This window comes from Balaenoptera borealis (assembly GCF_965194805.1).
Source record: "Balaenoptera borealis genome assembly, chromosome: 1".
In the NCBI taxonomy this organism is placed as follows: Eukaryota; Metazoa; Chordata; class Mammalia; order Artiodactyla; family Balaenopteridae; genus Balaenoptera; species Balaenoptera borealis.
In genome coordinates, this window is record NC_138860.1 from 186,736,145 (window position 1) to 186,981,509 (window position 245,365).

General features: G+C 49.0%; 3 protein-coding genes, 2 long non-coding RNA genes and 1 pseudogene across 19 annotated transcripts; 3 read left to right on the forward strand and 3 right to left on the reverse strand.

Moving 5' to 3' along the window:
• The first annotated feature begins 3,748 nt into the window (after positions 1 to 3,748).
• On the forward strand, positions 3,749 to 55,449 carry CTNNBIP1 (catenin beta interacting protein 1). 4 transcript variants are annotated; one of them, XM_082353288.1, is made up of 6 exons: positions 3,749 to 3,932; positions 26,357 to 26,587; positions 27,155 to 27,239; positions 36,425 to 36,543; positions 37,123 to 37,213; positions 53,017 to 55,449. In XM_082353288.1, exons 4-6 carry the CDS (start codon positions 36,448 to 36,450, stop codon positions 53,073 to 53,075), a joined length of 246 nt encoding a protein of 81 aa, XP_082209414.1. In that variant the 5' UTR covers positions 3,749 to 3,932; positions 26,357 to 26,587; positions 27,155 to 27,239; positions 36,425 to 36,447; the 3' UTR covers positions 53,076 to 55,449. The 4 variants fall into 4 exon arrangements, with proteins under 4 accessions (XP_082209414.1, XP_082209415.1, XP_082209413.1 ...); XM_082353289.1 differs by having other exon boundaries at positions 26,357 to 26,582; positions 27,153 to 27,239; XM_082353287.1 differs by lacking the exon at positions 26,357 to 26,587.
• A 17,507-nt stretch (positions 55,450 to 72,956) lies between these two features.
• LOC309610429 lies at positions 72,957 to 75,173 on the reverse strand. 4 transcript variants are annotated; one of them, XR_014233932.1, is made up of 3 exons: positions 74,793 to 75,173; positions 74,203 to 74,359; positions 72,957 to 73,941 (listed from the first exon to the last, which is right to left on the reverse strand). It is a non-coding gene; the product is annotated as an uncharacterized lncRNA (long non-coding RNA). The 4 variants fall into 4 exon arrangements; XR_014233934.1 differs by having other exon boundaries at positions 74,776 to 75,173; XR_014233931.1 differs by lacking the exon at positions 74,203 to 74,359.
• A 125-nt stretch (positions 75,174 to 75,298) lies between these two features.
• CLSTN1 (calsyntenin 1) lies at positions 75,299 to 156,290 on the forward strand. Of its 3 annotated transcripts, XM_082352961.1 has the most exons (19): positions 75,299 to 75,622; positions 117,980 to 118,102; positions 129,488 to 129,517; positions 130,691 to 130,886; positions 132,237 to 132,445; positions 135,618 to 135,767; positions 135,880 to 136,065; positions 139,069 to 139,317; positions 139,658 to 139,779; positions 144,554 to 144,716; positions 148,353 to 148,409; positions 149,723 to 149,880; positions 150,963 to 151,111; positions 151,403 to 151,629; positions 152,127 to 152,297; positions 152,637 to 152,782; positions 153,826 to 153,961; positions 154,227 to 154,411; positions 154,756 to 156,290. In XM_082352961.1, exons 1-19 carry the CDS (start codon positions 75,532 to 75,534, stop codon positions 154,948 to 154,950), a joined length of 2,943 nt encoding a protein of 980 aa, XP_082209087.1. In that variant the 5' UTR covers positions 75,299 to 75,531; the 3' UTR covers positions 154,951 to 156,290. The 3 variants fall into 3 exon arrangements, with proteins under 3 accessions (XP_082209087.1, XP_082209089.1, XP_082209088.1); XM_082352963.1 differs by lacking the exon at positions 148,353 to 148,409; XM_082352962.1 differs by lacking the exon at positions 129,488 to 129,517.
• LOC309610347 (large ribosomal subunit protein eL18 pseudogene) lies at positions 90,653 to 93,337 on the reverse strand (annotated as a pseudogene). The gene has a single exon. The product of its transcript is annotated as a large ribosomal subunit protein eL18 pseudogene (transcript).
• LOC309610459 lies at positions 105,853 to 113,340 on the forward strand. The gene is made up of 2 exons (XR_014233955.1): positions 105,853 to 112,038; positions 112,404 to 113,340. It is a non-coding gene; the product is annotated as an uncharacterized lncRNA (long non-coding RNA).
• PIK3CD (phosphatidylinositol-4,5-bisphosphate 3-kinase catalytic subunit delta) lies at positions 155,269 to 206,262 on the reverse strand. 6 transcript variants are annotated; one of them, XM_082352909.1, is made up of 24 exons: positions 186,484 to 186,623; positions 184,594 to 184,712; positions 170,429 to 170,601; positions 167,535 to 167,763; positions 167,199 to 167,428; positions 166,600 to 166,779; positions 166,155 to 166,304; positions 165,591 to 165,680; positions 164,363 to 164,584; positions 163,580 to 163,676; positions 163,346 to 163,476; positions 162,804 to 162,854; positions 162,555 to 162,719; positions 162,342 to 162,463; positions 162,001 to 162,144; positions 161,726 to 161,825; positions 161,403 to 161,581; positions 161,196 to 161,308; positions 160,892 to 160,970; positions 160,179 to 160,346; positions 159,470 to 159,593; positions 159,127 to 159,272; positions 158,800 to 158,932; positions 155,269 to 158,151 (listed from the first exon to the last, which is right to left on the reverse strand). In XM_082352909.1, the coding sequence occupies exons 3-24, from the start codon at positions 170,567 to 170,569 to the stop codon at positions 158,014 to 158,016; spliced, it is 3,132 nt and encodes a 1,043-aa protein (XP_082209035.1). In that variant the 5' UTR covers positions 170,570 to 170,601; positions 184,594 to 184,712; positions 186,484 to 186,623; the 3' UTR covers positions 155,269 to 158,013. The 6 variants fall into 6 exon arrangements, with proteins under 6 accessions (XP_082209035.1, XP_082209034.1, XP_082209032.1 ...); XM_082352908.1 differs by having other exon boundaries at positions 162,555 to 162,722; XM_082352906.1 differs by lacking the exon at positions 186,484 to 186,623 and adding an exon at positions 206,105 to 206,261 and having other exon boundaries at positions 162,555 to 162,854.
• Positions 206,263 to 245,365: the final 39,103 nt, after the last annotated feature.

Here is a 245,365-nt window from a genome sequence, read left to right on the forward strand (position 1 = left end):
ATCCCTTTGGTACAGAGGATAGAGATTTCTTTTCCTCCAGAAAGCAACTATTTAAAGATACATATATGTCTGGGAGCACAGAGAGGCCTTCCCCAAAGCTGAAAGGGTAAAATATAGAATCATAAATTTATGGAGTGAAGAGTGAGAAGAGGGTTGGTAGCATTGGAGTTGCGGGTGGAGATGGGGAAATAGGAGTGGCTATCAGTGGGAGGGAAAGTCCTGGGTTCAGTCTTTACACATTTATTTATTCATGCAGTATTTATTGAGCATCTACACATGTCAGCTACTATGCTAGGTGGGAGTGGTTCACAGTGACCTCCTTGCCCTCCTGGAATTTATGGCCATGTTGGGACTGGGGCTGGCCTAGCATAGGTCAAGAAAAGTCTCCTTGAGTTTGGGATTAGCAGATACAAACTACTATATATAAAATAGATAAACAACAAGGTCCTACTGTATAGCACAGGGAACTATATTCAATATGCTGTAATAAACCATAAAAGAAAAGAATATGGAAAAGAATATGTATATATATGTTAAACTGAATCATTGTGCTGTACACCAGAAACTAACACAACATTGTAAATCAACTACACTTCAGTAAAAGGAAGAGAAATGGTACTCATATGTACCAAAGCACAAAGAAGTATCCTGTGATCAAGGAATAGGGAGAGGGCCTGTGTGTGGTGGAAGCTCAGTTGGCAAAGGTAGTTCAAGGTCAGGCTGGAGCCAGATCATGCAAGGCCTTGTAGCCATGCTAAAGATTTTGAACTTCATCAGGAAAACAAAGAGGAGTCATTGAATAGCAGAGGTGTGACAAGATCAGTACATTTTAAGAAGATCCCTCTAGCTGCTGTGTGGGCAATGGATTGACGGTGGTAGGGAAAGCCTGAATGAGAGCACACTTGGAAGTTAGTGCTGGAGTCATGGTGAGGGCTGATGATGGGTTAAACTGGAGCAGAATAGTGGAGAGGGTGGGAAGTGGGGATATTCAAGGTATGGTCTGAGGGTGGAAACAACATGGACTGAACGTGAGGGATAAAGGAGAGCGTGGTGTCAAGGATACTCTTTTAAGTTTCTGGTATAAGCAACTTGGTGGAGAGGTGCCAGCTATTGACAGAGGAAAGGCAGATTTGGGGACCTATTAAGTGTGAGATGGTTTGTGCAGAGTTGGTGCAAGGTCTACTGAAACCATGGAATACACCATGATAGTTTCTCTCCCTTTCACTTTCCCTCCCTCCAAATCTTGGTCTCTGTGTCTGTCCAGTAACATTGCCTCATTCCTTCAGAATTTTCCATGGGATGGGTGGAGGATAATGCTAACATTTTTGAGGTCACATCCTTACAGCTCTTGATCCAACAGGAAAGAAAGAGCTTCCCTTCATTTCCAATTCAGAAAGTTTCAGAGAAGAACTCCAGTTGGCTCAGCTCAGGTCACATCCTCTTCTTAGCCAATGGTCAAGAGAACGCAGCACTTAAATTGATCAAGCTTGGGTTCATGTCTCCCCTGTTTGTTTTTTTTTTGTGGAGGGGAAAGGGTAGAATACTATAATTGGTAACCTCATCAGCACCTCTGGTGGTTAGAGGGTGGGGAGGAGCAGTTCCCCAAAGGGCAGAGACAGTGCTGGGCTGTCAGAATTAACAGATGTTTCCTGCCTCCTAAGCCTTCAGTGTTTCATTCTGCGTTAATCCTGCAGTAATACTGCTATCTAGAAATGCAGAATTTTCCAACTCTGAACTGATGGGGTAGTTAAGGGCCTGGCTATGTTGATGAACTCATTGTAATTTTGAACTATAAAAACAATATATTTATGAAAATTTTAAAGAAAGGAAAAGCATCCACTATTTCACACTGACACCTTTTCATTTTATGCATTCCTTTCCCATATTTATCCTTAAGCATATACCTTTCTTTTTTCTCTCCTTGCATGTGGGAATCTCAGTTCCCTGGTCTCAGTTCCCCAACCAGGGATCAAACCCGTGCCCCCTGCAGTGGAAGCGCAGAGTCTTAACCGCTGGACCACCAGGGAAGTCTCTTAATTCATTTGTTTATTATTTTTTAAAATATTTATTTATTTATTTATTTAGGTTGCACTGGGTCTTAGTTGTGGCAGGCGGCGCCTTAGTTGCAGCTTTCCGGGCTCCTTAGTTGCGGCTTGCCGGCTCCCTAGCTGTGGCATGCGAACTCTTAGTTGTGGCATGCACGTGGGATCTAGCTCCCCGACCAGGGATCCAACCTCTGGCCCCCTGCACTGGGAGCTCGGAGTCCCAACCACTGTGCCACCAGGGAAGTCCCAATTCATTTGTTTAAACATCAATATTTACATGAAAATAACTTGAATATGTAAGTTTGTTGTATTGGTATGCGCTGGGAAACTTGAGGGACAAGCTAGTAACTGTATTGAGAAATATTGCTCGAGCTCTTGTTATGGGCATGGTAGTCTGGAAGCTGATGGAAATACAGACATCATTAAAATCTATTTCTGGCCTTTAAAAGTTCATAATCTCATGACTTTTGATAAAATTAAAGTATTCCTCAATTGTAACTAAAAAGTTATTAAATCAAAAGAGCAATATGGACATTAGAGGATATAAATACAGTAAAAAAAAAAAAAAGTATCTTGTATCCTTGCATAGGGAAGGGAAAGAAAAGTGAGGGGAGTGGAAGAGGATGGGACAGAAAAGGAGTGAAAAGGCTGGGGAAAGCAGGGCAGTAAGGCCTCTAAACTGTGGTTAGTGTCACCCCATGCAATTGTTAAGTTAAATGTTGAAAGTGAGACCACACTTGAAGACACGCGTCCCTTTAAAAGGGAAGGTGGGTGTTCAGAGCAATTCTCATTTAGCCTAAAAGGGGCTTTTTCTCTCTATACTCTCTCCAGACAGAGGCATATTAGCAGACATAGTCAGACTTTCTATAGAAACATTTTAATCAAGGGCACCCTTCTCCCCAGAAAAATGCACTCACTGCCAATACAAACGGTATTCTAAGTTTAACCCACAGAGGACCATCCCTGGGCTCTCTGGGCTCGGTGGATCCAGGTTAGGCCCCAGTTCGAGAGTGGGCCTAACTGCTTCAAAGGTAGCAATACTCCCAGCTCCAAGACTCAGGAAGACCACACCTCTAAATGTTTTGCAACCTCGTCCATTTCAGATTTTTCAGGGGTCCTGGGTAAATCGGTCTCACCAAGGATTCCGCCCCATCTGGCTGCTCCCATTTTTAAACACAGACCCGTGCGTGGGAGAGGCCATTATTTTTACGGGATCACGGTGATTCTGGAGCAGCTAGGGACAGGCAGAGTTGCTTTACCACAACGCCGGGTCCATCCTTAGCGCGGGCTCCGCCCTCAGGCCGCCTCCTCATCCGAGCCCCCGCCCCTCCTCCCCTGCCAACCCTCGACCCGCTCCACCCCTTTGCTCTGAGAGCCGCTCGGCCACTACCGGCGACCGGGTTCCACCCGCCCATCTCGTGGCTCCGCCCCGGGGTCACTGGTCCCGCCCCCTTCCGAGGGGGCCGATGAGCGTGCCCGAGCACTTCGCAGCCCCCCGCTCAACTGGAATCCCCGCCTTCTGGCTGAGTTAACCAATGACAGCCACAGGGTGTTCCTGGCCACGCCCACAACATCATCAGGTCACGCCCCCGGCGCGCGGCCACCCCGGGGCGTTGCCGTGGCCGCGCCTCCGCCGCCCGAGCGGAGCCAGATGCCGCCCCCTCCGCCGGTCCCTCCCCCGGCGGCCTGGCGCCTCCCTCCCTCCCCGCCGCGGTGACTCACTGAGCGGGAGGCGGAGGCTGAGGCGGCCGCTCCCGCTGCTGCTGCCGTTGCTGCTGCTGCTGCTGCCGCCGCGGCTGCTCGGGCTGTGCGCGCCCCGGAACAGGCCGCCGCGCGCCGCTCTCGGACCCGCAGCCCCCGCCCGCCCGGCCGGGTCGGGCGGCCCAGGTAAGCGCCGAGGCCGGCCCTCGCCCGCAGCGCCTGGGCCCGCGCCGCGTCGGGGCTCGGGGGAGCCGCCGGCCCTTTGTCTCTCGGGGAGGGGCCGTGGAGGGCGCCCCCGACCCCGCTCGGACCCACCGGCCGGACCCCCGGCACGGCGCCCTGGTCTGGGCCGGGCCTCCTGCCCCACCTGGCCCCCGCTGCTCCTGCCGCTCGCCGCCCCCGCCCCCGCGGCAGACCACCATCCAGCGGTCCTCAACCCCCCTTACCCCGGGGGTCGCCTCCGCAGGTGTCCGAGCCATCCACTCTGTTGCTCACCCCACCGCGTCGGCGGGGTTGTCACCGTCTATCGGCACTCCAGGTCCCGTGCCCTCTTGTCTTCCCTCACCTGCGCCCTGCTCTCAGCATCCTGACCCTCTGTATAGAGCTCTCCCATATTTTCCCAAACTAAATGCTGCCAAGGTCTGGTCACTGGGCCACGGTTCCTCTCCTTAGTCTGGTTGAACTGTCGTGTCCCCATCCCACCTCTCCTAGTGAGTGTTCCTAGACGGTGCACGTTGTAGGCATAGGTCTCACCTGTATGGCAGGCGTATGTATGTGAACCTGCAAGGTTAACCACTCAGAGCCCCAGACTGCACTTCTCGTCTCCTTTCCATCATCCCCACCCCGACCACTTTCCTTTCTCTTGAACCTGGTAACCGAGACACTTAGGTCTGATACCCAACCTCTGTTAGGCCCCGCATGCCTGCCTCTCTCGTGTGTGCTGAACTTGTCTGAGCAGTACCTGCTGTCAGGTTAGCCCCTGGGAAGGCCCAGGAGGCCTGTGTTGGCCGCAGATGAAGAGTTTTATGAATAATGAGATGTGAGGCTGGCAGCACCTCCTATCTGAGGATCTAAGTACACTATAGCTGTTAATTACTTTGTCTCCTGTCACTCACACTACTTAGGGAAGTGTGCCTGGCCAACGGCTGGGTAAATTGAGGCACCGGGTGTGTGGGCAAGGGACCTGGAGGCAAGTCAGAGTTTGTCCTGTGGTTCTGCTCCCAAGTGTCTTGGCTCTTAGCTCCCTGCTACAACTACTGGGCTCTGGTTCCTGGCTTTAGACTCTAAGTGATACTGATCTCTTGGGCCATTAAAGTGTCCAGAGAGACCAAGTTTCCTTTGATTTAAAGCAGGACTTTGAATTATAAATAAAGGTGCTGGCTGTTAAATGCCAGTGTGTCATTCATGGTTTCCTGGTGGAGTGAGTGGTCCTTGTATATGTGTCAGGCAGCATTCCAAGCACCGGGGGCTACAGTGGTGAAGAGAGACACAGCCCCTGCCCTCCTGTAGCTGACCTTCTGAAGAGGAGGGATTAAATAAGTTAAGTGGACAAAATAATTTTAGTCATGGTAAGTGCTGTGAAGGTGGGAAGAGCCATTTTGGATTTTATTCCAAGTGCAGTTAGAAACCACTGGAGGATTTTAAGTAAAGAGGTGATAAGATCATTCTGGCTGCTATATTGAGGCTGGATTGTAAGGAGCAGGGGTAAGAGCAGGGATACTAATTGGGAGACAGAATATTGCCGCTGCCGGGCAAGGGATGATGGTGGCTTGGACCAGAGTAGGGGTAGCAGAACTGAAGAGGTAAAACCAGTCTGCTCCCCCTGAGAGAGGCTGAGAGCTTTAAAGCAAAACTTCAGGGAACACCAACTTCGATTTATACGTCTGGCAGAGAATTTCTAGACCTGACCATGCTCAGGTTTAGCTCAGCAAACCTTGCTCAGCACCTGCTGTGGGCCAGGTACTGTGCTAAACTCTAGAGATACTGATGTGAACAGGGTGAATAGGGAACCGTCTCCACGTTCTAACAAGGTGCTCACAGAAACGTCACCCACCCCCTCCTTGAGGGAAGAGGGTTTGTAGGCTTAAAAATCAGTTCGAGGTGGAGGAGGGCAGAACACACTGGGCTTCATTCCCACATCCGGCTGCATTATTTAAATGAGAGCGTTATTGCCCTGCCTCTGCTGTAAGATGTTGCCCAAAGATATTGGGACTGATCTCATGGTGGGTGGGAGAACAGCTCAGTGGCCATGAACTTGAACCATTAACCAGAATAAAACTTGATCTCCATGCTGCTCCAAGTCTGTGCTGTCAGAACATGTCTGAGCTAAAGGACCGTGGGTCCGGGCCCCTCTTACGGTTGGGCACCTGTGGTCCCTAGAGAGTAACTCTCTTGAAATCCCGTAGCAGTTTGTACATTTGCTGACGGCACCCGTCACTTTCTACGTCTCTTTCAGCTTCATGTGCACTTGCGTGACCCTAAGCTTTCTGAGGCCAGGGTCTCTATTGGATTCAGCTTTTCCATCCCTCACAGCATCTAGATCCTGCCCCGAAAGTACACTCATCAAGTACCGGTTGACTTGCCTGGGTGTCTCACAGCACCTAGAACTAGAGCCCAGGAATCCTGACCCTGTCCATGTCTTTTCATTAGATTCCTCCTCAACCAGAGTGCACCATGGGGGTGAACCCAGCAGACTCCGTGTCACTGAGCTCACAGCCCTTCCTTGATGGGTCTCCTCTCTCTCCAGCTCTGCCTACAAGGAACAGCTGCTGAGGGTGCTGACCAAGTAGTTTCTCGACACTCGGCAGATAGGAAGCATAGCTCTTAATCAGAGCATGGACTTCCTACCAAGACTATCTGGGTGTGGATCTTGGTTCTGCCATCATGAGCTTTGTGACCTTCAGCAAGTAACTTAACCTCCCTGTGCCTCAGTTTCCCCATCTATAAATATTAATACTTCCTTCATGGAGTTGTTGGGAGGCTTAAATTAAGTAATACCTATTAGATGCTTAGAACAGCACTGAGCACCGTGATGTGGCTTGGTTGAAGTCGTAGCTGTTATTTCACCATTATTTATTTATCTGCTTTTTATCTCCCATCAGAATTCAAGCTCTTTTAGGGCAGAGATTTTGTCTTTTTTTTTTTTTTTTTTTTGGTCTACAGTTAGACTTTGTAGGCACTCAATAAATATTTCTTAAATTGAATGGCTTATTGAACACCTATTGTGTGCCAGGCACTGTTGTAGATGCTGGGGCTATAGCCAAGAACAAGATCACCAAGTTGCGTGATCTAATGAAGTTTACATTCTAGTGGGAGAGACAGACGGTAAACAAGTATACAAGTGAACAAAATAATGTAGGATGGTGAAAAGAGATGCAGGGAGAATAAAACAAGGCAATGAGATGGAGAGTGCCTGGGTCATAACTTTAGCGAGCTCTGAGGATGTAACTTTGACTGGAGACCCAGCTGATGGGCAGAGAGGACAGTAGAAGCAAGAAGCCTATGGCGGCTGGACTTGCTGAGTGAGGAGCTGGTAGGAGTTGGATCTGTGGCCACGGTGAGGAGTTTAGATTTTACTCTTCAATTCTGAGCAGTGGGAAGTCACTGCACAGGAACCTTTCCTGGGGGTGGTCCATCCTTGGAGAAAGACCCGGACACTTGGAAGAGCAGTGAGCAGGCTCTCCTTGTCCTGGGAAGGCTTTTGGAGGGCAGCAGTGTTGCATTTATTCCCCTCAGGTTTCTCATGTCTCTGGCCTAGGTACCCAGGAGATATGGGAGCCATCAGCTAGCTTGAGGAAGGTCCAGGTGTGTGTGTCTGTGTGTCCTGCAGATTCCATCAAGCCATCTTTCTCCCCTGAGTATGTAGGTAATCGGTCAGTGTTTCTTGAGTTGAATGAATGAGCCTCGCCAGCTCTTAGAATCTTGTCCTGTACAGCGGCTTGTCCTATGTTCTCTGCATAAGGAAATCTTCTTGTCATGGTAGTGACTCTGGCATAACCTTGGAGTTTTGCTGCTGTTCTTATGTGCATCAAGGACCTCCACACATCTGTATGTTACAGTGTCTTCACAGTGTTTTGTTTTGTTTTGTTTCTTTGGCTGCACCACTCGGCTTTCAGGGTCTTAGTTCCCTGACCAGGGATTGAACCAGGCCCTCGGCAGTGAGAGCACAAGAGTCCTAACCGCTGGACCGCCAGGGAATTTCCTGTCACAGTGTCTTTTTTTTTTTTTAACATCTTTATTGGAGTGTAATTGCTTTACAATGGTGTGTTAGTTTCTGCTTTATAACAAAGTGAATCAGTTATACATATACATATATCCCCATATCTCTTCCCTCTTGCATCTCCCTCCCTCCCACCCTCCCTATCCCACCCCTCTAGGTGGTCACAAAGCACCTGAGCTGATCTCCCTGTGCTATGGGGTTGCTTCCCACTAGCTATCTATTTTACGTTTGGTAGTGTATATATGTCCATGCCACTCTCTCACTTTGTCACATCTTACCCTTCCCCCTCCCCATATCCTCAAGTCCATTCTCTAGTAGGTCTGTGTCTTTATTCTCGTCTTGCCACTAGGTTCTTCATGACCTTTTTTTTTTTTTTTCCTTAGATTCCATATATATGTGTTAGCATACTGTATTTGTTTTTCTCTTTCTGACTTACTTCACTCTGTATGACAGACTCTAACTCCATCCACCTCACTACAAATAACTCCATTTCGTTTCTTTTTATGGCTGAGTAATATTCCATTGTATATATGTGCCACATCTTCTTTATCCATTCATCTGTCGATGGACACTTAGGTTGCTTCCATGTCCTGGCTACTGTAAACAGAGCTGCAATGAACATTTTGGTACATGACTCTTTTTGAATGATGGTTTTCTCAGGGTGTATGTCACAGTGTCTTTGTTGGAAGTGTACCAAGATTGACTGGGCAGCTTTCCTCCCCCCTGACCCCATCCCCATTTCTCCTCCAGCCCCCTGCTGAGTACCACCAGGCCACACTGTCACCTCTGAACACTTCCTGTATCATTATTTGATCTACACTCCTGCACATCACTTGATCCAAGTATGGTGGTACCTAGAAAGCATTGGCTGTCTTTAGTCTGGGCTGAGTGGAGTTGGGAAGCTCAGCAGAAATGGCGTTTCAAACCCAGGAGTTCAACTCACCAGGAATCCAAAGTTGGCCTCTTCAGACTGAGGGCAGTTGGCCAGCCTTTCACATCCTCACTCAGGCATCCCCTTGTCTGTCAGTGTCCGTGATGCCAACCTGCTCTGCTAACCTTGAGAGGCGAGTGAGAGTTGGTAGGAATCAAATAGGACTTTTGTGCTGCAAGTCACTCTCAGGGTTCTGGCGCATTTCGGTGGCCGAATCGGAAATGCTTGTTAGTCACGTGTCGCCTGTCTCCTTGTAAAAACTAAACGCGAAGTGGGTGCAACCTTTTTCTCTTGTTATTGTTTTTTTTTTTTTTTTTTAATTAAGAGAGTGATATGTACTCATTTAGAAAATGAGAAAATGAATGATGACGTTTTCTATACTTTTTCTCATTTAGTCTTCACTGTAGTTTCTGAGATAAGTAGCATTATTACCATTTTGCATATTCAGAAGCTGAGGCCTGGAAAGGTTAAGTACAATAAGCTGTTTGAAGTGAAGATAGTTGGGAACAAAGTCAAGATTCAGACCCAGTCGGTGGGACTCCTGTGTGTGAGTTCTGGGCACCATATTAGATGCTGCCTTTCAGCAGAAACAACAGAGAAGAAAAGACATCTCCCCTAAGCCCAGCGTGGGTGACATTGTGAGGGTGGCCAGAGTTAGCGCACAGGCTGCTGCAAAGGTTTGAATCCTATGCCTTTTCCCTGTCTCATCTGACCTTGGGCAAACTAAGTAACCTCCCTTTGCCTTACTTTCCTCGATTGTAAATGGGGATAATGATCCTTGTGCCTTAATAGCTCCCAGGGGCATTATGATGTTTGGGCCAAAGTGCTTTTGAACTTCTGTTATGAAAGGGCACTGAGCCCCAACTGCTGTTATAGTCTGTTATTAAAGACCTATTATGTTCCTGATCCTCCACAGAGCCTTGTTACAGGGGGAAGACAACAGTCCCCAGAGGGAAGGGTGTCCTTCTGTGGTGGGCATAGCTGGAACAAACATCGTTTTCCTCCTTCCAAAGTTTCTTAAGGATCGAAGGTCATGAAAGTTTCTCCATTTTTCATGTTCGTGTTGTTCTGTAGAAGCTTCTGGAAGCAGGCGTGTAAACTGCATCGTAACAGGTTCGAGGACCATTGATGGCAGGGCAGAGAGGGGGGTTATAGGGGTTGGTTTTAATCCCAGCTGTGATGTCTTTGTAATGTAAACCAAGAACACAGAAATAACAAGAAGTGATGATTATCTTCCATTCATCCTTCCTTTCCTCCTTCCTTCTAATGACTCACTGATTCAAGTAATAAATATTTACTGAACTTTTATTAGGATCTGGGCCCCTGGTAGGCCCTGGGAATACTGTGGTGAGCAGGGTAGAATTAGCTCTTATCATACAAAACTTATAGTCTAGGGCCAAGAGGCTTATTATCTAGTTGGAGTCGTGTGAATAAAGCAAGAACATGTTGGTGAGTGTTCTGAACTCTCAGGAGGAGAGTCAGGATATAATTTCCAGATGTCCACATCAGCCGCATGGGTACCTGCCCTGGACGGACATTACCGTGGAGGGTTGTGTGTGGCTTCCCAGAAGAGCAGGGGAAGAGTTAGTAGATTAGAGCCCTTGTGTGTCACACTTAACAAAAGCTGTGCTAGTGTGGGCATCTGTAGAAACAATTAGCACCTTGGCAGTCCCAGTTAGTAAGAACTACATTTCCACTTAAAGGCTTATTAACTCTTTGTTACCCGAGTTCAAGTCAGGGAAGAATGATCATGGCATTGAGCTCTTTCCACAGTTTTTTAAAAAATAAATTTTATTTATTTTTGGCTGCGTTGGGTCTTTGTTGCTGCGCGCGGGCTTTCTCTAGTTGCGGTGAGCGGGGGCTACTCTTCGTTGCGGTGCGTGGGCTTCTTGTTGCAGTGGCTTCTCTTGTTGCGGAGCATGGGCTCTAGGCGCGCGGGTTTCAGTAGTTGTGGCACGTGGGCTCCGTAGTTGTGGCACACGGGCTTAGTTGCTCTGCGGCATGTGGGATCTTCCCGGAGCAGGGCTCGAACCCGTGTCCCCTGCATTGGCAGGTGGATTCTTAACCACTGTGCCACCAGGGAAGTCCCCACAGCTTTCTGAAGTTATGCCATCAATCCAGTGCCTTTCTTATGAGAAGACCATCAGCGCTTGTCTCTCCGGAGTTCCCTCCCTGCCTGACAGGTCTCCCTTGGCCAACTTTGGAAAGCAGGCGTACGGCAGCAGGCAGGCTGTGGGGCTGGCTGCATCGGTGCTCTCGGCATGATGCCAGGGACACCTGTGTCTGTGAGCCCCCGTTGGGGTCAGTTTATGCAGAGTGTGGTGGGGGAGGGTTCTTTCTTCCCCAGGTTTGCCCAGCCACAGGCCTCGGGATCCCTCCAAAGAGCGCGGTCAGGGAGGCCCAGCAGTTTCTGCAAAAGCACCCAGTGTTCTTCCACTCGCCCTCAGGCCAGGGCTGGGGTGGAGAGGGCACAGGGCTGGCAGAGGTGCCTGCCCACATCCAGAGTGAGAGGAAGGTGCCAGGACAGGGCTCCGCTCCCGGGCAATGTTACTTTCACCAGCCCCTGCAGTGTCACTGCCTTCCTGGTGCTGACCAGCTGCCCCTTCAGTCTGGAGGGCCTCAGAACCATCCAGCATCCGATCAGGAGGAAAAGGCCGGCCTGGCGAGGAGACCAGGTCACTCAGTGCCCCTGGACTTGTTCATGTGTGGTCGGAGCCCACGGTGATGCCGGTTCAGCTGGGAGAATGTGACCCACTTCCATATCCTCTCCCACGTGGAGAGCTGGGTGGGAGGCTTTTGCAGACCAGCTCCAATTAAGGCTTTTTCAGCCTGAGTATCTCCTGAGTATCCAACCCACATGTTTCCTGCTGCTGGAATCCTGTGGTCCGTGTCCCTGAACTGAATAACAACTCCAAAACAGATGAAATTACCGCCTTGTTGTTCTGCAGTTCTGGCTTCCGCAAGCGGGGCTTCCTTCGGGGGTCAGGGTCCCTTTTGGATTCAGACACCTTTCACAGTGTGGGCCTTGTTCTTGTTCACAGTGTGCCACCCTTGTTCTTCCGGCTAAATCACCTGGCAAACCAGGGGCCCAGTTTCCAAAGAGATGGGTTAGCCTTGACCTCCCTGCCCAGACCAAGGTCTCCCTGCCCCCTGCCTCAGGCAGCCCTGGCTTCCGACCGATCCATCCTGACCCTTGTCCTCACAGTATGTCCTTCTGCTGCAGGAATATGAACTAAAATGTGTTTCGGACCCTCTAGGTTTCTTCCATTCTCTCCAGGTAGAGGACATTTGAATGATTTTCCATTTATAATTTTATGTTTCTCATGCGGCGGGGCTGGGGGGAGCGGGGGGTGGAGGAAGACAGTTTAAACACACGAGGCTGTGGGTGCTGCCAAGATAATCTGGAGTTTTTGGGTTTTTTTTAATTTTTATTTATTTATTTTTGGCTGTGTTGGGTCTTCGTTTCTGTGCGAGGGCTTCCTCTAGTTGCGGCGAGCGGGGGCCACTCTTCATCGCGGTGCGCGGGCCTCTCACTGTCGCGGCCTCTCTTGTTGCGGAGCACAGGCTCCAGACGCGCAGGCTCAGCAGTTGTGACTCACGGGCCTAGTTGCTCCGCGGCATGTAGGATCTTCCCAGACCAGGGCTCGAACCCGTGTCCCCTGCATTGGCAGGCAGATTCTCAACCTCTCTGCCACCAGGGAAGCCCCGGCCGGCAGATTCTTAACCACTGCGCCACCAAGGAAGTCCAATTTTTTTTTTTTGTTTGTTTGGTTGCAGGAGCTCAGTTCCCTGACCAGGGATTGAACCTGGGCCACAGCAGTGAAAGTACCGAATCTTCTTTTTTTTAATTTATTTATTTGGCTGCTCCAGGTCTTAGTTGTGGCACGTGGGATCTTTAGTTGCGGCACGTGGGATCTTTAGTTGCGGCATGCATGCGGGATCTTAGTTCCCTGACCAGGAATCGAACTCAGGCTCCCTGCATTGGGAGCATGGAGTCTTAGCCACTGAACCAGCAGGGAAGTCCCGAAAGTGCCGAATCTTAACCACTAGAGCACCAGGGAACTCCCTCTCTTTCATTGCTATTAAGAAGCAGTATTTTCCTACATGTATCTTTATGCTTTTGTCTGTTTATAGGATAAATCCCTACAGTCTTAGTTGCTACAGCAAAGGGTGCATGTGTTTAAATGTTTAGTATTTTGCCAGGTTGCCCTCCATGGACTTGGTGACCTTTTATGTGCCCACCAAAATTGTGCAAGAACACCTGTTTTCCCCCATACCTTGGCAGAAGTTGATTTGTTGCTAATCTGATAGGTGAGAAGTGGTATATCATAGTTTTAATTTGTATTTCCTGATAAGGAAATAGAGCATCATTTCACATCATTAAGAGCAATCTGTTATGTCATTTGCCCATTTCTTTCTTGGGTTGGCAGTCTTCTTCTTGTTGATCTACAGGTGTTCTTTATATATTAAGGCAGTTTGTCCCATGGCTGTGATATTTGTTGCACGTATTTCCCCAATTTGTCATTGTTCTTTCGATTATATTGTTTTATCCATGTAGAGTTTTGATTTTTATGTAATCAGATTTTAACATCTTTTATTTTGTAACTTACAGATTTCATTTCGTATTATTTCCTTCTCCCACTGTTTTCTTTTAATATACTTACTATTTTGTACTTTTAAAACTTTGCTCCATAACTGAGTGATCCACAAACCCAGCCTCACCAGAAGCGGGGCAGGTTGGCATTGTGTGCCTCCAGTGGGATGTGGACAACGTCAGCTACAATTGTTTCTCACCAAAATGTTTACCCTTACTCCAATTCTAAGGACAACCAGACTAATAGTCAGTGGTCCTGGACTCTAAAAAAATGTTAATGTCGTGATAGACAAAGAAAAGCTAGTGAACACTCTAGGCTAAGGGAGAGGAAAGAGCTTGGGAACCTAGTGAAGTTGAGATCTTCAGTTGGATCCTAGATTAAAAACCGGTGCAGGCCAAAGTGAGGGGCGTGGTTGGGAAATTTGGATGTGGGCTGTACATCAGAGAACACTGCTGGGTCACTAGTAAATTCCTTGGGGCTGAAAATAGTATTGGGATAATGTCAGAGCATGGCCTTAGGAGATGCAAAGTATCTGATACCTGCAACTCGCTTTTTTTTTTTTTTTTTTTAATAAGGGCAGCGCTTCAGCTTTCTTTTTTTTTTTTTAATAAATTTATTTTTGGGGCTTCCCTGGTGGCGCAGTGGTTGAGAATCTGCCTGCCAATGCAGAGGACACGGGTTCGAGCCCTGGTCTGGGAAGATCCCACATGCCGCGGAGCAACTAGGCCCGTGAGCCACAATTGCTGAGCCTGTGCATCTGGAGCCTGTGCTCCACAACAAGAGAGGCCGCGATAGTGAGAGGCCCGCGCACCGCGATGAAGAGTGGCCCCCACTCGCCGCAACTAGAGAAAGCCCTCGCACAGAAACGAAGACCCAACGCAGCCATAAATAAATAAATAAATAAATAAATAAAATTTTTTAAAAAATTTATTTTTGGCTGTATTGGGTCTTCGTTGCTGTGCGCGGGCTTTCTCTAGTTGTGGCGAGCGGGGGCCACTCTTCATTGTGGTGCGCAGGCTTCTCATTGCGGCGGCCTCCTTATTGCGGCGGCCTCTCTTGTTGCGGAGCAGAGGCTCTAGGAGCACGGGCTTCAGTAGTTGTGGCTTGCGGCTCTAGAGCGCAGGCTCAGTAGTTGTGGCGCATGGGCTTAGTTGCTCCGTGGCATGTGGGATCTTCCCAGACCAGGGCTCAAACCCGTGTCCCCTGCATTGGCAGGTGGATTCTTAACCACTGCGCCACCAGGGAAGCCCACAACTTGCTTTCACATCGCTCAGGAAAAGAAGCAGCAGGCAAACCTACATCTACCCACAGTGCGGGGAGGCATGAGACAAATGTGACAAAATGTTAACAACTGGTGACTCTAGGGGCAGGGTATTGGGATGTTCCTTGCACTGTTCTTTCAGCTTTTATGTGACTTTGAAAATTTTCGAAATAAGAAGGTGAGGAGAAAAGAGCAACAACAGCTTTGTTCCATCTGCAGTTTGTTTGGGTTGCAGTTCCCTTGGCTTTGCCTGGCTCTCCTGGGTTACTGTCCTGATTCCCGGTTTCTTTCTCCTTCTGTACAGCATGCACAGTTCTCTGTTTCCCTTTCTCGTAGGAACTTCTTCTGTTTTTTGGCTGCATTGGGTCTTCGTTGCTGCGCGCGGGATTTCTATAGTTGTGGCAAGCGGGAGCTACTCTTCGTTGCAGTGCGCAAGCTTCTCGTTGTGGTGGCTTCTCTTGCTGCAGAGCACGGGCTCTAGGCGCACAGGCTTCAGTAGTTGTGGCACACGGGCTCAGTAGTTGTGGCTCATGGGCTCTAGAGTGCAGGCTCGGTAGTTGTGGCACACGGGCTTAGTTGCTCCACGGTATGTGGGATCTTCCGGACCGGATCGAACCCGTGTCCCCTGCATTGGCATGCGGATTCTTAACCACTGTGCCACCAGGGAAGTCCTGGAACTTCTTTTTTGGGTGAGTTATTCTATTTTGGACTTGGAAGTCTTATGACTATCTTTTTGGCAGACTTACATGACTTTTCTAGAAGCAGGTAAGAACCAGTGTGCATTGGTGCCTATATTTTCTGTTTTTGTTTTGTTTTAACATTGTGTCATGTGCTCCAAGTAAATTTGCAAGGAAGTTTAGTTCTCTGAGACTTAAAGTCTTAATCCTCAGGAATACCATCAAACTAATGTGTAGTGTAACTAACCTCTCTCTCCCTAACCTCCATATAAGCTTTTTCCTCTCAGCTGAGAGTTTTTGCAAGAGGTCAGATTTTGCTTGCATTCTGTGGATATGGGCTTGTGAAAGGTCCTGGGTTTCATTTTATGAAATTTGACAGTCTGGGGATTTGAATAGCTGGCCTGTAAAACCAGGAGTCTTTTTGCCAGGGGAGCGCTCGCAGGCCAGTTTTGCTGGGAGCTTCTTCTCCCTCTCTGTGACTTGGTGACTAATGGTTTCGTGGCTTTGGGGGTGGAGGATGTCATTACAAATGGATGATGGGGCTTTGGCTTCTGCACTGGATTATCTGGGCGTGCTGAGTGGGTGGGGAGCAGAATATGCCACCCCAAAATATACCACTTTGGCATATTGATTATTTTGAATTATAGTTTCTTGAGAAACAACCAGTGCAAGAAGGGCGCTCTGACCCTCCTTTATCTCCCTGAAAGCAGCAAATAAATCTCCCATGTGAAAGGTACCTTCCCTGTACCAGGGGGTAGAAGGCATCCTTATCACCAGAGACAGGAGATGCAAGGCTGAGAAGGCTGTATAAACAAACCCCGTTACTTCCTCACTAATTTACTACCCCAAGCCCAAACTTCTTTGTCTTGTCAATTCTTCACAAATTTATCATTTCTTTGTCTAAAAGATATAAAAGATGCCTGCTCTGGTCACTTCTTCAAGCCACATATCTTTGGGGCTCTCATACGTGCGAAATTAAATTTGCTTTTCTCTTGTTAATGTCTCCTGTCAATTTAATTATTAGACCAACCAAAGACCTTAAAGGGAAGAAGGGAAAAGTTTTCCTCCCCTACACTGGTCTGGGTGTTTGTGTCCAGCCCATTGGGATTGGGGGTAGTTTCTTTCTTAGAGCTTTCACACAGGCCCCTAAGGCCTCCCATCCATTTCTGTCCACTCTCCTGAGCTTTTCCACTGTGGCCCTGGCCCTGAGCAGGTGAGTGTGGGTGGATTCCTGCTGTTTGGGACGCTGTGTTTTCCCATCTCCTCAGAGCCTGTGCATTTTCCCTGATCATCCCTCCCTTCCCTTCCAGCCTCCCGCGTCCTTGTCTCCAGACTGGATGAGTTTTGTGACCCATCAGAAGTTCTCATCTTCATGCTACTTCCCCAGCAAGTTAATGGAATGAACACATGTAGATTCTGAAGTTGCCTCTGTTGAAAATCTGTTTTATTTTGATTATTAGCTTGTTAAACATTTAGGGAGGAAGGAAACTGAGTGTTCAGCAGCCTCTTAGGGGGAGGTTTCCTTCTTCCTTGGATTATTTTTTGTTCTGAGGTGGCTGGAGGGAAAGGAGAGGGAAGGTCACGGCCTGTGTCACGGAGCAGAAGCAGTTATCCAAACAAACAAACGGTGTGGCTTATGTGACATGAGGGTGTAATGAATGCTTGCAGTGTATTACAATAGTATGGATATGTTTTCGAGGTAAACAAACATAGCTTTATTTTTATGCAAATTAGCACATACCTGTATGCTGAAAGCCTATACGAAAGAGGAGGCAGTAATCCTAAAACTTATGTTCTTAAGAGTTTATAAGAAGTTTCACCCAGGAGGCCAGACCTGGGGCCTCTCAGCTGGGTCCTGAGGACAGCCATCCCCAGAGCTGGGCAGTGAGGAGGGGGCTGGCTTTGGAGGCCACCCCAGGGAGACTGAGCCCTCGCCCTGCAAGCAACCCAATTGGTTTAATGACCTAATTCTCGCAACAGGAAGCTGGAGGTCTTTCTGGCCCCATTCTGAGGGGATGCAGTGAGCCTGGTCCAGGAAACTTTTTTATTTGAACCGATTATAGGAGACTTCAACGGAGGGAAGGGTTGGAGGGAGAGTGGGGGCAAAGGCAGAAGGGCTGGAGAGGGCGGTGGTTCTTGCCAGCCCAGCCTGCTGGCAGGCATCAAAAGACCTGGGCCGCCTTGTCTGGGCCTGCCCCTGAGAACAAGGCTTGTCCCCTTCGGCAGGAGGCTGGTGTGAACGAGCCCATGTGGCTCTGAGTGAAGGGACCTTATGTAGCTCCTGATAAATAAATAGCACTGTGTCAGTTTTTCCCCTTCCTCTTTAAAAATAAAAAACAGCCCCACCACCAAAAAACAACAACTTTTAAATTTCCCAATTTAATTAACGTTTTAAATGGTGACCCTGCAAGAGTTGGCATAGCTGTGGGCAGTGGGGTTGATGGAGCTTCCGTGGGTTGAAATTTCCATTCTGGCCTCTTTCTCTGGAGGTGACCCAAGGTCTGTGAAACCTGGCCAGGCTCCTTCCCTGGGATTATTAGGCTTGGAACTGGTCCTTCCAGCCCAAATTTGACTTCAGCCGATCCCTAAGAAGACTGACCAGCAATGCAAATTGAGTTTTCCCTTTGAGGGGGGGGGGTGGTGGTAGGTTGTCAGCACGCTGGGGGCATCTCAGATGTTGATCTAGGTCACAGGAGAGAAAAAGTGTCCTTCTGCCACCAGCCTGCACAGGTGAGCTGTTGACACTGCCAGGTGCTCAGCCCGCGGTGAAGGTCGTCCAGCTTGAGAGAGCCTGCCCAGGAGTGGGAGGCGGTGCTTGCACCCGCTCGAGAGCCGAGAGCCGAGAGCCGAGAGCGCCTGCCCTTACATCCACTCATAAATAGACAGGGGCTCTGGAGTCTGCATTACCCACCCCCTTGGAACCTGCAAGAGGCCAAAGGTCAGACTGAATCAGAGGAAAATCCGGAGCCGGATTTTGTAGGCGCACTGGTTCCTGATTTCAGGTCTCAGGCTCCGGCTTGGCCAGGTTCCAGGGCTCCAGCTGTTCTCTGTGAAGGAAAAAAGAATCTCTCTTTAAATTAGGTCAGAAGATGCCTTTCTTTCCTTCTGTCCTTGTCCCCCTACTGTGCAGGGATAAAACCACCACCTGCACGTCCCTTGGTCAGAACTACAGAGCTTTAGGACTTCGCCCGGGATCGGGATCGGAGTGTCCCAGTGCAGCCGAGGAAACTTCCCCCGGCTCTGCGTTCCCTTCCTGTTTGCCTTGTGCTGGCTGAACTGCAGAGGCTGTCAGAGCAGGCCTGCCAGGTACTCTTGCTTAGCTGTAAAAAGGACTTGAAGAGACAGTGAGGTCTGGGTAACCTTTTCTACCAATCAGGCCAAAATCACAGGATAAAATTTTTCTTTAACCAGAAGTTTTTGTATTTATTATTATTATTATTATTGGCTCTGCCACATGCGGGATCTTAGTTCCCTGACCCAGGATCGAACCCGGGCCCCCTGCAGTGGAAGCGCAGAGTCTTAACCACTGGACCACCAGGGAAGTCCCCAGAAGTTTTAAACAGACGCCTTTTACCAATCCAGTTACATCAACATTTATAGTCTGTACATGCAGGCTCCTTCAGTTCCTTGATGTCTTAGGTTCTCTGAGGTGAGGACATTCTGAGGCTGGGGGCTTCCTTCGTGGTTCCCAGGTGAATCTGAAATCTGTTCATTCACTTAACTGTGCATGGGACTCCAGATGTGACTGACAGCAGCAGGAACCCACCAGATTCCTCAGCACAGAGCCTACGGTCTTCAAGCTTTTCGAGGGTCCACAAAAATACTGGAGACCTGAAAAGAAAAAGTATCCGCTCCCTCTACTCATAGGAGTTATATGAGAATTCTATTTAATGAGAGATATGGGTCCATTGTATTATTTATTTATTTATTTATTTATTTATTTGGCTGCACCGTGTCTTAGCTGTGACATGCAGGATCTTTAGTTGCGGCATGCGGGATCTAGTTCCCTGACCAGGGACCGCACCTGGGCCCCCTGCATGGGGAGCGCGCGGAGTCTTAACCACTGGACCGCCAGGGAGGTCCCTGGGTCCATTGTAATATGTCTGTGAGAATAAGGCTGCCTGGGCCCACGAAGGACTTAAACCACCCTGTGGCCTGCCCTCAGAGAGCTTCCAGTTTGGAGGTGGAGATAGAGGCACAGACACCCAGGTGCAGTGCTTGGGCAGTGCTTTGAGTAGAGGAAATTTGGGTGAGTGTGCAAACACAGGCTTCAAAAAGGTAACGATCGAACAGTGAACAGTAAATAGGGAGGAACATTCTAGACTGAGGGTACAGCAGATGTGAAGGCCGGAGGTGCTGAAGGAGCCTGGTGCAAGTGGTGACGAAGGTGGCCACCCGGCAGGGCTCCCCATCCTCGGCGCTGTGGGCGTGGGGCTGGGGGGACGGGGCGCGTCCTGTGCACTGTAGGTGGTTCTTCCCAGGAGCATCCTCCCAGTTGTGACAATCGAAAATCCTCCTTTCTCCAGACATTGCCAAATGCCCCCATCTGAGACCCAGCGCCAAGCAGGGACCGTGGTGGATGGCCAGGGGCTGCCTGCGTGCCCCTGCCCAAGGGTGCAGTGGAGGGAGCCCCTTCCTGTCCAGCGTGCAGGTCTGTGCCTGCCCCCGTGTCCTCTGGTTCGTGTGACGCTCCATGTGCAAGGGTGGCTGGCAGGCTCTCTCCGAGGGGAGTCAGGCCGCGGAAAGGAGGGTGCGCCCCGAAGCCCCCTCCCCAGGCTGACTGTGGTTTTCTGTGCTGACACCTTTCCCCCTGTTGTCTGGACAGCCAGGCAGGGTGGCTGCGCTCTGGATGTTGGGCTGTTTTGAATGATGTCACGTGGATTTGATTTTAATGCTTCGAGAAGTTCACCGAAGGGCCTTCATCAGAGCGGCTCACGCCTGGAAGAGAAAATGCCCTGTTGCTGTGAAGGGGCAGGTGGCAGCTCTGAGGTAGGAGGTGTTGGGAAGGTGGGTGTTGAGAGTTCCAGAATCTCCTGTGCAGCAGACCTGTGGCTGGGGAGGAGGGCCTGTTGGTGTCTGGGCTTCCCAGCTCCTCCGCCCCGGATGAGGGCCGCCCTGGGGCCTCCAGAGCAACTGCAGCCTCTCCTGCTGCGACCCCACTTCCCAGGGGCTTTTTAACGTTTTCCTGACCTTTAATTTTGATTTCAAATCTACAGAAAACTTGGAATAGTGCAGTGAACACACCTGTGCCCTTTACCTGGATTCACCAGTGTTAACCTTTGCTGTATTTGCTCACGCACTGTCTCTGTTCATAGTCACACTCACACATACTCACACACATTTCCGCATACACACACACACACACACAGACACACTCACATACACACACACACTCTAACACAAACACATGCATATACACATACACGCTCACACACATACACACACGCTCACACACATATACACATACACACATACACATATATACACATACACGCACATAAACACACACACTCTAACACAAACACATGCATATACACATACACGCTCACACACATTTACACATACACATATATACACATACACACACATAAACACACACACTCTAACACAAACACATGCATATATACATACACGCTCACACACATATACACATACACACATAAACACACATGCATATACACATACTAACACAAACATACATATACACACTCACACGTACACACACATATACACATACACATATATGCACATACACACACAAACACATACTAACACATACAAATACACACATACACACATACACACATGCATTTACACACATACATAAACACACACACATATGCATATACACATACTAACACAAACACATACATATACACACTCACATGCACACACACATATACACATACACATATATGCACATACACACACAAACACATACTAACACATATACACATGCATTTACACACATACATAAACACACACATATACATACACATACACAATAACACAAACACATACATATACACATACACGCTCACACACATATACACACACACACATATACACATGCACACTAATATAAACACACACATGTATACACATACACACATATACACATACAGCACTGACATATACACACACACATATACATGCTCACACATATACACATACATACACTCACACACATGCATACATATACACACACACTCATACACACACTTTTTTTCCAGAAACATTTCAGAGTAAGTTGCAAGCATTGAGACATTTCACCCTTAAATACTCAGCCTGTATCTCTCAAGAACCAGGATATTTTCCAACGTAACCACAATATATTCATCACATTCAACACATATAACATTGATACAATACTAATATCTAATAAATACTCCCTATTAAATTTTCTCTAGTTGCCCAATAGCGGCCTATGACTCCCTCACCTCTCCCCTCCCTGGATTCCATCAAGAACCATTCCCTGTATTTAGTTCTTATACTGCCTTATTTCATTTTCTGATTAGCAGTTATTTTGGGCTCTGGCTTGCCTTTTCCCTGTAAAGTGGAAAGTTTTCATTTCAGTTTCAGTTAAAATGGCTAATGGGACTTCCCCGGCGGTCCAGTGGTTAGGATTCCGTGCTTTCAGTGCAGGGGGCACAGGTTCGATCCCTGGTTGGGGAACTAAGATCCCACATGCCATGGGGCGTGGCCAAAAAAATAAAGTAAAATGGCTAATGTTTCTATCAGCTTCTGAACTGGACGGGGCTGATAGGATGGAGAGAAAGCGTGGATTTTCAAATCCAGGCTTGTCACCTGTTAGCTCCGTGGCCTTGAGCAGGTTACTTACCTTCTCTGGGCCTTGGTTGTCTCATCTATAAAATGGGACTAATTCCTGCCTCGCAGGCTTGTCGTGAGGACCCCATGTGCTGAACAGGCCTGACATTGTGCCTGGCCCTTAGGAATGCTCTAGCAACCACAGTAATTATCACTGTTGTTCTGCAACTTCGCCTGGCTTCACAGAGCAAGAAGGAGCTTTGGGGCAGGTTGGAATTTGGGTTGGTGACCTCAGGACAAATTCCTTATCCCAAGCTCATCACCTAAGAATGGTGCTGCGTCCTGCAAACTGCCTGAGCGGCGGCAGAGCCATCATTACACCTGTTTTGCTCCTGCTGGTGGAGTGCGGTTCACTAACGCCGAGCCTGGCTCTGGGTGGAGGAGGCCGAAATGTGGAATTTATTAATTAAGGTGGTTGCTCACGAGGCCCTAGAGTCTGGGAGGTTGCGGTTTAATTACTGGGAGTGGAGCTCGTGGAAGTTCTCTCTGGTGCCCCAGCTTTGATGTCGCTGGGGGACCTGAGGTGCTGCCCCAAGTGGGACTCGCAGCCCGGGCTGCAGATGAGGCTCAGGGCTGCCTCCCTCTGCTGAGCGCGTTTCTGTCCACTTACTTGTTTACTGGAGAGCAGTGCAGCGTGGGCGGGAGCCTGGACATTCTGGGTTCGAATCCGGCCCCAGAACGGACTAGGACGGACTAGCTGGGTGAGCATAGACTAGCGCCCTCATTTGTAAAACCTTATAGGGATGCTTGTTGCAAAGACTGAATGATTCATGTACGTGGAGGGTTCAGAACAGCGCCCGGCCAACAGCAAGCCGGAATATATGTCAGCTGTTTCTTTAAAGCAGTGTTCTCACCTGGGGGGGATTTTACCCCCCAGGGAGCACATGGCAAAGTCTGGAGACATTCTTGGTTGTCACGACCAAGGGGGAGGTGCTTTTGGCTGGTAGAGCCCAGGGATGCTGCTATATAACCTCCCATGGGTGGCACAGTCACCGCGACAGAGAACGATCCTGCCCAGAACGCCACTAGCGCTGAGGCTGAGAAACCAAGGACTCCGGGCAGCACGTGCAACACGGAAGGAGGTCCTGTTCCTCACCACCCCCACCCTTATCCTTCCTTTGATCCGCTCCCCTCCCCCTCCTCCCCTCGCTGGTGTCCCTCCCGCTGCACCCAGGGCCCCAGGCCGGCTCCCCCAGGCTTCCCCTGGCTTACCCGCTCACCTGACCACTGACACCTCCTTTTCCCCTCACCCAGCTCGGGGTTTTTTATCACAGTACCTATCTCCTTCCTCCTTACTAGGTTATTTACCCACTGATTACTTCTTGTTTATTTCATTTTGTCTGTTCTCCCTTCTCCCTAGAATGTATGTAGGGACTTTTGCCTGTTTTTGCACTGCTGTATCCCAGTCCCAGTAAGTGCTCAGAACGTCTGTTGATTGAATGAATGAATGCGTTCCCCAAAGCCACACGGCTGGTACGTGACATGCCAGGATGTCAGTTCTTCGCCGTCACCCATGTCGCTCCTTCTTCCCAAAGTGCCCCCCCAGCCCCCCGCCCCATCCAGCGCAGCGTCTCCTAGAATTGCTCCAGATGTTTCCCAGATCTGGTCAGTCACCACGATCTGACTCTGTCTCCAGAACACTTTGTGGATGTGCACGGTGGTACCGACTTCATCTGAAGGACGAGCCTGCCCTGTTTCCAGCCAGGGGCTTCTCTGTGGCCCTGGGAGCCCAGCCCCAGCTGTTGGCCTGTCCTCAGGGCCGTCACCAGCAGACCGGTAGCTGGCACATCACACCCACACCCCCTCCCACAGCCGCAGTGGCAGTCCAGGCTCCGACACTGCTCCTGTCCCGCAGTTCCACCTGCCGAAGTGTCCCAAGCCCTCCCATCCTCACCGTCCCTTCTCCGTCACCCCGCAGCCCAAGCCCCGGCCCTCACCTGGCCCAGCAGGGACCTTCCCTCCAGCTCCTCCCCATCTCTCCTCCACGCCACAGCCACAGGGGTCTCAGGCGTTTCCCGACTCTCCCGCTTGAACCTCTCCTCACCCCCCTGAGACCCATGTGGTCCAGCACCTTGAGCCCCCTCACCTGCCTCCCTGGCCTCAGCTACACCTTCTTCCTCCAGTTTTCCCAAAGGCCCAGTCTCTTCCTGTTTGAGGACCTTTACACGTGTGTGTGTGTGTGTGTGTGTGTGTGTGTGTCCCAACCCAGCTCCTCCTGACCTGGGTAACAGCTCAGAAGTCACCTCCAAGGGTTCCTGCCCCCAGGGCAAGGTCAGATTCCCAGCTTCGCGTCCTAGGACACCTTGCACTTACCACCCCTGACCCCCATCATTTATCACCATCTGAGGCTCCATTTACCTGGGTGTGACTTGATTCATGCCTGTCTCCCCTGCTCACTGGGAGCCATCATCACAAGCAGACCATCCCATGCTCGCCTGTGTATCCTCAATGCCCAGCACAGGGCCTGGCATATAATGAGCTGGCATATAATAAAAGATGCTCAGTAATTGTTTGTTCAAAGAATGTCTTTTCCCTCTGCCTGCAGTGCCCTTCCCCATCTTCTCTACCAGCAAACTCCTATTCATCCTTCAAGACCCAGTTTCAGGGTCTTCTGCTGGGATCTGGTCCCTCCCCTTCCTCTGTGTTGTCACAGAGCTCTGCACATCCCCTTACGCTGCCACTTACTACACTGCGTTGAGGCCCTGGGTTTTTTCCTCTCACCTCTGAGCTGCGCCTGGGGAGGTGCTGGGCACGGCACATTACATGCAGTTGGCACTCTTGGAAGTGTTTGTGTTTTTAACCTGACCTATCTTTTTGGTTCGTTGTTACGTATAATTTGTGTTGTTTTCCATTTGCCTTGTGCAGTGTGGTTTCCTCAGCCATTCTGGTACCTCCTGGAAGGCAGGTTTAGTGTCACAGCCCCAGCTTTGTATCTCCTGCTCCCTGAGCCTGACACAGGGCTGTGTTCACCTAGAGAGGTTTTATTTTAGTAAATCTTTCTTGAGTCCATGTCATGTCTACTTAAGGGTAAGGGCCCCTTGGCAGTTGAGAGCGCTTGACATCCTTTCCCTCATTCTGGACCGGCTAGATAGTTTGTGGCACCTGATGCAGGACCCCTTGTTAAAAAAGTATTCAGAATTGTAAGACAGCGACAGGAGAGCATTCAACCAAGAGTAGGGCCCTTATGAGTGCTCGGACCTGTGCTGGTGCCCAGGCCTCACGCTCATGAAGCCAGCCCTCGTCTCCTTGCGTCCTCTGAGGGAGGACACGGTAGAGGTCCTGATTTCCTTTTGACCAGCGGCAAACTGGAGGGCTCAGAGGGCAGTGACTGACCTCAGGTTGAACAGCTGACCATCGACAGAGTAGAACTGGAAACAGAGTCCAGCTCTGGGAGCGTGCTCACTGTCTCCACCGACTCTGGGGCCCCAGGAGCTTTGGTCCTCGGTTTCCTCCTCTGTAAATTGGGAACATTGACCTGATCATCGGGTGGCAAATGGAACAGCTGGTGCAAGTCCCCAGATGGTCCCATCAGGAACCACCACGTCCCATAGGCGCCCTCTCCTTCAAGTCATGAAGCCGAGGTTCCTCTCTGCTTCTTGGACAGTCTGAGCCCTGTAGACAGTAGGAGGCTAATTGGCTGTTGTGATAGTTGGAGAAATTAAACCCCCTCAGAAGTGGGAGAGGGTTGTCTCTTTTCATCTCTTTTTGAAGGAATGTGGGGACTTGGGTAGAAGGTTCCCCAGGGATCCTTGGTATTTCAGTGCTTTGATGTCTGGAGGAATAAAAGAGCAATTAATCGCTATAAATGTCTTTCCCGTAGGGTAGGCTGAGGGTGGGGGAGTGGCAGTGGCGGGTGACTGCTCTTCCATCCCAGGGCCATCACTGGTCAACGGGCTCTGCAGACCAGCGACCCGGGGCCAGAGCAGAATCTCCCTGTAGGGGAGGCTTCTAAATCTCACTTCCTCTGGAAAGCACGTTTGCCTCAGCCTCTTGGGTGAGTGAGTAGCAGAGATTGCTGAAGACAGATGGATTGCACAGCTCCCCTTGGTCCCCTAGAATAGGTTTCTCAATTATCCAAAGACATCTGTCCTCACCGCAGGGCTGAGAGCCAGGAGTCCACCTGTAAACCAAGTGCTCCGAGGCCCACGCACCGCAGTGGAGGGGTGGCCGGGCTGCCACGGGCAGGCGAGACTCCGACCCCCTTGCCGGCACCTCTACCCGCCATCAGCAGCCTCCCTCCTGCCCGGTCAACCTGCAGAGGACCCAAACGACGAGGGTGTGTGTGGAAAGCCAAAGAAGAGAAGAGAATGTTCTCTGATTCCTAGAAGAGGTGTGTTTGGGGCAAGCAGACCTGTGGCCAGACTAGTAGGTTGTAAATTATCTGCATCTGTGTTGTGTGTGTATGTGTGTGTGTGTGTGTGTGTGTGTGTAAACTTATGTTTCCATATACAACTACAGATGTTCCCCAAGCACACAAACACCATGCAAGTCTGAGCACAAAGTGGGCGGAGCGCCGAGGTAGCTGTGCCTGGCTCGTCGTGTTGTTTGGTGGGTGGGACGCCTTCTCGGGCAGGTGCAGGACTTGCCCATCAGCTGCCCGGGAATGATTCACTCTGGTCCTCGACGTCTAGCACGGCTCTCAATCTGCCTTGGTGACTAACCCAAGGGGAGGAGGGTGTGTGGTGACCTGCTTTGGCTGGAAATGATAGTGCATATCTGCAGTCGGCACCTTATCCCAGGGTGCTGGTGCAAGTTCCTGGGCTGGCCAGACATACAGATACTTCTGGACCATGCAGGACCCTTGGCCACGAGCTTCCCGCCATCCGCCTGTATCCCACAGCACCAGCCATGGGCTCCTCCTGGCTCCTCCCGTGACCTGGGTTCTGTGTTTCCACAGGGCTGCACCTTCCTCCTTCTCCCCGGCCACAACCTGCCCGTCACAGTTGAGCACGTGTTTTCCTGAAGGTGATTTCCAGAAGCAGGTAAGGACCCCAGGGGAAGGATGTCTGGTAGAGTGGCCATAGAACGGCGTTGAGGAGAGGGCCTTGGGTACCGGCTCTAGGGCTGACCGTGAAGCTAGCACATCTCATATCCTTTCTTCATCGTCCCTGATAATGCTCATTGCTTCAGCTGTGTGGGTTCTTAGAGTGAGCGTTGCGGTTCTGCTGGTGTCTTCTAGGCTGTTAAGATGTGTAAGGTCTGAATTAATATTTTATATAAGCTCTGTGAATCACACAATTATATGGCATTGTATTTTCATGCAATGTGAACATTGTACAGATGAAAATGTACATTTTAAAACATGAACATTTAAAATATATCACATTTTTTTTTTTTAATGGACAAAAGTCAAGTGCTGGGACCCATGGGGGAGAGGTGGCTTGTGTACCTATAGGCCCCCCCTGTTGTCTGGCCAAGCCTGAGGTCAGGCAGCATTTACAAGCAGGTGGTAGACCACCCTGGGTATAAATGTATATTCCAATTTACATAAGTGTGGGTGTTAAACAGCATTAGCTTTAAGTTTATAAATAAAAAGGAGTGCAGGTGGCTGTGTTTGTATTTGGGTTCCCCCCACCCCGGCCCCCCCGCCTGTCAAAGGGAGGCCAGCTTTCAAAGTCGTTTATCAGAATGGGTCTGACTTCTGCATGTCCTGCTCTCTGGGTCTTTCCTGCACTACCTCCCAGTTCTTCCAAAGTGAGATCAGCTGTTTCCAAGCTGGAGCTCATGTGCATAGAGATTAGGTCCCTCTAATCTCTGGGCAGGAACGTGGTACCTTACCGACGACCTCGATGCCTCCCAGAAAATGCGGTGCGGCCTCCCAGGCCACAAGCCACGTTTGGAACTTGGTATGCGTCCTTCCCAGTGGTTGGGAACCCCTTCCTCACTGTCTTTTACCTACCAACCTTCCTTCAACAGAGATGCAAGCTCAGAACCAACAGAAGTGTGTGGAAGGGGTGTGGGGGGGGTGAATGCATCTGTGTGTCTGCAGTGAATGTATGGACCTCAGTTTCTCTGAAGTGCGTTTGTCCCAATCAGGTGTAATTTTCTGGAATCACGCCCACTTTCGCGTAAGCCGTGGATATCTGTGGCACAACATCCACTTAGCCACAAGCCTCTCCCCTCGCCTTTCGTTTGCATAGTTGATAGTTGCCTGTTTCTTTCCATTTTCCGTTTTTTGGCTCATGTATGCCTTTCCCTGTTTAGCTTCCAGAATGTTATATCTTAAGAGAGGGAGCAGGTCTGTCTCTGACTTGGGCAGTTAACACTGAGAGATTTTCTTAGGATTTAGGATGGAAGCTCCACCATCTTAGGCGGTGGTGTGTTTATGGGGTCGCCAGGAGACCATAACCGAGAAGCAGCGTTACCTTACCTTCGGCTCTCACAGCTGAGGACTGAATGAATAATTATTGTGTCCAAATTCTTTGCAGTTTGGACTTAGGTAATTTAAACACATTTTAGTGGAGATCAGTTCTTGATCCCTACAGGGAAGAATAAGAATTCTCAAGTGAAGTTAATCTGATGTGTGTCAAAACTGTGATGAAAAGTTAACCGCATGTTCACTTGGATAGGCACCAAACTCAAACACACTGTAATACACTTGCAGCATACCAGCGACTGAAAGGTCGTTGTTTTTTGTGTTGATTGTGATGTATTCTCTTCAATTATTTCCTTCACATTGGCACTCTTGATGCAGCTTCTGTTTAGGACGGAATTATGTAAACAGGTCCCGATGTTCTCGTCCATCAGGATTGGAGCGTGGAGGGCAGGAACACGTGTTTATGCCGCAGTCGGCCCTGACCCATCCCTGGGTGTTCTTTCTGTCAAGCAGCAGGGTGGAGTCAGCTCAAACTAGAGCTCGAAGAATCCTAGAAGACTAGAATTTTTAGGAACGGCAGGAGTCCTCCCAAGGCAAGGAGAAACAGTTTAAGAACTGGTCTCTGCCAGGGAAGTGTGAACAGGGAGTGACCTGGCCCCAAAGACCCATTCAGGCACCAACGACACCCCAGGCCCATGGCTGGGTGTGTGAGGCCCCCTGGTAATCACAGTGTGAGTGTGGTGTGTCCCCGGGGATAGTGGAGCTGCAGTGGAACAGCACCGGTCTCTACGGGGCGCCAAGGGTAGGATTGTTGGGAGGAGCAAAGTTCTGTGAAATAGACCCCGTGCAAAATGATTGACACGGGCACCCACACACACTCACTCCTGTGGGTTCTGAGCCCTCATACCCCTGTTGGAGGAAGCTTGGCTGGTCAGGAAAGGACAGTGAGGAAGGGGCTCTCAACCTCTGTGAAGCCAGCATCCCGAGGTCCTGGGACGCACAGCAAAACCAGAGACATATCCTTGCCTGGGTAGAGCTGGCCCCTAAATGGGGGGATAGAGCTTGCTCTGGGACCCAGGACTGGGGGTGGTTTGTGACAGTAGGACCACTACGAAGCCTTGAACCAGAAGGGCCTTTGGGGGGCTTGTGTTGGGGGCCGAGGGGGTTGGGGGTGAGGGGGAAGTAGCGGGGAGGGGGTAGGGGAGCGGGTGGGTGTGGCCCTGGAGCTCTGGTTCTTTTGTGTGTGGCGACACCTAGTGGCCAGTCCCTTGTCTTCCACAAGGAGAGGGCCAACTGACCATTAGCCCTTGGACACAGGACGGAATCGGAAGACTTTTACCCCTGGAAGCCCTAATTCCCAGTTTGAAGGCTTCATGGAGCATTTCAGATGACCTTGGAGAACACGACAGCCCAAGGCATACAAAATAGTCAGGAATGAGAGTCTTTGGAAAAGCTAAATTTGGTTATGGAGACTGGATTAGGGACTTGCATTTGACCATAAGTGATGTGGAGATGGTAGGGGGTGGAAGCCCAGACCCCACAGGCTGTCTGGGTTCTCTCTTCAGCCAACTGGGCCAGGGCTGTGGGTAGACGGGGCAAGAGAAGGAGCCACGGCCCCGGCCCTCCAACAGGTGCAGGAAGACAGTGAGCGAGCACCCCGGCAGGTGCTCTAGGAAGCGGACGAGGGACTTCCCTGGTGGTCCAGTGGTTAAGATTCCATGCTCCCAATGCAGGGGGCACGGTTTCAGTCCCTGGTTGGGGAACTAAGATTTGCATGCCTCATGGTGCGGCCTAAAAATAAAACAAAAGAAAAAGAAACTGGGACGTGACCGGACCACGTGCCCAAGAGGGCCTGGGTGGGGCGCACGACCTGCTTCGGTCATGCAGTCAGGAAAGGCTCCCCAGGAAGGCATCTAAGCGAGCGGAGAAGAAGCCAGTTCCAGGCCTGGGGACCCCAGTGCAAAGGCTGCTGGGGAGGAGCTTCTTGGCAGGTCCTAGAAACAGACCGGGGGCCAGTGAGACAGAGGCGAGGAGTGGGAGCAAGAGGCAAGGCCAGCCGTGTGGGGTCCTGGCAAGGGCGTGAAGCGTATCCTGGGGTAGGTTGGAGTGGGGAGAAATGTCATCCGTTCTGGCTTTTAAAAAGATCATTCCGGTTAGATAGCCTCATCCACCAGAGGGCAGACAGCAGAAGCAAGAAGAACTACAATCCTGCAGCCTGTGGAACAAAAACCACATTCACAGAAAGATAGACAAGATGAAAAGGCAGAGGGCTATGTACCAGATGAAGGAACAAGATAAAACCCCAGAAAAACAACTAAATGAAGTGGTAGGCAACCTTCCAGAAAAAGAATTCAGAATAATGATAGTGAAGATGATCCAGGACCTCGGAAATAAATGGAGGCAAATATCGAGAAGATGGCAAGAAATGTTTAACAAAGACCTAGAAGAATTAAAGAACAAACAAACAGAGATGAGCAATACATTAACTGAAATGAAAACTACACTAAAAGGAATCAATAGCAGAATAACTGAGGCAGAAGAACGGATAAGTGACCTGGAAGACAGAATGGTGGAATTCACTGCTGCGGAACAGACTAAAGAAAAAAGAATGAAAAGAAATGAAGACAGCCTAAGAGACCTCTGGGACAACATTAAACGCAACAACATTCGCATTATAGGGGTCCCAGAAGAAGAGAGAGAGAAACGACCAGAGAAAATATTTGAAGAGATTATAGTCAAAAACTTCCCTAACATGGGAAAGGAAATAGTCACCCAAGTCCAGGAAGCACAGCGAGTCCCATACAGGATAAACCCAAGGAGAAACATGCCGAGACACATAGTAATCAAATTGGCAAAAATTAAAGACAAAGAAAAATTATTGAAAGTAGTAAGGGAAAAATGACAAATAACATACAAGGGAACTCCCATAAGGTTAACAGCTGATTTCTCAGCAGAGACTCTACAGGCCAGAAGGGAGTGGTATGATATACTTAAAGTGATGAGAGGGAAGAACCTACAACCAAGATTACCCGGCAAGGATCTCATCCAGATTCGATGGAGAAATCAAAAGCTTTACAGACAAGCAAAAGCTAAGAGAATTCAGCACCACCAAACCAGCTCTAAAACAAATGCTGAAGGAACTTCTCTAAGTGGGAAACACAAGAGAAGAAAAGGACCTACAAAAACAAACCCAAAACAATTAAGACAATGGTCATAGGAACATACATACCGATAATTACCTTAAACGTGAATGGATTAAATGCTCCAACCAAAAGACACAGGCTCGCTGAATGGATACAAAAACAAGACCCATCTATATGCTGCCTACAAGAGACCCACTTCAGACCTAGGGACACATACAGACTGAAAGTGAGGGGATGGGAAAAGATATTCCATGCAAATGGAAATCAAAAGAAAACTGGAGTAACAATACTCATTTCAGATAAAATAGACTTTAAAATAAAGAATGCTACAAGAGACAAGGAAGGACACTACATAATGATCAAGGGATCAATCCAAGAAGAAGATATAACAATTATAAATATATATGCACCCAACATAGGAGCATCTCAATACATAAGGCAACTGCTAACAGCTATAAAAGAGGAAATTGACAGTAACACAATAATAGTGGGGGACTTTAACACCTCACTTACACCAATGGACAGATCATCCAAAATGAAAATAAATAAGGAAACAGAAGCTTTAAATGACACAATAGACCAGATAGATATAATTGATATTTATAGGACATTCCATCCAAAAACAGCAGATTACACTTTCTTCTCAAGTGCGCACAGAACATTCTCTGGAATAGATCACATCTTGGGTCACAGATCAAGCCTCAGTAAATTTAAGAAAATTGAAATCATATCAAGCATCTTTTCTGACCACAACGCTATGAGATTAGAAATGAATTACAGGGAAAAAAAACGTAAAAAACACAAACACATGGAGGCTAAACACGACGTTACTAAATAACCAAGAGATCACTGAAGAAATCAAAGAGGAAATCAAAAAATTCCTAGAGACAAATGACAATGAAAACACGATGATCCAAACAAAACCTATGGGATGCAGCAAAAGCAGTTCTAAGAGGGAAGTTTATAGCTATACAAGCCTACCTCAAGAAACAAGAAAAATCTCAAGTAAACACTCTAACCTTACACCTAAAAGAACTAGAGAAAGAAGAACAAACAAAACCCAAAGTTAGCAGAAGGAAAGAAATCAAAGATCAGAGCAGAAATAAATGAAATAGAAACAAAGAAAACAATAGCAAAGATCAATACAACTAAAAGCTGGTTCTTTGAGAAGATAAACAAAATTGATAAACCATTAGCCAGACTCATCAAGAAAAAGAGGGAGAGGACTCAAATCAATAAAATTAGAAATGAAAAAGGAGAAGTTACAACAGACACTGCAGAAATACAAAGCATCCTAAGAGACTACTACAAGCAACTCTATGACAATAAATTGGACAACCTGGAAGAAATGGACAAATTCTTAGAAAGGTATAACCTTCCAAGACTGAACCAGGAAGAAATAGAAAATATGAACAGACCAATCACAAGTAGTGAAATTGAAACTGTGATTAAAAATCTTCCAACAAACAAAAGTCCAGGACTAGATGGCTTCACAGGTGAATTCTATCAAACATTTAGAGAAGAGCTAACACCCATCCTTCAAAAACTCTTCCAAAAAATTGCAGAGGAAGGAACACTCCCAAACTCATTCTATGAGGCCACCATCACCCTGATACCAAAACCAAAGATACTACAAAAAAAGAGAATTACAGACCAATATCACTGATAAATATAGATGCAAAAATCCTCAACAAAATACTAGCAAACAGAATCCAAAGGATCATACACCATGATCAAGTGGGATTTATCCCAGGGATGCAAGGATTCTTCAATATGCGCAAATCAATCAGTGTGATACACCATATTAACAAATTGAAGAATAAAAACCATTTGATCATCTCAATAGATGCAGAAAAAGCTTTTGACAAAATTCAACACCCATTTATGATAAAAACTCTCCAGAAAGTGGGCATAGAGGGAACCTACCGCCACATAATAAAGGCCATATATGACAAACCCACAGCCAACATCGTTCTCAATGGTGAAAAACTGAAACCATTTCCACTAAGATCAGGAACAAGACAAGGATGTCCACTCTCACCACTATTATTCAACATAGTTTTGGAAGTCCTAGCCACTGCAATCAGAGAAGAAAAAGAAATAAAAGGAATACAAATTGGAAAAGAAGAAGTAAAACTGTCACTGTTTGCAGATGACATGATACTATACGTAGAGAATCCTAAAAATGCCACCAGAAAACTACTAGAGCTAATCAATGAATTTGGTAAAGTTGCAGGATACAAAATTAATGCACAGAAATCTCTTGCATTCCTATACACTAATGATGAAAAGTCTGAAAGAGAAATTAAGGAAACACTCCCATTTACCATTGCAACAAAAAGAATAAAATACCTAGGAATAAACCTACCTTGGGAGACAAAAGACCTGTATGCAGAAAACTATAAGACACTGATGAAAGAAATTAAAGATGATACCAACAGGTGGAGAGAGATACCGTGTTCTTGGAATGGAAGAATCAATATTGGGAAAATGACTATACTACCCAAAGCAATCTACAGATTCAGTGCAATCCCTATCAAATTACCAATGGCATTTTTTATGGAACCAGAACAAAAAATCTTAAAATTTGTATGGAGACACAAAAGACCCCGAATAGCCAAAGCGGTCTTGAGGGAAAAAAACGGAGCTGGAGGAATCAGACTCCCTAACTTCAGACTATACTACAAAGCTACAGTAATCAAGACAATATGGTACTGGCACAAAAACAGAAACATAGATCAATGGAACAAGATAGAAAGCCCAGAGGTAAACCCACGCACCTATGGTCAACTAATCTATGACAAAGGAGGCAAGGATATGTATACAATGGAGAAAAGACAGTCTCTTCAATAAATGGTGCTGGGAAAACTGTACAGCTACATGTAAAATAATGAAATTAGAACACTCCCTAACACCATACACAAAAATAAACTCAAAATGGATTCAAGACCTAAATGTAAGACCGGACACTATAAAACTCTTAGAGGAAAAGATAAGAAGAACACTCTTTGACATAAATCACAGCAAGATCTTTTTTGATCCACCTCCTAGAGTAATGGAAATAAAAATAAAAATAAACAAATGGGACCTAACGAAACTTAAAAGCTTTTGCATAGCAAAGGAAACCATAAGACGAAAAGACAACCCTCAGAATGGGAGAAAATATTTGCAAACGAATCAACAAAGGATTTATCTCCAAAATATATAAACAGCTCATGCAGCTCAATATTAAAGAAACAACCCAGTCCAAAAGTGGGCAGAAGACGTAAGTAGACATTTCTCCAAAGAAGACATACAGATGGCCAAGAAGCACATGAAAAGCTGCTCAACATCATAATTATTAGAGAAATGCAAATCAAAACTACAATGAGGTACCACCTCACACCAGTTAGAATGGGCATCATCAGAAAATCTACAAACAACAAATACTGGAGAGGGTGTGGAGTTACTAGTTGTTAATTAGACCCTTTTCTGAGCCAGGGGGAGGTGGCAGGGGAGCAGACAGTAGAAGAGGGAGCCTGGGCTTTGGTGGTGGAAAGGAAGGCCCTGTAAGGAGACGGCACTGCGTTGAGTGCACAGCTGCTACGTTTTTTGCACCTACGTACTGCTACGCAATACGCGTTTTGCCCTATTGTGCAGGCTTTTAGGGCCGGAGCCCCTGTTAGCTTCTGGGGACTGAGCGGTTGACAGGAGCCTCTAGGGAGGCTGCTGCCCAGGGCTCTGGCACCTTTCTGAGTCTGCCCTTCACCTGGGAGAGCCTGCTGGTCCAAGGCTTGCTGGACCCTGAGGGATGGATGGTGTGAGGAGTGCCCTTGGCCCGCAAGCCCGGCTCCCTTGGTCCTCCGAGCGCAGCTCCTTGGCACCAGGGCTGCCAGGGCTCCACCCCCACCAGCTGCTGCGTTATTTCTGACTCATCCAGGAGTTACAAGTGTGTAACCCAAACCCCTCCACGCCCGGCTTTCTCCCCCCCCCCCCCCCACCAGCTCCTCCTGGAGGGAGGAAACCCTGGGACTTCTCTCCTGGGACCTTTCTGCAGGTCGGGTCCCTGTTGCACCTGGACGCAGCTGCCGCGTGCAGGAGCCACCCTGTGACAGGTGGGTGGGCTTGTGAGGGTGGCAGCAGCGAGCCCGGGCGGGTGTCTGTGCCTGCAGCCCCGGGCTCGCCGTCCCCATCGAGGGACTCCTTGGAGCCCAGCCCAGGAGGCAGCCTCTTGAACTCGTCAGGGACTTTTGCAGAGGGAGCTGTCTTGGTGTTTGGGGGCTGGGTACTGATCCCATGGCTTCTGCAGCTACAGGCCCCAGCCGGCTGCCTCTGATCACGTCACTTTGCTCCTTATGGAAGTTGCTGGCTTTGAAAGACGGGGACACTTTGGGTTTCATGCAGCACATCTCCTTGGCTCATAGCAGGAGCCTTGCTGAGGGGTGGCTGGAAGGTATAGCTGGCCAGAAGTCTGGGTCAGCTCAGCCCCCTGGGCCTGACAGCTCCACACACAGAGGGGGCTGGCCGCCAGCGCCTGCCCCGGGGAGATCCCTGCTCAGTCTGGCTGTCGGGCCAGCAGGCGTGAGGGAGGAACGGGCAACTCGCCTCCTGCCCTGGGCTCTCAGAAACGAGCCCCTGATGCAACATGGGCGGCCTGACAACTCGTGCCTGTATGCGGGTATGTCTCGTCCTGACACCGCCCCACCCCATGCTTCTCCTTGCTCTGCAGGAGTCCCCAGAGCTGGCCAGGGGATGAACCGCGAGGGGGCCCCCGGGAAGAGTCCGGAGGAGATGTACATTCAGCAGAAGGTCCGAGTGCTGCTTATGCTGAGGAAGATGGGCTCCAACGTGAGTGCCTTTGGGGTGTCGAGCAGCAGGCCCCCCAGGGAGGGTGCCTGATGCAGGCGGGCAGAGGGGCTGTAACCACCTTCTGTAGCAGCTGTGGTCTGGGGAAGGGGATGCCAGGCCTCTGGCTTGGCTGTGGCTAATTCAGGCTCTCGGGCACAGACACCAGCATGTCCAGTTCGGCAGGCCCTGCTGGGGCAGTCTTCCCACCCCCTGTGCCAAGTTTGGGCTAAGTGGGTGAGGGTTCTAAAGGCCCTGACCTTCCTTTCCTTCCCTCTCCCAAGAGTCTTCTCTTCCAGGGGTGACCGGGGGGCAGGACAGCCACCGAGAGGGCAGCAGATGTGCAGTGGCCCTTCTCAGCAGGAGAGGGAGGGGCTCCCCAAGCAGGGCCTGCCCTACGCTGGAATCCCCGTCCCCGATCTGATCCCGGTGGCGAGGCCTGTGGGCCCCATGGACCGAGTTTCAGGGGTGGGAGCAGAGGGGAGAGGGTGCTCACCCTGGAACTAGAAGGTCAGTTCTCAACAGTAGAGGCCCAGGGAGCGGGTGCGGGCCACCCTTCACCCGGCCCTCTCGCCCTTGCAGCTGACGGCCAGCGAGGAGGAGTTCCTGCGCACCTACGCGGGGGTGGTCAGTAGCCAGCTCAGCCAGCTGCCCCAGCACTCCATCGACCAGGGTGAGTCCAGAGTCGAGGGCCCGCGTGGCCAGCGACAGCAAGCTGTGGTTCCTTTAGAAAGCGTAGCTCCAGCCCTTCCAGATGGGTGGTCCGTGAGAGAGAGATTTCGGGGCTGCGGCTGCCTCACCCACAGAGCTGAGCCCTGGGTGGCGGCAGCGTCTAGACGTGGAGCCTCCAGAGCCTCCAGGCAGTCCCTTCTCCTTCCCCAGCTGGGAGCCAAGGACCCAACCAGGTAATGCGGGGGATCCCTTTCTAGGCCTGGGGGAGGAAGAGGAAGAAATGGAGGTGTCTGGGGGCCCCATAGCTGCAGAGGCTCTGGTGGCTGCATTTCTTTAACCTTTGCCTGCCCCCTGCCCCCACCCCACCCCCGCCCCCGCCGCCAGTACCCTGTTCAGGACAAGGAAACCACCCTCGTGTGCAGGGGTCTAGGTGCGGGCTGCACGGTGGCTGCTGTGTCCTTGGCTGTGCCCGGGGAGGTGGCCCCAGTGGCCCTGGAGGTCTCCGTGTGCCCAAGGGAGTGATTTCTCTTTTGAGTACCCTCAGCCAGTTGTAATAATGGTAACACTGAGTGTTTACTGTCTAGCAGGCTCGAGCTGCCAGCTGTATTACTTCTACTTAGCAGGCAAGGAAACGGGGGTTCAGAAGCAATAAGCCACTGCAGCCAGTTACTGGGGGGCCCAGGATGCAAACCTGCAGCCCAATTGCAGGGCTGGGTTTGTCTCTGTCTGTCCTGGAGCCGCAGGAAGCTGCTGGGCACTTAATGGGCTCTCCCTTTCTGGAAGCCTTATCCTGACCCTGTAGCCCAGGACCCTGACCACCAATTTCCAATTGCTTGGAATTCTTGGCCGTTAAATCATGCCACCGGTGGCCTGTCTGGTGTGAGCGGGCCCCCAGGAGCAGAGTGCTGATGGGCGTGTTTGCTGACCCCTGAGGCCGGGGAGGCGAGCAGACCTGGCACACGGGACTGCTTTTCCTGAGGCTGCCCTTGTTCTCCTGGATGTCACATGCAGGGCTCTGCCCTGGCGCAGGGCCCGGTTCCCGAGCTCTGACGCTGGGCGTGACCCGGCCTGTGCGCCCAAGTCAGCAGAAATGTACAGGGTGTTCCCGTGGCCCCAGCAGCTCCCGGGGACAGCCGCTCGCCCGGGCCACCCTCGTGCCGCAGCCTGTCTGTGCCAGCTGGGCTGTCAGCCACCGCTGGGGAGGAGATAAGGGGTGTGGAGTCTGCCCCCGCCCCAGCCCCGTCCTGGGATATTTCTTCTGGGAGAGGTCTTTTCTCCTCCAGGGCTGATCTGGGTTTTAGCGTGGCTCCCTCTCCGCTGCTCCCGAACCGTATTCACTTGAAACCCTCAGGCTTCTGAGTCCCTGGGGCATCACCTTTTCTCCCAGCCTGGTCTTGGGTCACTGGGTTACTCTGAATTTGAGCTGCAGGGGTAAGAATACCTCTAAGTAGAAAGCTGTTAGTGGGAAAAAAATCAAAAGAAGCTGTAGAACTGTGTGTCAGTATAGAAAACACCACCACGTACACTCCCCACCCCCCGCCCATATACACACACTCACGAATGTATGTGTATAGAACAAAAGAAGCTGAAAGAGTATTTACCAGGTTGTTTATAGAAAATTTTGATAGAGGGTGGAACCACATAAGGGACTTTGACTTTCCAAGTCACACATTTTTTTGTAAAACTAATTTTTTTAACATTGCACATACATTTCTTTTACTACAATAAGGGAAGGTTTTTTTAAGATTCTGAACGTTTTTTTGGTTTCCTATTTTTCTTTTCTTTTTTCTTTTTTTTTAACTTTTTATTTTATATTGGAGTATAGTTGATTAACAATGTGTTCGTTTTAGGTGTTGGTTTTCTATTTTTTTTTTAATTGAAGTATAGTTGATTTACAATGTTGTGTTAATTTCTACTGTACAGCAAAGTGATTTAGTTATACATATATATATATATATATACATTCTTTTTTTAAATATTCTTTTCCATTATGGTTTATCATAGGATATTGAATATAGTTCTCTGTGCTCTACAGTAGGACCTTGTTGTTTAAAGGGGAAGTTTTAAAAAGTGTTTTTAAGAGAACTGTTTTTGTCTTGCTCAGCTAAACCAACAACTGAAAATAAAAATGAGCTCTGCTGAGTTATTTAAGGCGGTCACGGTGACCTCACCTGGCCTGAAACTGCTGAGCAGTCAGGAGTGAGCCGTGGGCATGTGGGTGTGATTTCGTGGCCCTGGAATCCGGGCCCTCCTGGGTGTGGGGCGTCCACAGACAGACAGGCTGGCCTTGGGTACTTCTCTCTCCGGGAAGCAGGCTCCTGGGAGTGAACCTGGAGCCGGGTGAGAGTCTCTGGGGAGATGGTTCTCTGCTGCTGGGCTGCCCTTCAGTCTGCCCCTCGCCCCACAGTCACCTCCAGCGACAAGCCTCACAGGCATTCTGTATTTTCTTTGTGCCAACAAAACAGCAAGCAGTCCAGTCTCTCCCACTATGGAGGTTCAAGCCTGAGAGCAGGACCCTACATTTCTGCCCACGCCATGGGGCCACATGGGGCTTTGATAAAATTCTAGCCCGCCCACCTTCCCCGTTGGCAGAGCCGGCCTCAGCTGATGCCACAGGGCATGTTGCTGTCAGAGTCTCAGGTGCCACCCAGGTGGCAAGAGCCCTGGATCATTGCTTCCAGTGCTCAGGACCCCAGCATGAAAGGCCCAGAAAGGCCTAGGAGCATTTGGGGTGATGGGCAGGACCGTCCCATAGAAGCCTGGTGTGAGCGCCTCCTGCCACTAGGCGGCACTGTCTCTCAGCAAATGCCTGTGCTCTGCTCCGCCGGATCCCGCAACTCTGACCTATGCTGTTCCAGCTGCCCTCAGTAGGGGGCCTGAGGCCGCCCCACCGATGGGTCAGTGCTTGGCCATCCGTCCCGGGGTCCTGCCCACCACCTTGGACTGGCACACGCTTCCCCTCTGGGGCTGGAGGGGTCTGGTACCGGGAGCACTGCTTGCCCTCCCCAGACCCAGGTAGGAGAGCAGCAGGCTGGGCATCCCTCAACCCACGCCTGCCGGCCGCCCCGCATCCCATTCTTCCCTCGGTGAACACGTGTTCAGTAGCTGCTGGGTCCAGGTAGGTACTGGAGACCCTGGTGCACGGGCCTGCACCATAGCGCCTCACCAAATGGTTCCAGGAGAGGGCCCCAGAGGCACCCCAGTACTGCACTGGACAGTGGGTAGACCTGCCTGGCCTGTGCTCCTCCAAGACCACCCTCGAAAGCCTCCTTCTGGAAGCCCTCCTGTCCCTCCCTTGTCTTCCATGAGACCCCTCTCTCTCTCTCCCCCCTCCCCCATTTTCTGCCTCTCTGCTCACTGCCTCCCACCCTCCCCTCCCCAGCGCCTCCTTTCTCCTCACCATAGTCATGCTGGGTGTTCTCCGTATTCTGTCCTCTCCTCTCAGTGTCACACGCTCTCCCTGGGAGGTCACACATACTCCCGTGACTCCAACAGAGCTCTGGTCGACGCCTTCGAGATACACCCCCTCAGCCCAGACCCCCTGCTGACCCCCAGATTGATGTGCGCTCTCTACTGGCCTCTGGCTGCACACGCCCCACATTCAGCAGGTCCAGGGTCGTAACCTCTCCCCGCCCCGGGATCTGTGCTCCCGCCTGTATTCTCTGTCGTGAGGATGTGCCACCCATGAACCCAGTGTCCTGGGGACCAACCACCGACTCCTGTCTTCCCCAGGTATCTAGGAGGTTACCAAGTCCTCTTGATTCTCCTGCCTTAATGCTCCTCACATCTGCTTTGTCTTCTCCATCTTGGTTTGAACCCCCATTTTGGTCTGAGCCCGTGTTAATTCTTGTCTCGATCACCACAAACAGCCCTTAACTGGCATCTCAACTTCTCGTCTTGCCCTCTCCGTGCACTTTCTACCCTGTACCCAGAGTGAGTATCGAAGGCTACATCAGCGGGTCTCTCCCCGACTTATAGTCTTTCAGTGGCTCTCTACTGCCTTGAGGATAAAATCCGAACCCCTTAGCGTGATGAGCAGGACCCCTGCCCACCGGACAGCAGGACTTCCTGCTCCACAAACAGCCACAGTGAATGGCTTTCAGCTCCCGTCTCAGGCCTCGTGCGTTCACGCCTTTCCGTCCCTGCATTTGCCTCTCGGCTGCCAGGAGCCCAGCCCTGAGCCCACCCCCTCCCCTGCCTCCCACAGGCAGGGCCAGGCCCTCCTGTGATCCCCACCGCACACGTGTACCTCGGCCCTGCTACTCCCCACACTGTCTCCTGGTCCATCTCTTCACCAACTCTGAGCCCCTTGTGGCTTCCCTCTTTGTATTTGTGGGGCTGGGCCCCCCAGAGCGCCAGCGTGTTCTTGGGTGAATGAGTGGACCAGGCTCTGGGTCTGGGAGCCCATAGTACCCCGGAAAGGCAGGAACATGGAGCGCTGTCTCCTGGTCCCCAGGGTGGCCGAGCAGACCTGACATCCTCGCTGGACTGACTTTGAACCAAAGGCAATCAGTGCTTCTCTGGGAAGGTCGCCTTGCTGAGAAGCCCCAGCTGTAGGCTCGGGGGCGGAGAGCCGTAGCTTCCAAAGCAGGCTCAACAGAATGCTGAGTTCGTGCCTTTGTTGTTGTCAGTGCTGTTCTCTCCATAACATATGTCGATCGTTTTTCCTGGCTATAAAAGAATGCATAGTCATTGTGGAAAGTCATCGGGAAAGACAGAAACAGCAGAAAAGCTTAGAGGATTGACTCCTACCACGTAGCTAGAATCACTATTCCCTCGCGTTAATTTCCCAGCAGGTTTTTTAAAAAAATATGCATGTATTTTCATTACAGAGTTGAGACCACACAGTGTAAACGTTGTAATATCCATTTTAACATCCATTTTTTTTACTTATGATAATTTTACCACGTCCTCAAACGATTTTCAAGAAAACATTTTAGCAGTCGTGTGATATGCAGCCATGTGGCTGTGCTATCATTTTTTGACCGATCCTTTACCTTTTCTTTTTCTGTGGCTGCGCCGGGTCTTAGTTCCGGCACGTGGGATCTTAGTTGCGGCACACGGGATCTTTAGTTGCGGTGCACGAACTCTTAGTTGCGGCATGCATGTGGGATCTAGTTCCCCGACCAGGGATCGAGCCCAGGCCCCCTGCATTGGGAGTGAGGAGTCTTACCCACTGGACCACCAGGGAAGTCCCCTGATCCTCTACTACTCGACATTTGTTTTTCATTTTTGCTATTAATTATAATTAATTTAATTTATTGAGCTCCTCCTATGTGCCAGGTTCCATGTCAAGTAGCATATAAAGTTATCCCAGAGAATCCTCATGACAGCCCTGTGAGGCAGCTACTGTCACAGGCCCACTTTCACGATGAGAAAACAGGCCCTGAGAGGTTGAGTAAGATGCTCAAGGTCATAGAACGGGTCATGTGGGTCCAGGGTGTGGTAAACAAAGACCATCTAGGAGTGGCTTACAGGCCATGTGCATTTTTAAGCAGAACAGTGTTTTACCTGAGGAGCAGGTGTGATGTAGGCAGTTAGCATGGTATTTCAGGAGGGCATGAGAAAATTGGAAGGGTTTCCTGCTGCCTTCTTTTTCTGGGCCTTTCACCTCCACGTGCCTTTGAATGTGCTGGTTCTGTTTGAGCTCCAGGTCTCTCCCTGCCCCAGCACCACACCGGGGACGGATGCGGCAAGTGCCAGTTCCAGGCCCCTCGTGCGCACTTGGCAAAGGCCTCCTTGTGGCCAGTCGCCTGCAGACCTACCATCCTCGAGTCATGCTTCGTATAGACCCTTGTCCAGCTGTCCCGGGGCTGGAGGGACCCTGTCTTGATGTGGCACATTTTGTTAAGGAAGCCCTCGTCCTTTCTCTTCCCCTCCTCCTGGCCCTGGAGCTGTGGTGCTGGCACGCTGGCTCCAGGCCTGTTACAGCCTCCGTCTGATCACACTCTTTCTCGAAGAGACTTTCCAGGGAAGGTCCCCAACCTGAGCCAGCTGGGCGGTCCCAGGGCTCTGCTGGCTTTCCCCTGCGGAAGCCAAGGCTGCGGGCTCAGGGTCCGCTGCCAGCGAGCCTAAAATAGGTCATTTGGTCTCAGGGTTACACTGAGAACCTTGTTAAAATAGCTGTGGTCATGGGCAACCCAGCAGGGAGCCAGCGGCCCAAGGGGAGGGCCCACCCGGGCCCACCCAGTGCACTGCTCTTCCAGGGACCGAGCAAGCTCACCCCGCTGCTCGTCACCCCACTTGACCCTCTCAGCGGCCCTCGGGTGGGGTGCTGGCACCATCTCCGTTTCACAGCCAGCATTCTTCCTGGAATCCTTTCCCACACCATCTGGCCTCTGCTCTTTCACTTCCTCTGTCGCCCTCTCTGCCCTTCCGGGGTCGGCTCGCTTTCCTCCTCTGGCTCCTGAACTGCCTGCGGATCTTTCCTTCCGTGTAGCGGTTATCACGTCAGGTCAGGAGCCCCGAGGGGCCAGCGCCCGTGCTGTGCTCGCAGTCTCACGTTTCCCCTTGGTCCAGCTCTGGCACAGAGTGGGGTCTGTCAGATCCCCGTGTAGACCGAGGCTCCCCCTCTGTGCGGACCGGCTGCCGGGGTCCCGGGACCCCCATCTGCTCACGCGCGGCTCTGAGGCTTCTCACAGAGGCTCCAGGTGACAACCAACTCTGGACTGAAATTACTGTCAGGCCCCGGGAGAATTCCAGTCAGTGGGATGGGAAGCTAATCTTTTTAAACTTTAATCAACACTTTCATGAGAATTACCTGTAACCTAATAATAATAAAATGAAACCCAAAAATCTCATATACGTTGAATCCGGCTGAAAAATCAACCAGAAGGACTTGGTACGTGATAACATGTGTCACAGAAAAAGAAAAAAAATACCCCGTGTTGAGGGGGATGAATTGGGAGATTGGGATATACACTACTGATACCATATATACCACTATATATACACTATTGATACCATGTATAAAATAGGTAACTAATGAGAACCTACTGTACAGCACAGGGAACTCTACTCAGTGCTCTGTGGTGACCTAAATGGGAAGGAAATCCAAAAAAGAGGGGAGATATATATACGTAGGGCTGATTCACTTTGCTGTACAGCAGAAACTAACACAACATTGTAAAGCAACTATACTCCAATAAAAATTAATTAAAAAAAATAACCCCAAGAAAGGGTAAGAGCTGAAGAGCAGGGCTGGTTGCTCAGTTCGGCCTCGGGCTCTGGCCTGTGAAGGGCTGCCTTGACCCTTCTTCACCAGCGTGATGCGTTCTATTGTGTAGAGCTGAGAGCAGGGGCCTCCAAGCCCTTGTGCACCTCTGCTCCCACCTCCTGACACCCAGAAGAGGCAGACCTCTGTCCTGGAGAAGAGCATCAAGGGCCAGTTGGGCCAGCGATGGCACAGTCCCGGTCACAGTAGCCCATTGATCTGGATGCCAGGCGACTGCCCCTGGCCTCTAGCTGCCAGCCCAGCAGGGCAGACGGAAACAGGAGCAAACATGTAAAGAATTTTGGGTGCAGATCACAGGATGACTGACCCTGAGGGAAGGGAACCCCCCTAGAAAGCCCCAGAGGTAGGATGTGTGTGCTAGGCTCAGTGGGGTATGGGGGGGTGAGGTGGGTTTGGGGCACGTGGGACTAGAGCAGAGCAGGTGTACTAGAACCCTGAGGGGTGACCCCACAAGACGCTGTTTGTGATGCTTTATGCTGCAGACGTTATCCGGGTCAGTCAGATGGGCAGGATACGTGTGTTTTGCAGGTGAGGAAACGGAGGTGGATGTGCAGGGACTTGGCCAGTATCGCGCGGGTAGGCAGTGGTCAGACCCAGGCCCAGGTACCGTGATCCACCAAGGGAGCCCAAGCCTGGGGAGGCCCTCGTTGGTCTGTCAGGAGGCCCAGGACCTCTGCCAGGAGCCGCCTCACCCCTGGGCCCACATGCCTCCACTTCTGGCAGCTGGAATGCCTGGTGATGTGGTTGCCAGCCTGGAGCCCAGGAGGTGCCACCAAGCGTGGAGCCTGCTTTGGCTGCTGAGACCTTGGTGGATCCGGGGTGCTGTCCCCATGGCGACCAGTGTCGTGCTGTCACTGGGTAAAAGCCATCCTCTGGGAACTCTGGGCGGCAGAGCTGAGCTGTATAGAACCCCTGGGCTCCTAGGCCACGGCTGCTAAAAGCAGCACATGCCGCCAAGCAGGTTTGGGCTTGTCTGGGGGGAGACCTAGTCCAGGTTGGTGCCCGAGTCTCACCCCCGTGGAGCCTTTTGCCCTTGCAGGAGTGTCTGGGACCTGTTTTTCCGGGAGCCTCTCTGCCTGGCTCATCTCCCCAGAGCCGGTAGCTGAGCCGCGCAGTTTTCGGGTAGGCAGGTAGCCGAGTAGCAGATGCTGGTTGGTATGGACGGCAAGATAGTGAGCTCAGGGGGCAAAGAGGAAGTATCAAAGCCAAAAATCATGTGGTCAGACAAGGGGCAGACGTCGGGAATGGGAATCACCCTGGACGCGTTGGTGCGTGTGGCCGTGTTTCCTCTCCAGCCGGTCAGCCGTGTACGTGGAGGACAACCCGGGCTTGGCAGGTCGGGTTCCCTGGACGGTTTTGAAGAACTTTCGCCGAAGTTAAGTCCCTATGCGAAGTTAACTTTGCCAGAGTTAACTTCCAAAGTTAACCTCCAGCAGGAATTGGGAGACTCTGGGGTGTCGGGGTCCTATTTCAGAGTTTTCCAGGCCCCAGTCATTTGCCCTCATTGGGAAGGTGTTAGGCCCATTAGGAGGTCAGGAGGTCATGAGATCCCCGAGCCCAGAATGGAGTAGTTCTGGTCAGCTCCGGCCAGGGATGGGCGTGAGGGTTTCAGAGGGGCTGGGGGGCTGCTGCCCTTGGAGGAGCCCATGACCCTGAGTCGGGTGACGTGGGTGTCCCCACCTGTGGCCGATGCTGGTGCTGGGAGTCCCCCCCTTTTCTCTGGTGACCTCTGTGCCGGGCTGTGTCCTGAACTGTGGGGCCCTGGGGCTGGCCGGCTTTGGAAGCTGGCCCAGGCTTTTGTACCTTGTGTTGGTTTCCTGGGGAGGGCTTACTCTCAGGGCTGTTGCCTCTCTCCAGCCACCTGTGAGCATCCAGTCCTCCCGGCTGGACTTTGCAGGAGCTGGAAGAGCTCTCCGCAGCCTGTTCCCCCGCAGCGAGGCGCTTTGCTGGGACGTAGGCTGGACCAGCACGCTTAGCACATCCCTGCTGCCCGAGGAGGCCTCATCCCTTCCTTCCGCTGCCTGGTCTCTCTCTCCGCAGGGTCCCTCCTGGGGAGGGAGAGGTGGTGGTGTCTGGAGCAGTCCTCGTCTGCCCTGGAACCGGGCCCAGCTCCATGTGAGCTCCAGGGTCTGTGCCTTTCCTGGAAAAGGGCAAAGGGCTCCACTAGGATGTCCCCGGCCCGGTCTGAGAAATAGAGGCCGGGTGTACACTTACTCCGTCCATCACCTTAGGGCTGCAGCCATCTCCCTGTTCCTCTTTCCTGTTCTTTCTCATTCCTGGGCCTTTCTCCAAACCACACTGCTCCCTGCCCCCTGTGCCCCAGCACCCTGTAGTGAGCTAGCTTCCCGATGGCAGCGTGCTGGTTCCCTTCGGTGAGCGGGACGTGGGCTGAGGGTGGTGCTGGTGTGTGGGGCCTGGGCTGGACTTGTGATTCTGCTGGTGTGAATTCATCCTGAGCTTGCAAACAGACCAGTGACCCCATTGTCTGTCTCCCGCCCCCAGCTAGGGGCCAGCCTCCCTTTCCTAAGCTCCTGAATATTTGTCATTTTTCTCTCCCCAGTCACTTGACTGGACTCCATTAAAGGGGCAGAGCTGGCACGGGCCATGGGGTGGGATGGCCCCCTCGGTGCCCTGCCCTGGTTCAGAGAGCTGTGCCCTTGCCAGCGCCTTGGCCCTGCTCCCCGTGGCAGGGGAGCCATGGGACTAGGGGGGCACCTGGCAGAACAGTAGGCGGGGGCAGGGGGTGGGCGTCTGGGCTCCTCCCAGGTTGGCCTTCCGGATTCCATGTTGAATTTTCTCCAAGATACCCCAGGGCTGCTCTGGTGTTGCTTTATAAATCCTGGGTCTTGGTTCTGTTCTAATGGGAGCAGATGGGTTACTGCAGTCTCTGCCAGGAGGCCTGAGCAGCCTCAGTGCTCAGGGTACCTGGAGCAGGACCGTTACTTCCTTTTCCTAATAGAAAACGACAAAACGTGTAGTGTAGCGTGGTCTTCGGAGTCTGTGTCGGGTCCTCCCTCTGCTTCTGATTCACCGAGTTGCTTCATCTCTCTGAGGAGCTTCAGGCTCCTCACCTATAACGATTCGTCCTGTATCACTATGTTAGATGCTGTGGTCAGGGAGGGCCTGGGGAGGTGATTTTACACAGACTGGCATGAAGTGTGAGAGCTGTGAGATAGACTTGGGGGGAAGAGCATTGAGGCAAAGGAAGCCGCAGGTGCAAAGGTCCTGGGTTGCAGGTTCCTGTGCCTGAAGGACAGCCAGGAGCCCATGTGGCTGGAGCGGAGTGAGGGGTGGGAGGAGGCATATAAAAAGGGGTGAAAAGACAGTGAGGGGCCAGATCATGTTGGGTCTTGAAGCCACGGTGTAGAGTTTGGAGTTTCCCTTGAGTATGATGAGAAATCTTATAATAAACCACCTTTGGAGAGTTTTGAGCAAAGGAGTGGCAGGATCTGACTCATATTTTTAAGAACTTCCTTCTGACTGCTATGTGGAGAATGGACCCTCGGGGTCCAGAGAGGGGAGATACAGGAAAAGAGGGTACAGGAGGCTAGTGAGAAGGGCAGTGGTGGCTTGGACCAGGGTGGTAGTAGGGGAAATGGTAATGTATTCAGGATACATTTTAAAAGTATAGTCAGCAGGGTTTGCTGATGTGTTATACGTGGCGTGTGTGTGTGAGAGAGGGAATCGGGAAGACCCCAGGGTTTTTGACCTGAGCAACCAGGGGATGGAGGTGCCATCGGCTGAGATGGGGAAGGCTGCAGGTGGAGCAGGCTTGGGGCTGCACCATTTGACGTTCCACCAGCAAAGTCTGAGGGTTCAAATTTCTCCACATCCTTGCTAATGCTTGTTATCGTCTGTCTTTTTGATTCCTGCTGTCCCTTAGGTATGAAGTGGTGTCTCATTGTGGTTTTGATTTGCATTTCCATAATGACTAATGATGTTGAGCATCTTTTCATGCCCTTGTTGACCATTCATATATCTTTTCTGGAGAAATGTCTATTCGAGTTCTTTGCCCATTTTAAAAATTGAGTTGTCTGATTTTTTATTATTATTGAGTTGTGTTATTTATATATCCTAGATAGGAGTCCCTTACCAGATATATGATTTGCAGATATTTTCTCCCATTCTGTAGGTTGTCTTTTCAATTTTTTTGATAGTGTTTTTCGAAGCATAAAAGCTTTTAACTTTGGGGGCTTCCCTGGCAGTCCAGTGGTTAAGACTCTGCACTTCCAATGAAGGGGGTGCGGGTTTGATCCCTGGTCGGGGAACTAAGATCCCACATGTGGCATGGCCAAATTGTGAAGAAAAAAAGAAAAAGAAAAAAAGGCTTTTAACTTTGATAAAGCCCAGTTTATTTATTTTTTTCTTTTGTTGATGGTGCTTTGGGTGTCATATCTAAGAAACCATTTCCTAACCCAAGACTATGAAGATTTACTCCTGTGTTTTCTTCTAAGAGTTTCATAACTTCAGCTCTTATGTTTAGGTCATTGCTCCATTTTGAGTTAATTTTTGTCTATGGTGCAAGCAAGGTAAGGGTTCAACTTCATCTTTTACATGTGAGTATATCCAGTTGTCCCAGCACCATTTGTTCAGTTCTTTCCATTGAACCCTCAGCACCTTTGTCAAAACTTAATTGACCATAAATGGGAGGGTTTATTTCCGGCTTCTCAATTCTATTCCGTTGATCTATGCCAATTCCACCCAAACTTGTTTACTGTAGCTTTGTAGTAAGTTTTGAAATTCAGAAGTGTGGGTCCAACCTTGTTCTTTTTTCTCAAGATTGTTTTGGCTATTCTGGATCCTTTGCGTTTCCATATGAATTTTAGGAGCAGATTGTCAATTTCTGCAAGAAAGGCAGCGGGGATTTGATAGAAGTTGTGTTGAATTTCGTTCAGCGATGTTTTAGACGTTGATGTTTTGTTCTTTTTAGAGTACAAATTTCATACTTCATTTGTTAAATTTAATCCTAAGTATTTTATTATTTTTGCTGCTACTGTAAATGAAATTGTTTTCTTAATTTCATTTTCAGATTATTCATTTCTAGTTTATAGAAATACAAATGATTTTTGTACATTGACCTTATATCCTGCAACTTTAACTTGTTTATTAGTTCTAGTAGTCTTTTAGTGGATTCCTTAGGATTTTCTATATGTAAGATCCATGTCATCTACAAATATAGTTTTATCAGTACTTCTTTCTTTCCAATTTGGATGCCTTTTATTTCTTTTTCTTGCCAAATTGCCCTGGATAGAACCTTCAGCACAGTATTGAATAGAAATGGTGAGAGTGGACATTGTTTTCTTGTTCCTAATCTTGAAGGGGGAGAGCTTTCAATCTTTCACCATTAAGTATGATAATAACTGTGGGTTTTTAATAAATGCCCTTTATCAGATTGAGGAAGTTCCCTTTTATTGCTAGTGTGTTGGGTGTTTTTATCGTGAAGGGGTATTGAATTTTGTGAGATGTGTTTTCTGTGTCTATTCAGATGATTATATGCTTTTTGTCCTTTTTTCTGTTGATAGGATATATTACATTAATTGATTTTTGGATATTAAACCAACCTTGCATTCCTGAGATAAATGTCACTTGGTCAGAGTATATAATCCTTTTTATATGTTGATGTATTCCGTTTGCTAGTATTTTGTGAGTATTTTTGCATATCATAGGTATTATGAATATCTATATTCATAAGAGAGACTGGTCTGTAGTTTTCTTTCCTTGCGATGTCTTCATCTGGTTTTGGCTTTCTTTATCTTTTAATGGGTCAGAGAGTGTGGAACAGGAGAGACTGATCATCTTCTCCCCTCCTGTGCTCACGGCATCTGGTGGGAAAGGACAAACTCTGAACCCAAGTCCAGACAGCATCAGCAGAGGTACCAGTGGGGTGGACCAGCCTTGTTGGTAAAACGGGATAGTAAACCTAGCTGACGGCACAGAGGCAGTGGGCTCGGCCTGCTGGCTTCCTTGTAGCATCTTCCTGTTGTGAGCCCTGCCTTTCCAGGACAGTGTGAGCATCTGAGGGAGCCCCCACATCCTAGCCTTTAAGGGAGAAGGAGGGACCGTGAGGGTTAACCTTGGAGACCCCTCCTGGCTCTCAAGCTCTAAGAGCTTGAATCTTAATAACTAAGTAAGCAGCTCACCCTCCCTCTTAGGTAACTGGCCCAAGTTCCGTGGAAAAGAGGAAAGGGAAGGGCAGCATCGTCGCCTAGAGGCCTGTGGGGCTCAGGTCAGGCCCTTGTTGAATGATGAGTACCAGGCCAACCAGTGATGAGGACAGGGCAGACAATGCTCTGGAAGAGCCTGCCCCCTCTTGGGCCCCAAAGGAAAGCAGATCCCTGGTGGTGAGGCCTGGAAAACAGCAAGTCCTTTAGGAACAGCACAGAGTACGGATGGGCAGCAGCTCCGTGGGCCCTTTCCGCACCCAGCTAGCAGCAGAGTGGGAGGCTCTATAAATGGGAGCTGCAGATTCCTAGCCTTCCCCACCCCAGCCAGGGATGGGGCCACCAGCTGGTGTTGCAGTACTGCCTCAGGTGTCTTGCTAAATAGTCGTTGGAGTCCCTGCATGACCTTGAGGAGGTGACTTCTTTCTCCACCTCTCAGGGTGTAGCCCAGCTACACACACTGGGCAGCCCCTGAGTCTGGGCTCCTCCAAGGAGCCAGTGGCCATTCCCTCTGCAGACTCACTCTTCCCTCCTGGGGCAGCTGGTGCTATTTTTGTGCCTGCAGCTCAGCACAGAGGCCCAAGGTCCCTTCGAGAAAGCCCACGAGACAGGCAAGGAGAGAAGTGAGTGGGCTGTCCCTGTTCATTGCATCTTTTGGTCACAAGTCCCCTTTCGTGGTCTCTCTCCAGCCCCCTCCTGCTTAGCGAGCTGGAGAGGCGGCACTCGGGAAAAGCCGGCATCTGTTAGGTAACCAGCTCAGCTGCCATGCAGGGTATGATGTAACCTTGGATTCTGTGGTTGCTAGGAAAATTCTGCCTGCAGTGATATTGCGTGGTCCGAGGACTGAGGCGAGAACAGAATGTTCCCAGGACAACAGGGGAAGGATTGGTAGGGCTTCTCAAGCAAAGGAGCCCAATCCCGAGAAGTCAGACGATTTGAGCTCCTTTCTAGAAGCTCGTTCCCCTTTGCAGGAATAGAGGTTGTGCTGGTAACAGCAGAACCCCGTCAAGGCAGATGGGGCATGTGTGGCAGGGTTACTCCCCTGGGTAGCACCTTGGCCCTCTGGTGCCAAACTGAAGGACACGTCTGTAATGTTACATCCTTGTGGACGGGCCCTCCTTCTACAGCACCCGTGGCTGCATGCCTCCTCCGTGTGGCAGGGCAGTTAGGAAGGAGGTCAGGACGAGGCTGCCAGTGGGAAGGGGTGACTCCCTGTGGCGTGGACGGAGGTGGCCAACACCACGCCCCGGGGTGGGGGCCGGCCGTGGTGGACTCCTGCCCTCTCCCTGACTCCGTTTCACGTGTCAGCAGCTCCACCACGCCCTGCTGCCCGCGCCCCCCTCAGTGGCCTTTCCTGTTTCTGCTGCTCCGATCCTCCCCTCCCCGGGAAGAATTCCTCCAGCAGAACAGAAGAGAAGCTTGTCTGAAAGGCCATGGACGACTGACTGTTACTTAACGTTCAGGGTGCCTCCAAGAACCATCCTTTAGAAAAAGGGGAGAGCGGGACTTCCCTGGTGGTCCAGTGGTTAAGACTCCGCGTTTCCACTGCAGGGGGCACGGGTTTGATCCCCAGGGGGAAAGGGGAGAAAGTGGCAGGGCCCAGGCAGGGTCCGCGCCCAGGAGGTGGGGTGGGACCTGCGGGTCACCTCACCTGCCCTGCAGGGCCTGCCACTCAGTCCTTCCTGCCCAGCAGCTTCCGGTGGGGGAGGCAGGTCAGCATTTCAGGCTGTTTCCCTCCTCCTTCCTGCCTCTTCTGGCTGCATGTCAGAGCCTGTCTTATGGAAAACAAGATAAAGGAAGTGATTTCATGAGTGCCTGGACCAGAATCCTCAAATCCGCCATTAAAGATAACAACAAAAAGATTATGGCTGTTATCTGTCTCCATGGGAGCTGGGCCGACCACGGGCTAGAAATGGGCCTGGCCACGCTCCCCTGAGCAGGTGTTGGGTTTGGGCAAAGAGGACTGGCTGTTAGAAATTATGAGCAAGATCCTCCAAAGGGATCGAAACAAGAGTCTTAAGAAGGAAGAGAGAGGTTCCCAAGGGCCCCCGGCTTTGGCGACCTTGGAGCAAGGGTCACAAGCAGAGCCCCGCTCCAGGACAGCAGCCTGGGCTCTTGGCGTGCTCACCTCTTCACCGTGTAGCCTTGAGCAAGCCTCTGAGCCTCACCCCTGCAGCCTGCAGCCCACAGCCGTGCAGCAGGGGTGCTGGCCTACCCTGGCCCGGCTGTAGGGGACGCCCAGGCCCAGAGGGGAGGTGGGCTTCCCCAGAAGCATTGTTCTCGGAAAGCACCCCGCTACAGTGGACTGACTGACACTGCGTCGGGGGCCGCAGCCTCCTCGCCTTGTCCCAGGTTGCAGCCCGGGGCCAGAGGACCATCCAGCAGCAATTCTTTCGCCCTGGTCTGCAGGTGCAGAGGATGTGGTGATGGCGTTTTCCAGGTCGGAGACGGAGGACCGGAGGCAGTAGCTGCAAACCCCTTGGAATACCCTGGAGGCTGGCAAAGGCCAGGAGATCTGTGTGGACCTCACCGGCTGAGTGGCAGAGGGTCACCTTCCCTACCCCGACCCCCCACCCCACCCTTTCCCGTCCTGCCCCACGGCCACTCAGCATCCTCGAGGGAGACACCAGTGGTGCAGTTACGATTGGCTTAAAGGGACGGACTCATGATTGGCTGCGGGAAGAAACCTTTTTATTTTTAAATCTCGACCAACGCAAACCTTTTTATTTTTATTTCTGACTCTTATTTTTTTTTTTTTTTTTAATTGCGCCTCGGTCTATGGCTTCTCAGGAAGCTCTCCGAGCTCTGGTGCTTTATTTCGGTCACTTTTTAGGAATGTGAAGAGGTCCGATTGGCTGCTTAAACTGGAAAAGGATTTTGATTGGCTGGCTAATGGGAAACGGTTTTTTTTTTCTTTGATTGGCTGCAGGTGTTCTGCTGATGGCAACAGCCCCTCTCTTTTGAATGTTGAAAACAGGGTTTGGGACGTTGGTTGTTATATTTGACTTGAAAAAAGAAAGAAAGAAAGAAACCAAGTGCGCTTCGCAATATTTATTACACGAAGAGCTTGCTGCTGCTGCTTTGACGTGTTTTTGTTTGTGTTTGCATTTGATTGGCTTTCGATATGTGTGTTTGGTTTCCCATTGGCTCACCCATGACTCCCGTTGCCATGGGCTGCCCACCCCCCTGCTGCGTGCAGGACCCCTCCAGCCCGGGGGTCCACCTAGAGAGTGCTTTTGCTTTAATGACCACACCAGGCTCCATCAGCAAGGGAACCCCTAGGACGCCAAGCAGGGCCCCAAGGAGGTTTGTGTTGTCCTGAAGGAGCAGCCCAGAGCTTAGAGGTGACCATTAGCCAGGATTTACGTGCATCGCTTCATGAGCTGGCAACCAGCCAGCATCCCTTGGTGAGAATGGAATCTCTCACACGCGCCATCCGGGCCTCTCCAGCCTGCCCGCGCTGAGCCATTCCCTCCATATTCTACTTCCTGAGGCCTCATCGGGGGGCCCCTCCTATAAGGGGCAGGAGCTGCTCCCAGCTCTGAGACCCCAAAGCATAGCAGAGGTCTCTGCCCGAGAGCCCAGAACCCACACAAAGGCCCCAGCTTGGCTCACAAGGCCCAGGAGGCCTTTGGCGCCAAACGCACCCTCCCACCTCCCCCAGCCTCCTCCCGAGGTGTGTGCTGCCAGCGCAGTGGGTCCTGACCAGCCCTGGGAGCTCTCATGCGAGGCCGTGCCCTTCACTGCACTGCCTTCAGAAGGGTCTCTCTCCACGGCAGCCTGGAAGGGACCGTGTCATTATTTATGAAGTGCCCACTGGGACCGCTGGCTGGGTCTTCAATGAGCGAGTCCCACCAGGCTGGCCCTCAACCGCCCCCCAGAAAGACATTGCAGAGCAGTGGTCTTTGAAGGGCTGCAGGAGCCCCAAGTCTTCCCACCTGCCCTCTTCCCCCTGGAGGTGGCCCGTCCTGCTCCCTGCATCTCTCGCAGGAGTGGAATCTGGGTGGGGAGTTGGAGGAAGATGCGGGCCTGGGGAGGGGAAGCCTCCCCACGCCCCCGCCGTGACCTCCCACCCCCACCCCGGAGGTAGTAGACGGCTGAGACCTCCTTCTCGCCCCAGGTACCCAGAGCCAGGAGAAGACGCTCAGAGCCAAACTTCCCCCTTCTTAGGGCTTGGGGCTGTCGTGGAGCAAGGGAGCTGAACGCCAGCGTGTCCCGGGCCCCAGCCCCTGGGAGCCCCATGGCCCCGTGACCGTTCACACTGTGCTCTGAGCTTCCTCTGAGCCTTGCCCCAGCGGAGGACTTGACACGACCCAGACACCCCATCCTCCTGCACACACGGGCCCCCTGCCCTGGTTAGCTGGCTATTAGTCTGAAAAGGCCGTTGATCCCCAGGGGACGAGGACTGTGTGGACCCCAGCAGGGGCCCGAGAGCACCTTCCTCCAGGAGGGGCAGGGAGTGTACGCACACACGTGTGACTGTACTCATTCCCAGCTCAGTGGCCTGCAGCTCCAGCTGAGCCCCTGGGGGAAGGTGGGTTTTGTTCAGTCTCCCCCCACCACCCAGGTTGTAACGTCTGTTATCAGCTGTCATTGCCAGTGTCGCCGGCTGCCCCCTCCTTGTACCTGTAGCTCCCGTCAAGGGTCCGAGTCCTGGCTGATGGTGTGTTCCTGCCCCAGTCTGTCCTTGTCAGGGTCATGGGCCTCCCTCTTGTAACTGCGATGGCCCTGATCTGTCTCATCTTCTGCAGAAGAAAAGTGGAAATGTTGCTCTGGCTTCGTATTTCAACTAAAAATATTTCTGTTGAAGAAAATAATTAACAATAAAGATTTTTAATAGTTTGGCTCGTGAGCTGATTTCCCCACATCACGTGGACTCTGCTGCTGGGGCCCCCCCTCCCCAAGGAGGGGCGAAAACACCATGTTTGCTAGTTGAATTGTCTATGACCTCGAGTGGAGCTGGGGGTTTGGGAGAATTCCCAGATCTACCCACCCCAGCTGACACGTCTGTAGGAAGGGTGAGCCCCCTTTTGACCTGGAGGTTCCCAGTATTGTCCTAGTTGGGCTGAGGTCAGTAATCCTCAGACGTGGCCTCCCCCCTCCATGCTCCTAAGCAGACACTGAGCACCCCGTCCATCCTAGACACCCCAACATCCCGTGTGATGGCAGTGGTCTTAGAATGCTTGTAACAAAAGTCCAAACAGAGTATCCGTCCCGTCCATCATCCCAGAAACAGAAGATCCGTTGGTGTTCGGCTGTATATTCAAGTTCGGAAGCTAAAGTCATTTCTGCTTGAGGAATTTTTGCTTTGGAAGCATTTTCTAGAATTTTTCATTTGCACCCTTCATCGTCCCATTTTAGGTCTTTATTTTTTTTTCCTGCTTACATGGACTCAGTGCTTCTATTTCCTTTTCAAAGAGTTTCACTGGGTGCTGAATGCTATGAGGTTTATAGAACATGGGGACTGATGGCACGATCGACAAAATTAAATCTTAGGGTTGGAAGAGATGTTGGAGGTGGTCTGGCAGCCCATGTAGTAGCCAGATGTGTGAGTCCCCTCTGACACATCTCAGAAAGGGCTTGTCTGGCCTTTGCTTGAATACCCTCTAGGACTGGGGAACTCACTACCTCACAAGATAGCCCATTCTACCTTCAGGTAATTTATGCTCAGCCTTATATTGAGTTGGTCTGCCCTTCTCTGTAACTTCCTTTTCCAGGAAGGAAATTACAGTTCTTGAGAGAAAGACAAAAAAAGACATCTGTGTTAGCCAAAAGCTACGTATCAAAGGACTCAGGTTAGGTAAATGATGTATAGAGTCTCCCCACCCCCAGCCGGCGTTCTGAGTGACACTGTCCGTAGCTAACCTTGGACTTAATCAGCTCTTCTAAGCTGGGCCATCGTGCAGAGGGAGGGCTTGGCTGGCCCTGGTACCACCTGCCCAGCCCCCAGCAGAGAGCCTGGCACCGGAGCTGGGAGGGAGGAGTCGCCCAGAGCTGTCTGATGGGAATTAGGCTACTTCAGCAGGGGAAGGGGGAACATTGGGGGGCAGGCCTGGGTCTCCTGGGGTCTGTCAGCCCACACAGCAGGCAACCTTCTGGGTCCACCTTCCTAGGTACAGGGGCAGGGGCCAGCAAAGACCCCGACCTCAGGCTTGGGACTGCTGAGGCCTGAGACAGCTGGGGGCCAGGCGGAGCCTGGGGGAGGCCAGGGTGGGCTGAGGAGGGCGGCAGGGCACCTGCACTTGCTGGTGTTTCCCAGGCCTGGGGGGAGGGTGGTGGAGAATGACTGAAGCTTTCTCCCTGGCCCCACAGTGAACAGCACCTGTGAGTACTATCCAGGCTGCTTCTGCCTTTGAACGGGGCCCTTTGTGACAGGGAAAACGATCCCTCCTGGGCACCTCGTTCAGTGGTGGCGGCTTCCGGAGCAGGGGAGCTCTCTGGGCCCCAGGGGACCCCTCCCATCACCCACCTGCCCCGCCCGCGCAGTCTCTTTCCCTCCCTCCCTCCTCTCTCTGTCTCTCTGGCTCGCTCGCTCCTGGCTGCCCACTCCTGTTTTGGAGGATGAGCTAGGCCTAGACTCTCCTGAGGCCATGGTTAGAAAACACTTCTGGCAGTTACCCGGTGGTCTCGTGGTTAGGATTTCAGGCTTTCACTGCTATGGCCCGGGTTCAATCCCTGGTTGGGGGACTGAGATCCCTACAAAAAAAAAACCAAAAAAAAAAAAACCCAAAAACACTCCTCCATCCAATGAAGCAACTTTCTCTTCTGCGGCAACGAGTGGTGTTTACAAGACTTGGGGGCCTGGGGCACCATGACTGCTAGTCCTAATTTAAAGAAAGTCCTCCTCAAAGGACAAGGGCAGTAAAATGCCTTTTGAGTAGCAGCCAGTGCATCGCCTTGGCTTGGAACTGAACCTCACGGCTGGTTTCCGAGCGGCGGGGGTGGAGAAGTCAGGGAAGGAGAGTGTGCAGCACGTGGCCGCCCTGTTGGCACCCCTGTGGGAGCCCCGCCGCACCTGCACAGCCCCAGAGCCTCTGAGAGTTTCCTCCTCTGGGCCCTCGGCCTTGGCCATGGAAGGAGGTGGGTTTTCGCAGACATCTTTTACGCAGGTGACACCCGCATAAAGGATTTTTTTTTTTAATCTTTTGGCCGCACGGTATGTGGGATCCTAGTTCCCCGACCAGGGATCGAACCCGCGCCCCCTGCATTGGCAGCGTGGAGGTTTAACCACTGCACCGCCAGGGAAGTCCTGGTGTCCCAGTCTTAATAACACAGTGAATGTGTCTTGGGTGGGTGTTACGTGTGCACAGGTGCATAGTACTTTATGTACACCGTCTTCAGTCATGTGTGAGCTAAGTATGTTATTATCCCCATTTTACAGATGAGGAAGTGGGGGTTACATAGTTTGCTAAAGGTCGGCATGGTACAGCCAGAACTTGGACCCAGGTTGTCTGACCCCAGACTCCATGCTTATAGCCACTACGTCCAGCTTTGACAGGAGGGGGCAAGTGGGGACTGGGGGTAAATCCTGTGTCGCCAGGCAGCCCTTTTCCCCACGGCCATTCTGGTGCTTGCCCTTGTTCTCCAAGCCCCTCTGTGTGCGACTCTAGTAGGTTGTTAACAGGTGTTTGTCAGGCGGGTTAACCCACTGCTGGGTCCTTGGTACAGCCCTCACCTCCAGGACGAAGCTGCTTCCCAACTGGTCCTTTCCGACGCCTGCTCCTCACCTTTCACCCATTCTGAGGCCTCCTCGTGTGGACCTGGCAGTTCTCCAGGCTAAGCTGGTTTTTCTAGAAGAAGTTCCTCTTCCACTTTGCCCTAACTCTTCCTGTTCACAGCCCCCCGCCAGCACCTGGCAGTCCAACCTTGAAGCACACCCGTGTCCAAGTGAGGGCAGCGGGAGAGCTCTGAATCTGGGGACAATGGGTCGGGTTTGTGACCCTCTGTACCTTTGGGCAGGTCTCAGCCTGATTTTTCTCATCTGTAAAATGGCAATAATAATAGAAACTAGTGGACCTTTGACAAACTACATGGAAATGCTTTGAACCCAATAAAGCCCTGGACAAACATGGTTCTCTCCTGACCTCATTTTATGCTGTTTACTCCCATAGTATAAATCATTACGTCTTTATGTCTTTGGGGACTGGGGAGACATTAAGGGTCCACAGCAAGAATTCTGAAGGCCACCCGGTGGGATTGAAGCAGCTGTGTGACTTGGGGCAAATTACCCACCATTGGAAAGACAGAATAAACCAGAGCATCTATTCTATAAGGCTGTTGCTGAGAATTAACGAGATAATGCACATGACAAGCTTAGCCGAGTGACCCGCCCACAGTGGGTGGTCAGCACATGTGGTCATCATTAAGTCACCGTGATGGTGTCCTCCACCCCCATCTTCCCTGCTTATAAGTCACGCAGAGCAAGGCCTTGTCTGCAGCTCCCGGCGTGCGTGGGGGGAACAAGCCTCAGGTCCAATCAGGTGCTTGTTGAACGCTTTTCTGATGAGGATGAAAGAGCTGAGAGGCTCCCTTGTTGAGGCCAGAGCTGCCTCCTGCTCCCGCCCCCCCGGGCCTCTCCCTCTGCTAAGCAGCTTTGCACGCAGGAAGAGCTATAATTGGAGCAGAGTCCCTCAGCCTTCCGGAGCCCGCAGAGCTGAGGGGGGTCCCCCAGATGGACCTTGTCATGGCTGGACAGGCAGGGAGGGGCCTCTCGGAGCCTGGGGGTGGGCCGTTCCGCCAGGGTTCCAAGGACCCTCCTGCTCACTGGCTCGTGCTTCAACTCCAAATAGAATCAGAGGCAGCCAGGGGAGGGGATAAAATTAAATCCTTGATCATGATCAAGTGGTTAAAGAAAAGCCCATCCCAGCCAGAGGCTCCTTCCCACAGCGGCTGGCTCCGCCTGAGAGCAAACCGAAGATGGAGCCGCTGGCTGTGAGCGCCCAGCCCCCTCCTGCCCCTCCTCCCTCATCAGACATCCCCCCACGCCCCACACCCCAGGCCCGAGGTCCCCCAGCCAGAGCTGTGGAGTGGAGCAAAACCCCCATCGGTCCCTGGGGTGGCCGCTGGCAGGGGAGGCCCTCCCGGACTCTGGACTCGGGAGCTGCACAGACCCGGGCTCAGACCCAGGCTCTGCCAGTTACCAGCTGCGTGACCCAGACGAGTCACCGAAGGGTGCCAAGCCTCTGCTTCCTACTGTGGAACGTGAGGGTGATAACAGCACCTGCCTCCTGGGCTGTGGTCTGGATGTTGTGCGTGGGCACCAGCAGGGGCGGGCCCAGGGTGGGCCACCCGTGGGAGCAGCCTGCCTGGGGTCAGGCATGTGTTGACTAGAGGGAACTTCAATACAGTAAAACTGGCTAAAGTTCTGGTCCGGTTTTTTTTTTTTTTTTCTTTTTGTCTCCACGCACCAGCAACTTGACCTCCCCTCGGGCGGCCTCTTCTGAGCAGGCCGCGGGTCTGGGTGGGAGGGGACTCGGGGAGACTCTGGCTGAGATGCCACCGAGGTGATGGGCCTCCCGGGCCCGGCTCCGGGGCCCTCCGTGCACCTCCTCGGCCCCAGGGCCACCGTGGGCAGCTCAGGGCCAGCCTCCCGTCCTCACCTGCAGCCCGGCCTGCTGCGAGGGAGAGGTGATGGCTGAGCCGCTGGCACCTGGCAACCTAGCCCGTGAGAGGAGGAGGCCCGAGGTGTACCTTGGCCGGGAGCTGGAACGCCGGGAGAGGAAACAGGGAGGCAGTAAAACTAGCCTTCGCTTCCCGAGCCGGGGCATCCTCCCGTGTCCTGCCTCACAAGAGAAACGCCCACCACCGCAGGGAGCCAGAGGCCGGGGCCGGGTGCGGGGAAGGGGCCCGGATGAGGGGGCGGCCGAGGGGTCCCCGGAGGCGCCAGCCTCACCCTCAGCTGTTTCCACAGACCCTCCCAGCACCCCGACGGTGCCCAAGGCAGCCTCCGCCGGGCCTCCCTGGTCTGGCGCGGCCCCTCCCGGCCAGGCCTATGGTGCAGCCCCTGCTGTGCTCCCTCAGAAACACTCTGCGCCCCTCACCCCAGACTCCAGCCCGGAGAAGGCCAGGGGCGGCTGGGGGCGGGGGCCTGGCTGCTCCTGCCCGCTTGGCCCCCTGGGAACTGGTCCAGCATCCCAGGGGAGGGTGGTCTGTGGGCTCTCCTCCGGCTGAGTCACCCGCCCATACCACGTCCGAAACTGCTGAGGCCGCAGGGAGGCCATGCGCTGGGAGCGGCAGCCTGGACTCTGGCCCCTCAAGGTTTCTATCTAGAACCTTCCTTGGTGGGTCCCACAGGTCCCCCTAGCTCAGGTGGCCAGCTTCAGAGGGGAGCCCTGAGACCTCTGGCTGGCCCCCCGGACCTCTCCAGACTTCCAGGGAGTTAACCCGGTCCAGCTGCCCCAACTGGGCCCCTGAAACACCGGCTGAGGACCTCCTGCGTGCGAGCTGGAAGGTGGCGGGTGATGAGAGGGACCCAGCCGTGCGCTGTGGTGACGGAGGAGCCCGCCCAGGCAGACTGATCTGGAAACAGGCCACAGTGCAGTGTCCTGGGAGGGAGCAAAACCCTTGTCACGGAGGAGGCGGATCCGGAGCTGGCGGACTCAGGCCTGTTGCCAGGAGCCCAGGCAGTCAGAAGGGTCCCTCGGAGCTCTGGGACCTGCCTGTGGGGCTGTCCTCCTTGCCCGTTGTGTGGCTCAGGGGGCGGGGTGTGGGGGGGGGCATCAGGGCAGGGCAGTGGCAGAAGCCTGCGGGTCCACTGGGGTCGCTGGTCCCTGGCTTCTCTCCGGCAGCCAGACCCAGAGAGGGCAGCTGGAGGAGCCCGGGAAACTGCTTCTGAAGGAGAAGGCGTCTGGGGCGATGCGCCGGGGCAAGCCCGCGAGTTCAGACTGGAGCCTGGCAGTTGCCGGAGAGCTGGCAACGCACCCTCACCGCCCTGGCCCGCCTGGCGGATTCCTGCTGCTGCTGCTGGATGGGCAGCTGCCAGCACTGGCTCGGGCCTGCTCTGGCCACCCCCTCTCCAGGCTGTGTGATCTATTCAGGGCCCAAACATTTGTCCTGGGGGACTAGGAGGGTGAGAGGGGGTGTCCTAGTACCCTGTCCCTCCTCTGAGACGTTGGGAGGATGAGCTCATGCTTGTATGTGGAGGGCACGAGCAGCTTATGAGATTAAGCTCTTAAAGGTCATTAGGCAGAAGAGGAGGCTGGGGCAGGGTGGGGAGGGGGTGGGGCATCGCAGAGAGAGCACTGGACCGTGCCCAGGGTCTGGGTGCTGTAGCTCCCTCCGCCACTAACCTTGAGTGATTCCATCCCGTGCGTCTGAGCCTCAGTTTCCCACCTGTGAAGCAGGGGCTTGTGGGAGTCATTGGTGCTGCTCCCCAAACACTCCTGAGCTCTCTCCCTTCCAGGCACACAAAAGGATTGTGTCCCCCTCGTCCTCTTTTTTCAGTTAAGCGTGGCCCTGACTTGCTTTGGCCAATGAAACGTGGGCAGAAGTGCTGGGCCATTTCAGGTGGAGGCTTTAAGAGCTGCTTGGTAATGTTCCAGAGGTGTCTGGCCTATCAGCCTGGGCCCTGGCAGAGCCCTTGTGCCAGTCTACCAATGAGGAAAGAAGTGTGTTGTTGTTTTGTGCCCTGAGGGTCTTGGGCCTGTTTGTTTCTGCAGCATCACCTGGTCTCTCCTGACCACTAGATTGCACCGGTGATCTCGAGCCTTTGAGGCTGAGTGGCATTCTGACTCTTGCTGTATCAGAGAAGGCTCTGTTCTGCTCACCGCCCAAGGGCTCCCCTGAAACCTTGTGTCTGGGAGCTGCTTGCCTTTCTGGTACCTGAGAAAACACAAGTAAGGCTGCCCGCATTCCCATCCTGTACCCTGCAAGGCAGTGGCTGCCCTTTTCACGCAGGATAAAAATCTCCCCTCCCTTGGGTAGGCAGCCCAAGGCCCTGGTGACCTGGCTCCTGCTAACCTCTGACCTCATCTCCTGCCACTCTTCCCTGTCCTCCACACCCAGCCCCTTGTCTCTTTTCATCCCCCAGACACGCTGAGCCTGCCCCCACCTCAGGGCTCGTGTGCTGGCTCTTCTTTCTACCTGCAATTCTCCTCCACGTGGTTGAATCCTCAGTTTTCAGATGTCAGCTCAAATGTCACTCCCTGTCGTAGTCTGTTCAGGCTGCTGTAACAAAATATCACAGACCGGGTGGCTTATAAACAACAGCAATTTATTTCTCACAGTTCTGGAGGCTGGAAGTCCAAGATCAGGGTGCCAGCATGGTCAGGTTCCAGTCTCACCAGCCCTTTTCTGGGATGCAGACTGCCAGCTTCTCACGGTGTCCTCACGAGGTGGAAGCAGGGGAGGGAGCTCTGTGGGGTCTCTTTTATAAAAGCACTAATCCCATTCATGAGGGCTCCACCCTCGTGACCTAATCAGCCTCCCAAAAGCCCCACATCCTAACACCATCACGTTGGGTGTTAGGATTGCAACATATGAATTTTTTTTTGTGTGGGGTGGGGCACGAGCATTCAGACCGTAGCACCCCCTTGAAGGGTCTTCACTGACCACCCTATTTTGCTTTCTGCTCCCTGACATGCCCTATCCCATTTTTCTGTTTATTTTCTTTATCTGAAAAAGCCTTATTTATGAATTTCTTCCTTTGCTTGTTTATCTCTCATTCCTCCCGCTAGAAGGTAAGCTCGTGGGAACAGGAACCTCGTCTGACTTCTGCACTGCTCTGTCTCCAGTACCTGACATATTGTAGGCTCTCAATAAAGATTTGTTAAATGAATGAATAACCTTGACCTTGAAATAGCTCCTCTGCTGAGCCCTCTGTGACCCACAGATACAGTGACTCTATTTTCTGAACAAAAACAAAGAAATTTGGGACCTACAGAGAGAAGGGCATTGTCTGTTTCTCTGGCTGAGGCCTCAGGGCACGTCTGGGCCCTGATACCTGTGTGGCAACCCACACCCACAGCCCTGTTGGGCCTGTCTTGGCTGGTAAAGCAACTCCAGGCTCAGGGACGTGCAGTGGTCACAACCTTCTGACTTGCAGGCAGCAGAAACCCATCTCCAACTGGATCCCGTCGCTGGGGAGGCTCTGGGGGTAAGCTTGTAGGATGAAGGCAATTGCTGCAGGAACCAGGGCCTCAGGGACTGGAACTCGAGACTCAGTGCTTTTGAGGGGATTCTCCTCTTCTAGGTCCATCGCTGCTTGTTTCTGCTTCACCATTTGGTCTTATCATCTCCTTTCAGACTGACCTCCTCCTACAGCAGCCTCAGTGCCCCAAACAATCCCAGGGCAGTGTCTGATTGGCCCTGCTTGGGTAATGTGCCACCTTTGGACCAATCACAGTTGCTGGGGCCTTAGCCACATCCCCTTCCCATGACCGGAGTGGGACAGGCTCTTGAGAGCATCATCGCCACCAGGGCCACATGCAGAACAGCAGTGGTGCCTAAAGGGCACCATTATGCTGTGTGATCGGGGACAAGCCGTCCACCACTGGGCTCTGGTGCTGGCTGAACCCCAGGGGGTGAGAAATCCCATGGTGACATCACTCCTGGGTGCTCAGCTAACCTGCCACGGGGGTAGGAAGGGGACCTGCCCCTTGAGATCAGGGTTTTCTTCCTCCCCATGTAGACCTGGTTTTGCCATCCTAGAGCAGCACTGTGGTGTCATGTAGCCCCTACCTAGGACGGCAGGTGTCCCACAAGAGTAAAAGAAGGCCGGAAAATGCTACATGCTGTACACATTCTTTTGGAGAGTCGCAGTATACTAAAGGTTCTGAGAAGTCTTGCAATGAAGACATCCATTTCATTTAGCTTTTCATCTAGTTTTTCCCTCACCTATTGGAACACAGAACTCAAGTTCTGAGCCCTGCTGCTTATGGGTTGTGTGTTACTTCTCCAAGCCTCAGTTTCCCCACCTTTGAAATGAGTGATAATACCAACCCCCATAGGGTGGTTTCAAGTGTGGAATGGAAACAGGTCTTTGGTAAGTATCTTGTGAGCCTGAAAGCGCTGTGCAGACACCTGACCATTTTCCGGGTTTAACCCGGGAAATAACACATACTCTGTTTACCTTACAAGGTAAGTAATCCTGAGTCATTAAGATTAGAGGATGACAAAGGGAAAGGAGGTGACGCATCCAGGATTGGCCAGACAGGTGACTAATTAGAGGCGGGTGCAGAGGAATTCCAACAGCAGTGCTGTGGAGACTAAAGGCTCGGGGGCCAGGAGAACAGAGGCCACTGTGATGGGAAACCCTGGGAAGAGGTGCTGGGCAGGAGGGAGGTGCTGGCTATTGCTGCTGAGTCTTTCTCAAGACTTCTAATCAGACGGCATCACTGGTGTCCACTCCCCGAGCCTTCCTTGTCCCCCATGGGGAACTCTGCCTAGGATAGAGGTGGGTCTATGAGTTTGCTTGGGCTGCCTTAACAAACACCATAAGTGACTTAATAGAAATGCATTTTCTAGGGAAGTCCCTGGTGGTCCAGAGGTTAGGACTCCATGCTTCCACTGCAGGGGGCATGGGTTCGATCCTTGGTCGGGAACTAAGATCCCGCAAGCCGTGCGCTGCAGCCAAAAAAAAAAAAAAAAAAAACGAATTCGTTTTCTCACAGTTCCGGAGGCTAGATGTCCAAAATCAAGGTGTTGGTAGTGTTGGTCCTGTTGAGGACTGTGAAGGGGAAATCTGCTCCAGGCCTCTCTCCTTGGCTTGTAGATGGCTGTCTTCTCCCACGTCTCTTCACATCATCCATCTTCCCTCTATGTGGCTAAATTTCCCCTTTTTATGAGGATAGCAGTCATATTGGATTAGGGCCCACCCACAATGACATCATTTTAACTTGATTACTTCTGTCGAGACCGCCCCCCCTCCACATAAGGTCACATTCTGAGTTACTAAGGGTTAAGACTTAAACATAACGAATTTTGGAGAGACACATTCTACCCATAATGGCGGGCAGTCTCCCGAGTGGGAATCTCCCTCCATCTCACCAGCCCAACTCCTTGGCCAAAAGCACGTGGATTGTGGCCTCCCGGAAGAGAGATGGAGCCCATAATTGTGTTAATTGCCACAATACCAAATCTGCAATTAATATGCCACGGGAACACAGAGCAAATGCACTAATAGCACATAATTGGACCTAAACTACACCCTCAGCAGGGCCATGCGACTGAGCTCCGCTGTTTATGCTGCTTTTCAAATTAGCAAAGACGAGCAAATTAACATCCGTTTCCCCTTCACCCTGCTCCGAGGGGAGCTGAGGGGGAAACTCGGGGAGGGGGGATGCTTGGCAGGCACCCTAGTTGGAGCCCATCCAGAGCCGGGCACCAGGCTGGCCTTTGGAGCTGTGGGCAAGATGAGGGTGTTGAAGGAGTAAGGAATCCAGAGCTTTCCACAAGTCCTGACACTGGGGCTTTGGCTGACCACCCCCCCCACTAGGATGGCAGAGAGTCTGGTGACTAGGGCATGACTCACATGCAAGTGGCAACTATTTTGGGCCTGGGGCAGGATGGGTTCGGCTTTGGAAACTTGAGGCCCGGTGTTGGGATCTCTCGTCCTTATTCCTGAGGTGGCGGTCAAGTCCGGGGGCAGGTGGCAACCCTCCTCAGAAGGGCAGATACAAGCTCCTCTGCCCTCTCCGCACGCAGGCCTGACGGCCTTGTGTCTCCTCGGCCCCAGGGACGGCTTTCTGGAGCCTCCTCTGCCCGTGCTTGTCTTCTTCAGCTGCAAGGTGCCCTGCTCGGGCCTGTTGGCAGCCAGCCGGAGCTTCTGTCCTAACACGTAGCATCCCCGGCCCAGCTGGCGCCCCGCAGAGCCTCCACCTTCTCCACCCCCCACCATGCGTCTGGCGCTCCTCGTCCTCATCCTTGGCTGCCCCATCTGCTTCTTCCTTCTTTGCAGCTCCCAGGTCTTGCCCCCGGGACACAGGAATGGACTGAGCCTGTGGCCTGCGGTTCAGGTAGTCTTCCCTCGCCCGTCTATGCGGGCTCCTAGCTGGGCCTGTGCAGCTGGGGGTCCAGGGTGGGAGCAGGATTAGCAGACTCCCCAGCTGGCCCCCTCCCCTCCCCTCCAGGCCGCTAGGGTGCCCCTGCCCCTCAGGGCCTGGGCGGAGGGTGAGGGAGGCCCTTCTCGCTCCAGCGCCTTCCTGAAATTTGCTTGCCTGCCTTTCCCAGGCTGTGCCAGGCCTCCTGCCTGCCTCCTGCTGAGCCAGCCACGGCAGGGCTCATTGAGAATTCTTGGGTCCTCTGTGCGGTTGGTCCACGGGTTGGTGTCGGGGAGACTGTCTGCCTCTGACAGTCGGCTTCCTCATTTGCATCCCCTAAATCAATGCCTTCAGATGCTGGAAGGCCAGCGCAGCAACTGAGGCCCGCAGGGGAGAGGAGAAAGGGCTTCCTGCTGCCCCTTGAGGCCCAGGGGTAACTGGAAACAAGAGGCCCCAGGGAGGGCACAAAGGGGCGGGAGCAGAAGTCCCTCCCTAGGCCTCCCCTGGTCCTTCCTGCCTGCTGATCAGAGAAGGGGGCAGCACCAGCCCTGTGGCTCGCTGTGATATTCTGGGCCCTGAAGATGCCTAGGGCTCTGACCCGGGGCCAGTCCTGACCATCCATCCACCATACCAGGAGCTCCCAGAGCTGGAAGAGGTATTGGACAGGACGGAGATCAGCCAAGCAGTTCTCCCGTCTGGATGCCCCTCTGACTTTTCCTGGTCTTGCAGAAACTTTCACCATCAGAGCAGTTTCTGGGAGCTAGTGATGCTGTGGGTAAGAGCTTCAGCTTTAGGGCCAGACAGATCTAGGTTTGAATCCTGGCTCTACCACTGAGCTTTGTGACCTTGGGGCAAATTACTTTATCTTTCTCAGCCCCAGCGTCCTCCTCTGTAAAAGCAGGATAATCATGGTATTCATTGCGCGTGATTGCTGCTAGCATTGAAATCAGATAATGCACAGAATGCTTCGTGCACAGCAAACACTCACTATGTGAGTCATGCTTGTTATTTCTTGATTTCTGGGGGTGATTAATCCCCGCTACACAGATGAGGAAGGAGGGGAAAAAGGTATCCCTGAGCATTTAAATGAGCTGGAGGCTTGAAAGAGCCAGAATTTCTGAAATCTGGCTCTTGATTTTTATTGTCATTTGCTGGTCTAGGAAAAAACACAAAAAGGCCAGAGGAACCTCTGCTAATTCTATGCTGCATGGTCTTGGCAAGTCACTCAACCTCTCTGAACTCCTGCTTCCCATCAGTTAAATAAAAACCCCTATGAAGGAGATTGTTGTGAGTCCCAAATGCATCAGATGCCCTTGAGAAAGGAAGTATGCTAAACAGATGCAAAATCTAAAGGGCTGCATGAAAGTAGTCATTATAACCATCATCAACTCCTTAGACATCTCAAGTACATTCATATACATTATCAGCACCATCATCATCATCGTGGGAGCAGTTACCACTAACTGAGCATCTAATATGTGTCTCAGACTGAGCTAAACCCTTTATATGCCTTCTCTCACTTGATCCTCACAATAATCTAAAGGAGGTATGGGACTTCCTTGGCGGTCCAGTGGTTAAGACTCCGAGCTTCCATTGCAGGGGGCATGGGTTTGATCCCTGGTCGGGGAACTAAGATCCTACATGCTGCATGTCGTGGCCAAAAAAAAAAAAAAAAAAATCTAAAGGAGGTTGATGATGATGATGATGGTGATGATGACCATTTTACAGATGAGGAAACTGAAGCTCAGAGTATCTAGGTTGTCTGGTCTTTTCTGCTAGTAATCGGAACCCAGGTATATCTGAAGTAAGACCGTGTGAGTAAGACAACCTTCCCATTTTTTTTAACCACTTTATTCTACAACCTCCCCCGTAATTCTAGGAAATATGTTGGAGCTACGGATAGAACCCAAGTTTGGTGCTGTTTCCACTGTGCCCAAACAGTGGCCGTGTTTCCTATGGGCAGTTTCTGCCCTCGCCTTTCCTTCCTCCCTGGAAACCCAGTGTAGTCCTTTCCATCAGCGTGTTGTATGCAGACAGGGCACATCATATTTGGCTTGTGTGCCCTTAGAGGGACCACATTTGCCCATATGTGGTGTGTGTGTATAGTGCATTGGATGTATGATTGGTGCTGCAGAATAAAATAGCCACCCCCTCCTCTCCACGGCGTAGAAGTGAGTGGCACGCGTGCATCCCCTGGCAGCCCATCCAAAGAGAGGAGAAAAGGCTGTGTGTTACCTTTGGGAGTGAGGATAAGCAGGAAAGCTCAATCCCTGTCCCTTTTGGGGGTGCAAAAGTGAGCTGCCTGGCTTCTGTGTCAAGGTGAGTTTTCCTTCCCTGGAAAATTTCACCAGCCAGAGATAGCCGATGCTTCATGTATGGGAATTCCTGGTTCCTTTGCAAATGGAGAGCTATAGAAAGCTTTGGAGAGAGTCTAACCCAAACCCATGCGTCCCAACCTGACTCCCTGGAGACCACAGGAATGCCCCTTCCTAAGTCAAGGTTTCTGCCACTGCCAGAGAGACGTAAAGCCCTGAGCCATGGACAGAAATGAATAATGATAACAGCTGATGTCATGCGTTGGTTTTTCTATCCCTCACATCCACCCAGGGAGGCGGGCACTGACTTATCTCCATTTTACAGATGGAGATACAGAGATTGGAGAGGTGGAGAACCTCACCCAAGGCCACAGAGGGAGAAACCAGTACAACTGGCAAAAATACAAAAAGGCTCACTGCCTCACTCTTTGTAAAAGCAAAAGACTTGAAACAACCCATAGTTAGGGGACTGATGAAATAAACTCCAGTGTGTCCGCAGGAAGGAAAACTCTCTACTCACAACACCATTTTTTTTTTTTTTTTTAAATTTTACTTTTGGCTGCATTGGGTCTTTGTTGCTGCGCACAGGCTTTCTCTAGTTGCGGTGAGCGGGGCTACTTTTCGTTGTGGTGCGCGGGCTTCTCATCATGGTGGCTTCTCTTGTTGAAGAGCACGGGCTCTAGGCTTAGTGGGCTTTGGTAGTTGTGGCTCACGGGCTTAGTTGTTCCGCGGCATGTGGGATCTTCCCAGACCGGGGCTCGAACCTGCATTGGTAGGCGGACTCTGCATTGGCAGGTGGACTCTTAACCACTGTGCCACCAGGGAAGCCCCTCTACTCACAACACTTCTGACACCAAATGTGTGGGTTTTCCACAGCAAACAATTCTCTGATTCTCTGTGGACGTCAACTGGGTGTCCTACAAATTAACTTAATCTACTAATTACCTAGAGTTAGTGCAGACCCCACGGGTTAGGGCTCAGCCGCACCTACTTCTTTTGCAAATCGCAGGTAGTGGGTCCCCAGGTTACCCACACTTCTGTCTGACCTGGCTGTGAACCCCCCCTTCAGTTTCAATAATTTGATATAATGACCCACAGAACTCGGGGAAACACCCGACTTACCTTTCCCAGTTTATTATAAAGGATATTATAAAGGATCCAAATGAACAGCTAGATGAAAATGTACCTCCATCAAGATCTGGAAAGGTCCCGAGTACAGGAGCTGCATTCTGTCCCTGTGCAGTCGGGGTGCACCACTCTCTCAGCAGGTGGATATGTTCACTGGCCCAGAAGTTCGCCGAATCCTGTAGTTCAGGGATTTTTATGGAGGCTCCATTATGTAGGCATGATTGATTATTAACTCAGTCTCCAGCCCCCTTCTTCTCCCTGAGGTTGGGGCAGAGTGGGGCTGAAACTTCCAAGCTTCTAATCATGGCTTGGTCTTTCTGGTGACTGGCCCTCATCCTGAAACTATCCAGGAGCCCACCAAGAGTCACCTCGTTAGAACAAAAGGTGCTCCTATCACCCAAGAAATTCCAAGGGATTTAGGAGCTCTGTGCTAGGATCCAGGGACAAAGGCCAAATATGGATTTCTTATTATATTACAATATTATGCCACATGAGGGAGTACTATGCATCTATGAAAAGGAATGAAGACTCTTTGTATACTGAGATGGAACCATCTCCAGGATATTTTACTAAGTGAAAAAAAATCAAGATGCAGAACATCTGGTGCAATATGCTGCTTTTTTTTGGCCGCACTGCATGGTATGGGGGATATTAGTTCACTGACCAGGGACTGAACCCGTGCCCCCTGCAGTGGAAGTGCAGAGTCTTAATCGCTGGGCCACCGGGGAAGTCCCGTGATAGGCTGCTTTTTTATCTAAGAAAGGGAGAGACATATTTAAATATTCACTTGCATTAAAAAAAAAATCCCACAATAGAAGGATAAACCAAAAAAGACAAAATGGTCATCTTCAAGGGGAGGAGGGGACAGGAGGGAAGAGACAGGAATGGAACTAGACTTCTCTGAGCATCTTGCTTTCTAGATTTGACTTCGGACCCATGCAAATATTTAATATAACCATGTAAGATTAAATGGAGGGAATTCCCTGGTGGCGCAATGCAGGGTACACGGGTTCGAGCCCTGGTCCGGGAAGATCCCACAGGCCGCGGAGCAACTAAGCCCGTGCGCCACAACTACTGAGCCTGCGCTCTAGAGCCCGTGAGCCACAACTACTGAGCCCACGTGCCACAACTACTAGAGTGCCACGCGCCTGGAGCCCGTGCTCCACAACAAGAGAAGCCACCGCACTAAGAAGCCTGTGCAATGCAATGAACAGTAGCCCCCGCTCGCTGCAACTAGAGAAAGCCCGTGCACAGCAATGAAGACCCAAGGTAGCCAAAAATAAATAAATTAAAAAAAAAAAAGATTAAATGGAAATATTATAAAAGGGAAGGAAGTGGACAGATATAGGTTTCGCCCAGGTCTGTCCCACCAGAGTTGCTGCTCTTAAGCCCACATCGTCTTGTCCCTCATTAATTATCCCTTCTGGCCAGGCCACCAGAAGGCAGCGATGGGGCCAGACCTCCTGGCTTCCAGGGCCTCCGGGAACCCTGGTGGTGGTGCTGGGGCTGTGGTTTCAGTCCTTCAGGGAATCTGTAATCTGTAGCTCTCATCAAGATTCTCACAACCTTCTCCTGCGCAGCCCTGAAGTGGGTTTGCCCCCAAGAACATCATTAGGAGAGCGGCCACAGCGATGGCTTACCTGCCTCCAGCTGGGGTTCTGCAAACACTGGCCGAGCAGCACATGCTGTGTTAATAGTAATAACCCGCCCACCAGAGAAGGACTCGGCCTTCTGGCAAAGAGCCTTCCTGCACGAGCCTTCGTTTCATCCGTTTCTACTCTGGACTTGGGAATGAACAACCCGGTGAGGAACGCCAGCCTGGATGAGGAACGCCTCCCAGGGCCTCGGACAGCTGGAGGGTCTGACGTGGAGGGGCATGCTGGCTCCAAGTTGTGGGATCCCGCGCAGGGCTTTTTTTTTTTTTTTTTTTTGCATCTTGGGCGTAATTTCCTGTAGGGGCGAAGGCATCGTGTGGGCTCAGACATGAAATTGAATCCCAGGTGTCCTTCTTCCTAGCAATGAGCTGAGCAAATTTTACATTTTTCTCATCTGGAACCATAAAAGTACCTTCCGGAAAGGGTTGTTGGAGGCATAAGTGATATGTCACTTCCAGGTAAAAAGCTTAGGCTATTGTGATTAGCAAAAGCCATTTCAAAAGATGCAGCACCATGGAAATTCTGTGTCCTCTCTACTTACTGCACAGACGGGCTGACTATACGTTCAAAAGATCAAGTCTTCCTTGCCTGGCTGACAAGGCCACCTGCTCAACCTCCCAGTTGCCGCCTAAGGATGGGCCTGGGTGGTGCCTCATTTCCCCCGCTCCAGGGCTCCCAGAGCTGCTGCTGAGTCAGCAGCTGGCTTGGCTCAGGCAAGGACCCTCTCTGCTACCCATAGCCTCAGCTTGGATCGATCCCCATCTCAGGGCCATTTTGAGGATTAACTAATCCATCACGTGGAGACCTCTGAAAAGCGCCAATATGGCTGAGGCTATTGTCAGGCCAACCAGAGACTGAGTTCACTGGTTTCCCTGGCTTCCAACACGCTCAAGCTGAGCCTTGCAGCTGGACTAACTGTCCTGTGGGCAATATCTCAGCGTGTGCAGGATGCACCGAGCTCTGGGGCCGCCTGCCTGCCCACCTGCCGCTGGACCTGCTGAGCTCTATCTCTCTGGTTCTCGAAGGGACAGAGTGGGTGAGAAGATAAAGGGATCAGGATTCCAGACACCAAAGAGCTTTAGTTTGTGTTGCTTATAGAACTGAATACATTTTCCCTCTTGGCATCAGCCTAGTGACTCAAAACATAGTTCTGAGATTATGCCTTTCTGATTTTATGTTTTGTAAATCTCCAAGGTCCCTGGAAACCTACAGGCTATGCTTTTTACTCTCTGAGATGTGATCTGCATAATAATAATAAAAAACTAACACAGCAATTCATTTAGTTCATCACCGAGTGTTTATTGAGGACCTACTGTATGTTCAGCAGTACACTAGGAGCTCGAAGGAAAAGAATAAACTACCATAGGTTTAGACCTATTGTATATTAGTCTCTAGGAGGCACTTTAATTGCATCATCTCATTTAATTCTCACAACTCTAGGAAATAGGTATCATTATCCCATTTCACAGGTGAGGAAAGAGATTCAGAAGGTTCTGTAACTTGTCCAAGGTCATTCGTAGTAGCAGAAGCCAGAATTCCCATCCAGTGCTGTCTGACTGTACCATCTGGGTCCTTCCCACTAGAATAGTGTGGAGAAGAAGAGGACACACGTGGAGTAGTCAATCAGCACAAAGTAGCAGATTATGAAGCCTGGATTGTTGGGTTAAGAGCATGTGGGTTTGGGGAGCAAGGGCCTGATAGTCCAGAGGACTTCCTGGAGGAGGCAGCCCAGAAAGTACACTGGTAGGACCTGAGGCTCAGGGCAAAGGTTGGGGATGGTGTGCCATGTGATGCTGCCCCTGGGAAGGAATGAACTTGAACTCAGAGAGTGGTGAGACAGTGGGCCCTGAGGTCAGCTGGGTGGGGCCCAGGCATGAGGGGTGGGAAGCCCAGCAGAGCTGTCTGGGCCTGATGAGGTGGCAGCAGGGAGCCACTGGGAACCAGGAAGGCCCGGAAGCAATAGCAACACCCAGAGAGGATGACCCTGCAGTGCTGGCGAGAAGGAGTGGGGGCATGGCTTGGAGATGGCAGGGGCTAGGCAGGTGCCGGGGGGAGGGGTCTACCCAAGGGAGTCTAGTCCTCTTGGACTCAGGGGCGGGATGGGCAGGGGGATGAGATGTGGAGTCTTCAGGCTTTGGTGGAGGATGACTTTGAGGGACAAAGGACAGGGAAGAGCATATTCCATCGCAGGCTGCTTTGAAACTCCCTCCAAGGTCACATCACACCTCTGTTCACTGCTGTCCAAGGTCTTCCTGTGGCCTGTAGGATTAGGTCCAAATCCCTCATCCTGACATTTAAGGCACCTCACAATGGCTTTGATCTACCTTTTTGAGCTCCTCACCCACTACTCTCCTAAATAAGTCCTCTGCTCTCCACAAACTGAGTGACTCATTCTCCTCCCAGCCTCCCAGGCTGCCTGCCCACCCTCCTTCACCCCAGCCCAAGTTGGTCTCCACAAAGCCCACCAGCCGGCCAGACCCGCTCAGCAAACAGGGCCAAGACGACCGTGCGGTGAATCACCTTTAATAGCTCTTCCAGCAGTCTTGAATAATTAACATTTTATCGTTGTTTAACCTTTGCTGTGGGTGTCTCCTTAATGCCAGCCCTATCCTTGAGGGCTGATCTTTTTGCAGTATTTGTTTCAACTAGGGAAGTCATTTCGCCTTAGTTTCCTTCTCTGCAAAATGAAGCCAATAAAGTCGGCTCATAGGGCACAGTGCCTGGCACTCAGGAGACCATCCATGACTGTTCTGGTCCTTTCCTCTAGTGTGAGGCGCCCCCAGGGGTCGGGGGGAGGTAGGGACCCCAGGACAGGAAGAAAAGAGGAGGACCCAAGAGCCCTGAAGGGACCCTTCTTCATCCATTTGGATTTCTGCATTTCTAAGGGACCGTTAGCATCACACTAAGATCTAGAAAGGGTCACCTGCACAACCCGCCTTTAAAAAGCCACAAACGGATTTCTTCAGCAAATGGAGGAATCTTGAGTTACAAATTCAGGACGGACTTGGGACAAGCAAGCTCCCTCCCAGCGCTGGAACCACTGCAGCACGTGCTGCGCAGCCCTTGATTGTTTACAAAGCGCGTTTCGCTAACCTCGTCTCCTTGAATACCTTTCACGACCCCGCAAGCTCCCTCTCATCACCGCCACTTGGCAGAAGAGGGCACCGAGGTTCTGGGAGGCGACGTGACTTGCTCGAAGTGGCGCAGGGTGTTGGCGCTCAGTGGCCCTGGGCTGCACCCTCCAGCGGGGTCTGCACTCCTTGGGGTGGGGTTGGGAAGGGGAGAAAGGGGAGGCACGGGCCCCAGGGTAGCTCTCGCTCGGCTCCGGGGCCTGTGAGCGCGCGTGGGGATGAGGAGTTGATGCCCTCGGCTGCGGCAGCCGACAGGGGGGGTGCAGCCCCCGGGGCCTCTCCCAGCCTCTCTGGAGCGCAACCCCCGACGCGGCCCCGCGGGCGCGCGCTCCAGGCCCCGCCGGCGGGTTCGGAGGCTCGCGCGCCCCGCCCCCACCACACGCCCCGCGCGCTCCCCGGGGCGCCGCGCGCGCGCCTCGCCGTCGCTCCCCTCCCCGCCCCTCCCGCCGCCACCCCGCCCCCGGCCGGGTACCCTCGCCGGACCCGAGAGAGAGCGCCGCCGCCATCTTAGTTGCTGCTGCTGCCTCCAGCGAAGCGCTGCCTGCGCCGAGGGGAGGGCGCGCGCGGCCCAGCGTCACGGCGGCGGCGCCTCCTCGGACCCCGGTGCTCGCCGCGGCGCCAAGCAGCCGGCCCCGGGCCGCGAGAGCCCCGCTCGGCGCCCCGCGCGCGTCCCTGCCGCTCCCGCCTCGGGCGGGCCGCGGCGCCGGGAGCCGGAGCGATGCTGCGCCGCCCTGCTCCCGCGCTGGCCCCGGCCGCCTGGCTGCTGCTGGCCGGGCTGCTGTGCGGCGGCGGGGTCTGGGCCGCGCGAGGTAAGCGTCGGGGCCGGGTAGGGACGCGGGGGCTGAGCGCCGGGAGCCGGGTCGGGACGCGGGGTTCGGGGCCCGGCGCGCGGCTCTGGGTCGGGGCGCAAGAGGCTGTGGGCGCGCGCTGCAGGCGCCGGGGGGAAGCTGGCCGCCCCCATCGCACCCTCGCCGGGTTGGTGGCTGCGCGGATGTGGGGGGACGTGCAGAAGGGCCGAAGCGTCGGTCAGTCTTCCTCGGCAGCGCCCGCAGGCTGGGGCGGCATCCCTGGGGTGAGATACCGGGTACGTGTGTTGTGTGCCGAGATGTGCATCAGGCCGGGGGTGCACGCACAATTTTTGGTGTGCGCTTACATAAGCGCCCACTCCTCCGCGTCCTTTTCCCAGATCCCGATTATCTGCTGCTGCTCTACCACGGACGCGGCGTCTTCGCCCTTTTCCGCCTCCTTCCAGGGTCTTTTAAACGTCTGTTTTCGAACGAGCCGAGGCTGAAACTTCTGGCTCCCCTCCCACCTTTCACCCAGAGGTGAAATTGTGATGAGGTTTACGACCGTCGTCTCACCCGGTGTCAGAAATCTTCCTCTTCTCCACCCCCGACGCCTTGGTGCAGTTTTTCTGACAGTAATTTAGGTCGTGCAGAAACGAGAAACCCCTCTTTGATTCCTTAGGGCCGAAATTATTTTATGGTTACTTGGCAAAAACATATTTCTTAGTGAATCGATTGTTTTGTTGTTGTTTTAACCTTCAACCACTTAACCTTTTCAGCGTTATACGCTCTCTGATATTGACTGATCTTGCCAACGAAAAGCTTACGCATTGCAGATATATGCTTCCGAGTGGATCTTGGAATCATAAACATTTTCCTCGGCCTTGGAGCAAAGTAATCTAGGTGTAGTCTATAGAGTACTTGGATCTATCCTTCTGATTTTTTAAATCAAAAAATTTGAGAGAGGAAGGGTTGATGGAAGGCCAAATGAAATGGTCATATTTCAATTTAGCAAAGCTTTTTAAAGAATTACCATTTTCTCTTTCTGGGCATGACATATCAAGAGAAGTATGGTGTTCACAAATGAAAGGGCAGGAGAGGCAAGTGCGTCTTTTGTTGTATATGTTCCTTTCTTCACATCCAGGATGATAAACTTTGAATACTTCTTTCATTTATTTCATTTCTAACATTCTTTCGACTCTGTCAAATTCAGGTCTCAGTCACTAAGTATCTAATTGCTCTCAGTTTGATTTTACATCAAGGTAAGTTTGGAATGTTCTTTCCAGATGTGGGATGGAGGTTTGTAAGTCTAATATATCCAAGAAAAAATGTCAAAGTTTGCTTCTCTTGGGGAAAACCCACACAGCTTAAAAATATGTGCTTGGATTGGGTATTTTGGGAACAGTTCAAGTATATTTAGTTTAGTCAGTGATAATATTTCTTGTTAAAATCCACATTTTCTTAAGTTTGTCCATTCACCTTCATTTGGTGTTCATTATTGAATTAGCAAATGGGCTAATTAATTAGCCCATTAGCATTACTGAAGATTTCAGCTATCAAATGTCTTCATTATGGCAGACTAACAGAAATCTTATGTGAAAGACGTGTTGAGGGCTTGAGTCCTTTGTAATTTGCTAACTTTCTCTAAGCTTTTCTTGGTGCATTTATAATGCTTAAGAATCTTAGTCTTCCAAATAAAAACACATTTTAAACATCAGTTATTCTATTGCATTTGTTGTTTTTTTTCCAGCTTGCAGGTTAGAAAACGTCTCATGAATGTTCCATGAAATGCTAATAAAACGATTTCATTTTGAGATGTTACAAATAAATTTTGTATTTAAATAGGCAGTTTGTGGAGACACTTTCTGTGGGCTAATTGTAAAAGATGATCGTTTCAACTAATACCTGAATTTTTAATCCTGCAAGACAGTGTGACATTAGTAACTGCTGTTCATTCATACTGTAGCTACCTCTAAAAATAATGGGGGAAAGATAACGTATAAACAAGGAGAGAATGTGAGGTTTTGTAATATAAATTCCATTTTGACTATTAATTCGTTGTTTTATGGAGAACCCTAAATTTCACTTTAATTGTAGCTGTAGTTCTCAAAAAAAATCAAGTAAACTAAAATATTAGGAGAAATTTCCTTGGCATGCCCTATACTGCCTTCCTTCTCTCCAGTCCGTCAGTGATCAGGAAGTAGAAAACTGAAATAGAGAAAATAGAAAGCTTATATGAATATTAAATAAAAATAAATGCAATCTTTTTAAAATTTTATTTATTTATTTATTTATTTTGGGCTGTGTTGGGTCTTCGTTGCTGCACGCGGGCTTCTCATTGCAGTGGCCTCTCTTGTTGAGAAGCACGGGCTCTAGGCGCGTAGGCTTCAGTAGATGTGGCACGCGGGCTCAGCAGTTGTGGCTCACGGGCTTAGTTGCTCCGCAGCATGTGGGATCTTCCCGGACCAGGGCTCGAACCCGTGTCCCCTGCCTTGGCAGGCGGATTCTCAACCACTGTGCCACCAGGGAAGCCCAATAAATGCAATCTTGTAATGCATTTCAAAACCAAATAAATAACATTCATTGTTACTTTTCTGTTTGCACACAAACCTCTCAGTGGAGCCTCTGCTCACCATCCTGGTTGAAATTTCATCTCTCTGAACCCCTGAATCCTCCCTCCCCTGCTTCACTTTTTCTTTTCTCCATAGCACTTACCCCATTCTAACACGCTCTGTTATTTACTTATTCTGTTGATTGCCTGTCTCCCCTCACTGGAACATATGCCCCAAAGTGGAAGGGTATTTTGGTCTGTGTTGTTCACATATGTATCCGCACACAGTAGGCACTCAGTGTTTTGTGAATGAATGTATAACTGTGTTCCAGTTTAGGCAGCATAGTGTTTTTACATCCTGATTTTTACCTGACAGATAAGTGTTACGTACTGGGAAAAGCATCACAGACAGAGTATAAAGGAACTTGAATTCTACAACACGGATATAAGACTTCATTAGTAGATAATTTTTCAAGGATTCATTATGTTGGTTGCAGCATTGGAGTATTAGATCATAAAAGTCTGTATCAGCCTTTGATGGCTGTAGCTCTGTGGCTACCACTTGGAGTTCATTTTTCAAAAAAGCTGTAATTCTCAGCTTTTTGGGAAAGCTTAATTTTTTACCTTGTTTTTCACAAGCAACTTTGAGGAAAAATAATTTTATTGTAGACCTAAATATTACACTTAATTTAACATTTCTATTGCTGAAAGTAAATTTATTTCACGAGACCTATAACTGCTAAAGAAATAATAAAATATTAATAATCCTGAATGTATTCCGATTTAAGAGCTGTGACTCGATTAACTGGAGCGCTCAGTTAACTGGAATCCAGCTTTTGGCTGTGTACTACTTTCAGGAAAGAAAGCATAAGACCAAACAGTTTCCTAGAAATTCTTTTTAAAAAGGAAGTTTTAGGCATTCATATAATACATTATCTGGGTCAGTACTATTTGATTTTTGAGCCAAAAAAAGCAGTTAATTAAGTTTTAGGTATGAGGAATATGACCAATAAATGAATTTTTTATGAAATATGATAACATTATTTTTGTATTGGAATTAGAAAATGCTATAATTCCATGATACCAGTTTTAGGACTTGATTAAGCTTACTAAACCAATTCTTAACGTTTAAAATGAGGAACCTGAAGGATATTAAATATTTAAGACATGAAAGAAAAGGATTGAATTATTTTCGTTACTGCTTTCTAAGATAGAAAAATGTAATTTTTTGGATAGAGTTTTCACTTATAAGAGTTGAAACAAAATAGGAGATTTGGTTATTCTGAAAATCATCGAGTCTTATTTCTCACCCCTTCTGATTAATTGAGGTTTTAGATCATTACGTTCTGAAAAATATACTTCGGTCATGATTTGGTATGAGCAGGGGTACTTAAGAAATTTATCTTTTATAATTGAAATTTAAGATATTGATTTGTGATATTAGATTTTAGTAGAGCTATTCTATCTCCAGAATGTAGATTCAAAGTTGGTGGAAATGATTTATGCAGTGTCATGTTCTTGCGCTGTTTAAAAAACCTCGAACCCTCAGAAGTGACATTTTGACACCAGTAGAGGCTATGCAAAGGCCAGAGTTAGGAACCTTCAGACTATGACAGTCCTGCCCTGCCCGCATGTCAGCCTGATGCAAGGTGCCCGTTTTTCCATAGAGTCACCACCACCTAGGAGTTGGGGCACAGCATCCAGTTGTCCCCTATTTGATAGGTCCTTTCTTCCCTATGTTTTAGAGAGATTTTTGTTCATTTTCTCATTTAGCTGTAGGATGATATTAGATTAAAAACTTCCACAAGATCTGTTGCTAAGGCTTTTTTATTTTTAAAGTTCTAGGCAAAGATTCAATTACTTCAAAGTCATGGAATTTAGAACTTCTTAAAAACCAATAAGATATATCTGAAAGTTAACCTCCTTCTATTCCAGAACCCCAGTGAGAAGTATGCGGTGGCATGGTAGAGGAAGAGGCGTGTGTTTCTTTTTTACCTTTGGTCGGACATGAATTTTTTTTTTCCTGGAATTTTTCTTTGCAGCAGTTACGTCTTAATTTTATTTTATTTTTTATAATTTTTGGCTGCGTTGGGTCTTCGTTGCTGCGCGCGGGCTTTCTCTAGTTGCAGGGAGGTGGGTTACTCTTCCGTGCGGTGCGCAGGCTTCTCATTGCGGTGGCTTCTCTTGTTGCAGAGCACGGGCTCTAGGCACGCGGGCTTCAGTAGTTGTGGCTTGCGGGCTCTAGAGCGCAGGCTCAGTAGTTGTGGCGCACAGGCTTAGTTGCTCCGCAGCATGTGGGGTCTTCCCGGACCAGGGCTCGAACCTGTGTCCCCTGCATTGGCAGGTGGTTTCTTAATCACCGCGCCACCAGGGAAGCCCACGAATATGTTTTGAACCGGTCTCATTCTCTCGTGACAAGAACTGTTTTATCAAGTCTGCTACTCTTCAAGTCTACCTTGATCTGTACTTTCTGGAACTTATTGTTTTAGGGCAAAAGAAGACTTTCCTTTCCTGCATCCACTCTTTTTTAATTTGAAAAACAGGTTTATTGAAATATAATTCACATACCATAAAATTCACCCTTTTAAAGTATGCAGTTCAGTGATTTTAGTATATTCACAAAGTTGTGCAACCATCCCCAGTATCTAATTGCAGCACATTTTCATCACCCCCAAAAGAAACCCCATATCCCTTAGCAATCACTCCAAATTTGCCTTTTTCCCATTCCCCCCTGGCAACCATTAATCTACTTTCTATCTCCATGGATTTGCCTGTTCTGGACATTTCATGTCAGTGGAATCATTATAATATGTGGCCTTTGTGACTAGCTTCTTTCAATTAGCATGATGTTTTCAGGATCTATCCATATTGTAGTGGGTATCAGTGCTTTATTCCATCTTATGGCTGAATAATATTTGCTATAGACTGAATGTTTGTTTCCCTCCAAAATTCATATGTTGAAACCTAATCCCCAATGTGATGGTATTTTGAGGTGGGGGCTTTGGGGAAGTGATTAGATCATGAGGGTGGAGCCCTCACGAATGGGATCAGTGCCCCTGTGCAAGAGACCCCAGAGAGCTCCCTTGCCTCTTCTGCCACCGGCGGATACAATGGGAAGATGGCTATGAACCAGGAAATGGGCACTCACCAGACACTGCATCTGCTGGCACCTTGATCTTGGGTTTCCCAGCCTCTAGGACTGTGAGAAATAAATTTCTGTTGTTTATAAGCCACCCAGTCTATGGTATTTTGTTATAGAGCCCAGAGAGACTAAGACAATATTCCATACTATGTGGATAAACCACGTTTTATTTATCTATCCATTCATCAGTTGACGGACATTTGGGTTGTTTTCCACTTCGTGGCTACTATGAATAATGCTGCTGTGAACATGCATGTGCAGTTCTCTTGGACATATATTTGTGTGGACATACATTTTCAGTTCTCTTGGGTGTATAACTGGAGTGGAATTGCTGAGTCTTATAACTTTATGTTTAACGTTTTGAGGAGGTACCAAACTGTTTTCCAGAGTAGCTGCACCATTCTACATTCACTCTTGACCTCCATAATCACTCCCAGGGGCATCTTTTTAAGTAGATACATATTTCACAGTTGTCTAAGTGTTTTTTGTTTTTTTTTTTTTAATTTATTTATTTTATTTTTTTGGATGGGTCTTCGTTGCTGCACGCGGGCTTTCTCTAGTTGCGGAGAGCAGGGGCTACTCCTCGTTGCGGTGCGCGGGCTTCTCATTGAGGTGGCTTCTCTTGTTGCAGAGCACAGGCTCTAGGCGCGCGGGCTTCAGTAGTTGTGGCTTGTGGGCTCTAGAGCGCAGGCTCAGTAGTTGTGTCACACGGGCTTAGTTGCTCCGCGGCATGTGGGATCTTCCCGGACCAGGGCTCGAACCCCTGTTCCCTGCACTGGCAGGCGGATTCTTAACCACCGCGCCACCAGGGAAGCCCCTAGGTGTTTTCTTATGACAGTTTTAAGTTGCTGATTTTTTTTCCTACTCGGGATAAATTGGCATTTCATCCGACCAACTCCTTCCTTCACCCCCATCTCCCATATCATTTCTACCCAGGACCTTAGACTTTGAGTTGAAAGGAGCTTTGAAAGGTCTGTCCTCTGCACTTAAGTAGCCTTCCCTGTAAAAGAGACATTTCTTCACACGTCCCTGACAATTGATCATTCAGCCTGCGCACTTGCTAGCTCACAAAGAAGCCGTTTTCTTCAAAACATTGTTTGGGACTTCAGTCAGCTTTCCTTAGGACTAAATCTTATCAATCCCTCAAACCTTTGCAGGCACCCAGCCATGCAGCTCTTTGTTTTTGTCACCTCTCACTTGAAGAAAGGCTGAGAGCATCTGTGGCCAAGCATCCATCCCCCAGGCCCTGATTTCTGCCTGTGGTCTGAGGAATGAGCTAGTACAATGCTGCAGACCCAGTGATTGGGGGACACCCTAGTCACAGCAGAGTAAATATCTAGGGCTTAACTTTATGAAAGGAATTGTAAGAAACACTAGAATTCTTAAACTATGACTAGTTTAGAAAATGACATTTCTTCATTCATTACATTTTTGTTAATACTAATTGGCTAAAAAGTACTTTGTTAAAGTAAATTAGTTTGTCTGGTCCTTTGATTTATTCTTTAATTAAACTGTTTGTTATTTACCCAATCTTCAATTCATAGTATAAAACACTTAGAAATGTCTTTAGATTGCAAGTGGATTTTAAAACAGGAAAAATGAATGTCATCTTTAATACCTGCTTAAAGTATAGTGAAGACATATTTATTCTGAGCTCTTCCTAAATCTTAAAAGTATTAATACAGTACTTTCATTTTAAGGACCACCAAGAAAAAAAAAATTGAAGGTCATAAACTCAAATTGTACATAGTGTAAAACTTGAGAATGATTTGTATGAGGTTGTCTAATAAGTGGCTTTTAAAGAGCAAAAGTTATTCCATCTGAAATGCAGAATCCAGTCACATTTAATTTTGTGTGTCTCAGACGTAGTTAATGATGAATACTGATAGGACCAGCTGCATAGTCAAAGTGTGGGGCTCCTTTGTTCAAAAATTATTAGGGATTTCAAGATGGCAGCAGAGCATTAAACCAAGCATGGGGCCCGGCACGCCCAGGAAGCTGGTCCTGAGTATTGATAGACTTAACGTGGCCGGAGTATTAATAGAATGTGGGCCTGACCGTGAGATTTTAGCCAGAGCCCTTGGTCCTCTGGGCACCTCTCAGATGAAGCAGCTGAGGCCCAGCCCTCCTCAGCGGCACCTCCCCGCTGATGCACCCCCTCCTGCCACCGGAAGACTTAATCACTGGTGGCCTCGGGGTGGAGACTGCACCCTGTGCTCTGTCCCCCAGCACCTGGCGAAGGACAGCGCATACTCAGTTCACAATGGTCAGTGCGAGCACATGGGAGGTAGAGGCTAATTGAGGAACGGGGTAGATTTTGATTTGGGGGATTAAAGCCTTTCTGTCAAGCAGATTATATTTACCTTTAAAAAGCCTTGACTAATTCATGCCAGTTTCCTATTACTCATGGAATTAGTAACAAGGATAACGGAAATAATTAAAATTCTTGGGTAATCCCTAATCTTTTTTTTTTTTTTTGCCATGCGTTTCACGTGTTTATCAGAGTAGCTAGTAAGTAGCAAAATGCACTGGCTTGAATTTAATTTTCTCCCCAGGCCGCTCTCACTTTGGGCCACAGTCATGAAGAACGGTGGTGGGAGGACTGAAAGGTAGGCAGCAACCATTCTCAGCCTTTGAGCACCTCATGTGCTAGTGCTGTGTTAATGGTAGGGTCGCTTGATAATCCCTCAGCCTGAATTATAAAGCCCCAAGTTGGCAACGTTTCTGATCTTGCTTCTGAGTTGTTTGTAAATATCCATTAATATCTGCACATGATTCCTGAATACAACACTTTCATTTGGCAGGGGTTTTAAAAGGTCCATGCCCAAGTGTACGAAGCCTTCTCTTGCTTAATTAAGGGAAGCAACTTGTATCTTAGAAACATTCAAAGCCTAGAATGGAAAATGAATTAAATGCTTTTTGATATGAAATCTGACGTTTTAAAACCTTTTCTAATTGGAGGAAGATGTACCAGTGGGGTAATTTAATAACATAGCCTCTCCCCCAATGGTGACTTCAGTTAATAATAACTGCAACATTAATACTTGTTTGATGAAATGTTTTAGAAAGGTCATAAGTGCCAGTAATTAATATATATTTACTTATTCAGTTAATAAAGTTTATTGACCCTATTTTTTTCTAGAATTAGTCCTTTCTGAGTATTGAAAGGTTTGATATATTTATCACTACTTTTAAAAGGTAATGCATAAGGCAAGTATGTCTTCACTGCATTTTTTTCTTTTCTATTAAAATGGTGTATGCTTATGTGGTTTTCAGTGCTGATGGACAGAGTGAACCAGGGGCGATGAGACAGCAAACATGGGCCACTCAGGCCAGGCTTCGGTTGTTTAAGCCTGAAGGGAGAAGGCTAAAAGTGTTTCCTGAAGTTTCTGTTTTATCTAGAAACTCATCTCAGGGGTATAGGAGAGCCGATGGGGATTTGGAGCAGAAGCTTTGCCTTCGAATAGAGCAGTCCTGACTGTACCTGCTTATCTTTTGGAAACCCAAGTACAGGTAAACTGAGGCAAGCTGGTGCAGTGGGCGGTGGTGGAACCCTGGCACCTGAGGAAACCCCCAGTGGCGGCTAACAAAAGTCAGTCCGTGTCTGGTTCTGGTCAGATTGAAATCTTGTCTCCTGAAATGCTCAGGCACATTTTATTTCTCTGAGCTCAGGTTGCCTGGGTCAGGGGAACTCAGCCCAGGTGAGACTACCCCAGCTCTGTGCTGTCTTCTAGTGCCTGTTCTTCAGCTGCCTTAACCTGGCTTTGTCTTGATGTATTGTTTCCTGGGACCCATTTCTGATTCCCAGATGACCTGAAAAGGCGATTCATATCACTCTATTAGGAATTCAGATTGGAACTCAAGTTATATTTTCCCCTGGAATTCAGATTGGAATTAGGAATTCAGATTGGAACTCAAGTTATATTTTCCCCTGGAAACATTGTTACAAACTGCTTAAAGCTCCAAAAGTGATGGTCAGAAACCAGTTTACTCATTACGAGTTGAAAATCAGGCAAGTTTGCAGTAAAACACAGCCCACACACAGCATTATAATATTAATCATTATATAAACCAACGAAATGCTGGTTCCCGTTTTGTGGTAAGTAGGTCTTGGAGTAGTAGAGCAGCTTCAAAGAATGTGTGAGGCGTGTTGGCTTAGGCCTGGAATGAAGAGCCTCAAGGAAGAGAAAGGTCGAGGACTAGGAGCCTGATAATCTGAGTGGCCCAGCCTGTGAGAGGAAACCGAGGGAGTGAGGCCTGTTCATTGCGATCCCAAAAAAGAAAGAGGCAGCGGAAGAGAGGAGACCCGGGCCAGCAAGCCCCCTGGTGCCCAGGTGGCAGCACTGCCTGGGGTGGCCGGGGTGGAGGAGAGGCAGGGGTGTAGCAGGCCCCCAGCAGGCGGAGTGTCAGCCACGTTGGGAACTGCCTGTACGTGCAGGTCACCCCTTCAAGGGAATACTCACTGCTGTGCATTGTTTAAACGAATGACTTACGGTCTGATGTACTGAATGTTTTTCATCAAAGAAAATTTTACTTAAGAATTGCTATTTAAAACCTTTCCGGGGCTTCCCTGGTGGCGCAGTGGTTAAGAATCCGCCTGCCAGTGCAGGGGACACGGGTTTGAGCCCTGGTCCGGGAAGATCCCACATGCTGCGGAGCAACTCAGCCCCTGCGCCACAACTACTGAGCCTGCGCTCTAGAGCCTGCAAGCCAAAACTAGTGAGCCCGCCTGCTACAACTACTGAAGCCCGCGTGCCTAGAGCCTCTGCTCTGCAACAAGAGAAGCCACTGCAGCGAGCAGCCAGTGCACCGCAACAAAGAGTAGCCCCCGCTCGCCGCAACTAGAGAAAGCTTGCACGCAGCAGCAAAGACCCAATGCAGCCATGAATGAATGAATGAATGAATGAATGAATGGAATTGTCATGGTTGGGTTCCTTTGAAAAAAAAATAAAACCTTTCCTTGGGGGACTTCCCTGGTGGTCCAGTGGTTAAGACTGCACACTCCCAGTGCAGGGGGCCCATGGTTCGATCCCTGGTCAGGGAACTAAGATCCCACATGCATGCTGCAGCTAAGACCCGGTGCAGCCAAATAAATAAGTATTTTTAAGAAGTAAATAAAACCTTTCCTTGCGACTTCCCTGGCGTTCCAGTGGTTAGGACTCCGTGCTTCCACTGCAGGGGGCACAGGTTCGATCCCTGGTTGGGGAATTAAGATCCCGCATGTTATGCAGTGTGGCCAAAAAAAATAATAATAATAATAAAATCTTTCCTTGAATTTTTCAAGTCCCTGAATCTATATGAATTAAATTTATACCTTTGTAGAATTATTTTACTAAAGCAAATGTAAAAAAATGTATTTGACATAACCCCCCAAGTTCTCAATTGGATTTGTAGGTGTCATTTAGTAGAGGTCATCCTTTCTAAATAATGGTGACATGGTGATTTCTAAGAGTAATGATAAAGGATCAGTTGTAGGCTTCCTCTTCAAACTGTTATATAGGATACGTTGATTGCTAAGGCAGTGTTTCCCTAAGGATGTTACATGGATAGGTGTTATTTGGTAACAGGTGTCTGTTGGTCACCTAACTTTGGGAAATGCTGTTAAACAGGTTTCATTACTGTAGGACTTCTCAGAACCTTTAGTGTAGTCGTGTGTGTTGAAGAATCGCTCGCTGCGCGGGGGCATAATCAGCATTTACCCAGGTGAGTTGACCGTGGACTCTGCCTGGAGCGTGCTGTGGCGCTGGCGTTCCATGGAACACACTTCGGGAGATGCTACTCCAGCTTGTCCCCCACCCACCGTAATACAAGTCAGTACGAAAAAGAAAAAGTTAAAGTGACCGAAAATACTGCCTTTGAGATCCTTAGTCTTAACACTTTTGTACATATCTCTAGTTTTTTTTCCCCCTTGTAAAAATTTATCTACGTAGCCAAAGTTTTAAACAAAATGAGTTTATTTTATTCAGAGTGTTTCATAACTCTGTCAGTGTCATTCATTAAACATTTGTCCTAGGTATGGTGGGTATAATGATCCATTAGAAGGATATAGTGGGATCTATTTAACTAGTCCTTTAGGAGTTTCAGACTGTTTAGACTCAGGACCCCTGTGCTCTCAGAAATTACTGAGGACCTCAAAGAGCTTGTGTTTATGTGGGTTTTATCTATCAAAATGACTCTATTAGAAATTAAACTGAGAACCTATTAAAATATTTAATTATTAATTTAAAATAGCAGTAATAACTCATTAGATGGTAACGACATATTTTTGACTAAAAATAACAACATATTCCAAAACAAAAAACAATTTAGTAGGAAGACTGGCATTGCTTTACATTTTTGTTATCTCTTAATGTGGGCTGAAGAGAAGGCAGTGGGATTCTTTTTTTTTTTTGGTGGGGGCTGTGTTCAGTCTTCGTTGCTGCGCACGGGCTTTTCTGTAATTGTGGCGAGCGGGGACTACTCTTCATTGTGGTGCACGGGCTTAGTTGCTCCGTGGCATGTGGGATCTTGTTGGACCAGGGATTGAACCCGTGTCCCCTGCATTGGCAGGCGGATTCTTAACCACAGGCAGTGGGATTCTGCATTCAACCTGTTGCTGCCTGATGATTGGTTGAAGTAGGTGAAGAAAATCTGGCCTCACAAAGACACGTAGCTGGAAGAGGGAGGCTTGGGGACCCTCCCCCCCGCCCCCCCCCCCCCCCCCCGTCCCCTCAAGAGTCTTCAGACCACATTCTGATAACTGCTGCTCTAGGGCAGTGGTTGATGTCAGTGTCAAAATACAGTTGGGGAATATGTCAGCAGTATTTTGCTTCTAAATAATATTTGAAGCAACAAAGCAAAGCTTGCAAATGATGTACTTTAAGAAAGAGAGTAATTAGAGTTAATTCACTTACTCCTATAATCCTGTCTCTTATTTACATTGTCACTTGCTTTCTTGAGTGTGGAAGATGGGATTGGAGTTACAGCCCTCATTATAGACCTGGATTTGCCTATTGTGTGCAGCACATTCCGCAGCCAGCGAGGGACTCTTACAAGTGGGCAGTCAGTATTGAATCAGCATCTTGTGTGCTTGTGGATTATTACGTTGGTTTTCTTTTTAATTTCACTGTAGGACACGTTTTTAATGAGGGAGAAGGCAAGAATAGGTGACAAAGTATAAGTAGATGGTAAAATCAGATTTATTTGGGCTTTTTCTTTGGTAGTGTACAATTACTCATTAGTATTTTCTGTAGGATGAGATCTGGGGAAAAATTATCTTTTTAAAAAAGATGCAATACTTAAAAAAAGAGATTACTATCTTTGTTTTTCCTCACATGATGGCCCTTTTGAGACCTTTAAATGGCTGATTTTATTGTAAAAATGTTTTTTATAACTACAACAATAGAAGAAGTCTGATTTATTTTCCTGAAAAATCTTTTGGTGTTTTCTCAGAATCTGGAGTGAGTTGTGCATGGGCGTGTACGTGTCCTGTTTGTCTTGGTGGGGAATGGTTGGTTGGTTGTTTCTGCATTTCCCTTGGTGACCAGTGAGCTAGTTCTTAGCTAGACTACATTCCATAAATTCGGTTTCCTCTTGAGAGGTCGTCTCCCCTTTTATGATAAAGTCCTTTACTTTTAAAATCTGGCAATTTGTCTTTCCACTTAAATAATGTCTGGTTACTTGAATATCATTGCATTAGAACGTTAAGTACTTTTAAACCACTAAATTTAAAAAAATCTCCTAATCTATCTTAAAAAATCAGTTTCTGCATTAATATGGCTAGAATTCTAGAAGGGAAGGTATTTTAGAAATCTAATTTCATTTAGCTTAATCAACCCATTTTACCATAGAGGAAACGAGTGAAGTTGTTATTGTTATTATCAGTATGATATTTTTATAGCTCAGAATATGAAAAGTAGGAAACATAGTGGAGGCCAGCCAAGAGTATCTTTAACCCTGTTTCTCTCTATAATAAATAATATTCAGAAAGCATAAATTTGGGTGATTTGTTATGAACGTTTCATGTGCAGTTGAGTCAGGGTAGATGATAAAATTGGAGTAGAGTTTTAAAAATTCTGAAGAAAGGGTACATTGTATTGACAAAGTTACACTTTTAAATTTTGTATCACTTTTTTATGCAAATATCTCAGAAATCTGCACACTGTGCTGGAATCAGTCTTGGATATGACAGGAGCTTTAGAAATGATCTCGTGCAGCTTTGGATGTGATCCTCTCTCTCTGAGCACTGACATCAGTTGACCAGTCCCCGCTGGAACTCATCTAATCGGGGAACTCCTTCCATTTTGGAGGGCAGCCTTCCGTGTCAGAAAGACCTTGGTATTGGTTCTGCCTCTGGATCCCCACAGAATAAGTGCTGGCGCCCTAGGAGTGTCGTGGAATGGCGAAGAACATGGACTCTCCAGCCAACTACTGGGGTTCACATCCCAGCTCTGCTATTCCCGTGCTGGGTGCCCACCAACAGGCTCCTTAATCTCTGTGCGCCTGAGTTTCTTCCTCTGTAAAAGGCAGATAATAGTACCTAAACTCAGGCACACAGAGATAAGGAGCCTGTTGGTGTTTATATGTTTAACCCTTATGTGTTTAACCCTATAAGATTAAACAGATTTTGCCAGTGTTTAGAACACTAGAGTATACTTTATGTGTTTGCTGTTTTATTAATTCAAATCCATAGAACTCTCCCCTCCCTTTTAAAAATTTGAGGTGAAATTCCCATAGCATAAAATGAACATAGCATTTTTAAAAAATTATTATTTATTTATTTTTATTTATTTATTTGGCTGTGTTGGGTCTTTGTTTCGGTGCGAGGGCTTCCTCTAGTTGCGCAAGCGGGGGCCACTCTTCATTGCGGTGCGCGGGCCTCTCACTATCGCGGCCTCTCTTGTTGCGGAGCGCAGGCTCCAGACGCGCAGGCTCAGTAGTTGTGGCTCACGGGCCTAGTTGCTCCGCGGCATGTGGGATCTTCCCAGACCAGGGCTTGAACCCGTGTCCCCTGCATTGGCAGGCAGGTTCTCAACCACTGCACCACCAGGGAAGCCCCCTGAACATAGCATTTTTAAAAATTAATAAACTTTTTTGGTTATATTTTAATGGACTCAAAGAGAATGTATAACAAGTGCGCCATGTGGAGAGTTAACAGTGGCCTTGCAGATAAGCCTAGAGGTTTTTGTCACCCTGAACTCCAACCTGAATAGCATTTGATATAAAATAAATGAAGTCAGCCTTCAGTATTGACCCAACCTAAGTGATTATTATTACTGCATCTCATTAGCCTTCAATTCAGCCAGAAAGTCTCTTCTGCTTGAATGTTTGAGTCTGGAACCCTTCCCTCTTAGCCTTAACTCACATCCTGAATGTATCTCTATTCATTGTCTGCTCCAGAGCTTCTTGAACTTTCTTTGTTCACAGTACCTTGGGTGCCTCAGTAATCTTTTCACAGAGCCTTCAGGCTAAAGGAAATGCCCAGCAATTCTGTTTAATTAACTCCTTAGGTCCAAACAGCTAAATAGGTATATCCTAACATCTTAATATTTATATCCTAATAACTTAGTAGCTGTTTAAAAAAACACAAATTGAAAGAAAAAATAATATAATAATACTTTTAATTCATCTTAAAATAATCACAGGAACTTACTCATGGGATATGTGCTCCTGTTGAGCACAGCAACAACTTCTCAAAGCTTGAAATAAGATCGGACATGGATGCCTTCTTCTCTAGTCTGTGTTGATTTTCACAGGCCACTTCCTTGGGTCACAGCAACTGCTAAAAACTCAGCCTTGCAAAGCTGTGACACCATAAAAAGGAATGCATTGCAATCTAATGTTGAGCTGTGAACTACCTCGAACTAGCAGTTTGTCTGGTACCTGACAGACTCAAAGTATCACTTGTTTCCTTCAAATTTAAAATATCCTATGTCTCCCTGGTACGTTTGCAGGGATGCCTTGGTGCATAAGTTTAGGGAACATGGATCTACTTAGAAGCACAGAATTAATTAAATGCTAAGATGCTTCGAGAATCCACTGCATTCAAAAAAAAATAATAAAAATTAATAAACTATATTTTTTAGAACAGTTTTAGGTTCATAGCAAAATTGAATGGAAAGTACAGAGAGTTTCCTATACCCCAGTCCCCATACATGTACAACCTCCCCCATTATTAATATCCTGCACCATAGGGTATGTTTATTTCAATTGAGGAACACTGACACAGTGTCAATGTCCATAGTTTAAGGTTCACTCTTAGTGTTGTGCATTCTGTGGTTTTTGACAAATGTATAATGGCATGTATCTACCATTGTAGTATCATACAAAGTAATTTCACTGCCCTAAATCTTCTGTGCTCATCTGTTCATCCCTCCATCCCCATGAACTCCTAGTGACCACTGATCCTTTTACTGTCTCTGTAGTTTTGCTTTGTTTTTTAAGAGAAAGTTTTTATTTATTTATTTATTTATTTGCGCTGCATCTTAGTTGAGGCACGTGGGCTCCTTAGTTGCAGCACACGAACTCTTAATTGCAGCATGCATGTGGGGTGTAATTCCCCGACCAGGGATCGAACCCGTGCCTCCCACAGTGGAAGCTCAGAGCCCTAACCACTGGACCGCCAGGGAAGTCTCATCCTTAGTTTTGCTTTTTCCAGAATGTCCTATAGCTGGAATTGTACAGCATGTAGCCTTTTCAGATTGGCTTCTGTCACTCAGTAATGCATTTAAGTTTCCTCCATGTCTTTTCATGGCTTGATAGCTCATTTCTGTTTAGTGCTGAGTAATATTCCATTGTCTGGATGCACCACAGTTTATCCATTCACCTACTGAAGCACATCTTGGTTACTTCCGAGTTTTGGGCAATTATGGATAAAGCCGCTATAAACATCCGTGTGCAGGTTTTTGTGTGGACCTAAGTTTTCCACTCATTTGGGTAAATACCAAGGAGCACGATTGCTGGATCACATGATAAGCATATGTTTAGTTTTATAAGAAACTGCCAAACTGTCTTCCAGAGTGTCTGTACTATTTTGCATTCCCTCCGGCAGTGAATGACAGTTCCTGTTGTTTTACATTCTTGCCCGCATTTGGTGTTACCAGTGTTCTGGAATTTGGCCATTCTAATAGGTGTGTGGTGGTATCATGGTTGTTTTAATTTGCAATTCCTTAATGACATATGATGTTGAACATCTTTTCATTACTTTCTTTCCGTCTGTATATCTTTATTGATGAGGTGTATGTTCACATCTTTTGCCCATTTAAAAAATTGTATTGTTTGTTTTCTTATTGTTGAGTTTTAAGAGTTTTTTTGGTGTGTTTCAGATAACAGTCCTTTATCAGACGTGTCTTTGCAAATATTTTCTTTTAATTAGTGTTAACAGTATATCTTTCTCCATCCCTTTACTTTTTTCTTTTTTTTTTAAGCATCCAAAATCTTTTTAATAACAAGGTAGGATCTGGGGTTAGTTCTTACAGCCACGGCTGGCCTGTTGGCCTCTGGCGCGCTCGAACTTCCGGCCCTTGGAGCGTACGTAGGGTTTGGTGTGGCTGTGCGGGGTTCCTGCGTGTACACCTCTCGGCCGTTGCGAGGACCGGAGAGGAGGACAGTGCCACAGCCCTTGGGGGAGTCCAGGGCCAGTTGGTCGAAGGTGAGGATCTTGCCTCCGACCTTGAGGATGAGGCTCCGGGCGCCGCTGCTCGCTCGAAGAGAACACGCCTTCGGTTTGGGCACCTCCTGGACACGCACGTCATTGGTTATGGTCCCCACCGCCACAGCTGTCTTGCTTTCCCGGCTAGGAAGCTTCATCTTCCGAATCATCTGGGAAGGGGACAGAGGTGGCCGGTTGGTGTGGCTCATGACCAACCTCTTCAGTACAACTTGATTGAAGGTGAAGTTGGTTCGTCTGGCCAGAAACCTGTACAGCTTGACCAACAGCTTTAAGTAGATGTCCTGGCTCTTGGGCTCCTTGCGTCGAACGTTTCGGTCCTTGTTGTGGCGGATGTCAACGCCCATGATGGCGCCTCCTCCTTGGCCAGGTCCGGAAAGCATCCCTTTACTTTTTTTTTTTTTATATATAGCTACTTTATTTATTTATTTATTTATTTTATTTTTTTGACTGTGTTGGGTCTTTGGTTCGTGCGAGGGCTTTCTCTAGTTGCGGCAAGTGGGGGCCACTCTTCATCGCGGTGCGGGGACCGCTCTTCATCGCGGTGCACGGGCCTCTCACCATTGCGGCCCCTCCCGTTGCGGGGCACAGGCTCCAGACGCGTAGGCTCAGCAGCTGTGGCTCACGGGCCTAGTTGCTCCGCGGCATGTGGGATCCTCCCAGACCAGGGCTCGAACCCGTGTCCCCTGCACTAGCAGGCAGACTCTCAACCACTGCGCCACCAGGGAAGCCCCGCATCCCTTTACTTTTGATCTATATGTGTCTTTATATGTAAAGTGGGTTTCTTGTAGAAAACACATAGTTGGGTCTTGTTTTTTTTTTTTTTTCCTAATCTGACAATCTCTTTTAATTGGTATATTTAGACCTTTGATGTTTAAGGCGATTGTTGATATAGCTGGTTTAATATCTACCATATTTGTTACTGTTTGTTGCACTTGCTCTTTGTTCCTCTTTATGTTTTCCATGTTTTTTTGCCTTTTTTGTGGTGTTAATGAGTATTTTATATGATTCCATTTTCTCTCTTTTCTTAACATATCAATTATACTTCTTTTTCTTACTTTTTTTCATGGTTGCCCTAGAGTTTCCACTGGACATTTACAACTTATCTACAAGTCCACTTTCAGATAACACTATTACTGCTTTCACAGGTAGGGCAAGTACCTTTTAATGACAAAGTATTCCTGATTCTTCCCTCCTATCCCTTGTATCATTGTTGTCATTGAGTCAGTTATATACATAAGCCTTCAAGAACATATATATGCACATAAGTATACATTATCAAGTACATTGTTGCTGTTATTATTTTGAACAAACTTATCTGTTAGATCAATTAAGAATAAGAAAAACTAAAAATAAGAAAAATATTTTATCCTCACTTATTCATACTCCAGTGCTCTTCTTTATGGAGATCTGAGTTTCTGACATGATTTTCCTTCTTACTGGCAACAGATTCCCTCAATTTTTGTTTGTCTGAGAAAGTCTTTAATTCTTCTTCAATTTTGAAGGATAATTTTGCAGGATACAGAATTCTAGGCTGGCATTTTTTTTTTTTTTTCCTCAACGCTTTAAATATTTCACTTTGTTCTTTTCTTGCTTGTATGGATTCTGAGAAGTCAGATGTAATTCTTATATTTGCTCCTTGGTAGGTAAGGTATTTTTCCCCACTCTGGCTTCTTTCAAGATTTTTTCTTTAACTTTCATTTTCTGCAGTTTGAGTATGATATGCCTAGGTGTAGTTTTTGTTTGTTTGCTTTGCATTTACCCTGGTAGGTGTTCCCTGAGCTTCTTAGATCTGTGGTTTGGTGTCTGATATTCATTTGAGGGCAGTTCTTTCATTGTTGCTTCACTCTGTTCCTTCCTTCTCCTTCAGGTATTCCCGTATATGCATTGTTATACCTCTTGTAGTTGTACAAGTTCCCACAGTTCTTGGATTTTCTGTTCTGGGTTTTTTGTTTTGTTTTGTTTTTCAGTCTCTTCTCTCTTTGCTTTTCAGTTTTGGGAGTTTCTGTTGTCATATTCTCACACTCAAAGAGTGTTTCCTCAGCTGTGTTCATTCTCCTAATGAGCCCCTCAGAGGCATTCTTCATTTCTGTTAGAGTTCTTGATCTCTAGCATTTCTTTTTTATTCTTTCTTAGAACTTTCATCTGTTTACATTATCCCTCTGTTCTTGCATGTTAGTTTTTCCATTAAAGCTCTTACCATATTAATCATAGTTTTGTTTTTTTTTTAATTCCTGGTCTGATAATTCCTACTTTCCTACCATATGTGATTCTGGTTCTGATGCTTGTTCAATCTCTTAAAAGTGTGTTTTTGCTTTTTGGTATGCCTTGTAATTTTTTTTTTTTTTTTTTTTTTGCCTTGTGGCTGTGGGATCTTAGTTACCCAACCAGGGATTGAACCCAGGCCATGGCAATGAAAGCACTGAGTCCTAACCACTGGACTGCCAGGGATCCTCTGACTTGTAATTTTTTGTTGCAAGGTGGACATGATGTACTGGGTGGAAGGAACTGTGGTAAAGCGGCCTTCAGTGATACAGCAGTAAAGCTGTGGGAGAGGCAGTGTTCTAGAGTCCTGTGATTAGGTCCTGGTCTTTCAGTGAACCTGTGCCCTTGGTCTGTGAACTTCACCAGGGCTTCTCAGGCCCCCTCCCATCCTTAAGTGGGACAGGATAGCTAGAGTGGGCTGGATTTGTGTATTTCCCTTCCCCCAAGTAGGTTAGGCTCTGATACAACCCCAGCAGGTTAGTTAGGCGCTGGTTAAATAGCTAACCTGTTGAGAAGAACAGAATGCTCCGGCTTATTTCAGAATGGTTCCTTTTCCCCTCCCCCTGCTGGAGGCACAAGGGGACTTTTCCCCTGATATTCACTGTAAGGACCTGGCAGGGCTCCTGGAGGTAAAACAAAAGTGTGGGGGACCCCGGATGACTAGGTCCCCCTGGAGGTTTTAGCCCTCAGAGTTGTCCGTGGTATCCTCCAGCAATTCATCAGTTTACAGTTTGCATTTTCCTCCCCTGGCACTGGTTTCCTGGAGGATTCTGCCCATGGGTTTCTGCTCTGGTAAGTTGTGATTCTCTGTGTAGTTCTGCTGTCTGTCTCTGCCATTTTGGGGGCAGCAGTTTGCCCTGGGACCTCACTTCTCTGATGGATCTAAGAAGAGTTGTTGATGTTTCAGTTCAACTTTTCCCTTGTTAGCACGGAGTGACGACTTTTTTTTCTTAATATATTAAATTTTTTTTAAATTTTATTTATTTTTGGCTGCATTGGGTCTTTGTTGCTGCGCGTGGGCTTTCTCTAGTTGCGGTGAGCGGGGGGCTACTCTTGTTGCGGTACGTGGGCTTCTCATTGCGGTGCCTTCTCTTGTTGCAGAGCACGGGCTCTAGGTGCGCGGGCTTCAGTAGTTGTGGCATATGGGCTCAGTAGTTGTGGCACATGGGCTCAGTAGTTGTGGCGCACGGGCTTAGTTGCTCCACGGCATGTGGGATCTTCCCGGACCAGGGCTCGAACCCGTGTCCCCTGCATTGGCAGGCGGATTCTTAACCACTGCGCCACCAGGGAAGCTGCAGAGTGGTGACTTCTAAGCTCCTTACATGCTGGACCAGAAACTGCGAATTCTCAATGTAACATTTGAAAGCGTGTAGGTAATTCAGTGGCATATAGTGTATTCACAGTGTTGTGTAGCCACCACCTCTGGGTCGTTCCAAAACATTTCATCACCCCAAAGAAAACCTTATATCCTTTAAACAGTCACTCCCCTTTCACCTCTCCCCCCAGTCCCTGGCAGCCACTCCTCTGCTTTCTGTCTCTATGGATTTAATTATTCTGAATATTTCATGTAAGTGGATTTAATTATTCTGAATATTTCATGAGACCTTTTATGTATGACTTCTTACACTTAACGTAATGTTTTTGAGGTTCATCCCCATTGCAGCATGTATCAGTACTCCATTCCTTTTTATGGGTGAATAATATTCCATCGTATGTATATACCACATTTTGTTTATCCATTCATCTGTTGATGGACATTTTGGATTGTTTCCACCTGTTAGCTGTCATGAATAGCACTGTTATGAATATGCACACATGGGTAATTGTTTGAGTACCTGTTTTAAATTCTTAGGGGTTTATACTTAGGAGTGGGATTATTGGGTCATATGGTAATTTTGTTTAGTTTATTGAGGAACCACCAAACAGTGGCTGAACCATTTTGCATCCCCGCCCACAAGGGGAGTTACCATCCCCTCCCCTTCTGACTTTTTATATACCAACTTGTTCTTCATGTGATGTATTTCCAAAATCTCTCTGTCAGCCTGCCTGGTTTCTTTGTCCTTGGATGCTCCATGGTGTAGACACCACCTTTCAGACAGGGCAGAATGTTTAATAGAGTTCCACCCACAGGAGCAGAGTTGGGGTGGTGTGTAGCTAGTACCACTTGTCTAAGCTTCTCAGCTGCCCCCTCACACCGACTTTATTAACCTGAACCCCAGGACCCCCCACTTTGGTGCTGAACCCTAACCGGATGCTCTGCACTGGTGCAGGTGTTCACATTCGTCTTCGTTACATTTCTTCTTGCTGCACGTGACCCGCCTCTCCATGCTGTCAGGTAATTTTGAATCCTGACTCCACAGTTTCTATCTGTCCATTCTAGCTTCTTGTGATTTTCAACTTTGATATAAAGGATGAAGAGCACCAACCAAGAATGAGCCTTTGAAAGATTACCAGAGTCTGGTCCAGGTTTCCTGGGTGCATTATTCAGTGACCGTTTGGGATGGCCATTGTAAATCCACCCACTTTTATTTCCATCCAGTTTCCATCTTGCCACTCAAAAGGAAATGAGGAGAGGCCTCGTCAAATGCCTTTTCAAGGTTTAATACACTATTGCTAGAGTTTCAAATGGGTCTTGGTAAGTAAAGTTTTTATCAAGGCACTTTGGAAATTGAAGCCGATGTTATTTTTCCAACTTTCCTGTGACTTTCCTAATAACCCTCTCAAAAGAGAAAATGTTTAATACCTTGTTCTTGTGAATAATGTCACCAGCTCTTTGTGATTTTTCTTTCCTTCTCTAAAGGCACAGAAACCAATCTAGAATTTTTTCCATGGTCAGTGTCAAACTCACTGAAGCATAGCTAAAAATGTCCATCTTCTGCCCATTCTTGAACCAGGTATCGTCTTTCACAGATTCCTTAAATATCAACCACAGTATGGGAATTCCCTGGCGGGCCAGTGGTTAGGACTCTGTGCTTCCACTGCAGGGGGCCTGGGTTTGATCCCTGGTCGGGGAACTAGGATCCCACAAGCTGTGTGGCACAGCCAAAAATTAAAAAAATAGGTCAGCCATAGTGTAGGTTTGAAATTCTTCACTCCCCCCCCCCCCCCACCACTGCCGCCCCGCAATTCTATCTATAAGTTTTCTCACTGTCCTGGGGTTTGAAACACCCAGAATAACTTAGGGGAATTATGTCCTTGTCGTCTTCCTTCATGTCTTCCCCAGTCTTGGACTTTAACTGTCTCATCATTATATTGATTCTGCTCTTCTTTTTTTTTTTTTAATATTTATTTATTTAATTTATTTATTATGCTGTGCCAGGTCTTAGCCATGGCACTCGGGATCTTTTAGTTGTGGCACGTGGGATCTAGTTCCCTGACCAGGGCTCAAACCCGGGCCCCCTGCATTGGGAGCGCAGAGTCTTGACCGCTGGACCACCAGGGAAGTCCCGATTCTGCTTTTCTTCACGTAAATGTGCTTCTTGAGAGACTCGGTGGCAAAATAAGATTGAGCTGTTTCATTTTCTGTGTTGATCACAAAACCTTTACATTTATTTTAAATAGGGTAAGAATTCTATGGAAAAGCATTTATCTTGTTATCGTTGGTATTGTAGGAATGTAGGTTAATAAAGGAGCAAAAAATCGGGGAGCAAGGACAGGATTTTTATATTTTTGCGGTCAGCTATCTCGGGTTTTTTAGGCAATTCTAGTCAACTTAATGACAGTACTTTGGGTAACAGCTGTTAAGAATGTTGTATTGATAGTGAATGTCAGAAGGTCTTGAACACTGTGTGGCCTTTTTTGAACTATATATGATAAAGTTTTCCATTGTATATGAAGGTCAGGAGACTAAAAAAACACACAGAACTTGGAAATTGCCACCGGACTATTATGTTACGATTCAGGACAGCGCCCTGTCCTATTTTAATTCAAGACAAATGTGATAACGATAAAGAAGAAAGAAAAGGGCAAACCCGGCCTGTATTTTCTGGTAACATAGCAAAAAAAGGAAATTTAAGGAAATCATGACAGGTGCTTTTTTGCATAACTAGATTTCTGATTGACTTGCGTTGTAAGCGTTAATTGAAAAATGGATGTGTACAAATCACCAACTTGAAATGCTCTAACAGTGGTTTGGCAGTAGATTTGTTCCTGTCATGCTATATATTTAATTCTATAGGAAACTGCATAAAAATATATGTACTCTGAATAACTTCCATGCACTTAAGATATGAACTGAGAGGTGTTAAAGGGCTCTGTTCCAAAAATATTTTCCTCCACCAGCTGGCAGGGCACCTGCGTTTCTTACCTTAGTTTCTACTTTTGTATTAAATCATTGAAATCCTTGGCACAGTGCAAGTGTGGGTATCTTGTCATTATCCTTCATTTGCACCCGACTCAAATTAGTTTCTCAGACTAGCAGGCCAGTCCTAGCAGGATTGTGAGGAAGTGGAAAGTTGGAGCAGGTAAGTTTAGATTTGGTACAAATGAAGAGGTCAGGAAAATCTGGAAGCACACACTGACGGGGGTGGCCGGGGGGTGGGGAGGGAGGCAGGTGTGTACGTTGGTAACCCTGCGTGTGCAGAAAGGCAGTGGAGTGACCGGAAGATAAAGTTCACAATTTTGCGTGACATCGCCTGTGAAAAATGCTGTCTATTACATCTCAGCGAATTAAGTCATGCATGAGATGCTTTTGCTTAAGGAGGGCTCTTGTGCTAAGACAAAACCAGTGACCATAGGTGGTACCAGTTGTAAGTATCCTAGAAGAGCGAATCCAAAGACAGGTGCCTCCCCAAATAGCTCTCTGGGGGCGAGGATGGGGTGGGATAGGGGTGCATACAGAGGGCAGGAAAGCATTTAAGGGAGCAAAAGTGGAAATTGCCCAGTTTCTCTTAAAGAGAACTCTCCAAATGCCTCTATTCATGAGCCTCGCATGATACGTTCGTTCATTGTTGGGGATTGCAGCAGAATCTCCCGGAGGCCGTCCCGTTCCAAACCTGCCCAGCCCCAGGTCAGTCTGACTGGCTCAGATTCCAGGGTGCAGCCCAGGAGACAAGGTCTGGAAGATATGGCCCGCACCCTGGTTATGGAGCACTGCTGTGGTGCATGAAGTCAGTGTATTCTTTGCCCTCTGTGGTTTGAGCTCCCCTCCTCTGTTAGGATACAAATTTTAAGGAGTTTCTCCAGTTTCCCACCTCTTCTTCCCATCACAAAGCCGCGTTCTGAGATATCTCAATAATCATGCACGAATAGCCACCACCAGAGGGAACAGAGCATGAGAAAAGCTCATAGGGCCCCCTGAACCTAACCGGAGCACCCACCACGCTGGTCAGAGAAGATCCCCAGGTTCCCTGGGGATGTCGGCCTGCAGACTGCCCACCTGTGGGGTATTGTGGGACTCGGGCCGGGTGCCTCCTCCGTTCCCAGGGATGCCGCAGCTGAGGGCAGGGCTCCCCGCACAAGGGGCTGCAGAGTATTCATGACCAGGACGCTGGAGGAATCCTGTGAGCCCAGAGCACTTCCGCCTGGACCCCTCCCAACGCAAACACTGAGGGAGACCCCTCACCTCCCAGAAGTTTGAGGGCTGTCTGCCCTGTGCGTCTCGCCCGTCACCTGGAACTTCTGGAGGAGTCGGGCAAGAGCTTTTGCCGTTGGAAATGGTGTTGCAGCTGAACGCGAGGCTCCCACGCTGGAGTGGCTGCCGCGTCACGTTTGTGACATTCAAGAGAGGCTCTCAGCACGTGGGATAGTTGTCCATGAAGCTCAGGCTCTCAGCACGTGGGATAGTTGTCCATGAAGCTCAGGCTCTCAGCCCGTGGGATAGTTGTCCATGAAGCTCAGGCTCTCAGCACGTGGGATAGTTGTCCATGAAGCTCAGGCTCTCAGCACGTGGGATAGTTGTCATGAAGCTCAGGCTCTCAGCACGTGGGATAGTTGTCCATGAAGCTCAGGCTCTCAGCACGTGGGATAGTTGTCATGAAGCTCAGGCTCTCAGCACGTGGGATAGTTGTCATGAAGCTCAGGCTCTCAGCCCGTGGGATAGTTGTCATGAAGCTCAGGCTCTCAGCACGTGGGATAGTTGTCATGAAGCTCAGGCTCTCAGCACGTGGGATAGTTGTCATGAAGCTCAGGCTCTCAGCCCGTGGGATAGTTGTCATGAAGCTCAGGCTCTCAGCACGTGGGATAGTTGTCATGAAGCTCAGGCTCTCAGCACGTGGGATAGTTGTCATGAAGCTCAGGCTCTCAGCACGTGGGATAGTTGTCATGAAGCTCAGGCTCTCAGCACGTGGGATAGTTGTCATGAAGCTCAGGCTCTCAGCACGTGGGATAGTTGTCATGAAGCTCAGGCTCTCAGCACGTGGGATAGTTGTCATGAAGCTCAGGCTCTCAGCACGTGGGATAGTTGTCCATGAAGCTCAGGCTCTCAGCACGTGGGATAGTTGTCCATGAAGCTCAGGGTCGCAGCACGTGGGATAGTTGTCATGAAGCTCAGGCTCTCAGCCCGTGGGATAGTTGTCCATGAAGCTCAGGCTCTCAGCACGTGGGATAGTTGTCATGAAGCTCAGGCTCTCAGCACGTGGGATAGTTGTCATGAAGCTCAGGCTCTCAGCACGTGGGATAGTTGTCATGAAGCTCAGGCTCTCAGCACGTGGGATAGTTGTCATGAAGCTCAGGCTCTCAGCCCGTGGGATAGTTGTCATGAAGCTCAGGCTCTCAGCCCGTGGGATAGTTGTCATGAAGCTCAGGCTCTCAGCACGTGGGATAGTTGTCATGAAGCTCAGGCTCTCAGCACGTGGGATAGTTGTCATGAAGCTCAGGCTCTCAGCACGTGGGATAGTTGTCATGCAGCTCAGGCTCTCAGCACGTGGGATAGTTGTCATGAAGCTCAGGCTCTCAGCACGTGGGATAGTTGTCATGAAGCTCAGGCTCTCAGCACGTGGGATAGTTGTCATGAAGCTCAGGCTCTCAGCACGTGGGATAGTTGTCATGAAGCTCAGGCTCTCAGCACGTGGGATAGTTGTCCATGAAGCTCAGGCTCTCAGCCCGTGGGATAGTTGTCCATGAAGCTCAGGCTCTCAGCACGTGGGATAGTTGTCATGAAGCTCAGGCTCTCAGCACGTGGGATAGTTGTCCATGAAGCTCAGGCTCTCAGCACGTGGGATAGTTGTCCATGAAGCTCAGGCTCTCAGCACGTGGGATAGTTGTCCATGAAGCTCAGGGTCGCAGCACGTGGGATAGTTGTCATGAAGCTCAGGCTCTCAGCCCGTGGGATAGTTGTCCATGAAGCTCAGGCTCTCAGCACGTGGGATAGTTGTCATGAAGCTCAGGCTCTCAGCACGTGGGATAGTTGTCATGAAGCTCAGGCTCTCAGCACGTGGGATAGTTGTCATGAAGCTCAGGCTCTCAGCACGTGGGATAGTTGTCATGAAGCTCAGGCTCTCAGCCCGTGGGATAGTTGTCATGAAGCTCAGGCTCTCAGCACGTGGGATAGTTGTCATGAAGCTCAGGCTCTCAGCACGTGGGATAGTTGTCATGAAGCTCAGGCTCTCAGCACGTGGGATAGTTGTCATGAAGCTCAGGCTCTCAGCACGTGGGATAGTTGTCATGAAGCTCAGGCTCTCAGCACGTGGGATAGTTGTCATGAAGCTCAGGCTCTCAGCACGTGGGATAGTTGTCATTGAAGCTCAGGAGACAACAGTGGAACACAGGCATTACAGTTAGACCTGCGGGTTCTGTTTTAGGTTGGTACCTGGCCTGTTCGTGTGATGGGGTAGATCTCAATACTGAGTAAAACAGAATTTGATTAGAAAAGTAATTGATTTCACTTCTTGTTAGGGAAGTGTTTTCATTTGCTTACTAGAAAATCTGTGAATGTGATATTGTTGCTTTGGAGCGTTAAATCTAACTTACTATGGAAATCAGAGTGCTAGAAAAATGAGACAATGGGCAACTGAAGGGTAGGTAGCCTCATATTTATTTATTTACTTATTTGGCCGCGCCGTGCGGCATGTGGGATCTTATTAGTTCCCCGACCAGGGATCGAACCTGTGCTCCCTGCATTGGAAGCGCGGAGTCTTAACCACTGGACCACCAGGGAAGTCCCTAGGTAGCCTATTTAAATGTTAAAAAAATATTTGTTGGAGGCTGCTTTAAAATATTCACATTTTCCTGATAATTGTGAGTAAAATATGCTAAATACCTCCCTTAATGGCTTCGGATCGGTTATTATACTGTGTTGTGGATGGTACATGTAGGTCTTCGTGGACCCATCTAGAGAGCAGACCTGGAAGTTGTTTAAAGAAGGATATCCTTATTCTATTGCCTATCCATCCATCTGCCCATCTGCCCATCCACCCACCCAGTTTCCTTTTCATCTTTCTCATAACAGTGAAGTAAGAATGTTTAATTATGTAACCTTCTGACTAGTGTAACAAAGATGCTCTTCTATAAAATTAATTAGGGGAACAAGATGGAAGCAGCCCTCTTGGAAGTTGTTATTTTTTTTATTATTCTCAATAAAAGCGTAAGGCTTCTGTCTTTATCACTTGGGCTTTTCACCATTATTCAAAGCATGCTCTATCATTTCAGCTTCAAATTAACTTCTTTATTACTTTCAGCCTGTCTGTGTCACTAGCCTTTACTTTCTTTAAAAATGCGGCAAGTGTCTTTCCTAATTTGTATTTCTTCCTTGGCTCTCTACTGGGGTCATGTGGGGAAGTCTCCATGAACTATTAAGATATTGCTGCTGAAGACTGTGAAATACAATTTGAGAACCACAGCATAAAAGAAATGTAGTTTTACAGTTTGATTTCCAGTTACATCAAGGTGCTAGGTGAAGACGCCAGGTTTCTGAGGGTCAGCTAATAGAGATTTCACTGTGTTTGGGAATAGTGATTCTTATCAGAACTGGTGTCAGCAGGCGTATGAAGCCCCTAAAACCTCCTGCCACGTGCCACGTGTGTTTTCGCATTTTTACCTTGGGAGGGGGTTCGTGGCTTTCATTAGATTCTCAAAAGAGTCCATGATCTGAAAAGGTCCTGAACGTTGTTTTAGGAGGACCTGCCTCTTTACTAACAGACCTTCAGTTATTTGTCTCTTAGGTGTGTGGGGATGCTATGTTTAAGCCAGACTTAATATCAGTAATTCCACTTGGCTTTTTTTTAATCCTAATTTTTTAAAAGCACATTTGAGATCATCACACCCTGATTGCTCAAAAACAGCATTGTGACTGTTGCTGTCTCCTGCCCCATTGTGTAGTTACATCTTTTAGGAAATCAGTCTCACTGGTGAGTAAAATTGAGCATATATAGTGCCCGGCACATAGTCAGTGCTCAGGAAATATGTGTTGTATTTGATGTTGAATCTACAAAACTAGATATATTCAAGCCAGTAGAATTTTCAGGTCAAAACAGAAGCAAATTGAAATATGTCGATGAAAAAAAATTTTAATGACAGTCTCAATAAACATCAACAAATACAAAATAAAATTCCTCTGTACAACATCAGCAAATCAAATCCAACAGTATATCAATACAAAAAATAATTATGTACCATGACCAAATGGGATTTATTCTGTGTGCACAACGCTGTTTCAGCATTAAAAAATCAGTAATCCACCATATCAACAGGTTAAAAAAAAATCATGATCATATAAATCAATGCAGAAATAGCATTTGACAAAATCCAACACTCGTTCATGGTAAAAACTCCAGCAAGTTAGGAATAGAGGGGAACTCTCTCAACCTGATAACATCTACAATAAAACCTACTTAATAAACATACTTAATGGTGAAACAAAAATTGGGAGGTTGTGGAAACCATTAAAGCTTTATTGTTTAAGGGTGATCAATGGTTTAAAGTTTTTTTCTTTCATAGCAGTCAAATTCATGATGAAACATCACAGACAGAGATGTATTGAGTTAAATTATTTGATATACCAAAACAGATTAGTATGAATCCTGACTGGATATTTGATGATATTAAGTAATTACTGTGAATTTTTAGGTGACAGTGCCATTATGGTTGGTTTCCAAAAGAGTCATCTTTTATAGATGTATGTTGAAGTATTGAGGGGTGAAGTTATATGATGTCTGGGATATGTGTCAAAATATTTGAAATTGGTGATAGGAATGGGGGTGTATAAATCAAATGAGATTGGCCCTTTGTTGTTAACTGTAGTGGTTGAATCATGGTTCCGTGGGGCTCATTATTCTAGTCTGTCTACTTTTATATCTTACATAATATAAAAAGATAAAATTACATGATATAGAACTTGTTTGGTCTCACCCGTTAGGATGGCTACTATCAAAAACCAGAAAGTAGGGACTTCCCTGGTGGTGCAGCGGTTAAGAATCTGCCCGCCAGTGCAGGGGACACGGGTTCGAGCGCTGATCTGGGAAGATCCCACATGCCACAGAGCAACTAAGCCCGTGCGCCACAACTACTGAGCCTGTGTACTGCAACTACTGAAACCCACGTGCCTAGAGCCCATACTCTGCAACAAGAGAAGCCACTGCAATGAGAAGCCTGCACACCGCAATGAAGAGTAGCCCCCACTCCCCGCAACCAGAGAAAGCCCGCGCACAGCAACAAAGACCCAACAGATCCAAAAGTAAAAAAATTAAAAAAAAAAAATTAAAAAAAAACAACAACCAGAAAGTAACAAGTGTTGGTGAGTATGTGGAGAAATTGGAACCTGTGCACTGCTGGTGGGAATGTAAAATAATGCAGCCACTATGGAAAACAGCATGGCAGTTCCTCAAAAAATTAAAAATAGAATTACTGTATGATCCATCAATCCCACTTCTGGGTATGTAGCAAAAAGAATTGAAAGCAGGGTCTCGATACATGTACACATATGTTCATGACAGCCTTATTCACAGTAGCCAAAAGATGGTAGCAACCCAAGTGTCCATTGATGGATGAATGGATAAACAAAATGTGGTATATACATACAGTGGAATATTATTCAGCCTTAAAAAGGAAGGGAATTCTGACACATGCTATAACATCAGTGAACCTCGAGGACATTATGCTGATTGAAGTAAATCAGTCATAAAAGGACAAATATCCGATTATGTGAGATCCCTAGAGTAGTCAAATTCATAAGAGACAGAAAGTAGACTGGTATTTGCCGGGGGCTGGAATGAGGACGATGGAGAATCATTGTTTAATGGGGACAGAGTTCCAGTTTTGCAGGATGAAAACAGTTCTGGAGAGGAATGTACTTAATGCCATAGAGTGGTACACTTAAAAAGGTTAAGATGGTAAATTTTAAGTTGTGTATTTTACAACAATTAAAAAAATTTGGAATTTGGAGGAATAAATAGAAGGCTCCCTTTAAGCTTGGAAAAGTTGGAATTGTAGAAAGTGATTTTGCTCCCTATGAATTCTTTTTCAGCATGTACTTAAAACTTATCAACCATAACATAAGCTTTACAGGGGGCAGGGAGTGTTGTCGTCGCTATTATTTCCTCAGCACTTAGAAGACTACCTGGGGCTCAATAAAGATGGATGGATGGGATGATGGATGGGTGGATGGATGGTGCATAGCTGGATGATGGATGGATGGACTGTGGATGGATGGATGGACGGTGGATGGATGGATGATGGATGGATGGATGGTGGATGGATGAACGATGGATGGATGGACGGTGGATGGATGGACAGTGGATGGATGGATGATGGATGGGTGGATGGTGGACAGATGGGTGATGGATGGATGGACAATGGATGATGGATGGATGGACTGTGGATAGAAGGAAGGGAAAAGAAAGAAGCGCCTTTTGCTGGATTCTCCCCAGCCTGTCGTCTCTCCTTAACTCGCAGTCCAGGATGGGAACAGCTGTCCCATCAGCCATGTGCTGTGGAAGCCTAGACACCAAACCGCAGTCTTGGGTCAGCCCCTTCAGCCATTTACTGTTTCTTATCTTGTCCTGACATCTTTTACTGATTTCTCTGATTCCATTCTTGCCCCTTCCTGTCACCTCCACCCTGAGGCAGGTGGTCTTCCCTCAGGCGCCCCATCAGGTCTCTCCTTTGCTTCCATCTGCATTGGCTCCCCCCATTCACATTGATGTAATACACATAAATTATAAAATTATAAAATACACAAATTATAAAAAATAATTGATTATTTTTGAAGTCCTCAAATGCTTTTAATGTGGAAGACCTTGGTTTTCCTTAAGGTGGTGGATCTAAGTCAGTGGCTCTAGGGCAGCTGGGGAGGGTGTTTACCCCCAGTGGAGTCTTGGCAGAGTCTGGAGACATTTTTGGTTGTCACAGCTGGGGAGGTGCTACTGGCATCTAGTGGATAGAGGCCAGGGGTTCTGCTAACCATCCTGCAGTGCACAGGATGGGCCACACCTAAAAATGATCTGGCTCCGAATATCAGCGGTGCTGAGGTTGAGAAACCCTGATCTAAACAATATCTAATGCATATAGATTTTTCCAACACTCTGACATTAAATTTATTTGGGATTGTGATGAAGAGGCCCTTAAGACTGCTTACAGAATTTGTCTAGAGATTCTTTGGACATGCTCAGTTTTAATTATTTATTTATTTAAAAAATATTTTATTGGAGTATAGTTGATTTACACTGTTGTGTTTCTGTTGTACAGCAAAGTAAATCAGTTATACATATATCCACTCTTTTTAAAATTCTTTTCCCACATAGGTCATTACAGAATATTGAGTGGAGTTCCCTGTGCTATATAGTAGGTCCTTATTAGTTATCTATTTTATATATAGTAGTGTGCGTATGTCAATCCCAATCTTCCATTTTATTCCCCTCCCCCATTTTCCCTCTGGTAACCATAAGTTTGTTTTTGCATCTGTGACTCTATTTCTGTTTTGTAAATCAGTTCATTTGTACCATTTTTTTAGATTCCGCATATAAGTACTATCATGATATTTGTCTTTGTCTGACTTACTTCACTCAGTATGACAGTCTCTGGGTCCATCCATGTTGCTGTAAATGGCATTATTTCGTTCTTTTTTTTATGGCTGAGTAATATTCCATTGTATATATACACTGCATCTTCTTTATTCATTCTTCTGTCAGTGGACATTTAGGTTGCTTCCATGTCCTGGCTATTGTAAATAGTGCTGCAGTGAACATTGCGGTGCATGTATCTTTTCAAATTATGGTTTTCTCCAGAGACGTATTCAGTTTTAGAAAAAAATTAAGAGTAATAGAAAATATATTTTACAAAGTCTGAGGAAACTAATGCTGTATTAGCTAAAACCATTACCAGGAATAACCTCAGCTGAAAAGGAGAGCTGTGTATAAATTTCATGCAGTGTAACTTCGGTTGATTAAAAAGTTTCCTTTTTTGGTTAAAAAAAAAAAAAAAGCCAGGTTTTTTTTTGGTTTGCTTTTTGTTTTACAATTAACAGTATCACTCTGTATAATGCTCTTCTCTCTTTTCTTTTGCCAAATAAAGAGGATAAAATTAGGCCAATGCAGGGTCTGAGGCTGTAGGGATTTCCTTTTGCTGTAGGTTGTATTCAGGAAGATGATGATAGGGAGGTCGTCATGGAAACACCTCCTGAGTCTCCTAAGCTCTGGTCTTTCTGCCCTCGCAGTTATTTCTAAAACATAGCTATTGCTTATGATTAACTTATCAACAAGTATTTGTTGAACGCCCGTGTGTCAGGCATAGAGTGGGCCCTTCACTTACCTCATTTATAATCCTCCAAACAAGGTTATGGAAGGTGGTCTCATCCCCCACTTAGGATGAAGAAGTAGGCACAGAATGGTTAAATAATCTGCCCCTAGTTACAGAGGGCGTGAGAAACAGAATTTATTCATTAACTAAGTTCTGTCTGATCCCAAAGTTCCTGCCTTTTCTACCAGACCACATTGTTTCTAGCGTTTAACAGCTTCTCACTGTCTAAAGAATCGAGAGAGCTCATTGGTGTAGCACAGAAGAGGGATGCTTCCCATGTTACCCTAGAATCACAGACCAAGCCCCCCTCCAGCTGCACCTCCTTATACGCTTAGAGCCATGCGTTCATCACAATCTTGCTAGCCCCAGAATGAGCCACATCTTTCTCTACCTTTCTACCTTATATGTATTTTTTATAACTATTTTTAAATCGAAGTATAGTTAATTTACAATGTTGTGTTAGTTTCAGGTATACAGCAAAGTGATTCAGTTATACATACATATATATGTGTGTGTGTGTGTGTGTATATATATATATATATGTTCTTTTTCAGATTATTTTCCATTATAAGTTATTACAAGATATTGAATATAGTTCCCTGTGCTATATAGTAGGTCCTTGTTGTTTATCTATTTTATATATAGTAGTGTGTATCTGCTAATCCCAAGCTCCTAATTTATCCCTCCCCTCTTTCCCCTGTGGTGTAACCATAAGTTTGTTTTCTATGTCTGTGAGTCTATTTCTGTTTTATAAATAAGTTCATTTATATAATTTTTTTAGATTCCACGTATAAGCGATAGCATATACTTGTCTTTGTCTGACTTACTTCACTTAATATGATAATCTCTAGGTTCATCTATGTTGCTGCAAATGGCATTATTTCATTCTTTTTTATGGCTGAGTAATATTCCATTGTATATATACACCACATCTTCTTTATCCATTCACATATCCATGGACATTTAGGTTGCTTCCATGTCTTGGCTATTGTAAATAGTGACCCTGTGAACATTGATATGCCTGTATCTTTTCGAATTATAGTTTTCTCCGGATATATGCCCAGGAGTGGGATTGCTGGATCATATGGCAACTTTCTTTTTAGCTCTTTAAGAAACGCTTATATGTATTCTTATTCAGTTTAAAATACTCCCTCACCGCTGAGAAACCTCACTTACCCTGTTAGGGATGTCCCTGGGGCTGTCTCCACTTGTACTTCTGGCAGTCCCTAGAGTTGACCTCAGATATTTCCAGCTCTCTTTCCAGACACGTAGAATGGCACTTCCTCACCCTGGGGAATTTGGGTGAGGCTGTGTGTGACTAGTTCTGGCCATGAATTAGGAGCAGAAGTGACTTGTGTCCCTTTTGGGTGGAAGGTTCAGCTCCCACTGGGAGACCCTCCAGAGCTCTCTCTTTCCCTCTGGCAAGGGGCGTGGCCACATTTGGGATGGTGGCTCCTTGGTCATCTTGGTCCCTGCTGATTGATGAAGTTCCTGGCACACCTCATAACCCCTTAGTTGTAGCCGCATCATTTAGAATGTAGACGGTCTTTGACATGTTTGTGTTCTCCAGAGATTGTGCCTTGATTCCCCAAGAGCCCAGCACCTTGCCGTGTGCTTATGCATGGCAGGTGTTCAGGGAAGATCTCTTGGAACAAACTCCAAGTCAGTGGTGATGTGAAGCTGAAAGGACCTTTGATGTTAAGCTGCTTTGAAGAATCAGGGATGGTCTGATCTAAATAAGAGTATTCAACCGGGACAGTACTGAGAAAGTCCCAGAGAATGTATGCCTTTTTATATTTTGCTTTGGGCGCTATGAATATTTTATTATAGTTTTCGAGAAAAAAATCAGCTGGAGATTTTATACGCATATAATTTAAGACACTTTTTTATACATATCATCTTTAACAAAGGGCCTGCTAACTCAGATTACATTCTGCTCCTTTGGTAAGTAAAGAGCTAGATTTTTAATCAAAGCCCGGTAATTTGCAGCATGGAATTGGAGGCACCTGTCGCCACCTAGTGTCAGTGTTCCTTAATTGCAGATTGAGGTTAAACACTGAATCTGCAAACAAAACATGTAACAGCATCTAAGATATACCAGCAAAATGCCTATAATCCCTTAAAACTAAGTCACCTGTCATTGTTTATTATGATATCAATATTGGCCCGATATGACCAAGCTAAGTGTTCTGGAATGTGGAGGGGCAAACTGGATTGATGTCAAGGCCACTGCACACAGGCTTTGGAACCACCTTGCCTGAGTCTGTGATCTGTGTGTCCTGGGTAAGGGGCCATCCTGTCTTTAGTCCAGAGAGTTGGGATGTACTTAGGGAGATGAAAGTTTTATATTTCAAGTTAATCCTGAAATTGACTCTTATATTCTTTTCATTTTGAGTTTTAAATTGGTGGCAATTTCTAATGATTAAAGTCTACCACAGCCACCGAAACTAGCCGTGTCCTAAAATGATAGGTGTGTTCCCCAGGTATAGCCTACATTTATAGGGTTGATTGCTAGCCTTGCTAATTTGATAGGGCTGCATTGAATCTGTAGACTGCCTTGGCTAGTAGAGTCATTGTGACAATGTTGAATCCTCCAATCCAAGAACATGGTATGTCTCTGCATCTGTTTGTGTCATCTTCAGTTTCTTTCATCGGTGTCTTTTAGTTTTCTGAGTACAGGTCTTTTGCCTCCTTAGGTAGGTTTATTCCTAGGTATTTTATTCTTTTTGATGCAGTGGTAAATGGGAGTGTTTCCTTAATTTCTCTTTCTGTTCTTTTGTTGTTAGTGTATAGAAATGGAACAGATTTCTGTGTATTAATTTTGTATCCAGCAACTTTACCAAATTCATTGATGAGCTCTAGTAGTTTTCTGGTAGTGTCTTCAGGATTTTCTATGTATAGTATCATGTCATCTGCAAACAGTGACAGTGTTACTTCTTTTCCAATTTGGATTCCTTTTATTTCTTTTTCTTCTTTGATTGCCGAGGCTAGGACTTCCAAAGCTATGTTGAATAAGAGTGGCGAGAGTGGACATACTTGTCTTGTTCCTGATCTTAGTGGAAATGCTTTCAGTTTTTCACCATTGAGTATGATGTTTGCTGTGGGTTTGTCATATATGGCCTTTATTATGTGGTGGTAGGTTCCCTCTCTGCCCACTTTCTGGAGAGGTTTTTTTTTTTTTAATTTTAATTTTTATTTATTTTTGGCTGTGTTGGGTCTTCACTGCTGTGCGTGGGCTTTCTCTAGTTGCGGCGAGCGGGGGCTACTCTTTGTTGCGGTGCACAGGCTTCATTGTGGTGGCTTCTTTTGTTGCGGAGCATGGGCTCTAGGTGTGCGGGCTTCAGTAGTTGTGGCACGCGGGCTCAGTAGTTGTGTCTCGCGGGCTCTAGAGCACAGGCTCAGTAGTTGTAGCGCATGGGCTTAGTTGCTCCGCGGCATGTGGGATCTTCCCGGACCAGGGCTCGAACCCGTGTCCCCTGCATTGGCAGGCAGATTCTTAACCACTGCACCACCAGGGAAGCCCTCTGGAGAGTTTTTATCATAAATGGGTGTTGAATTTTATCAAAAGCTTTGTCTGCATCTACTGAGATGATCATATGGTTTAGCCTTGCTATTCTGTGATTTTGGTTAATGCTATGCCATTCAAAATTTAGTTGGCTTTTTTATGATCTAGAATGTAATGAAATGAATTGGGTAAAGACTCTGAACATGGGTGACCTGCTCCTAGACTTATGGCCAGTAGTCTCATGTCTTTCTTTATGACTTTTTTGGGTTGATTACAGAAACATCAGTCATTTGTTTCCATAAATGTTTTATAATGCCAATTGAATGTGATGAAATATTAAAAATATCATTTATTAAATATTTAAAAGCTCAGTCAATGGAACTGGCCAAATCTCTTCATTCTACTGTCAGCTTAAGGAGCAATTTAGAAATTTTGGGTTATAAAATTAGAATAGTGGGGAAAAATAAAAGAACAGGGACTAGCTATTCAAGTATTATTCCCCCTGAACCATTAGCCATTTTCAGCTGCAGGCCTTTCCATTAGCATAGGCAGAAAGCCATCACAGGTTTTCTGCAGTTCGCTTTGCCTAGTATTTTTTACTTTCCTACTGGACTAAATAAATCCACTTAGTTTAAGTCTCAGGGGTTTTATGGACTCACATATTGGAATAGTCTTCTTCAGTTTTATTTGCTGTGCTTATAATTTTATTAATAAAATCTTAAATGTGAAAATAAATTGGAATTGAATACTGCCGTTAATAGTACATTATCAATAGTGAATTGAACTAATAGCCTCTGTGTTTCAAAGTGAGAGATTAGTGACAAACAATGGAGGTTTTGGAGTACTTTCTTTGATGGTCTTTTTTTTTTTTTTTTCCACAACTCACACACACACACACACACACACACACACACACACACACACACACACACACTGTATTTTATTTTTACAGGAGATAAATAAACTGACACCAAGCATTGAAAATAGATGACCACAACAAAAGCAACAGTGATTGCAATTACCAAACACGAAACACACTCGTACTATGTCATAATATTGACATTCAGTCCAGTAATCCTCCACTGTAACAGCTCCTTTACTTTTGGAGTACCTTCTTTAAAATGGCCTGTTTATCTGTATGAGGTCTGTAACTGCAGCCTCTCTCGTAGGATAGTTTACCAAGACCTGGAGAGGACGGGGACTTTCAGCAGTTAGGGAAAACATTCAGCCTGATTGCAAAGCGAGGCTCTTTTCTGTGCTCGCTGGAACCCTCTCAGCTCAAAGGCTGCAGCCAGCTGTGCGGCCCGCGCGGACCACTGTGCCAGTTAACTTGCCGCTGGCCTGGGCGGTATTTCTGGAGGAGAAGGGCAGGTGTACCACAACCAGCTGAACTCTCTCCACCAAATCTCTTGTCCCGGGAGCAGCTCTTGTGAGGGGAGATGTTTTCCAGAGGCACTATAAACTTTTGGCCTTTGTGACCTGGATTTGGGCTCGGCTTACTTTCCAGGCAGACCCCTCGGTATTTTGATGTATGCGATGCCTCCGGATTCTTGTCTCCTTTGCTTAGAACATCCACCTTCCAGAAACAAAAAATAAAAAAACATCTTCCCAATGTCTAAAACACCAAATCGTACCTTTTTTTTTTTTTTTTTTTTTTTAAATCCTTAGCACCAAAACTTTCTTCTCTATGAGAGAATTTATAAACCAGGGCACTGATTTTATTTGTACTCTACATGGGGTTCCTTATATACTCACTTACCAACTAGTTCCTGAGGAGTGAGATGCTATTGTGGCCCAAGGTACTGGGAATTATCAGAGAACAAAGGTCACGCCCTCCCCTCCCAGAATCTCTGGTTTTGTACGGGTATGTGTGCAGGAGAAGTAACAACAACACAACCCCTTTGTGGCATCTACCGAGTGCCTGACACTGTCCTGAGCATTTTACACATGACTGGTTTGATCACACAGGAACCTACCAGGTGGGTACTGTTGCTGTCCCCAGTTTACGGATGAGGAAACTGAGGCCGAGGGAAGCCAGGTCATCTGCTCCACGTCCCAGGCTGACTGCCCGTGGTCGGGAGGAGTAGCAGAGAAAAGAAGAAGGAAGTGGGGGGCTAGAGGGCAGAGCAGCAGATGCAGTTATAATTGGAGGAGGAAACATTTGAACAGAGGTCTGAAGCGAGGGACCTTGTCAGGGCATTCGAGAGGTCAAAGCTGTTTTAGTTATATTAAGATATGACTTGCCTTTTCCTCGTTTTCTCACGAGTGCGCAGCGGAGTTCTCTAGAGGCTGCATGATGCGTAATAAGCAGCCTATTGGCTGCAGGAGCGGCGGTGAGAACCCAGCTGTCTTCTGCTAAGCCAGAAGGTGAAAGGGTTTGCAAAAATATAAAACATTGCCAGTCTTCTTAGTAAACTCTGTTTTAAAAAATACAGTTATTTTCATTAAAATATTATTTATGATAACTTACAATGGGTTTTTTTTTTTAATGACTTAATAAACACTAACATTTTTCTTGGTTTTAACTTCCAGCACAGTAAATACTGATAGATAGATGGGCCCCACCTAAGCCAAAGCCGTTTGAGGTCCTCAGTACCTTTGGTGTAGACAGGTTCTGAGAGCACAGGCTTTGAGCCACCCCCGTGTGAGAAGCGGTCCCCCGGCCACCGTGGGAAGGAAGAGTCAGTGCAGGAGGCAAGGATACTTGGCTTTTGTAGTAGATCTAAGTGGGCAGCAGAGAGGATGAGAAATGGCTGCGTCTGGGTTCATTTTGTGGGTGTGGATTTTTAAAGAATGTGGAAAAATACCCGTAACATAAAATTTCCCATTATAACCATTTTTAAGTGTGCAAGTCAGTAGTGTTGAGTTTGTTCTTTCATACTGTTGTGCAACCAACCCCTGGGACTCTTTTCATCTTGCAAAACCGAAACTCTATACCCTTTAACCAACTCCCCGTGGGTCTGGGTTTACTTTGAAGATGAAGGCAGAGGGATTTGCTCTTGGTTTGGATGCAGCATGTGTAAAATGCCTGGTGGATGCGTCATTAAGTAGAGAGATGGTAGCTTTTCTCCCCCCCTTGCAGACATAGGCCTGCACACGCCTCCTCGTTTGGAATCTCACCTGTGAGTGCACTGGTCCTCCAGTAGGTCGCGAGGGAGTTAAGTGCAGGTGAGGCTCAGGTGCTTTTGACCCGCACTTTCTCCCATCATCACACAACAGCGAAAAAAGTAGTATCTCATCATGGTCACATTGTATTAAACATGGTTAAACATTTAAATTTATTTTCAGTTACTTCTGGGTTGACTTAAACTTACGGAAGAGAATCTGGGTAGTTCATTCAAGAAATAGGCACCAACTGCGTGGAAATAAAGTTTCATAACATTCCTTTTAATCAGATCAGCTTCAGGAGTCATTCCATGGTTAATTACACACGCTGAGGTTATAATGTGAACATTCAGAAGGTGAAAGTAAAAGGAAAATTGAAAGGTTCCAACTGTGAGATGAGCCCAAAACAAGCTGGTGGAGATAGGAACCCGGGGAGGGGCTTGGTGTCCACAACCAGGGAAAGTTGCAGCACAGACCTCCCTGGGGGCAAAGCCCGGGGCAGAACGAAATGGACAGAAACTACATATTCATTTTCTCAGGTAAGCGGACTGCCAGAGCAGATGTTCTTACCTGAAAAACAAAAGTAGCAGTGCTAGTGCCTAATTGAGTAGGAAAAACACTGCTTCTCCGATTATCCACCCCAGCCCTGTGGGTTGTGGGGTGTCCCTGGTTCATAAAAGAGGAAATTGAGATCAGGAGAGGTCAGCTATATGCTCCAGGTCACACAGCAAATAACAGAGGAGAACTGGACTCTTGAGTCCAGGCTGGCCCGATCCCAAAGGGCTTTTTTTGGCTGTGCTGGGTCTTCGTTGCTGCGTGCAGGATTTCTCTAGTTGTGGCGAGCGGGGGCTACACTTCGTTGCGGTGCACGGGCTTCTCATTGCGGTGGCTTCTCTTGTTGCGGAGCACGGGCTCTAGGCACGCGGGGGCTTCAGTAGTTGTAGCACGTGGGCTCAGTAGTTGTGGCTCGCGGGCTCTGGAGCGCAGGCTCAGTAGTTGTGGCGCACGGGCTTAGTTGCTCCGCAGCATGTGGGATCTTCCCGGAGCAGGGCTCGAACCCGTGTTTCTTGCATTGGCACGTGGATTCTTAACCACTGTGCCACCAGGGAAATCCCGAAAGGGGTTTTTTCTTGAACACTGTGTTTTCAGTCAAGTTTTTCAGAAATTTTGCATTTCATTTTCTTTTAATACCTCATATTTGTAATTTTATATTCATAAGTCTTATTTCACCTCTTTTATGTTTTTGTTTGTAATGCTAATTTTAAATAAATAATGTATTATTATTGTCATAAAGAAATAACATTTTAAAATTGAAGTATAGTTGATTTACAATATTAGTTTCAGGTGTATAACATAGTGGTTCAGTATTTTTTAGATTATACTCCTTTAAAGTTATTACCTAGGGACTTCTCTGATGGCACAGTGGTTAAGAGTCTGCCTGCCAATGCAGGGGACACGGGTTCGAGCCCTGGTCCGGGAAGATCCCATATGCTGTGGAGCAACTAAGCCCGTGTGCCACAACTACTGAGCCTGTGCTCTAGAGCCTGTGAGCCACAACTGCTGAGCCCGTGCTCCACAACAAGAGAAGCCACCGCAGTGAGAAGCCCATGCACCGCAACGAAGAATAGCCCCTGCTTGCCACAATTAGAGAAAGCCTGCGCGCAGCAACGAAGACCCCAAAGCAGCCAAAAATAAATAAATACATTTTAAAAAATTACAAAAATAAAGTTATTACCTAATAATGGCTATATTTCTCTGTGCTGTACAATATATTCTTGTTGCGTATCTATTTTATACGTAGTAGTTTGTCTTAAAAATTTTTTTTTTGAAGTATGGTTGATTTACAATGTGTTAGTTTCTGGTATACAGCAAAGTGATTCTGTCTTTTTATATATATAAAAAATATATGTGTATATATATATTCTTTTATATATATATTCTTTATATATTGGGTTGGCCAAAAAGTTCATTCGGGTTTTTCCATAACATCTTACAGAAAAATCCATACAAACTTTTTGTCCTACCAAATATATATTCTTTCTCAGATTCTTTTCCATTATAGTTTATTAGAAGATACTGAATATAGTGCCCTGTGCTATGCAGTAGGACCTTGTTTAGTTTGTATCTCTTAATCCAAGAAACAACATATTTTATTTGTAACTTTTCTAAGAGAGGCTGAAAACAGAGGTAGTAAGATATGATAACGTCCATAACCATCAATCTTTTTTCTTTCTTTCAATTTCTAGAGCAATTTATTTCTTATTTTTGGTTGCTTCATGGCCTCAGATAATTTCTACATCACTTTAGAATTTAGGATTTCATCCCATTTGGGCGTTGATACCAAACTTTGCCACAAAAAAAATAGTAGCGTGGCCTTCCAAACTCATGAGAGTTTTATTGTTTTAATAATGGATGTGTGTCTTCAAAAGCAGTCGAGTTGAAAATAATAATTCTAACCTGGCCTATGTCCTTTCTCCTTTTTCTGTTTTTGAACACAGTCAACAAGCACAAGCCATGGCTGGAGCCCACGTATCACGGCTTAGTCACGGAGAGTGACAGCACCGTGCTCCTCGACCCGCCCCTGATCGCCCTGGACAAAGATGCACCTCTGCGCTTTGCAGGTACCGGCGTGTCTTTGTTCACTCCCCATGAGTTTGGGCTTGTGGGAAGCATTTCACACGTCCCCTTTGGGTTGTTTCTGAGCCCTTCTGAGAATGTCTTGATAGCTAAGGGTTGTGTGTGGCCCCCATGTACCATTTTTTTTTCCTTTTAATTTTAAGAGTTGGGCGTACCTGACCCCCCCCTGAAAGCCTGTACTTGTTGAAAAGCAAAATATTTAATTGCATCACTGCGTTCCTTGTCTGGATGTAACCAGAGAGAGAGCATCGAGACCAGTGCATCTCAGACTTTAGCATTCATGCAGAGCACAGGGATCGTGTTAAATGCAACCTTAAAAAAAAAAAAAAAAATGGAAGCTTAGATAACAGTGGGTCTGGGACGACCTGGGATTCTGCCTTTCTAACCTGTTCCCTGGTGCTACTGGTCCATGCACGGCAAGGATCTAGGTAATTACGGCTCAAGATTTTCCTTGCACTGCCTAGGTTTCAGTTACCTGAAAAGACTTATTTAAAGACATTGAGCAATCTTTTATAAATGAATTCTTTTGGCTTAGATTTTACTTTCAGTAAATTTTTAACTTGAGTTACTTCATAAGATTGTCAGCTAAGTGTTTATAGGGACAAATCTCTAGGGTTGCTTTGGAGATTTGCTGCTTTGCTAACATTCAGTAGCACTTTGCAAATCAGAACTGTCCTTGCTTTACGTCGGGGCCATAGTAACTTCCTTAACTTGTGGAGGAACGGGCTGCTTCACCCTTTCTTTGCCTCATAGTCAGAATTGACATCGTGAAGTTAATTTTTAAAGAGCAGTTTCAGCATGATGTTTTTTCAGAACAAAATTTCTGTTTGTTCTGTTTGCCTCGGGACAAATGAGAAAAATTCAGTAGCTCGTGTAGATCATTCCATACATTAAATTTAGTATGGTAAATGGCGGCAGTGAATGCGAGGCTGCCTCTGAAGAGCTATCTAAAAAATGAGTTTGTTCTTCTTTCTGTTCAAGTGCCACATCCCATTTCCAGGAAAGTAACCCGAGAAGCAGCTTATGGTATTGGAGTCAGTGGCAGAGACAGACCTTTACAGTTAGTTTTACTTGTTTATTGTTTTTTAGACAGAAATCCAGTTAGATGGATGGTAGAGGAAGCGCTCTGTGCTAGGCGTACAGTATCTGTCTGGTAGCCAAGGGGATTTTTTTGTTTGTTTGTTCCTCCCCGCCCCCGATTTAAAATCATTTTTAGCATTACCTAGTGGTTTCCTCTGTGAATAGCTAGATTTTTGAGTGTTTGCATATACATATATACACACACTTTGCATGCAACACCTTTGGTTATTATATGCAGTTCCTCCTTATGGGTGTGACGTTTCAGTGCCTTGTAAATAACCTTAATAGGGTTATCTAGCTCATGTTTCTGAGGGGACTTGTACATCTCTGACATCTCATGCATTCTGAGAAGTGATTGCAGTCAGGAGTTCTGTATTTACTCCCCCAGGCCTCTCTTTATGAATTCTCATCTGTGTCCAGTCCTGTTGCTGGTGGAGCTCTGTCCCATTACATCACTCGTGATACATAACACTCATAAAGCATTTTGTGTCCCAGGCACTGTTGTAAGTGCTTTACAAATACGCATTTGTGTTTAATCCACAACAACCTTTTGAGGTAAGTATGCTTCCTGCCACCCCTGTTTTAAAAAGAGGAAGCCGAGGCACAGAGCAGCTAACTTACCTGCTCTGGGTCACACAGCTAGTGTGTGGCAGAGGCCAGATTCCAACCCAGGCAGGATGGCTCTTCACTGTGATGCTGTATATGGCACCACAGGAAGGTTACAAAGGAAGGGAAGTAGGAAATGAAGTGTACATTGAATACTAACTTTGAAGTCATATTAATAAAGTTACTTATTTTTTCTTTCTTGTTGGATTTAATTTTATTGGGTCATTTATCAAAACTTAATGTATTATTGTGAATGAAATAATACTTATAAAGTTTTATGTTTTTAGAGATTCTCAGGTATTTTTTTATTGATGTGCCAAAGTTATATACTGGGATTTTAAAAAACTATATAGAGAAGCACTTTAGAGCCAAGTATAGTGGTAACTTGATTGTATTTGCCATAGTGGACAGAAAAAGTAAGTATTTTCCTTCTGGAGGTTTTCACAGGGGAGCACAGTTGCTCTTACATTCTTTTTTTTAAAATACAATTCATGTACCATAATGTATACAGCTTTTAAAGTACACAGTTCACTGGTTTTTTAATATATTCATAAGATTGTCCAACCATCAGCCACTGTCTAGTTCCACAACATTTCATCTCCCCAAAAATAAACCCTTGCACCTGCTAGCAATCACTCCCCTTGGCAACCACTAGTCTACTACTTGTTTATGGATTTGCCTATTCTGGATATTTCATATAAATACAACATGTGGCTTTTTGTGACTAGCGTCTTTCACTTAGCGTGATGATTTGAAGGTTCACCCATGTTGTGGCATGTCCTTCATTCCTTTTTATTGCCAAATAATATTTCGATGTACGGATGGACCACATTTCATTCATTCATCCATCAGTAATGGGCATCAGAATTGTTTCCACTTTGTGGTGATTGTGAATAATGCTGCTGTGAACATTCGTGTACGAGTTTCTGTGTGGACATCAGTTTTCAGTTTTCTTGGTTATACACCCAGGGGTGGAATTGATGCTCATCTACTCTTCTATGAGGACCATGAAGCATGGTCCTCATCCTACCAAAGTGAGTAGCTGCACAGCCCAGGGAAGGGAACACCTGTCTCCTTCCCTCTTCTGTTGCCATGGTACCCATCCAACTACCCATCAAGCTGCTATACAGAACACTGCCCCCACGAGGCTGTAGCAGACGGGTACGTAGGAAAACAAACCCTAGAGCCAGCAGCCTGTGCTTGAATCCTGGCTCTGAAACTTACTGGCTGTGTGGCTTTGGGCAAATTACGTAACATCTCTGTGCCTCACTTTTCATCACTTGTAAAATGAGGATAATATCACATACCTTACAGGGTTTGGGGAATATTAACTTATTTATGTATAAACATGAAGAGCTTAAAACAATGCCTGCTATGTAGTAGGTGCTGTGTACAGTGTTTGCTGCTGCTGTTATGAATCTTTTAAAAATAGTTCTTTACTTAACATTCTGTGAGAACCGGTTTTCCATCTTTCTCTAATAGTCTTCATAGTGTTCCATTTTCTCACTGATTTCTTAAATAACTTTTGGGTAAAGCAGAGGCTAGGTCTGGAGCCTTATTTTGATCTTAGGTTGGTTTTGGTGGTGACGTTGAGTTTATTTTGACATCATGATGATGGTGGTGGTGGAGGCAGCGGGCACATCTGACATTTACTGAGCTCTTCGGTGTGGCCGAGGGTGTTCTCAGGGCTCTGCACACTTACTTTGTCTGATTCTTTCCAGCAATCTCATGCGGAGGGTACTCTCATGCCCCCATTTTCCATATGAAGAAACGGAGACTCAGAGCATGTCTGTCAGCAGCATGACTACCGTATTCTCCATTTAATCCCCGGTCCCTAGACCAGCACCTGGGACTAGTTGACGCTTCCATAAATATTTGTAGAAGGAAAGAGTGAGTTTGCCCAAGATCACACAGCTCACAAACAGCCGCGCTGCCTTCGAGCCAGGCGGTCTGACTGCAGCGTGATTCTTAGTTCCACCGGGTCAGCTCTCATGATATTGACTTTACAACGTTGTAAACATTGTGGTCCACAATCTCATCCCATCACAGGACCTGTGTGTGGGTAACCACTGGAGATTACTCGTGCAGCCTCCGAAATAAATACCTGTGTAATGTGGGAAGCCTAGTCACCAAAGTGTGTTGTAAATTGTCACTCATCAGACATTCATGTGGAGCACATAGGGTCTGGCCCACGTTGTTTTCTTGGGGGTGAAACTAAGAGAATAAAGTCTTGGTATTTGTCATGTATCTTAGGAAATCGAAACGACTCAATTCCTTATTCAGCCCCTTTTCCTTAATCTGCTGAAAGCCTGAGTAGAGGTGAGGGTAAGAACATGTATTGTACGTTTTATATATTTAATGGGGAGTTAAAAGCTGGGACCACTTCACAGGCCACGTTGTTGCTGGTTTGACGGTTACCCCTTCTTCACTGCCTGTATCGGAAGCTGAACACCCTGCACCCCCGCCCCCCTTTTTGAAGCTCTTCCCTTTAGTAGGTGGTTCCAGAAGCATTCTTTTTCCTGCCCTCCCAGACTGAGTACAGACATTCTACAAGATTAGTTAAAACAATTATGATACGAATGGAATCCAAAAGAAATTTCAGGGCAAGAACGGGAACTTTACTTTTGTTGATATTAGAACCAACTCAGATCTGTGCTACTTTTCTCCATAGGGCTTCACTACCACACATCTCTGCCCAGTTTTGCTTTTTCAGCATGTGCAACTGGGCTGGCATTGTGTTTGCAGCAATGAGTTGGATGTGTTAGGTTAAGCCACATGAAAATGCCATTTTTGTATGTTGAAAATGTCAAAATATTTGAAAAAATGGAATGTCAGAAATTTTATGTGATTCAGCCTAGCATAAGGCAATAATCAGTTGAGTAGCCGTTTTAAATAGGTAAGGATCCGGATGTCAGGACAGAAACTTCCTATTAACAGTTACTGACTAGAGTGAACTCATGTTGGATGCATTTGCCTCCAGGAAAGGTTTGAGATCAATAATCATTAAATATGAGGTAGCTTTGCTAAGTCTTCCAGAGAATGCAAAAAAGCATTTCTCAAAACACTGATCATCTAGGTGGGAAGGCAAAACCAGCATTGTCAGAGAGTTAAGCAGGGTTGCCAGGATGTTTATAGTTCAGTATCAGGTGAGAGAGGCAGTGCGGTGTGGACTGGAGTTCATGAAAAGGCAAGGTGATGGGGGTTAAAAAAGGAAAGGGGGGCTTCCCCGGTGGCGCAGTGGTTGAGAACCTGCCTGCCAATGCGGGGGACACGGGTTCGAGCCCTGGTCTGGGAGGATCCCACATGCCGCGGAGCAGCTGGGCCCGTGAGCCACAACTACTGAGCCTGCGCGTCTGGAGCCTGTGCTCCGCAACAAGAGAGGCCGCGATAGTGAGAGGCCCGCGCACCGCGATGAAGAGTGGCCCCCGTTCGCCGCAACTAGAGAAAGCCCTCACACAGAAATGAAAGACTCAACACAGCCAAAAATAAATAAATAAATTAAAAAAAAAAAAAAGGAAAGGAGGTGATTTCCAAAGGCAGGCTTGAGCTCCTGTCAAGGATGGGAAGGAGGTCCATGGGCAGTGAAGGGCGGAGGGGAGGCTGGGGCAGAGGTGGGAGCTGGCAGGGCTTCCAAAGAGGTGGGTGAGTAGTTAGCTCGTGTGGCTTGTGGAGGAGCAGGGGGTTGGGAGTGAGCTCAGGGCTGCACAGTTTGTGTTGTTAAGCTGAATGGATGGGGTGTTACCTTGCACGTGGTTTGCTAATCAAGTTTCTGTCCTGACATCCGGATCCTGACTTATTTAAAACAGCTACTCAGCTGATTACTGCCTTATACTAGGCTGAATCACATAAAATTTCTGACATTCCATTTTTTCAAATATTTTGACATTTTCAACATACAAAAATGGCATTTTCGTGTGGCTTAACCTAATACATTCATCCAGATGGTGCTGGCGCCCATCCGTTGAGTGCAGGTTCCCCTGTTCTACTCTTGCCTGTGTGAGTCTGTACTTGCAGGAGCACAGTTTAGAAATCTGTAACCAGCCCGTGAGGTTTGGAAACCACAGATGGGCCAGTCTCTCAAGTTCACACTGCAGCCCATCTGCATTGGAGCCACCTGGCAGCGCTTGTTAGATTACTGAGCTCTGCCCCAGAGCTGCTGAGTCAGAAGCTCTGGGAATGGGGCTTGGCAGACTACATTTTCAACGAGCTTCTCAGGCAGTTCTTGGCGCACTGAAATTTGAGAGCCATTGCGGTAGTCTGAAGAGCTTGGAGGACATAACCCTTGCGTGTATGCTTTTTGTACTTTTAAGGTATCTTGAAAAACTGTTCTGATTAGAGCCACACGTGAGCTTGTTCTAGAAACTAGCCTGGACCAGTAAGCAAGGAAGTCAAAAGTCGCCATAAATAAGAGTCAGCCTGGATGTCCAGCTGGTGGGTGTGGAGAGACGCCAAGGAGAGAGAAGTGGGTTAGGGAGGAGAGTTGGATTAGCAGAGACGTTGTAGTGGACACTTGCTGCTCAGGAAGTGTCCATTTTCCCTTAACAGCCCCTGGTCTCTTTCCTGTTGGGTCCAGATTGGTGCGTCTACAACCCATTACCCTGCTTTCCCCAGCCAGGCACATGCATGACCCTAGCAGGGCTGACCAGATGCTCCCTCTTGGAATGTGAATATCAAGCAGAGGGACAAAGGCGCTGATACCAGGTGTGGTCACATTCATTCCTGTCCAGACCATTTTGCTCTGGGACTGTTGTGGCTCCTCTTTGCTGGTCTCTCAAGCTGCCTTGGTTTCTGACAGTGTCCTAAGTCCCTTTCTCTGGCCTGCAGTCAATTCCATGAGTTCCCAGTGGCTCTTCAGTGAAGGCCCTTTTGCTGAGTTAGCTGGAATGGATATCTGTTGCCACCAGAGGACCCAAGTGGTGTTTTTTTTTTTTTTCCCCATGTCATGGCTTGTGGGATCTTAGTTCCCTGCCCAGGGACCAAACCTGTTTTCCCCTGCAGTGAAAGCGTGGAGTCCTAACCACTGGACCGCCAGGGAGTTCCCGAGCCGTAAGTGTTGGAGCTGGCGCCCATGATCTCCATTAGCAGTGTGGTGTGAGGGCAGGACGGCACCAGAGCTAGTGAGGCCACAGGAGAGGCTCTAGAGACACCCCTCTCATTTGGGGAAGAGTTTGAGACCAAATTCAGATTTGGAAGAAGACGGAGAAAGAATGCCAGGCCAGCCAGAAACCAAAGGGACAGAAGAGAAAACACTGTCAGCCAAGAACTTGGATGCAGCTGGGTAGCGAGAAGTCATATCTCTACTTTGCTGGGTTCATCCGTTGTTATATTTTTATGTTTTGCTTTTTAAAAATTCTTTTGACTATTTTAGATGATCTTAAGGGAATGAAGAGTGGAGAGAGACAGGGGAGGGTTTGGTCCATTCTGAGGCCATCATAGCTAGAGGGGTCGTCCAGGAAACCTGGTGGGGCATTTCAGATATGACGGGAGCAGGGTTGTAGGTAGATTTATCTAGCGGAGCAATGGTGCGTGGTGTGGATTGAGTGGGAAGGAACAGGACAGAAAGAAAACAGAATACGAGAGGTGATTTTGAGGGGTCCTTCTTTGCTGAGGTTGGGAGAAGGCTGAGTCTGGGAGAGCAGCCTGAGGATGCAAAGGGCAGAGGTGCGCTTTCTGTGTCACCGCCATGGTGCAGCTCCACCTGATACATGCGGCTCCTGCGTAACCACATGTATGTAACGGTCATATGTGTGTCACTAGGAGAACTGTACACACAAGTGTGAGGGAGAGGGGAGAAGAATGAATCAACGACCACTTGGAAGTTTAGAAAGATCAGCTCCCAGGAGAATTATTGACAGAAATTGGTCCCTGGTTTGGAGGAGGAAAATGATAAACTGAATGAGAGGCAGTAGGATACTCCCTATGAAAATATCCAAGGGATTATTGTTCATTTTGTTGGCTGTGTAATGTGACTGTAGTTATGTTAAAGAGAAAGGTCTTTATCTGCATCCAGTGAATTTTGTATGGATGAAAGAGATTAATGTGGGGCTTTAAAATCCTCCAACAAACAAACTAGCAAGAAGTTTGCTTGGGATAAACAGGCCAAACACCTTTTTCGTGAATCTTTTCCTCTTTTCTCTGCACCTCAGTTCCCTAAAGGGCACCATCAGCTGAAAACCCGGACGTTCCTCCCAACCCTTTCACCCTCTCTGCCCAGTGGGTTGGAAAGTCCTGTCGATCCTCCTAAAATCCCTTAAATATTTCCTGCTGACACCGCCTCAGTCTAGCCCTCACCAGATCTCATCTGAAATACTGCGGTCGCTTTAACTCATTCACTCGCCCCTCGCCTGCTCCAGTCGGATCCGTCTTCCTCATTAGAATCGGGGTCCCCGGTTGGACGAGTAGATGGACCCCGAGAAGTGCGTGTACTGGCCAGTCTGCAGACGATGGCTTAGAAGACCCAGCAGAGACACGGAGGCCACGCAGGTGGTACGGAAAGCCCGGGTCTGCCCGGGGTGAACTTCGTGCTGCCCCTGCTGTGTCGAGCTGCCGGCCGGCGAGATGGTTTTTAAGTCATTCCAGGCGAAAGGACGCAGTTGACCTAGCTGTGTAATGAGCATCATGGATCTGAGGCACCAGATCCTAATGATGTAGCCCATTTGAGTAGTGACTTAGGTACAATCGGTGGGGTATGTGGGGAAGATAACACATGTACGTTTTTGCTGTTTTCATTGTAAATAGATCCTGTCTTCTAGAGAGCAGCCTGGAAATACATGAGTTTCAAAATAACGTCTCTTCTTAGATTTGATAATCATCCGTTTGAGGTGTTATTCCGTAACAAATTGTAGTAGAGGTACATGTTCAAAGCTGAAGTACAAACTCCCATTCCTCCCTCCAGACCTTCCTTCCATGGTTTCTCCCATGTCGGCTGAAGGCAACTTCATCCTTTGCAGTTTCTCACTCAGAATCCCTCGGCCTTGGCCTTACTTTCAAAACCCACCTGACCACTTCCCACCGTCCCATGTTCTTCCTGGTCTGTCCTTCAGCATCTCTGCCTGGGTCACTCCAGTATCCATCCACCTTTGCCCTCTGACAGACTTATCTTCAGCACAGCAGTCAGGTGGATTCTTTCAGACTATGAGCCGTATTTATTTATTTCTCTGCTCAAAACTCTCCAGTCATGCCCTCCTCCCTTGGGGGAGAAGCTGCAATTGTGTAGTAACTGCCGTAGCTTCAAGTTGCTTGTCTGTATCTCACCTCATCTTTTGTCCTCCCCTGTGCTCGGCCACTGAGCAGCACACGCCTCCTTGTTCCTGAGCCGGGCCAGGCCCAGGTCTGCCTCAGGACCTTTGCACTCGCTGTTCCCTCTGTGTGGAACTCTTCCCCAGATGAGCATGTGGTTTGCTCCCTTAGTTTCCTCTGGTTTCTACTCTGACGTTACCTTATCAATGCAGCCTTCCCCGGACACCTGAAGTATAGACTGGAAACACCCCAGTGCCTTCCTACCCTCGAGGTCCTCCCTCCCCCTCCTCCTAGCCTGATAGCCCCAAGGAGTGACTGAGGGAGTTTCAGCTTTTGGCAAACAGTTCCACTCTCCTCGTAATCTCAGAAACAGTCTCAAGGACATTGCCTGAATGATGAGTGTCGTTAAACTCTTACTCAGCAATGCACCAAGTGGGCGGCATCACCCAGGTCAGACGCTTCATCCCAGGGTCTTAAATCTCACTTGCCTACACAGCTGCCTTGTCGGGAAAGCACATGCTGTCACGGTGAGTGATGTGAGACGGCCTCACCATTTTCTCTTCAGAACAGCAAACTCCAAGTCAAAAACCGAGACGTTACCTCTGAATTAAAGCAGGGCAACTTGATTTATCTTAACATGTACTGTGCTGTATTGGTATGCACCCAAAAAGTGTGAATGTAATCTAGTGACTGAGCATTTTGGAAAACAGTTGGACACAGCTGGTACCCAGCAGTTCTGCTCATGGTGGATTCTAGAGCAGTGGTCAACCAGCCTTTCTGTAAAAAGCTGGTAGTGAGAGTTTGAGGCTTTGCAGCCCGCAGGGTCTCTTCGGCAGTGACCCAACTGTGCCACTATCGGGGGAGGGGAAAGCGGCCCTAGACAAGACATTAGCAGGTCTGTGTCCTGATAAAACATCACTTATGGACACTGAAGTTTGAATTTCATGTAAGTTTCTTGTGTCATGAAGTGATAACACAGAAGCCATTTTCAGCTCGCAGGCCGTTCAAAATCATGCCCTGGCTGGACTTGACCTGCGGGTTTGCCCCCACCACTCTGAGCAGCGCTGGCCTGTCGAGCTTGCGATGGTGGTGGAATGCCCTGTCCATGTCCCCATTCAGTGGTTACTAGTCACGCGTGGCTGTTGAGCCCTTGAAATGCAGCCACTGCGACCGAGGAACTGAGTTTTTAATATCACGCACTAAAATATGAATTTTAGTTCAATTTTTAGCAGCCCCATGTGGCTAGGGGCTCCTGTACCGGGCAGCACAGATCTGGAGAGAGCCTGCGTATGTGCCCAGGAGGCAGGACAGAAGGACCCACCGTAGCCTTGTTCATACACAGCAAAACACTGGAGTTACTGTGTGTTCACACAATGGGAAATAATTACAGTGACAGCAAACGTTCACGGAGCGCTTTCTTTGTGCCGGGCAATGTTTTAAGCGCTTATGTTTTAACTCATTGGGTTCTCCCTGTGCGTGCTCGTGAGAGTGAATGAACTATGTGACTGCATATGCCAACAAGGACGAAGGCATCTCAGACACACACGGTTGGAACAGGTCGAGTGAAAAAGCAAGTCACAAAAATTGCACACCGTATGATGGCCATGTTTTGAAACTCAAAAATAAACAACACTGTTGAGGGATATGCAAATATGTGGTAAAACCATTAAAAAAAAAAAAAAAAAGGCAGGGAATTGAGGCTGTGTAACCTCTGGGGGGAGGGACGGTTTCCCCAGCGAGGCCACGCTGAGTCCGGGGAGAGGGACACCTGATCTTCTCGTGTCTGCTCTGTAGGGGTCATAGGGTGAGGTGAGCAGCATTTATATTGACTTGGGAGAACAGCTGTTTTCACGAAATAAAAGCCGTGATTGTTGTGGCATCACTGCAGTTAGTACGGAATCTGGTTTCAGTTCGCATTTAAGTGTATGTTCCATTGGAAGAGGGCTTTGTATTTGTTGCCTTGGTTGGGTACTTTAGGTGAGAACACATTATTATTCAGCTCAAGAACAAAGGGTTAAAATAAAACCCTTTCCTTCAACTGTTTTGTTAAATCTAACGACGAGTTGAATGTTACCAGAATCTAGCCACTGAGAACTTAGCTTGAAAATGAAAATCCGAAAACTGTAAAATAACAAGTAGACTTACTTAGAAACCGTTATCATCAAAGCAGTCATGATGAGAAAAATCCTCATGACACCTGAGGGTGTGAAGAGACTTGATAGCAGTATTTTATCACTAGGCTAGTGTAATCTGTGGTAAGTTGGATTCATAGAGATGTTTTGTTACTGAAGATGCAGTTTTGCTAAAGCTGGCTACTGAATTTGTTGTTAAATTATGTCAACCTTTTCTATGTAATATGTGCATCTTTGACTATTTTTTTCCTTATTGTTTCGGCTTCCTTCTTTCCTGTGTTACTGACATGGGTTTATCTTTTCTCCCTTTAGAGAGTTTTGAGGTGACAGTCACCAAAGAAGGTGATAAAGGGTTCTTTCTATGCCTCTTATGAACATTAACCCACTAACTTTGTTTATAAAATTGGGAATCAGCCCTTAAACAGAAGAAATGTCATGTTCTCTTACCCCTATTTATTCTCCTACTTTGTTTCTATTTTTAAGTATATTGATGGAAATTGTATGTAACCAAACCCTTGGTTAGAAATATCTGGAAATCAGACATCCATTTGAACTATATGGATAATCCTGTTCCTTTTTTTAAAATTGGATTTAAGAGATTCACTTTGTAACCATTTTCTACTAGTTGTAATTTTGGAAGAGTTCAGTTTTATTTTTATGTGAAATATACTCTCTGAAGTTTTATACATACATCAAAGTATTTATATGTATTCTCCCATAGACCAGAATGGAAACCTAGATTTTAACTCCTAATTAAGCTTGTAGACCAACTTGGAGGTGCTTACGTTCCCAGGCAGGCTTCTTTTTCAGGTCTGATAGGATAAAGTCTGAAACAAAGGCAAGTCTAGCAAATCCCTCCCGAGAATGGAAACTGTATCTTAATCGTAGCTGATAGCTGTTGAAATGGATGCCTGAAAAGTTGGTATTTCTACCTTTTTCTCATTCAGTAGTTTGTTTTGATTCCCTAATTTTAGCCAGGCTCATTGCACAGGAAGACTTGTTTCTTCGATACATATATTTTTTTTTTTTGACAGACTTTCTGTAATAATGGTGCTGAACCTATGCCTCACGCTTCTTCCTCTCTCAACACTTAACTGTGCCTTCTACCTCCTCTCTGGTCCAAATCAAAATAGCTGCCCAGCCCTGCCAGGTAGCTGGGCAGTTTCTCCGTGTTATCAGGCCTTGGCTGTTTGCTAATGAAACTACTTTGCCCTGGAGCTCTCTTAAGTACTCCTGTGAAATGCCTGTCTATATTTTTTCTCTTTCTCTCTTTTGTATTCCTGCATGAATGGATGCAAAGTTTAAACAAGTTGCTTGGAAAGCCAGAACATGCTTCTTTTTACTAAAGCCCCGGAACTTACCCCCCGTCCAAGCACAAGTGCCCTTGCTTTGTTCACAGACCCCCTAAACCCCTGGCTGCCAAATTGTTGTTGTTTATTTTCTTTGGGGGAGGAGGGGAGTGTGCCCGGGGTTTGTGTGGCGGAAATTCTAACCCATGCTGTTTTGACTCCCTAGGTGAGATTTGTGGATTTAAAATTCATGGGCAGAATGTCCCCTTTGATGCGGTAGTGGTGGATAAATCCACTGGCGAGGGAATCATTCGCTCAAAAGAGAAACTGGACTGTGAACTCCAGAAAGACTACACATTCACCATCCAGGCCTACGACTGCGGCAAGGGGCCCGATGGGGCCAACGTGAAAAAGTCTCATAAGTAAGTGAGCTGGACAAAGAGCGTGTGTGTGTAAGGAAAGTGGTGACAGTTGCCGCTGCCCCAAGACTTCTTGTTTTTGAAACATGAGGCAGAGGCTAGTTTCCAGTTGTCCCCAGTGAGATTGTAAGCTCTTTGAGGGCAGGTATCCTGTTTACCCTTGTGTATGGCTCCCAGCAAGTGCCTGGCACATAGTAGGTGTTGAATAAATGAACAAATGAGTAATTTTATCCCACCAGATACTCTAGTAAAGAAACTAGGGCCTTACAGTGAAAATTCAAAAAGCCTACTTTTTCCCAGAGGAAGATATTTTGTTGTTACGTGTATCTTTTTTTTTCTGTAAATTTAAAGGGCATGAAACGCTTTTGAGCTGGTGGAAGAAAGCTGACTTCTGCACCCCATCCTGGGTGTGTTCACATCGTTCCTGCCAGTTGAGAACTACTGGTGTAACAGAGAAGATTGAACAAGACTTGGATTTAGCCTTTTTCTAGTCTTTTCTCCGCCACTTACTAGCCCTTCGACATGAGGCAAATTTAATTTTGTCGTGTCTCAGTTTCTCCTTAGTGTGTTGGCTAAGGAAGGAGGATACATAGGTGAGGTGAGGTCGCGTAACCCATTGTGAGGGTCAGGACGGATGGGTAGCTTTGGGGTGTGGAGGGCCTTGGTGAACAGTGCGAGGGCTGCGTGCCAGTGAATCATGCCTCATCCTTTTTACAAAATGTGATATTATCATTTTCCTTGAAAAAGACCTCATTTCAGTCAGGGACCTCGTCTGATTCAGAAACGTGCCCTGGTCAGTAGCACATGAGACTGACAGTTTTCTGTTTGTAGCCTGGTCTGATGATGCCCTAGTTTTCTTGTGCCCAGGCTGGGGAGATGGAACATGGAACCAGGAAGGGCAAGTAGAGGTCCTTCATTTGTTGGGTCAGCAGTGGATGCTATCCCAGCAGTGGGTTCCTGATGGTCTCTATTCCTTAGAAGCAGGGCAGAACTTGTTTTAATGCTCATCATTTCCCATCTTCTCTCTGTACTTCTTAACCCTTCTTCCTAATTTTTTTCTGGATTTTGCAACAAAATATTTTTAACTATTTGATTGGAGAGCAAACAGATGTCTGATATAGTTTTATCTCCCTTCTGCCAGCCCTGCCACACATTGTCAAGAAAATCCCAAGTCTCTTATTTCATATTACTGCCTTTTTACCAGCTCTCTTACTCACTAGGACTTGGAAGAATCAACCAGATTCTTATTTTAACTTTAAAAGTTAAAGGAAATTTAAGAATAGGGCGGAATTTTATTCTTGGGGTAAAAAAACAAGCAAAACACACAGCCTTTCCCCTCCCCGCTTCTTCCAGAGCAACTGTCCATATTCAGGTGAATGACGTGAACGAATATGCACCTGTGTTCAAGGAGAAGTCCTACAAAGCCACGGTGGTAGAGGGGAAGCAGTATGACAGCGTCCTGAGGGTGGAGGCGGCGGACGCAGACTGCTCGCCCCAGTTCAGCCAGATTTGCAGCTATGAAATCGTCACCCCGGATGTGCCATTCGCTGTCGACAAAGATGGTGAGCACCCAGGAGTGTTCTTTCCTCGCTGCGGGGGAGATGGGGTAGGCAGCCCCTCTGTGCCAGTCGGCTTCAAACCCAAACTTCGTCTGCACTTCGGTGAAACTCACAGTTAGTCCGTTCAGGCTGCTCTAACAAAATACCATAAACTTGGGGAGCCAAACAGCGGACACTTAACTTTTCACAGTTCTGGAGGCTGAGAAGTCCAAGATCAAGGTGCCGAACGTCGATGAGGACCTGCTTCTTGCTGTGTCCTCTCGTGGCAGGGAGAAAGCTCTAGTCTCTTTCTCTTGTAAGGACACTAGGCCCGTCATGAGGGCTCCACCCTCATGACCTCGTCTAAACCTCACCACCTCCCAGAGGCCCCACCTCCTACTACCATCACATTGAGAGTCAAGAGTTCAACATAAGAATCTGGGGGGACACACACATTCAGTCCATAGCAAGACCTAACTTGGTGTGTCTGTCTCACATTTAAGTTTTTTTGTTTTTTAATTAAAGTGTAGTTGATTTACAGTGTTGTGTTAGTTTCAGGCGTTACTGCAAAGTGATTCAGTTTTATATATATATATATATTTTTAGATTCTTTTCCCTTATATGTTATTACAAAATATTGACTATAGTTCCCTGTGCTATACAGTAGGTCTTTGTTGGTTATCTATTTTTTTTTAACTTTTTTTTTTGAATTAATTTGTTTATTTTTGGCTACGTTGGGTCTTCGTAGTTGCGCACAGGCTTTCTCTAGTTGCGGTGAGCAGGGGCTACTCTTCGTTGCGGTGCGCGGCCTTCTCGTTGCAGTGGCTTCTCTTGTTGTGGAGCACGGGCTGTAGGCACGTGGGCTTCAGTAGTTGTGGCACGTGGGCTCAGTAGTTGTGGCTCATGGGCTCTAGAGCGCAGGCTCAGTAGTTGTGGCGCACGGGCTTAGTTGCTCCGTGGCACGTGGGATCTTCCTGGACCAGGGCTTGAACCCTTGCCCCTTGCACTGGCAGGCTGATTCTTAACCACTGCGCCACCAGGGAGGCCCTATTTTATATATAGTAGTATGTGTATGTTTATCCCAATCTCCTAATTTATTTCCCCCCCTTCCCCTTTGGTAACCATAAGTTTGTTTTCTATGTCTATGGGTCTATTTCTGTTTTGTATGTAAGTTCATTTGTATAATTTTTTTTAAACATTCCACATTTAAGGGATATCATGATGTTTGTCTTTCTCTGTCTGGCTTACTTCACTTAGTATGATAACTGCTAGGTCCATCCATGTTGCTGCAAATGGCATTATTTCATTCTTTTTTATGGCTGAGTAATATTCCATTGTACACATATACCACATCTTTATCCATTCATCTGTCGATGGACATTTAGGTTGCTTCCATGTCCTGGCTATTGTAAACAGTGTTGCAATGAACATTGGGGTGCACTGTATCTTTTTGAATTGTGGTTTTCTCCAGATATATGCCTAGGAGTGGGATTGCTGGATCATATGGTAGCTCTATTTTTAGTTTTTTAAGGACCCTCCATACTGTTCTCCATAGTGGCTGCACCAATTTACATTCCCAGCAACAGTGTAGGAGGGTTCCCTTTTCTCCACACCCTCTCCAGCATTTATTATTTGTACACTTTTTGATGATGGCCATTCTGACTGGTGTGAGGTGATACCTCATTGTAGTTTTGATTTGCATTTCTCTAATAATTAGCAATGTTGAGCATCTTTTCATGCATGTACCTTTTGGCCATCTATGTCTGGAGAAATGTCTATTTAGGTCACGTTTAAGTTTTTACTCTGTCCCCTGAAAGCCTCTTTTCTGGCACCAAATCTTGTGTTCTCTTATAGGGTGATCCTCTTTTTCCTTTCCCACCAAAATCTAATAAAAATCCCCCACCTAAGGTGTTTTTATTTTTTTATCTCCCTACCTTTCTGTCAGCGTGCGTCCGAATGAGACTGCCTCTTGGTCAGTTTCGTTTTCTGTTCTCCATCAGATTTGACTTTTCTGCCTCGTCTTGAAGATGAAGGTTGATACCTCGCTGCCAGACACCCCGCCATCCTTAGTAATTGACTAGAATTAACTTACTCTGGAGCACAGCTTCTTTATTAGGTTATGGCTTCTTGATGATGCCATGGTGTCTCCATTGTTAATGCATAGTCCAGAATCTTTGATGAAATGATGGACATTGCAAACACTTTGCAGACATTTGCACTCATGTTCAAAAAGCAGGCTTCTGTTCTACTGGCTGAGGGTAGGAAATCTCTCTCTAACAAAGTAAATCTTTTAGCAAGAAGTATTTAATGCAGCTCCATCTTGTATTTTTATAAATTTATTTATTTATTTGTTTTTATTTTTGGCTGTGTTGGGTCTTCGTTGCTGTGCGCGGGCTTTCTCTAGTTGCGGCGAGCAGGGGCTACTCTTCATTGCGGTGCGCGGGTTTCTCATTGCAGTGGCTTCTCTTGTTGCGGAGCATGGGCTCTAGGTGCACAGGCTTCGGTAGTTGTGGCACGTGGGCGTTAGAGCGCAGGCTTAGTAGTTGTGGCGCACGGGCTCAGTAGTTGTGGCTCGTGGACTCTAGAGCACAGGCTCAGTAGTTGTGGCTCACGGGCTTAGTTGCTCCGCGGCATGTGGGATCTTCCCGGACCAGGGCTCGAACCTGTGTCCCCTGCATCGGCAGGCGGATTCTTAACCACTGTGCCACCAGGGAAGCCCTCCATCTTGTATTTAATATTTGAAATACTTGAATTATTTTGTCTCTTTTATTCTCTTACATGTTAACTCTTAAATCTTAAATATAAAACCAAATACAGCTATAAGAATAAATGGAGGCTGAATTCTGTAGACTCATTCCTCTGCTTAAACAATCCTTCAAGGTGGATTTAGTGTGTGTTCAAGCTCAGGAAAGCATGAATGTTAATTATCTCAAGCATCAGTTTATTTCTATGTCAGTGTTTCCAGGGCTGAAAGCACGTGCATTTTGTGTTTCAGCATAGGACGACAGAAGTCAAAAACAGTGGGTTTGAAAATAATCAGGAAAATATATATATATATATATATATATATATATATGAATCACTTTGCTGTACACCTGAAACTGACACAATCAACTATACGTCAATTTAAAAAAAAAAGTCAGAAGAGAGAAGCAGAATGGGTTTGGGTTCTCACTGTTGTTTTTCCTCTTGGCAGGTTATATAAAAAACACAGAGAAGCTGAGCTACAGGAAAGCACAGCAGTACAAGCTGACAGTCACGGCCTACGACTGCGGGAAGAAGAGGGCAACAGAAGATGTTTTGGTGAAGATCAGCATCAAGCCCACCTGCACCCCTGGGTGGCAAGGTGAGCCTCACTGTCTCTCTGCTGCTGTCACACCAGCTCTGAAAACTTGTTCACCACGGAGACCTAACAGGAGTTTTCTTCCCCCCCGCCGCCCGTGTGTGGGCCCACACAGGATGGAACAACAGGGTCGAGTACGAGCCTGGCACCGGTGCTTTGGCGCTCTTCCCAAACGTCCACCTGGAGACATGTGACGAATCAGTGGCCTCAGTACAGGTGACGGTGGAGCTGGAGACCAGCCACATAGGGAAGGGCTGTGACCGCGACACCTACTCCGAGAAGTCCCTTCACCGGCTCTGTGGTAAGGAGGCGAGAGAGGGGCCCTGAACCCCCTAGAAGTCTGTTCAGAAGTGTGTGTGTGTGGTGTGTGTGTGTGGTGTGTGTGTGTGTCTGTGCATTTTAAGAACCACTGATTTGAAGCAAGTATTTCTCTAACGTGCATTGAGAATCATCAAAATAGGCATTCTGTAAGTGGAGTGAGCTTTAAATGAAATGAGACGTTTATGTAAGGACTGAAGGAAAAAAAAAGCTATAGGTAATGCAATAGCTTTTGGCAAACGTGAAGTAGAAAATGAAAACTAAGGAAACCTGCATCGAATTTATAGTCTTTATGTCCCACAAACAAGGTGTGGAGCAGCTGAGAGACAGAATGATCGCAAATCTGACCCAAGGCTAGTTCTCCATCTTCACCGTCAGTTTGGATATTTTTCTGGTTTGTCTGGATGAGGTAAAGGTGAGGTATGGATGTCTCTCGGGGAAAATGCTGAGGAGGAATGTTCCACTTGGCCGGTGGTAAAACACCAGTAACTTCAGTGGCCTCTTGATGCTTGGAAGGGCCTTTTGTAGGGAGCATTTTCCAGTACTCATCTGTCTTTTCACTAAGTGATAACGACAGTTAGATTTAGGCAACCAGTTTTCTTTCATAATTGGAAATTGTCATATGAAGAATAAGCAAAAGGGGAAAAGTATATTCTCTGCTGGCTCATCCTGATTCTGAATCCAAATATTCATAATCATGTACCTAAATGTATGTAAGTAAAGAGGTCTGGAATATTTTCTATTTTATACTATGTAAGTATAGTGTAAAAAACGTACTTTCTCATAATGCCATTATTTTTTATGGTATTAAATGAACATTCTCTCAGCAGAACAGTTTGAAGGTAGAAAGAATTTTCTATTTGAGTGCTTACTGTACGCTAGGTCCTTCCACATGTGTTATTTCATTTAATCTTCCCATCAGGCCTACAAAGGTGGTAGCATTGGCCTCGTCTTTACAGAAGAATTAGTGGAGACCGAGGGAGGCTGAGTCGCTTGCCCAAGGTCACACTTTTAGGAAGTGGCCGAGCTGGGATTTGGACCAAGATCATATGATACTCAAAAGACCAGGCTGTCCCAGCCAAGTCATGCTGCCGCTAGGAATAGAGAAGTCAAGGGCCCAGTGGCTGTGAAAGGTTGCAGAATCCTCTGTGGATGAATTTAAAAGAAAATCGAGCCTGGCAATGTGTAACAAAAGTTGTGAAAATGTTTCATGTTCTTTGGCTTAGTATCCCATTTCTAGGAATTTATCCTAAGGGAATAATCATGGAGACACACTGAAGTCCTCATCAAGGCAAGGTTTGTCACAGAGAAAAAATAGGGACAACTCCGTGTGCATAGGACAGATCAGTTAAATATATCACAGCACAAATTCTATACAATGAAATGCTATTCAGACATTTTAAATTATGCTGTAAAGAATATTACTGGGAATATATGTAGGTATGTACATAGCAGGACTCCATTTTTTTTTTTTATAAATGGAAGTGTGCCCTCTAGTAGACTGGGATTTGGGCTTTTTTTTTTTTTTTTTTTTTTAAACCTATGGGTTTCTGCTTACTTTTTTTTTTTTTTTTTGATTTATTTATTGATTAACTGATTGATTGCTATGTTGGGTCTTCGTTTCTGTGATAGGGCTTTCTCTAGTTGCGGCAAGCGGGGGCCACTCTTCATCGCGGTGCGCGGGCCTCTCACTATCGTGGCCTCTCTTGTTGCGGAGCACAGGCTCCAGACGCGCAGGCTCAGTAGTTGTGGCTCACGGGCCTAGTTGCTCCGCGGCATGTGGGATCTTCCCAGACCAGGGCTCGAACCCGTGTCCCCTGCATTAGCAGGCAGATTCTCAACCACTGCACCACCAGGGAAGCCCAGGACTCCATTTTTATAATATATTCATATTATACATATTTTATAACATATATTCATACATATTATACATATTTTAGTAATATGTGTACATTCATAAAGAAAGGACTGGAAGTGTTTATACCCAGATGTTAATAGTGGATATATTGCGGTGGGATCACAAGTAATGCTTCTTTTTTTTTCCTCTTTTCTTTATTTTTTTATTGAAGTATAGTTGCTGTACAACATAGTGATTCACAGTTTTTAAAGGTTATACTCCTCTTTTTTTCTTCCTTTAAAAAAAAAATCCATAGTTATTATTTATGAATCTTTTTAATAATAAAAACCCTTATTTTTGAGGAGAAGTAAACTGGAACTAGCAAACTGTATAACCATTAAGATAAAAGCGGTGCCTTAATACATGCACCCCAGTGTTCATAGCAGCTCTGTTTACAATAACCAAGACATGGAAGTCACCTAAGTGTCCATTGACAGATGAATGGGTAAAGAAGATATGTATATATATGTGTGTGTATATATGTATACACACGCGCGCACACACACACACACACACACACACAGTGGAATATTACTCAGCCATAAAAAAGAATGAGATATTGCCATTTGCAGCAACATGGGTGGACCTAGAGATTGTCATATTAAGTGAAGTAAGTCAGACAAAGACACATATCATATGCTGTCACTTATATGTGGAATCTAAAAAAAATTATACAAATCAACTTATTTATAAAACAGAAATAGACTCACAGACATAGAAAACAAACTTATGGTTACCAAAGGGGGGGAGGGAGAGATAAATTAGGACTTTGGGATAAATATATACACACTACCCTATATAAAATAGATAAACAAGGACCTACTGTATAGCACAGGGAACTATACTCAATATCTTGTACTAACCTGTAACAGAAGAGAATGTAAAAAAAAGAATACATGTATTTATATATGTATGTATAACTGAATCACTTTGCTGTACACCTGAAACTAACACAACATTGTAAATCAACTCTAGTTCAATTAAAAAAACAAACAAACAAACAAAGACAGTACCTTAGTGTGGCTTTGAAATGCTTATCCCTTTTGAGTTCGTCGCATGATGCCTAGTGAGCGTCTCCATGTTGCTTAGGCGCTGCGTCTGGCACAGCTGAGCTGCTCCCTTCCCCGGGCGGCTCCTTGAACTGGACCATCGGCCTCCCCACTGACAATGGCCACGACAGCGACCAGGTCTTCGAGTTCAATGGCACTCAAGGGGTGAGGGTCCCAGATGGCATCGTTTCCGTCAACCCCAAGGAGCCTTTTACGATCTCTGTGTGGATGAGGCACGGGCCGTTTGGCAGGAAGAAGGAGACAGTCCTTTGCAGCTCAGACAAAACAGGTGGGTGAGCTTCGCTGTAAGGGGCGCCCGCTGCAGTGGTGCCTGGAGGTGGGCACCTTATTCTAACCCTAAAGGCTCCCACACGCTCTTGGTGACACACGTTGTTCTGTGCTCAAGACACTGCGCTGGTCTCTGGGCGTTTGTTAGCTTCACTCAGTGGATTGGGCCCCTCTTCTCAGTAAAGGCCAAGCGTATTTTTTCCTAAACCCTGCCTTGGCCCACCATGGAGAGTTCATCCATGCTGATAAAAACTGTGTCTTCAAGATCCATTAAAGAAATAGCTTTTATTTCTCCTTTGGGTCTTAAGTCGGCAGTTTACTAGTAGAATTACTCTTCACAGATATGAACCGACACCATTATTCACTCTATGTCCACGGCTGCCGGCTTATTTTCCTCCTCCGTCAGGATCCTTCAGAAGAGAAGAAATACAGACCTGCAGAATTCCACTGGAAGTTGAATCAGGTGAGCGCGTGGAAAACTCACTGCTATGGATGTTTTTCAGAGAGATTAAATGGGCATTGCGACCGTGAACAGGACCGGCTGTTTATGGGCAGGGTTTATTTAAGATTTTATGATTTCTGTGTCTGTGGGTAATAGGACAGCAAATTAAATCCACTGAACTCCCTTTTACTGAAAGCCTAAGTTTGTTTTTTTACATGTACGTGTTTTATACATAAAATACTAATACAGGCATACCTCATTTTATTGCACTTCACAGATATTGCAGTTTTTATAAATTGAAGGCTTGTGGCAACCCTGCATTGTCAGATAATGTTAGCATTTTTTAGCAGTATTTTTTTTTCTTTTTTTTTTTTTTCACACACACACACTGTATTTTATTTTTACAAGAGAGCAGTATTTTTTAATTAAGGTATGCACACTTATTTTTTAGACATAATGCAGTTGCACACTTAATAGACCACAGTATAGTGTAAACATAAATTTATATGCACTGGGAAACCAAAATAAATTCGTAAGACTCGCTTTATTGTGATACTCGATTTATTGGTGTGGTCTGGAACCAAACCTGTGATATCTCCAAGGTGTGCCTGTATAAAGAAATGATATGATTTAAATCCCAAATATCGTGTTATAACTTATTGAGATAAGCAGTACTTGCTTAAAAATTGGGATTGAGGTCCTTGTATTTGTTTATTATTTAAGGCCTTGGCTCCCCAGTTGTGCCAAGGACCCTGGGTGCCTCAGCAAATTCGGGGGTGTGATGGGATATTTTAAATATTCAAGGAACCAGCAATCTTGACATCTTTCAGACATCACATGAACTATTAGCTCGTGGGAATTTATAGTTTCAACATTAGAGCACATTGTACTTCTTGTGATGATGTCATATCTTTGCAAAGCTGATTTCCTAACAGTTGCTGTGATAAAAATCAAGTGTCATGTGCAAAGATTCAGTGTGTTACAGGAAATGAGGAGATGCTGTAAACTGAGAAAGCCTTTTCATTAAAATCACAGCAGGTCGTTTCCTCTTGTGATTTAGAGTTGGAACAAGAAGGAAACCTGAGCTTAATTTATTTGCCTCATGGAGTTTGTGGATAAGAGCTGACATAGTGTTATATGTGCCTGTAGTTGGTAAAATATAACATTGTCTGAAACAGTTGCAAGATAGATAGATACATAAGAGCACATATGAGAAAGGAAAAAAGTATGTGATGGTGGAAAGATGAAGTGACTGTCCAGTTGGCAGTGTTCATCTCTTACTGTTGTAATTTTTATTTACATAGATCATTTCTTTCTCGGAAACTTTTGTCATCAGTTTTTTCAAGAAACTAAGAAAGGTATCATCCAGAAAAAAATTTTGCAATGTAGGTAGACATTTTAGGTATAGTTCTGTTTTAGTAACCACAGTCTACATTCATATATTCAGTTTCTTCTGATTACATGTTTTAGAAACTTTATCGTGGAAAATTTCACACGTAGGTAAAAGTGGACAGATGAGTGTAAGGAACAACTCCACACACTCTGGCTTCAGTAATTATCAGCTCTTGGTCAACCTTGTTTCATTGTTACCTCCACTATTAATAATTTTTTGTTCAAATTGTCTCATAGATGTTTTCGTGTTTACAAATTTGTTTGTTTGAATCAGGATCCAAATAAGGGGCCATACGCTGGGATTGGCTGATAGACCTTTTGAGTTTATTTTAATCTGTAGATTTTCTTCTTCTCTCTTGGAATTTCTTTGGTGACAAAACACGCTCCTGTCTCTTCCTTATACCCTGTAAATTGGGACAGGGCTCTAAAGGCTTGATCAGAATGGGGTTTGTATATTTCTGATCTGTTTAAGCTCCGTCGGGTTGTTTCTCTTTGTGATTTAAGCAGCCGTCAGTGGTCAGTGTCACCACCCTTGTGGCACTTGATTTCTGGTCACTTGGGTCGTAGGAAGTGTGTTCTCAGGAAGGGCTCATGGGAACAGTTAATTCCTGAGTTCTTACATGTTGTTTTAATAGTTTGTCTGTGGCCTTTATACTGAAGGTCACTTTGGCTGGATATAACATCTCTGGCTCCGATGTAAGATTTCCAAGAACAGAAAATCTGTTTCTCCATTGAGTTCTGATGTAAAATGTTGCTGTTAAAACCTGACAACAACCTGACTTTCTTTCCTTTATAAAACACTCAGTCTTTTTGTTTGGATGACCATGGGATGTGTTTTTTTTTCTTTTTCCTTCTTTTTTTTAAGGTCATTTAATTTTACGAATATGTCTTGGTTGTTTTAGGTCTGTTTTCCCAAATATGTGGTATGCCTTTTAGTATCTAGTTTCAGACATTTTGGTATTTCAGGAAAGTTTTTGTTACAGTTTTTAGTATTCTCTTCTATTGCTTTGGTTTTCCTCTCTGGGGCTCCTCTTATCTTTTGTTGATATTCTTTACCCATTTTCTGTATCTTTCCCTTTTGTTTAAATCATTCCTGTGCTTTGTCACCTCATTTCTGAGTTGCTCTAATTACAAACTATGTTCTTCTGTTTTGTCATTTTCCTCATGTCTTTTAGCGTGTTTTGAAATAACAGATTATCATTTTCATCTCTTTGGTTAGGTATGTCTTTCAGGTATGGTTTCATTCTCTGAAGGGAGGTTATTCCCTTTGGTTGTCTTTTTTTTTTTCTTTTAAAAACTTTTTGGGATTGAGTCGTGATCATTTTTCCCTCCTCAGTTTTACATGAAATTAGCTTTCCTACACTTTGAAAAGCATGACTTTTTTTTTTTTTTTCCCTAGCTTTAGGGTTTGATCTGTCCCTTCTGTTGTTTTCAATAAAGTATTTTTTTTTAAATGTGGCTTCACACGCTCTGGTATCACCTGGATCAGAAGCCCTGTTGCTTCCCTCCACCCGCCTTGTTTCAGCATTCGTGTAGTCACTTAGTCACCAGTATTGTCGTGGGTGTTGTCTGTGGTTTGGGGTTTTGCTACCCTAATCACCGTGTTTTCAAGGAAATTAAAAAATTATACTAATTCTCCTACTCTCTTCTCAGAATATGCTCATGGTATTTCCCAAGAAACCTGTACTATTTTAAAAACTGGGGGTGTAATATAAATTACTTTCTGAAGCAGCATATATTACAGAACTTGTTTTAAATAAAGAAACTAAAATTAAGATCTTATCTGTCTCAAAAGTGAGTTACTGTGCAATTTCTTTATTTAGAAATCTGTGATTATACACACATACATTATGCATATATAATAAACATATATACAATATGAGAGATTTTAATTGTTTCCTCAGACTTATCAAGAGCAGCTGCTTTTCTTTTGGAGGTAATCTTTGGTAATTTCTTCATTTATTTTGATGTTTCTGGTCTGTTTTAGCTCTTGATTTCTCCTTGGTTCAGTTTCTTAGAATTTAAAGGTAAATTGGGCAAGCTTTTTATTTATTTATTTATTTATTTATTATTTCTAAATATTTATTTTTGGCTGCATCGGGTCTTAGTTGTGGCACGTGGGCTATTCGTTGCGGCACATGGGCTTCTCTCTAGTTGTGACGCAGGGGCTTCTTTCTAGTTGCGGTGTGCGGGCTCAGTAGTTGTGGTGTGCGGGCTTAGTTGCCCTGCTGCATGTGGGATCTTAGTTCCCCAACCAGGGATCAAACTCATGTCCCCTGCATTGGAAGGCAGATTTCTTAACCACTGGACCACACAGGGAAGTCCCTGGGCAGGCTTTTTAAAAATACAGTTTTAGAAATTTCATCCCATAGCGTCTCCTTCTCTGCTTGTCCCTGTTCTTGCATGTATGCCTCTTCCTCTAAAGCCAGAAATCCGGGAATGCCAGACCAGCCAGGCCTTGGAGACCGCAGACCAGCACCCCACGTGACAACAGGGGAGATATTGGGGAGCTGCTCCTTCATGATAGGAGAGGAGCTCAGTTGAATTTGGCCATCTGAGCTGTATGTTCGTATTTATTTAGACCAGCACCTTTGAACCGAAAAAGAAAACACATGTGCTGTAGTGGGCCTCGTTCAGAAACTGGAGGCATTTTTCATTTTTTAAAAAAAATTTATTTATTTATTTATTTTTGACTCTGTTGGGTCTTCGTTGCTGCACACGGGCTTTCTCTAGTTGCGGCAAGCAGGGGCTACTCTTCGTTGTGGTGCGTGGGCTTCTCATTGCAATGGCTTCTCTTGTTGCGGAGCACGGGCTCTAGGTGCGCTGGCTTCAGTAGTTGCAGCATGTGGGCTCAGTAGTTGTGGCTCATGGGCTCTAGAGCTCAGGCTCAGTAGTTGTGGCACACGGGCTTAGTTGCTCCGTGGCATGTGGGATCTTTCTGGACCAGGGCTCGAACCCGTGGCCCCTGCATTGGCAGGCGGATTCTTAACCACTGCGCCACCAGGGAAGTGCCACATTTTTCATTTTGATCCAGAAAAGGAATGGCCAGCCCCCTGGGTGGTGTCCATACTGCCGATACTAGAATTTCCTGGTGTCATGCTCTTGGCAGAAGGGAATCGGGCAGCTCCCTGCCTGGGGTCCTGTCACATGACGAATGAGTAGCGCCCCCAAGTCTGAAGTGTCCTAGAGATGGTAGTGTCACCTTGACCTTTTGGGGTGAGATGCGGTGGGATGAGACGTATTTTGTTGTTGTCATTTTAAGTCTTTTCCTTTTTAGGAAGACAGAGGTTCATTCTGGGTGACTTGTTCTCGTGTCAAGTTGTATCCCTCTCATGGCTGCGTCTTTGGGTAAGCGGGAAGGTGGACGTTTCACACTTAACCACCCACCCCCTTGGCCTCGTAGGTCTGTGACGAGGAATGGCATCACTATGTCCTCAACGTGGAAATCCCCAACGTGACTCTTTATGTGGACGGCGTCTCTCACGAGCCCTTCTCTGTGACCGAAGACTATCCGCTTCATGCATCCAAGATCGAAACCCAGCTCATGGTTGGAGCTTGCTGGCAAGGTAACGGTTATCGGCACCCCGTTCCCTCCAGGCTTTGAGAATTCAGTGCTTCTTCTCTGCTCTGTTGGTGGAAACAGGCTGCTCTCAGCGTCTCACATCCCTTACTGTCCTCTCCTTTCTCTTTTCGTTTCTTTGCCCGGTGTAGCCTTTCTGGGGGGCACGGCTGCTGCCAGGCTCCAGGAGGGCTCTATTTACGATGCTTGATGAAGGCGTTAAAGGATGGGAACTCCTTTCCTGGGGGTCCAGGAGGAGGTATGCAGAGGGAGAGTGTCATTGAGGGCCTTGTTTATAAATTATTTATAAATTAACCTGTTCGTTGGAAAGTTTACAAAAACAGAGAGGCAACCATCAGGCACAGACATGTGAGTTGCTTCGGCCAGGAGGGCTCGTCAGAGTGATTAGCACTTGATAACCTGGCGGGAGCACCTTCAGTGAGGATTGGGGGAGAGTCCGTGGGCGTCTCTGCTGGAAGACCAGCACGGGATGTGATGACAGCCACCAGCAAGACGATACCTTTTATTCTTGTTTTCTGAGTGGCAGGCTGTGTGCCAGTGGCTTCACATGCATTATCTCATTAATCCTAATAATATATTTGCAGGGCAGAAGCTCTTTTTATCCCTATTTCAAAGCTGAAAAACCGGGGCTCAGAGAAGTAGTGAGCTGTGTCACCAGCTGGTTACGTGGTGCTAGGATTTGAACCGCTGGAGCCAGTGCACCCAGGCCCAGCGTTCTGACCCACCAAACCAGGGGTGCTAACCTTTTCTGTGCCACGGAGTCCTTTGGTGGTCTGTGAAGCCTATGGACCTTTCTCAGGATAATTTTTTATTAGTCTGTAAAACAAAATAAAATACATAGGATTTCAAAGGCGACCAATTAAACTGAAATACAGTTATCAAAGTACTAAAAGGATAAATTTGTAAAGTAGTAACACCTGTGCCGCTTTATTAACTCATGAAGATCAGGCACCTCCATTAACTGCCAGGAGTCAGAGCAGGAGGGGCTTTGTAACCATGCTGTGTATCTACAACAGAGCAGCTGGTAGGACATGATATCTCTCGGCACAGTCATAGTTTCTTCTAATATTCCTGTGATTTGTAGCTGACGTTTATAACCAAGGGGAAAACTAAATTTTAGAAGTTAGTAAAAATTAAGCATATGATTTTTCCCAGACCCATTGGTCTGCCGTCAAGGTTCATGGGCCCCCCCTCCAACTTTGCCCCTGGCTCTGTGTTGTCACTTCAGGGTGTCATCATCACTACATGTACCTGCTAAATAGGCCTTCTTTTTCCTTCCCTTTGGAAACATTGTACCTTGAGTTAGGTTAGAAATTTATGAAAGAGCCTAACTGCCAAGACAGTTTTGCTGCTTTTAGGAGAATTTGAATTTCGTAATTTTCCTGCAGATCCTTTCAGGTGAAAAAGAATAAGACAGTATTTCACGGTGAACTTCTTCAGCAAATTCCCAGATTTATTACTGGTGACAATCCATCTGTGAGAAAGTAGAACGTGAGACCAAGGAATGAGGAATAAATTATTAGAAAGTTTTTAGTTGTTACCCTTAAAATTTCAGGAAGTTTTTAGTTGTTACTCTTAAAAATTTAGTTCAAACTTCCTTCCCAAATTAAACAATAATTTCTGAGTAATGATTTTAAAAATAAGAATAAGAATACAAGGGATTTCCCTGGATGTCCAGTGGTTAAGACTCCGCACTTCCACTGCAGGGGGCGCGGGTTTGACCACTGGTCAGGGAACTAAGTAAGATCCCACATGCTGCACGGCGCGGCCAAAAAAAAACAAAGAATAAGAACACAAGTGTGGGGACTTCCCTGGTGGCGCAGTGGTTAAGAATCTGCCTGCCAGTGCAGGGGACATGGGTTCAAGCCCTGGTCCAGGAAGATCCCACATGCTGCAGAGCAACTAAGCCCGTGCGCCACAACTACTGAGCCCACGCTCTAGGGCCTGTGAGCCATAACTACTGAGCCTGTGCTCTAGAGCCCGCGAGCCACAATTAATGAAGTCTGCACGCCTAGAGCCTGTGCTCCGCAACAAGAGAAGCCACTGCAATGAGAAGCCCGGGCACCGCAAGGAAGAGTAGCCCCCGCTCGCCACAACTAAAGAAAGCCCACGCTCAGCAACGATAAATAAATAAATAAATAAATAAATAAATAAATAAATAAATAGGCATGATATTTACATATTAAAAAAAAAAAAGAAAGAATACAAGTGTGAACCTAAATGTTATTTTGTATTCTGGGAACTTTGTTACATGGGTTAAAATACCACCCGCCCCCCCCACCCCATCCCACCCTGCCTTCCTCTTCATGTCACGGTGTCTCTGCCATCAGATGGCAATCACTTTTCATCCTTTCTCATCTCTTTCTACCTCAGCCCTCAGCATCCTCAGCTAGAAGAATCTGCCTAAATTTCCAAACCAAACACAAGTTTTAAAAATTTTAGTTAATGGGGGAAGAAGATCTCCTTTCTTCCCTTCAGGGGATTTGAAGTCCCTTTCCCTTCAAGTTCATTGTGCGGAGCCTGGGCTGGAGGCCCGCCTCGTGGGATTAACGGAAACGTCAGTTGTAACTGTGTGCTAGGGGGACGTAGGAGCTGTGTGCGCTCCGGGGCTCACCTGTGCACACCTGGCCTCGTCCCCATGTGGCCACAGCAGGAAAGGCGGTGAGGCCTGCACCGTGGGGTGGGGCGGGGAGAGGGAAGCCGTGCACCCACCGCGTGGTCTGGAGAGTGGAAATTCTTTCCTCCGTCGCTGGGCGGGTGCCTCGACCCAGAATGCTGGTCGGGAACCACAGCCGCCGTCCCCAGGCCCGGCACCGATTATGTTTCTCTGGGTGAGTTCCTTAACCTCTGACTCTCCCTTTCTGTTCAGAGAAACTGGTTAAAAATGCCTTCTTTCCTCTGTCACTTGGAAGTCAAAGTCTAAACCGATGTGAGCTCCTTTTGAGCTTTCAAAAAAGACATACATGTTCACTACATACCAGGCTTTGGACGCTGACACGTGTCTTCCCCGTTAAAAAGGCCGGCGCTGTGGTCCAGGGTGGGTGCCTTTCACACCAGGTACATCTCTGCCGTCAGCGCCAGCTGCCACCTCGCAGTGTCCTGCCTGGACAGGTTGAGGAGATCAGTGAATTCAGTGCACAGCTTTTACTCATCTCATTGTGAATCCAACCTGTGTTTTGGCAAGGAGGCTGCGGGAAGGTGGAATAAAAGAATGGAAAGAGATAAACAACAAGGTCCTACTGTATAGCACAGGGAACTACAATGTATTCAATATCATGTGATAAACCATAATGGAAAAGAATATGAAAAAGAATATATATGTATAATTGAATCGCTTTGCTGTAAAATTAACACAATATTGTAAATCAACTATACTTAAATAAAATAAATTAAAAAAAAAAAAAAGAATGGAAAGAAGCACGGGGGTGGTAAATATCCCTGTGGGAAAAGGTGACCAAGTACAGGTTTCATCCAGGTGTGGAGTGTGTCCCCAAGAGGGATGGGAGGGGAATTTTTCTCTTTGTGTTTGTGTTTGGTAGCTTTTCAAAACTAATTTTCAAGGTCCAGTTTGAAGAGCCTAACCTCTTGGTCCTTTTCTATTGTCTGTCTTGCTTTTCTGCAGAGTATTCAGGAGTTGAAAATGACAATGAAACTGAGCCTGTGCCTATGGCCTCTGCAGGTTGCTGGACTTTCTTGCCTACGGTTCACTATTGTGTTTCATTTAAAGTCGAGACATCAATTCATTGTGCATTTCGCATGAGACGCCCAAGTTGCATTTTGGTCCCAGACACTATTTGAGCTGCTGCTTTGCCTTATGCTACCCCACTGCATCATGGGATTTCCCTTTTCTGCCCATTCTGATCCCAGTTGAAGTGAGAGCAAACGACTCATTAATGCAGTGTACTAATGGGAATTTTTTTTTTTCCTCATCAAATTTTACCCCATCCCACTGCGTGAGGCGCCCCGCTGAAATCTCACAGGCTAAGTTTGCTTGGGAGGCCACCTCCTGCTTCTCGTGTGTCTGAAACAGGAGACAGGAAAAGGCTCGTGTCTAGATATTCTGTCCTGACTGATAATAAGTTTTAAATAATGTTTCTTAGAAATCTCGATATCCCTAGTGACGATTTAGTGTCTAACGTCCCTTATCCGGAGTGAGGCATGCTACTGACAATTGGTCTCTCCTCCTTCTTCAGTGTAAGAACAGGGTTTAGTACCTCCTGGTTTTGGCTCTTTGTTACAGTCTGTCAAGGGCCACCTTCTGGCTTTTTCTTGTAACATCTTCACTCTTCCCAGTTGTCCTCAGTAGTAGGAGACAGGCACACTGGGACTCAACAAAATAGCCGTGTAGGCGGCCTTGATACTAGGCTTTGTGCAGGGTGGGATTTTAGCATTCCTTTTATCTTTCTACTCCTGCCTGTGTACGTTCATCCCCGAGTTTGTATGTATTCCCTGAGTATGCTCAGTTAGAAAAAGCAACCCAGGGGAATTACCTGGCAGTCCAGTGGTTAGGACTTGGCGCTTTCAGTGCAGGGACCGGGGTTTGATCCCTGGTTGCGGTGCGGCCAAAAAAAAAAAAAAAGAAAAGAAAAAAAAAAAAACCCAGCGCCTGATCCAGCTGATTGAGAAGGCAGTGGTTGAAGAGGCTGGCGCTGGTAGGACATCACTTGTGAACCATGATGACGGGTGCAGCGAGGGCCACCCTTACCAGGAAGTGGCCGCATGTGTGGGGGCACACACGGGACCTCTTGGCTTCTGGGCTTCGGGGGAGGGACCCCCAGCTCCTCTCTTCTCCGGGCCACATGCATGATCATAAACCATTTAATTTCCTCATTGTGCTTCCATGTCGATTGCAAGGCTAACAGGATCTGGTAGGAACTAACCCGCATGTCCATCCGTCAGGCTGCCACCACTGATAACATCGCATTGAAAAGTGAAGCAGGAGGCCCTGGGCTGCACTCACAACTTCTGCTTTTCCACCCCCGTGTTCTGCAGGTGGTGACCTGCACATGACTCAGTTTTTCCGAGGTAATCTGGCTGGCCTGACGATCCGTTCCGGGAAACTCGCAGATAAGAAAGTGATTGACTGTCTGTATACCTGCAAAGAGGGGCTAGACCTGCACGTCCCCGAAGACAGCGGCAGCGGTGTCAAGGTAATACCAGCACCCACCTGCACGGCACCCACGACTTCCTCCAGCACAAGTGCGGAGGCTGTTGGCATAAGGGTTGATCGGTGATTGGTCCTGAGCTGCTTTTACTCACAGCATCTCCGACACCACACGCATCGGGTGTCTTTCTCACACCAATTCTCCAGCTCCTGGACCCCAACTCCCCAGGCGTCCTGTAATCCAGTTCAGTCCTGACACTAACTGGGCACCAGGCCCCAGTGCCCCCCACATGCCTGCTCCTCTGGTGCCAGCTGCAAGGATCTGGGCCTCCGGTACCCACACTTGGCTGAAAAAAGTCGAGGGTTCCTAACAATCCCTCGCCCTTTTCAGGTTCAGTAATTTGCTAGAACTGCTCAGAAAACAGTTCACGTACTATTACTGGTTTATTATGAAGGATACAACTCAGGAACAGGCAGGTGGAAGAGAGGCACAGGACCAGGAGTGGAGGAGGGTGCATGGGCCTTCCACGCCCCCTCCAGGTGCACCACCCTCCCGGCACCTCGCTGTGTCCACCAGCGCAGAAGCTCTCCAGACCCTGTTGTTTAGAAGTTTTTGTGGAGGGTCTGTTATGTAGGTATGATTGATCAAATCGTTGACGACTGTTGATTAATTAACTCAATCTCCAGTCTCTCTCCCCTCCTCCAGAGTTTAGAGGTGAGGCTGAAGGTCCCATGTAATCACGTGGTTGGTTTCTTTGGCAACCAGCCTGCATCCAAGAGTCACCTCATTAAGGTAAATTCTGGGGTGGCTGAAAGGGGCTTATTAGGAATAAAAAAAGATGCCACCATCCCTCAGGAAATTCCAAAAGTTTTAGCAGCTCTATGCCAGAAACCAGGGACAAAGACCAAATATATATGTCCTATTATATCACAGATCTGTCTGTGCCTTAGATATTTACCATCATATAATAGGGTCACGGTCACTGGAATTACGTGAGCTTTTCTTATCCAAGTCACCAATCCAAATCAATCCCAAGCTAATCCTGTTTGTCGAAGTGTTCGTGGTTTCAGCTTATTGCAGTTAGAACCTTATTCTGTTCCTGTCTCTCTGTTTTGGTGCCATTTCAGATCCAAGCCAACCCCAGTCAGTCAGTGTTGACCTTGGAGGGAGAGGATGTAGGGGAGTTGGATAAGGCCATGCAGCACATTTCCTACCTGAATTCACGACAGTTCCCCACACCCGGGATCCGAAGACTCAAAATCACCAGCATGGTCAAGTATGTGCTGACTTTTAACAATAAACCTGTCTGCTCAGTGACCCTTGAGAAGAAAATGTGTGTATTTAGGTTTTTAAGTCAACCCAGCCTCCCTTCTGTAAGGAAAGGTGATCCGTCCCTCGTTACCAGAAAGTTTGAGTGATGTGTGGAAGCACATTCTGGGAGTGGCCGGCGTCTTGTCCCCTAGGTGGTTGTGGAATCCTGTGGTCCACCTCCGAGCGCCTTTGTCTGTGTGGCTTGAGAAGCCGCCTCTTAAAGCCCTGACCCTTCTGTCCCCTTCCTTGTTGGCAGGTGTTTTAACGAGGCCACCTGCCTCTCAGTCCCCCCGTTGGACGGCTACGTGATGGTTTTGCAGCCGGAAGAGCCCAAGATCAGTCTGAGTGGCATCCACCATTTTGCTCGGGCAGCTTCCGAATTTGAAAGTTCGGAGGGGGTCTTCCTTTTCCCCGAGCTTCGGATCATCAGCACCATCACGAGAGAGGTGGACCCCGAAGGAGAAGGGGACGAGGACCCCACAGGTAACAGCCTAGACCAGTCGCCCAAAAGTGGGCGGCTGAAACCCCACTGCCGCTACTTATTTCTTGGCCCTTTTCCTCTGTGATTTTGTAGACTTGAATGTTTTAATGCTGTTCTTGGGTCTGCTTCTGGAATCTGACCCGTGGGCTAGAGCGCATTATGATCTTTGGAAACCCACCTGGAGGGTCCTTTCATCTTTTTTCCAGCTTGACGTCAGAATCTGGGATGGCTCTTGTGGGTTGGGAGGATGGAGACCAGGGCAAGGGTTGCTGCTGTAGGGGTGCTCCTGCTGGCTGGCCCCCCACTCTCGGGCCTTCCTGGTGGCCAGTCCTCCTAGACACATAAAGCACCCCCCATTCTTGAAAATGACTGTCCCGTACCGCCGTCCGTGGTCCCTGAAAGGCCTCTGTGAATTTGAGGAGGAGCAGACGGGCCGTCGCTGTGAGCACCTCCCTGGGCCCCACAGCCTCTGCTATTTCTGGTTGGGCCGTTTTTGCAGTTCAAGAGTCACTGGTGTCAGAGGAGATTGTCCACGACCTAGACACCTGCGAGGTCACGGTGGAGGGAGAGGAACTGAACCGAGAGCAGGAGAGCCTAGAAGTGGACGCGGCCCGCCTGCAGCAGAAGGGCATCGAAGTGAGCAGCTCTGACCTGGGCGTGGTCTTCACAGGTGAGAGGCCAGACCCCAGACCGGGAGAGTGAAGGCTCAGAGCTCAGCGCCCACCTCCTCCCAGCTCAGCAGCTGGAGAGAGTCCTGGAGGAGGTGGGAAAGGATGAGCGGTGGCCACACACCTTCTCCCAGACGGAAGGGAAGCTCAGCTCTGCCTGGTGTCCCGTCCTCATGACGCGTAGAAGCTTGGGCGCGTGTGGCGCCTGCCCCTCAGCAGCGGACGACGCCCCCGCAGTTGGCAAGCCAGACGCGCGGCCGGGTGGCTCTGGGGCCCGCCTGCAGCCTGCCTTTGCCCCCGGCCCGTGTCCCTAAGCTCAGCCGCCGCCGTCTTCCCCGCAGGTGTCGACACCATGGCCAGCTACGAGGAGGTCTTGCACCTCCTGCGCTACCGGAACTGGCACGCCAGGTCCTTGCTTGACCGGAAGTTCAAGCTCGTGTGCTCCGAGCTGAATGGTCGCTACGTCAGCAACGAGTTCCAGGTGGAGGTGGGTGCCGGGCTGTGCCGAGCAGGGCCAGCAGCGTGGTCACCGGGCGCCTCGCTCACGGCCCTGATGTTGGCAGATGCCGATTTTTAGAGCACTCGTGGTGGCAGCTGTTTGGGTTCATCCTGGGGTGGGTCGCCTTTCCCAGCCGGGGGGCTGCTCCCCGTTAGACCTGCAGAGGTTTGGGGGGACAGGTTATACACGGGCTGGGCTGGGGCACAGCACGGTGCCCCACTTCACAGGCTGCCTTAGCCCGAGAGTCGGAGGGGCCTCTGGAGGGAGGTGGTCAGGACCGAGTGGCGGTCCGTGCCTCGGGCTGAGGGGCAAGGTTGTTTCTCGAGATTTGACACTGCTTTCGCCGGGGGAGCCGGGGCTTCTTTGCAGATGGCTGGCCCTGCCGTGAGTAGATCCTTGGCCCAGGGCGAGGGTTGCCGCCAGCGCCGGCAGGGCTGCTCTCCGCTGAACGTGGTCGTGGGGACTCAGGCCGCAGTGGCCAGAGGGCACTCGTCCTGCTCGGACACCTTTCGTGTCACTCAGAGCTTCTGTGCCCTGGAGAAATGGACCCAAAGTTACTCTCAGCAATTGAACGCTTCCATTGTGACCTCGTAGCAGCAGAAGTAAACTCACAGGGCTGAAGAGCCCATGAGTGTTTTCTCTGAGCCAAAGGGTAGCAGATTGGAAAGGAAATAAAGGCTCTGATTTGTGCTCTCTGTCACGTGGCTGTAGTTTTGGGGAAAGAGGGGCAGTGTCGTGCGCCTGGGCTTCTCGAACCACCTGTGGTGAAGGGCCGGCGGTGGTGCTGTGTCTTCTCCTCCAGTCTGTGGTGGATGAATTATTTTATTAGATACAATAAAAGTGAGTTATTCCAACAGCAGGATGTTCTTGGCTGTGTGACAGCATCACATGGTTACGGCAGCCTCCTTGGCTGCCTCTGTTCTTCTCTCCGCCCACCAGCACCGGTCCAGGGCCCACTTCGGTGGTGCTGGTCAAGTGCATGTCCATTCCACGCGTGGACACGTCCGGGCTGCCTTGTGTCTCCGCTGCAGGTGAACGTCATCCACACGGCCAACCCCGTGGAGCACGCCAGCCACATGGCCGCGCAGCCGCAGTTCGTCCACCCCGAGCACCGCTCCTTCATTGACCTCTCAGGTCACAACCTGGCCAACCCCCACCCGTTCGCAGGTAGGCCTGGGACGCCCCTCCCCGCCTCCTGCCGTGAGCTCAGCCCCCCCCTCCCCCACCGCCGCTCAGAACAGCCACCGGCCGGCCTGGCTGTTAACTCCACGTCACACGAGGAAACCAGAGCACGGACGGGGCAGCGAGGGGCCGAACCCAGACTTGAACCCGTGCTGAGCCTTTTCTCGGAGCGAGCAGTGGAGGCCGAGGGCACACGGCGGGCCGGGCCGGGTCTCGTCATCACAGCCGTCCTGTCTCCTCTTCCCCGCAGTCGTCCCCAGCACCGCAACCGTCGTCATCGTGGTGTGTGTCAGCTTCCTGGTTTTCATGATCGTCCTGGGAGTGTTCCGGATCCGGGCTGCTCACCAGAGAACCATGCGGGACCAGGACGGCGGCAAAGAGAACGAGATGGATTGGGACGACTCTGCCCTGACCATCACCGTGAACCCCATGGAGGTAGGTGAGGGCGGTGGCGCCCCGACTGAGAACCCCGCAGGCCAGGGCCCCAGGGAGGCTCAACTCACCCTCACGCTCACGTGCTTTGCGTGGTGCGCACCATGACCCTGCGTGGGTAAACTGAGGCCTGGGGGGGCCTGCTTTAGGGTCGTGGTCCCGCTGTGGGTGGCGACCGGAGCTCTGTTTCCCTTCATCTTTGGTGAGGAGCCTAGTCAGCCCCTCTTGCTGGGTCGTGGGATGTGGCCTCCGGCGGGTGGACGAAGCCTGGGTCACAGGCTGGGGCGGGGGGGGGGCGGGGAGGGGGCTAGCCGCTTCAGCGCCTGGTCGGGCCGTCTGTTTGTCAGACGTATGAGGACCAGCACAGCAGTGAGGAGGAGGAGGAGGAGGAGGAGGAGGAGAGCGAGGACGGAGACGAGGAGGATGACATCACCAGCGCCGAGTCGGAGAGCAGCGAGGAGGAGGAGGGGGAGCACGGGGACCAGCAGACTGCGAACAGGCAGCAGCAGCTCGAGTGGGACGACTCCACCCTCAGCTACTGAGCCGCGGCCGCGCCCTCCGCCGCCTTCTTTCTGCTTCAGGAGACTCTGCTGTCATCTCTGTGCCCGCCCCGAGGGTCCACGATGTACAAAGTCATTCTGGCCAGTAGGTCTGCAGACCCTCCCAGTCGCCGATCTCTGCCCGCGCTTGGTGTATAGGACCATAGGCTCCCCCTTGCCCCCTCCCGTCGTCCGCCCTGCTCGCTCTTAAGTTATGTGTGAGCTGATGCTCGCTCTGCGGCTGATGTCGACTCCAGAAAAGCCGCAGTGACTGGACTCCTTGACAGAGGGTTAGAGTTGCTCACTCCTACCTGGTAATCCTTTCTTTTTTTTTTTTTTTTTAAAGTTTTTATTTTTTCCAAACTAGTGCATGTATAAAATGGCAGAATGGGGTTAATATGTAGATGATGAACTGACTTTTTAATATTTTGTAAATAAATTGGGATTCCTCGTGTCTTTTGTGCTAGCATAATCCGGGGCTGGATGCAAAGTGGAGTGGAGACACTGAGCGTGGGAGGGGAGGGACCGAAGACCCATTCCCCCCCCTCCCCAAGATGAGGAGAAAGGAGCACAGACATCGCTCTGCTGCCCGGCAGGAGGGGACCGGATCAGGGACCCCTCCTTGGAGGCTGGAAACGGCCAGGTCTTTTCTTTGGGATTCTACCCATTGAGGGCTGCGGGGAGCTGGGGTCCCTGGCCATGTTTGCTCCCTTCTCCAAGGACCAGCAGCTCCTCATGCAGGAACCTGGACTCAGGTGCAGCCGTGGGGTCCATACTGAATAGATGCAGGTTTCCTTGCTGGTGAGAGCATGTTTCGATCATGTGGATGGTGCACACCCTATGACCACTTGGTCTGGAGACAGCAACAGGCCTGGGGGCTCTGTACTCAGAACCTGGCTGAAATGACGCCCAGTGGCCTGAAGGCAAGTGCTCAATTCCCCGAGCACCTGCGCCCCTCCTCCCCAGAGCCCCCGGGGGTGAAACCCATGTCCAGTAGGTGGTGAAGGGAGATAACCGCAGTCAGGAGCGAAAACCCCTACAGCACGTGGTTTTTAATTTACATGTAAATTTTTAGATTTCTAAAACTGGGGGAAAATAATTTTGAACACTGTTCTGTGATCATAAGTGCTAGTCTCGAGGACACTGCCAGCTGTCCTGTGTCGTGTGTGGCCACCCCTCCGTGTACTGCCACTGTCGCTGCTCTGTTTAGACCGTGGATAGACGCTAACGCGTGGACGGGACGCTCCGCGCTGTCTGTAGCCGCCGTGGTATCACTTTTCAGATGTGTATATTGATGATAGGTCAGAAAGTGTATACATACAATAAAGTCTGTTCTAACTCCAGTGGGAGAGTGGGTTGTTTCTGGTCTCGTTTTCATCTTAATCCTGCATTCTCTTGTTTCTTTCTGAGCCAAGAACATAACATACCAAGGCTTTTATTTCTTTTAATCTGTTTTTACCTCTCATTTCAAGGTTTCAGACTGTTGAACCTACATCAGTTACGCTGAACTCACCTTCCCCATACAGAAACATCAAATGATTTAAAAAAAATAGAAAATACTCTTCTTGTCAGGCACACAGGCCGTGCACCCAACCAGCTATTGCTGTGTATATGCAGTGTGCTGCCCACACCAGGAAGCACAGACTCGTTCAAATAAATAACAAGTAGACATACACTCGGCTTTTCCTATTTCCAAACAGGTGGGTGGGTCTGATGAATTCAGCACTTAGGTGGGAACCAGAGTCTGGTCAGTGGGGCTCTGTGGGTGGCACGGATTGCTATGGGCAGTGCCTCTCGGCCACCTCTCGTGAACCAAGAAACAGAGTTGGCACCTGGGCTCTTCTGGAAGCCGTGCACCTGGGCTGCTGAGAGGGCAGCTACTTCTGGCTCTGCTGAGCCGTGCAAAGCCTTTGAGAGGTAAGTGGTGTCGCCCCTGTGAGTCCCGAGTCGGCTGCTAATACATGAAGCTCGCCTGTGGGCTTCCAGAAGCCCAGATTCTTAGCCCCACCTCCAGAGTTGGCTCCAGAAGGCTGAGGGAGGCCCGGGAACCTGCATTTCTTGAACTCCTCAGATGCACCTAAGGCCGAGCCCGAATCATTTCAAGCTAAGTACCGTCGGAGGAAAAGATGCCACCACACCCTTAACTCTCACGCTTCTGCTGCCTGGGTACCGGGAGCAGGTTCTCAAAGGTGAGCGTTCTGGAGAGGAGATCAGGTCCTTCACGACCTAAAACCTGCTTTAGGAGGAGGGAGGTTACATATAATTGCACAAAGTACTCGCACCTGCTTGCGTCTTGAACCATGACCAGGATGAGCTAAATCAAGCTCAGACCTTTTTAAAGTGTCTCAAGGACCAGCGTGCGCTATACGTGATGGGCGCTGGGGCCTTTCTCCCGAGCCATAGAGGTTCAGTAAAGTAGTTGGGCTATTTTTTTTCTCACCCGCAAACAAAATCGCTTTACAGCAGAGATGAGAGAATTCCCGTACCCAGGAGTCGCTTTAAAAGTGGAAAGCAATCATCCCTGAATCTAGAGGGTACCCAGGCCTCCTCTGCGGGCTGCCCAGAACTCAGCCAATGGAGGGCACACAGGTGGAGGGGGTGAACAGGCGTGGGTGTCCTGTCTGGACAGCAGGCACCGGGTCACTGCCAGGCACCAAGGCCGGTGCAGCATGGCGGGAGCCTGGGGAGAAGGCAGCTCCCGCACGGGAGAATCGTCTCTGCCGGCTCCAGACCCCCCAGCTGGAAGACTTGAGGTCACAGATCCTCGGCGAGATGCGGCCTCGAGGTGCCGGGCTCACAGTGTCTTCCCATCAAAGCCCAGGGCTCGGATGGGGAAGCGGGAGGACGGTGCCCCTCCCCACATTAGGGTGCATTTCCATGTATGGCTGCTTAGTTCCCGAAACATTTCAAGTCATAAATAAATAACCAGTGTAAACAAAAGGCAGTTGTGTAGGTTCTTTCCCAAGGATGCCGTCCAGCCTTTCAGGCCCCGGAGGGTGGCCGAGGGTGCCCGGCTCCCAAGACTGACAGCTCGGTTGTCTCCAGGCCCGGGGCTTGCACGGGCTGCTATTGCCTGTTGTCTTTGGACACGTTGTGGGCCAGCCAGTTGACTTTGGTTTTCCAGCTCTCCCGGAGGGCTTCGTTAAACTTCACCCGGAAGTGCTTCAGGGCCTCCTCCTCCGTCTTCCCCAACGCCAGAGAATCCTGAGGCAAGATCGAAGCAATGGGCGTCCCACGGAGGGGCCTGGGCCCTGCTCAGCAGGGAGCCCCGTCTCCCTGCACCTCCGCCCTCTCTGGGCAGGTAACGCTCCCTCCTCAGGGAACTGCACCAAGGGAGCCAGGAGGGCGCCACCCACACCTCCCCTGGGAAGAGCTCTTCGTTCCCACCCCAACCAAGGCGGCCCCCGCCCCGCCCCATCCTCAAAATAAGATGCCAACTCAAGCCGGGAGGTCTTGGCCCTGAAGGCAGGTGGCCTGGCCTTCTCCACTGGAAGCTGGCAGGAGGAAGAAGGGAGGGAGCAGCTTCTTCCCAGGAACTCGGGGGCCATGGCCCACCCCCCTCACTCCCCGCCCCAGCATCTTATAAACTGAAAAGACGCAGGAAGGAAAGACAGTTTTTAACCATGGAGGGAACCCTCTTGTACAAGTGGAAACACCCGCAGCCTGCGGAGGACGGGAGGGTGGGCCAGAGCCGGTGGCTTCCCGCCAGACCCGGGTCCCAGGCCGGTGTGAGCACACGCGAGTCAGGAGGGCCCTGTGGGTCCACCACGCTCGGGGGTTGGGGGGGGGCTGCCTCCAGGAGTCTGGGGCTCCCTGGTCTCCTGCCTGGCGGGGCCCTGCCCTGGCGTTTACCTTGAGGTACTGGATGTCTTTGGAGCAGCTGAGCTCAGGCAGGCCTGCCGCCCGCATCAGGGCAAAGAGGTGGAGAAAGAGCAGCCCGTGGCGCCGCAGGATGGTGTAGGCCCTTTCACAGTAGCCCCGGAACCTGCAGTGGGAGGTCACGGAGGGGGCCCTGGGTCCTCCCGTCCGCCCGCACCCCAGCCAGCCGGCCAGCCCGCCCTCACCCTGGAAGGAGCCGTGCCCACAAAGCCCCAGCGTCCTCTGACTGACCGCCCCCAGTGCACCCTGCCTGGGGCCCCCAGCACCAAGGGGCATCTCGGGGGTCTGAGGCACCCTCACCTTTCAAATTTCTCACTATTATTCGTCTTCCCCTGCTGAATCACGTGGACAAAGTCATAGGTGAGGATGAACGGGACTCGCTCACGGTTGATTCCAAACTTGGTCTTGAAATTCCCCAGAAAGTGGCCGAAATCAATGTGGAACAGCTGAGGGGAGGGAAGAGCAAAGACCCAAAAGGAGTCAAAAAGGAGGGTGCCTCACCCAGAGGAGCCTGGGGAGGGAGAGGGAGCTGGAAGGGCTTGGATAGGGGGCTCCGCCAGCAGCCGTGTGCAGAGCAGAACGGCCAGCGGGCCAGCACCGGGCGGCAGGCACCATGCTCATGGCAGCCCCACACCACCCCTACCTGCCCGTTCTCTCGGATCATGATGTTGTCGCTGTGCCGATCGCCGATGCCCAGCACGTATGTGGCCACACAGTAGCCAGCGCAGGAGAGGGTGAACTCCTCAATGGCTCGATCCAGGGCCTCCCTGGGGGGTAGGGATGGAAACCACAGCCACACCATTTAGCAGCTCCTTCTACCAAGGGGCGGGGTCTATGTCCCCTGCCCTTGACTCTGGCCTTGTGACTTGCTTGGACCAACAGAACATGGAGGAAGTGATGCTGGGCTCCTTCCAGAGCCTGGGCCTTAAGACACCTTGCAGTTCCTGAACCTTCCCTACTGCCATGGAAGGAAGCTGAGGCTAGAATGAGAGGCCACATGGAGAGAAGCCCCAGACGTGCAACCCTCCAGGCCCAGTCAAACTACCAGATGAGAGCAGTTGCATGAGTGATTAAAGCAGAAGAACCACTCAGCTGAGCCAGCTCAAGTTGCAGATTTGTGATTTAGGCCCCTAAGTTCGGGGTGGTTGTTATGCGGCAATAACTAACTGATACATGTGGGAACAGAGACCTGACCCACTCCCCCACCACCCCACCCCACAGCATCTATGGGATGGTCCTCGGCTGAGCCAAGAAGCCACAGAGACTGTCAAAGACCCTCCTCCTTGCCTTTGATTCCCAAGGTCTGCCTCTTGGGAAGGAGAGGGTGTCTGTCCCTTGGGCCCGAAACCTACCCAGGGTTCTTGGACTTGAGCCAGTTGAGCAGAGCATCCTTGTTGAAGGCAGCCGTGGCCACCATGTTGCTCTTGTTCAGCTGGATGTTGGCGATGGTGTCTGAGTGAAGCACCACCTCGATGAGGCCTGTGTGGTCCCCGGTGGAGAGGCAGCCATAAGGGGTCATCCTAGCCAGGTGGGAGGAGGGGCAGGTGGACACAGTGGTCAAGGGCTATCCCAGGGGCTTCTTGACCCCGAGGAGCTTAACCCAAAAAGGCTGCAGGAGATGCTACTCAAGTTGCTGAAAAGAGGAGGCAGGTACTGGGGGCGAGCCCTTGACTCCCAGGGCTCCAGGGAAGGTTCCTTGGAGAGGTCACACCAGCACCCAAGATGCAGAGAGGAAGAGTCGGCACCTTGGCTGAACTCATGTTTGCTCAGAGAGAAAAATCCAGGTGGCTCGGAAGAAGATGGGGCAGGAAGCCAGGGATGCTTGAGGCAAAGGGACCAATGGAGGGAGACAGTGCAAAGGGCCAGGGCTGGCCTTCTCCATCCTCATCCTGCGGCCCTATCGCCTCCCTGACCCCGAGTTTCAAACTGGTCCCTGCTCTTCTTAGAAGAGACTGTCTTTTTTCCAGCTGAGGTGGTAATGTCAGCTTTGACAGGGGACCCCCTCCAACGGGGTACAGTCCTAGGCCTGGTGCAGGCACAAGTGGATGATGGGAGGGCCTCTCACCTCAGGTCCAAGCCCTCCTGCTTCCACAGAACGTCCATCAGCTGGATCATCTGCAGGGTCAGCATGTCCTGGCGGAGGTCTGCGCAACCGCCCCCGGGGAGGAAAGGCACGAGTTTCTGGTGGGTTCTCCAATCCCAGCCATGCCCAGGCCCCAGAGTCCCAAGATTCTGTCTTTTCATCAGCTCACCCTCCAGGAGATCCGCCCCCGACCCCCACCGCAAGGTGTGCCCGCCGAGGGTAGTATGGCAGGGCGAGGGGAAGCCAAGGCCTCAGCGGGTCCCTCTCCGGGGCCCGGCCTGCTCACCGTCCCCGTTCTTAAAGATGATGCCCACGGTGCCATCGCTGCCCGCCTCCTCATTGCTGTACATGACCCACAGGGGCTTCATCTTGGAGTCCATGAAGGTGCACTGCTCCACGCTGCCGGACCAGAGAGCGGTCAGCAGCGGGCCCTCCTCAGGGCCTGGGGGGAGGGGAGGAGGTGGGGAGGCCCCGCCTGGGGCCTGGGGCTCACCAGACTTCAGCCAGCAGGGTGCTGGGGTCGAGCGGGGACTGCAGGTGGGAGAGGGCCTCCAGGTAGGTCTCCTGGCGCATGCACAGGTGCATCAGCTCCTTGGTCTGCGGCTTGGTGGTCTTCTGGGAGCTCACTTTGACGACGTCGTTCAGGGCCTTCAGTTTGCTCAGCGCTTCCCCCTGGCCAGGAGGATGGGAGGGCAGCGTGGGCAGGCCGGGAGGGGCAGGCTCCGAGCCTCGGCCTGGCCCCCGCGGTTACAGGGGCCCGGGCAACTCTGCCCCAAAGCAGAGCCCAGGCAGGGGTGCGGGGGCCCCGCGCCTCACCTGCTTCATCAGCACCTTCATGTGATGGGTGCTGCCCCTGCAGTAGGCCTCCATGATGAGGCCGAAGCGCAGGGCCACCGAGGGCACGTGCATCTCGGAGCTGGGGGAGGAAGAAGGGGCTGAGCCTCACCTCGCCTCGCCAGGCGGGGCCACACAGCCCCTCCCAGCCCGGCAGGACCCAGCCACCGAGGACACCCGGGCTGGCCGGCGGGAAACGCGAGGCCCGCAGGCAAGAGGCCCCTCCTCCCCGTGGCCTTCCAGGTGAGTCCAGCTACCGCAGGTGCCAGAAGAGGAAGTGGCCGATCTTGCGATTGGCCAGGGCCCGGTCCAGCAGGAATTTGGTCAGCTCGCAGTCGAGGTAGGACTCGTACTTGAGCACCTGCACCAGCTGCAGCAGGTACTGGAAAAGCTCGTCGTCCCTGCAGAGAAGGGAGGCTGGCTGGGGCCCGGAGCTTCACGGCTCGGGAGAGGGTCTGCAGCTGGCGAGGGGGCAGGGTAGGTGCGGGAGGCCAGCCTCACCTGAGCAGGCCCCCAGGAGAGGTCCCCAGCCAGCGCCTAGACCCGGGCCACTGGGGCAAAGCCGCCCTCTGAAGATGAGGAAGCCCGCGGGACTCACGTCAGTTTCCGCAGGGACTTGATGGCAAAGGAGCCCACGTGGCGGTCAGGGAAGCTGAAGTCCAGCAGCTCCAGGGCGCTCAGGACAGGCAGCTCGGGCCAGGAGCACAGCAGGTAGAGCATCTGGGGGGTGCTGGTGGTCAGGGCAGGGGGCGCAGGCTGCGGTCTGGCTCCAGACTCTGCCCCCTCCCCCGGCCCCGGCCCCGCCACCCACCTGGGCCACGTCCTCGTGCTTGTTCCACTTGGTGACCAGCAGCAACCGGGCCAGCGCCTCGGGGAAGTGCTCCTGGATCTCGTGCCGCATCTTCCACACCAGGTCCTTCTCGTGCTCGTATAGCTCCCCGGACCCCCGGCGCTCCAGGATCTCCCGCAGCTGCAGCTGCTGAGGGGCACAGGTGGAGGTGGGGGGGCGGTGAGGGCTGCAGCCAGGTCCACGCCCCACCGCCCACGGCCCCCAGCTCACCTCCTCCTCCGTGAAGCGCCCGTGCTCCCCATGCCGCCCCAGCTCTAGGATCTGCAAGAGCGACCCTGCTGTCAGCGGCAACCCCGGGGCCTGGGCCAGCCTGGCGGGGGGGGCCCCGGGGCGGGTGTCAACACCTCGGCACTGCCGACCTTGTGCGCCAGTGACCCTCAGTGCTGGGGACTCTCCCGCGTGCTGTAGGGCGTTTAGCAGCACCCCTGACCTCCACCCATGAGATGCCAGGCGCATCTCTCCCACTAGTCGTGACAACCAAAAATGTCTTTGGACATTGCCCAACGTCCCCTGGGGGGCAAAGCGGCCCCTGGTTGAGAATCACTGCTCTAGGACACACGAGGATTCCAGAGAGTCCAGAAAGCCCCCAAGCGTGTGTGGGCACCCAGCCCCCAGCCCTGGGCAACTCACGGGGTGCAGGGACCATGTCCTGGGGAGCCCCAGAGGCAGGGCCAGGACAGTTAACCTTTAGCTTCGAGGTTTCTGGGCAGGGTGGGTCCTGGACCCCAAATGGCGAGGGCCCCCTCACTGACCTTGTCCAGGGCAGGGTAGTATACAGGGTGGGGGGCCACCTCAGGGAGAAAGATGACCAGGGCGGCCGCGCTCTCAGTGTTGGGGTTACTCCGCACGGTCCCACAGGGGTTCAGTAGCTCCCCTTTCTCGTCTGGATACAAGGACAGACGGAGTTGCAAGGGGAATGTCGTCACGTGTGGGACCCACCTCCCCAGCCCCCCGGCCTCTGCCTCGCCCTCTTGGCCTGGGCCAACCTGGGACGGAGGGCCACATGTAGAGGCAGCGCTCGCCGGTCTTGAGCTGGTCCTTGTAATCAAACAGCATGAGGTTGGCCCAGGCGATGGGGCAGTCCTGGGAGAGAAACCGGGCAGGTCACAGCCAGCCGCCAGAAAGCCTCCGTTTGCTCTTCTGCAGGATGGGCCCAGCCAGACCACGCTTCCCACCCTCGCCCAGACTCCCTTTGAAGCAGCTGGCAGAGTCAGTCACCCCTCGGCTCCCTTCTGCTCCTGGATGCATCCCCCTCTCGGCTTCTTGAGAAAGCCTCAAACAAACCACATAGGCCCCAGGGAGCTGGTCCAGCTCAGCTACGAGTGAGTCAGGGTGGCTCGGTGGTCAGTCACATCCTGGGCCCAGTGACTCAGTGCTCGACCACCACTCTGTCTCCAACTGGCTGCTGACTCAGGCCACCCTGCTCCCTGCAAGGACACTGCATTTGTCCTTCCAGAGCAGGGAGCTCCCTCCGGGTTCCTGCAAGGACCAAAGGCCCAGGCCCAGATATTCCGAGTCACTGTGCTCATAAGCCCAGGAACCCAGCACCATCACGTGGCAGGCAGGGGTGGTGGCCAGCGTGTGTGTGTGTGTGTGTTGTGTGTGTGCGTGCACGCGGGTGTGGAGAGGCTGGGGTTCACAGGCCCTCCTGGACCCCATCCCCAGGCTGTGTGCCAGCTGGGATGCTGGGAACGGGATGAGCAGTGGCCCCGGGGCTGCGGGACGGGACTGGGCCCATCACAGAGTGCCTCCCGACCGGCCCCACCCACCGCCTTCTTGGACTTCTTCTTGGTGGAGCGAGCCTTCTTGGCCTTCTCGATCACGGCGTAGAGCGCAAAGCAGAGGCGGGCCATGCGCGGCAGGTCGCAGACGTTGATGTCGAACTCCAGCCGCTGCTTCCACACAGGCTCCGAGCACACGCTCACCTCCGAGCTGGACACCGTCTTGCACAGCGTCTCGTTGCCGTGGAAGAGGCCGGCCTGCACCACCAGCTGGGGAAGGCGCGATGCGGGTGGCAGGTGGCAGAGGCCCAGCCTCCCTCTCCCGCCTGGGTGTCCCCCCCACCTAAGGCTCGAATCTCCTCCCGAAAGGTCCTCATTTCACACGGGTCTGAACCCTCCCCCACCAGGTGCTTGAAGGTGGTCTGGAAAAGGGAGGGCTGGCTGCCTGAGGGGGAGGAGTGGCCCTGGGGGGAAGGGGAGGGCGGCGTGGGCTGTGCTCCCCACTGACTGCGGGACCCCAGGGCGTGTCGGTTTCCTGCTCTGGGCCTCAGCTTCCCCATCGGGGCTCGGGAACTCCAGGGGTCCTTCTAGCTCAAGCACCCAAGGGTGCCCCCACTGCTCAGAATGGTGTGAGCCCCTGTCGGCAGGGAAGGACTTACTGCCGCCTGCACATCTCGCCCTGCCTCTTCATCGCCCGGCCAGAAAGCTGCCCCATCCACCCCTCCAGGATTCATCCACGGGAGCCCACGCCTGCCCTGCTTGTGAAATTACCCCAACCAAAAAGTGCTCCCCAAAGAGCCCCAGCCTCCTTGGACCCGGGTTTCCTGTCCTGCAAATGGGACGAGAAAACCTGCACCTCACAGGGCTGTCCTGAGGCCAGAGGAGGTGGGCATGTGAACGACCCAGAGGTGGGCTTGGCCCCGGCCCAGCTGGAGCGGCTTCCCTTCTGCGCCTGTCACCTCCCGGGCTCTGCGGTTCCTCTATCCCTGGGCTGGGCCTGGCGCCACTACCTCCACCAAAGTCAATACCCAGAACTCACTGGGCCCGGTTTCTCCGAATTGTCCTCTCTGGCCGGCCGGCCCGCTCCCCTCCCCCCTTCCTGTTTTGAAGCAGCTCACAACCACCCCCGGCAGGGATGCTGGGTAATGTGGTCGGGTCGGGTGGCTTTCGTGTGACCCCCCCCCCTTCTTCCTCCGCCACCCCTCCAGGCCACAGCCACCGTGTTTGTGCAAAAAACACACACTCCCCGGGCCCTTCCCGGCCCAGGAGCCCCTACCTTCATCCGCTCATCGGCATTCACTTTGCTGCCCTGGATCAGCTCGATGCAGAAAGGCTGCTCTAGGGACCACAGGGACACCGAGGCGGGCTGGGCGGGGCGGAGGGGAGAAGCGGGGGCATTAAAGCAGAGGAATTCAGGGGAGGCTCGCGCTCCCAGGCGCTGTCAGGGCGCGTGGCCACCGCGGCGACAAGGGTGTTGCAGGTTTCTGGCAGGGCTCAGGTTCCTGCCCGCAACGCCATCCTTTACCAGAAAACCTGCCGCGCGGGCGCCCCAGGGGGCGCAAGACCCCCGAGCGCTGCAGGGCATGGAGTTCTGCCTACAGCACGGGAGACAGGAGGGGCAGGCGGCCCGAGCGCCAGGCCTGGAGGCTGCCCCGGGAGTACAGACAGGAGTCCACCCCAGCACAGAGGCCCAACTCTCAACCCCGAGCAACCAAAAGGCATGAGACAAGGGGCCCCTGGACCTATGGCTGGTCCAGGGCGATGCCCAATAGGCTCCAGGGCTGGACCACAGGTGGGAAGGAGGGCTGCAGGGCAGGGTAAGGGCAAGGCGCCGGCTCACCTTCTTCAGAGGAATGGGGGGCGGTTTGGCGCGCGGCTTTTGGACTTGGGGGGTGGGGTTGCTCTGCTCGTCCCGCATGGCGAGGATGGAAGAGGAGTGCACCATGGTCAGGTGGGGGGTCAGCCCGCTGTGCAGGCAGCTGCAGATGTACTGAGATGGGGGGCGGGGTGAGCGGCTCCACGGTTCCCTGGACGACCGGCTGCCCCATGTTGACCCCTGCCCACGCCAGGCTTTCTGGGGCCTCTCCTGCTGGCCCTTCCTGCCCCCGCCCACCTCCCTGTGCTCACGGGGAGAGCCAGCCCAGCAAGGGGGCACTCTCACCGTGACCCCCAAGGTCTGGCTTGTCGGGGTCGAGAGGGGCCGAGGACCAGCTCCCCCCACCCCGCCAGGCCCCAGGCCAGGACTGCAGGGAACCCAGGAACCCCTCCCGGACCCCAGCCCTCACCTGGAACTGGCAGAGGGGGTAGCTGCCGTACAGGTACTCGTGCTTCCCGTTCACCTGCAGCGCGTAGTCCTCGGGCTGCTCCACCAGCGGCTGCCGGAACACCGTGGCCTTCTTCCGGAGCGCGCAGGCCATCAGTGCCAGGGGCACATCCTTGGTGGACACCTGGAAGGTGAAGCTCTCCTAGGGGGAGGAGGGAGGGTCAGCCCTCCACGCCTGCGAAGAGCCCACGGGGTTCTGGGGCACAGCGGGTGGGCTGGCCCATCTGCAAGTATTAGGCGGCCCCTGGCCCCCCGAACATGGGCTCCACGACGGCAGGCTCTGATGATGGCACGTGGCCGACACCAGGAAATACCTGTTGGATGCATGAGCGGACCAAGGACCAAAGCCTCTTGGTCACTCTGCCTTGTGGAACTTGCCTGGTGGGACGTTCGGCCAAGCCCCTCGTATGCAATGGACACCCTACAAATACCACCCGATGTTGCTGGGAGGAGGATGAACTGGGGAGGCCGGTGGGTGACCGGGAGTCTCACAGGGGAAGTGTCCCCCGTGGACACGGCAGCCTGCATGCAGCACACGGGCCGGCGTGAGCCACCGCTCACCTCGCTGCCCTCGAACTTGACGTTGACGAGCAGGGCCCGGTTGGGGACGCGCAGGGTGCCCGGCCCCCAGCTCCGCGCCGACGGCTCCAGCTGCAGGGGGAAGCTGTACTGCAGCCAGGCCTCCCAGCCCAGCTGCTGCCGGCGCGCGGCCACCTCCTCGCAGAACTGGCGCATCTTGGCTCGGAAGTCATTCACCTCCGGGTCTTGCAAGGAGTCGAACTCGTGGAGGCCTGAGGGGCAGGGCAGCCTGGTGAGCGTGGGGTTCGGGGGCGGGGGCAGGGGCGGGGCGGGGGGCAGGCCCAGCGGAGGTAGGACGGCCTGGCCCCGGCAGGGCACCTTTGCCGATGAGCAGGCTGATCTGCGAGTTGATGAGCTTCTTCACGCGGTCACCCTCGCGGGCCACCAGGCGCAGGACGGGCAGGAAGGGCTGGATGTCGCACAGCCGCCTCTGCTCGTCCTCCAGCTCCTGCTGCTCCGCGGTCTGGTTGACGCAGGTGAACACGTAGGCCTCGGGGTCGCTGAGCATGTGGAAGAGCGGCTCATACTGGGCTCGGTGCCACAACACCTGGGAGGGAAAGTGGCCGCTCAGCGCCTCCCCTAAGGTGGGCGGGGCCACAGGGAGCCGGGAGGCGGGTGGAGGCTGGTCTCACGACCCTGACAAGGGGGCAAAGGCAAGATCCCAGGACCACTACGCTCTCCATCCCTTGAGCCTTGACCACAGGGTCACCGGGAGTCTCCGTCCCTGCCCTTCTATGAAGGGGGCCAGGTAGGTGCTAAATCTGGAGCGGAGCGGTGGGTCCTACGGTCTCCCCTGTAGGCTACCCTGAGAGATGGCCAGCCAGACTTGACCTCCAGGCACCCAGCTAATCGTTCCTGGTTCATCACCCTGATCTTTAAATGGTGGCAAGTAATTCAGAAAAGTTTCACACACCGAGGGGGCCGTAAACGCCTCTGCGGGCTGTGTCCAGTGTGTGGCCTCGGGGTGAGGAGTCCCCAGGGATCATAGGAGCGCCACTGGGGCGCCAAGTTTTAGTGCAAAGGTGCTCACCGCTGAGTCACAGAGAAGATGGAAAAGGAGAGAACAGCTCTATTTTTCTTCCATGGGGGATGGATAATTACGGTCCATCAATGCAAAGGGATAGCACAGGCATGTGACCCAGAATCTAAGGATACCTGTACCAACGCACACAGGGCTCCCAGATACAGCATTAAGTGGGAAAAGACCCCAAGCTGTAGAACAGCAGTTGTAATTCAAGCCCATTCCCATAAAAACGATGATAAACGTATTAACTACCGCAAGCTACAGTCTGCCAAGTTACTGGAAGACAGACACACCCATTCACTTACACACCGTCTATGGCTGCTTCAGCCCTACAATGGCAGAGTTGAGTAGTTGTGACAAACACCATACGACCAGCAAAGCCTAGCATATTAACTGTCTGGTCCCTGGTATAAATTAAAATATTAAGAAATTGAAACTGGGGACTTCCCTGACGGTCCAGTGGTTAACACTTTGCCTTCCGATGCAGGGGGTGGGTTCAATCCCTGGTCGGGGAACTAAGATCCCACATGCCTCTCGGCCAAAAAACCAAAAACATAAAAACAGAAGCAATACTGTAACAAATTCAACAAAGACTTTAAAAATGGTCCACATCAAAAAAAAAAATCTTAAAAAAAATAAAAGAAATTGAAATTGAACTGGGATATGAGGTGAGACTGCTGAGACCGATGTGTTTTATATTTCTGTGGTATTTGGAATTTTAATAATGTGCATGTAGAGTCCTGTAAGCAAAAAAAAAAAAAAGATTAAAATGATATTTACACAAGGTTAATAACATGAAAAGGATGTTATAATGTTAACTCAGAAAAAAGATTAAAAAATTCATAATCAGAACTATCACAAAAAAACACTACATAGAAAAGAAAATAGGAAAACAGCCAAAGTGTTAACTGTGGTTGTCTCATATGGCTGGATCATGGGTGATTTTTTCCTTCTACTTTTTCTTATTCTCCTAAATTTCAATGTGTCCATAGTACTTTTGAAATGGAAAAAAAAAGAAATTTCATTTTTAAAGAAACACCCAGGAAGGGAAGATTAAAAAACAAAACAAAACAAAACAAAACAAAACAAAACTCAAGGATGGTCCATTGCTTCTCTCCTTTTTTTTCTGCTCCCTAGTATAGCTTTTCAAATTCCAGGCTAAGGCCTTGTCCTCTGCCATGACCCATTAAATCCCCCACTTTGCAAGTGGGATAAGCCCTTTGAAAGGTCACAAGATAAGATCTACCAAATACCATCCAGATATTTCATCCTTTGACTCAGTAATCCATGCTGAAAATTATTCAACAAAGTCAAAAACCATTTCCAAAGATGATGTTGACTATGACGACAGCTCTGAAGACAAAAGACCGGTAGAACTCTTAAGCGGCCGTGGATGGGGTGTGGTTTCAAACATGATGGCACGGTCACGGAGAGGATGAAAGGCCACCATGGGAACCAGCACCCTGACGCCTTCACAGGAATCTAGGGAGGGTAAACGTGCCATGATAAAGGCAGGAGCTGAATTTGGAAAGCTAGGTGGATTTCAACTGTGAGTTTTTAAACAATTCTTGGACATTATTTTTATCTTTTAATTTTTTTCTTTGGCCGCACCACGCTGCTTGTGGGATCTTAGTTCCCTGACCAGGGCTTGAACCTGGGCCCCGGGCAGTGAAAGCGTGGAGTCCTAACCACTGAACCGCCAGGAAATTCCCATATCTTTTTTTTTTTTAATTTACTTGTTTTATTATTTATTTTATTTTTTAAGATTCTTGGCTGTGTTGGGTCTTCGTTGCTACACGCGGGCTTTCTCTAGTTGCCACGAGTAGGGGCTACTCTTCATTGCGGTGCACGGGCTTCTCATTGCGGTGGCTTCTCGTGTTGCGGAGCATGGGCTCTAGGCGTGCAGGCTTCAGTAGCTGTGGCTCGCGGGCTCTAGAGCACAGGCTCAGTAGTTGTGGCGCACGGGCTTAGTTGCTCCGCGGCACGTGGGATCTTCCTGGACCAGGGCTTGAACCCATGTCCCCTGCATTGGCAGGTGGATTCTTAACCACTGTGCCACCAGGGAAGCCCCCCCATATCTTTTAAAATTCATAGCTAAGGATCTCAAATCTGAGAGTTGCAAGAGTCCATCTGTCTGTTTCTCTGAGTTCCAAGTTCTGAGGATTAAGTTTTAAGGTCAAGATCGTACCTTCTTGATGGTGCTGAGGTTGGCATTTCGGGACACAGGGAAGTTCAGATAGACCCCCGTGGGCAGCAAGAAATCAACGGCCACGCTCTGATTCTCCTCCTTGGTCCAGAATTCCATGGGGCAGTCAACCCCGGGGGGCATCCTGCTCTTTTAATTCTCGGATACCAATCGTCCTGCAAAGGAAGCAAAGGCAAAGTGAGGCCCTAAGGTGTGCTGGGTGAGTCTTTTAATAGGACCCTTTGGAAAACAGGATGTCAGGACTTTTGTCAGCAGGAAGCTTGGGATGGAGTCCCAGCCGGGAGGTGGCTTGTGGCTCCTGCTGCCCCAGGTCACTGTCTAGGCTGAGCTGCAGGCACTCTGTCTGCATCCTTCACGGCAGTGCCCCCAGTTTAAATCACCAACAAACCCATGCCAAATCATTTTTTCTCAGGAACACACACACGTGGGAGACCTCACCATGGCCACCAGCCGGCAAAGATGGAAAATGGCAGGATCACTGGGCAGACAACCCCAGACTTGAGAGGGATCGAAGGCTGAAGTTCTTTGAAACTTTTTGACCAGAAACCAAATGGCTTTAAAATGGCTTTAGCCATCAAACAAGCTGTTGAAATATCTCAGCCATGCCAAACCCACTGCCCGGTAAGTAACAAAATGTTACAGACACAGTAAGAGGTCTTTGAGTCTCTCTCCCACTCCGGGTTACCACCACCTGGATTCTGGTTGTTTATAGTTTCCATGCATGTTTTTATCCTTTTATTATACTAAAATGTATCCACAAACAATTCCTAATATTTTTCTATGCTTTAAAGCATTGTATGATTAGTGAGTCTTCTGCGACTTGTTTTTGTCACTCAACGCTGCAATCTAGATTTATCCATGCTGATACGTGTAGCTCTACTTCATTCATTTTAACTCTTGGGAGATATTTCACTGTGTAAATAAACCACAAATTATTTACCCCCTTTTCTTGTTAAGGAACCTCAAGGTTTGTGTCTACTCATTTTGGTTATTACAAATGATGCTACAACGTATATTCTTGCACACATCTCCTTGTGTACAAGTGAGAGTCTTGGTGAACACTGTCTAAGAGAAATATAATGTGAGCCACATGTGTAATGTCAAAGTTACCAGTAGCCACATTTTTAAAAAGTAAAAAGACACAGATAAAATTAAGTTAGTAATCTATTTTATTTAACTCAATATATCCGAACTGTGGTCATTTCAATGTTATCAGTACAGAAAAATTACTAACAAGATATTTTACATTTTTTTGGTGTTAAGTCTTGGAAATCTGGTGTGTACTTTACACTTACAGGACAATTCGGACGCTAGGTTTTCATCAGAAGTATTGCATCTTATGTAGATTTCATACAATTAACAGGCTAAAAAAGTAGGTTCACAGACTCAAGTTGTTCCAAATATACTTAAAAGTTTCCCAATAACCAAATCGAGTGTGAATTCTTACGTTTAAATGAATTAAAATTAAATAAAATGTTTAAAAATCCCATTCCTCAATCATACTGTCCACATTTCAAGTGCTCAAGAAATACATGTGGCTGGTGGCTGCCATACTGGCAGTGCAGGTAGAGGGTACATGCCTAAGAGTGGAATTGTCAGATCATAAGTATAACCTACGACAGGTATAACCACATCCTTAACTTTTTTTTTTAATAAATTTATTTATTTATTTATTTTTGGCTGTGTTGGGTCGTCATTTCTGTGCGAGGGCTTTCTCCAGTTGCGGCGAGCGGGGGCCACTCTTCATCGTGGTGCGCAGGCCTCTCACTGTCACGGCCTCTCCCGTTGCGGAGCACAGGCTCCAGACGCGCAGGCTCAGTAGTTGTGGCTCACGGGCTTAGTTGCTCCGCGGCATGTGGGATCTTCCCAGACCAGGGCTCGAACCTGTGTCCCCTGCATTGGCAGGCACATTCTTAGCCACTGCGCCACCAGGGAAGCCCCATCCTTAACTTTTTAATCTCCGTATCTTTGCCAGCAGTTGGTACTGTCAAATTTACTCATTTCTGCCTATCTGGTGGGCGCGAAATGCTCTCGTTTTAATTTGCATTTCTCTGATTATCCATAAAATGTTTACCTTCTGCAAATATCCAGCTTATAAACTTTGCCCATTTTTTCTGTGCGGTTGTCTTTTCCTTACTGCTTTGCAGGGTTTCTTACTTTCTCTAGATTCAGTTCTTTTGTTGCTTGAGTGAGTTGGCAATATCTGATTCGAGTCATCTTTTCGCTTTGTTTATGTGTCTTTTTAAGGAGCAGAAGTTTTGAATGTTGATGTAGTCAAATCTTTTTCCTTCATGTTTTATCATTTTTATTCTTTAGACAAATACTTCCTTACCCTAGGGTCACATCCTCCGAGATTTAGATGACTTTTAAAAATAGTTGAAAGGAAGTGTTTAGTTTGAGAGAGATGTTCTTCTGGTGGCTCTGCCAGCTGGCCCCAGGCCTCACCCTTGGTTAGATGCAGAAGCTGCTCTGAGCAGCAGGACAGCATGTCACCCTGTGCTACCATGTTACCACTGTTGGGATCCATTTCCTCTGATTGTAAAAGCACATCGTACTTTGGGTTCCTCTTTCTGAGAACGGCCAGGCCAAAGGCTTTTTTTTTGACTCAAAATGTGGAGGACAGTCAGGAATTCTGGAAAATCCATTTACAATGCTTTGGCCAAGCTCAGGAAGGCATCTTTGGCCACTTGGTCCTGAGGCTAAGATGAGCTCATGCAGCAGGAACTCCCCAGGACTCTAGCCAAAGGGATGGATGGGGCTACCTCGGCGCTGTGGAAATGAAGCCTTCCACTACACTCATCCATCTGGGATGCAGGGAAACACTTTGATATTAAAAACTCATTCCTAAAAGAGGAAGACTCAGGATAGTGTGGGCAGGACAGAATCAAATGCCAGAGAGGGGACAGGAGAAAGATGGGAACTCTTTCCCTCTTTGTGGGCCCAGCACCCAGGATGCAGCTGCTAACAAGCCCCAACTCTCCATGAAGCCCAGACCTGTCGCTCTCAGTAGGTATGGGACACAGATGTCAGCTAATCCCGAGGCTTTAGAACTGCTCCAAGAATGTGGATTGGTACAACCACTTTGGAAAACCGTTTAGCAGTATCTACTAAAGGTGAACACATATGCCCTACGACCCAGCAATTAATTCCACTTCTAGGGATACACTCACCAGAAATGCCAGCACATGTGCGCCAGAAGCATACAAGAGTATAGCATCGCTATTCATAATAGTCCCCAGACGGAAACTTCCTAAGTGCTCATCAGCAGGAGAATGGAAAAATAAACTGTGGTTTCCTCTCCCGATGGAATGTTATATTAGCAGTGAGAGTGGATGATCTATCAATTCAACAATATAAATGAATCTCACACATATAAAGCTGAGCGAAAGACGTCAGGCACAAAAGAGTATGTGCTCGGGCTTCCCTGGTGGCACAGTGGTTGAGAATCTGCCTGCCAGTGCAGGGAACACGGGTTCGAGTCCTGGTCTGGGAAGATCCCACATGCCTCGGAGCAACTAGGCCCGTGGGCCACAACTACTGAGCCTGCGCGTCCGGAGCTTGTGCTCCGCAACAAGAGAGGCCGCGACAGTGAGAGGCCACGCACTGCGATGAAGAGTGGCCCCCGCTCGCCGCAACTAGAGAAAGCCCACGCACAGAAACGAAAACCCAACACAGCCAAAAATAAATAAATAAATAAAATTTAAAAAAAGAAACAATTCTTAAAAAAAAAAAAAAAAAAGAGTATGTACTCAAGATCCCATTTATATCGAGAACACGCACCGGTGGAACTAGTCTGTGTTGGCAGAAGGAGAGATGGGGGTTACCTCGGGTGGAAGGCAGTTTACCCTGGGGGAAAGCGGCACCCGGGCGCTGGTAACTTTCGGTTTCTTGATCTGGGAACTGGGGACCTTCCACAAACTCATTCCACCCTCAGTCCAAGTGGCTCAGATGGGTTGACTTCTCTCCTGGCTCCCGGAGTGGCCTGAGACCCAGGCCCAACCTATCAGAGCCCTGCATTTCCCCTGGCCACGGGGACTGGGTTGGAAGCAGGAACGGGACGTAGCCCCAGCCAATTGTCGTACCTCTCTGGCTACAGTGATTCTAGGATGGGCATGTGACTATCAAGTCAATCCCATGGGTTTTGACATCTGGACTTCTTTGGGGACTTTTTCCTGGGAGAACAGAAAAGATAGAAAATCTACCAAGAGCTGCTGGTGACCACCCGCTGCTCTGAGGGGTGGAACCTGAGAAAGGACCAACATGGAGGAAAGCAGAGCTCAGTGTGGAAAGTGAAGCAGGGTCCTGAGGACAGCCTTTGATTCCCTGGATCCAGCCATGCCTGAAGCTACACTTTACCCCTAGAATTTTCAGTTCTATCAGCCAAAAAATCCGCCCCACCCCTGCCTTTTTGCTGTTAACTTAGAGCAGTTTGAGTTGGATTTTCTGTCACTTGCAGCTGAAAGTATTTATTTCCATTAATAGAGCAGCACATTCCATTTTTGGAAGCTTCTAGTGTTTAGAAATTTCTTCCCTTGGACACTGGCCCACCTCTAAGAGCCAGCCCCGTCCTTTGTGCTGCCACCTAGAGGCACATGGAGTTGTTATCTGATGGTTCTTCTGCTGGATGGTGGCCCCAGCACCTCTGTTCTCCCTACAGAGTAGATTTAGACTCTTTTGCCAAAGTTTGGCACTCCAGGAAAACAAGATGCTCCAGATGGGGCCTGGCAGGCCAATTGTAGAAGAATGTTCTAGTCACCAAACTCCCATTTGTTTGGCCTAAAAGTGTATCAGGCTCCCCTCCCCCACCTCCCCTTCCCACCGAAAGTTCTTTGGTGGCCACATCACCAAGTTTGCTGGCTGCCAACCCTCCAGATATTTCTCACAGTAAGCCAGGATCTCCCAGTCTGTACAGGAACACTAACTTCCTGAATCTAAACGCAGGGACTCACAATTATTCTTGGTAATTTCATCTCACGGAAATAATCAGCACTCATGTATTATTGGATTTGACATTTTGTATATATCACTCAGTCTGAGATATTTTAGTTTATTCGACTAGTATTTATTAAGTGCCAGGAATCGTGCGAGGCGCTGGGAACACAGTGGTGAATGAGACAAAGGGTCCCTCCCCAGAAGGCGCTTACACACCAGTAGGGGAGACACAGTAGACAAGAAGGATGTTCCCGCGTTATATCAATGCGGTGAAGGACAGAGTGTCTAGTGATGATGTGATGGAGGACAGCAGGAGGGGCTACTGCATACAGCGAGGCCGAGAAAGGCCCCTCTGAGGGGAGGACACTGGGGCAGAGGGCCAGCGTGAGCCATCACGTCCTGAGCCGACGGAAGGCGGGCCCTCGCCGCTGGAGCGTAGGGGAGGGTGGGGGATGAGATGGGCTGAGGAGGTCAGCAGGGACCAGTCCTGCAGAGCCTTTGCAGGGGAAGCACCTGGCTTTCACTCTAGGAGCGATGCAATGAGTGCACAGCCCTAGAGCGTTTTAGCAAAGGGAGCCACCGGACCCTATTTGCATCTGAAATGATGCTGGAGGGCTGCAAGCATGCCGGCGAGAATGTAGGGCAGCTCGTGCCACAGATGACTGTGGCTTGATCCTGGAGGAGGAGATGGAACTGGAGAGGGAGGGAATCAAGGTGTATCTACGAGCTGGTGGCGGGGTGGGCGGTGCGGGGGTGGGGAGGTCAGATGGGGGACAGTGAGGGAAGGAACAAGGATGACAGGCAGGTTTGGGCTTGGGAGACTGCACGGCTGGTGGATATTTACTGAGATGGGAAAGTATAAGGGAGAAAGATTTGCGGGGAATCGAAACAGCAAGCGCTCCATTTCAGACATACTGAATCTGAGCTGCTTACTGAACATCCCAGTGGAGAGAGCCAAGGGGCAACGTCCCAGTTTGGAGCCCAGGGGAGAGGTCTTTGGGGTCACAGAGATATCATTTGGGATCAGTAGATTGCACACAGATGTGGAGCCATGGGGCCAGGAAGGTAAGTAAGGGTCACGACCACCCTCAAGGCACTAAAGTGGGATGGACCAAAGAAGAACCATGAACAATCCTTCTCACTCTGTCATCCAGAATCTTGAGAGAGGCTTTCTCTGTCCGTCCACATCTGAATCGTTAATAAAATAGTAAAGAAGACTGGGCAAGAAGGAGCTCGCTTCCTTTCACCTTCCCACTTCCGGCCCCCACAATCCACAGAACAGCGGCGCGGCAGCAGTCATCCTGGCTGAGGGGGGGTGGGTCTCTGTCACCAACCCTCTGCGAGCTGTTCCTAGACATTCCCAGGTAGATGCACCTTCTCTGGCCTGAGGTTGAAGAACAGTTTCTCAGTTGTGAAGGTCTGAGGGGTCTGACCTCCTGAGTCCTGAGCGGCCGGCAGAGGAGTTTCTCTAAAGATTTCGATAAAAGGACATCTGCCACCACCATCCTTCCCCACTGGCAGCAGGGAACGCCTCAGGGGGCCCTAAGTTATTTCTAAGGGAAAAGGGCAAGCAAGGGATGTAGAATCCCAGATGCAGAATCCTGCAAATGCTTCTTCGGGACTAGGAGTGACCTTGCAGCCTATATAGTCCCCCTGGGCTGGCAGACCAGCTGGCTGATGGCTTGTCCCAAGCTCAGGACTGCCGAAGGATCCCTTTCATTCCTGTTGAAACTCCACCACTTTGGGGCTCTGGGCTGGCGTCTCCCGAGTCTGTTAGACTTCTGCCTCTTCCCAGTGGCCGTCACAAATGTGGCTGACGCACTGACCGGGAGATACTGCCCAGCCTTTGTCAATGTAAAGACAGGCTTTTTGGCGCCTAGGGAGCAATCACATGCCCTGGGGAACAGCCTCCCAAGGGAACACATGAGTCGCTCTCAGCAGGGGACAGGCAGTGGGAAAAGAAGGGAAGTTGTGTCTTGCTTGTCTGAGCGATAAACCTCCTCTTCCCTGAGGGGTGCCCTGGGCGAAACGTGCCCTGTACCTTCGGATGTTATTCTAAATCAAGAGTCTAGAGGTCCCCCTGGACGGCTCCTATGAACCTGTATAGAGAGAGATGTTCATGTCCTTAACCTGAGGACAAAACATCTGTCCAACGCCTGGATTTCAGAGCCCAAAGTTACAACCTAGTTAGCCCAAGGGAAGGAGCCTCAGTCACAGAAAGTTGTAGAAGGTAGTTACGCACACCGTCTAAGTATCTACCATCCACCCAGGCTGGGAGGATGCGAGACCAGCAGCCATGTGACAAGGAGCAGGGGGCCCCAGGGGCCGGCCTTCCACATCACGCTGAACAGAGCAGAGTTCACGCTGGGCCTCTTGACCCGGGTTTATTTTCAGGACTTCTCAGCCTCAAAAAGGCCTTCTAATCAACTGTTGTTTCCAGCCAGTCTCCCACGGAGAATGAAATGGACTTTTCCTGTTGCCCAACTTAGGTGGAAAGTGAGAGCAAGTGAGCGCTTTAGAAGCAGAGTGGAAGATGCTTTACCTGGAGGGCCCACCACCTGGTGAATCTCCTGGATGTTTACCCCGGAGGAGCTTTCCAGAAACCACCACCCTGCTCTGGCTGCCAGGAGATCCTTCAACCACCACATCCTCCTAGAGACCCTCAGGAAAAAGAATGAGGGGCCCCTCCTTGACCCAGAAGGCTGAAGGTCCCAAGTCCTATTCATTCATTCACTCGCTCATTCACTCATTCAGCAAATATTTATTTGATCGCCTTCTAAGTGTCCATCAGGGAATGGGACAGGCACCATCCCTGTTCTTACGGAGTTTTTATTCTAACAGGAAAAGACAAAAAAAAAAAAAAAGAGAAAAGAAACAACTGAATAAACAAGATGATTTCAGAGAGTATAGGATTAGAATGTGATAAAACGGGTTTGCAGGGAGCATCTCCTTTGGATGGCAGGTCAGATAAGGGTCCTCAGGTGAGATATTGCAAATGAGGCCCAAATGACGAGAAGGATCCAGCAAAGATCTATGAAATAGGATTCCAGGCAGCTGGAACGGGAAGTGCAAAGGCCCTGAGGCAGAAGACCAGGTAATGGGAGCCACAGCAGAAGGGAGACTGGGGCAACTAAGTCCCAGTGGCTGATCCTGCATGGCCTTGGAGCCTCGGTGAGGAGCCAGGCTTTGTCACCACTGCAGTGGGAAGTCACTGGGGGGTTTTAAGCAGGGGACGGAGACGGCCTGATTTTACGCTTTATGAAGAAGACTGCTTTGCTTTGGCTGCTGTGAGGAAAATGGAAGGAAGGGAGGCAAGAATGGAGCGGGAAAGCAATGAGGCCAGGGCCCCAGGTCAGAGCTGGCAGAGCAGATGAATGAGGGAAGGCGTTGGGCCCTACAGGCCACAAAACACCCCAATCCTCTGCTCTTAAGGAGCTGAGGAGCAGGCATCCCAGCAGCCCAACCTTGAAGCCTGCATCCTTCACCTCTTGAAAAGAATGAGGCCATAGGCCAGAGGGAACTGCATGGCCCAGGGCCCTCAACAGGTACAGTTTTAGGATAGATGTGCTATTCTTCCAAGATACAAATGCTTTCTTTTTTGTTTTTGTTTTTGTTTTAGTCCAGGCAAGTAGGACATCCTGAAGACCATCCCAGGAAGAGGAAGGATGGGCTTGTCTGGAGGGCTGTCTGACACCCCAGCTCCTGCCACCTGGAGAAAAAGAGGTCAGAGGGGTGAAGGATGGGATTGGACAAAATAACAAAGTCATGTGACACCGTGCAGAAGAAGGCATCCCAATGTCTGCCTGGAAGGTAAGCTGAGGACATGAACTACCTTTCTCCCTGGTTTCCTAGTCTACCCACTTCTGCCTCCTTCACTTCTTTTTTTTTTTTTCCTTCTCCTTCTTCTTTTATTTTTTCACTCTCTCCCATTTTAAATGTGTCTCCTTTGAGTCCATATTATTCAGTAGAACAGTAACTTCTAATTTGAATATTTTAAAAAGGAAATATTCAGTGGGGGAAAACCAAGACAGACATCAGAGAAACAGAGGTGTAGGTCTTTGGAAATTCTGTTCTATATGGGAAAAAAAAAAAAAGAGAGACTGACTCCTGCTACTGCCATCAGAAAAAAAAATAAGCCAACTACCCTACAAAAAGTTCTATCCCAATGATCTCCTATGATGCTCAGTTCATGGTGTACCCAGGGGGGCCTTGGGCCTGCAACCATGCAGGGTGCCCCAATACTACACAGCAAAATCAAGAGAAAGATCCATGGTCTCATATCTGGTAGTTTGGGGAATTTGGAAACTGTCTTAAGGAAGCAATTCAAAAGTGAAAAAGAAAAAGCTATATGCACAAAGATATTGATTGTGGTATTGTCTGTGAAACTCATAAATCAAAAATAATAAAGAAATGTCTAAGTAAATGATAACACAAACAACAAGAGTGAATGTAGTCATTAGAATGACACGGCACTGCAAATAGTCCCCACGTTAAATGAAACCAATAATGCACATATATTTATCATGGCAACATGTGTTTGTGGACAAAACATTTCAGAAAGCATAGAGAAAATGAAAACAGCTATATTATGGGTGGATGTGGCCATCATACTAATGACTTTTAAATTTTAATATCTGTGAAAGTTATGCAAGCACATAATTTTAAAAATTAATTAAAACTAAAATGCTTGCAGCAAAAAATTAGCAGTCCCTTGACCTCCATATCCAAACAAACCACCCCCAATTTCATGACCTCCATATCCAAACAAACCACCCCCAATTTCATGACCTCCATATCCAAACAAACCACCCCCAATTTCAGTTGTATGTTTTGGTATTTAACTCTGCATTTCTAAATAATAGGTTTATACTGATATTTCTTGATCTTCAACTTTTAACTTCTTACCTGAGAAGATGAGTTTGTGCTTTCCTGCACATACACACATGCATGGATCCTCTCCCCCATTTCCTGGATATAGTTATGTGATCACTTTTTGTTAATCAAACTTTAGTGCTTCCATTATTATAACTATGTAAATATTGTTCAAAGCTAGGCCACATACTATACTATGGTTTCCTTTCTTGTTCAACTTTTTGTTACTCCTACAGTTGCCTTGGTTTTAATTTTCTTTGTTTTCTATGTGTGAATATGTAATTCTTCCTCAAACTCTCTAACAGAACTATAAAATCCTCATAATACAGCAAATATGTCAGATAATCCATCAGCTCCATTTTTTTCTTAGAGATTCCTCCTGGGGCCCTCAGCCATCTTGCTCCAAACTGGGCTAGTTGCTCTCTAGACCAGCTGCACAACTGTGATATTGGAACTTCTCTTCACTATCATTATGGGAATTCCCTTCACCTTCTCTCCACCAGTCAGGGTTCTTGGTTGCAAGTAAAGAAGCTGACTCTCACCGATTAAGCAGGGAAGGAGCTGACAGGTTGTCTGACATATTTGCTGCATTGTGAGGGGTTTAGTAGTTCTGTTGGAGAGTTTGAGGAAGAATTAGTGATTAGTATATTGAAAACAAAGCAAATAAAAATATGAGGCAACTATCAACTCCAGGAAAAGCAAAAAGTTGAACAAGAAAGGAAATATAACTGTAGTACACTATGTGGACTCCATGATACAGAATCATGTCTGATGGCAAAATTGCTGGTATTGCCACTGAGTACTGGGTGCTACTTTGTACCCCTGCCACTTCTGTGCCAAGAACTCAACCTTGCAGCCCATCCCCGCTATCACCACCATAACCATGGAAACAACACACGTTTCATCCCTCTCTTCTCTGTCAAAATATAACATAGGTACATTTCATCAGTGGAGCCCACATCACAGGTGCTGGCTGCAGGGGAGGCTTGGAAGAGAGTATTTTTAAGTCCCCATGGTGGGGTAGGTGTTCTTCTCCCTCCCCACTCCCAAGGCTCAAAGTAAGACAACAGCTGAAATACAGAAAGTCATTGGGTGGCTGAGCCAAATGAGAAACAAGAGACAACTGCATATTGTACCACTTGTTCCTCTTTCTTGGTTTACTCTCTCATTTTAGTAGAGCACATCCTCTAGAAGCTTCCTTGAAAAGGGATACAAAGGGTGGGGGTGTGTGTGTGAAGTTTTTGAAAAATGACATGTCTGAAAAATGTCTTCATCCTATTATTTTGCTTGAATGATGATTACAGAATTCTGAGTTGGGAATTAATTTCCCTCAGAAATTTGAAAGAGTTGCTCCACTGTCTTGTAGCTTCTGGTGTTGATTTTGTAAAGTCCAATGCCATTCTGTTCTCTGATCTTCTGTATGTGGCCCCTTTTCCCTGTGCTGGCTTTTAGTAACTTCTATCTCTGGACTTTTGGAAGTTCATGTTGATGTCCCATAGAACATATTTTACTTTGATGTAGTGTATCTTTTAAAAAATATATATTTATTTATTTTTATTTTTGGCTGCATTGGGTCTTCATTGAGGCACGCAGAATCTTTTTGTTGCGGTGCCCGGGCTCTTCGTTGTGGTGCATGGGCTTCTCTCTAGTTGTAGCGTGTGGGTCTTCTCTCTCTAGTTGTGGTGCATGGGCTCCAGAGCGCGTGGGCTCTGTAGTTGCGGCACGCGGGCACTCTAGTTGAAGCGCACGGGCTCAGTAGTTGTGGTGCATGTGCTTAGTTGCCCCGCGGCATGTGGGACCTTAGTTCCCTGACCAGGGATTGAACCCACGTCCCCCGCATTGGAAGGCAGATTCCTTACCACTGGACCAGCGGGGAAGTCCCTGATGTAGTGTATCTTATTATTCATTGGGCTGAGTGCTACACAGAGATTCTTAATGCAAACTCTTGAGTTCTAGATTTTTTTTTTTCCTGGAGTTTAATAACTTTTCCTTCTTCATTTCTCTCCCTTGAGCTCCTATGAGATGGATACTGGGCCTCCCAAACTGCTCTAATTTTCTTATCTTCTCTTTCTTATTTTCCGTCCCTCAAGTCTTTCTGTCTTACTTTCTAGAAATTCACTGTTCAATCTTCTAACTCTATTCTATTGAAATTTCTACTTCCACTATCCTAGTTTTGATATCCAAGAGCTTATTATTGTTTTATAAATATGCCTTTTTTTAAAACAACCATGATTATGACTTCTGGGTCTCTGTCTTTCATGTTAGGGGACTCATTCGGCGTGTGACGATCCAGGCTGCCCATTCAAATTTAAGAGAGAGGCACTGAAAGGTGCTTGCGCAGGGCTGGTTGCTTGGTAGGTGTCGCTGAGAAGCAGCGTTTTTTCATATGAGGTTGGGTTCCTTAGAGAGAAGTTCAAGGCCCCTGCCTGGAAGATGGGTAGAAGCCAGGCTGCCATGTTCTGGGAACCAGCTAGGAGAGGGTCTGTCTATTCAGCATGCAAACTTTCACTGAATCTTCCTGTTCTCAATACAGAGCCTCCCCTGCCCTCTGCTGCTCTGGTTCAATACTGCCTGCAGGAAACCAGCCATCTTCTGCGGGTGGAGGAGGGAGCTGCCCGGCTGTGTGGCCTGAGAGAGGGGTCTGTGGCTCTAACACACACTTTAAACCGATATTCCTGCTCCAGCCCCGCTCCCCGCCCCCATCGTTGGGAACACTCTGTGGCCCCCATTCTTTAGCCTTTGGTGGGTCGTGTGTACAAGCCAGCTTGCTTCCCTCACAGCCAGGACATTCAACATTCTAAGCTTTGCTTTTCTTTCACCCACCTGCTTCCCATCTTTCAAAAGTTTTGCTCATATCCCTCCCCCTCTATCATCATTTTCTGTTTTCTTAAGGATTTATACCTTTTTATTCCTCTACTCTCATTTTAGTGGGCTTCTGAAACAGAGCAGAGATAAACACATGCATTCAGTTATGTTTTTGTGGAAGTTCATGATAGTATTTACCTAGAAATAAAAATCAAGTTTCCAAAGATACACACACAGAAGACTCTCCGGGGAGGATACTCCAACAAGGAAACAATGGTTCTTTCGGGGGGGGGGGTAGGATTACAGAAGAGTGATGCTTGTAATTTTTTTGTATTTTGTAAACTTTCGACAGTAAATAGGTATTCTTTACAAATCAAAAAGTAGGAGGGTTAAAAATCATTATTTAAAGGCATCTTCTGAAACACAAATCAAGATAGTGTAAACAGGCGTGTAGCAGAAAGAGAAACTCTAATTCCTCTACACAGGTCTACATAATCCATGGTTTTTGCCTATGTGCCAGGGAGTCCTGGGGTTCCACAGAAGCACCCCAAGGCCTTCAGAGGGTGGCAGGAGTAGGACAGGTGCTCAGTGGGAAGAGTTCTGGGCCAGTCTCTACTTGTACCACAGTGGCACTCTTTTAATCTGCTTTATAGGTTAAAATTCTGCTTAATACTTTGATCTTTTTAAAAAGGTCCACACTAACAAAGAAGTTTGGAAAGTACCGATGAAGACCTAGAAAAAATGAGGTGGGTTTGGGGGAAAGCCTCCAAGGATGACATCATGTAACCTCGTGCCCTACCTGAACCATCAGAAATGACAGTAGCTGCTCGAGCATCCGTATAAGGAAGATGGTGCTGTGCACCCACAGGATACATATGTACCCCCACGGCTGCAAATGGGACCAATCTGCACACTTGCTAATCATACCCAGCTACCCCCAGATACCAAAGGCAGGTGTTCAGCCAAGGCTCGGTCAGTGTCAGTCTCTGACCTCAATTTCTTTGCACAATGAAGGGACTACATTCAGCTTCCAAGCTAATGTCCCAGAAGTTCCAAGGAGCATACTCTTACTGATACAGTGACTGCCAGCTCTCTAGAGAAACAGAATGTCCCCACTTAAGGACTCCTTGAGAAGCAATATCAAGTTATGAAAATCCAATCCACTTCCTTCGGAAGAAGGTTTTGATTTTTCTCTCACCAAATAGGTCAGCCCAGCTCCATCATGAACACAGCAAGTCAAATATCAAATGCTGCAGTTTAATAATGGGCTCCAGGGCTCCTCGGAGCACAGCCACCCCTTCCTTCCCAGGTAGCAGCAACCCTCTCTTGGGAAGCTGGCTGGGGTCTAGTTCACATCCCCCTTCATCGGCTCTAAGCACAAATTTGGGTCACTCTCTTCCTTTTAGCATTCTAGTCCTAAAGAGAAGTTCTCCTTTGGCTAGATAGTCAGAGAGGGTGGATTCCATTCAAATTCTTAACCTATCTACAAAATAACATCTCTTCTTCCCCCACACGCTTGTTGCCTTTGCCCAACCTACCTCTCTGGAATGGTCCAAGAAAGACCAGCAGCAAAGGCCCCTCTGCCTGGCAGATTAAAGATGCTTTGGCATCAATGAGCGTCATTCCGCCCTTGCCTGACTCTGAGCTCCTTATGTGTCTGAAAAAAAAAGAAAAAGAAAGAGAAAGAAAGAAATCTTTAAAAAGAGAAAGTCTCAGAAAACTTCTGTGCATTCTCTTAGAGGACTTTAGCTCAAAAGCAACTGTTTCACCAAGGTTTCCTTTTTGCAAACCAGTCACATTGTGCTTGATGGGCCTTTTTCACCATCTGTGTCAATGCCACCCCCAGCTCCCTTTGGTGGTACTGAAGCAAACCACAGGAACATTTCCAGTGCCCGAAGCAGGAATTAATATACATACAGATGACTCAGATCATTTTTAGAGTTGTTTGTTGTTTTGTTTGGTTTTTTAAAGCAAAGTAAGTGATCTGAGACAAGCCTGGGTTCAAGTTCCATTCAATGGCTGCAAAAAGCGGGTCTGTGAACTTGAGGTCCCCATTCAAGACCCAAATTGCATCATAAAGGAAGATTCATCCCTGCTTGCTGGAGATGAAAAGGAAGGGTGTGTGGGGAGGGGTCGCCCCACTCACTGCATCTGTGGTGCTTCTTTCCCTACTGTGGGCGGCTCCTGGAAATAATCTGACCCCAGAGACAGAAAGACACCTGAGTTCCGGGAGCCCAGGTGGCTGGGTTCCAGCAGCAGGACCTGGCCCCCCACACTTCCCCCCAGCTACCTGCACAGCAGGATTCTCCTGCCTGGAACCCACTGGGCTCCGGAAGAGCAGGAAACCTAAACCACTGGTTTCTCCATGAGACAAAAAGCCCAGTCCTAGGAAGCCGTTGGAAAAGGTGCCATTCCAAGAAGACATTTCCCAAGGTCCAAGCTGGAATTCTCCCGGCTGCCAGCCTAATCCCTGGAAGGATACCCCATGGACCCTGCTGCAGGAGCCCAGGAACATGGGCTTGGATGGTCCCTCCATTTAGCATCCAGGTGAGGATGGCAAGGCACTTCCCAAGGCACTGTCACCAGAGAAACGGGAGGTCAGCGACAAGAGCTAAGAAAGAAATAACTTCCATTCTGACCAAGGGAGTTAATTAACAAGAGGACAAAAAACAACAGCTCAGTCACAGGGAAATGAGACAGGATCGTAGAGAAAGCACTTTCGAAACGAGGAGAGACGAAGCAAAAAGAGTGATGGAGCCGAGAGAATGAAAGGTTAGAGAAGAATTAGTCCTTAGGAATTCAGGTCAGGAAATAGGGAGCCGGGACAGAATTCACAAGAGGGGGCCAGGGAGGACGTCTTTTGCTCTGGCCCTCACGCTGGCCGGGACCTCAGGAGCTGGGTCTACCGCCCTCTAGCCCTCTGGGTTCAAGGGCAAAGCCTTGGGAGGCAACGCTAGGAATGGCCAGGGCGCAGGATGCTCGGTCCCGAATCGGGGGCAGGGGGAGGGGAGGGCGCGCGCGGCAACTGCTCGGTCCCTGACAAGTAAACAGCTTGCCCCGAACAGGCGCGCGTCCTCGTCCGGAGCCCGGCTGAGGGCCCTGCTCATTCCCATCTAGGGCGGTAGCGGGACACCCCGGATTCCCCCCCGGAGGCATAAAAGGGATGCAACGAGATCAGAAAAGGAGAGCATGAACCAGCCCACACCAGAGAATCACATCGCGAGAGCGGCCCGCTACCTCGGCCTCCCCAACGGGGTCCGGGCCGCCCCGGGAACGCGCCTCCTCCCCCAGACCCCACGCGCCCCCGGGCCCCGGATCGCCCCAGGCGGACAAAGCCCGGCGCTGGGCGGGGCGGGGCGGGGCGGGGCGTGCGCGGTGTCGGGGGTGCACTGGGACCCCGCAGACGCCCGCACAGGTGGGCTCCGTACCGGGTGTCGGTGCCGGGGGCGGGGCCCGGTCTCCCTGGAGACGGTTGCCCAGGGGACGCGGCGGGCGGGTCCCGGAGCGACTGGAGGGCGCGAGCCTCTGGGCGGCGGCGCGGAGCCCGCGGGGGCCTGAGGGCAGGCCCGCGGCGCGGAGCGGGTGAGCGGGGCATCCGCTGAGGGGCGCGGTCCTGGGCGGGGCCCGGACAACGGGCCGACGCGGGCAGGGCCAGGGGGCGGGGCGTCCCCGGGGCTGGGGCGGGGCCAGCGGCGGCGCGGGCACCGTCGGCAAATTCTCACAGCCCCAGCCAGGCGAAGCTCTGGAGAGCAGGCGTCCGCTGCGCGCCTCGTGAACACCGCTGCAAATCCTCCCGGACCCCCGCTGCTCCCTGCTGGCGGCTGGGGTTGCGCCTGGAGTCGGGAACCTCAGTCGCCGCTGGACCCCGGACGGCTTGCGCACGCTGGCCCTGGCCCCCCTTCTACCTTGTAACCAGAGGATAGAAAATGCCACCTGCCAAGTGAGCCAGGGCCGGTCGTCCGCCAAACTGCTTTCCGCTCCCGGGTTCCCAGGGAATCAACAGAAAGGGCGGGGCAAGGGGCCAGTGTCACTTGTCGGGAGCCGGGGTCACCCGAGTAATTGGCCAGCCCTGGCTCTGTGCTCAAATCCAGTGTGTGGGCCGTTCCCCAGCCGCTGGGCCTCCCTCTCCATCGGAGTTCCCCTCACATGTCGGATTTAGAAAATAAATGGGTTAACCCGGGACTTTCATGATACACCTATTCATTACAATGAACTATGCGTGCTGGCATAGCGTGCGTGCAATAGCGCGGTCATCCCCCTGCACTTTGCTCCAGTTTTTATCCAGGCATCACACTGTAAAGTGGGTATTGTTCTCCCTTGGGTTGTAAATGAAGCCGAAGCTCAGAGGGCAAGGAACTCACACACACACAGACACACACACACGTCCGCACCCGATCCCACAGCCTCTTAGCAGCAGAGCTAGCTTGGAAGCACTTTGGACTGGTATCGGGCCCACACGCTTCTTGCCCTGCAACGTCCCAGGTCCCATCGAATGTTCTTTCGGGTCCACAGCCGTACTTCAATCTGTCACAGTGGAGCGCAAGAGGAGGAAGGGAGTGCGAGGTTCAGAGTGACCCCAGGGGGTCCCACCCGGGCGGGGCAGACGCGGGGCAGAACAAAGTGGCCTGAGGCACAGCCCTCGGTGGTCCCAACTGCTCCGCCCGTCTCCGCCTCCAGCGAGGGTTCCAGGTGAGGCGCCCAAGGCAGGGCCCGCCCATCCGAGCCCAAAGAGCCTCCCTCCGCCCCAGCGTCGCCTAGAGCCTGCGAAGAGGGCAGGAGAAAAACTCGGCCAGGAGCTCCCGGGAATGTGGAAGAAGCCTGGGATGCGCAGACCAGGCGGCCCGGCCGTGGGAGGTCCCGGGACCCTCGATGAGCTCTGCGTCGCCAACCCCAGCACCCCTGTCAGGGCCGGGGTTCCGGGCGCCCCGGCCACCTCGAGGAGAAGAGAGAGGTGGTTCAGGATGGGAGGATCCCCCTCCGTATCCCGTCCCCGGATGTCACACACAGACACACTCACAAAAACATACACTAGCATGCACGTTCACACACACACACGCACTCGGGCAGTTACGTAAATTGACACAATGACGCACAAAGTCACACACTCCCGCACAAGTACTCAGACACAGAGACCGAAGACAAACACACACACTCTATGTAAACACACAATGACACAGACGCCGAGACCACAGACACAGACGCACTCTTGCGCATTCACACTCAACCTCACTCTCTACCCGCACAGCGCAGCGGGCTGTGCACTTTGCCGATCATCTCTGGAGAAGGCGGAGCCTGGCCACTGGGTGGGAACCGCCCCGCACCCAACCCAGGGCTCCACCGGCTGGCTTCCTCCACCCCCACCTTCACTCCTGGGGACGCTGGCGGCTCGAACCCGGACTCAGCCCGGGTAGGGAGGGGAACCTCGGGGTCGGGGGGGGGGGCAGGACCGCCCTTGACCCACAGGAAGGGGGTTTCCCAGGATGAAAAATAAGCCTCAGGGTCACAGCTGGACCTTGGATGGGCAGACAGAGGCTGGGAGGGGTTCTCTGACTGCCATCCTGACTGGGGAGGGGTTGTATCCCTAACAACCCCCAACCAGGAAGGGATAATGACCCCTCAGGGCCAGGCCACCAAAGAGATTTTCCAAGGGGCAGACAGGCTTTGGCTGTTCCCATCTCCGTAGGTGGGTGCCCTTCTCCCCAGGCCCCCTATCCTGCAGACTTCCTTTCTCTTCAGCTTGGGTCTGGTTGAAAGTCAAGCTCAAAGACAAGGTCCCCATTAGCAATGTTCAAATTGGGGTATTATTTTCCTCTGGAGCTAAGAGAAAAACCCAAGATTCTTTGAAATGGCAAAAGCCACAGAAGTCATCCTGCGTGTATTCACAGATGTAGTGGAACTGCACTGACAAATTCCCAAAAGATACATAATGTAATGAGTTGTTTGGGAGAGAATTAAGTGAATTAATACAGACACATGGAAAGTCTCTAGAACAGTGCCAGGTGTGTATACTAACCACTGAGAAGTGTTTGCTCTCACAGATGGGAAAGACACAAAGAGATGCAGCAACCTGGCAGAGAGGGAAGAAAAATCAAAGTCTCCTGATCTCCTCGTTCCAAGCTAAGGGATCTTAAGTCCTTTCTGAAATACTAGTGAGGGTATAAAGAAATTAGTTTAGTGGATAAATAAATTAGTTTCACCATTGTTAGAAAGAATAGGGAAATTAGATCCCCAGTCCTCTACGAGCGACTGCCAGAAGGAGTGGATCCTCTTTATAAGCTCCCGAGCTTGAGGCAAGAAATCCGAAGAGCCTCTGCTCGCACCCATGAGAACCCTTGGTACATTCAGCAGACTTGTAAGAGGGAAGTTGATCTGCTCCATGAGGCACTCCTTCTTCTCCCCATCCCGACACTTCCGCGTGAGCTCGCTGTGATGAAATGTCAGCTTCTCTCTGCTGCCCACCGATATCCCAGCCTCCAACCTTCCTGGAATTCTGCTTGGCTCTTCGTATTCAAACCTGGCACTCAGCATTGCAGGGGGTCAGAATATGTCAACCCTAAATACGCCACTTTGGCATATTGATTATTTTGAATGAAAAGGAGCTGATAAACAGCCAGTGCACAAAGGACACTCTGAACCTTCTTTATCCCCTAAAAGCAGGAAGTAAATCTCCCATGTGAAAGGGATCTTCCCTGTTCCGGGAGGAAGAAGGCATCCCTAACCACCAGAGACAGGGAGTTTAGGGCCAAGGAGGCTGTGTAAACAAACCTGGTTAACTTCCTTTTTTTTTTTTTTTTAAAGAAATTTATTTATTTTTGGCTGCGTTGGGTCTTCGTTGCTGCTCTCAGGGCTTTCTCTAGTTGCGGCGAGCGGGGGCTACTCTTCCTTGTGGTGCGCGGGCTTCTCATTGTGGTGGCTTCTCTTGTTGCGGAGCACGGGCTCTAGGCACATGGGCTTCAGTAGTTGTGGCTCACGGGTTCTAGAGCGCAGGCTCAGTAGTTGTGGCACACGGGCTCAGTTGCTCCGCGGCGTGTGGGATCTTCCTGGACCAGGGATCGAACCCGTGTCCCCTGCATTGGCAGGCGGATTCTTAACCATTGCGCCACCAGGGAAGTCCCAAACCTTGTTAACTTCTTCACCATCTTACTACCCCTAGCCCAAACCCCTTGTCTTTTCAATTCTTCACAAATTGTTTGTCTAAAAGATACAAAAGCTTTCTGCTCTGGTGACTTCTTTGAGTCTCATATCTTTGGGGGGCTTCCATACATATGTATGTGTTTAAATTTGTTATTCTTCTGTTACTCTGTCTTTTTATTATGGGGCAGGTGTGGGAAGGTCTCAGGGGAGAACTTAGAAGGGTAGAAGGAAAATCATTTTTCTTTCTCTATAGCATTTTTAGGTGTGGTCAGGTAAGAAAGCTGAGTAGGGACAAGACTAAAAAGGCTACAGCTGAAAAAAAAAAAGATGAAACTAACAACAACCAAAAAAACAAAAAACAAACAGTTAAATGTTTGTTTTAAGTTCTATTGGGAAAAACAGGAAGACTCTGAAAAATAATCCTCCTCAAAGGCGGAAGACAGTTACCACAGTTATTCACATAATTCCCCTGTCCTTTTGTTCCCTTGATCTTTTTACTCTCAAGGCACAAGGATGAGGGAACCTAATTACAGGAGTGTCTGGCTCCTGCTTGCCTGCCATCTTTACATATTTTCATTAATCTTTGAGACTCTCACCCCCAGGTAACTCAAAAAGTGGCTCATCTGTAGTTAAAAAGCAAAGTTAATTAGAATCTGGAGCTTCCTTCTTTCTTTTGCCAATTCCCCAAGCTTAGACCAAAAAAGTCTGTCTGAACTGAGGCTTCCAGAGTTTGTGATCTGGGGGTGGGGGAGGGGAGGCACAGATTTAAAAAGTGATGCTCAAGTCTGCAATGCAACATGTCAACCCAAAAGCACGCGTGGTTGCAGGGAATCTCCTCAGCAAAGGAAGGAGCACCAGCCCTGGAGTTAGATCTGCCTTCGGATGACTGTCCTGATCTCTCCAGAGCCATATCCTCCCCTGTAAAAGAAGAGCCACCAGACATCGCCGACTTGGCCAGTAGAGGTAAGGAGCAATGGGACAGCACAGGTAGGGGGCTTCCAGCCGGACCTCGCGGTGGGGCACCTGGTTATATCCTGCATTCCACCACGGTTTCCTGTGAGTCTTAGGTTTTCAATTCTAGCATGTGATCCTTGTGGGAGGACATGATGTCTTAGACTTTAATACATTTTAGAGAAGAAAAGCTATTCCTCTGTTTCTGGAAAAGGTCAATTGTGAATTTTTATTCTGAGAAAATTAGAGTAAGGGGATAAAAAGGGTGCCTGGAACATCAGGGGACTGTGTGAATCACACATCAAAGCTCATGAAAGATACCCCGGGGGACTCGGGAAACTGACCTTCTTCTCCTTGTGAAAACCTCTAGATGTGTTTGAGAAGCCGTTGAGGGTAAGGAAATTCAACTAAGGGCTAGGAAATTTTTAAAAGTTGGGTCCAAACTTGAAGAAGGTAAAAAGAATGAATCTGGCAATATTAGACTAAACATATTTACTGAGCTGCAGCTTAAAGATCATTTAGTTAAGACGGGGGCAGGGGGCTTGTGTAAGTCACACAATCAGATCCACAGCAGTCAGTACCTGGGAGATACCAAAGTGCACAGCATCTAGTGGCAGGGCAGGAATAAAGATGCAGACGTAGAGAATGGACTTGAGGACACGGGGTGGGGGGGGGGAAGGGGAAGCTGGGATGAAGTGAGAGAGTAGCATGGACATATATACACTACCAAATGTAAAATAGCTAGCTAGTGGGCAGCTGCTGCATAGCACAGGGAGATCAACTCGATGCTTTGTGACCACCTACAGGGGTGGGATAGGGAGGGTGGGAGGGAGGCTCAAGACGGAGGGGATATGGGGATATATGAATACATATAGCTGATTCACTTTGTTGTACAGCAGAAATTAACACAACATTGTAAAGCATTTATACTCCAATAAAGATGTGAAAAAAAAAAAAGTGGGCAGCAGCAGAGGGAACGGCAGCTAACACGTTCTGCCCCATACAACATGGCAGTCATCATGCTAAATGTTTTTACATTTATCATGAAGCCTTTAAAACATGGTGGCCAATTCTCATAGAAAAGGCATCTATGTCTCCTCCCCTTAAATCTGGGTGGGCTTTTGACCTCCTTGACTAAGAGAGTATAGCAGGAGTGGTGCTAAGTGACTTGAGAGTTTAGGTCATAAAAGGTCATACAGCTTCCACTTTGGTTTGGAACCAAGCACCAATGCTTGTTGTTGGAGTTCTGGCATCAAGAAAGTGTGACCCAGAGCCGCCATGCTGTGAGGAAGCCCAAGCCAGAAAAAGAAGCCAGTGCAGGCACTCAGGTTGACAGTCCCATCTGAGCCCAGCCTTTGAGTCATCCCTGCCCAGGCAACTAGACAAGTGAAGAAACTTCCAGGTGATTCCAGCACCCCCCCCCCAACCCGATGTTCAAGTAATCCGCAGCCCTTTGAGAGTCTTCCCTGCTGACCCCAGACACCACAGAACACAGCCAAGCTGTCCTGTCCAGCCCTGTCTGAGTTCCTGGCCCACGGAATCCATGCCCATAATAAAAACACTTGTTACTTGGTATCTCTAAGTTTGGTGTGGTTTGTGCAGCAGTACATACCTGGGACTTTATCTTATCAAATCATCAAAACAACCCCACAAGGTAGGTATTATCATCATCTCCTTAAGGAAACTGAGGCCCAAGACTTACCCAAAGTTACACAATAAGTGGCTGAGCAGGGATCAGAGCCCACATCTACCAACAACTAAAACTGCTTCTAACAATGAATCATCCACCTCCTGTAGGGCACAAGAGTCGATTTTTTTGTGCATGATATATGCTCATTTTATCATGACCCAGTCCTGCCCCTCAAGACAATCTTACGGACCACTTGGAAAAGAAGGGGTCTCCGGAGACTCTGTTAGATGATGTGACCAGGTGCCCTGGTGGGAAATGGTCAAAACCACCGGGATGAGTCCTGGGCCTGTTCTAGTCAATACCCTTCTTGACGACGGGAATGAAAGGAAATTCAAAAACTGGCTCACCCATTCGATAGAAATGCAAACAGAATTTACAAATACCTGGAGAAAGAATCTGTAAAAATTATTCTAACAGAAGTGGGTAAATCTGGTAGAACCAAGTTCAAGGCTATAGATAATTACATGTCAAGCTCCCTAATTACAAATACAGAGTAGGGGGAGAGGGAAGAGGCCTCAATAGAGCATGGAGCCCAGAGAACTCAGAGCTGGCCCAAAGCTCATTCAGAGGCAGCACCGTAAGCCCTTCATGAACGAGCCCGCTGGGTCCTGGATCTCATAAGGACCATTCTCTATAGGAAACTATATCCAGGTACTTGCCTTCCCTGGTAGTCACACCTTTGTGCACCTCCCCCACCCACATTATAGCAGGGTTGTGACCAAAAGAATATGGCAGAGTGACGCCAGGTCACCTTCTAGATTAGGTTATAAAAGACCGTGGGGCTTCGGTCTTGGGCAATCTTTGTCTCTTTCTCTCATCTATTTTTCTCTTTCTCTCATCGATTTTTCTCTTTCATCTATTTTTCTCTTTCTCTCATCTATTTTGTTTTCTCTTTTCTCTTTCTCTCATCTTTAACTCTGGGCTAAGCCAGCAGCCATGTTGTAAGGACACTCAAGCTGCCCTATGAAGAAGCCCACATGGCAAGGAACTGACACATCAAAACCTTGGCAGGTACCTCCAGCCACATACACCTGCAGCCCCAGCTGCTCCCAGATTCTGACCCAAAGAAACCGAGATGGTAAGTGTTTGTTGTTTAAGCTAAGTTTTGGGATAACTTGTTACCTAGCAATAGATAACTAATACACTAATGGCTGCCGTGTTCCTTGCTGTGTGGCCCAGCACCTGCTCCAGGCTTAGTATAGCAGAGGCTCTGTCCAATGCCTGCGACTGAATAAACAGTCAGTACAAACAACTCCTCCACTGTAATTATGAGTCAGACACGTTCCTAAAGAATCAGCAACAGGCTGAGTGAAAGAAGCCAGCCACAGAAGACCACATCCTGTATGATTCCATGAGTATGAAATGCCCAGAACAGGCAAGTCCATAGAAACAGAAAGTAGACCAGTGGTTGCCTAGGGCAGGGGGGGTTGGGGAGAACTGGGGAGTGACTGCTAGTGAGTACAAGGTTTCTTTTTTGAGTGATGAACACGTTCTAAAATAGATTATGGTGATGGTTGCACAATTCTGTGAGTATATTAAGAAACCACTGAATTGTGAATTTTATGGCATGTGAATTATATCTCAATAAAGCTTGTTGTCTTAGAAAAGGGGGAGAGGAGGGCTTCCTTGGTGGTGCAGTGGTTACGAATCCACCTGCCCACGCAGGGGACATGGGTTCGAGCCCTGGTCCGGGAAGATCCCACATGCCGCGGAGCAACTAAGCCCGTGCGCCACAACTACTGAGCCTGCGCTCCAGAGCCCGCGAGCCACAACTACTGAGCCCGTGCGCTATAACTACTGAAGCCCCCGCACCTAGAGCCCGTGCTCCGCAACAAGAGAAGCCACCGCAATGAGAAGCCCGTGCACCGCAAGGAAGAGTAGCCCCCGCTCACCGCAACCAGAGAAAGCCCACGCGCAGCAACGAAGACCCAACTCAGCCAAAAATAAATAAATACATACATAAATAATAAATAATTAAAAAAAGAAAAAGAAAAAGGGGAGAGGAAACCAGGCGAGGTCACTGTCCAAAATGGGAAGTGGCACCAAGGGAGGCTGGTTCCCCACAGGACTAGGAAAAGCCTTGGGCTTCTCAAAAGTGGAGGGCCCCCTCCCCCATGCCTGGAGCAGAGCACATGCTAAGGTCTCAGGGAGGCGAACCAACGCCTCGGGCACCATGGGGTGGGGTGGTCTGCGCCAGCCCACCCACTCAGTGAAAGGGGGTCTGTGTGCTCATCATACAGGGTCTCAAGCCGCCTGGAGCCCAACATGCAAGGCCTGGACATGTCCCTGACTTCCCATCCCCCAGAGACCATTCCACCCACCCATGGTCGACACCCAGCTCTCCTGGGCTGGCTTTTCCACCTGCCCAAGCCAAGGCCCCTCACGCAGAAGGAGGGGGCCACAAACCCACAGGCTGCAACTGTCCCACAGGACAGGCGGGCTCCGCAAATGAGCCGATCCTACAGGGGAGTCACCCAATGATGCAGGAAAGCCGGTCCTGGCTGAAAGCCCCCAGAAGGAGCAGTGAATTTAGGGCAAAGAAAAGGACTTGAACGACACAGAGCACACTTGTACATCGTATCTAAGAGGTGGTCAAGACTGGAAACAGAAACAGCTTCAAAGCAGACTTTGAACAAGTGTGTCTCACAGAGGCCTTGGGGTGGTCAGAATCTTCCGTCTCTCTCTAGCCTCTGAGGTTGGTTTCGGAGTCAGAGTCTCACAATGTGAAGAAGCCAGCGGTCGGACCCAAAGAGCTCTTCACTGCACCCTCCCAGAGTCTAGGGTGAGCCTGGGGGCCCGGGGAACCTAATGAAAGTATACACACAAATGCTCTCCTAAGAACATTTTCTGGGGAGAAGGTCTGAGATTTTTCAGCGGATTTTCCTTTCTTTTCTTTTCTTTTTTTAAGTTGCGGCATGCGGGATCTTTAGTTGCGGCATGTGAACTCTTTAGTTGCAGCATGCGAGATCTAGTTCCCTGACCAGGGATCGAACCCGGGCCCCCTGCATTGGGAGCATGGAGCCTTAGCCACTGGACCACCAGGGAAGCCCCAGCAGATTTTCAAAAGGATTTAAAATCTGAAAAAGGTTAGAAGCCATTGAGTGGTGGATTTCTAGGGCAGGTGGATGATAGATTTTTTTTTCTTCCTTTGGCAAATCTGTATTTTTAACAAACTTTTCATAACTAGCTTGTATTGATTCTGTACAATTAAATCTATATAGTATACACACACACACACTTATAAAGCATATAGCACATATATTAAAAACATGCGCATGCATGATCTAGGAAAATCACAGCCTATGACACCTGGAAGATGTAGACCACCCCAATCTCAAGACCCCCAAGAAATTAATATCTTTTAAAGCTACAAACTCGACTTCCTCTCTTCTCTCCTGATCCCAAACAAGTCACACACACACACACACACACACACACACACACACACACACACATTCAGGGTGGCAATGGAGATGGGTGCCCCTCATAAGGGTCTCAGCTACTTGGCAGTTTACTCCATTCTCCTCGGTACCCCCTTCCCAGGCTCAGCCCCCAGCCTCCTTCTCCACCCAGCCATGGGCTTACATGTCCTTCTCTCCTGTTGTCATGAAACCCTAGATCTGCAGACAACCTGTAAGCCTTGGGGATGACACAGAACTCTGAACGTCTCATTCCATCAGCCATCACCTGGTCCGTCTCTCCTTGGCAGGTGGCCCCGTGCCTCCTCCTTCCACTCCCAGGTCTCCAGGCTGCTCCTGCCCTGGGAGCCTCTGGGATAAGTTCAGAACAACAGCCTCTTCATCAGTCATCAGGCCCGTCTTTGGGGCTACAGCAAGCAGCTCCCATCACTGAGCGTCTACCACAGTCAGGCACATTTTAGGTGCCTTATGTCCATTTTCGAATTTAATGATCACAAGTAGCCCTGAAGGCAGACCCTCTGTTTCACAAAGGATGAGGGTGGGGCTCAAGGAGGTTACGCTGCACAGCTAGTGATGGGAGAGGCAGGTGTGAACCAGGTTGACCCCAGAGCCCTGCTCTTACCAGTGTACCACACTGCCTTTCCTGGGTCAGTGCAAAGGAACCAGACTGGGGCCACTTGGTCAAGAAGACACCTGAGTCCCGATGCCCTGACTGTGTCACCCATTAGCTTGAGGACCCTTAGGTGGACTTCCCACAAAAGGTTCAAGAGTTGGGGAAAGGAAGCAGTTGAGATTTCAGAGGCCAGGCCCTGCTTCCTCTGTACAGAGGGGGAGAATGGGCGCCACCTGGGCAGGCTGGGGCCAAGCTGGGTACCGGAAGCTGCATCCTCCTGGCACTTCTCTGTAGAGGAACAGATCCCAGGAAGACACTCCACCAGACAAAGGACCAGCAAGAAGAGAAAGGCTGCCTGGACCCCAGCTCCTCCGCACAGCCAATGGACTCCCAGAGGCCTCAGCCCTCCTCCCACCTGGGATCCAGATTCCCCTGCCCCAAATAAATGCTTCCTCCTGGGAAATAGGTGGCCACATTTGGAGACAGTACAGGACAGGGGTTAGGAACAGGCTCTGCCACTTCCTAGGGCAATACCCAGGAAGTGCCTAGGTATTACCTAGGCACTTCCTGGGTCATACCTACGGAAGTTACTAAACCTTTCTGTGCCTCAGTTTCCCCTTCTGTAAAACAGAGATCGCAAGAGTGCTTAAAAGAATAAATTAGTATTTTCAAAGTGCCCAGAACACCGCCTAGCAGAGTGGGGGGCTACAGAAGTGTCAGTGTTGTTATTATTATTAGACAAAGACAGAGCAAGTTAGAGCAATGAAGGTGGCAATTCAGAGCTGGCCAATAGCAAGGTTCATTAGTACAAATGCTGCTGATTGGATCTGCAGAAAAAGAAACTGGTGTGAAAGGCCTCCCTTCTAGAGCTTGCCGTGCTCGTCTCAGAGTGAGGGGCTGGTGTCGTTGAGATGGGAGTTCTAAGTCAAACCCCGCCCCTCGCCCAGGCTCTGTGATTCCGACGTCTTACCTGACCTCTCCCTAGCAGAGTCAGGGCAACCACGCTCTGCACTTGCTCTTGAAGACATCCTGACCACTCATGCTGACCACTCGGGGTGCCAGGCTGCCAGGTCCTGGTCTCTGCAAGAGCTGGCTGTGATTGTGCCCAGATATACCCATGCCAGCTGTTCACCTTTGTAATGACACAACGTGGTAAGTGGATAAGTGGATGAAATCCGGGTGTGTAAAAAGAAAGAGTTGTTTCCATGAAGACGGAACTGACTGCTTTAGAAATAATAAAGACAAGTCACTAAAACAAAAGTTTCCGTTGAATGAGACTGAGCAAAGCAACTGTAAAAGATAGCGGAGAGGGACTTCCCTGGTGGTCCAGTGGTTAAGACTCCACACTCCCAATACAGGGGGCCCAGGTTCGATCCCTGGTCAGAGAGCTAGATCCCGTGTGCCGCAACTAAGACCCGGTGCAGACAAATAAATAAATAAATATTAAAAAAAGGAGAGAGAGATAGGGGAGAAGAATAAAAATTGACAAGGTCGACACGCCTTACGTAAGAATGATGAACCGATCAAACAAAAGCTCTTGGCCTTACATCAGTACATCAACGTACATCGATGTTTTAAGTTAAAATAAAATGCTTAGATTCGAGGTGTAGCATGTTAATTAGGTACGTAAACCAAAGTTGCAGTTACTCAACCAATGAATCACGTAGGATAAAAGGGCTCTTATGAAGCTAGACATTTCTTGTCACAGTTGCGTCTAATCTAATCGCTATTTTGCCTTAATCTATGTTTTTCAAGCTATAGTTGAAGGCACTGGGCTGGGAGTAGCGGAAGCCGCAGGAAAAACATAAACATCTTCCCAGAGCATCCATCTGACTCAAGTAAGGGAGAAATAGTCCTCATAGCAAAACAAACATGGATTATCATGGAATAGAATGTAAAATTAATGTTAGTGTTAAAAATAAAACTTGAAGCTTCAAAGCAAGGTCACAGTTGGGGTGGGTTGCTGCAGGCTAGGGTCGGAATCCCATCTCCTCTGGCAGGAAGAGCGGGTGGGAAAGTTGGAGAAGCACAGTCCGTGAGGGTCAAGGTCACTGCCAGCTGCCCAGCCATCTCCCAACCACTTTCCCACAAACCTGCAGCACAAGGGCTTCTGGGACAGCTGCCTCCAGAGCAGCTTGCCCACTTGGGCACCCCTGTCTCGCTGCTGCAGCTTGCAGGTGACAGGGCCAAGCCAGAGCCCACTGCCATGGCCAAGGCCACTTGATGGCAGACCTCACTAGAAGACCTCACCTCCTCCCTCCTCAGCCCCTGTCCTCCAAGCTCCTTCAGACCTTGAAGGGTTAGAAAAAGCTGAAAAAACTAAACCTTCTGGTTTTGGCACATCTGAGAGGAACAGGCTGATAACAAAGGACAAAGCGATTCCAACCTTTATCTGTAAAATGGCGGTATTTATTAATACACAACCTGTGCATTCCAAAAAGATCATTCATGGGAGGGTCAAATAAGATAGTGGTTGAATAAACCTTGGCATGCAAGCAAACCTCAATGACTTATGACAAAGATACCTGTCATTTAAAATCCATTCACTCCTACAGCGTGGGCTGCAAAGATTCATTCATCCACTGGCAAAAACAGCAACTTTTGGATGCCCATTACCAAGTACAGGTTTTTCCTTATTTCTAATCCTCACGACAATCCAGTAAAAGAGCTACTGTTATCCCAATTTTCAGGTGAAAACCTGGAGGCTCAGAGAGGTTAAGCAACTTGTCCAGGTCACTATGTGTTAGGGGTCAAAGCCAAGATCTGAACTTCTGTCCAATTTTAAAGCTCGGCTTTTTTTTTTGTTTGTTTAATTGGCTGAGTGGCACTTGGGACCTTAGTTCCCTGACCAGGGATCGAACCCGTGCCCCCTGAGTCTTACACTGGACCGCCAGGGAAGTCCCAAAGTTCTTGCTTCAGACGCGAACATAAGGCTTCCTTTCTACCCATTCTCAAAACACTGTGCCTCCCACTGTGCTTCCCGCTGGAAATATGAAGCCACACACATCTTACGAAGCTGCCACATATTAGATGTGCTGTTGCACTTAATTTAAAAATAGACCACGCTTCATCACTGGTTTCCCAATGACAGTAGATGACCTGTAGTATTCAAATATTCGTCACACCACACAATAGGGAAAAAAGATTCATGACCCAGTGAGCCGGCTTTTGGACCCAAGAGCCATCAGAAACAGGAGGTGTGGTTTTGCTCACCTTTTCATTGGCTCTGAACATGAGAAATGTTTTCTAATGGAGTTTTTTGAGAGGGACAGATAAAGGGGAAAGTTAGGGGTTTTCTTGTGTTTTTTCCCCTTTGAAGAAATTTCTCACGAAGCTGTTTATTTGAGACCAAGACCCTGGTTTTATTAACTTCCTCCTCAGACACAGATCAGCAGCAAAGAGGAAAATGCATGCATTAAAATGGATAAATAATCTGTGTGCTGAACTTACATCCCCCCTCACCTGAGGCTACCTGATGCCCACTTGAGAGGAGCATGGAGGCCTCTTTACTCCAAGGGGCTGCAAAAGCCTGCTTCATGGGCAGCAACCCAAGCTGGTGCCAAAGCCCCCAGAGTCCCACACCTGAAACACCTGCCTCAGTTTCCCAAACTGCATGAAGGGGCATCAGGATGTGGATGCAGAACAGTCACCAAGATGAATTCTGGACTCCACCATTTGTAAGCCTTTACCCCCACTTCCACTCTATGGAGGCAACAGTACCGTAGAGCACAGGGTCCTGCAGCCCCCTACAGCCCTGCCTTTCAGCGAGGTTAAGCATCACCTGGCATCGGTTCATGTATTTGCCCCAGGGAGGCTCACACCCAAATGCAGCCAGCCAGACAGCCAGCGAAAGGATCCATTTCGATAGAGAGGGGCTGTCAGCTTCCTCCTAGGATCGGCTAACTTTACAGCAGAAAAATGGATCCCTTTGGCTTAAATGTAAACCGTCTCTCCTTGCAGAAACAAGGTGAATCGTGAGAGTGAATGGGGACTTGTTAAAATAATGATAATAACGAAAACAGCTAGTGTTTACTGAGTATCAGCTATGTGCTAGGTGATGTTCATTATCTAGTTTATCTCACTTAATCCTTAACACAACCCTAAGAATAGGTCCCTTTAGCTTCACTTTATAGAAGAGGAAACCGAGGATCAGAGAAGGTAAGTAATCTACTCAAGGTCACACAGCAGGGTTGTGGAGAAACTACAGTTTAAATTCCAGAGTTCCATCCAATTCCAGAGTTCAAGGGTTTAACTACTGTATTACACTGCAGCAAACCTCATGCTGTACATAGAGCTAGCAACCAAAAAGAAAGCTATTTAGTCTCATTGCAAAAACAAACAAACAAAAAAACAGAAAGAAAACAAAGCACATTTAAGACGACTAACTTTTAGGCCTATTAGTAAAACATTTTTTTCCAATATTATTTTAAATGCCAGCAAGAGTGTCATGAAACTATTATATATCACTGGGATAAACTGGTCCTATCTTTCTTGGAAAAACATTTAGCTTCAGGAGCCATAAAAATGGTCAATGCCTTTAATGTGATAATTTGTGAAAATGGTCAATGCCTTTAATGTGATAATTCGTGAAAACTCAGATACCTGAAAATATCCGTTACAGTATTTCAAAAGTGGGGTGTGTGTGTGTGTGTGTGTGTGTGTGTGTGTCTGGAAGCAACATAAATGTCCCACAATGGAGGATGACCAAGAAAATAATGGTGTCTCTGCATTAGGACACTTATACCGTCAATAAAAGGATGGCCAGGTGATGAAGCAATGTGGAAAAATGCTAATGTGCCCATGTTAAGTGTAAAAGCAAGTTACAAAAGCACATGCTTTGCCCCTCAAAAAATTAAGTATAGGATTACCATATGAGCCAGCAATTACACTTCTGGTTATACATGCAAAAGAATTCAAAGCAAGGACCCAAACAGATATCTGTATATCCACGTTCAAAGTGGCATTATTCAAGATAACCCCACAGTGGAAGCAACCCAAGTGTTCATTGATAGATGACTGGATAAGCAAAATGTGGTCCATCCATACAATGGAATATTATTCAGCCCTAAAAAAGAAGGGGATCCTGACACGTGCTGCAACATGGATGAATCTAGAGGCTATTATGCCAAGTGAAATAAGCCAGTCACAAAAGGACAAATACTGTACAATTCCACTTAGATACCAAGAGTAGTCAAATTCAGAGACAGGAGGTTGAATGGTGGTTTCCAGGGGCTGGGTGGAAAGGGGTATAGGGAATTAGGGTTTAAGGGGTAAAGAGTTTCAATTTTGCAAGACAAGAGAATTCTGGAGATGGATGGTAGTGATGGTTCATAACAAGGTGAATGTACGTCAAAACAGTAAATTTTATATATATTTTACCACAATTGAAACATAAAAATTAAGATAAAAGAGCACATGCCTACTAGTCACAATTAAAAATGCACATTTTAAAAAAGGAAAAGATACCCAAATTGGCAGTGGCTACGTTGGGATAGTGGGAAAATAATCAATCACTTACAGATCACCTTCTACACACCAGCTCCTTGACAGACGTTATGTGTTTCACTGTGTGCCTGGCACTTTACCCACGAATATATGAAATCTTTAAGACTGGCGGTAACATTGCTATTTCAATGTTAACAACTGGGGATTCTGAGGCTTGCGATTTCCCCCAAAGAGAGTGAAACAGAAGCGAACTGAAATACCACTTTAGAAACAGCCACACCCATCACTCCCAACACTCCCTCTTGGCTCAGAAAGTAGGTGGGCTTGGAAAGCACCCACTTCTAGGAGAAGCACAGAGAGCCTTCTCTGAACGGGTGAGGTCACCCCTTCTGGGGCGGGAGTGGGGGGTTCTCCTACACACCAAGCTGGTGCAGCGCCGGCCTCAGGCCCCAGGGACCGGGCCGACCCGCAGGGAGGGGAGAGTGGGCCATATTTTGGAATGACCCAAAGAGAGTCAGCGTTTGTCTGCAAGGAGAGAGTGAGGAGGGAGGTTCCCGGGCTTTTAATTTTTTTTTTTTTTCCATCTTGAAATTGGCAGCATTTCTGATATGATTGCAGGGGATTTCCACCAACCAAATAGAAAATTCAGTTTTAGCGTTAACTGTAAGGAGAGAGGAGTTGTGCAACCTTTGTCATTTTTGAAACGCTGGCAGTGGCACCAAGACGAGAATGTTTTCCTCCCTCTCAAATCAGTCAGGCTCCAGCCATCCTTGGCTGGTGGTTAATTACCACACGCGTCTCACTCCCAGACAGCAGGGCACTGACACTCCCTGACCCGCCCAGAGCGCTGCCCTCCCGACCTGCCCCTCCGACAGCTTGGCTGGGAAACGTGTTGGCTCCTTGGAGAGTGGCTGAAAGAGCTCTTCTGAGGCCCCACGGTAAGGAAACATTTGATGGGGCCCCAAGCCCCACGGTCAGACCCACAGAAGCAGCTGGAGGGAGGAAACTGCTCTCTAAACAAAAATGGTTTTGAAAAATAAGCCAGCCAAAGGGGAATTGCTTCATAAGTTGCACATTCACTTCTCCCTTTAACTGTGCAATTGAAGAAAAACAAGGTGAAGCAGGAACTAACCCCTCACATCCCCCCATTCACCCCCACCCCCACCCCCACTATCTCCCTTTACCAGGCACAAAGGCTAACTGGGTCTGAGGCTGGTCTCTATTTGTGGATTGTCTGTGCCGTGTAAGCTCCCCCGGGGGCTGGTACCCGCCCTGCCTGCCTGCCTTGTTGTTAGCACAACCCCTTGGCCCGCCCCCCGCCCCCCCCTCCACCCCGGGGGATCACGGTAAACACTTGCTAAACGTAATAAAGCAAGAGAAGGGATGGAGCCCGCAGCATCATGCAAAGATATGCTTTATGTGCCCTCCCCGGGCATGGACCGAGGCTGCAGAAATGCAGCTTATCCTGCTGGGAAAGGGCATCGGCATGGCCGGGAGGGCCTCTGGGGCAGTTGCCCTAATTCCAGAAACAGCTATATTCGTGGAGTGGCCAGCGTTGTTTCCAAACATGGGTGGAGAAGGTGAGGGGAGTGGAGCTCAGAAGGAGGTAAGCTTGGCTGTCTTTAGAGCTGGCAACTGCCGACTAGGTTTTGAGAGCACACCCCATCCTCCCACCCAATCCGCACACTCCAGGGCGTCTTCCATTACTTTGGTGAAAGCACCAAAAGAGAATCAACCTCAACATGTGCTAGGCAGTGCTCTCATGAGCCAGGATGGACAGAACCTCAAAGTCAAGAAATCAAGCCACAGCACGGCATGGAAAGGCTAAAGGGTTGGCAATTTCTGCTCTAGAGAGAGCAGAAGAGAAAGCTCTGTTCCTGTCTCCTTGTGTTTGGTGACAGCCTGCTAAATCAGAAGAATCTTCGTCCCCACTTGTCACATCAATCAAACCGGGTGGGCAACGGTAGTAGGGTTTTACAGGAGAGTATCCAGGTGGCTCTGAAAGGACACCCCGAGTCCCCCGTCCCCACAACAAGAGAACTACTAGCAAACATTCTCCTTCATCTGCAAGCAGCTACACCATCAGATGATTAAACGCTTTGGCATCTGAAGGAACCGGAATTCTGGATCAGCTAATTGTAAACGTGTGGGTCGGGAAGTTATTTAACTTTTCTGAGCCTTCGTTTCCTCCGGTGAAAATGGAGACATCATTCAGCTCCTATGGTTAACCGAAAACCATCTGTAAAAACGGTCAGTTCTTTGGAGGGGAAGAGTCCCCTGTGGTACCATTCACTTGACAAGAACACCAAGGCACTGTCAGTCACTCCAGGGGTGCGCACCCCTTCGGGAAGTGCTCGGTGGGATTAGTCCTCGGTTTCAAAGTCCCTTTGGAGCAGTGAACCTTTCGCTCCGAGATTCCTGGGGAAGGAACCCGCTCCCGGCCCCAAGGCACAACCGCCCCGCACACACACGTGACCGTGCAGGACATTTCTCAGGGTGGCGTCCACTGGGGCTCTGCAGGAGCCCGCGGGAAGAAGCCCCACTTGATGGTACGGTGGGGTTCGAGACCCCACAGGTCCCTCCTTCCAGGGGACACCTGAACGAAGTGAAAGCCGCTCAATCATCCGAGGGCGCCAAAGCGCTCCATCTGCAAACTGGGGGGATCCCAAGGGTGCTGCGCGAGAACCTGGTACGTGGGCCGCCCCAGGCCGCCCCCCACTCCGACCCCGGAAATCCCATCCCCACCCGCTTCCCCTCCGGGAGCGCGCTTTTCGGGGCCTCCTATCAGTCCTCTCCTGGCCCCCTGGACCTCCATCTCCCCACCGGAGCAGGGAGCAGACGGCAAAGCAGTGCCCCCCATCCTGGTCCCCAAGAAAGTTCTCCCTGTTCCCCTCTCCTCGATCTCAAAGAAAGGGGTGCAGAAGGCGAAGCCTAAATAAAAACAGGAAACGCGATTTAAAAAAAAAAGAAGAAGCCTCATTCAGGCTGAATTACGGGTAAGAGTATTTAAAAGAAGAAAGAAAAAAAAAGAGTCCGGAAATGCAAAGCTGAAGGCGGTTTTGCCGCCGTAACCCGGGCCCAGCCGCAGATCCGGGGGCTGATCTCCGCCGCGCGGCTCTAGTAAACACGCGGTGAGCGGCGCCCGCGGCCGGAGCCCGGCCGGGGCGGGCCGGAGAAGGACCGGCCGCGCGTCCACGCGCCCGGCAACGTCCTCCCCGGCCGCTCTCCAGCCCAGGGCCCCGCTCACCAGAGCTGGGGAGGGCGCGCCGGGCCAGGGCGCCGGGGACGTGTGCGCACCCCTCTCCCCACCGCTCGACGGGAGCAGGGGGGCGGCACCACCGTTAAGGAGAGTAGCCTGCACCCCGCGGCGCGGCCGGGGCGCCCTGGGGTCCCGCTCGCCAGCGCCCGGGACAGGGCGCACGCGGCTGAGCGCTGTCCGTCTCCCCGCGCCTCGGCGGGTGCATGCGAGGCCGCACCGCCGCTGGGAGCGCAGCCCGCACCCCGCCGCCGGGCCCGGGAGCTCCCCCATCCCGCTCCGCGGGGCAAGCAGTCCAGGCGCAGGGGAGCTGGGCGCACCCCTCTCGGCGGACGCTCAGGGGGCGGCCCCGACCCCGCGCACAGCCTTGGCCCAGGTCCCGGGCTCGCTGGACGCGGGCGGGCGCACAGAGCCGGGCGCACGGGCTGTACGCGCCGGGAGAAGTCCGCAAGCCGGTCCCGCGGCTCCCCGGGGTCCCCCGATGTCCCCGGCCCCGGTCCTCTCCCCCACCTCGCAGACGCAGCCAGAGGCGAGCGCTTACCGGTCCCGGCGCGGCTGGCAGGGGCTGGGGCGGCTCGGGCCGGCGGCCGCTGGGAGCGACGGCGCTGGGCGCGAGTGAGCCTCGAGGGAGGGAGGCGGGGCGCGGTACGGGCGCCCCGCCTGCTGACAGCCCGCACACTCCACTTCCCACTTTGTTTCCTTTTTACTTGCAACAGGAAAAACAACAGGTCCTCCCGCCGCTTCTCCTGCCGCTGCGCCCTCCCCTCCCGCCCCCCAAGTCCCCACCCCGTCTGCGGGTGGAGGGGCATCATTCCAGGGCCTCTGGAAGCTGCACCTTGACCTTCTTCAAAACAAGTTTATATGTATTTATATATAAAAGAAAACAACCAAATAAAGGTCCTAAGAACCCATAAGAGCCCCACGCCTTCCACATTCACACACTAAAGAATTTCAACAGTGGCGGGAGAAAAGCTGGAGGCAGCCAGGAGCGCCCCCAAAGCCAAGTGCAGGGAACTGGGCTGGAGGGAGGGTAAGTGGGGCGGGGCTTGGAGCTCAAAGTCCCACTCTGCTCAGCCCTAGAGGGAAACGGTGGCCTCCAGGCTTTGATGGGTAAAGAGCATGGGGGTTGGGGGTCAACGCCCCCCCCCCACAACCCCGCCCCGCCCCGCCCCAGATTACAGTAGTGGCTTCAGATCCTTCTAGGATGTGATGGGGGATGAGCCAGTCAATAGCTTAATCAAATGACTTAAAGGACCCTCCCCAACCCAGCCTGGGAGGTAAAGCACCTGTTTGGTTCCCTTGGACAGATGAGGACACTGAGGCTTGGGAAGAGGCTCTTTCTATCCAAGAGATTCCCTGGCCTCTCAGGACCATCTTGGGCTCAGTGCTAGCTACAGCAACGGAAGCAGCAGGCGGTTCTGTGTCTAGCCAGGAAAGGGGAGAGAATTTGGGCAACAAGAGTGGGTTACTAAGTGGTCCCAGTTTTCTAAGATCTAGGCTGCAGGCTCTGATCTCTCAACTGGATGATACCTGTGGAGGAACCAGGAGGGACCATGGGTCTCTTTGGCAGAGAATGTTGGGTCTGTCCCCAGGAGTGTACATCCTTCCCAACAGAACATCTGAGGCTCACAGCCTCACTCCTACCCCAGGCCAGGACCACTCCAGGGCGATACTGTCAAAAGCCGGAAGAGAAATGGACATTTCAGAGAGAAAATCTGATGGCAGGTTTGGATGTTTCCGAACATCTGTCCTAGCCCTGCTTTTGCCTGGTTGCAATTTAAACACTGCTTACTGATTTTCAGAGCTGGTCGTAAGAAACAGTCAGATGAGGAACGCTTTTGCATCATCCAAAGGAACTCTTCGTTGAATACGTATTTGCTGACAGCTAGTCAGATCATGCTTTGTAATATGCAAGACGGGAGACCTGCCAAGTGCTCAGATGTGCTTCACACGCTGTTATCTCTGATCTCGACAATAGCCTCCCAAGAGAAATCTTATCATCCCCACTTGAGAGATACGAAAACTGAGGCTCAGGAAGGTTGAATCCTTTTGAGGGGCCACACAGTCAGTGTCTAGCTACTTCCAGATCCTCGATTATTTGCCCATGCCACACTGCTTATGCCCCAGTCCAAGAAGAAGTTTCACTTTCCTGAAACCCCAATGCACTTCCTTTTAGAAACCAAACCATAGGACTTATCCCCCTCTTTTGCCTGGGGTACCAGGAAAGTCAAGTTAACTGTGGCATCAAGTACAGTCAATATGGCCCCTCAAGTTCCCGGTAGACTTCTGCCTTCCTCTCTACAATTTCTGATCTCTCTTTCTCACTTTATTTTTAACTGTTGTCATGTGTGTTTTGGAGGAAGCTACTTCAAGTTCCTTTTGAATTGTAAGTGAAATGGACCCGCCAAGGTGGAGAATTTATAGCAGTCCTAGAAGAAAAGTGGCACTTGGGCTGTAAGGAAGTCAACACGTGTTACTCCCGTGACCTCCTGACTGGGAAAGACTTTGGTCCCATTTTATGGAAGGGAAAAGAGATCTTGGGTATTAAGGGGGCAGCTGGTCGGTGGAGAACAGCTCGGATGGACAGGAGGCACCCCGCAAGCCGCTCAGAGGAGCACACAGAGCCCTCCAGACCAGTTTCCTTCTGGGCCTGCCACCTTGTCCTGCAGAACTTCCCCCTCCAAAAGCCAAGCCAGCCTCCACAGCTTCTCACGGATGCAGTAAGCATCTTTGCTCTGTTCAACCTCGAGTGCTTTCACCACCGCCACCCACACATGCCCGCAGCAGGCTTAACTCAGTGCAGCCAGAGCCAAGACGAGCACCCGGCTGCAGGGGTACAAGTGAGCAGCCCACTTCCTCAGCCCCTCCACAAAGTGCTCCAGACACCTGCCTCCATGCCCCGTCCTGGCACGAAGCCCTCTTTGCTGAGGGGCCTTTCCTTCCAGGCAGGGCAAAAATTATCCAGCTCAAACCCTTGCCCATTTGCCTTGGCCAAGGAAAGTGTGGTGAAGATTCACAATGAAGAGACCCTTCCCTGCAGCCAAAGTGCCTGGCATTGCCACTGTGGAGCTGTGTGACCTCAGGTGAGTGGCTTAAGCTCTCTGTGCCTCCATTTCCTCATCTGAAAAACACGGATGCTGATACTGGCTTTCAACGTTTAGAACTGTTGTTAGGATTAAATGAGTTAATACATGTAAAGTGCTCCTAAGAGTACCTGACACAGAGTGAACCCCCAGAAAATAACCCCCAGTTATTGAGTTATTCCAGAACAGCATCTTTGTGCTTTGTGGGATTGGATGTTTCTGCTCTAGGACAATATTTTTCAATAGCAGTAACAGCAGGTTGTGACATATTAACACATTAGTGTACTGGAAATCCATTCAGCAGGTCAAATTTATAAAAATGCAACAGAATAAACAATACTAGATTGTACTCCACATAGCAAGGGTGGTATCCCTCCCTGAGGCTTTTTGTCCCATTTATAGGTATGTGTGGGGGACCATTAAGTCAAGATGTAAAATGCATCCTCACTGCAGGTCCCTGTCAACACCACTAGGAAGCTGCTGCCTTCTGGGGACAACACCATAACGGTGGTGGCAATGCAAGGGCAGTGCAGATGGGTAGAGAACTCGGCCAAGGTCAGGCTTGATTCCCGGGAAGTCTGACTTTTGAGGACACAGGCTCCAGCGAGTGCAGAGAGGTGGCCAGGGGGGAAATACCTGAGGAAGAGAAGCTGGGGCTCCAGGCTGTGCCTGCCATGTGGGGAATGACCCAGGGGTGGATGGTTTGTGCCCTCGCACTTCATTCATCTCAGGTCAGAGCTGGACCGAAGGGCCCAGGAAGACCCAGACAACTCAGAGGTGGCCCAGATGAACCTGGCTCCTGTGGGACCAGGGCTGAACTGATGGGGACTGAGTTTCTGGGCCCACCTGGATGGGAGCTCCAAACAGAAACTGAGTTATCTTTTTTGTAAAACATGCACACTCGGGAATTCCCCGGTGGCGCAGTGGTTAAGAATCCGCCTGCCAATGCAGGGGACACGGGTTCGAGCCCTGGTCTGGGAAGATCCCACATGCCGCGGAGCAACTAAGCCTGTGCGCCACAACTACTGAGCCTGCGCTCTGGAGCCCACGAACCACAGCTATTGAGCCCACGTGCTGCAACTACTGAAGCCCGCGTGCTAGAGCCCGAGTACCACAACTACTGAAGCCCGTGCGCCTAGAGCCCATGCTCTGCAACAAGAGAAGCCATCGCAATGAGAAGCCCGCGCACCACAACGAAGAGTAGCCCACGCTCGCCGCAACTAGAGAAAGCCCGCGCGCAGCAACGAAAACCCAACACAGCCAAAAATAAATAAAAAATTAAATCTTAAAAAAAAAACAAAACACTCACACTCAAAACCCAGGCTTCCTGGGTTCAAATCCCAGCCGTGCAAGCCTGGGGTAGTCACTTCAGCACCTCCTGACCCTGCGCTGGAGAGGGTTCCCTGAGTGAATAATCCTGCCCCTAGCACAGTCAATGTTCCAGAAACAGCAGTTGGCTTTAAACAAATCCTCTAAAGCTCTTCCTAGACCAGGGTGTGGGGGAAATGTGGAAAGGGGAGGAGGGGAGTAGCGGGGTTTGGGGTCATGAGGCTGGATCCAACCCCAGCACCTCCATACACTGGGGGTGACCCAGGTTTTGCAACACTGATTCATTTGACAAGTTCTGGGCTTTGGGATACAGCACCGTACGAGACAAAGACCTGCCCTCCTGGGGCTTACACTCCAGTGAGAAGAGAAACTATGAAGAATGAGAATAAGATACAGTGTCATGAACTACTAAATGCTGCAAAGAAATATGCAGCAGGTTAGGAGGGGAGAGGGGTGGGGGAGGGGACACTGGAGGTCAGGACCTTCCAGCAGAGCGAGGATATGAATGAGGTGAGGGAAGGGCCCTGCTGGTATCGGAGGGAAGAGCATCCCCGGCGGAGGGAACGGCCAGTGCAAATGTGCTGAGCACGTTGGAGGACCAGGAAGGAAGCCAGGGAAGCTGGAGGTGGGGTGGGTGCAAACAGCAAAGGGAAGGATCTGGGGAGGGGCAGCGGGGTATTTGGGATTTGGCTGAAAGAGTGATGAGAAGCAGAGGGAGGGTTCTAAGCTGAGCTGGGGAAGGGCGGGCTGTGATTTACATGTTAAAAAGTCTACAGTATACACGTATATACTTCCTTGCTCTGCCAACCCTAAAGTTCTAGAAACAGTAACCCCCAAGAAGCAACGAGCACACAGCCAGCACCCAGATCTGGGTCTCTAATCCCACTCTGCTCAATAAAAATGACCAGGACTCCTTGGAGAAATGGCTGATTCTTTGATGAGGACAGGAAATAGACAAGATGAGCCTGGAGCATCTCACAGTGGCAGAAAGAGAAGAACTCCGCAAAAACAACAAAACAAAACGCCACAGTGGTGGGGTTAGGGGCACGGCAGTGAACTGAACAGGCTTCTAATGGCCAATGAGGGGACAGTTTGAGCAACAAAATAAGGCATTATTGGCTTAGAACCCAAGGTGTAAAATCTGTACCCAGCTCTTTCCCTATGGACATATTATGGGGTGTTAATAATCAGCCATGAGACTACAGCCCTCAGGAGAGTGTAACTCTCCTGCAGAGCTACAGCCATTTGCCTGGAGTGTTGCCACCTTAAAAGATTAATTCACATCTCCCATATTATTAATACTACAGCTGTAAACATCTAAGAAACAAATGAATACTTCTACAAAATAAATCTGGGAAGAGAAGTTAGGAAATTAAATTTAAAACTAATAGTATTTTAATCATAATAAGCAGGAAAGATTGAGAATTTAAATTCTTTGAAGGCAGAGATCATTTTTTATTTATCTTTACTATCAGAACAGTTGTCATTATATTTAATTCAATAAATTATTTTTAAAGTGAATGACAAAAAAAAAAAAAAGAGCCCAAGGTATAAAATAAATATCTGTGAGTCCAGACTGATATAAATAAATGATTGAATAAATAAATAAACAAGGGAGACTAATCTCCTGCACAGAAGAACACCAGATAATTTGGGAAGAGGCTTCACCTGCCCTCACGGAGGAGGAGCTGAACTCATCACCCCTTCAGTGTAGGCTTGTGACTTCTTCCAAAGAGGACACAAGGGAAGGGGGGACAAAGATGGCCTTCCCAGTGGAGACACCTGGCAGCCACCGCCACAGCCAGGTGATCAAGGTTCCCGTCATCAGTGGTAAGTATGTTGACAGCAGGCACCCTTGATGTGATGTGATGAGAATGACACTTTGCTCTGTGGTCTTCCCCCCAAGAGCCCATAAACACCAGTCTAGTCATGAGAAAACAAAACAAAACAAAAAACCCCAAAACCACCATGCAAACCCAAATGAGGGAACGGTCTACAAAAACACCTGACCAGTCCTCCTCATAACTGTCAAGATTATCAAAGACGAGGAAAATCTGAGAAACTGTCACAGCCAAGAGCAGCCTAAGGTGACATGACAACGAAATGTCATGTGATGTTCTGGGTGGGATCTTGGAACAGAAAAAGGACATTAGGTAAAAACTAAGGTAGTCTGGGGCTTCCATGGTGGCGCAGTGGTTAAGAATCCGCCTGCCCATGCAGGGGACATGGGTTCGAGCCCTGGTTCAGGAAGATCCCACATGCCGCGGAGCAACTAAGCCCGTGAGCCACAACTACTGAGCCCGCGTGCCACAACTACTGAAGCCTGCGCACCTAGAACCCGTGCTCTGCAGCAAGAGTAGCCACCACTCTCCACAACTAGAGAAAGTCTGCGCGCAGCAACAAAGACCCAACGCAGCCAAAAATAAATAAACAAACAAACAAAAAAAAAAAACTAAGGTAGTCTGGATGAAGTATGAACTTTAGCTAATAGTCATGTACTTGTGACAAAAGTACCATCACAATGTAAGATGTTAGCAATGGAGAAACTAGGTGTGGAATATATGAGAACTCCCTATACTATCTTTGCAACTTCTCTGTAAATCTGAAACTATTCTAAAATTTAAAATTTATTTATGGGACTTCCCTGGAGGTCCAGTGGTTAAGATTCCACGCTTCCAACGCAGGGGGCGTGGGTTTGATCCCTGGTCAGGGAACTGAGATCCCACATGCCACGTGCCGCGGCCAAAAAATAAATACATTTGAAAATTTTTATTTAAAGAAAAAATATTAGAATGATGCTGGGGGGATGCGGGGAAGGACCAGGCTGAACGCCTTGGGGCCAGGAAGGATGTGCAGAAAGCAGGAGCATCGTGTTAATTGCCTGGAGTACAACGATTTAGGTGGTTGGCCGGAGTCACAGAATGGGAGGGGGTGCAGCGCAGAAGGTTCAGAGGCAAGGCCTTTATTCTCTGGCCCTGGAGACTCAGCCCGTGGAGTCTGATGGGGGTGGGGGATGGGTATTCTGGAACCTTCTCTCCTGGGAGCCCTGAGACCCAGCCCTGCTCCCACATCGTCCAGTCTGTCTCCTCCTCTGTAAAATGATAATAAAAAGTTGTGATGCCAACTTCAGAGAGCTTGTGAGACTAAAAAGACGTGTTTCAGTGAAAGTGGTCTGGAGACAGACGACGCTTTGCAAATAGAGTGCAGAAGAGGCAGTGCTGGATGGAGCTGGGCCTTGCTCTTCCCCGACTACATCCCGGTACACACTTTACCCGCTGCTCTAAAAGCTTCTATCTACCTAGAAAATGCCCCTCTAGATAGCTGTCTTTAAAGGCACCCATTCTGAGGAGCACTGCCACGTGAAACGCTAAAAACCTCAATGAGAAGGCATCCAACTGGGTTCTTTTCCCACAGACAGAAGAAGCATCAGTAAGAGAAGGACAGAGGAAGATTCGAGACAGACAAGAAGAGGACACAGAGACAGGAATGGGAGAGGGCCACATGAAGACGGAGGCAGAGATTGGAAGGATGTGGCCACCAGCCGAAGACCTCCTGTAGCCACCAGATGCTGGAAGAGGCTAGGAAGGAATCTCTCCTAGAGTCTACAGAGGGGGCGGCCCTGCTGACGCCTTGAGTTTGAACTTCTGGAAGGAAGAAACTGAGGCAGTGCCTTGGGTAACTGGCCAAGGTCACCCAGTTGGCAGGCGGGGTTAGCAGACCCCGTGTGCCTAGGTCAATAGCTTCACCACTAGGTAGCAGCCTTCCTACGACCCTGAAGTCAGATGACCCAGAGGGTGTGGAGTCTATCAGACAAGCAGCAGCAGTGAGTTGGCCCATGAACCAAAAGTGAGAGGAAGAAAATGTGTCACCTCAGCATTGTGGAGGGTCTTCCCCTTGGCCAGAACTGTCCGGAGGAAGGCATGGTCCATCCACTGAATGGAATAGTATGCAGCCATTGAAAATGGTGATTCTGAAGACCTGGGGCATCATGGGAAGTGATCCCATCAAGAAGTGAAAAGGGCTCAATGCAGAATTGCCTCTGTGCTGGGTCACCACAGCATAAGTGCCCCATACATGCACGTGCGTAGCAGGAGGTGACTTAGAACAGTGAAAGCTGTGTGGGAGGAGGGTGACAGATGTTTTTCTTTCTGTTTCATTTTCTAGTCACACTTTGCCAAATGTGTAATAAAAATGCAAAAATGTAAAGCTTGATTTCCTCTCCCCAAGTCAGAGCTAATCCCTCTAACCGCTCTTTACATCAGGACATTAGATGAGCCATTGTTCCATCCTGCCTGGGCTCCAATCATGTTGCACTGCAGCTAGATGGTCACGTGTCTGCAAATGAGGAACAGGGATGACCCTGTACAGGGATGAGCACCCAGGAGAAGGACTCCTTTGGGAATACAGGTGGCATCCGGGAACTCTGTCAGTGGATAGCAGGTCCTCAGCCAATGGGAGCTCCAATCCGGGGAGGCGTCAGATGGCAAGGGCACCACGCTCTTGGGGTGTGTGCCCAGCTCCTTTGTCTAGAAGCACCCCCCCCCCCCCACTGCATCCCCGTGGCTATATCGCAGTCTTGGTCAGGTGTGCTTGCCTTTGAGCCTGCCCAGGTTGATGGAACCAGGGGTGGTCACCTGGTGCCAGGTTTGCCAAGCAGTGATCTTCACCAGAATGTGGGAGTAGAACTAGGAGAATAGAGTTTCTTCAGGTACATGGATCCTGGGCGCTGTAACGTGTGAGCTGGGGAGCTGTGGGGCCTCTTATGCCCGTCGAAAGGATGCAAGAGGGGAATTCCTTAGTGGTCCCGTGGTTAAGACTCTGCACTTCCAACGCACGGGACGAAGGTTCGATCCCTGGTCGGAGAGCTAAGATCCCACATGCTGCGCGGCACGGCCCAAAAAAAAAAAAAAAAGACTAAAGAAATCAGAGTCTGCTGTGCAGAGCAACGGAAGTTGAGAGAAGATTGTGAGGCAGGTGCATGGAGGGCAAGAGAGGATCACAGACAAGAGACAAGATTTGGGGCAACTTTTCAGCTCTCGGTCCGTACATCTTTTTCAGGTCCCGTTGCATTCTTACTCTTGGGTTCTTCTGAAAGCCCCCTGCACCCTTAAGCCTTCTTCCCATATGCTGCTCAAAATATGGACCCATTTCCTAGAGCTGCTGTAACAAATTACCACAATCTGGGCGGTTTAAAACAACAGAAATTTATGCTTTCACAGTTCCGGAGGCTAGAAGTTCGAAATTGAGGTAGGTGTTGGCAGGGTGGATTCACTCCAGAGGTTCTGAGGGAGAATCTATTCCAGGCCTCTCTCTTATCCTCTGGGGGCTGCCTGCAATCCTTAGCACCCAACAGCTTGTACATGCATCACTCTAATCTCTATCCCTATCTTCAAAGGGTATTCTCCCTACGCATCTGTGTCTTTGTCCGAATTTCCCTCTTCTTATAAAGACACCCTCATCCAGCATGACCTCATCTTAACTCATTAGATCTGCAAAAACCTATTTCCAATTAAGGTCACATTCTGAGGTTCCAGGTGGGCATGAATTTTAGGAGGACAATAGTCCACCCAGGACAAACTCTCTTGACTTAGGTTCTGTCATTTGAAACAAACAAACAAATCCCAATTAATATAGAAATTGGTATCAGAAGGGGGGTGTTGAAAGAAACAGCTTTTCAAAGAAAGTATTGAAACTAGATATCTTTTTTAAAAATTTTATTGAAGTGTAGTTGATTTACAATGTGTTAATTTCTTCTGTACAGCAGAGAGACTCTAATATATTATATATGATATATATATATTATATGTATATATTCTTTTTCATATTCTTTTCCGTTATGGTTTGTCACAGGATTTTTTTAAAATAGATCTTTATTGGAGTATAATTGCTTCACAATACTGTGTTAGTTTCTGCTGCACAGCAAAACGAATCAGCCATATGCATACACGTCCCCATATCCCCTCCCTCTTGAGCCTCCCTCCCATCCTCCCTATCCCACCCCTCTAGGTCGTCGCAAAGCACCGAGCTGATCTCCCTGTGCTATGCTGCCGTTTCCTACTAGCTATCTATTTTACATTTGGTAGTGTATATATGTCAATGCTACTCTCACTTCACCCCAGCTTCCCCTCCCCACCCCATGTCCTCAAGGCCATTCTCTGTGTCTGTGTCTTTATTCCTGCTCTGCCACTAGGTTCATCAGTACCATTTTTTTTAGATTCCATATATATGCATTAGCATATGGTATTTGTTTTTCTCTTTCTGACTTACTTCACTCTGTATGACAGACTCTAGGTCCAACCACCTCACTACAAATAACTCAGTTTCATTTCTTTTTATGGCTGAGTAATATTCCATTGTATATATGTGCCACATCTTCTTTATCCATTCGTCTGTCGATGGACATTTAGGTTAGTTCCATGTCCTGGCTATTGTAAATAGAGCTGCAATGAACATTGTGGTACATGACTCTTTTTGAATTATGGTTTTCTCAGGGTATATGCCCAGTAGTGGGATTGCTGGGTCATATGGTAGTTCTAGTTTTAGTTTTTTAAGGAACCTCCATACTGTTCTCCATAGTGGTTGTATCAATTTACATTCCCACCAACAGTGCAAGAGGGCTCCCTTTTCTCCACACCCTCTCCAGCATTTATTGTTTCTAGATTTTTTGATAATGGCCATTCTGACCGGTGTGAGGTGATACCTCATTGTAGTTTTGATTTGCATTTCTCTAATAATTAGTGATGTTGAGCATCTTTTCATGTGCCTCTTGGCCATCTGTATGTCTTCCTTGGTGAAATGTCTATTTAGGTCTTCTGCCCATTTCTTAACTGGATTGCTTGTTTTTTTGATATTGAGCTCCATGAGCTGTTTGTATACTTTGGAGATTAATCCTTTGTCTGTTGTTTCATTTGCAAATATTTTCTCCCATTCTGAGATTTGTCTCTTTGTCTTGCTTATGGTTTCCTTTGCTGTGCAAAAGCTTTTAAGTTTAATTAAGTCCCATTTGTTTATTTTTGTTTTTATTTCCGTTACTCTAAGAGGTGGGTCAAAAAAGATCTTGCTGTGGTTTATGTCAAAGAGTGTTTTTCCTATGTTTTCCTCTAAGAGCTTTAGAGTGTCTGCTCTTACATTTAAGTCTTTAATCCATTTGGAGTTTGTTTTTGTGTATGGTGTTGGGGAGTGTTCTAATTTCATTCTTTTACATGTAGCTGTCCAGTTTTCCCAGCACCACTTATTGAAGAGACTGTCTTTTCTGCACTGTATGTTCTTGCCTCCTTTGTTGTAAATTAGGTGCCCTTTTGTGTGTGGGTTTATCTCTGGGCATTCTATCTTGTACCATTGATCTATATTTCTGTTTTTGTCTTGATTACTGTGGCTTAGTGGTATAGTTTGAAGTCGGGGAGCCTGATTTCTCCAACTCCGTTTTTCTTTCTCAAGATTGCTTTGGCTATTTGGGGTCTTTTGCATTTCCATATGAATTGTAAAATTTTTTGTTCTAATTCTGTGAAGAATGCATTGGTAGTTTGATAGGGATTGCCTTGAATCTGTAGATTGCTTTGGGTAGTATAGTCATTTTCACAATATTGATTCTTCCAATCCAAGAACATGGTATATTTCTCCCTATGTTTATGTCATCTTTGATTTCTTTCATCAGTGTTTTATAGTTTTCTGAGTACAAGTCTTTCGCCTCCTTAGGCAGGTTTATTCCTAGGTATTTTATTCTTTTTGTTGCAGTGGTAAATGAGAGTGTTTCCTTAATTTCTCTTTCTGATTTTTCATTGTTGGTGTATAGGAATGCCAGAGATTTCTGTGCATTAATTTTTTATCCTGCAACTTTACCAAATTCATTGATTAGTTCTAGTAGTTTTCTGGTGGCATCTTTAGGATTTTCTATGTATAGTATCATGTCATCAGCAAACAGTGACAGTTTTACTCTTCTTTTCCAATTTGTATTCCTTTTATTTATTTTTCTTCTCTGATTGCTGTGGCTAGGACTTCCAAAACTATGTTGAATAAGAGTGGTGAGAGTGGACATCCTTGTCTTGTTCCTGATCTTAGTGGAAATGCTTTCAGTTTTTCACCATTGAGTATGATGTTTGCTGTGGATTTGTCATATATGACCTTTATTATGTTGAGGTAGAGTCCCTCTATGCCCATTTTCTGGAGAGTTTTTATCATAAATCGGTGTTGAATTTTGTCAAAAGCTTTTTCTGCATCTATTGAGATGATCATATGGTTTTTATTCCTTAATTTGTTAATGTGGTGTATCACATTGATTGATTTGCATATATTGAAGAATCCTTGCATCCCTGGGATGAATCCCACTTGATCATGGTGTATGATCCTTTTAATGTGCTGTTGGATTTTGTTTGCTAGTATTTTGTTCAGGATTTTTGCATCTATGTTCATCAGTGATATTGGTCTATAATTTTCTTTTTTTTGTGATATCTTTTTCTGGTTTTGGTATCAGGGTGATGGTGGCTTCGTAGAATGAATTTGGGAGTGTTTCTCCCTCTGCAATTTTTTGAAAGAGTTTGAGAAGGAAGGGTGTTAGCTCTTCTCTAAATGTTTGATAGAATTTTTGATAGAACCTGTGAAACCATCTGGTCTTCTGTTTGTTGGAAGATTTTTAAGTACAGTTTCAATTTCATTACTTGTGATAGGTCTGTTTATATTTTCTAATTCTTCCTTGTTCAGTCTTGGAAGTTGTATCTTTCCAAGAATTTGTCCATTTCTTCGTGGTTGTCCATTTTATTGGCACATAGTTGTTTGTTGTAGTCTCTTATAATCCTTTGTATTTCTGCAGTGTCAGTTGTGATTTCTCCTTTTTCATTTCTAATTTTATTGATTTGCGTCCTCTCCCTTTTTTTCTTGATGAGTCTGGCTAAGGGTTTATCAATTTTGTTTAGCTTCTCAAAGAACCAGCTTTTAGTTTTATGATCTTTGCTATTGTTTTCTTCATTTCTATTTCATTTATTTCTGCTCTGATCTTTATGATTTCTTTCCTTCTACTAACTTTAGGTTTTCTTTGTTCTTCTTTCTCTAGTTGTTTTAAGTGTAGGGTTAGATTGTTTATTTGAGATTTTTCTTGTTTCTTGACGTGAGATTGTGTTGCTATAAACTTCCCTCTTAGAACTGTTTTTGCTGTGTCCCATAGGTTTTGGGTCGTCATGTTTTTGTTGTCATTTGTTTCTATGTATTTTTTAATTTTTTCTTTGATTTCTTCAGTGATCTCTTGGTTATTTAGTAGTGCACTGTTTAGCCTCCATGTATTTGTGTTTTTTACAGTTTTTTTCCTGTAATTGATTTCCAGTCTCATAGTGTTGTGGTCAGAAAAGATGCTTGATATGATTTCAATTTTCTTAAATTTACTGAGGCTTGATTTGTGACCTAAGATGTGATCTATCCTGGAGAATGTTCCATGTGCACTTGAGAAGAAAGTGTATTCTGCCACTTTTGGGTGGAATGTTCTATAAATATCAATTAGATCTATCTGGTCTATTGTATCATTTAAAGCTTGTGTTTCCTTATTTATTTTCTGTTTGGATGATGTGTCCATTGGTGTAAGTGGGGTGTTAAAGTCCCCTACTATTATTGTGTTACTGTTGATTTCTCCTTTCATCGTTGTTAGCATTTGCCTTATGTATTGAGGTGCTCCTATGTTGGCTGCATAAACATTTATAATTGTTAATATCTTCTTCTTGGATTGATCCCTTGATCATTATGTAGTGTCCTTCCTTATCTCTTGTAACAGTCTTTATTTTAAAGTCTATTTTATCTGATACGAGTATTGCTACCCCAGCTTTCTTTTGATTTCCATTTGCGTGGAATATCTTTCTCCATCCCTTCACTTTCAGTCTGTATGTGTCCCTAGGTCTGAAGTGGGTCTCTTGTAGACAGCATATATATGGGTCTTGTTTTTGTATCCATTCAGCCAGTCTGTGTCTTTTGGTTGGGGCATTTAATCCATTTACATTCAAGGTTATTATTGATATGTATGTTCCTATTACCATTTTCTTAATTGTTTTGGGTTTGTTTTTGTGGGTCTTTTTCTTCTCTTGTGTTTCCTGCTTAGAGAAGTTTCTTTAGCATTTGTTGTAAAGCTGGTTTGGTGGTGCTGAAGTCTCTTAGCTTTTGCTTGTCTGAAAAGCTTTTGACTTCTCCATTGAATCTGAATGAGATCCTTGTTGCTGGGTAGAGTAACCTTGGTTGTACGTTTCTCTCTTTCATCACTTTAAGTATATCCTGCCACTCCCTTCTGGCCTGCAGAGTTTCTGCTGAAAAATCAGCTGATAACCTTATGGGGATTCCTTTGTATGTTATTTTTTGTTTTTCTCTTGCTGCTTTTAATATTTTTTCTTTGAATTTAATTTTTGTTAGTTTGATTAATATGTGTCTTGGTGTGTTTTTCCTAGGGTTTATCCTGTATGGGACTCTCTGTGCTTCCTGGACTTGGGTGACTATTTCCTTCCCCATGTTAGGGAAGTTTTCAACTATAATCTCTCCAAATATTTTCTCAGACCCTTTCTTTTTCTCTTCTTCTTCTGGGACCCCTATAATTCAAATGTTGGTGCGTTTAGTGTTGTCCCAGATGTCTCTGAGATTGTCTTCAATTCTTTTCATTCTTTTTTCTTTATTCTACTCCTTGGCAGTTATTTCCACCATTTTGTCTTCCAGCTCACTTATTTGTTCTTCTGCCTCAGTTATTATATTATTGATTCCTTCTAATGTATTTTTCATTTCAGTTATTGTGTTGTTCATCTCTGTTTGTTTGTTCTTTAGTTCTTCTAGATCTTTGTTAAACATTTCTAGTATTTTCTCAATCTGTGCCTCCATTCTTCTTCTGAGATTCTGGATCATCTTTACTATCATTACTCTGAATTCTTTTTCAGGTAGATTGCCTATTTCCTCTTCATTTATTTGGTCTTGTAGGTTTTTACCTTGCTTCTTCATCTGTGACATATTTTTTTGCCGTCTCTTTTTTTGATGAATTGGATTGTGTTCCTGTCTTACTGGTTGTTTGGCCTGAGGCTTCCAACACCAGGGTTTGTAGCCTATTGGGTAGAGCTGGATCTTGGTGCTGAGATGAGGAACTCCATGAGACCTCACTCCGATGAATATTCTCTGGAGTTTGAGGTTCTCTGTTAGTCCAGTGGTTCGGACTCAGAGCTCCCAATGCAGGAGCTTCGGCCAGACCCGGGGCTCATGAACCAAGATCCCGCAAGCCGCTGGCTCACTTTGGGGCTCCTTCCGTCTCCTTGGGCATCCAAGTCCCCCACCAGTGGCCAGCAGGTGCCCTAATTGTAGGGAGACACTAACTCCATGTCTTCCCACACCACCATCTTGGTTCTGCCTCCAGGATATTATTTTAAACATTTTTTGGGGGGCCGTGCCTCACAGTTTGTGGGATCTTAGTTCCCCGACCAGGGATCGAACCCAAGCCCCCAGCAGTGGAAGCGCAGAGTCCTAACCACTGGACCTCCAGGGAAGTTCCCTGTCACAGGATACTGAATATTGAAACTAGGTGACCTGAGGTAGAGTGAGGGGCAGTGAGGATTCCCTATCCTGGGACAGGACACTGGCAGGTCTAGCTACATGGTAACAGATCAGTTAAATTACTTTCAATGGGACTTCCCCGGTGGTGCAGTGGTTAAGAATCCGCCTGCCAATGCAGGGGACACAAGTTTGAGCCCTGGTCTGGGAAGATCCCACATGCCTTGGAGCAACTAAGACCGTGTGCCACAACTACTGAGCCTGTGCTCTAGAGCCTGAGAGCCACAACTACTGAGCCCACACACTGCAACTACTGAAGCCCGCACGCTGTAGGGCCTGTGCTCCACAACAAGAGAAGCCACCGCAGTGACAAGCCCGCGCACTGCAACAAAGAGTCGCTTCCGCTGACCACAACTAGAGAAAGCCCGCGCACAGCAACAAAGACCTGATGCAGCCAAAAATAAATAAATAAATAAATTTATTTTAAAAAATTACTTTCAATGGTCTCATGAGGCCCAGAACATGTGCCAACCAAGGCTGATACTTCAGGAAACTTGGTAGCAAAATGTCCAGGCTGCCAGTCTGTGCGTTACTTCTAGCTGTCTTCAGAAGGTGCTACAAGATGAGTTCAATTCTGTTCAGTTCTGCTCAAGATCGGGAAAACGCAGCGCAAATATTTAAGTCTGTCAAGGGAAATTCTTTTTTCCTATAGCTGGTGACTACCCAGGGTCTGCTCATCATGCACCTGCTCTAAGTGGCAGCCGCGTTCTCTGCCTCACCCTGTTTCTAACGCTCAGGGAGCACTGAACAGAAAAGTCTGTGAGCTTAGCGGTTGGAATGGGGATATCTGGGAAGAGCCACAGGAGTGAACACCCCTTAACCTCTGGTCCCTCTAAAGCCTCCTATTGTCAAGTGGCCGGAGGGCAGGCAGGGGTAACATCCCAAGAGAATTTAGAGAAAAAGTCTTCCTTCCACCCCAAGTCAGATGATGATTCCTCTTCTCATCTTTAGGCTAAAAGAAGAAACTGGCCACCATGCTTGCTGCTAAGAAACCCCAGTCCTGGGGCACGGCCCAGCCTAAGGCTGAGTATTGAACTGGGCAGGATTTCATGGAATTGGATATTAGTAAATGACGCGACCCAAAATAAAATTGACAGGCAACCAACTAGGGTTTTATGGGGGTTGAAACTCCAGGAAACCCTAAAACCTGGAAGTTGGGGCTTGTGATGTCTTACCCTCTGGGCGATTCCCAGGCCCAAGTACTGGCACCAACAAGAAGCAGGCTGCCGGGGCAGCTGCAGCCTCTTCTAGAAAAAGCCTTCCCAAGAACCTCTCAAGGGCAGGCCTGAAAGACTCTAGACAAGAGGTCTCTTCCCGGTGGGCAGAACCTGGGGCAGCCACATTTGCCAACAAGGGAGCCGAGGTAGGTAGCCAGCAGAGCAAACCCCACGTGATAGCTTATTCCTAAAGTTTCATTTTACTCTGCCCGTCTAGAAGGCCATGCTGTGTGCTCTGTACGGTGCTTCCCTTTTTTGCTCTATAGATCAAGTACGGTAGGGGAGGTTAAATTGATCGTTTAGTCTATCAATCGAGGGGGATCCTGAGGAGCCACCGTAGAGGAGATTCGGCAGAAATAGACGGGGGTGGGGGTCAGCTGGAGATGGCGGCTCTGAGGATGGAGCCCTGGGCGCAATGGTTTAACAGGGCTTGGATTGCCTCGCATTTGGCAGGGGGGCGAGGCATCTGTGGTTGAGTTTGTGGTGTCAAGGTTAAGCAAGGGCAACTAGAACGAAGCTGTCTGGGGAAAGCCGAGGGAGAACAGCAAGGCTGTGGGTACTGGGCAGGGCAGACCATCTATCCAGCCCCCTTTTCTGGTCACCCTCCCTTGTGTGGTCATGAGGACAGGCAACTCGGAACAGAAACCTGGCCACTAGCCATAGCTTTCTGGGCCAGAAGGGAGGCCTTGATGCAAGAGAGGATAGTCAACTCCTTCCCCGGAAATGGGCTTGGGACCTGGAAATGGTTCTCTTTGGGTGAAGGGATCCAGGATCCATCAGCCTGGCAGGTGCGATGCAGGTGGGCAAATGGGAACGAGCCAGCAGCGCTGAGAGAGTGTCCAGGGCTGTCTGGTCCCATCACCCCAAAGCTGGGCTGCGTCTCTGGGTCCCACGGGCACATCCTATACAACGGCCATGGAGTCCCCTTTCCTCTTGGAGCTAACAGCGCTGATTTCTGATTCTCGGAACCACACATATGGTGGGACAGCGACCTATCCTGGGGTATCTGGTGAGGCTGAGGTTCAAGAACACAGTAGACATGGATAACCAAGGGAGCCGACACAGCGAGCCCCCCAGGGTTGCGGGCTGCCCTCCATTGCTGTACCATGAGCTGTGACTTGCAGCTCCAGAGCGCCCCGGGCTCTCTCTCTGACTCTGGGCCTTTGCTCGTGCTGTTCCCCTTGCCTGGAGTACCCTTCCCAGCTCCTCCTTCTGCCCCTTCCCCGCACTTTATTTGCCTGGCTACTCAGCACAGGTGTTACCCACCCGGCTCCCTTGCCCAGAGGGGGTCCCCATCTTTACTCCAGGCTGTGCCATCCCCACTGCAGACTTGGTCTGCTCGGCTGCTCCCTGGGATCAGGGGCTCTGCACGGATCTGGCCTGGTTCCCTGGCCCCGAGCTCCGTGTCGGGAACCCAGAGACTGTTGCAAGTGAGTCTGTAGAAATGCTGAATGAATCGGATGAATGAATGGCACAGTCACGGCTGGACAAGTCAGGCTTTGCCCAGGAGAAGGGTCAGGGGACTGTAGCCAAGGGAGAGGAAAGTCCTGGTCCCAGCCAGTATGGAAACAGCTCTTTCATTTCCTTCCAGCAGGAACCTGACACCCAGTGACACTGAAACTGGATGCTCAGAGGCCTAACAGCCTCAGGGAGGCAGGGAGGCTGGACTCACCTTTCAGAGTGGCCCCTCCACCCCTCATATCGCCAGAGATGTGGCTTCAGCCTGGATCAGTCCATCCCCAGGTCCTGCCCCAAGCGTAGGAGCAAATGCTGTTTCCCGATTGAGGATGAGGACGTAGGAGCCCCAGCTCCTCCCATCAGGCAGGCTCCTAGCCTCCCCCCACCAGCCTCCCAGGTTCTAGCGTCCTTGTCTACTCTGAGCAGGAGCCCACAGAGTCCAGAGCTTGTAGCTGGGTGTCAGGGTATGCCCCGCGCACCCCTCTCTCTGGCTTCCCCAGGTTGCCTTCCCAGGCAGGCCTCCGCCTTCACCCCACCACCCACCAGCTCGCCCTGATGAAAGAGCAATGGTGCAAAATTCGTTGGGGAGAAAAACAGGAAGTGGAGCTGGAGAGCAAGGCTGCGGAAGCACTACCCTGCGGAGACTGTGGCAGCCCCCTTCCACCCGCAGTCGTACAGGAAAGTGGTGGGCGGGCAGCCCCCACCTGAGCATGGGGGTGTGGTCGGGGAGAATCCAGAAAGGACCCTTTGCCCATGAGGGGCTTTTCTTTAGACCAAACATCACACCTGCGTCCCGCATTTTACATCTTCTCTCACCTTCTGACAACAACTCCTCAAGGATGGTAACTTTATCCCATTTTACAGATAAGCAAATAAACCCAGAGAAGTTAAGTGACTCGGTGGAGGCCACACAGCCTTTCCCACGGCTGGGTCATGGCTCCTTGATTCTTTCTCAGACTTCGATTTCTATTTGTGGTGTGTTTTTGTTCTGGGCCTGTGAGCGCGCAGTGGGTGAGGGGCGGGTGGGAGGGGGAGGGCTGTTTCTGGCTCGTGCATCTCAGCACATCTGAGCTGGTGGGAAGAATGGGAGCCGGGCCGCAGCTGAGGGCCTATCCCTTGAGGTTCTGGTTCCTGGAACGTGTGAGCTGGGAAGACCAGGAGAAGAGAAGAGGGGCGTCAGGGAGGGAAAGGCATCCAAATGACAGCCTCAGAGGGAGGGCACCGCCCCCCCAAATACAAAATCAGGTGTTTGTGACCTCAGCGGGCCCACGATCCAAAGGACTCAGAACTTCAGGTGAGTTCAGAACTCGCTTTCCCTCTCAGGCCTGGAACTCGGGGGAGCCCCAGTTCTCTCTCTATATGTGTCTGAGAAGCCTCATCAGAATGGGGCCCCAGGGAAAAGAGGCGGGACTCCAGCTGGCCTGAGCAGCGAGGTGATGGGGTGGGGAGGGTATCCGGCAAAGGCTGCTCCCCAACCGGGCCCAAGGCCTCACCTTGACCCCAGCTCTCTCCGACCCCAGGGTCGTGAAGCCCACCTCACCCTGCTTGCCCCGCCCCGAGACAGACCCCGGCGGGCAAACGGGGGCTTCTGGGGACCCTCCCCACTGAGCCCCCACCCGCAAGCCTCTCCCTGGCCAGGGCCCTCGAGATCTTGACCCATGGGGTCTCCCCTGTGCTTCAGCGCCCTGGGCCGCACCCACCTGCTTCCTGGCCACCCCCCTACCTCCAGCTGCTGCTGGGCAACCCCCCAACATTCCACAGAGCTCTCCCGCCCCTGCGGAAGGCACTGCTGCCCCGCGGTCCCTGAGGTGGGAACCGTGGCGTCGTGCTGAGGCCTTCGCTCGCTGCCACACGCCACCGAGCGACCTCTGCCGCCACAGGGGCCCCTTTCCCAGAAGCGTGTGCGGCTGTGAGACAACACGGAGCCGGGTGCTCTCCCCGTGGGCAAGCAAGACGGGCTCCCGCCCTCAGCATCAAAGGAGGTCCCTCCTCTCCCTGCCCCCTGGGGGTAGCTGCCCCCCTCAGCAGCACCCAGGGGCCTCCTTTCCTCTGTGCAGGAGCCTCGGCCTCTGGTCCCCAGCCACCCCCATGTAAGAGGGTGCTGTGAGAATGGGCTAGTACAGGAGGGTGCTTAGAACAGCGCCTGGCCCTTAGGGAGAGCGCAATAGATGTTTATTATCATCAATCTCTCATTTAATCCTCACAACAACCCCCTGAAGTCTCAGCATTATGCTCCTATTTAACAGGTGAGAAGACCGAGGCAGAGAGAGGGGAAGCCACGTGCAGCACGAAGGGGCTGATCAGGGGTTTGAACCTAAGGCTGTTGGAAGCTGTGCTCTCAGTCACTGTACCTGGGGTTTTCCAGTCTCCCCTGGTTTAGGGGCCAGCTTTGGATGTACACACACTGCACACATACACACATCAGCTGTGGATGTACACACACTGCACGCACACCCCAGCTTTGGATGTACACACACTGCACACACACACACCAGCTTTGGATATACACACACTGCGTGTGCGCACACGCGCACACACACACCTCAGCTTTGGATGTACACACACTGCACACACACACACACCCCCCAGCTTTGGATGCACACACACAGCACACACACCCCAGCTTTGGATGTGTACACACACTGCACACACACCCCAGCTTTGGATGTGTACACACACTGCACACATACACTGCACCCAAACACACACACTCCTGTGCCGCTCCCACCCCCACAGGAGGGCTGGATGGGATGCGAGGCTGCACCCCGACAAAGAGGCTAAGGTGGAGCCCGGAGCGGAGCCTGCCGGCGGCCCACCGCCTTCTCCCCCGGCTCCCGCCGCCCCAGCCTCTGGGCCTCCTGTTTGGGCTCCAGGGGAGCACGGGCGCCACCTGGTGGCGATTTGGGGTAAACGCCACCTCTGTCCCAGCCGCGCCTCGCTGCGCTCAGCCCGCGCTCCCAGCGGCCGGTCGGGTTAAGCGCGTGGTGATTCTGCTAAGCTAATAAATTATAAGACAGGGAATTCACCTTCCTTTCTACCCAGCTCCCTCCAGGGATGGGAAAATGAGCGACCCCTGTGTTGCTGTGCCTGGGCTGCTGGTGGTTTGGGGCAGATATTGTGCGCCACAATACATTGTGTACTTCCCCAAACTTCTTATTCTTTTCTCAATTCCTGTACGCAAGTGGCAGGTTATTCCAGAGGCGCTTTCCCGGCTTAGCTTGGAGCTGGCAGCTCAGCCCAGCTCTTGCCTCTTCCCGCTGCTCTGCTCCTGTGCCTGGGGCGCCCGGCTGCATCTCCTTCCCTGGCTTTCCTCCCAAGCTCCCCGCTGGCGCTGCCGCAGCCTGGTGGCCTCTCCACCTGGGCATGCGGCAGTCGCCTCCAAGGAATCTGCCCCCAGCCCGACTTCCCATCAACCTGCTCTCATCCTGCATTTCCTTCCTGCTTTGGTGAAAGTTGTCCCACCCTCACCGCCCCGCAGTGGCCTAAGCAGAAACCTGCCTCACCGTCCACTTCTCTCTCTTCTCTGCCACATGCAGGTGTCACCAAGCCTCACCATCCATGTGACCGTCGAGGGCCAGGGGGCTTCAGGTTTCACTCGCTCATTCGACATGTTGTCAGATGCCACCAAACATGGTCCTATGCCCTGAGGATACAGGGTGATCAACGTCCCTACCCTTGAGGACATTCTAAGGGTGGGCGGTTTTGGGGGAGGGGAGGGGCAGATGTTACAGGAAAAAAACAAGAAACAAACAGGCACATTCATAATACCTTGCAAGGCAGTATGCGCTATGCAGAAGAAAGCAGGGTAGTGGGCCACCATCGCCAGACCCCCAGGTGCCCTCCTCACCCTGCTTGGGCTCCACACCCCACATCAGGAGGCTGCTGCCTCCCCCCACACGTTGCCTTCCTCGCTCTCTGGGCTACTGGCCTCATGCAAGGACCCTCCTCCTTCCCCTCCCTCCTCCCCTCGGCTCTGATACCTCCCGCCAGGTCACCTTCCTGTGCGGATTCTCTCCTCACCTGGCTGGGGGTCCAACACCTACACCTGGCCACCCAAGGCAGCTGCTGCATGGCCTGTCCCTCCCCCAGTGCCTTTTGGACAGAATTCTTAAGGAAGGAAAAGGAAGGAGTGGAAGGGGAGGAGGGAGAGAAAGCAGCCCCTCAGCTTGGTATTTTGAAAACTTTCAAATCCTCCAAAAAGCTGAAAGAGTAGTACAGTGAGTACCATACCCCCTAAAGACCTCTAAGATGGGAAGAAAAACAGCGTGGAGGAAAGCGGATGGTGGGAATGCTCCAGAAGAAAGGAAGACAGTAACAAAGCAGAGGGGGGAGGGGCCCGGCTGGATGGGAGCGTAGGGGTGGGGAGAGGGCGGGGTCAGGTGCCAGGTGAGGGCACCCGCCTGGGATGGGAGCGTGGACAGTCCCTGGTGACAGGCAGGCGGGCAGAAGACAGGGGACAGCTGTCCATAGGCTGGTAGAGAGAACATGGGGATGTGTGGGACTATTTGAGGGATTTTTTGGGGTTTTTTTCTGTTAATTAAGAAGCAAGGGGCTTCCCTGGTGGCGCAGTGGTTGGGAGTCTGCCTGCTAGTGCAGGGGACACGGGTTCGAGCCCTGGTCTGGGAAGATCCCACATGCCGCGGAGCAGCTGGGCCCGTGAGCCACAACTGCTGAGCCTGCGCGTCTGGAGCCTGTGCCCCGCGACGGGAGGGGCCGCGATGGTGAAAGGCCCGCGCACCGCGATGAAGAGCGGTCCCCGCACCGCGATGAAGAGTGGCCCCCGCTTGCCTCAACTGGAGAAAGCCCTCGCATGAACCGAAGACCCAACACAGCCAAAAATAAAATAAAATAAATAAATAAAGTAGCTATAAAAAAGAAAAGTGCTTAAAAAAAAAAAAAAAAAACCACAGTCCCCATGACCCAAAACAACATAGATCAAATAGATCAAAGAAAGACCACATTGAAGGAGACATTTAAAAAAAAAAAAAAAAAGAAGCAAGCTCGTCAGCTGAGAGGGAGAAGAAGGGAGGTGCTGAGAATGGAGGCGAGAAGCGAGGGTGTGAAAGTCCCTCCTGGACCCGTGCAGAGCAACGCGGGGCAGAGGCCACCCTGTGTGTTTTGCAGATGCTTTGGGCTTTGGTCCCAGTGGGTCTGCGCCCCACCCCCCACCCCGTCTTCTCTCCCCGGTCCCTCAGCTGCTGCCCTGCCTGGCCTCCCTTCCTCACCGTGGAGCTCTCCAGCCTCTGGGGCTGGGGAAGGAGGAGTGTGAAGCTGGAGGCACAGCTAGGCCGGCTCCCACCTCCCCCTGGCCCGGGCCTCTTGGCTGAAGCTGGTTTGAGCCAGTTTCTTTCACTTTATCACCGTGAACATTTCACTGGAACCTTCTAAATGCAGCTTCTTTTTTTAAATAGATTTATTTATTTATTTATTTATTTATTTATTTACTTTGGCTGCATTGGGTCTTCGTTGCTGCGTGCAGGCTTTCTCTAGTTGTGGCAAGCAGGGGCTACTCTTCATCGCAGTGCTCAGGCTTCTCACTGCGGTGGCTTCTCTTGTTGTGGAGCACGGGCCCTAGGCATGTGGGCTTCAGTAGTTGTGGCTCGCAGGCTCAGTAGTTGTGGCTCGGGGCCTCTAGAGCACAGGCTCAGTAGTTGTGGCGCATGGGCTTAGTTGCTCCGCGGCATGTGGGATCTTCCCGGCCAGGGCTCGAACCCGTGTCCCCTGCATTGTCAGGCGGATTCTTAACCGCTGTGCCACCAGGGAAGCCCATAACTGCAGCTTCTTTCCTCTAATCCGTCTGCCCTCCTGTCCCAGCCAGATCCTATTTCCAGAAGAGTTCATTGCTCTACAGGCTAACTAGGCAAAGACAAAGTTCTGGAAAGTTCCAGGGTCCTGAGTGGGAGTGATCATAACCAGTGCTTACCAAGTACCAGGCACTGTTCTGAGCAATCCTCACCCAGTTAAGTCACTCAGGTCTCACAGTGGTCCTTCACGCAGCCTCTGCTGGGATTTCCACAGCACAGGGGAAAGGTGGGGGGGGGGGGCAGACAGGGGGCTAAGGTGATGGACAGGCTGGGATCCAGACCCCCTGGGCCTGACTTGGTCCAGAAGTTGAAGGGGCCCGTGTTGCTGGATGGCACAGGAGGACGGGTGCCGGCAGGATCCGTGCGTAACATGCAAAGGGGAAACGTACAAAGGGAAACTAAGAATTTCCAGATGGCTTTTCAAGCAGGGCATTAAACCGAGCATCGGGCCTCTGATCACACTGGTCGGACACCCAGGAAGAGGGCGTGGTGGTAAAAAGAGACAGGAGGACCTTGGCTCAGGCCCTTAAGAAAGGGAGATCCAGGGTGGGTTGTAGTAGGTGATGTTCGCGCTGCTGCCTTCGCCTTCCCACGGGGACCCCCCTCCCCAACCTTCCAGGGGCCCCTTGTTGAGACTAGACGTGTCCTCTGGGTCCTGGACCCAGAAAGCAGGGGCAGGGGTGCAGCCCCGCATCAGAGAGGGGGCGTTAGGTCTTTCCCGCTGCCTTTGACATGATCCCTCCTCCCTGTCCAAATCCCCTTCTCTGAACTCAAAATCACCAGAACCCAGGGGGAGTCTGGTATCAGGACCAGCAGCTTCCTCCCACCCACACCTTCTCCCCACCCTAGGTCATTGGGGAGGGACATTTAAATTGTGCAGGGGAAACTAAGAGCCCGCGTGCCGCGACTAGAGATCCCGCAAGCGGCAAGGAAGACCTCTTGTGTCCCTGCATGCCGCAACGAAGACCCGGCGCAACCAAATACATACATACATACATACATACATAAATAGGGACTTCCCTGGTGGCGCAGTGGTTGAGAATCTGCCTGCCAATGCAGCGGACACGGGTTCGAGCCCTGGTCTGGGAAGATCCCACATGCCGCGGAGCAACTAAGCCCCTGTGCCACGACTACTGAAGTCCTCGGGCTCAAGGGCCCACCTGCTGCAACTACTGAGCCTGCGTACCGCAACTACTGAAGCCTGCGCACCTAGAGCCCGTGCTCCGCAACAAGAGAAGCCACGCAATGAGAAAGCCCAGGAGCGGCAACAAAGACCCAACGCAGCCATAAATAAATAAATAAATAAATATTTTTAAAAAACGTGCAGGAAATGTGTTCTGAGCTTCCCTTCACACATAGGCCTCGCTCTAACTCATCTTCCGTCTAGCGAAGCTGCCTCCTTTAATGAAGAGCATCCCAGAGCTGCTTCCTTTAATGAAGCCTGACGCTCAACAGCAGGAGATTGCTTTGAAAAAGTTACGGTACCAAAGATGAAAAAGTGTGCCATCATCAGAATCGTGTAGAAGGATATTTAATGAAAAGGGAAAATGCTCAGGATGTGAGACATTTTTTTAAAAGCTGTCTTAAAAAAACAAAACCAGCATGCCCAGCATGATCCCAATTTTGTTAAACAAATATACACATTTTCACTCATTTATTCCTTCAACCAACATCTATCGAAAGGGGAGCCTCCTGCGAGCCAAGCCGACCCTGCAGGTACGGGGTGGGGGCGGGTGTGAGGAATCCCAGCTGCTCCAGCCTCACAGGTGAGCCGCAGTCTTGGCTGCCAGAAGAAAGTCCCAGGGGCTATGGGAAGGTTTGAAGGCTTCCTGGAGGACGTGGCACTGGAAGGAAAAGCTGCAGGACTGAGAGCTGGGCAGAAAGGGTGAGGGGGACCCAGAGGCTGCAGAGAGCTCACCAGTTTGGGAACGAGCCAGATGGATCCCAGGCAGTGCTCGGGGCTGAATCGGGGGTCCTGACCATGCCAGATGGGGCCCCGTGAGCCGCCAGAACGGGAGTCACCCAAGGGCCTGGGTCCCTCCAGCTCCCGCCCCTGACACACAGTCTTGCAAAGGAAATAAAAATGGGTGGGAATAACGGGAATGGTCAGGGAAGGCCCCTCTGAGGAGGTGATGTGTGAGCAGAGACCTATAGGAAGAGTGTGGGGAGGGTCGTCCAGGCAGGAAGTGCCACGTGTCTGCGGGTGGAGGCCTGGAGGTGGGAGGGGCCTGAGATATTCCAGGAGCTGCAGAAAAATCACTGCACTGGAGCAGGGCTGCCCCCCGGTGTGCAGGGACCACCCCCACCCCCCCGCAGGTGTTTACGGCGCTCCCGTCTGTATAAACAATTCTGAGGAATCCAGAATCAGCGTGGCACCACCATCCTTGCAGCCCAATCTCATGCAATCCCCCGAAGCAATGCCCCGCTGGCCAGTGGGAGGCACCCTTCACCAGGCTCCCTCCTGGGCTGACTGCATAGGTGTGAAGACCTGAACCCCTCGAAGCATCTGGGTGGTTAAGTGCCCCACCTAAATGACAATTCTGGACCCTGTTGGTCCCGGGCACCCAGGAAGATGCTCTTTGAGGAAGGGGATCCAAAGTTTTGGGCACCCCTGAGGCACGGGGCCTGCAGTCCCCGTACCCCCTTGTCTGGGCCTAAGGGTGGTACTGAGGTGGAGGGTGGGTGGAGAGCCAGGGAGCCAGGGACGGGGGAGGGGGAGGGAGGCAGGGCCGAAGGGGGTGGGCCTGCAGGGACTTGAAGCTAAGAACCCAGGGAAGCCACAGCCCTGAGTGTCCACCACACCCTTTGGGTCCCAGGCATCGTGGAGCCATGAACAAGCCCGTCCCCACCCCTCTCTCCAAGGGCCGTAGTCCAGTCCCTCGTTGCACAAGCAGGACCAGTGAATGCAATGAAGTCCTGCCCCTGGGTTTTCGGGGTCTCCTGGGCAGCTGTCACCAGGTTCCAGCTTGGGCCGTGTGGGGTCTTCTCAGTGCAGGGCCAGGGGGGAGCCCCTCCTCACCTCTTCCCTCTGTTTGCTCCCGGGAGTTAGTGCAGCAGCCCTCTCCTCGAACCCCTCCCTGGCGTGGGCCCCTCTGAAGGCAGAGGCCCCGAGGCGCCCTCTCTGTAACCCCCGCTTGCCGGCCTGACCTTCCAGTGCGCTCAGCACCCAATGAACAACTGAACAAATGTGGCCGCCTTGACGGAGCGTCTGCTCCTCCCTGGTCCCCCCGGGCTCCTCACCACCCCGATGAGACACCATGATGTGGCAACAACGCCCACACGTTAGGATACCCAGAGACCTTGTGCACGTTGCCCAAGCCCACCCGGATGATAAGGGGCACAGAGGAGATCTGAGCCCAAATTCATCTGGTGACACCAAGTAACAACACCAGCCAACCTGCCTTGTGGGTCAACCCCACGCACCTAGCACTGCGTGGCCTCTGACCCACTGCAAGGTGTCTAAGCCTCGCCCTAGCTCTGGGGGGGTCCAGATTCACCATCTCACAGCCACAGGGGCGTCCAGAGAGCCCTCCATTATCAAACCCATGAGTCATTCTTTTTTTTTAATAGTAATCTTTATTTATTTATTTTTGTATTTATTTTTGGCTGTGTTGGGTCTTTGTTTCTGTGCGAGGGCTTTCTCTAGTTGCGGCAAGCGGGGGCCACTCTTCATCGCGATGCGCAGGCCTCTTCACTATCGCGGCCTCTCTTGTTGCAGAGCACAGGCTCCAGATGCACAGGTTCAGTAGTTGTGGCTCATGGGCCTAGTTGCTCCGCGGCATGTGGGATCTTCCCAGACCAGCGCTCGAACCCGTATCCCCTGCATTAGCAGGCAGATTCTCAACCACTGCGCCACCAGGGAAGCCCCCCATGAGTCATTCTGCAGGAGAATGTGTGGCTGGCAGGCAAAGTGTGAGGGGGACGGGCGGTGGGTGGGGAATCCAGATCATAGCCTCACCTCAGTTCAGGTCAGAGATTTGGCGAAGTGAGTTTGTACCAGACTTCAGCACTTGCCGTTTTCAGAGCTTTGGGGGCTTTGGAACTGACAATAGGGATTGTGAGTCTATACTGCCCCCATTTTATTGATGACAAAACTGAGGTCAATACAAAAAGGATCCAACTTTACCTGAGAATTGGCAGAGTTGGAATTTATGTACTGTTTTGCTTGGTGGTGGTGGGTCAGAGGTCGGCCACGCTGCACGGCTTGCAGGATCTTAGTTCCCTGACCAGGGATTGAACCCAGGCCCTGGCAGTGAGAGCACGGACTCCTAACCCCTGGACCACCAGGGAATTTCCTGAGTTGGGATTTAAATCAGGCTGTGTTGTCAGTTTCTGTGCTCTCCTGCCCCCTGCATCCCCAACCCAGTAACTATGTAACAAGCACCTTTATACTACAGACTCAATCTTATAGCAGCCGCAGAGGTAGAAAACAGGCCCCCAGTTTTTTCCAGGAGGGGCTGAGTCTCAGGAGAGTAGTTAATTTATCCAAGGTGAGCGAGCCAGTAACCGACTGGTAGAGGCAGAATGTCACCCAGTTCTGCCCACTCCAAGCCCACGTTGTTTCCACGGGGCGGCTAGATTGTGTCCTGGATATACGTATACAAGTTGCAAGAGAACAGATGCTTGGAAACACATATAGTGTACGGAAGGATACAAGAAATCCTTGCCTGCTTTCACTCTGCCCCAATCCTATTCCCCAGGGACCACCATTGCTGATAGTCTGGTATGAGTTCCTTCCTGGCAGGAGGGGCTACAGAATTGCAGGGCCCTGTGCAAAATTAAACTATGGGGCCCTTTGTTCAAAAAAGATGAAGAATTTCAGGATGGTGACAGCAGAGCATTAAACCAAGTGGAGCACGGAGCCTTTCTGCACACGGGGCTGTGTACCACTCACTGCATGGGTCTCACACCCATGAAGCCAGCTCTGCTTCCTGCTTTGCTTCTTAAATACACTCCTGAGGAGGTGCAGGCCTTTAGATATATACAAGAAGGCAATCTATTGTACATGTTACTCTGCAACCTGCTTTTCTCATTCATGAAGAATAACAAGTCACCCTACATACCAGCTCCTGTGCTAAGCCCTTTATATGCTTATCTCATTTTCAATGCTGTGAGGTAGGTATTACAGGATATACAATAAACTATTGTTATCCCCATTATACAGATGAGAGACCGGAGGCACAGGTCTAAGTGATTTGTCCAAGGCCACAGTGTAAGTGGAAGATGGAGGACTCTCAGACAGGTGGTTTGGTCTGGAGTTTGCCCACCTAACCTCTCCCTGATCATACCTGATGCATGGGCTCTGGATGATTGTCCGATTTCCAGGTCAGCACTCACAGAGCTCTCTCTCTCCTTCCTTTTAGGAGCTGCCCGACACTCCAATGGATGGAAATGTGCCATATTTATCTGGTCAGCCCCCGATGATGGACATGCAGGTTGCTTCCCATTTTTTTTTATTGAAGTATATTTGATTTACCGTATTGTGTTAGTTTCAGGTGTACAGCACAGCGATTCAGTTATATACATATATTTAATATATATATTACATATATTTTACATACATATATATATATTCTTCTTCAGAGTCCCTTCCCTTATAGGTTATTACAAAATATAGTTTCCTGTGCTATACAGTAGGTCCTTGTTGGTTGTCTATTTTATATACAGTAGTGTATATATGTTAACCTTAACCTCCTAATTTATCCCTCCCCCTACCCCCCTGCTTCCAATTTCTTGATCATAAACCCAGCAGCGACCCTCCTTGGCCCCTACCTCTGCCCATTTCTGGAGAAAGACTGTTTCCACATTGTAGGCCAGGGGCTTGCGATCTAAGCTGAGCCCCAGCCATTGGGAATGTAAGGTCCTCAGCAGCGTGGGATGGCAATGTCGGGGAGATGTTTCAGTTGGAACGTCGAGGCTGAGAATGAGCGAGCGGCGGGTCCAGGTGTGAAGAATGTCTTGGCAGGTGTTGCGGAAGCTTCAGGGCCCTCAGGGGGAGGCTGGCACAGGGGCTGGGGGCCGGCATGTGCCACATGACAAAAATCACAGGGGCTCTGTCTCGGATTCCGAGTGGGTGAATCTGGGCTCAACTTCACTTACTGCTCACCCTGAGGCTGCCCCAGCATCAATCCCCCACGATCCCTTGCAACCTGAGACACACACTGATAAAAAAGAAACCAGCCCCCAGTGTGGGGAGGGCAGCCCCTCATGGGGTATTCCCATAGAGACACCAGGGAGGCCTCTGTATGAGTATCCTCTAGTTGCTGTAACAAGTTACAGCAAATTTAGTGGCTTAAAACAACACACATTTGTTGTCTTACAGGTCTGTGGGCGAAATGTGCGACATGGGTCCCCCTGGGCTAAAATCAAGGTTTCGAGAAGATGTGTCCCTTCTGCAGGCTCTAGGTGAGAATCTGCTTCCTCGCCTTTTCCAGCTTCTAGAGGCTCCCGCATTCCTTGGCTCCTTTCTTCTGTCTTCAACGCCAGCAGTGTAGCTTCTTCCAACTCTGTTTGACTCTAACAGGTCCCAGGAGTTAGGATACAGATTTCTTTGGGAGTCATTATTCTGCCGGCCTCCATTTCCTTTTAGTGAACCTCACCCAGATGAAAAATTGGAACCACTTACCTGAGACACTGAAAGAGTCGTTTGTTTGTTTGTTGTTTTACAAGCGCTTCTTTTTTAAAAAAAATAAACTTTTTAAAGATATAATTTATGTACTGCTAACGACATCCATTTACAGTGTCCCATTGGCTGAGTTTTGGCAAACGTATTCACCCCAGAAACATTGTCTCTGTCAGGATGAAGAACATTCCCATGACCCCCAAAGATTCCTGGGGCCCCTCCATATCAATGTTCCCTCCACTGCAGTCCCAGGCAGCCACTGATCTGTTTTGTTTTATATCATCACTATGGATTAGTTTGCATTTCCTAGAATTTTACAAAAATGGGCTCATACTGTAGTATTGCTTTGTATCTAGCATCTTTCCCTTCACATAATGATTTTGATACTCATTCTTCTTGTTGGTTGTATCAGTAGTTCGTTCCTTTTTGCCAAGCACCATTCCATTTTGGGGATATGTCACAATTCGTTTATCCAATCTAGTAATGGATATTTGAGTTGTTTCTAGTTTTGTCTATTGTGAATAAAGCTGCTATGAAATTTCATGTACAAGCCTTTTTGTCACATATGTTTTCAATTCTCTTGGGTGTGTTTCTAGGAGTAGACTTGCTGGGTCATTTGGTGACTCTATGATTAACATTTTGAAATGTATGAGAGTTCCAAGTTCTCCAAATTCTCATCAATACTTGTTACTGTGTGTCTTCTTTTGTTATGGCCATCCTAGGTGTGAAGTAAGATCTCACTGTGGTTTTGATTTGCATTTCTCTAATGACTAAACGGGGTGAATGCTGATGGGCACAGGGTTTCTTTTTGGGATGATGAAAACGTTCTGGAACTAGATAGTGATGATACTTATACACACAATGCTGTGAATTTACTAAAAATCACTGAATTGTACACTTTAAGATGATGAATTTTACAGTATGTAAATTATGCCTCAAAAAAGACATTATTAAAAATAGAAGAATAGTATATAGTATATAGAGTATAGACAAAGTATATATCATAGACATTCATAAACTTTCAGTGACCTATAGGGTTTTTCCAATTATTAAATACAGCCCAATTCTAGGAACCAATAATGTCCTTAAAATGAGGCAGAGAAGCCCCTAGTTCCTTCATTCCCTACCCCAAGTTGGACATATTCTGGTTCTCTGCACCAGACTCTGAAGAAAGGATCTCAATTTGATAGCGTTTGGGCTACTGCAGTGATCCTCAATCTTGTGTCTACATTAGAATAACCTGGGGAACTTTTAACTTTTTCAACTTTATATTGAACTATATCATCTGTATTAGCTTGCTACTGCTGCCATAACAAAATATCACTGACTGGGTCGCTTAAACAAAAGAAATTTATTGTCTCACATTTCTGGAAGCTGGAAATCCAAGATCAAGGTGTCAGCAGGTTTGTTTTCTCCTGAGGCCTCTCTCTTTGGCTTGCAGACGACCACCTCCTTGCTGTGTCCCCATGTGGTCTTTCCTCTGTGCACATGCGTCCCTGGTGTTTTTCTCTCTTCTTAAAAGGACACCAGTCCTATTGGCTTAGGACTCTATTCTTATGACTTCATTTAACCTTAATTACCTCCTTAAAGGGGCTATCTCCAAATACAGTCACATTGAGGGTTAGGGCTCAATGTATGAATTTTAAGGGAACACAATTCAGTCCACAACTTCATCCATACAGGAAAGCACACAAATCCTAAGTGTACAGCTTGGTAAGTTTTCACAAGCCATACCAACGGCACCCAGCTTAAGAAATAGAACATTACAAGCACCCAGAGCCTCACCCCTCCAGGCCCCCTTCTAGGTACTTCCCATCCCTCTGATGTTCTGTTTTATCATGGGGAGAAGCAGTGCCTCAGTTTCCTCATCTGTAAAATGGGTCTTATGATCTCTAAGGTTGTTTCCTGCAAAAGGCTCTGGTCAAATTTGAACTGAGTCTGAATTAGTTATAAGTTGAAAGCTTTTAAGTTGCCATCAAGTGCTATGCTGATACCTTTAAAAAGATACTAATTTCAAAAATTTAGCTGGTGTGTTTCTAATGATGAGTTAGGGACCAAGTGAAAGATTAGGGATGTTTATTAGGGGAAGAATGCATAAGAAAAATAACTAAAGCAACTCTCCCATTAAGCAGTGTTATTGTCAAGGCTAAGGATTCCCCCAAGTTCTGTAAATAAATTTTTTAAAATAAACTTTTTATTTTGGAATAATTTTATTTCTTTTAAATTAAAAACAACATTTGAAGTGAAGTACTTTAAATAATTAATTAATTAATTAATTTAGGCTGTGCCACTTCCTAGTTGCGGCATGCTTGTGGGATCTAGTTCCCCGACCAGGGATCGAACCCTGCATTGGGAACGGAGAGTCTTACCCGCTGGACTGCCAGGGAAGTCCCTGGAACAATTTTAGATTTACAGAAAAGATGGTACAGAGAGTTTCTGTATACCCCACATCTAGCTTCCCCTATTGCTAGCACTTCACATAATTATGGTACAATCTTCACAACGAATGAACTGATATCACTACTAGAAAAACTCTATAATAAGGTTTTGTTTTTACATAGGTTAATATTCTGGAAATCCATACCAATTCCATGTATTCTAGTGATTTTGTGGGGAAAAAATACAGTTGAAAAGCAACTTTGGGCTGGTTACTGCTTACTCAGCATGGAAGCAGAAAATGGGACCTGCTGATTTGGTCTCTTTCTATACTGCTCGGTTGTGCCTGCGGTCACTTGGGGCCATTTCTACCAGCTCTTCCATAAGGTCATCAGCTAGTGCAGCTGGTGATTTGGCAGTGTGGAGTGAAGGGGCCAAATAAAAATGAAATATTCAATCCAACTCCCCCACCCTTTTTTGCTATTTATAAGGTCAAAATAGAGATCCATGTCCCTCAGCCTCCACCACAGTGAATTTGGGAGCTGCAAGTTCATGACAAGCGGTCAGTGTCTCTGAAAGCAGATAACCAAGTCTCTAGACAAAATCCCAACTCAGCAAACCTCTCAGCGGCTGCAGGGAGGCCTCAAGGTCATAAAATGCCTTGACCAGTGATAGACGGCTGCTCCACACTAGGCCTGGCAATAAAATCAACTTCAGAAAACCACGGGCTTTTCCTTAAATCAATTAGTCTTCCTGCATTATGTGTACAGCAAGTGGAAAAGGGGAAATCATGCATCTCCTCGCCGGAAGGCAGCACCAGCAGTTCTTGGGGAATGTTCTGGCGATCTGGCGGGCAGGTGAGGGCTATGCTATGTGGACTTGTGCTAATACGTATAATTTAGATGGATTAACTTGGAAAGGTCCACTAGTATTAAAAGGAAGAGTTCAGGTTGTTTAAAGAAATTCTATAAAATGCACCGAGTGGCCCCAGCAGCGATGCCCTGACACACAGGCTGCCTGATTCTGGCTAAGGTGCCACAGGCAGTGAGGAAGCCCCTACACATGTATTGCTATTAATTTCCACACGCGATTCAAGCTAAGTAGCAAATAATTCAGCTAAGTAGAGGAAACCACCAAACACAGAAAATGCTGCTATGCTTATAAATCTTGGACTCATATGTTACTTGGTTCTCCAAAAATTGAACAACTTTTAGTTAAAAAAATAAAAAAAGAAATCACCACCAGAAAACTCTTTCCACCTTCAGAATTGAGGGGAACAGTGAAAGGACCCCAGCAAAATTTCACCTGCACACTTAGCCCTGGGCAGTTAGGCTACTTAATGCACTGTGTGGGGTAGGTAAACCCCCTGGGACTCACACCCAAAATTGCTTTCTGTGGGACTTCACTGGCAGTCCAGTGGTTAAGGCTCCCGCACTTCCACTGCAGGGGGCTCAGGTTCGATCCCTGGTCGGGGAACTAAGATCCCACATGCCCCGCCATGTGGCCAAAAACAAACAAAAAACCCCCCAAAACAAAAACCAAACCAAAACAAAATTGCTTTGTTTAACCCCAAAAACATATAGTAGAGGTGTCACCCTTTCTGCCCCAGGGGACTGTTTCTTTGACATCGCATATGATTTTCCGGGCAGCAAGGGCAGAGCCGAAACCCAGCGTCCCAGTCAGTTTGAGTTTTCCCCCTCAAATCCCAGGGCTTGGGCCCACTGGGAGACTGTCTGCTCTAAGCATGGTTAGTGGTCCGTCCTTGGTTTGGAAGGGGAAGGACAAACATCCCCAGAGTCAGCTGCGGCTTCATCCCCGGTCCTGTCCAGGTCCAGAGCCAGCAGCTCTGCCCATTGCCGCTGCCCACGGTCTGCTCGTGCCCCTGAGGTAGGAGGTTCCATCCCTGGGGCAGTGGATGGAACAGCCAGAGCTCGTGTCCCCACCTCTGAGGGGCGGCCTCCGGGCCGGGTGGTGGACCTGTTGTCCCTGTGAGGTCCCTCCCCGCGGCCCCCAGATCCAGCCTGGACCCTTTGCCTTTGTTGGGGTGAGGGCAGGTTGGTGGGGTCACACCAGGCCAGATATTTACAAATGCCCATCCCCAGCTTCCCCATGAAGACTCTGCCTGGACTTCCCTGGTGGCACAGTGGTTAAGAATCCGCCTGCCAATGCAAGGGACACAGGTTTGAGCCTGGGTCCGGGAAGATACCACATGCCGCAGAGCAACTAAGCCCGTGTGCCACAACTACTGAATCTGTGCTCTAGAGCCCGCGAGCCACAACCACTGAGCCCTCGCACCACAACTACTGAAGCCCGCATGACTAGAGCCCTTGCTCTGCAACAAGAGAAGCCACCGCAATGAGAAGCCCGCACACCGCAACGAAGTAGCTCCCGCTCGCCGCAACTAGAGAAAGCCCGCGCGCAGCAACCAAGACCCAACACAGCCAAAATTAAATAAGTAAATAAATAAATTTATTTTTAAAACAGGAGAAAAAAAGACTCTGCCTACCCCGACACCCAGCCCAGCCTTAAACCACACAGAGACCTCACCTCTGAGTGTGGGTGGCAGACACTTTCCTCCAGACAATCCAAGACAAAACTCCTAAATCAGACCCACTCCCCAGTGACTTCCAGTACGAGGTTAGAGGTGGGCTTCTCTCCCATGCCTCCCCCAGCCCGGCCCTCACAGGGACCCTCTAGCATCCTGGTTCAGCTCAGAGAGGAGGGTCAGAGCTTGTGTCTCTCAAGCCTGAAGTGCCACCAAACCTGCAGGACCCCTTCTCTTGACAGTGGCTTCTGCCACCTTCTGCCTTCACCTCCCCCCATCGTGAGCAGCCCTCCCCACCTACTCCAGGGTCATGGCTTCCTAGGTGGGAAGGGGCTTTGGATGCCTCCTGGCCTCTGTTGTCCTACCTGATGTTCCTCTGTGACAGTAGTAATTTGTTACTGTGACTGTTCCTTTAATCCCGTCTCCTCCCCACCAGCACTGCACACCCTGCGGGCAGGGACCGTGTCCTCCCCTCCAGTGGAAATGGGATAGGTGTGACCCTTGCGGCTTCCCTAGGGATCTGGTCTCCGCTGGCCTCCTGCCCTGCCCACAAGTGCTCAGCCCAGGTCTCCCCTCTCCTTGTCTCTGCTCCTGGTCTGCCCTCTAGGTCCATGAAAGACCCTCCAAAGGGGCTCTGAAGCCTAGCATCTGGCACTCTCCCCCTGGCTTCAGGGAGCCCTAAATGTGTGTCCTTCCTGACACCTCTCCTTGGAGTTGAGACCCGGACATACCTGCATGCTGGCAGCCTAATGGACATTTCATTCATTATTCATTCATGCATCAACAGCTAATGAGCCTCAACTCCAGGCCAAGTTCTCTGCTCTCGTGGAAATTATGTTCTGAAGGGAGAGGCAGCCGAGTAAGTCATCTCAGTGGGCAACCACCACTTGTCATTCATGGAAGAAACCGTACGATATTGAGAGAACAATAGGGGAACCCATTCAGAGCGGGCCTCTCAAGGCGGCCTTTTAGTGGGACCTGAAGCTGTGCAGTCAGAGGAGGGCTCCAGGCAGGGGCACAGTTGTCTCCAAAGGACCCCATGCAGATGCTCAAAGCCTATGCTCTGCCCCTGCCACCACTCTAGTTTCCCTAGGTCAGGAGGGACCCCTTCAGCCAGCCAATTGTGTTCACTAAAAACCCAGCGGTCAAACTGGACACTCCTCTGCCCCTACCTCCAATCACCAAGTCCTGTGGGTTGTCCCTGGAACCTGACAGTGTCACTCTGCCTCCATCCCGTCCCAGCTGCCATTTTCTCTCTCCTGAACCACGTAGCAGCCCCCCTCCCCACCCCCAATGGTTCCCTGGTTTCGTTCTTGTGCTCTTCCTACCCATACTCATTGCTCTGATAAATCATCTTTTAGAAATGCATGTTTGCTGGGACTTCCCTGGCGGTCCAGTGGTTAAGACTCCACGCTTCCACTGCAGGGGGCACGGGTTCAACCTCTGGTTGGGGAACTAGGATCCCGCATACTGGTTGGGGAACTAGGATCCCGCGTGGCACAACCAAAAAAAAAAAAAGCACATTTGCTCCTGTCCCTCCTTTGCTTATACTCGACACTGGCTTTCCCTTTGTTTTTAGGATGAAATCTGAAATCCCTAATGTGCCCCTCATGGTACCCTTTGTGGGTGGTTTCTGCTCTCCTCCTGGGCTCACCTGGAGCTACTTGCACACTCCCTCCCTGGGTTCCTGCCGCACTAACCTTTGGATTCCTTGAAAGCCACCCCAGGGCCTTTGCATAAGCACTTACTCCCACTTATAGTGATACATCTCATCTTGCCTTAAAGTTTCATCTCTAACCTCAAGGGACCATGACCCATGACTTCACAGCTCTTTCAGGTGTGTAATTATGTACTGGGTACTTACCTAAGCCCGCCCCTCCTGCTCCAGGTAGGCTCTGGGGAGCAGGGGCATCTCTGTTCTGCCCACCATGGTAGCCCCAGTGCCTAGCACAGCCTGGCACATGCTAGGGGCACCACAATAATTATCGTGGAAATCTGGCTGGCAATGGATGAAGATGCTGCAGAAATCCTGGATCTCTCGCCTCCGTCACCGTAATCCAGCTCGCTCTCACCTGCCAGACCCTTCGGGGACTGAGAGCAGCTTTCCCCACTTCTGCCCCCTGGAGCAAAACGTCCTCAGAGCTGCTACCACAAAAAGCATCTGGCAGCAGTGGAGCCACTCCAGACCCCTCAAACATCCTCTAAGGGGGGGCTTCTGACTCTGATCGCCCCTTGGACCCTTCTAAGGAGGTCATCATCTAGGTCCTTCAGCTCTTGTTGCACGGAAGGGTCCAGGCATCACAAGGTTGGTAAGGTAGCTGGTATGCTAGCAGTGATTTTCAAAACTTTTTCTTTTTAATCTGCAGAACTTTTTTCTGACATACAACCCAAGTGGAGCCCAGCACTTGAAAACTGAGCTTCGCTGCTAGACATGGTGCTGGGCACCCTGCTTGCTCCCCTTCACCCTCCACCAAGTCCCTCCCTGGAGCCCGAGGGGGTGGGGAACCATCTCTTTACAAATGTGACCAGAAGTTCGATCTTCTGATCATCTTTCCACCCCACCACATAAGCTGTCTGGTAACCAGGTTCAGGTTTCCAAAGCAAAAGTCAGCTCAAGATTTTTGAAAAAACAAACAAAAAACAACTCATCATTTTCTGTAGCTTTCTAGAATGCAACCAGGCAACGGGTATCAACAGCTTCAGAATCCTGAAAACCTTTGATAGAACAACTCAACTCTCAAGAATTATCCTAAGAAAAGTCTTAAGTACGGAAGACGTAGGTTCCTATAAGATGCTTACTGCTGTCCCAATTATAAAAGCAGGGAGAAATGATAAGCCTTCTAGATGCTCAGCAGTAAGGGAAGGTAAAATTACCTGCTTGTGCTCACGGGGAAGGCAGCCTTTAAGAGGGACGAGAAATCACACTTGATATGGAAATAGGCCCATGATGGTGTAAAGTGAGAAATAAAGTGACAAAATGTTGTGGACAGAAAGATCCCATTTTCGTAAAAGAAAAAAAAAAAAAAAGAAGATACGTATGTAGAAAAAGAAGGGTAGATGCCAATATTTTAATTGTGGGATTATGAGTCATTTTTTTTTTGCTCACTTGTACTTCTAGATTTTCTAAAATAAACGTATTTCCCTTTTATAAGAAAACAACAGGACTTCCTTGGTGGTCCAGTGGTTAAGAATCCCCCTTCCGATGCAGGGGGACACGGGCTTGATCTCTGGTCGGAGAACTAAGATCCCGCATGGCACAACGAAGAGCCTGGGCGCTGCAACGAGAGATCCCGTGTGCCGCAACTAAGACTCAATGCAGCCAAATAAATAAATAAATAAATAAATAAATCTTAAAGAAAAAAAAAAAAACAACAGATGACATTAGTAAGATAATAGACACATCTAAAGGAAGAAATCCCTCACAGAAACAACTGTGGTTGAGCCTCCCCACGGCCCCCTCAGCTGGGTTTCCTCTTCCCAGCACAGGGCTGGGTGGGAGCCCTGAGCAAGGGGACCCGCGTGACTTTTAAGGGAGCCTCTGGTTCTTCCTGGGCAGGCACCTCGCAGGCTCAATGGAGGAGAGGGCTCCTAAGAAGTGGGCCCTTTGGCCCCCTGAGGTCACAGCCTCAGGGGACATCACACCACTGAGGTCAGTGAACTCAGGGCGTTTGTGGCTCCACCTGCAGGCAGCTTGGCCCTGCTGCCCCAGAAGGTCAGCTGTGACCTGCGTGCGGTCAGTGAGCAGCCCAGCCCCGTCCCTTCCCATCTGCCCTGCCGCCCTCAGGGAGCCAAGCACCCGCCATCCACCCTCCCCA

Bases quoted from the DNA above. Each gene is read 5' to 3' on its own strand.
- CTNNBIP1 (XM_082353288.1), top strand. From the start codon at position 36,448: ATGAACCGCGAGGGGGCCCCCGGGAAGAGTCCGGAGGAGATGTACATT. The intron at 36,544-37,122 runs GTGAGTGCCTTT...TCGCCCTTGCAG, and splicing joins TGAGGAAGATGGGCTCCAAC to CTGACGGCCAGCGAGGAGGA. The intron at 37,214-53,016 runs GTGAGTCCAGAG...CCTGGTCTGCAG, and splicing joins CCAGCACTCCATCGACCAGG to GTGCAGAGGATGTGGTGATG.
- CLSTN1 (XM_082352961.1), top strand. From the start codon at position 75,532: ATGCTGCGCCGCCCTGCTCCCGCGCTGGCCCCGGCCGCCTGGCTGCTG. The intron at 129,518-130,690 runs GTGATAAAGGGT...TTGACTCCCTAG, and splicing joins GGTGACAGTCACCAAAGAAG to GTGAGATTTGTGGATTTAAA. The intron at 144,717-148,352 runs GTAACGGTTATC...GCTTTTCTGCAG, and splicing joins GGTTGGAGCTTGCTGGCAAG to AGTATTCAGGAGTTGAAAAT.
- PIK3CD (XM_082352907.1), bottom strand. From the start codon at position 170,569: ATGCCCCCCGGGGTTGACTGCCCCATGGAATTCTGGACCAAGGAGGAG. The intron at 165,681-166,154 runs GTGAGCCGGCGC...CGCCCCGCCCAG, and splicing joins CCCCCATTCCTCTGAAGAAG to CCCGCCTCGGTGTCCCTGTG. The intron at 159,273-159,469 runs GTAGGGGTGGTG...CCCTCCCCTCAG, and splicing joins TGATCCGAGAGAACGGGCAG to CTGTTCCACATTGATTTCGG.